General features: G+C 45.9%; 2 protein-coding genes across 2 annotated transcripts; both read left to right on the top strand.

The window, feature by feature from the left end:
- Positions 1-66,833: 66,833 nt before the first annotated feature.
- LOC143767780 (uncharacterized) lies at positions 66,834-143,354 on the top strand. Its single transcript, XM_077256301.1, has 12 exons — positions 66,834-66,936; positions 67,168-67,425; positions 70,247-70,296; positions 93,361-93,494; positions 95,967-96,115; positions 96,402-96,743; positions 97,774-98,049; positions 110,059-110,148; positions 112,023-112,166; positions 120,274-120,335; positions 142,878-142,910; positions 143,037-143,354. Exons 1-12 carry the CDS (start codon positions 66,834-66,836, stop codon positions 143,082-143,084), a joined length of 1,689 nt encoding a protein of 562 aa, XP_077112416.1. The 3' UTR covers positions 143,085-143,354.
- A 1,960-nt stretch (positions 143,355-145,314) lies between these two features.
- On the top strand, positions 145,315-202,529 carry LOC143768639 (cell adhesion molecule CEACAM6-like). Its single transcript, XM_077257280.1, has 8 exons — positions 145,315-145,385; positions 152,729-153,079; positions 155,999-156,265; positions 157,018-157,278; positions 163,315-163,458; positions 164,175-164,224; positions 176,255-176,278; positions 200,857-202,529. The coding sequence occupies exons 1-8, from the start codon at positions 145,364-145,366 to the stop codon at positions 200,902-200,904; spliced, it is 1,167 nt and encodes a 388-aa protein (XP_077113395.1). The 5' UTR covers positions 145,315-145,363; the 3' UTR covers positions 200,905-202,529.
- Positions 202,530-210,122: the final 7,593 nt, after the last annotated feature.

Raw genomic sequence — 210,122 nt, 5'->3', positions numbered from 1 at the left:
AATCTGTTACGTGCATGCGCCAGTGTGGTCATTTATGTGTGTTCAGGGACTCGGCTGAAATAAGCCCCTAGAATGCTGGCACCTCCAGCGAGGAGATTGTGTGCATGGATGTAGGGCCCCGGCTGAAATAAGTCCCTAGAATACCGACTCCTCCGGTGAGGAGATTGTATGTTTGCATGACCACTGACTCCTCTCTGATGGGCAGTTAACCTGTGCTCCTGTGAAGTCTAACAGGACACAGAGCTTTCCTTTCTTGGCTACTCTGTGAGGTAACAGAGCTAGTCTATACCACCAAATAGTGCCACCATTTACTAGCAGCAGGTTTCCCTGCACGGTGGACCCCCGGGCTGCGAACGCATCAATAACAATAAACATCTATATTTACTTGGTGCGTTCCGCTAGCCCTAACACCAATTCAATTTTGAAGTGACTTTGGGAGTCCTATATATTAGAAACCCCCAAAAGTGATATTTTAAAAACGGCACCCCTCAACGTATTCAAAATTGCTTTTAGGTAGTCCATTTGAAGCGGCCCCACACAAGGGCAATGGGGATACTCGGTACCGGGTCCTACGGTTCGGGGGATGTCACTGTGGCTGACCCGGTCCGTGGCCCTTTTGAGGGGCACCCAATTAAAAGGATGAAGTTTGTCTAGTGTTCCTGACGCCACCTGTGGTGTTCGGTCAGGGTGGCCGACGCTACTTAGGGGTCCGCTGGGGTGATGGAGTGGCAGCTAGATGGTATACCTTCCCACAGGTGAAGTATGTCCCCAGGGCTTCCCAGATGTGTAGGTGGTGATGGTGGACGATGTAAGGCACAATGAATAACGAGGACACAAAGGTTGCAGTCTCGTTACCTTTTACTGAAGACTTCAGCGGCCACAGTCCAGAGTACAGATCACAGGGCAGGCAGAGTCCGGCCGGTCTGAAGGCAAATCCAGAGCTCTCTTATCCAGGTGGAAATCAGTAGCCTTCCTACTAGGGCCTGGGTGTTGTAGTACTTCCCTGCTGAGCACCACGGGATAGTCCTCACAACTTTCGTGGATGTTTCTGATGTTCTCTCTCTCTGTCGTTCAGATGGTATGGAAAGGACGAACCCGTATCACTGGGATGGCCTGAGGCTTGTTTATAGGGACCCTAGAGACGCCCCGACCCCGACAATTTGCCACCGTGTCTTCTTAGGTATTTAGGTCGGGCAGCCAACTAGGAATTGACTGTCCTGCTGGTCTCTGAAGTAATGCGTAGAGTCAATTACTCCCTCGGTGTTCCGGCCACCGGCTACGCGCCTCAGAAGGAGGCTGCCGATCTCGGGGCAGAACTCCTCCCGGTATTATCTCCTTGTGCTGTGACTTCGTTTCTCACTCTCTACAATACACTTCTCTTAGTGTCCTAGGATACTGCCGCACGTGGGGCAGGCGCAGCTCCATGTCTTTCTGTCTCGCTAGGCCTCTGTCAGGATCCCACCCTTGACAGGGACCCTCTGTCTGCAGCTCAAATGTTCCTCCTTTCCCCCTGTCTGCCTGACAGGTGTTGCCTGGGCAAAGCCCAGCCAGCGTCTCTCTAACTTTCTATCCAACCCACCAGTTTTACCCTTCTGTGAGGAGTGCCCTACTTGATAGGAGCATGGCTCCCCCTGGTGGTTTGGAGTGTGAAATGTGTTGTGATGCCGTGATACCTGGAAAGATGAACTCCTTTAGTGCCATCAGACGTAATATCACTCCCCCTGGTGGAGGAATGACATTACTGCAGCAACCAGGACTCTGGGGCGCTGCACATTAACCCTTCAGGTGCTTTTTAGGAATTAAAGCAAAGTGGCATGACAGGAATGAAAAATTGTATTTTTACCACCTAAATATTTCTAATGTCTGAACAGTCCGCTATAGCCGGCAGACTTTAAGGCCTTTATTTAGCCATTAATTGCCACCCCATGATCAAGATCCCAGGGTGCCGATGGGATTAAAGAAGGAGCCCCCATACTCTGATAACCATCTAGATGCTGTAGTCACTAGAGTTGAGCGACTTTTACTTTTTTAGGATTGAGTCGGGTTTCGCGAAACCCGACTTTGTCAAAAGTCGGGTCCGGTGAAATCGGCCGATTATTGCGAAAAGTCGGGGATCCGACTGAAACACGAAACCCAATGCAAGTCAATGGGGAAGCAAAGTCGGCAGTGAGTGGAGGACAGGAAAACACCTACAGTGCCCATTTTAATGCCAAAAACATCAATTCTTGTTACTTAAGCTTGTCAATCTTAATTTACCTTATAATAATAGTTAGGCATTGAAAATTGGGGATCATTTGGCTAAAGTTGTGGGGGGGTAGGGCTGGCTCAAGTTTTTCGTGGGCCCAGGAAACGCGGACTACGTCACAGCGGTGGAGCAGGGAGAGGTAAGTATTTTAACTTTGCAAGTGCTGTGATCCTGAGCAAGCGGGGGGGGGGGGCACTCTCGTTCGAATTGGCACTGGCACAGGGCCCCTCAAAGTACGGCGGTGTGTTTGACTGTGGTGGTGCCTCCCACCGGCAGAGACACTTTTGCGTACTATGAGGGTCCCTGTGTCAGTGACGTCGCCAACGAGTATGCCCCCCACCTGATGAAGGAACCTGCACTTTCATCTGCACCTTCCTCTTTGTGTAAGGTGGTATAGTATGCAGGAAGGGGAACCAGACTTTCAGCAGGGTCAGATACTGGCTGTGTAGAGTGGAAGGGGAATGTAGTGGTCTGGTTCAATGTACCAGCAGACTCATCTAGCAGTGGCTGGGCAATGGGCAGGATGAGGAGGAAACACAGATATAGGCCCAAAGAATAAAGTAGGCTAAATGCAGCTCAAAATTGGTAACAGGACTAAACAGGCGGCATTGCTTTGTTCAGTGGAGGAAAACTGTAATGAGTGGCAGACACAGTTAGTAGGCCCAAGTAATAAAGTGGGCCAAATGAAGTTCAAAATTGGTAACAGAAGTAAACAGGCGGCACTGCTTTGTTCAGTGGAGAACAACAAGCAGCGGCAGACACCGTTAGTAGGCCCAACCAAACAAGTAGACCAAATGCAGTTTCATATTTCATATAGGCTGAAAGCCTGAAAATTGAAGCTCAGCTTTGTTCAGTGGAGGAGAAAAGCAAGCAGCGGCAGACACCGTTAGTAGGCCCAACCAAACAAGTAGGCCAAATGCAGTTTCATATTTCATATAGGCTGAAAGCCTGAAAATTGAAGCTCAGCTTTGTTCAGTGGAGGAGAACAACAAGCAGCGGCAGACACCGTTAGTAGGCCCAACCAAACAAGTAGGCCAAATGCAGTTTCATATTTCATATAGGCTGAAAGCCTGAAAATTGAAGCTCAGCTTTGTTTAGTGGTGGAGAAGAACAAGCAGCGGCATACACCGTTAGTAGGCCCAACCAAACAAGTAGGCCAAATGCAGTTTCATATTTCATATAGGCTGAAAGCCTGAAAATTGAAGCTCAGCTTTGTTCAGTGGAGGGGAAAAGCAAGCAGCGGCAGACACCGTTAGTAGGCCGAACCAAACAAGTAGGCCAAATGCAATTTCATATAGCCTGAAAGCCTGAAAATTGAAGCTCAGCTTTGTTCAGTGGAGGAGTAGAACAAGCAGCGGCAGACACCGTTAGTAGGTCCATCCAAACAAGAAGGCCAAATGCAGTTTCATATTTCACATAGGCTGAAAGCCTGAAAATTGAAGCTCAGCTTTGTTCAGTGGAGGAGAAAAGCAAGCAGCGGCAGACACCGTTAGTAGGCCCAACCAAACAAGTAGGCCAAATGCAATTTCACATAGGATGAAAGCCTGAAAATTGAAGCTCAGCTTTGTTCAGTGGAGGAGAACAACAAGCAGCGGCAGACACCGTTAGTAGGCCCAACCAAACAAGTAGGCCAAATGCAGTTTCATATTTGATATAGGCTGAAAGCCTGAAAATTGAAGCTCAGCTTTGTTCAGTGGAGGAGAAGAACAAGCAGTGGCAGACACCGTTAGTAGGCCCAACCAAACAAGTAGGTCAAATGCAGTTTAATATGTGATATAGGCTGAAAATTGAAGCTCAGCTTTTTTCAGTGGAGGACAGCTGTATTGAGTGGCGCAGACAGACACAGGTAGTAGGCTTAAAATAAAAAAAAGTAGGCTCAATGCAGTTTAAAACAGGCTACAGGGGTACACAGGCGGCATTGGTTTGTTCAGCAGAGGACAATTGTAATGAGTGGCGCAGACACACTTAGTAGGCCTAAAATAAAAAAGTTGGCTCAATGCAGTTTAAAATAGGTTACAGGGGTACACAGGCGGCTGTTGTGAGTTCCGTTCTTGGGCTCCATCCTGTGGTTGCAAATGGTATTTTTGGGAGTTCTGCTCTTGGGCTCCCTCTGGTGGTTTCAAGTGGAACTTAGCAGCTGCTTTCACTAATCGGTTCCTTGGCCTGGTTATTTAACTGGGCTTTGGGCTGTAGTGGATGCCAGCTGTCAATGTTCCTTTCTGTGGATTCAGTCCTTTCCTGGAAGTTCTCTGTTGGCTAGTCCATTTCAGCTTAAGATAAGTTCTGCTGGTTTTTGGGTGTTTCCCTGCCTATGACCTTTTGTTCAGTTTAAGTTATGTCTCTTTTGTCCAGCTTGTCATCATGAAATATTCCGGCTAGTTGGAAGCTCTGGGGTTGCAGATTTGCCCCTCCACACCGTGAGTCGGTGTGGAGGTTTTTATACTGACCGCACAGTAGCCTTTTCTTTCTCTGTCTATTTAGATAGTAGTGGCCTCCTTTGCTAAAATCTAGTTTCATTTCTGAGTTTGTCATTTCCCTCTTCACTCACCATCAATATTTGTGGGGGGCTATCTTTCCTTTGGGGGTTTCTCTGAGGTGAGATAGTTTTCCGTTTCCATCTTCAGGGGTAGCTAGTTCTTAGGCTGTGAAGAGGTGTCTAGGCAGAGATAGGAACGCTCCACGGCTATTTCTAGTGTTGGTGTTAGGAGTAGGGATTGCGGTCAGTAAAGTTACCAACTCCTCAGAGCTAGTTCATTATTTGTTTTACCCACTAGGTCATTTCAGTGCTGCTCCGTAATCACTAGGTCATATAGGTGATTACTGTCTGTAGAGCTGCCACCTCCTCTGAGCTTGTCCATGATTGGTTTTACCCACCAGGTCATCTCAGTACCACTCCGTAACCACCAGGTCATAACAGGCGGCATTGGTTTGTTCAGCGGAGGACAATTGTAAGGAGTGGCGCAGACACACTTATTAGGCCTAAAATAAAAAAGTTGGCTCAATGCAGTTTAAAATAGGTTACAGGGGTACACAGGCGGCATTGGTTTGTTCAGCGGAGGACGATTGTAAGGAGTGGCGCAGACACACTTAGTAGGCCTAAAATAAAAAAAGTAGGCTCAACGCAGTGTAAAATAGGTTACAGGGGTACACAGGCGGCATAGCGTTGTTCAGCGGAGGACGATTGTAAGGAGTGGCGCAGACACACTTAGTAGGCCTAAAATAAAATAGTTTGCTAAATGCAGTTCAAAACTGGTAACAGGAGTAAACTGGCGGCATAGGTTTGTTCAGTGGAGGACAACTGTAAGGAGTGGATGACACAGTTAGTAGGCCAAAATAATAAAGTGAGGTAAATGTCTGCCAAAAAAAATTTCATAAATAAACAGGTTGCATAGCTACGTACAGGGGTGGGCTCCTCTGCTGAGTAGCAGACAGTGGTAGTTGGCGCAAAGTATTAACTGGTCTAAATGGAGGCCAGGGCTCCTTTATATTTTTACTATCATCTATCATTTCAACACATTTTTATTGGCAGTGCCATTGAAGGATTTAACAGCACAGACTACACAGTGGTGGAGCAGGGAGAGGTAAGTTTTGCAAGTGGTAGAGCGCTTTTCGAGCTGGGGGGGGACACTCTCTCGTGGGCAGCGGAACTGGCCCAGGGCCCCTCATATTACGACGGTGTGTCTGACGTTGGTTGTGCACCACCACCGTCAGAGATACTTCATTGTACTATGAGGGACCCTGTGCCAGTGCCGTCGCCCAAGAGTGGGCACACCCACCTGTCCAGGCAAACGGCACTCGCGCTAGGTGGTGACCACGGCCCTGTGGGGGGAGTCAGCCCATTTATGGAGGTAAAAAAATGGCCTATGGTGGACATTCAGCAGTTGCAAGTGGAGGAATTGGAGCAGTCAGTAAGAGGAGTCCAAAAGCAAGACATTTTTCAGGCAAGCTACGTGTCAGCAGGGGAAGATGGGGCAAAATAATTAGAAATCCATGATTGGTTCATTTTAATGAAGGTTAGATCATCAACATTTTGGGTAGCTAGACGAGTCCTTTTTTCGGTCAGTATTGAACCAGCAGCACTGAAGACTCTTTCTGATAGCACACTAGCAGCTGGGCAAGCGAGCTCCTGTAATGCATATTCTGCCAATTCAGGCCAGGTGTCTATTTTAGATGCCCAGTAATCAAAGGGGAATGACGTGTGAGGGAGAACATCGATAAGGGAGGAAAAATAGTTCGGAACCATACTGGACAAATGTTGTCTCCTGTCACTTTGAATTGATGCAGCAGTACCTGTCGTGTCTGCGGTCATTGCGAAATCACTCCACAACCTGGTCATAAAAACCCTCTGTCCAACGCCACTTCTGATTTGTGCACCTCTAACACCTCTGCCATGTTGCCCCCTACAGCTCGTGTGTGAACCATCACCGCCGCTGTGTGCTGGGAATGCCTGAACCAAACAGTCTACAAGAGTTGCTTGTTTGGTAGCCAATATTTGCTCAATTTTCTCATTTGGCATGATATTTTGTAATTTCCCTTTATAGCGTGGATCCAGGAGGCAGGCCAACCAGTCCCTTTTTAAGATACGCAAGGCATAATCAGCCATGTGGGCCAATGTTCCAGGTGTCAATTCACTGCTTGTGCTGGGTTGAGGAGCACTTTCTTGCAAATCAACATCACTTGTCTCCCACAAAAACCCTGTACCTGACCTTGCCACGCCACCAGTTTCTATTGCCCCCTGAGAAGCATCCTCCTCCCATAAATATTCATCCCCATCATCCTCCTCCTCCTCCTTTTCGTCCGCCATCTCGTCCAGGAGAGTTCCCTGAGCATACAATGGCTGACTGTCATCAAGGCTTCCCTCATCCTCGGCTGCATACGCCTGCTCCTTAATGTGCGTCAAACTTTGCATCAGCAGACGCATTAGTGGGATGCTCATGCTTAAGATGGCGTCGTCTGTTGTGAATTCTGCTCTTGGGTTCCCTCCGGTGGTTGTTGGTGGTATTGCAGTTGTCCCTGGCTTGCAATCCTGGTCAGGTGTCCCTGCTGATTGCAGGCCTGACTGGGGTATTTAGGGTTGCAGGATTCATTACTCAGTGCCGGTTGTCCATTGTTCTTGGAGGTTTTGGATCTCTTTCTGGTCTTCCTGCCCTGCTGCCAAATCAGCAAAGATAAGTGTCTGGTTTTTGTTTCTGCAGCACACATGCGGTGTGCTTACTATTTAGTGCTATTCATTTGTCTTTTCTTGTTCAGCTTGGACTGTGTCAGGATTTTTACAGTCAAGTTGGATTCTCAGGAGATGCAGATATACGCTCCATGTCTTTAGTTAGATGGTGGAATTTTTGTATTTTCTGCTGTGGATATTTTTAGGGTTTTATACTGACCGCTTAGTATTCTGTCCTATCCTTTCCTATTTAGCTAGAGTGGCCTCTTTTGCTAAATCCTGTTTCCTACCTGCGTATGTCTTTCCTCTAATACTCACAGTCAATATTCGTGGGGGGCTGCCTATCCTTTGGGGTTCTGCTCTGAGGCAAGATAGGATTCCCATTTCCATCTATAGGGGTATTTAGTCCTCCGGCTGTGTCGAGGTGTCTAGGATTGTTAGGTACACCCCACGGCTACTTCTAGTTGCGGTGTCAGTTTAGGGATTGCGGTCAGTACAGGTTCCACCTACTCCTGAGAAAGTCTCATGCGGCTCCTAGGTCACCGGATCATAACAGTCGTCTGCACTTACCAGCCGTGTGCATTCCTCAAAACACTGAAGGACTTGACAGAGGTCTTGTAGCTTCGACCACTGCACACCTGACAACTCCATGTCTGCCATCCAACTGCCTGCCCGTGTATGTGTATCCTCCCACAAATACATTACAGCACGCCTCTGTTCGCACAGCCTCTGAAGCATGTGCAGTGTTGAGTTCCACCTTGTTGCAACGTCGATTATTAGTCGGTGCTGGGGAAGCTTCAGCGATCGCTGATGGTTCTGCATACGGCTGGAGTGTACGGGAGACCGGCGGATGTGCGAGCAAAGTCTTTGCACCTTCAGGACCAAGGCTCCTAACCCCGGATAACTTTTCAGGAAGCACTGCACCACCAGGTTCAAGGTATGAGCCAGGAAAGGTATGTGTTTCAGTTGTGAAAGGGCTATGGCAGCCATAAAATTCCTTCCATTATCACTGACTACCTTGCCTGCCTCAAGATGTACACTGCCCAGCCATGACTGAGTTTCTTGCTGCAAGTACTCGGCCAGTACTTCCACGGTGTGTCTGTTGTCGCCCAAACACTTCATTTCCAACACAGCCTGCTGACGCTTACCACTAGCTGTTCCATAATGGGATACCTCATGGGCAACACTGGCAGCTGCGGATGGAGTGGTCGTGCGACTGCGCTCTGTGGACGAGCTTTTGCTTCTGGAGGAGGAGGAGGAGGGGTGGCGAGCGCCTACAGCCAACTGTTTCCTAGACCGTGGGCTAGGCAGAACTGTCCCACTATGGCTGTCCCCTGTGGACCCTGCATCCACCAGATTAACCCAGTGCACCGTGATGGACACTTAATGTCCCTGGCCATGCCTACTGGTCCATGAATCTGTTGTGAGGTGCACCTTTCTACTGACTGATTGCCTGAGTGCATGGACAATGCGGTCTTTGACATGCTGGTGGAGGGCTGGGATGGCTTTTCTCGCAAAGAAGTGTCGACTGGGTAGGTCATAGCGTGGTACTGCGTAGGCCATCAGGGCTTTGAAAGCTTCACTTTCAACCAACCAGTAGGGTATCATCTCTAACGAGATTAGTCTAGCAATGTGGGCGTTCAAACCCTGTGTACGCGGATGAGAGGATGAGTACTTCCTTTTCCTAACGAGAGTCTCTTGTAGGGTGAGCTGGACTGGAGAGCTGCATATGGTGGAACTAGCGGGGGTGGTGGTGGACATGGCATATTGAGAGAGGGTTGGTGATGGTATTCTTGATGTTGGTCTACATACAGTGTTTCCTATCAAGAACCTGGTGATTCCCTGACTGCTTTGGCCTTGCGACGATACCTCCACATTTGCTGCAGGTGGTGTCCTAAACGGTGGGCTTACAGTGATGGAAGCAATGTAGTGTTGCTGACTACCTTCATTCTGAGCGGGTGCACCAATGTTACGGGATTTTGGTATTTAGTCCAGGCTTGCAAATGCATGCTGGTTAAATGTCTATGCATGCACGTTGTATTTAAATTTAGGGGATTCTTCCCTCTGCTAAAGGTCTTTGAGCATTTCTTACAGATAACTTTTGACTGATCATTCGGATCTTGGTTAAAAAATTGCCACACTGCACTCTTCCTGCTATCGAATACATTTTCAGGCATTGCACGCTGTGCTACTTTCACAGGATGGCCACGCTGTCCTAAAACTGTTTTTGTTTTAGACACACGTTTTTGGCCTGATACGGGCCTGCCAGATGAAAGCTGTTGCGATAATGTTGCCTGCTGCGGATCATCCTCCTCCACTTCAGAGCTAATGCCAGCGGCACCCTGTTCCCCCAATGGCTGCCAATCTGGGTCAACAACTGGGTCATCTATCACCTCCTCTTCAATGTCCTGTGCACCTTCCTCTGTGTCACCGTGAAAGGTGCTATAGAGTTCGGGACGGGGCACCATAGTCTCATCAGGGTCAGATTCAGGCTCAGTACACTGCAAGGGCAATGTTTTGATCTAAGTCAATGGAACAGCATAATAATCTGGCTGTGGCCGTGCATCTGTGCACTCCATGTCCGATTCATCTTGTAATGGGCTGTTAGTTATTTCCCTTTCTATCTCTGGCACGGTATGTGGGTATGTGTAAAGAGCTCCATGGAGTAAACTGTAGTGTCGCCTGCCGCATCCTTCACTTTTGCTTTGGGTGAAGGACACAAGGAAGCGACTTGTTCCTGACCGGGAGCATCCACTGACGACTCGCTGCTTTTAAATTTGGAACTTTCTGAAGAGGAGGCGAAAGAGCTATAGGCTGAGTCAGCAATGAAAGCCAAAACTTGTTCCTGCTGCTCCGGGTTTAAAAGTGCTTTTCCTACTCCCAGATAAGGGAGCCTTCGAGGCCTTGTGTAGCCAGACGATGACGCTGTCTGAACAACTCGAGCCTTAGGTGCTATTTTGCTTTTCCCACTAACACCAGATCAGAGGCGTAGCTAGGGTTTCAACTTAGGGGGGGCGAAACATCTGAGTGGGCCCCTAACCAGCTAACCCTGATTACAGCTACGGTTGCGCACTCTAATTGTGAATATAGGGGAACCTCAGAATATGACCGCACTGTTATTGAAAATAAATCTATATACAAAAACGAACATTGACTTTACCGCCATATTGTGACCATATGCAACTTTGATGGTCACAATACTCTGAGTGCCCCTATAACAACGAAGCTTAAGTGCCCACTTAACATTTAATAATGTCCCCTAAGTTCCCCCATGTACTGCTACATTATACACAGTATGGTGAGCTTAAAGCTTCCCTATACACAGTCTAAGGCCCATACAGCTCCCTTATACACAGTATAATGCTGACAGAACTCCACTATAGAAAGTATAATGCCCCCAGAGCTCCCCTATATACAGTGTAATGGGCCAACAGCTCCCATATGCATAACATGCCTTCACAGCTCCCTATACAAAGTATGATGGGCCAGCAGCTCCCTTATACACAGTATGATGGGCCCGCAGCTCCCTTATACACAGTATGATGGGCCCGCAGCTCCCTTATACACAGTATGATGAGCTCACAGCTCCCTTATACACAGTATGATGGGCCCGCAGCTCCCTTATACACAGTATGATGGGCCCGCAGCTCCCTTATACACAGTATGATGCACTCACAGCTCCCTAATACACAGTATGATTGGCCCGCAGCTCCCTTATACACAGTATGATGGGCCCGCAGCTCCCTTATACACAGTATGATGGGCCCGCAGCTCCCTTATACACAGTATGATGGGCCCGCAGCTCCCTTATACACAGTATGATGGGCCCGCAGCTCCCTTATACACAGTATGATGGGCCCGCAGCTCCCTTATACACAGTATGATGCACTCACAGCTCCCTAATACACAGTATGATGGGCCCGCAGCTCCCTTATACACAGTATGATGGGCCCGCAGCTCCCTTATACACAATATGATGGGCCCGCAGCTCCCTTATACACAGTATGATGGCCCCGCAGCTCCCTTATACACAGTATGATGGGCCCGCAGCTCCCTTATACACAGTATGATGGGCTTGCAGCTCCCTTATACACAGTATGATGGGCCCGCAGCTCCCTTATACACAGTATGATGGGCCCACAGCTCCCTTATACACAGTATGATGGGCTTGCAGCTCCCTTATACACAGTATGATGGGCCCGCAGCTCCCTTATACACAGTATGATGGGCCCGCAGCTCTCTTATACACAGTATGATGCACTCACAGCTCCCTTATACACAGTATGATTGGCCCGCAGCTCCCTTATACACAGTGTGATGGGCCCGCACTCCCTTATACACAGTATGATGGGCCCACAGCTCCCTTATACACAGTATGACTGGCCCTCAGCTCCCTTATACACAGTGTGATGGGCCCGCAGCTCCCTTATACACAGTATGATTGGCCCGCAGCTCCCTTATACACAGTATGATGGGCCCACAGCTCCCTTATACACAGTATGATGGGCCCGCAGCTCCCGTATACACAGTATGATGTGTGCACAGCCCCCGTATACACAGTATGATGCACTCACAGCTCCCTTATACACAGTATGATGCACTCACAGCTCCCTTATACACAGTATGATTGGCCCGCAGCTCCCTTATACACAGTGTGATGGGCCCGCAGCTCCCTTATACACAGTATGATGGGCTTGCAGCTCCCTTATACACAGTATGATGGGCCTACAGCTCCCTTATACACAGTGTGATGGGCTCGCAGTTCCTTATACACAGTATGACGGGGCCACAGCTCCCTTATACACAGTATGATGGGCCCGCAGCTCCCGTATACACAGCATGATGGGCCCGCATCTCCCTTATACACAGTATGATGGGCCCTCAGCTCCCATATACACAGTATGATGTGTGTGCAGCGCCCCAGAGTCCTGGTCGTTGCAGTACTGTGGCTCCGCCACTATGGGGAGCTATGGTGCGTCTGATGGCACTGAAGGAGTTCATCTGATCAGGTATCACAGACACCAATACATTTCACAGCTGGGCCTCCGGGGGGAGCTAAGGGTGCTATTCATTAGGCCACTCCCCACCATAGTGGGTAAACTGGGGGTCAGGCAGGAAGTTAGATCAGAAAGCTGACTGGGTTGGAACCAGGCAACACCTTGTGGCAGAGGGTGTTGTAGGGGAAGATACAGTAGGGTCTCTGTCAGGGGTGGGATCCTGACAGGGGCTTGGCAACAAGAACGAACGTAACGGGACCGTGCCTGCTCCGGGTAGCGGCGGTGCCCAAGAAAGGATTAGAAGAGAGATAGATTGTGCTGAGTGAGAAACGAGATCACGCAAAGGAGAAATACCAGTAGGAGTCGTGCTGTAAGACCGAAGCAACATCCTACTGAGGCGCACTACCGGTGGCCGGAACGCCGAGGGAGTAGAATAACATTCAGCTTCAAGCAATACTCCAAACAGCGGCAGGACAGTCAGTTTAAGGCAGGCTGTCTAACACATATCACCTATGCAGTCTTGGGGGGCAACTTGTGGAGAGGGGCGACTCTAGGGTCCCGGAAGAGCTCCGAGCCTACCCGTCAAACGGGTGCCGTCCCAACCAGAACATCAGGGAGGGACGGAGGATTAGCAGAACATCATCTAATCGAGTTGTGAGGGAACTTAAGAAACAGACACAACAGTTGTGGGGGACTTTCCGTAAGCACAGCAGGGAAGGACCACAACACATAGCGCTAGAAGGAAGGCACCGATTTCCACCTGTGAAGAGAACTCTGGAGGTGCCATTGGACCGGCCGGACTTGCGCAGCCTGGTGAACCGTATTCCGGACTGAGGACCCAGAGATCTTCAGTAAAGAGGTAAAGAGACTGCAACCTGGTGTCCTCGTTATTTACTGCACCGCACCATCACCACCATCATCCACCCATCCACACCTGTTATTCACTGTGCGCCCCTCGGCAGGGTCACGGACCGGGGCCTAGCCGCCGTGACAACCCCAGAGCTGAGACTCAGAGGCCCGGTACCGGGTACCCCTCGGCCCTGCGGCGGTGGGGGCGCCGCAACTTGGCGTCACGAACAGGATCTACTTAAGCCTGAAGAACCAGGTCATGTGTGCCTTGGAACTGTGATTTGTTGTACTTGGACTGTACTTTATTGCAAAGACTGTGCTGCGCCACTTGCCGCCAAAATCCACTGCCATTACAGCGCTGAGGAGAGCGCCGGAGAAGAAGAGGGGCGTGGAGTGGGCGTAGGTAAGCTGGAGAGCGCGAACAACAATGGCCGCCCAGTCTAAATATTGCTGTGTCCTGAGGACGTGTCCGTCAGCAGTCGAGACCCGCCTCCTGATTTTCTATGCTGGGCGGAAACCGAAGAAACGAAACTATGACTCAGATGAGGTGGAACTGGAGACCAGGACAGGCCTACAGAAAAGAATGGCCCCGCATCGACCCCCGTCACCAGCGGATTATTCTGACATGCCTCCGCTGGAGGATTTGGATCCTTGGGAGCTGCCGATGGAGCATCCCGGGCCTGGACGGTCCCCAACTCATACGCCTTCCCCAGGAGGAGCTACCGCAAGTGGATGTACCCGGTGCCGCGATTCCCGGGATGGCCACCTCACTTCTGCACATGACCCGGTCACTGCTGCGACCGGTAGCGCCCCGATGTCCCTGCCGTCTAGCACCAATGCACCGGGGGGGCATGACCTAGGGCCCTTCCCCTGGGGGGAATATCGGAACCATCTAATCGCAGAGTTCCAGCGAGAAGTGGAGCGGGAGGCGCGAGGTGAGCTGCTGGAGGGCTCCCTGCCGAAGTGGGGCGTTGTGGTTGTGTACCTGCCCCGGACGGGAAAGGGCTTCGTGCAGGAGATCGGGACAGCCCTGAGGGTCCGCATCACCCGGGAGGAAGTGGAGCCCTGCCTGTGTGGAGACGGCGCCAAGTCCTTCCTGAAGCCGGGGGATGTGGTCACATACCGCCGGCACCTACAGGGGAGTGGCTGGTGGGCTCGGGACATGCAGCGCTGCACCGCCGTTCTGGCGGTATCCCGCACCGAGGGGGAGGAGCTTGCCGCTGAAGCCGCCGCTGCCGCTGCTGCTGCTGCCAGCATTATTCATCGGCCCACACAGACCCTCATTGCAGCGCACGACCTGGTCGTGCAGGAGACCCGAACCCACGGGGTGCACCTGGCCGCGGGAGTGAACTTGGAGGCCGACCTGCCTGGGCCGCAGAGGGCCACCTGCCAGGTAAAGCCTCGGTGGGGGCTACCGAAGAATGAGTAAGCATGACTGCTTTAAAGATGTACATAGTTCTTAACTGTTTGTTCGTTTCCTGTTTTGCTGAACCCGTCCAGGGTTAACTCTTAAGGGGATCCTTCTGTGGACCTGGGATCCCTAATGTTTTGCTTTCGTTTGATTTTTCCAAAAGTTTTGCACAAGTTTATAGTTGAAAAGAACTGCTGAAATCATGAACAGTGCATGATCCGAACTTCTTGTACATAGTTTGCACCTTATTAAAGGCGCTCCCTACTGGTTTTACTTAAAGAAGGACTCTTTGTGAAGATACCACACGGGAACCTTTGCTGAGTATGGACTGGTAGCTTGAGAAGGCGTGCTACCTCATAGAGACTTGGTCCCCTCTTAAAGGGGATGTTCATTTGTTGCGCTTAAACCGTGATATTGCTTTAAGATTGGAAGCAATAATGTCTTGACCAAAGAAAGTGATGATAATGTTTATGTGAGTAAGTTATGTGTATTTAATTAGTTGATTGTGAAGAAATGCTGATGATGTTCTCTGACAAGAAAAAGTGAAAGATAGAAGAAAGATGCAGTGGGCCCGTAGAGATAGACGTGGTGTCCAGCATGCATGATAGAAAGAAAGAAAATGAGAAGGCTTAATGTTCAATAGAAAATGTTTTGATAATGTTGATAGATAGTTAGGATAGAAGGTAAACCCTGAGTCCTCATAGGAGTCATGTAGAGATGGCTCAGTGCTCTTAAACTGAAAGTAATGTTATGTTCTATACTGTGTATAGTAGTAGAAAAGGCAGTAGGCCCGGGCTGAACAGGGCGGTCCTGCATAGAAAGGAGAGGCAGTAGGTCTGGTGCCGTTAGGACAGGCGGTCCTGCAGATTTAAAGAAGGAGAATGTAAAAGTTAAATTGCCTTATAATGTGATTATAGGAAGGTCTTTAGTGGATTCAGAGTGTATGTCCTTAAAGGCAATGTTAAATTATTGTTCAACAATTTTGCACTTAGTAGAATACCCGGTTGGGTAAGAAGAGTTATTTATAGCATGTTGCTATGATATTTAACCATGTTTGTAACGTTCAAGTGTCCTTACCTCCCATAAAGGGAAGCCTGTTCAAGTATACTTATTGTTATTACACTCAACAAAACTGTATGTCTTTTTGCTAACTTGTATTGTTGTTTTCTTCCCAGTCCCGGAGTACTGTGTTTAACCAGGGGGGAGTGCAGCGCCCCAGAGTCCTGGTCGTTGCAGTACTGTGGCTCCGCCACTATGGGGAGCTATGGTGCGTCTGATGGCACTGAAGGAGTTCATCTGATCAGGTATCACAGACACCAATACATTTCACAGCCAGGCCTCCGGGGGGAGCTAAGGGTGCTATTCATTAGGCCACTCCCCACCATAGTGGGTAAACTGGGGGTCAGGCAGGAAGTTAGATCAGAAAGCTGACTGGGTTGGAACCAGGCAACACCTTGTGGCAGAGGGTGTTGTAGGGGAAGATACAGTAGGGTCTCTGTCAGGGGTGGGATCCTGACAGGGGCTTGGCAACAAGAATGAACGTAACGGGACCGTGCCTGCTCCGGGTAGCGGCGGTGCCCAAGAAAGGATTAGAAGAGAGATAGATTGTGCCGAGTGAGAAACGAGATCACGCAAAGGAGAAATACCAGTAGGAGTCGTGCTGTAAGACCGAAGCAACATCCTACTGAGGCGCACTACCGGTGGCCGGAACGCCGAGGGAGTAGAATAACATTCAGCTTCAAGCAATACTCCAAACAGCGGCAGGACAGTCAGTTTAAGGCGGGCTGTCTAACACATATCACCTATGCAGTCTTGGGGGGCAACTTGTGGAGAGGGGCGACTCTAGGGTCCCGGAAGAGCTCCGAGCCTACCCGTCAAACGGGTGCCGTCCCAACCAGAACATCAGGGAGGGACGGAGGATTAGCAGAACATCATCTAATCGAGTTGTGAGGGAACTTAAGAAACAGACACAACAGTTGTGGGGGACTTTCCGTAAGCACAGCAGGGAAGGACCGCAACACATAGCGCTAGAAGGAAGGCACCGATTTCCACCTGTGAAGAGAACTCTGGAGGTGCCATTGGACCGGCCGGACTTGCGCAGCCTGGTGAACCGTATTCCGGACTGAGGACCCAGAGATCTTCAGTAAAGAGGTAAAGAGACTGCAACCTGGTGTCCTCGTTATTTACTGCACCGCACCATCACCACCATCATCCACCCATCCACACCTGTTATTGACTGTGCGCCCCTCGGCAGGGTCACAGACCGGGGCCTAGCCGCCGTGACAACCCCAGAGCTGAGACTCAGAGGCCCGGTACCGGGTACCCCTCGGCCCTGCGGCGGTGGGGGCGCCGCATGTGCACAGCTCCCTTATACACAGTGTGATTGGCCCGCAGCTCCCTTATACACAGTGTGATTGGCTCGCAGCTCCCTTATACACTGTCTGATGGACCCGCAGCTCCTGTATACACAGTATGATGGACTTACAGCTCCCGTATACACAGTATGATGGACCCGCAGCTCCCTTATACATAGTATGATTGGCCCGCAGCTCCCATATACACAGTATGGTGGACTCACAGCTCCCTGTCATGATTTGGATGCCCCGGTCATTTACTCATCCTCCGGCGTAATCACTAATTTGTGGCACTGCTGCAGTGCCGCGGCTCAAACTTGTGAGCGCAGCTTCTGACTGGCCAGAAGTTAGAAGCTATGTCACAAGCTCTCAATGTAAGACTATGAGGCTATGTGCACTTGTTGCGGATTCGTGTGCGGATTTACCGCGGATTTCCTTTTTTTTTAGTGCAGATTTCACCTGCGGAATCCTATACAGGAGCAGGTGTAAAACGCTGCGGAATCCTCAAAAAGAATTGACATGCTACGGAAAATACAACGCAGCGTTTCCGCGCAGTATTTTCCGCACCATGGGCACTGCGGATTTGGTTTTCCATAGGTTTACATGGCACTGTACACCAGATGGAAAACTGATGCGAATCCGCAGCGGCTAAGGCTACTTTCACACTAGCGTTGTGCACTGCACGTCACAATGCGTCGATGTGGAGAAAAAACGCATCCTGCAAAGTTGTCTGCAGGATGCGTGTTTTCCCCATAGACTAACATTACCGACACATTGTGACGCAGTGCCACACGTTGCAACCGTCGTGCTACGGTTGCGTCGTGTTTTGGCGCACCGCCGGCACAAAAAAAGTTACATGTAACTTTTTTGTGTGTCGGGACCGCCATTTTCGACCGCGCATGCACAGCTGAAACTCCGCCCCCTCCTCCGCGGACCTTACAATGAAGCAGCCGAAGCGTCTTAAGACTGCTTCCGCTGCCAACGTCGGGCATTTTCTTCACAGTTTGGGTCGGGCCGACGCAGAGCGACGGCCCCGTACCGACGCTAGTGTGAAAGTAGCCTTATCCGCAACGTGTGCACATAGCTTGAGAGTGAGAAAGAGGCCAGAACGAGGCTCCCACAGACTCACATTGATTAGTGACCTCTGCGCTGCTCCATGAAACAGTGGAGCCTCGGACAGGTCACAAACTACATGAGACGGAGCGAGCGGAGACTAAAACAGATGAAAACGCCAGAAGGTGAGTATCAGGCCGGGGGCAGGGGACTTGGATTTTCAGCACCGCTCCAGCAATGAAATAAAAAATAATGCTGGAGTGGTGCTGTAAATGTGATGCAGCTCTTGGTTACTGTATGAGGGCTCCTTATACTAATACTCATAAAAGACCCAGGTGGTACGTATCAAAAGCCCCCTACCCCATCTCCAGCCTCCCCAGACAGCAAATATTACGTGATGGAGTACATATATCATAATAAAACATTATAATATTCAGCCCCCAGTGACCTGTCCCCCCTCCCCCACTTCAGCCTCCATACCCCCATCATCTCACATCCACCCCTCAGTGCCCTGTCCCACCTCACCCACCTTCTGCCCTCACAACCCCCAAATGGTCTCACATTCACCCCCCTGTACCCTGTCCCCCCTCACTCACTTTCCGCCCCCACAATACCCCAGCGGTCTCACAGTGACATACCTGAATTGAATAAACCTAATAAGTTCCATCCCCACTTACTGATAAAGTTGCACTGCAGGCAGGACCAGGAAGTGTAAGTGAAATGCAAGGTGGACACTAGGACCCAGCGTGCCTGAGCCAATCCCAGCGTGCACAGAGTGAAGAAAACTGCAGCCAGGGAAAAGCTTCATGATCAGGTCAGAGGGGCGAAACCATTCAGGCCGGCGTCACACTGGCGAGTTTTACGGACGTATGAGCGCAGAAAATACATCCGTAAAATACGCATAACACACGGCACAATGATTCCCTATGTCCCAGCTCCTATCAGCCGTATTTTACTGATCCGTATTATACGGTCCTCTACGGCCGTACAAATTCGCAGCATGCTGCGTTTGTCAGCGTATTGCGCAAATAAATCGCCAATGAAAGTCTATGGGGGCGAGAAAAATACGGATTCCACATGGACCAGCAGTGTGACTTGCGAGAAATACGCAGCGGTGTTATTGAAAAGCCGGGAATTCAATTGCCGGCTTTTCATTTCTCCTGCCTAAACCCGACATGATATGAGACATGGTTTACATACAGTAAACCATTTCATATCCCCATTTTTTTTGCATATTCCACACTACTAATGGATAGTTAGTTACTAATAGTGTGTATGTGCAAAATTTGTGCGCTGTAGCTGCTAAAATAAAGGGTTAAATCGCGTAAAAAATTGGCGTGGGCTCCCGCGCAATTTTCTCCGCCAGAGTGGTAAAGCCAGTGACTGAGGGCAGATATTAATAGCCAGGAGAGGGTCCATGGTTATTGCCCCCCCCCCCGTGGCTAAAAACATCTGCCCCCAGCCACCCCAGAAAAGGCACATCTGGAAGATGCGCCTATTCTGGCACTTGGCCACTCTCTTCCCACTCCCGTGTAGCGGTGGGATATGGGGTAATGAAGGGTTAATGTCACCTTGCTATTGTAAGGTGACATTAAGCCAGGTTAATAATGGAGAGGCGTCAATTAAGACACCTATCCATTATTAATCCAATTGTCATTTCATTTCATCACCCGGGGATTACAGACACGAGCGAGTGCTTTAGCACTGCTCCTGCCTGTAAAATAATTAACCCCTTCAGATGGATTACCTCGTGGGACCTGAAAGTTCATCAGAGGGTATGTATATTGTGTGTTTATTATTTTGCCAAGCGAGGGTGTTCCGGATGGATTGAGAGAGCAATAAAATACTAAAACAACCTGTTTGTTTATTTCATTAAAATACTTTTTAATAACGTGTGTGTGTGTTTTTTAACCCTTTCAGACAATTGGATTAATAATGGATAGGTGTCATAATTGACGCCTCTCCATTGTTAATCTGGCTTAATGTCACCTTACAATAGCAAGGTGACATTAACCCTTCATTACCCCATATCCCACCACTACACGGGAGTGGGAAGAGAGTGGCCAAGTGCCAGAATATGCGCATCTTCCAGATGTGCCTTTTCTGGGGTGGCTGGGGGCAGATGTTTTTAGCCACGGGGGGGCCAATAACCATGGACCCTCTCCTGGCTATTAATATCTGCCCTCAGTCACTGGCTTTACCACTCTGGCGGAGAAAATTGCGCGGGAGCCCACGCCAATTTTTTCCGCGATTTAACCCTTTATTTTAGCAGCTACAGCGCACAAATTTTGCACATTAGTAGTGTGGAATATGCAAAAAAAAGGGGGATATGAGATGGTTTACTGTATGTAAACCATGTCTCATATCCTCTCGGGTTGGGGAAGGAGAAATGAGAAGCCGGCAATTGAATTACCGGCTTTTAACATATATCGCGCTGAATTAAATATAAATACAGAATATATATATATGTGTCTCAATGACATATATATATATATATACTGTATATATGTTTTCCCGAACATTTGAGCACATAAATCCATTAGATGTCGGTTTTGCAAGCCTGCGAGAAAATATCGCAGTACGGATGCCATACGGATTACATACGGAGGATGCCATGCGCAAAATACACTGACACACCCTGACTACGGATCACTATTTTGGGAACATTTCTCTGTATTACGGCCGTATTACGGCCGTAAAAAACGGACCGTATTGTCTTACGCTGAGTGTGACGCCGGCCTCACTGCTGGGTGGAGACTGCAGCCGGCCACTGTGCTAGCAACGTGCAGAGTCTCCGTCAGACAGGAGCAGACATTATACTGCTCTGCTCCTGTGCGGTGTTCTGCCTCGTCACAGTAGTGGCCCTGGCTCCCAGTGGGCCCCTTCATGTGACAGGGCCCGGGGGCGACGGCCCCCTCTGCCCCCCCAGTAGCTACGCTACTGCACCAGATGCTCCACCACCATCATTACCAGCTGGCATTGACCGCCCACAGCCTCTTCCACCAGACTTCCTCATTTTTGGGAAAATGTAACCAAACTAAAAACCGTTATATGGTACTGTAAAACAAGGTAGAAGGTGTATATAAACTTCTTGAGAATTTAAATCTCACTTTTTGAGGGGGGAGACTGCAGCAAAACTCAAGCCCAGTGTATTGCACTACACAATGTGTGGCAGAAAGTGGCTAGCAGATATACGACAAACAGAACTGATGCAGATACACTTAGTGGCAATTTAAATCTCCCTTTTTTGTGTGGGACACTGCTGCAAAAACCAGGCCCACTGTATTACACTACACAACGTAAGTGGCAGAAAGTGGCTAGCAGATATACGACAAACAGTACTAACGCAGATCCACTTAGTGGCAATTTAAATCTCCCTTTTTTGTGTGGGAGACTGCCGCAAAAACCAGGCCCACTGTATTACACTACACAATGTAAATGGCAGAAAGTGGCTAGCAGATATACGACAAACAGAGCTGACGCAGATCCACTTAGGGGTAATTTAAATCTCCCTTTTTTGTGTGGGAGACTGCTGCAAAAACCAGGCCGACTGTATTACACTACAAAATGCAAGTGGCAGAACGTGGCGGCAGATATACGACAAACAGAGCTGACGCAGATCCACTTAGTGACAATGTAAATCTCCCTTTTTTCTGTGGGAGACTGCTGCTAAAACCAGGCCTACTGTACTACACTACACAATTTAAGTGGCAGAAAGTGGTTAGCAGATATATATACGACAAACAGAACTGACACAGAGCCACTTAGTGGCAATTTAAATCTCCCTTTTTTGTGTGGGAGAATGCTGCAAAAAACAGGCCCACTGTATTACACTACACAATGTAAGTGGCAGAACGTGGCTGGCAGATATACAACAAACAGAACTGACGCAGATCCACTTAGGGGCAATTTAAATCTCCCTTTTTTGTGTGGGAGAATGCTGCAAAAAACAGGCCCACTGTATTACACTACACAATGTAAGTGGCAGAACGTGGCTGGCAGATATACGACAAACAGAACTGATGCAGATCCACTTAGTGAAAATGTAAATCTCCCTTTTTTTCTGTGGGACACTGCTGCAAAAACCAGGCCCACTGTATTACACTACACAATGTAAGTGGCAGAACGTGGCTGGCAGATATAAGACAAAACAGAACTGACGCAGGTCCACTTAGGCTGGTTTCACACTTGCGTTTTTGTCTGCAGCGTTTTTTGCACAAAAAACGCATGCGTTTTTTTCCCCTATATTTAACATTGAAAACGCATGCGTTTTTTTGCACATGCGTTTGGTCGCGTTTTCAAGCGCATGCGTTTTTTGTCTGCATGCGTTCATTTTCAAAAATGCTACCTGCAGTATTTTCTTGCGCGTTTTTTTGCCGCGAAAAAACGCATGCGTTTTTTCGCGGCAAAAAAATGCATTGCTGTCTATGTAAACGCATGCGTTTTTAAGCACATGCGTTTGTTTGCGCTAAAAACGCATGCGTTTTTATAGAAAAAAAAACAGAAAACACACTGAAAAGCCACCCACCACCATCAAGGTGATAAAGGGATCCAAACCCTAACCCTAACTCTACCCCTAACCTCACCCCTAACCGTTTAATGAACATTTTCTGACAGTCATATTGCCACGTATTTAAGTGCCACGTATCACGTATTTCAGTGCCACGTATGCCACGTGCCACGTATTTAAGTGCCACGTGCCACATATTTAAGTGCCACGTGCCACGTATTAAAGTGCCACGTGCCACGTGCCACGTATTTAAGTGCCACTTGGCACATATTTAAGTGCCACGTGCCACGTATTTAAGTGCCACGTGCCACGTATTTAAGTGCCACGTGCCACGTATTTAAGTGCCACGTGCCACGTATTTAAGTGCCACGTGGCACATATTTAAGTGCCACGTGCCACGTATTTAAGTGCCACGTGCCACGTATTTAAGTGCCACATGCCACGTATTTAAGTGCCACGTGCCACGTATTTAAGTGCCACATGCCACGTATTTAAGTGCCACGTGCCACGTATTTGAGTGCCACGTATTTAAGTACCACGTATTTCAGTTGCACGTATTTCAGTGCCACGTATTTCAGTCACGTTTAGGGTTAGGGTTAGGGGTAGGGGTAGGGTTAGGGTTTTCTTGTTTTTTCTTGTGTTTTCTTGTGTTTTCTTGTGTTTTTCTATAAAACGCATGCGTCTAAAAAACGCATGCGTTTTACCGCGTTTACATGCGTTTTTCACACATGCGTTTTTTTTAAAAAACGCATGCAGACAAAAACGCAAGTGTGAAACCAGCCTTAGTGGCAATAAAAATCTCCCATTTTTTGTGTGGGAGACTGCTGCAAAAACCAGGCCCACTGTATTACACTACACAATGTAAGTGGCAGAACGTGGCTGGCAGATATACGACAAACAGAACTGACGCAGATCCACTTAGTGGCAATTTTAATCTCCCTTTATTATGTGGGAGACTGCTGCAAAAACCAGGCCTACTGTACTACACTACACAATATAAGTGGCAGAAAGTGGTTAGCAGATATATATACGACAAACAGAACTGACACAGAGCCACTTAGTGGCAATTTAAATCTCCCTTTTTTGTGTGGGAGAATGCTGCAAAAAACAGGCCCACTGTATTACACTACACAATGTAAGTGGCAGAACGTGGCTGGCAGATATACGACAAACAGAACTGATGCAGATCCACTTAGTGACAATGTAAATCTCCCTTTTTTCTGTGGGACACTGCTGCAAAAACCAGGCCCACTGTATTACACTACACAATGTAAGTGGCAGAACGTGGCTGGCAGATATACGACAAACAGAACTGACGCAGATCCACTTAGTGGCAATTTTAATCTCCCTTTATTATGTGGGAGACTGCTGCAAAAACCAGGCCCACTGTATTACACTACACAATGTAAGTGGCAGGACGTGGCTGGCAGATATACGACAAACAGAACTGATGCAGATCCACTTAGTGGCAATTTAAATCTCCCTTTTTTGTGTGGGAGACTGCTGCAAAAACCAGGCCCAATGTATTACACTACACAATGTAAGTGGCAGAAAGTGGCTAGCAGATAAACGACAAACAGAACTGACGCAGATCCACTTAGTGTCAATTTAAATCTCCCTTTTTTGTGTGGGAGACTGCTGCAAAAACCAGGCCCACTGTATTACACTACACAATGTAAGTGGCAGAAAGTGGCTAGCAGATATACGACAAACAGAACTGACGCAGATCCACTTAGTGGCAATTTTAATCTCCCTTGTTTGTGTGGGAGACTGCTGCAAAAACCAGGCCCACTGTATTACACCACACAATGTAAGTGGCAGAACGTGGCTGGCAGATATACGACAAACAGAACTGACGCAGATCCACTTAGTGGCAATTTAAATCTCCTTTTTTGTGTGTGGGAGACTGCTGCAAAAACCAGGCCCACTGTATTACACTACACAATGTAAGTGGCAGAAAGTGGCTAGCAGATATACGACAAACAGAACTGACGCAGATCCACTTAGTGGCAATTTTAATCTCTCTTGTTTGTGTGGGAGACTGCTGCAAAAACCAGGCCCACTGTATTACACCACACAATGTAAGTGGCAGAACGTGGCTGGCAGATATACGACAAACAGAACTGACGCAGATCCACTTAGTGGCAATTTAAATCTCCTTTTTTGTGTGTGGTAGACTGCTGCTAAAACCAGGCCCACTGTATTACACTACAAAATGTAAGTGGCAGAACGTGGCTGGCAGATGTACGACAAACAGAACTGACGCAGATCCACTTAGTGGCAATTTAAATCTCCTTTTTTGTGTGTGGGAGACTGCTGCTAAAACCAGGCCCACTGTATTACACTACACAATGTAAGTGGCAGAAAGTGGCTAGCAGATATATGACAAACAGAACTGACGCAGATCCACTTAGTGGCAATTTTAATCTCCCTTTTTTGTGTGGGAGACTGCTGCAAAAACCAGGCCCACTGTATTATACTACACAATATAAGTGACAGAACGTGGCTGGCAGATATACGACAAACAAAACTGACGTGGATCCACTTAGTGGCAATTTAAATCTTCCTTTTTTGTGTGTGGGAGACTGCTGCAAAAACCAGGCCCACTGTATTACACCACACAATGTAAGTGGCTGAACGTGGCTGGCAGATATACGACAAACAGAACTGATGCAGATCCACTTAGAGGCAATTTAAATATTTTTTGTGTGTGGGAGACTGCTGCTAAAACTAGGCCCACTGTATTACACTATACAATGTAAGTGGCAGAAAGTGGCTAGCAGATATAGGACAAACAGAACTGACGCAGATCCACTTAGTGGCAATTTTAATCTCCCTTTTTTGTGTGGGAGACTGCTGCAAAAACCAGGCCCACTGTATTACACTACACAATGTAAGTGGCAGAACATGGCTGGCAGATATAGGACAAACAGAACTGTCGCAGACCCACTTAGTGAAAATGTAAATCTCCCTTTTTTTCTGTGGGAGACTGCTGCAAAAACCAGGTCCACTGTATTACACTACAAAATGTAAGTGGCAGAACGTGGCTGGCAGATATACGACAAACAGAACTGATGCAGATCCACTTAGTGACAATGTAAATCTCCCTTTTTTGTGTGGGAGACTGCTGCAAAAATCAGGCCCACTGTATTACACTACTCAATGTAAGAGGCAGAATGTGGCTGGCAGATATACGGCAAACAGAACTGACGCAGATCCACTTAGTGGCAATTATAATCTCCAATTTTTGTGTGGGAGACTGTGGCAAAAACCAGGCCCACTGTATTACACTACACAATGTAAGTGGCAGAACGTGGCTGGCAGATATACGACAAACAGAACTGACGCAGATCCACTTAGTGGCAATTTTAATCTCCCTTTATTATGTGGGAGACTGCTGCAAAAACCAGGCCTACTGTACTACACTGCACAATTTAAGTGGCAGAAAGTGGTTAGCAGATATATATACGACAAACAGAACTGACACAGAGCCACTTAGTGGCAATTTAAATCTCCCTTTTTTGTGTGGGAGAATGCTGCAAAAAACAGGCCCACTGTATTACACTACACAATGTAAGTGGCAGAACGTGGCTGGCAGATATACGACAAACAGAACTGATGCAGATCCACTTAGTGACAATGTAAATCTCCCTTTTTTCTGTGGGACACTGCTGCAAAAACCAGGCCCACTGTATTACACTACACAATGTAAGTGGCAGAACGTGGCTGGCAGATATAAGACAAAACAGAACTGACGCAGGTCCACTTAGTGGCAATATAAATCTCCCATTTTTTGTGTGGGAGACTGCTGCAAAAACCAGGCCCACTGTATTACACTACACAATGTAAGTGGCAGAACATGGCTGGCAGATATACGACAAACAGAACTGACGCAGATCCACTTAGTGGCAATTTTAATCTCCCTTTATTATGTGGGAGACTGCTGCAAAAACCAGGCCTACTGTACTACGCTACACAATTTAAGTGGCAGAAAGTGGTTAGCAGATATATATATACGACAAACAGAACTGACACAGAGCCACTTAGTGGCAATTTAAATCTCCCTTTTTTGTGTGGGAGAATGCTGCAAAAAACAGGCCCACTGTATTACACTACACAATGTAAGTGGCAGAAAGTGGCTAGCAGATATACGACAAACAGAACCGATGCAGATCCACTTAGTGGCAATTTTATTCTCGCTTTTTTGTATGGGAGACTGCTGCAAAAACCAGGCCCACTGTATTACACTACACAATGTAAGTGCCAGAACGTGGCTGGCAGATATACGACAAACAGAACTGACGCAGATCCACTTAGTGTCAATTTAAATCTCCCTTTTTTGTGTGGGATACTGCTGCAAAAACCAGGCCCACTGTATTACACTACACAATGTAAGTGGCAGAAAGTGGCTAGCAGATATACGACAAACAGAACTGACGCAGATCCACTTAGTGGCAATTTTAATCTCCCTTGTTTGTGTGGGAGACTGCTGCAAAAACCAGGCCTACTGTATTACACCACACAATGTAAGTGGCAGAACGTGGCTGGCAGATATACGACAAACAGAACTGACGCAGATCCACTTAGTGGCAATTTAAATCTCCTTTTTTGTGTGTGGGAGACTGCTGCAAAAACCAGGCCCACTGTATTACACTACACAATGTAAGTGACAGAAAGTGGCTAGCAGATATATGACAAACAGAACTGACGCAGATCCACTTAGTGGCAATTTTAATCTCCCTTGTTTGTGTGGGAGACTGCTGCAAAAACCAGGCCCACTGTATTACACCACACAATGTAAGTGGCAGAACGTGGCTGGCAGATATACGACAAACAGAACTGACGCAGATCCACTTAGTGGCAATTTAAATCTCCTTTTTTGTGTGTGGGAGACTGCTGCTAAAACCAGGCCCACTGTATTACACTACACAATGTAAGTGGCAGAAAGTGGCTAGCAGATATACGACAAACAGAACTGACGCAGATCCACTTAGTGGCAATTTTAATCTCCCTTTTTTGTGTGGGAGACTGCTGCAAAAACCAGGCCCACTGTATTACACTACACAATGTAAGTGGCAGAACGTGGCTGGCAGATATACGACAAACAGAACTGACGCAGATCCACTTAGTGGCAATTTAAATCTCCTTTTTTGTGTGTGGGAGACTGCTGCTGAAACCAGGCCCACTGTATTACACTACACAATGTAAGTGGCAGAAAGTGGCTAGCAGATATATGACAAACAGAACTGACGCAGATCCACTTAGTGGCAATTTTAATCTCCCTTTTTTGTGTGGGAGACTGCTGCAAAAACCAGGCCCACTGTATTATACTACACAATATAAGTGACAGAACGTGGCTGGCAGATATACGACAAACAAAACTGACGTGGATCCACTTAGTGGCAATTTAAATCTTCCTTTTTTGTGTGTGGGAGACTGCTGCAAAAACCAGGCCCACTGTATTACACCACACAATGTAAGTGGCTGAACGTGGCTGGCAGATATACGACAAACAGAACTGATGCAGATCCACTTAGAGGCAATTTAAATATTTTTTGTGTGTGGGAGACTGCTGCTAAAACTAGGCCCACTGTATTACACTATACAATGTAAGTGGCAGAAAGTGGCTAGCAGATATAGGACAAACAGAACTGACGCAGATCCACTTAGTGGCAATTTTAATCTCCCTTTTTTGTGTGGGAGACTGCTGCAAAAACCAGGCCCACTGTATTACACTACACAATGTAAGTGGCAGAACGTGGCTGGCAGATATAGGACAAACAGAACTGTCGCAGACCCACTTAGTGAAAATGTAAATCTCCCTTTTTTTCTGTGGGAAACTGCTGCAAAAACCAGGTCCACTGTATTACACTACAAAATGTAAGTGGCAGAACGTGGCTGGCAGATATACGACAAACAGAACTGATGCAGATCCACTTAGTGACAATGTAAATCTCCCTTTTTTGTGTGGGAGACTGCTGCAAAAATCAGGCCCACTGTATTACACTAATCAATGTAAGAGGCAGAATGTGGCTGGCAGATATACGGCAAACAGAACTGACGCAGATCCACTTAGTGGCAATTATAATCTCCAATTTTTGTGTGGGAGACTGTGGCAAAAACCAGGCCCACTGAATTACACTGCACAATGTAAATATCAGAAAGTGGCTGGCAGATATACGACAAACAGAACTGACGCAGATCCACTTAGTGGCAATTATAATCTCCAATTTTTGTGTGGGAGACTGTGGCAAAAACCAGGCCCACTGTATTACACTACACAATGTAAGTGGCAGAAAGTGGCTAGCAGATATACAACAAAGAGAACTGACGCAGATCCACTTAGTGGCAATTTTAATCTCCCTTTTTTGTGTGGGAGACTGCTGTAAAAACCAGGCCCACTGTATTACACTACACAATGTAAGTGGCAGAACGTGGCTGGCAGATATACGACAAACAGAACTGACGCAGATCCACTTAGTGGCAATTTTTATATCTCCTTTTTTGTGTGTGGGAGACTGCTGCAAAAACCAGGCCCACTGTATTACACTACACAATGTAAGTGGCAGAAAGTGGCTAGCAGATATACAACAAACAGAACTGACGCAGATCCACTTAGTGGCAATTTTAATCTCCCTTTTTTGTGTGGGAGACTGCTGCAAAAACCAGGCCCACTGTATTACACTACACAATGTAAGTGGCAGAACGTGGCTGGCAGATATAGGACTAAGAGAACTGACGCAGATCCACTTAGTGGCCATTTAAATCTCCCTTTTTTGTGTGGGAGACTGCTGCAAAAACCAGGCCCACTGTATTACACTGCAAAATGTAAGTAGCAGAACGTGGCTTGCAGATATTCGACAAACAGAACTGATGCAGATCCACTTAGTGGCAATTTAAATCTCCCTTTTTTTGTGTGGGAGACTGCTGCAAAAATCAGGCCCACTGTATTACACTACTCAATGTAAGTGGCAGAAAGTGGCTAGCAGATACACGACAAACAGAACTGATGCAGATCCACTTAGTGGCAGTTTTAGTCTCCCTTTTTTGTATGGGAGACTGCTGCAAAAACCAGGCCCACTGTATTACACTACACAATGTAAGTGGCAGAAAGTGGCTAGCAGATATACGACAAACAGAACTAAAGCAGATCCACTTAGTGGCAATTTTAATCTCCCTTTTTTGTGTGGGAGACTGCTGCAAAAACCAGGCCCACTGTATTACACTACACAATGTAAGTGGCAGGACGTTGCTGGCAGATATAAGACAAACAAAACTGTCGCAGATCCACTTAGTTGCAATTTTAATCTCCCTTTTTTGTGTGGGAGACTGCTGCAAAAATCAGGCCCACTATATTATACTACACAATATAAGTGGCAGAAAGTGGCTAGCAGGTATACGACAAACAGTACTGATGCAGATCCACTTAGTGTCAATTTTAATCTCCCTTTTTTGTGTGGGAGACTGCTGCAAAAACCAGGCCCACTGTTTTACATTACACAATGTAAGTGGCAGAAAATGGCTCGCAGATATACGACAAAGAGAACTGACGCAGATCCACTTAGTGGCAATTTAAATCTCCCTTTTTTGTGTGGGAGACTGCAGCAAAAACCAGGCCCACTGTATTACACTACACAGTATAAGTGGCAGAAAGTGGCTGGCAGATATACGACAAACAAAACTGACACAGATCTACTTAAGGGCAATTTAATCTCCCTTTTTTGTGTGGGAAACTGCTGCAAAACCCAGGCCCACTGTATTACACTACACAATGTAAGTGGCAGAAAGTGGATGGCAGATATACGACAAACAGAACTGACGCAGATCCACTTAATGGCAATTTTATTCTCCCTTATTTATGTGGGAGACTGCTGCAAAAACCAGGCCCACTGTATTACACTACACAATGTAAGTGGCAGAAAGTGGCTAGCAGATATATGACAAACAGAACTGACGCAGATTCACTTAGTGGCAATTTAAATCTCCCTTTTTTGTGTTGCAGACTGCTGCAAAAACCAGGCCCACTGTATTACACTACACAATGTAAATGGCAGAAAGTGGCAGGCAGATATATGACAAACAGAACTGACGTAGATCCACTTAGTGGCAATTTAAATCTCCCTTTATTATGTGGGAGACTACTGCAAAAACCAGGCCCACTGTATTACACTACACAATGTAAGTGGCAGAACGTGGCTGGCAGATATACGACAAACAGAACTGACGCAGATCCACTTAATGGCAATTTTATTCTCCCTTATTTATGTGGGAGACTGCTGCAAAAACCAGGCCCACTGTATTACACTACACAATGTAAGTGGCAGAACGTGGCTGGCAGATATATGACAAACAGAACTGACGCAGATTCACTTAGTGGCAATTTAAATCTCCCTTTTTTGTGTGGGAGACTGCTGCAAAAACCAGGCCCACTGTATTACACTACACAATGTAAGTGGCAGAAAGTGTCTAGCAGATATACGACAAACAGAACTAAAGCAGATCCACTTAGTGGCAATTTGAATCTCCCTTTTTTGTGTGGGAGACTGCTGCAAAAATCAGGCCCACTGTATTACACTACACAATATAAGTGGCAGAAAGTGGCTAGCAGATATACGACAAACAGTACTGATGCAGATCCACTTAGTGGCAATTTTAATTTCCCTTTTTTGTGTGGGAGACTGCTGCAAAAACCAGGCCCACTGTATTACACTACACAATGTAAGTGGCAGAACGTGGCTTGCAGATATACGACAAACAGAACTGACGCAGATCCACTTAGTGGCAATTTAAATCTCCCTTTTTTGTGTGGGAGACTGCTGCAAAAACCAGGCCCACTGTATTATACTACACAATGTAAAGGCCCCGTCTCACACAGCGACGCTGCAGCGATACAGACAACGATGCTGATCGCTGCAGCGTCGCTGTGTGGTCGCTGTGTGGTCGCTGGGGAGCTGTCACACAGACAGCTCTCTCCAGCGACCAACGATCAGGGGAACGACTTCGGCATCGTTGAAACTGTCTTCAACGATGCCGAAGTCCCCCTGCAGCACCCGGGTAACCAGGGTAAACATCGGGTTACTAAGCGCAGGGCCGCGCTTAGTAACCCGATGTTTACCCTGGTTACCAGAGTAAATGTAAAAAAACCAAAACACTACATACTCACCATCTGTTGCCCGTCAGGTCCCTTGCCGACTGCTTCCTGCTCTGACTGAGCTGCTGTACAGTGAGAACAGAGCGCAGCGGTGACGTCACTGCTGTGCTCTCACTTTACGGCGGCTCAGTCAGAGCAGGAAGCAGACGCCAAGGGACCTGACGGGCAACAGATGGTGAGTATGTACTGTTTGTTTTTTTTACATTTACGCTGGTAACCAGGGTAAACATCGGGTTACTAAGCGCGGCCCTGCGCTTAGTAACCCGATGTTTACCCTGGTTACCAGTGAAGACATCGCTGGATCGGTGTCACACACACCGATTCAGCGATGTCAGCGGGACCTCAACGACCAAAAAAAGGTCCAGGCCATTCTGACACGACCAGCGATCTCGCAGCAGGCGCCTGATCGCTGGTACGTGTCACACATAGCGAGATCGCTACTGAGGTCGCTGTTGCGTCACAAAACTTGTGACTCAGCAGCGATCTCGCTAGCGATCTCGCTATGTGAGACGGGGCCTTAAGTGGCAGAAAGTGGCTAGCAGATATATGACAAACAGAACTGACGCAGATTTACTTAGTGGCAATTTAAATCTCACTTTTTTGTGTGAGAGACTGCTGCAAAACCCAGGCCCACTGTATTACACTACACAATATAAGTGGCAGAACGTGGCTGGCAGATATAAGACAAACAGAGCTGATGCAGATCTACTTAGTGGCAATTTAAATCTCCCTTTTTTGTGTGGGAGACTGCTGCAAAAACCAGGCCCACTGTATTACACTAGACAATGTAAGTGGCAGAAAGTGGCTAGCAGATATACGACAAACTGAACTGACGCAGATCCATTTAGTGGCAATTTTAATCTCCCTTTTTTGTGTGGGAGACTGCTGCAAAAACCAGGCCCACTGTATTACACTACACAATATAAGTGGCAGAAAGTGGCTAGCAGATACACGACAAACAGAACTGATGCAGATCCAATTAGTTGCAATTTTAATCTCCCTTTTTTGTATGGGAGACTGCTGCAAAAACCAGACCCACTGTATTACACTACACAATGTAAGTGGCAGAAAGTGTCTAGCAGATATACGACAAACAGAACTAAAGCAGATCCACTTAGTGGCAATTTGAATCTCCTTTTTTTGTGTGGGAGACTGCTGCAAAAACCAGGCCCACTGTATTACACTACACAATGTAAGTGGCAGAACGTGGCTGGCAGATATACGACAAACAGAACTGACGCAGATCCACTTAGTGGCAATTTAAATCTCCCTTTTTTGTGTGGGAGACTGCCGCAAAAACCGGGCCCACTGTATTACACTACACAATGTAAGTGGCAGGACGTGTCTGGCAGATATAAGACAAACAAAACTGACGCAGATCCACTTAGTGGCAATTTTAATCTCCCTTTTTTGTGAGGGAGACTGCTGCAAAAATCAGGCCCACTGTATTATACTACACAATATAAGTGGCAGAAAGTGGCTAGCAGATATACGACAAACAGAACTGATGCAGATCCACTTAGGGGCAATTTAAATCTCCCTTTTTTGTATGGGAGACTGCTGCAATAACCAGGCCCACTGTATTACGCTACACAATGTAAGTGGCAGAAAGTGTCTAGCAGATATACGACAAACAGAACTAAAGCAGATCCACTTAGTGGCAATTTGAATCTCCTTTTTTTGTGTGGGAGACTGCTGCAAAAACCAGGCCCACTGTATTACACTACATAATGTAAGTGGCAGAACGTGGCTGGCAGATATACGACAAACAGAACTGACGCAGATCCACTTAGTGGCAATTTAAATCTCCCTTTTTTGTGTGGGAGACTGCTGCAAAAACCGGGCCCACTGTATTACACTACACAATGTAAGTGGCAGGACGTCTCTGGCAGATATAAGACAAACAAAACTGACGCAGATCCACTTAGTGGCAATTTTAATCTCCCTTTTTTGTGTGGGAGACTGCTGCAAAAATCAGGCCCACTGTATTATACTACACAATATAAGTGGCAGAAAGTGGCTAGCAGATATACGACAAACAGTACTGATGCAGATCCACTTAGTGGCAATTTTAATTTCCCTTTTTTGTGTGGGAGACTGCTGCAAAAACCAGGCCCACTGTTTTACACTACACAATGTAAGTGGCAGAAAATGGCTGGCAGATATACGACAAACAGAACTGACGCAGATCCACTTAGTGGCAATTTAAATCTCCCTTTTTTGTGTGGGAGACTGCTGCAAAAACCAGGCCCACTTTATTACACTACACAATGTAAGTGGCAAAAAGTGGCTAGCAGATATACGACAAACAGAACTGACGCAGATCCACTTGGTGGCAATTTAAATCTCCCTTTTTTGTGTGGGAGACTGCTGCAAAAACCAGGCCCACTGTATTACACTACACAATGTAAGTGGCAGAACATGGATGGCAGATATACGACAAATAAAACTGATGCAGATCTACTTAAGGGCAATTTAAATCTCCCTTTTTTGTGTGGGAGACTGCTGCAAAACCCAGGCCCACTGTATTACACTACACAATGTAAGTGGCAGAAAGTGGCTAGCAGATATACGACAAACAGAACTGACGCAGATCCACTTAATGGCAATTTTATTCTCCCTTATTTATGTGGGAGACTGCTGCAAAAACCAGGCCCACTGTATTATACTACACAATGTAAGTGGCAGAAAGTGGCTAGCAGATATATGACAAACAGAACTGACGCAGATTTACTTAGTGGCAATTTAAATCTCCCTTTTTTGTGTGGGAGACTGCTGCAAAAACCAGGCCCACTGTATTACACTACACAATGTAAGTGGCAGAAAGTGGCAGGCAGATATACAACAAACAGAACTGACGTAGATCCACTTAGTGGCAATTTAAATCTCCCTTTATTATGTGGGAGACTGCTGCAAAAACCAGGCCCACTGTACTACACTACACAATGTAAGTGGCAGAAAGTGGCTAGCAGATATACGACAAACAGAACTGATGCAGATCCACTTAGGGGCAATTTAATTCTCCCTTTTTTGTGTGGAAGACTGCTGCAAAAACCAGGCCCACTGTATTACACTACACAAAGTAAGTGGCAGAACGTGGCTGGCAGATATACGACAAACAGAACTGACGCAGATCCACTTATTACAATTTAAATCTCCCTTTTTTGTGTGTGAGACTGCTTCAAAAACCAGGCCCACTGTATTACACCACACAATGTAAGTGGCAGGACGTGGATGGCAGATATAAGACAAACAAAACTGACGCAGATCCACTTAGTGGCAATTTTAATCTCCCTTTTTTGTGTGGGAGACTGCTGCAAAAACCAGGCCCACTGTATTACACTACACAATGTAAGTGGCAGAACGTGGCTGGCAGATATACGACAAACAGAACTGACGCAGATCCACTTAGTGGCAATTTAAATCTCCCTTTTTTGTGTGGGAGACTGCTGCAAAAACCGGGCCTACTGTATTACACTACACAATGTAAGTGGCAGGACATGGCTGGCAGATATAAGACAAACAAAACTGACGCAGATCCACTTAGTGGCAATTTTAATCTCCCTTTTTTGTGTGGGAGACTGCTGCAAAAACCAGTCCCACTGTATTACACTACACAATGTAAGTGGCAGAACGTGGATGGCAGATATACGACAAACAAAACTGACGCAGATCTACTTAAGGGCAATTTAAATCTCCCTTTTTTGTGTGGGAGACTGCTGCAAAACCCAGGCCCACTGTATTACACTACACAATGTAAGTGGCAGAAAGTGGCTAGCAGATATACGACAAACAGAACTGACGCAGATCCACTTAATGGCAATTTTATTCTCCCTTATTTATGTGGGAGACTGCTGCAAAAACCAGGCCCACTGTATTATACTACACAATGTAAGTGGCAGAAAATGGCTAGCAGATATATGACAAACAGAACTGACGCAGATTTACTTAGTGGCAATTTAAATCTCCCTTTTTTCCCTTTTTTGTGTGGGAGACTGCTGCAAAAACCAGGCCCACTGTATTACACTACACAAAGTAAGTGGCAGAACGTGGCTGGCAGATATACGACAAACAGAACTGACGCAGATCCACTTATTACAATTTAAATCTCCCTTTTTTGTGTGGGAGACTGCTTCAAAAACCGGGCCCACTGTATTACACCACACAATGTAAGTGGCAGGACGTGGCTGGCAGATATAAGACAAACAAAACTGACGCAGATCCACTTAGTGGCAATTTTAATCTCCCTTTTTTGTGTGGGAGACTGCTGCAAAAACCGGGCCCACTGTATTACACTACACAATGTAAGTGGCAGGACGTGGCTGGCAGATATAAGACAAACAAAACTGACGCAGATCCACTTAGTGGCAATTTTAATCTCCCTTTTTTGTGTGGGAGACTGCTGCAAAAACCAGTCCCACTGTATTACACTACACAATGTAAGTGGCAGAACGTGGATGGCAGATATACGACAAACAAAACTGACGCAGATCTACTTAAGGGCAATTTAAATTTCCCTTTTTCGTGTGGGAGACTGCTGCAAAACCCAGGCCCACTGTATTACACTACACAATGTAAGTGGCAGAAAGTGGCTAGCAGATATATGACAAACAGAACTGACGCAGATTCACTTAGTGGCAATTTAAATCTCCCTTTTTTGTGTGGGAGACTGCTGCAAAAACCAGGCCACTGTATTACACTACACAATGTAAGTGGCAGAAAGTGGCAGGCAGATATACGACAAATAGAACTGACGTAGATCCACTTAGTGGCAATTTAAATCTCCCTTTATTATGTGGGAGACTGCTGCATAAACCAGGCCCACTGTATTACACTACACAATGTAAGTGGCAGAACGTGGCTGGCAGATATACTACAAACAGAACTGACGCAGATCCACTTAGTGGCAATTTAAATCTCCCTTTTTTGTGTGGGAGACTGCTGCAAAAACCGGGCCCACTGTATTACACTACACAATGTAAGTGGCAGGACGTGGCTGGCAGATATAAGACAAACAAAACTGACGCAGATCCACTTAGTGGCAATTTTAATCTCCCTTTTTTGTGTGGGAGACTGCTGCAAAAACCAGGCCCACTGTATTACACTACACAATGTAAGTGGCAGAACGTGGATGGCAGATATACGACAAACAAAACTGACGCAGATCTACTTAAGGGCAATTTAAATCTCCCTTTTTTGTGTGGGAGACTGCTGCAAAACCCAGGCCCACTGTATTACACTACACAATGTAAGTGGCAGAAAGTGGCTAGCAGATATATGACAAACAGAACTGACGCAGATTTACTTAGTGGCAATTTAAATCTCCCTTTTTTGTGTGGGAGACTGCTGCAAAAACCAGGCCCACTGTATTACACTACACAATGTAAGTGGCAGAAAGTGGCAGGCAGATATACGACAAATAGAACTGACGTAGATCCACTTAGTGGCAATTTAAATCTCCCTTTATTATGTGGGAGACTGCTGCAAAAACCAGGCCCACTGTATTACACTACACAATGTAAGTGGCAGAAAGTGGCTAGCAGATATACGACAAACAGAACTGATGCAGATCCACTTAGGGGCAATTTAAATCTCCCTTTTTTGTGTGGGAGACTGCTGCAAAAACCAGGCCCACTGTATTACACTACACAATGTAATTGGCTAAAAGTGGCAGGCAGATATACGACAAACAGAACTGACGCAGATCCACCTAGGGGCAATTTAAATCTCCCTTTTTTGTGTGGGAGACTGCTGCAAAAATCAAGCCCACTGTATTACACTACTCAATGTAAGAGGCAGAACGTGGCTGGCAGATATACTGCAAACAGAACTGACGCAGATCCACTTCATGGCAATTTACATCTCCCTTTTTTGTGTGGGAGACTGCTGCAAAAACCAGGCCCACTGTATTACACTACACAATGTAAGTGGCAGAAAGTGGCTAGCAGATATACGACAAACAGAACTGATGCAGATCCAGTTAGTGGCAATTTAAATCACCCTTTTTTGTTTGGGAGACTGCTGCAAAAACCAGGCCCACTGTAACACTACACAATGTAAGTGGCAGAAAGTGGCTAGCAGATACACGACAAACAGAACTGATGCAGATCCACTTAGTGGCAGTTTTAATCTCCCTTTTTTGTATGGGAGACTGCTGCAAAAACCAGGCCCACTGTATTACACTACACAATGTAAATGGCAGAAAGTGGCTAGCAGATATACGACAAACAGAACTAAAGCAGATCCACTTAGTGGCAATTTTAATCTCCCTTTTTTGTGTGGGAGACTGCTGCAAAAACCAGGCCCACTGTATTACACTACACAATGTAAGTGGCTAAAAGTGGAAGGCAGATATACGACAAACAGAACTGATGCAGATCCACCTAGGGGCAATTTAAATCTCCCTTTTTTGTGTGGGAGACTGCTGCAAAAATCAAGCCCACTGTATTACACTACTCAATGTAAGAGGCAGAACGTGGCTGGCAGATATACGACAAACAGAACTGACGCAGATCCACTTAGTGGCAATTTAAATCTCCCTTTTTTGTGTGGGAGACTGCAGCAAAAACCAGGCCCACTGTATTACACTACACAGTATAAGTGGCAGAAAGTGGCTGGCAGATATACGACAAACAGAACTGACACAGATCTACTTAAGGGCAATTTAAATCTCCCTTTTTTGTGTGGGAGACTGCTGCAAAACCCAGGCCCACTGTATTACACTACACAATGTAAGTGGCAGAAAGTGGATGGCAGATATACGACAAACAGAACTGACGCAGATCCACTTAATGGCAATTTTATTCTCCCTTATTTATGTGGGAGACTGCTGCAAAAACCAGGCCCACTGTATTACACTACACAATGTAAGTGGCAGAACGTGGCTGGCAGATATACGACAAACAGAACTGACGCAGATTCACTTAGTGGCAATTTAAATCTCCCTTTTTTGTGTGGGAGACTGCTGCAAAAACCAGGCCCACTGTATTACACTACACAATGTAAGTGGCAGAAAGTGGCTAGCAGATATACGACAAACAGAACTGATGCAGATCCACTTAGGGGCAATTTAAATCTCCCTTTTTTGTGTGGGAGACTGCTGCAAAAACCAGGCCCACTGTATTACACTACACAATATAAGTGGCAGAAAGTGGCTAGCAGATACACGACAAACAGAACTGATGCAGATCCAATTAGTGGCAATTTTAATCTCCCTTTTTTGTGTGGGAGACTGCTGCAAAAACCAGGCCCACTGTATTACACTACACAATGTAAGTGGCAGAACGTGGCTGGCAGATATACGACAAACAGAACTGACGCAGATCCACTTAGTGGCAATTTAAATCTCCCTTTTTTGTGTGGGAGACTGCTGCAAAAACCAGGCCCACTGTATTACACTACACAATGTAAGTGGCAGAAAGTGGCTAGCAGATATACGACAAACAGAACTGACGCAGATCCACTTAGTGGCAATTTAAATCTCCCTTTTTTGTGTGGGAGACTGCTGCAAAAACCAGGCCCACTGTATTACACTACACAATGTAAGTGGCAGAAAGTGTCTAGCAGATATACGACAAACAGAACTAAAGCAGATCCACTTAGTGGCAATTTGAATCTCCTTTTTTTGTGTGGGAGACTGCTGCAAAAACCAGGCCCACTGTATTACACTACACAATGTAAGTGGCAGAACGTGGCTGGCAGATATACGACAAACAGAACTGACGCAGATCCACTTAGTGGCAATTTAAATCTCCCTTTTTTGTGTGGGAGACTGCTGCAAAACCCAGGCCCACTGTATTACACTACACAATGTAAGTGGCAGAAAGTGGCTAGCAGATATACGACAAACAGAACTGACGCAGATCCACTTAATGGCAATTTTATTCTCCCTTATTTATGTGGGAGACTGCTGCAAAAACCAGGCCCACTGTATTATACTACACAATGTAAGTGGCAGAAAGTGGCTAGCAGATATATGACAAACAGAACTGACGCAGATTTACTTAGTGGCAATTTAAATCTCCCTTTTTTGTGTGGGAGACTGCTTCAAAAACCGGGCCCACTGTATTACACCACACAATGTAAGTGGCAGGACGTGGCTGGCAGATATACGACAAACAGAACTGACGCAGATCCACTTAGTGGCAATTTAAATCTCCCTTTTTTGTCTGGGAGACTGCTGCAAAAACCGGGCCCACTGTATTACACTACACAATGTAAGTGGCAGGACGTGGCTGGCAGATATAAGACAAACAAAACTGACGCAGATCCACTTAGTGGCAATTTTAATCTCCCTTTTTTGTGTGGGAGACTGCTGCAAAAACCAGTCCCACTGTATTACACTACACAATGTAAGTGGCAGAACGTGGATGGCAGATATACGACAAACAAAACTGACGCAGATCTACTTAAGGGCAATTTAAATCTCCCTTTTTTGTGTGGGAGACTGCTGCAAAACCCAGGCCCACTGTATTACACTACACAATGTAAGTGGCAGAAAGTGGCTAGCAGATATACGACAAACAGAACTGACGCAGATTCACTTAGTGGCAATTTAAATCTCCCTTTTTTGTGTGGGAGACTGCTGCAAAAACCAGGCCCACTGTATTACACTACACAATGTAAGTGGCAGAAAGTGGCAGGCAGATATACGACAAATAGAACTGACGTAGATCCACTTAGTGGCAATTTAAATCTCCCTTTATTATGTGGGAGACTGCTGCAAAAACCAGGCCCACTGTATTACACTACACAATGTAAGTGGCAGAAAGTGGCTAGCAGATATACGACAAACAGAACTGATGCAGATCCACTTAGGGGCAATTTAAATCTCCCTTTTTTGTGTGGGAGACTGCTGCAAAAACCAGGCCCACTGTATTACACTACACAATGTAATTGGCTGAAAGTGGCAGGCAGATATACGACAAACAGAACTGACGCAGATCCACCTAGGGGCAATTTAAATCTCCCTTTTTTGTGTGGGAGACTGCTGCAAAAACCAGGCCCACTGTATTACACTACACAATGTAAGTGGCAGAACGTGGCTGGCAGATGTACGACAAACAGAACTGACGCAGATCCACTTAGTGGCAATTTAAATCTCCTTTTTTTGTGTGGGAGACTGCTGCAAAAACCAGGCCCACTGTATTACACTACACAATGTAATTGACTGAAAGTGGCAGGCAGATATACGACAAACAGAACTGATGCAGATCCACTTAGTGGCAATTTAAATCTCCCTTTTTTGTGTGGGAGACTGCTGCAAAAATCAGACCCACTGTATTACACTACTCAATGTAAATAGGCAGAACGTGGCTGGCAGATATACGGCAAACAGAACTGACGCAGATCCAGTTAGTGGCAATTTAAATCTCCCTTTTTTGTGTGGGAGACTGCTGCAAAAACCAGGCCCACTGTATTACACTACACAATGTAAGTGGCAGAAAGTGGCTAGCAGATACACGACAAACAGAACTGATGCAGATCCACTTAGTGGCAATTTTATTCTCCCTTTTTTGTATGGGAGACTGCTGCAAAAACCAGGCCCACTGTATTACACTACACAATGTAAGTGGCAGAAAGTGGCTAGAAGATATACGACAAACAGAACTAAAGCAGATCCACTTAGTGGCAATTTTAATCTCCCTTTTTTGTGTGGGAGACTGCTGCAAAAATCAGGCCCACTGTATTACGCTACACAATGTAAGTGGCAGAAAATGGCTGGCAGATATACGACAAACAGTACTGATGCAGATCCACTTAGTGGCAATTTTAATCTCCCTTTTTTGTGTAGGAGACTGCTGCAAAAACTAGGCCCACTGTTTTACACTACACAATGTAAGTGGTAGAAAATGGCTGGCAGATATACGACAAACAGAACTGACGCAGATCCGCTTAGTGGCAATTTTAATCTCCCTTTTTTGTGTGGGAGACTGCTGCAAAAACCAGGCCCACTGTATTACACTACACAATGTAAGTGGCAGAACGTGGCTGGCAGATATACGACAAACAGAACTGACACAGATTCACTTAGTGGCAATTTAAATGTCCCTTTTTTGTGTGGGAGACTGCTGCAAAAACCAGGCCCACTGTATTACACTACACAATGTAAGTGGCAGGACGTGGCTGGCAGATATAAGACAAACAAAACTGATGCAGATCCACTTAGTGGCAATTTTAATCTCCCTTTTTTGTGTGGGAGACTGCTGCAAAAATCAGGCCCACTCTTTTACACTACACAATGTAAGTGGCAGAAAATGGCTGGCAGATATACGACAAACAGAACTGACGCAGATCCACTTAGTGGCAATTTAAATCTCCTTTTTTGCGTGGCAGACTGCTGCAAAAACCAGGCCCACTTTATTACACTACACAATGTAAGTGGCAGAAAGTGGCCAGCAGATATACGACAAACAGAACTGACGCAGATCCACTTAGTGGCAATTTAAATCTCCCTTTTTTGTGTGGGAGACTGCTGCAAAAACCAGGCCCACTGTATTACATTACACAATGTAAGTGGCAGAACGTGGCTGGCAGATATACGACAAACAAAACTGACGCAGATCTACTTAAGGGCAATTTAAATCTCCCTTTTTTGTGTGGGAGACTGCTGCAAAACCCAAGCCCACTGTATTACACTACACAATGTAAGTGGCAGAAAGTGGCTAGCAGGTATACGACAAACAGAACTGACACAGATCCACTTAATGGCAATTTTATTCTCCCATATTTATGTGGGAGACTGCTGCAAAAACGAGGCCCACTGTATTACACTACACAATGAAAGTGGCTAGCAGATATATGACAAACAGAACTGATGCAGATTCACTTAGTGGCAATTTTAATCTACCTTTTTTGTGTGGGAGACTGCTGCAAAAAACAGGCCCACTGTATTACACTACACAATGTAAGTGGCAGAAAGTGGCAGGCAGATATACGACAAACAGAACTGACGTAGATCAACTTAGTGGCAATTTAAATCTCCCTTTATTATGTGGGAGACTGCTGCAAAAACCAGGCCACTGTATTACACTACACAATGTAAGTGGCAGAAAGTGGCTAGCAGATATTCGACAAACAGAACTGATGCAGATCCACTTAGGGGCAATTTAAATCTCCCTTTTTTGTGTGGGAGACTGCTGCAAAAACCAGGCCCACTGTATTACACTACACAATGTAATTGGCTGAATGTGGCAGGCAGATATACGACAAACAGGACTGACGCAGATCCACCTAGGGGCAATTTTAATCTACCTTTTTTGTGTGGGAGACTGCTGCAAAAACCAGGCCCACTGTATTACACTACACAATGTAAGTGGCAGAACGTGGCTAGCAGATATACGACAAGCAGAACTGACGCAGATCCACTTAGGGGCAATTTAACTCTCCCTTTTTTGTGTGGGAGACTGCAGCAAAAACCAGGCCCACTGTATTACACTACACAATGTAAGTGGCAGAACGTGGCTGGCAGATATACGACAAACAGAACTGACGCAGATCCACTTAGGGGCAATTTTAATCTCTCTTTCTTGTGTGGGAGACTGCTGAAAAAACCAGGCCCACTGTATTACACTACACAACGTAAGTGGCAGAAAGTGGCAGGCAGATATACGACAAACAGAACTGATGCAGATCCACTTAGGGGCAATTTTAATCTCCCTTTCTTGTGTGGGAGACTGCTGCAAAAACCAGGTCCACTGTATTTGCAGTGCCCCAGAGTCCTGGTCATTGCAGTAATGTCGCTCTGCCACTAAGGGGAGTGATGTTACGTCTGATTGCACTAAAGGAGTTTCTCTGACCAGGTAACACTCACACTACACTTCACACTCCGGCCACCAGGGGGGGTGGTTCTATCTAGTAGGCCACGTCTCACACTCTGGTAAAACTGGGGGTTGGACAGGAAGAGGAGAGAGAAGTAACTGGGAAGAGCTAGTGAGAGGACCTGTCAGGTATGGGATCCTGGCAGACTCCTAAGAACAGAACTAACCAGTGAACAACGGGAATACAGTAAAGAGGAATTAAGACCAGAAGGAGTCGTGCTGTTAGACCGAGGCAACATCCTTCTGAGGCGCAAACAGTCGGTGGCCGGAACGCCGAGCAAGTAAGAGACTCTACTGTACTGCAAACCACGGCCGGACAGCCAATTATAGGTTGGCTGTCTCACACAAATCACCTAAGCAGACAACGGAGGCAGCTGTGGGAGAGGGGCGACTCTAGGGTCCCGGAAGAACTCCAGGCCTACCCCGTCATACGGGTGCATCCTACCATATCACCTGGGGGACGGAGAGAACGAGAAACAGACACAACAGTTGTGAGGACTATCCCGGGAGCTCAGCAGGGAAGAACTACAACACCCAGCGCTAGAAGGTAGACACTGATTCCCACCTGTAAAGGGAACTCCTGATGTGCCTTTGGACCAGACGGTCTTTGACAGCCCTGTTGACAGCGCTCTGGACTGAGGAATCTAAAACCTTCAGTAAAGAGGTAAAGAGACTGCAACCTGGTGTCCTCGTTATTTACTACGACCCACACTGCACCGCAACATCACCCCATCCACATCTATTACTGTACGCCCCTCAGCAGGGTCACGGACCGGGTCTAGCCACCGTGATAACCCCAGAGCAGAGACTTAGAGGCCCGGTACCGGGTACCCCTCGGCCCTGCGGCAGTGGGGGCGCTACAACTTGGCGTCACGAACAGGATCTACTTAAGCCTGAGGAATCGGGTCATGTGTGCCTTGGAACTGTGATTTATTGTGCTTGGACTGTAACTTATTGCAAAGACTGTGCGTCGACAATTGCCGCCAAGAGTTCCCGCCACGATTCGCCATCGCAGTGTGCGGAGGGAGGAGCTACAGCTTCGTGGGCGGAACCGGCCAAAAGAAGCGCGGAACGAGAAAGCGCGGTAACGTGCTGATGCCGGAAGAGGAACCCCGATCTCCAGCAGGTTAGTGGAGGAAGGGCCAGCCATGTCCGAGTCGGGAGGAGCGGAGGAGGAGGCCGCAACCGGGGACGCAGGGGCACCTCCGGGCCCCGCAGCGGGCGAAGCAGCGGCCCTAATACCACCACCGGTTGCCGCAGAACCCGCTGCCCCCAGCAGTCAGTCGGACACTGCCGCTACCACAAAAGCCATAATGCCCTTCTCTATGCCGTACCTGCCCGGAGCGACCTGGCTCCCGCGATACTCTGGGGAGTCGCATACATTCACTGACTTTAAGGAAGGGCTCTGCAGCCTGCTCGAGTTCTATCCCCTGACAGAGCCTCAGAAGGTTCATATGATAACCGGCCAACTCTTTGGGGCGGCTCTGAGAGAATTGAAATCCTGGCCCGCCGAGGATAAGGGAACTGCACAGCAGATTTTTGCAAAGCTTAAAGCCACCTTCGATACTCGCACTGCTACAGAAATTAAACTGACTTTCTATGGATGCAAACAGAGACCGCAGGATAGCTTACGGGACTATGCCCTTAATCTCCAGGAGGCGATGCGGGCCATTAAGCAGAGTGACCCCGGCAGCATGCAGGATGAGGATAAACTCCTGAAGGAGCGGTTCATTGAGGGGCTCCTGTGCAGTCACCAGCGGGGCCAATTGCACTTCCTGGCCATGCAAAATCTAGACTTGACTTTTGCGCAATTCAAAGATAAAGCTATCCAGGCATTGCAGGAGCGACAACCCAGCCGTGCAGTACCTCCCCGGCGCCCCGCTCTCACGTACCACCAGGAGGTGGTGTCGGATGCCCCAGTCGCCGCCGAGACCGATGCCCAGAGCCTAGAGGACGACTCCCCTGCAGGACTTCGCCTCCAGATGCAGGAGCTAACCAAGAGCGTTGCTGCCCTGGCCCGGATGGTGCAGTCCCTACAGGAGGCCCCCAAGGAGAAGATCCAGTTGGCCTCCAGACCAGAGGATGTCCCTGGGATGCGACAGAGGAGGACTCCGCCGACCAGAGGCCAGAACGACGATCGCTTCCACCAGGACAGACGAGCCATCTGCCGCCGCTGTCACCAGGTGGGCCACCTTGCAAGGTACTGTCCTTTAAACGAGCACCCCCTGGGGCAAAGGGCCAACCCCCAGGAGTAGGACGGTCTGGCCCGCAGCATTGGAGAACCAAGTACATTGGAGGACGACCAGTTCTCCCTGTAGTGGTTGATGGAATCCCCTTGAACGCTTTGCTGGACACCGGTTCTCAGGTGACGACTATACCTTACGTGCTTTATAGACGGTATTGGGAGGACACTGGTATTACTCGTGGCCATGACGATGATTTCACCATAATAGCCAGTAATGGTCAGCCGTTGCCACAAGTGGGGTATAAGGAGGTCACCATCAAGGTGGGGCGGGTGGAATTGAAAGCCCAAGGGATTGTGATTGTTGATATTGACCGTCGAGAATGTAATCCCATGATGACTCTTGGTACTAATGTTATAGAAAATTGTCTTGCAGAAGTTATTGTTTTATTGCAACAGGTGGCAGAAACCGCTGGCCACAGTGAGCAACGTGCCCTGCAGAAGGAAATCAGAGCTCTGATGCAGAGACAGCAGGTAGAGCTGACTGGTGGTGAGATTGGTCGTGTCACTGTGAGTGATTCAAACACCATCGCGATACCCCCCAGGAGTGAAATGTTAATATGGTGTCGGGCAGCCATAGGCCTCAGGGGAAAGGACTACCAGGCCTTGGTAGAACCCGTATATTCAGACAATAGGCCTACTATTCTGACAGCCCGGGGGGTGGTCGACGTTCGCCAGGGGAGAGTGCCCGTACGTGTCCTCAATTGTGGGGAGGAAGAGGTTCACCTCACCAAGTATGCCACGCTTGCCAAATTGTTCACTGTTAATAATAGTGTGATACAGACACCTGAACCCTTGGTCCCATCAAACGTGGCGGAGGACAACGGTTCTGCAGAGCACTCGAAAGACTGGTGTCGGGAATTGCATGTGGGCACTGACTCTACCCCATCCCATCAAAAGCAGGGGGCCTACAGGGTAGTACACGAGTACGAGCAGGTATTCAGCAAACACCCCTTAGATTTTGGGCAGGTGAAAGGGATCCAACACCATATCCCCACGGGAGATCATCGACCCATAAAAGAGAGATATCGCCCTGTACCCCCAGCTCATTACCAGTGTGCCAAGGACATGTTGCGGGAAATGAAGGAGGCTGGGGTGGTGAGAGACAGCTGTAGCCCCTGGGCAGCTCCGTTAGTCCTTGTTAAAAAGAAAGATGGTACAATGAGAATGTGTGTTGATTACAGGCAGTTGAATCGCATTACACATAAGGACGCATACCCACTGCCCAGGATAGAGAAGTCTCTGGCTGCCTTAAAATCTGCTAACTATTTCTCTACCTTAGATCTCACCAGTGGGTACAGGCAGGTTCCTGTAGCAGAGGCGGACAAAGAGAAGACGGCCTTCACGACACCAATGGGTCTCTGCGAATTCAATTACATGCCCTTCGGATTGTGCAATGCTCCCGGAACGTTCCAGAGGATGATGGAGTGCTGCCTGGGACACATGAACTTCGAAACCGTGCTGCTGTATTTGGATGATGTCATTGTCTTCTCTAAGACCTACGAAGACCATCTGAAGCACCTGGCCGAGGTGTTTGAAGCCCTGTCCAACTTTGGCTTAAAGGTGAAACCGTCCAAGTGTCATCTGCTGAAACCTAAAGTGCAGTACCTGGGCCATGTGGTGAGCGCTGAAGGAGTAGCCCCAGACCCCAACAAGGTCACGGTGATCAAGGACTGGCCAAAGCCCAGTGACCTTCACGAAGTCCGGCAGTTCCTCGGGCTGGTAGGCTATTACCGGAGGTTCATTAAGGACTTTACCAAGAAGGCCGCACCCTTGCAAAACCTGTTGGTGGGCCAACCAAAGAGGACCAAGGGGAGGAGCACCCCCTTTGATTGGAACGAGGAGCTGGAGGGATCCTTCACTTGTTTGAAGTCGGCACTGACGGGAGAAGAGGTACTGGCTTACCCCGAATATGACCAACCGTTCGTGCTGTACACAGATGCCAGCAATGTGGGATTAGGAGCCGTGCTGTCCCAGGTCCAGAAAGGCAAAGAAAGGGTGATCGCTTACGCCAGCAGGAAACTCCGTCCCACGGAAAGAAACCCTGATAATTATAGTTCCTTTAAGCTGGAATTCCTTGCCATCGTCTGGGCAGTGACAGAGAGGTTCAAACACTACCTGGCCTCCGCGAAATTCACCGTCTTCACGGATAACAATCCACTAACGCATCTGGATACTGCCAAACTCGGGGCCTTGGAACAGCGGTGGATGGCCCGGCTGTCCAACTATGATTTCACCATCAAGTACTGGGCAGGACACAAGAATGCCAATGCCGATGCCTTGTCCTGAATGCCCAACTTGCCAGAAACGGGAGAAGACCCGGAGGCACTTGAAGAGGTGGAGCTGCCTGCATTCCATCGCCCCAAAGCCACTCAGAACTCTCATCATGTGAAGAACAGGCACAGAAACCAACCGGATGCCACGCTGAATCCCCTGCCCCATCACGGATGGGTGGAAACTCAGGATGGTGACCCCGCGGTCCGTCGGGTGAAAGAGCTCTTGACGCAGGCAGGGTTGCATCCCGGCCCAGATGATCCACAGGAAACCCAACAGCTGTGGAAGGGGAGAAGCAAACTGTTTATCCATGATGGCAAGCTGTGCAGGAGGAGCATCGACCCACGTACTCATGAATTGGTGTGGCAGATAGTGGTGCCAAGGCGAGATGCGCCCATGGTTCTGGGAGCCTACCACGATGGAGCCGGACACTTTGGATGGAGGAAGCTAGAGAGGCTACTCCGAGGGAGGTTCTATTGGATTGGCATGAAGAAAGCCATTGAGAAGTGGTGTCGGGAGTGTGGTCCATGTAGCCTGCGCAGGAAGGACCGTGGCAGCCAACGGGCTCCCCTGCAGCCTATCATCACCAAACGGCCACTCGAACTGGTCGCGCTGGATCATGTGAAGTTGACACCTAGCCGGTCCGGCTATATCTACGCTCTTACCATCGTAGATCACTACTCCAGATTTCTGGTGGTTGTACCTGTCAAGGATCTAACGGCCAGGACTGCCGCCAAGGCCTTCCAGCAGTACTTTTGTAGGCCCCATGGCTACCCGGAGAAGGTACTGACTGATCAGGGACCAGCATTCGAAGCAGAAGTGTTCCAAGAGTTCTGCCAACTGTACGGGTGTAAGAAGATCCGAACCACGCTGTACCATCCTCAAACCAATGGGATGTGCGAAAAGATGAACCAGGTGGTGATCGACTTATTGAAGACCTTGCCCGTAGAGGAACGGAACCTGTGGCCGACAAAGTTGCCTGATTTGGTGGATATCTACAATCACATCCCAGTAAATTCCACCAACTGTACTCCAGCGTACCTAATGAGGGGAAGGCCTAGCCAGTTACCCGTTGATCTGGACATGGGTGTCCTAGGCCCCGAAGATACCTCGCCGGATGCGGATTGGGATGCAGAAAGGCAGTGAAGGTACCGCAAAGTACAGGAGTGCGTGGAAAGAAGTCTCGCCCAGGCTAGGCAGAAACAGGAAAGGGACTACAACCAGCACGCTCCTGCGATTCCCCTGTCACCTGGTGAGCAAGTACTTAAACGAAAGAGGAGACTACACAAGCTCGATGACCAATGGGAAGCAGAACCGTATACCATCCTGCCATCCGATTTCGACAACACGAAGGTCTGTCTCATCAGTAAGGACAGAGGGGAGACCTCGACAGCGGTATCCAGGGATCACCTTAAAGTCTGCCCCGATAAGTTGAGAGAGAGGGACACAGCCCCAGGAATCTCCCCGCCGGTGGAAAAGGAGAAGATGATCCATACCGTCCTTGGTGACTTTCCCCAGTCCTGGACTCAGATAAATCAGGCCATCGTGGTACCTGTTCTAACGTTTCAACAGCCGGACCCACCAGAAACAATGGTGGTACCAGATCATCCGGCCCCGCAACCTCAACAAGCCCTACCTGAAGATGCTATGCCAACCGTTGAACCGGCAAATCCTCCCTCTGCTATCGGTGAGCCTGCCGTACCTACTGTTGCCAGCAGCAGCAGCCCTGAGAGCTTCAGCATGCCAGTGCTACCCAGACTCACTGAAAGTGTAGCTAGAAGGCAGTACACTACACCAGGGGTAGCAAGTATAGTGGGCCCTGTTAGGCCAGTAGCAACCCCTGTGCTGCGAAGGTCCACACGCAGCACTCAGAATCAAATTCCCCTCCGCTACAAAACTTAGAGATACTAATAAGGGCTGTTATTTAGTTGAAAATGTTTGTGTATATATCTTTTGTTACAGGTTTTAAAATGGACAATAGAGTAATGGACGGTGAATTGCTCCAAAAACTTCTAAAAGGGGACCCCTTTGTTTACCCGGGGTCCCCGCTGTTTCAACCACTGAACTGAGAGTCATAAACTGTGCATGACCTAACTTTCGCAACGTTCAAGAGTTCTCACCTCCCATAAAGGGAAGCACTGCTATGTTTAATTGTTTATGATATTTCAAAATGTTGTGTGTTTTCTGTTAACATGTAATGTTGTTCTTGTTTTCCCAGTCCGGGAGTACTGGATTTAACCGGGGGGGGAGTGCAGCGCCCCAGAGTCCTGGTCGTTGCAGTAATGTCGCTCTGCCACTAAGGGGAGTGATGTTACGTCTGATTGCACACCAGACCATCCCTTTTACTCTGTCCATGTCGCCATCCCATCAGGAGATTATATCTCTGCTCGTCATTCCTGTGGGAATTGATGAGGTCCTGTTGGGGATACCTTGGTTACGGTACCACTCTCCTCATATCGAGTGGTCCTCAGGCAGAATTTTGGGATGGGGTGAATCTTGTGGGGGTAGGTGTCAGAGGGAGTGAGTTCAGGTTGCTACTACAGAGGTACCTGCAGATCTATCCTCTCTCCCCAAGCAGTATTGGTCTTATGCAGACGTGTTCTCCAAAAAGGCGGCGGAGACCCTTCCGCCCCATCGCCCCTATGACTGTCCTATTGATCTTTTGCCTGGTGCTGAGCCTCCTCGGGGTCGAGTTTATCCATTATCTCTCCCGGAGACGGAGGCAATGTCTCAGTACATTCAAGAGAATCTGGCAAGAGGGTTCATCAGGAAGTCAGTGTCACCTGCTGGGGCTGGGTTCTTCTTCGTGCAGAAGAATGGGGAACTGCGTCCATGCATAGACTACAGGGGTCTTAACGCTATCACCGTTAAGAATAAGTACCCTTTGCCCTTGATATCTGAGCTCTTCGATAGGCTTCGGCGAGCAAGGGTGTTTACAAAACTAGATCTGCGGGGTGCTTACAACCTGATTCGCATCCGTGAGGGGGACGAATGGAAGATGGCTTTTAACACCAGGGATGGGCACTATGAATATCTGGTGATGCCCTTCGGTCTCTGTAATACCCCAGCCGTTTTCCAAGACTTTGTGAATGACATCTTCCGGGATATGCTCACCACCTCGGACGTAGTCTATCTGGATGATATTCTCATCTACTCTCCAGATATTGACTCCCACCGGAGAGATGTTTGCAAAGTCTTCGACCTCCTACGGGCAAACTTCCTCTATGCCAAGTTGGAGAAGTGTGTGTTTGAGCAGGAGTCCTTACCTTTCCTGGGCTGTATCATCTCTGCCCAGGGATTGGCCATGGATCCTGCCAAACTTCAGGCTGTGATGGACTGGCAGGAACCCCATTCTCTTAAAGCGGTGCAGCGCTTTATGGGGTTCATAAATTATTATCGTTAGTTTATTCCGCACTTCTCGACTTTGGTAGCTCCCTTGGTTGCCCTCACCAAGAAGGGAGCAAATCCCAAATTGTGGTCTGTTGAGGTCTCCAAGGCCTTTAACTCCATAAAGTCTCACTTTGCTAGCGCTCCCATCCTACATCGCACCGATGTAGATAGGCCATTTATCATGGAGGTGGATGCCTCATCTGTTGGTGCTGGAGCAGTCCTCTTCCAAAAGGATGCTCAAGGTCGGAAGCATCCTTGTTTCTTCTTTTCTAAGACCTTCTCACCAGGAGAGAGGAATTATTCCATCGGGGACAGGGAGTTGCTAGCCATGAAGTTGGTATTCTCAGAGTGGAGACATCTCTTGGAGGGAGCTTGTTTTCCGTTCCAAGTCTACACAGATCACAAAAATTTGGTGTACCTGCAGACAGCCTAGCGGTTAAATTCTCGCCAGGCCAGATGGTCCTTGTTCTTCTCCCCGTTTCATTTCACCCTCCATTTCCTTTCTGGGGAGATGAACATTCGTGCCGATGCTCTCTCTCGCTCCGTTGTGTCATCTGTGGAGGAGGAAGAGGAGCCTCGGCTTATTGTCCCCACCGAGAGCCTGAGAACTGTGGCCCCGGTTTCGCTAGAGTCTGTGCCTCCGGGCAAGACTTTTGTACCATCCGGTTTGCGACTGGAGGTTCTCTCTTGGGCACACTCGTCCAGGGTGGGTGGACATTTTGGTTCCAAAAGGACATCTGAGTTACTGGCAAGGACATACTGGTGGCCGCATATGGCTCGTGATGTCACAGACTATGTTCGGGCCAAAAATAAGTCTCTTTGTGGTGGGTTTGCCTAAGTCTCGTGGCTGTACCGTCATTTGGGTTATCACTGATCATTTTTCTAAAATGGTGCACTTGGTGCCGCTTCCACGGCTACCTTCTGCACGGGCCTTGGCAGCGTTGTTTATTAAACACATCTTACGCCTACACGGTATGCCAGACAAAATTGTCAGTGACCGGGGTCCCCAGTTTGCGTCTCGGTTCTGGAGAGAGCTTTGTCATCTTCTCAGTATTGAGTTAAATCTCTCTTCTGCTTATCATCCCGAGACGAATGGGTTGGTAGAGAGGGCCAACCAGACCTTGGTCACATATCTGCGACATTTTGTCTCAGCCAGGCAGGATGACTGGGCATCCTTGCTATCGTGGGCAGAGTTTGCACTGAACAACGCTGTAGCCGACTCCACTGGACAGACGCCATTCCTCCTTAATTATGGTCAGCATCCGTGGGTACCTGTGCCCATGCCCGTGTCTTCCGCCGACTCCAGGGTGGCAGACTGGGCTGTGGAGGCACGGGACATTTGGGACCGCACTCAGGATGCCATTCGGGCCTCCAAGGAGAGAATGAGGTCTTCCGCCGATGCACATCGGCGCCCCGCTCCGACCTTTGCTCCCGGCCATTTAGTGTTGCTCTCCACCCATAACATCAGGCTGTGTGTTGAGTCCACTAAGTTTGCTCCTCACTACTTGGGTCCCTTCAAGGTCCTCGAACAGGTTAATCCTGTGGTCTACCGTCTACCTCTTTCTCCATGCCTAGGTATCACCGACACCTTTCATGTGTCCCTCCTTAAGCCCGTATACATGTCCCGGTTTTCTGAGCCATCTGCCGGGACATCGGGTTCGTCTACGGACGATTACGAGGTGAAAACTATTTTGGGGTACAAGGTGGTACGTGGCAAAAATTTTATTTGGTGGACTGGAAGGGTTACGGTCCTGAGGATAGTTCCTGGGAGCCTGCTGAGCGCATTCGGGCTCCGCAGCTCATTGCTGCCTTCAAACGTAGCGAGGGCCAAGGAGGGGGGGCCCTAGGAGGGGGGTAATGTTAGGGGTCGAGTTCCCTCTGCACAGGGGGAATCTCGGTCCATCTCCGCTGCGGTCTCTGTTGTGAATTCTGCTTTTGGGTTCCCTCCGGTGGTAGTAGGTGGTAATGCAGTTGTCCCTGGGTAGCAGTCCTGGTCAGGTGTGTCTGCTGATTGCAGTTCTGACTGGGGTATTTAGGTGTGCAGGATTCATTAGTCCTTGCCAGTTGTCAATTGTTGTTGGGAGGTGTTGGACCTCTGCCTGGTTCCTCCTGCCTTTCTGCCAAATCAGCAAAGATAAGTGTCTGGGTTTTTTTTCTGTGGCACACATGCTGTGTGCTTCATAATTCAGTGCTATTCTTTGTGTTTTCTTGTCCAGCTTAGATTGTGTCAGTATTTTCTCAGTCTTGTTGGATTCTCTGGGGTTGCAGATATTCATTCCACGTCTTTAGTTAGATTGTGGTATTTTTTGTATTATCTGCGGTGGATATTTTTGGAAGGGTTTTATTACTGACCGCCTAGCAATCTGTCCTATCCTTTCCTATTTAGCTAGAGTGGCCTCTTTTGCTAAATCCTGTTTTCTACCTACGTGTGTCTTTTCTTCTCCTACTCACAGTCATTATTCGTGGGGGCTGCCTATCCTTTAGGGGTCTGCTCTGAGGCAAGGTAGTATTCCTATTTTCATCTATAGGGGTATTTAGTCCTCCAGCTGTCTCGAGGTGTCTAGGGTTTGTTAGGCACACCCCACGGCTACTTCTAGTTGCGGTGTTAGTTCAGGATTTGCGGTCAGTACAGGTTCCACCGACTCCAGAGAAAGTTTCATGCGGCTCCAAGGTCACCGGATCTTAACAGTACAACTGGCCAATAATGAGTTAAATGCATCTCAGAAGAAGGGAAGAAAGGTGTTGAGCCATTTTTTTTTCTGCAGTCTGCTTTGTCTTTTCTTCCCTCTTTATCTATGGGTGGCTGAGGAGTCTTGTGCCAGCATGGATGTTCAGGAATTAGCTTCTCGTGTAGACCAGCTTGCTGCTAGGGTACAGGGTATTTCTGATTATATTGTTCAGACTCCTGCTTTAGAGCCGAAGATTCCTACTCCTGATTTGTTTTTTGGTGACAGGTCCAAATTTTTGAGTTTTAAAAACAATTGTCAACTGTTTTTTGCACCGCGATCCTCCGGTGATTCCATTCAGCAGGTTAAAATTGTCATCTCCCTGCTGCGTGGTGATCCACAGGATTGGGCATTTTCCCTGGAATCTGGGAATCCGGCCTTTCTTAATGTAGACTCCTTTTTTTAGGCTTTAGGATTATTATATGATGAACCGAATTCTGTGGATCAAGCGGAGAAAACCTTGTTGGCCCTGTCTCAGGGTCAAGAGGCGGCAGAATTGTATTGTCAGAAATTTAGAAAATGGTCTGTGTTGACTAAATGGAATGATGAAGCTTTGGCGGCAATTTTCAGAAAGGATCTTTCTGAATCCGTTAAAGATGTTATGGTGGGGTTTCCCACGCCTTCCGGTCTGAGTGATTCTATGTCTCTGGCCATTCAGATTGATTGGCGCTTGCGGGAGCGTCAAACTGTGCGTGCTGTGGCGTCGTCCTTAGAGCAAAGTCCTGAACCAATGCAGTGTGATAGGATTTTGTGTAGAACGGAACGACAAGGATTCAGACGTCAGAATAGGTTGTGTTATTATTGTGGCGACGCTTCTCATGTCATTTCAGTCTGCCCTAAGTGGACAAAAAGGATCGCTAGTTCATTTACCATCAGTACAGTACAACCTAAATTTCTGTTATCGGTGTCCTTGATCTGCTCATTGTCATCATTTTCTGTCATGGCATTTGTGGATTCAGGCGCCGCCTTGAACTTAATGGATTTTGAGTTTGCTAGGCGTGGTGGTTTTCCCTTGCAGCCTTTGCAGAACCCTATTCCTTTAAGGGGGATTGATGCTACACCTTTGGCTAAAAATAAGCCCAAGTTTTGGACACAGGTGACCATGCACATGGCGCCAGCCCATCAGGAAGATTGTCGATTTCTGGTGTTGCATAATTTGCATGATGTTATCGTGCTGGGTTTTCCGTGGTTGCAGGTACATAATCCTGTGTTGGATTGGAAGTCTATGTCTGTGACTAGTTGGGGTTGTCAGGGGGTTCATAATGATGTTCCTTTGATGTCAATCTCCTCTTCTTCCTCTTCTGAAATTCCAGAGTTTTTGTCGGATTTTCAGGATGTATTCGATGAGCCAAAGTCCAGTTCCCTTCCACCGCACAGGGACTGTGATTGTGCGATTGACTTGATTCCAGGCAGTAAGTTTCCTAAGGGCCGACTTTTCAACCTGTTTGTGCCTGAACATACCGCCATGCGGAGTTATGTTAAGGAGTCTTTGGAGAAAGGGCATATTCGGCCATCTTCTTCACCGTTGGGAGCAGGTTTTTTTTTGTTGCTAAGAAGGATGGCTCCTTGAGACCTTGTATTGATTATCGCCTCTTGAATAAGATCACGGTCAAGTTTCAATACCCTTTACCTTTGCTTTCCGATTTGTTTGCTAGGATTAAGGGGGCTAGTTGGTTTACGAAGATTGACCTTCGGGGGGCATATAATCTTGTTCGTATTAAGCAGGGTGATGAATGGAAAACTGCGTTTAATACGCCCGAAGGCCATTTTGAATACCTTGTGATGCCATTCGGGCTCACTAATGCTCCATCTGTTTTTCAATCCTTCATGCATATCTTCCGGACTTATATTGATAAATTCTTGATTGTATATTTGGACGATATTTTGATTTTTTCCGATGATTGGGAGTCTCATGTGGAACAGGTCAGGATGGTATTTCAGATCCTTCGTGGCAATGCTTTGTTTGTGAAGGGGTCTAAGTGTCTCTTTGGGGTGCAGAAGGTTTCTTTTTTGGGCTTTATTTTTTCTCCCTCATCTATGGAGATAGATCCGGTTAAGGTTCAGGTCATTCATGATTGGATTCAACCCACATCCGTGAAGAGCCTTCAGAAATTTTGGGGTTTTGCAAATTTTTATCGCCGTTTCATTGCTAACTTCTCCAGCATGGTTAAACCCTTGACCGATTTGCCGAAGAAAGGCGCTGATGTGGCGATTTGGTCCTCTGCGGCTGTCTCTGCCTTTCAGGAGCTTAAACGCCGATTTACTTCTGCTCCGGTGTTGCGCCAACCGGATGTTTCTCTTCCGTTTCAGGTTGAGATTGACGCTTCTGAGATTGGGGCAGGGGCCATTTTGTCTCAGAGGGATTCTGTTGGTTCTTTGATGAAACCGTGTGCCTTCTTCTCCCGCAAGTTTTCACCTGCTGAACGCAATTATGATGTCGGCAATCGGGAGTTGTTGGCTATGAAGTGGGCGTTTGAGGAGTGGCAACATTGGCTTGAGGGAGCTAAGCACCGTATTGTGGCCCTGACCGATCATAAGAATTTGATTTTACTCGAGTCTGCCAAACGGCTGAGTCCTAGACAGGCTCGATGGTCCTTGTTCTTTTCCCGTTTTGATTTCGTGGTTTCGTATCTTCCGGGTTCTAAGAATATTAAGGCTGATGCCCTTTCTAGGAGTTTTTTGCCTGATTCTACTGTGGTCCTTGAACCGGTCGGCATTCTGAAAGAAGGGGTGGTCCTTTCTGCTATTTCCCTTGATTTACGGCGGGTTCTTCAGGAATTTCAGGCTGATAGACCTGACTGCTGTCCTGTGGGGAAATTGTTTGTTCCTGACAGATGGACTAGTAGAGTGATTTCTGAGGTTCACTGTTCTGTGTTGGCTGGTCATCCTGGTATTTTTGGTACCAGAGATTTGGTTGGTAGGTCCTTTTGGTGGCCTTCGTTGTCACGTGATGTGCGTTCTTTTGTGCAGTCCTGTGGGACTTGTGCGCGGGCCAAGCCTTGTTGTTCCTGTGCTAGTGTGTTACTTTTGCCATTGCCGGTCCCTGAGAGGCCCTGGACGCATATTTCTATGGATTTTATTTCTGATCTTCCGGTTTCCCAGAGGATGTCGGTTATCTGGGTTGTTTGTGACCGGTTTTCTAAGATGGTTCATTTGGTGCCTTTGCCTAAATTGCCTTCCTCTTCAGAGTTGGTTCCGTTGTTTTTTCAGCATGTGGTTCGTTTGCATGGTATTCCGGAGAATATTGTGTCCGACAGAGGTTCCCAGTTTGTTTCTAGGTTTTGGCGGGCCTTTTTTGCTAGGCTGGGCATTGATTTGTCTTTTTCTTCTGCATTTCATCCTCAGACAAATGGCCAGACCGAGCGAACTAATCAGACTTTGGAGACTTATTTGAGATGCTTTGTGTCTGCTGATCAGGATGATTGGGTGGCCTTTTTGCCATTGGCCGAGTTTGCCCTTAATAATCTGGCTAGTTCGGCTACTTTGGTTTCGCCTTTTTTTTGTAATTTTGGTTTTCATCCTCGTTTTTCTTCTGGGCAGGTTGAGCCTTCTGATTGTCCTGGTGTGGATTCTGTGGTTGACAGGTTGCAGCGGATTTGGGCTCATGTGGTGGACAATTTGGTGTTGTCTCAGGAGGAGGCTCAACGTTTTGCTAACCGTCGTCGGTGTGTTGGTTCCCGGCTTCGGGTTGGGGATTTGGTTTGGTTGTCTTCCCGTCATGTTCCTATGAAGGTCTCTTCCCCTAAGTTTAAGCCTCGGTTTATTGGTCCTTATAGGATTTCTGGGATTATTAATCCGGTGTCTTTTCGATTGGCACTTCCGGCCTCTTTTGCTATCCATAATGTCTTCCATAGATCTTTATTGCGGAAATATGTGGTGCCCGTTGTTCCCTCTGTTGATCCTCCGGCCCCTGTTTTGGTTGATGGGGAGTTGGAGTATGTGGTTGAGAAGATTTTGGATTCTCGTTTTTCGAGGCGGAGGCTTCAGTACCTTGTCAAATGGAAGGGTTATGGCCAGGAGGATAATTCTTGGGTTTTTGCTTCTGATGTCCATGCTGCTGATTTGGTCCGTGCCTTTCATCTGGCTCGTCCTGATTGGCCTGGGGGCGCTGGTGAGGGTTCGGTGACCCCTCCTCAAGGGGAGGGTACTGTTGTGAATTCTGCTTTTGGGTTCCCTCCGGTGGTAGTAGGTGGTAATGCAGTTGTCCCTGGGTTGCAGTCCTGGTCAGGTGTGTCTGCTGATTGCAGTTCTGACAGGGGTATTTCGTTGTGCAGGATTCATTAGTCCTTGCCAGTTGTCAATTGTTGTTGGGAGGTGTTGGACCTCTGCCTGGTTCCTCCTGCCTTTCTGCCAAATCAGCAAAGATAAGTGTCTGTTTTTTTTTTTCTGTGGCACACATGCTGTGTGCTTCATAATTCAGTGCTATTCTTTGTGTTTTCTTGTCCAGCTTAGATTGTGTCAGTATTTTCTCAGTCTTGTTGGATTCTCCGGGGTTGCAGATATTCATTCCACGTCTTTAGTTAGATTGTGGTATTTTTGTATTATCTGCGGTGGATATTTTTGGAAGGGTTTTATTACTGACCGCCTAGTAATCTGTCCTATCCTTTCCTATTTAGCTAGAGTGGCCTCTTTTGCTAAATCCTGTTTTCTACCTACGTGTGTCTTTTCTTCTCCTACTCACAGTCATTATTCATGGGGGCTGCCTATCCTTTGGGGGTCTGCTCTGAGGCAAGGTAGTATTCCTATTTCCATCTATAGGGGTATTTAGTCCTCCGGCTGCGTCGAGGTGTCTAGGGTTTGTTAGGCACACCCCACGGCTACTTCTGGTTGCGGTGTTAGTTCAGGATTTGCGGTCAGTACAGGTTCCACCGACTCCAGAGAAAGTTTCATGCGGTTCCAAGGTCACCGGATCATAACAGGTCTCCCATTCTTCTCCTGCCGCAGTGGAGCCTGCTCAGCGGAGACATTGGTCCCAGCGTCTCGCTCAGTCTGACTCTGTGCTAAGACTTACTGCTGCCTTTCCTGCTTCTGCCATTGAAGTCGGTGCTGGGCAGCGGCGAGCAGACGCTTCTGGGTCTAAGTCCTGCTTTGCTCGTTCTGAGCATGCCCAGAGTAAGATCTCTCAGTGGAGATCGAGGGTCACATGATCTGATACTGCAGCTAAGGTCATTGGCTCCTTCAGGAAGGTCATGTAGGTGCTCAAGCTCTGGTGTAGCTTCTCATTGGTCCTTCTTGGAAGGTCCTGTACGTGCTGCAGCTATTTAAGGTTTGCATGACCGCATGGCCATGTGCTAGTATTGTTCTTTGTTAAGTGCTTTGCGCCAGTGTGGTCACGAGAGTGTGTGTTCAGGGACCCGGATGAAATAAGCCCCTAGAATGCTGGCACCTCCGGCGAGGAGTTTGTGTTTGAATGTGTTCAGGGACCCGGCTGAAATAAGCCCCTAGAATGCTGGCACCTCCGGCGAGGAGTTTTGTGTGCATGCGTGACCACTGACTGCTCTCTGTGTGGGCAGTTAGCCTGTGCCTCTGTGAAGCCTAACAGGGCACAGTGCTTTTCTTTCACGACTACTCGGTGAAGTAACTGAGTTAGTCCATACCGCCATATCATGCCACCGTTGTTGGCAGCAGGTACTCCTGCACGGTGGACCCCGGGCTGCGAACGCACCAATATCAATAAAAACATCTCTATTTATTAGGTGCGTTCCGCTAGCCGTAACACTAAGACAAGGTCTTTTTATTTTGAAGTATACAAACCATTTTATATTTTGGCTGGAAATTCTTAAATGGGTGGTCTGACATACAAATCAATTTTCATCCTAAATCCTTCTCTATGTAATGCCATAGTCTACAATATTTTTTTCTAGCATACTTTAATTAAAGATTCCCTACCCTAATTCTATGTACTTTTTCGATCTTACCCCCTACTTCTTTTGAACACCTCAGTACTTGCGATGTGCACAATGACAGTGCGCTCTCTCTTTGGCTGAGATCGCAGTAAAAGGCTGGCAAAAAAGAGCACTGTCAGTGTGCATTGTCAGAATAGGTGTAGAAACCACTGCTACTGCAGGGGCTCTCTCTGTAAGCCTATTGGCACTCTTGAAAGGTTAGCATATGAAATAATGCCTTAAAGTATTGCAATAGAGGCCTTTAAGCCCAAATTTTTTTATCTATGATGGCAAAGAATCAATCTTCTCTAAATTGATGTACTCTAAGTCAATCTTGATGGTTTGTGTTGTATTGAAAGCTTTTACATTTCTATAAAACAAATATAAAGAAACTCATGAGCTCTTCTCTTTTAGTTCTCCTTGTCCTCACGATGAATGTGACCAGTTGACAGACCAGTATCCAGCCAATCCCTCGGTATCCGGTTATTAGTGGATCTGTCACCCTGAATGTTACTGGGATTTCTGAGAAACTTGAGGCTTTTATTTGGTATAAAGGGCCAGATAAAAGTCCTACAAATCAGATCCTGACATTTATTCCTTGTATTAGTTCCGCATTATTTCCAGGACGTCTGTACAATGATCGGATCTCGGTTTTGAATAACAGATCATTACACATCAAAGATCTTCGTATCACAGATGGGGGGGAATTATATAGTGTCTGTACAGACGTTGACGTCAGCACGGGACGTATATGTGACTTTGACCGTCTAAGGTGAGTATCACTTTTTTGTACACATCTCTGCATGTTACAAGTTCATACTGCGCCTCATGTATGAGATCTGTCTAGCGTAAAAATATTATAAATACATGTCACAGCCAATCAGATGTCAGCTTCTATGTTTTAATCTGCAATAAATCGTGGACTCTTATTGGCAGCTAAGAGCAATATTTCACAATGCTTCGGTAAGTATCTGTAATCAGAAAGTTGTTTATTTTACGGAAGAATATAGACCCAATTGCATTGATAACTTGTTGTAAATCGTCCTACCAAATACAACATGTGTCAACCAATGGTGAATATGTCCTCGATTGTCAATATCTGCTGCTAATACCAGTGTTGGTGCCATGGAGTTTGTAAAGACTATTTATACAAGGACAGTAAAGACCCACATATCTCCATGGACTCCAGTAGACTTACTACCAAAGACCAGAAGTGCTGAGTTGATAGTCGTCTCTACTCCCAACTCATTGCCCTACTTTTTGAATATCAAATTTTATTTGCCCCATCATCAAAGGTCACTAAGACTTTTTATAAATGTGAAAGGGATTGAGACTGGATGGGACAACCAAATATTCCAATAATCCCAGGTTCCGAGACGAAGTCCACCAGAGATCAACAGAGATCAAAGAAATTATCTGCTGAATAAGGAAATATGTTAATTAAAATTTTCAAATATACAGTAAATTTTTTCTTAGTTGTTCTAGCTTTTTTCAAAGTTTTAATTAGAGTTTTTCCCAAAAAATTAAGGAATATGCTCACCTCTGCTCTATTCCAGATTGGGCTGTTTTCGAAATTCCGAAGCCCTAATATTGTTACTTGCTGATTTTTGTGATTCTGACCTTATGGACCCCCAGCATGCCAAAGACAGGGTCTCTGAAACTTTGTGAACAAAGCTCTGCAGCCTTGTTCGGAAAGGAGTAGAGATACTGTATGCATCATTGACCTCCATTCATTGTTAATGGGGCGAGGGTGGAAGCCAAGTACAATGCTTGGTTTTCCAATTGAGCCCCATAGACAAATAATGGAGCGGAGATCGAGTATGCTGTAGAAATCAGATCTCTGGCTGTTCCAGAACCCTGATCCAAGTGTCACTGGGGATCCGACTGATTGAACCCCCAGCGATCAGCTGCTTCTTCCCTATTCTTCAGATAAGGAATAATTTGTTATTTGGAAATAACCCTTTAATTCTTACTTTTAATTTAAGTAGAAATTTCAAATTGTGACAATTGTTTCTCTATCTTACTCCATTCACAGAGCCGGTCACTAAACCTAAAATCAAATCGGCCACCAGCCAACCCTTGGAAAATCATCCATTTGTCCTCGTTTGTAGCACTTCGCATGCTATGTCAGTAAGAATGGTGCAAGCATATCATCTGGAACTAAATTTTCAAAAGATAATAAGACTCTCAGCTTCTCCGGTGTAAAAGAAGACTCAGGAGAATACCTGTGTGAAGTCAGTAATGTTATCAGTAAGGATTTCAGTGACCCCTACACAGTTAGTGTGGTCTGTAAGTAACCATTATAGTTGTTCTGTTAAGATCATTATATACTGTATTTCTATTTTGGATCTTTCATGATTTTCTGACAATACTGGAGATCTCTGGATGGATCCGCAGCGAATTGACTTAGAATAGAATTACCTAAAATACGCAAATCGCGGGAAATTCAAACAACTTAGAATTCAATTTACACAGATTGCAACAAGAAAAAAATCCCCGCACCATTTTACTAATTGTTGAAGGTTGCCATTTTATGATTTTACAACCAAGGATAGGATTTCACAGTGACCAGCTCATGACATATAGAAATAGAAAAAGGCTTGAATCTGATTGTACACTGTGTTCCAAATTATTATGCACAAAGAGTTTAGGAGTGATAAGGTTAGAATTTTTTTGTTTGTCATTTAAACTCATTGATGGTGATGTGTGTCAGGGCTCTTTATATCACTGAAAGCAATTGCAGATACCTGTGCAAATTAGTTTGGCAGGTGTGTCCAAATAAAGGCAAGACTACTTAAGAAGGCTGTTCCACATTATTAAGCAGCCTACATTTTTTGCCAAAATGGGAAAGAAAAAGGATGTGTCGGCTGCTGAGAAGCAACAAATTGTGGAGTATTTAGGTCAAGGCATGACTACAATCAACACTGCCAAGACACTTCATCGTGATCATCGTACAATCAAGAAGTATGTAGCTGATTCCCAGCACACATGTGTGCGTGCTGATAAGGAAAAATTGAGGACTCTTTCCAACAGGCAATTGCGTAAGGTTAAAAGAGCAGCTGCAAAAATGCCTTGTCATAGCAGCAGACAAGTTTTTAAAGCTGCTGGTGCCTCCAACGTCCCCAGAACAACAAGATGCAGTGTCCTTCAGAGGTTTGCAGCTGTGTGTAAGCCATCCTGTCGACCACCTCTATCCACTGCACACAAGCAGAAACGGCTCCAGTGGGCCAAACGATACATGAAGACTGACTTCCAAACTGTTTTGTTCACCGATGTGTGCCGTGCAACGCTCGATGGTCCAGATGGATGGAGTGGAGGATGGCTGGTTGATGGACACCCCATGAAAACACAGCTAAGGCACCAAGAAGGAGGAGGTGGAGTAATGTTTTGGGCTGGAATCATGGGGAGAGAGAATGTCGGCCCCTTTATGATCCCTGAAGGGGTAAAGATGAACTCCACAATCTATGTGGAGTTTCTAACACAACACTTCCTGCCATGGTTCCAGAGGAAGAACCGTGCTTTCCGCAGCAAGATCATTTTCATGCATGATAATGCACAGTCTCATGCTGCAAAAAACACATCTGCATCTCTGGCTGCTATGGGCATAAAAGAGGACAAACTTATGGTGTGGCCACCATCTTCCCCTGACCTCAACCCCATTGAGAACCTCTGGAGCATCATCAAAAGGAGTGTCTATGATGGCAGGAGGCAGTTCACATCTAAGCAACAGTTCTGGGAGGGTATTGTGTCCACATGCAAAACAATTGAAGCAGAAACCATTCAAAAACTGACAAATTCAATGGACAAGAGAGTTCAGAAGCTTCTTTCGAACAAGGGGTCCTATGTGCAAATGTAACGTCACCTAGAATAAAGTTTTCACTTGAAAACTGTTTGATTTCATTTTGTGATAAGCTGATAATGCTTATAACTTCACAATTGACCATTTTTGTGTTCAAAATAAAAAAAGTTTGAAAACTCTGCTGTGCATAATAATTTGGAACATGCATTTTCAGTATTTATTTTTTTTTAAAAGATACTGTTTTCATAGGCAGTTTGTTCCAAAACATTGCAATTATACTAGAATAGTAGATGACTGGAAAATAACAATGACTGCAATTCAGATAGGTAATTTAGAGAAAATATGAGGAAATATTATTTGCATAATAATTTGGAACACAGTGTAGTGTCCTACTGCAACGCTGAGGAACATGAAAAATGTGAGTGGTAGTCTCAGTTTGTAAATAATAATACACAGACTCAAGTAATAGGTAGTGCAGGACCTGCAGAGTCTGAGTGTCTGTAAACTTACTGATCTGTGATGTATTGCAGTATTTAAGTGTTGCAATGCGTGTGCAATGCGAGAAACTCGCGCATCAATTCCTGGCACTGCTGCCGGCTGTTCGGACCAGAGCGTTCAGCTGCATAGAAATACATGCAGCCACAAACTCTGGTCCCGAGTGCCGGCAGCAGTGCCAGGAATTGATGTGAGTTTCTCGCATTGCACACGCAAGTGTGACACTGGCCTTAGAGAGGTTTTGGACCTGCATAGTCTGTGTGACTGTGAATTGATTAAACCATGATATACTGCAGTATTCAAGTATTGGGAAGGTGAAGGACCTGCAGAGTCTTTGTGACTGTGATTTTATTGATCCATGATATGGCGTATGTGATATACTGCTGTTTTCAACTATTAGGGAGGTTCAGGACCTGCAGAGTCTGTGTGACTGTGAATTGGTTAATCCATGATATACTGCAGTACAGTACTTTAATAGTAGTTATTTTTTATTCTTAACACAGGGCAAACAAGGAGGGCATTTAAATATCCCTCTGTTCAAATTTTGCTATTGAAAAAAGGTGATATCAAAGCTTGTATGTCAGAGAAACTGTGCTTCCTTGCTTGTGAGGCAGACAAGCCACAATAAGCTATATATTTAGCATCTTTTGCCTTTTTATGTAATATTTATTACTTTTTTAAGTAAAAAAAAACCTCTCCATAAGTCCATAACTTTAAATGCAACCATCTACCTTACAAAGTGTGTGTTGTAAAAAAAAAAATGTACATGTAGCTGCTTAGCAAAATAGCATTTTGGGGATATGGCGCAATTTTTTTTGTCAAAGAAAAGATAATTTAATCCCACCCATCCATAAAAAAATTATAAATCAAAGACAAAAGGTTACAATTTTGCAACTGTTATACTATTCCAATTTATAGCCATACGCCCCACAACAATATAGCCATCTTTTGGCACTACTTACTTTCCATGCACATATCAACCTAGCAATGTACCTTTTAAGAATTGCAAAATTTTTATTTGGAAATAAAGGGGAGTGTTTAACAAAATATACAAAATATTACAAAAAAGATTAAGTTTTTACATAACTGTGTTACCAGTCTAATTAAGCAAACATTCATGCCATAACAATACAGCTGGTTGTTTCAGAAACTTCCTTTCTATGCGTATACTTTCCAGCCAATCCAGCATTCTTGGTTACCATTTCTTACGCTCGCAATTTACTTTAAGCATACCTGTTTTAATATCCAATTTGGCAACAGTACACACCACAACTATACTGTGGGCTGTTGTAGCTTTTTCATGCCATGTTCCAACCACTATGCTTTGGTTTTTACCTCATCATTTTTGGGCTATTAATTTGAAATGGATGCGAATGTGCAGTACCCTCCGCGGCCACTATCAGAAGATGGAGCAGTTCTGCAATCTAGCAGTTTCGGATGGCAGCCACTGCCATTAACACCGAGAACAGCTGATCGGCGGGGGTGCCGGGTGTCGGACCCCAGCCGATCAGACATTGATGACCTATCCTGTGGATAGATCGTCAATGATAAAGTAGCGGATAACCACTTTAATACAGGATATTACACTAAATTGAGACACTAAAAAATTCAGGTCTGTTTAAGCTGTACATGAAAACATCTACAAAGCAAATTGATATTTCGGGCAGACTGTTGCTGCATTAGCCTTTTTGCCTTTTGCCCTATTTTTCATTTCTGATTGAGTCCATATTTTTTGAAGGTTAGATAAATCTAGTAAAATTTTGATAAATGTTACAATTGTGTCCAAAATGTATGATGAATGAAAAAACTAGCACTTCTTAGTGGACATGGTAGTATGACAAAAAAAAGCAACTAAATACCAGTACAAAAAATGTGGGAGCCTCTAGTAGCTGTACCATTGGTAGAGCAAAATGGTACTAAACGCCAGATGCAATTGCATGCTACTACTATATCTGATTGTACAGTAAAGTTCAGATTACAACCTAGTAATTATTATTATTTATTTATATAGCACCATTGATTCCATGGTTCTGTACATGAGAAGGGGTTACATACAAATTACAGATATCACTTACAGTAAGCAAACTAACAATTACAGACTGATACAGAGGGGCGAGGACCCTGCCCTTGCGGGCTTACGTTCTACAGGATACAGTAATGATTGAAAAGCAACCATTAAAACAATAAAAACTACACACATGTCCAAAGATACATTAATAAATCGGAACCTTCACCATCATAGTGATTTTCCAAAATATAACAACAACGACAGGGGTGTGTTAAGAATTCATAACCAAAAGATGGATAGCAAGTATCCAGACACACCACTCATAAGAAAAATGTAATACAAAAATATATAAATTTTATTGTAAAAGTATAACACAGTAAAAATATTAAGTAACACACATAAGGTCAGAGGAAAAGAGTATACCCAAGTATAACACACGTGGTACAGTGGGAAAGTAACGGGCCATGGGTAGATACAAAGACCAAATAACAAAAATCACTCCTAAAGTGGATGCTGTTTTACAAGTACCAAATACAGCAAGTCATAAAGTGTCAAATAGTGCAGAGAGTACAAAGCAAAATGTCATACATAAGATCTAAGACATACCCATATTGAGCTGAAATGCCCGTCCACGGTACCACTCACGCACCGACGCGCGTTTTGTGGAGTGCTTTCTCAACGGGAGGTGTGTCACTGATTGTTCCGCATCTGATAGAAAACAGTCCTGGAATTATCACTTTTGGCCAAGCATCTACGGGCAGCTTTACTTGTTGAACCTGCTTCCCTTTCTCTTTGCAGATGGCCCGGATGAAGTACTAATAGAAGGTACATTAAATGTGAAGTCCGGTTCCTCCATCACAATAACATATTTTGCTGATTCTTATCCAACACCCGAATACCAATGGACACTGAATGACACAGGATTATTGGAAAAGACAAACAAGTATAGTTTTAGTAATGCTGCACCCGAGGATGAAGGACTGTACACATGTGTGGCGAGGAACCCGGTGACAAACCACATTGCTATTGACTCTGTGTATGCGAATGTGAAACCAGGTGGGCATATTAAGGTTTTTTTTTTAATTAGTTATTTATTTGTTTTCTATCTTCAAACTATTGAAATATTGTCACATTTTACTATCTGTATTGTTGGTACAAAACCAGGAAATCCTTTCCTCCTTTCCCTCTTTCCCCCTTTTTCCCGCTTTGCATCTTTCCCCCTTTGCCTCTTTCCACCTTTGCCCCTTTCCTCCTTTCCCTCTTACCACCTTTGCCTCTTTCCACCTTTGCCTTTTACCCTCTGCCTCTTTCAACCTTTGCCTCTTTCCACCTTTCCTAAGTTTCTACTGATCCTGAATGTAGATTACCATAAAACCTGACACTTTTTAATCAAAATCATTCCTAATTTTATTTGATAATTTGCATTTTTTATGTATATGGAATATAAGTCTTCTAGAAATCAGCAAATCTTTTGAAATTCAAGTTTATCCGCCTTGTAGAACTTTCTCAGGCAAATTGATTCACCAGGAATCAAAATGACTTCAAAACTTCAAGTTTCCCTTAAAAATCATGTATGATACTATTTTATTTTTCTCACACACTAATCTTCTTCATTGCTGTGCTGTTGCATACTATCTGTATATTTTAATAAGTGTTTTATGGCTTTCTGTGTCTATCTCTATGGCAAAGCTGTGAGCTGTGACAGCATCCCTTCACTATCCAGATTTACCACAATATGGCTGCTGCATTCCCTGCCTAGGCTTTTATACAGGCTACAGCAATGTCTCTAGATTGGCTGTGCTATATCATGTGATACAATTGCTTTTGAAATTTGTAAAACAGCGGCCATCATTTCAGGCAATTTACTCAAAGCAAATTTCAAATTTTTCTAGTTCATCGGATTTCACTGAATACCTATAAAGTCAATTTAAAGAGGTTGTCCACGACTTTAACATTGATGACCTATCATTAGAATATGTCATGAATGTCTGATCGGTGGGATGCCACATCTGGCACCCCCGTTCATCAGCTATCCTTGTTGGCGGCAGCCATAACTGCTCAGTTATGGAGCTACACAGCAGAGCTTCGTTATCGGAATAGTGGCTGCAGCGGGGTACTGCATTGATTTGAATAGTGGGCTGATGTACAGTACCCAGCGCAGCCACAATGGTGCTGCTCCGTAATTGAGCATTATGATCTGACACTGGGAGACCCTGGTCGGCGGGGGCACCTGGTGTCGAAATTCGTAGGTCTTTAGACATTGATGACCCATCCTATCCTGCCATCTATGTTAAAGTCATGGACAACCCCTTACAATTCGATTCGCTCATCTCTAAAATTGCTAAATCTAATATGTTTATTTGTATTGTTCATTGTTTTTTTCAGCATTGATTAATTATGGACTTATACTTGGGCTTGGAGTAATCTCAGGAGTTGTAGCAATTGCTTTGCTTTTGGATGTGTCTCTTTATACAGGAAATATGTGAAGAAGCGGCTGAATGGTGAGAAAACCTGCACTAACATGTTAAAAAAACAGAAAGACTTTCTCAATGTGGAACTAAAAACTGCAAAAGTAGCTTTAGAGCACATAAACATTAGACGCTGATTTTTCACATTATCACTGTAACGGCATTGTGGATGAGCATGTCTGAAACTCTTTTCTAACACGTCAAGAGCATAATAAGAATGTCCGATATTAAAAGTGGAACATGATTGGAGTTAACCTGCATAACTAAAAAAATAAATAAATATGGGATTTGAACCTAGAAAAAGCTCCACTCTAGCAACGGTAGCCTTACCATTGTACCACACGCTCAAGTGATACCTAGCATTGATTTTCTTTGGCCATGAAATCTGCTACACAAACTGTCAGTGAGAGGAAAAATCATTTTGATTTTCATTCTGACATATGATATGTGACTTTCTTCACTCATCAAAGTGAAACATCTCTGGAGTTCGTGTGCCAGGCAGCATAAGTTAAAAAAAACAAAGTTTCCTTTCACTGGGCTTGATCTCAAGCTTTCTATTCCATAAGCCAGGAGCTTAAGCACTCAGCCATTAGCTCAAATGGCGGTGAAATTATCCTATTTCTTTGCTTATGATATTAACCGTTTAAGTACTGTATTGAGGGTATCTAAAAAACCTTCTGATGTTTGAGAGACGTCAAGTATCAAAGTCATGTATCAGAGTCAGAAATCAGAGTCAGGAATCAGAATCAGGTGTCAGACTCAGGTATCAGACTCAGGTATAAGAATCAGGTATCAGACTCAGGTATCAGCCTCAGGTATCAGAGTCAGGTATCAGAGTCAGGGGTCAGAATCAGGTATCAGAGTCAGGAATCAGAGTCAGAATCAGGTATCAGACTCAGGTATCAGAATCAGGTATCAATAAGAGTCAGGTATCAGAATCAGGTATCAGAATCAGGTATCAGGCTCAGGTATTAGAATCAGGTACCAGAGTCAGTTATCAGAGTCAGTTATCAGAGTAACATATCGGAATCAGGTTTCAGACTCAAGTATCAGTATCAGGTATCAGACAGAGTATTTCTGATATTTGGCTATAAGATCATGTCCTAAAATGGACACTATACATTAGACCTCATTCAGATGGTCCGTTTTTCACGTAGATGTTCTAACTTTGATTTTCACGAATAGAACACAAACCCATTATATTCTATTTACCTGTATATTTTTTCATCAGTAATCGCCAACACCGACAACAGCTGATCGGCGGGGGTGCTGAGTGTCAGACCCAGCCAATCAGATATTGATCATCTATCCTAAGGATAAGTCATCAATTAAAGAATAGTGGACAATCTCTTTAAATTTCCAGTTGATTTAATGATAGTTTCTTAATACATTCTGTGATTCATTCTTAGGGTCATCGGAAAACAGACGGGAAGCCATCAATGTTTATGAAAATGTGACGGTAAGTCACAATGTGCAAGTGATCGCTGAATTGCTTTCATAGGAACACATTTTCAATGAAAACTTGTATTATTTTAGAACCTGACAACCCAACTCGAGGTGAATGTTATAGATATCAAGAGCCAGCTGAATTAATGAAGCCTGATATACTGTATATGGACAAAATTATTGGGATATTCACTCCCATTGCCCCCGGTGTATAACATCTGGACCATTGCCCCCAGAGTAAAACATCTGTACCATTGCCCCTAGTGTATAACATCCGGCCCCTCATCCCCAGTGTACAGCATATGGCCTCTCGCCCCCCCGGTGTAAAACATCCTACCCCTTGCCCCCCTCCCAGTGTATAACATCTGGCCCCTTGCTCCCTGGTGAATAAGATCCAGTGGAAAAAAAATGGGAAAATCCAGCAACCGCAAAAGTCATAAAACATCACATTTATTGGTAGATTTAAAACATGAAAAGGAAAATTTAAAAAACAAGATACGATACGATACACTTTATTGATCCCGTGGGAAATTATGGTATCACAGCAGCACAACTTACGTCATAAGAATCATAAAATGAATTACTCAATTGACATGACAGTTTGCTGACAGAAGGACATTATACATTAGAATAGGACATACACCGCGGGTGAACTGAAAAGTAGAAGGAATAAAGTAGACATTCACTTTGATGATTTAACCCTAATGTTATTGTTGTACATCCCCATAGCAGTTGGCACAAACGATTTCCTATATTTTTCCTTCTTACACCTCAGAAGTATTAGCCGGTTACTGAAGGTGCTCTTCTGTCTCATGAATAGCTCATATAGTGGATGTGCATTATTGTTCATGATTGCCATACACTTTTACAGAGTTCTTCTCTCCACTACCTCCTCAAAAGAGTCCAGATTGCAGCCCACAGCAGAACTTGCCTTTTTGATAAGCTTATTCAGCCTATTAGCATCAGAGGCCCGCACACTACTACCCCAGCATATGATTGCAAAAAAGATGGCACTTGCCACCACAGACTGGTAGAACATTTCTAACATTTTGCTGCACACATTAAAAGACCTCAGTTTCCTTAGGAAATACAATCTGCTCATCCCCTTCTTGTAGACAGTCTCTGCATGGCATCTCCAGTCCAGTTTGCTGTCCAAATGGACCCCTGTTGTGAATTTGCTTTTTGCTCCCTCTAGTGGTTACTAGTTTTTTGACTCTGGTTTTTCTGTCATTCCTTTTATCCGCACCTGGGTCGTTAGTTAGGGGTGTTGCTATATAAGCTCCCTGGACCTTCAGTTCAATGCCTGGCAACGTAGTTATCAGAGCTAGTCTGCTGTGCTCTTGTCTACTGATCCTGGTTCCAGTTATATCAGCTAAGTCTGCCTTTTGCTTTTTGCTATTTGTTTTGGTTTTGTATTTTTGTCCAGCTTGTTCCAAATCTATATCCTGACCTTTGCTGGAAGCTCTAGGGGGCTGGTGTTCTCCCCCCGGACCGTTAGACGGTTCGGGGGTTCTTGAATTTCCAGTGTGGATTTTGATAGGGTTTTTGTTGACCATATAAGTTACCTTTCTTTATTCTGCTATCAGTAAGCGGGCCTCTCTGTGCTAAACCTGGTTCATTTCTGTGTTTGTCATTTCCTCTTACCTCACCGTCATTATTTGTGGGGGGCTTCTATCCAGCTTTGGGGTCCCCTTCTCTGGAGGCAAGAAAGGTCTTTGTTTTCCTCTACTAGGGGTAGCTAGATTCTCCGGCTGGCGCGTGTCATCTAGAATCAACGTAGGAATGATCCCCGGCTACTTCTAGTGTTGGCGTTAGGAGTAGATATATGGTCAACCCAGTTACCACTGCCCTATGAGCTGGATTTTTGTATTCTGCAGACTTCCACGTTCCTCTGAGACCCTCGCCATTGGGGTCATAACAGTTTGCCAGGCCAGTATTAAATGTTTAATGCATTGCAGAAGAGGGATTATAAGAAAGAAGATTCTGAGTTTTTTTTTTTTTTCTTCTTCCCCTTTACCTCAGAGTGGCTATGCTTGCTGCAGACATGAATGTCCAGACTTTGATTACAAGTGTGGACCAGCTGGCTACTCGTGTGCAGGGCATACAAGACTATGTTATCAGAAATCCTAGGTCAGAACCTAAAATACCGATTCCTGAACTGTTTTCCGGAGACAGGTTTAAGTTTAGGAATTTCGTGAATAATTGTAAATTGTTTTTGTCCCTGAGACCCTGTTCATCTGGAGATTCTGCTCAGCAAGTAAAAATTGTTATTTCGTTCTTACGGGGCGACCCTCAGGATTGGGCTTTTTCGCTGGCGCCAGGAGATCCGGCATTGGCTGATCTTGATGCGTTTTTTCTGGCGCTCGGTTTACTTTATGAGGAACCCAATCTTGAGATTCAGGCAGAAAAGGCCTTGCTGGCTATGTCTCAGGGGCAGGACGAGGCTGAAGTGTATTGCCAAAAATTTCGGAGATGGTCCGTGCTGACACATTGGAACGAGTGTGCACTGGCCGCTAATTTTAGAAATGGCCTTTCTGAAGCCATTAAGAATGTTATGGTGGGTTTTCCCATTCCCACAGGTCTGAATGATACTATGGCACTGGCTATTCAAATTGACCGGCGGTTGCGGGAGCGCAAAACCGCAAATTCCCTCATGGTGTTGTCTGAACAGACACCTAATTCGGTGCAATGTGATAGAAAAACCGCAAATTCCCTCATGGTGTTGTCTGAACAGACACCTGATTTAATGCAATGTGATAGAATCCTGACTAGAAATGAGCGGAAAATTCATAGACGCCGGAATGGCTTGTGCTACTACTGTGGTGATTCTACACATGTTATCTCAGCATGCTCTAAACGTATAGCTAAGGTTGTTAGTCCTGTCACCGTTGGTAATTTGCAACCTAAATTTATTCTGTCTGTAACTTTGATTTGCTCACTGTCATCTTATCCTGTCATGGCGTTTGTAGATTCAGGTGCTGCCCTGAGTCTCATGGATCTCTCATTTGCTAAGCGCTGTGGTTTTACTCTTGAACCATTAGAAAATCCTATTCCTCTTAGGGGTATTGATGCTACACCATTGGCAGCAAATAAACCGCAGTATTGGACACAGGTTACCATGTGCATGACTCCTGATCACCGCGAGGTGATACGTTTCCTGGTTTTACATAAAATGCATGATTTGGTCGTTTTAGGGCTGCCATGGTTACAGACCCATAATCCAGTCCTGGACTGGAAGGCTATGTCAGTCTCAAGTTGGGGCTGTCGTCAGTGGCGTAACTACAAAGTTATGGGCCCCGGTGCGAACTTCCAAATGGGGCCCCCCCCTACCCCCCCCCCCCTACCCCACCCCCTACCCCCCCCTACCCCCCCCCCACCTTCCCCCGCCCCCACAACCCCCCCACCTTCCCCCGCCCCGCTTCCCCTAGATACGCCTCGGACTGTTGCAGGAATCTCCTGCACTGCAACATGGTGTTGGGTGCCAGCACAGCCCACACAGTGGTATATCCAGCACAGCCCGCACAGTGGTATATCCAGCACAGCCCGCACAGTGGTATATCCAGCACAGACCGCACAGTGGTATATCCAGCACAGACCGCACAGTGGTATATCCAGCACAGACCGCACAGTGGTATATCCAGCACAGCCCGCACAGTGGTATATACAGCACAGCCCGCACAGTGGTATATACAGCAGAGCCCGCACAGTGGTATATACAGCAGAGCCCGCACAGTGGTATATACAGCAGAGCCCGCACAGTGGTATATACAGCAGAGCCCGCACAGGGATATATACAGCAGAGCCCGCACAGGGATATATACAGCAGAGTCCCCACAGGGGTATATACAGCAGAGCCCGCACAGGGATATATAGAGCACAGCCCACATCTCATCTCATCCCCCCCCCCCCCGATAATGGCCCCACAGTCCGGTTAAAAAGAAAAAAAAAAAAAAAACTCTCCTCACCTTTCCTTTTGCCCGCGCTGCTCCTGGCGGCTGAAGTCTGCCCAGGACACTGCAGGTGCGCGATGATATGACGTCATCGCGCACCCGCAGTGTACTGTCAGAGGCAGAGCGGGGAATGATGGGAGAGGAAGCGTCAGGTGACGCTCTCTCCTCCCATCATTGCATTGAACTATACCGGTGTCATAGACGCCGGTATAGTTAAATGCGGCGGCGGCGGCGGCACTGGGGGGGGTTCCGGGGGAGGAACAGTGCAGCGGCCCACTACTGGCATCGGCTCTTCTGGCATTTGCCAGAAGTGCCCGATGGCCAGCCTGGCCCTGCTCAGACCTGCCGGCCCGGGGCCCCTGACCTGCGGGGCCCGGTCGCAATGGCGACCGCTGCGACCGCGGTAGTTACGCCCCTGGCTGTCGTGGTATTCATGGGGATTCCCTGCCTGTGTCTATTGCTTCTTCTACGCCTTCGGAAGTTCCGGAGTATTTGTCTGATTATCAGGATGTCTTCAGTGAGTCTGAGTCCAGTGCACTGCCTCCTCATAGGGACTGTGACTGTGCTATAGATTTGATCCCAGGCAGTAAATTTCCTAAGGGAAGACTGTTTAATCTGTCGGTGCCTGAACATACCGCTATGCGTTCATATATCAAGGAGTCTCTGGAGAAAGGACATATTCGTCCGTCTTCTTCCCCTCTTGGTGCGGGATTCTTTTTTGTGGCAAAAAAGGACGGATCTTTGAGACCTTGTATTGATTATCGGCTTTTAAATAAGATCACTGTCAAATTTCAGTATCCTTTACCGCTGTTGTCTGACTTGTTTGCCCGGATTAAGGGTGCCAAGTGGTTCACCAAGATAGACCTTCGTGGTGCGTACAACCTTGTGCGCATTAAGCAAGGTGATGAATGGAAAACAGCATTCAATACGCCCGAAGGTCATTTTGAGTACTTGGTGATGCCTTTTGGGCTCTCCAATGCGCCTTCAGTTTTTCAGTCCTTTATGCATGACATTTTCCGGAAGTATCTGGATAAATTTTTGATTGTTTATCTGGATGATATTTTGGTTTTTTCTGATAATTGGGATTCGCATGTGGAGCAGGTCAGGTTGGTCTTTAAAATTTTGCGTGAAAATTCTTTGTTTGTCAAGGGCTCAAAGTGTCTCTTTGGTGTGCAGAAGGTTCCCTTTTTGGGGTTCATTTTTTCCCCTTCTGCTGTGGAGATGGACCCAGTCAAGGTCCGAGCTATTCTTGATTGGACTCAGCCCTCGTCAGTTAAGAGTCTTCAGAAGTTCTTGGGCTTCGCTAACTTCTACCGTCGTTTTATCGCTAATTTTTCTAGCATTGTGAAACCTTTGACGGATATGACCAAGAAGGGCTCCGATGTAGCTAACTGGGCTCCTGCTGCTGTGGAGGCTTTCCAGGAGTTGAAACGCCGGTTTACTTCGGCGCCTGTTTTGTGCCAGCCTGACGTCTCACTTCCCTTTCAGGTTGAGGTGGATGCTTCGGAGATTGGGGCAGGGGCCGTTTTGTCGCAGAGAGGCCCTGGTTGCTCTGTTATGAAACCTTGTGCCTTTTTCTCTAGGAAGTTTTCGCCTGCCGAGCGAAATTATGATGTGGGCAATCGGGAGTTGTTGGCCATGAAATGGGCATTTGAGGAGTGGCGTCATTGGCTCGAGGGTGCTAAGCATCGTGTGGTGGTCTTGACTGATCACAAAAATCTGATGTATCTCGAGTCTGCTAAACGCCTTAATCCGAGACAGGCCCGCTGGTCATTGTTTTTCTCCCGCTTTGATTTTGTTGTCTCGTATTTACCAGGTTCAAAGAATGTGAAGGCCGATGCTCTTTCTAGGAGCTTTGTGCCTGATGCTCCTGGAGTCGCTGATCCTGTTGGTATTCTTAAAGATGGAGTTATCTTGTCAGCTATTTCTCCGGATCTGCGACGTGTGTTGCAGAGATTTCAGGCTGATAGGCCTGAGTCTTGTCCACCTGACAGACTGTTTGTCCCGGATAAGTGGACCAGCAGAGTCATTTCCGAGGTTCATTCCTCGGTGTTGGCAGGTCACCCGGGAATTTTTGGCACCAGAGATCTGGTGGCCAGGTCCTTTTGGTGGCCTTCCTTGTCAAGGGATGTGCGGTCATTTGTGCAGTCCTGTGGGACTTGTGCTCGAGCTAAGCCTTGCTGTTCTCGTGCCAGCGGTTTGCTCTTGCCCTTGCCTGTCCCGAAGAGACCTTGGACACATATCTCCATGGATTTCATTTCTGATCTTCCGCTATCTCAGGGCATGTCCGTTATCTGGGTGATTTGTGATCGCTTCTCCAAGATGGTCCATTTGGTTCCTTTGCCTAAGCTGCCTTCCTCTTCCGATCTGGTTCCTGTGTTTTTCCAGAACATAGTTCGTTTGCACGGCATCCCTGAGAATATTGTGTCAGACAGAGGATCCCAGTTCGTTTCCAGGTTCTGGCGATCCTTTTGTAGTAGGATGTGCATTGATTTGTCGTTTTCGTCTGCTTTCCATCCTCAGACTAATGGACAGACGGAGCGAACCAATCAGACTTTGGAGGCTTATTTGAGGTGTTTTGTCTCTGCTGATCAGGACGATTGGGTGACATTCTTGCCGTTGGCTGAGTTTGCCCTTAATAATCGGGCTAGTTCCGCCACCTTGGTTTCGCCTTTTTTTCTGCAACTCTGGTTTCCATCCTCGCTTTTCTTCGGGTCATGTGGAGCCTTCTGACTGTCCTGGGGTGGATTCTGTGGTGGATAGGTTGCAGCAGATCTGGAATCATGTGGTGGACAACTTGAAGTTGTCACAGGAGAAGGCTCAGCGCTTTGCCAACCGCCGCCGCGGTGTGGGTCCCCGACTACGCGTTGGGGATTTGGTATGGCTTTCTTCCCGCTTTGTTCCTATGAAGGTCTCCTCTCCCAAATTTAAACCTCGTTTTATTGGGCCTTACAAGATATTGGAAATCCTTAATCCTGTATCTTTTCGTCTGGATCTTCCTGTGTCGTTTGCTATTCACAATGTATTTCATAGGTCCTTGTTGCGGCGGTACATTGTGCCTGTAGTTCCTTCTGCTGAGCCTCCTGCTCCGGTGTTGGTTGAGGGCGAGTTGGAGTACGTGGTGGAGAAGATCTTGGATTCTCGCCTCTCCAGGCGGAGACTTCAGTACCTGGTCAAGTGGAAGGGCTATGGTCAGGAGGATAATTCCTGGGTGGTCGCCTCTGATGTTCATGCGGCCGATTTAGTTCGTGCCTTTCATGCCGCTCATCCTGATCGCCCTGGTGGTCGTGGTGAGGGTTCGGTGACCCCTCACTAAGGGGGGGGTACTGTTGTGAATTTGCTTTTTGCTCCCTCTAGTGGTTACTAGTTTTTTGACTCTGGTTTTTCTGTCATTCCTTTTATCCGCACCTGGGTCGTTAGTTAGGGGTGTTGCTATATAAGCTCCCTGGACCTTCAGTTCAATGCCTGGCAACGTAGTTATCAGAGCTAGTCTGCTGTGCTCTTGTCTACTGATCCTGGTTCCAGTTATATCAGCTAAGTCTGCCTTTTGCTTTTTGCTATTTGTTTTGGTTTTGTATTTTTGTCCAGCTTGTTCCAAATCTATATCCTGACCTTTGCTGGAAGCTCTAGGGGGCTGGTGTTCTCCCCCCGGACCGTTAGACGGTTCGGGGGTTCTTGAATTTCCAGTGTGGATTTTGATAGGGTTTTTGTTGACCATATAAGTTACCTTTCTTTATTCTGCTATCAGTAAGCGGGCCTCTCTGTGCTAAACCTGGTTCATTTCTGTGTTTGTCATTTCCTCTTACCTCACCGTCATTATTTGTGGGGGGCTTCTATCCAGCTTTGGGGTCCCCTTCTCTGGAGGCAAGAAAGGTCTTTGTTTTCCTCTACTAGGGGTAGCTAGATTCTCCGGCTGGCGCGTGTCATCTAGAATCAACGTAGGAATGATCCCCGGCTACTTCTAGTGTTGGCGTTAGGAGTAGATATATGGTCAACCCAGTTACCACTGCCCTATGAGCTGGATTTTTGTATTCTGCAGACTTCCACGTTCCTCTGAGACCCTCGCCATTGGGGTCATAACAGGACCCCCAAATATTTGTAACTCTCCACCTGCTCTACCTCCTGACCAGCAATAGTGATCGGTAAGCATTCCAACTCAATCCTGCTATAGTTGGCCACCAGCTCCTTGGTTTTCTTAACATTTAGTTGTAGATAGTTACCATTGCACCAATCCACGAAATTCGACACCACCCTTCTATATTCCTCATCCCCCCGATCTCCCCTAATACATCCCACAACCACGGAGTCATCCAAAATTTTTTGAAGGTGGCAAAGATCAGATTTATACTGAAAGTCTGATGTATACAGTGTGAATAGAAAGGGTGCAAGCACCGTTCCCTGGGGGGCACCTACACTGCTCAGTAATCTGCTTGACACAACTGCTCCCATCTGTACAAACTGTGGCTGATCTGATAGGTAGTCAGTTATCCAATTTCTCATCCCCACCTCCACGTTCATATCAGTCATCTTTTTGTGTAGTAAAGGTGGCTGCAGGGAATTAAATGCACTCGAGAAATCAAAGAACATCGCTCGCACCATGGTTCCGTCAGTCTCCAGAAATGAATGTACACTATGTAACAGGGAAAGAATAGCATCATCCACCCCCAATCTATGTCGGTAAGCAAACTGAAGGGGATCAATAAAAGCGTGGACCCTTGGTCTTAAGTGAGCAAGCACTAATCTTTCCAAGGCCTTCATAGCATGAGATGTTAAGGCTACGGGACGATAGTCATTTAGGGTTGCAGGAGAAGTCTTGGGTACCGGCACCAGACAGGAAGTTTTCCATAACACTGGTACCCTCTGTGTTTGTAAACTTCCATTAAATAGGAGTGTAAAGACAGTACACAGCTGGTCTGCACACACTTTAAGGACACGTGGACTGAGTCCATCAGGTCCTGCAGCTTTACCAATGTTAAGTGACTTAAACTGCCTCCTCACATCATTTTCGGATACTCTAAAATTAGTCTGCTCCTCCTCCAATATCGATGTTGCAGAATTTGCACCCAATTCCCCTCCACTTCCAGTTGGCAGTACACATGTACTGCTAAATCTATTGAAATACTCGTTCATCTCATTAGCCTTGTCCAGTTTTCCTCCCCCGTGATCAGACCTTGCCTTAAGCCCAGTCAGTAATTTCATTCCTGACCAAACCTCCCTGGTATTATTGTGGGACAGTTTCTTTTCAAGTTTAATTCTGAAGGCTTTCTGGGCCTCCTTTATTTTATACTTCAATTCATGCTGTATCATTTTAACGGTCGACGCGTTTCGAGCTACACTAGCTCTTAATCAGCCCCATCCAACACCTTTGGAGTAAACTAGTATGGAGGGATTTGACCTAAAAAATAAATGAATTTCTGTGTGAATTCCTTCCCAGAAGCGCGGAAGCCGTTATATCTGCAAAGTGACTGACTCCATATTAATGTCTATGGATGTTGAATGTGAGGTCAGAAAAAGTCCTGTAGATGTAAAGCTGCAAAAAAATCTCATATGACATTTGTGTGGCCATATAATGGAAATTTCCTTCCTGATTCCTAGTAGTAATTAGAAATACTCAAACCTCAATATTTTACATTACTGACTGTAACTTTCTACTAAATTTTTACCAGTGTTTTGGTACCTTATTGCATAGATAAAGTCTTACATTATGTATAGTTATAAGACCTTCTCAAATTTCTAATATTTGCTTCCAAGATATTTTGAAGCCATTTTGTTATAGCATTTCCAATTTATCTCCATGGACATAAACATAAAAAAAGGATAAACAATCATAACATTTTCTTTGCTATCCATTTTATTAGTATAAATTTTATACAATTTTACCTAAAAAATGTTTTTATTAATTCAAATAAAAAAAAAAAAATATTCAAATGTTTTTCTTCTTTTACATATTATTATTATTATTATTATTATTATTATTATTATTATTATTATTATTGTTATTATTTCTTTTATTAATATTATTGTATTTTTATTATTTTATTTTATTTTCATTTTTTATCTTTTGCTCCTCATTGTGAAAGAGTCTAGTTTGCCGGAGATTCTGTTAATAAAAATTTAGAGTTGAGGATCACAGAGAAATATATCCTGGAGATGTATTTTTGATTTCTATGGAAAAGTGTTGTGGGAGTGCTCTGTGAACTGTGCAGAGGTCACTGTTCATGGAGGGGGAGGAGGTGAGCTGTAACTGTCTCCTATTGTCAGTGGTGGTTCCTGTATTATCTGCCTCTAAGTTTATAGCAGAGGTTTCATTTATCCGTATAATCCTATAATTACTGACGTAGCAAATGTTAACTCTTTTTTTTAAGACTAGCTGCATCATGTTATATAATGCTTTGTTCGTCAAGGTTGCTACATCTGTATGAGAAGTGATCAGTGATCTATCAGGAAGTGCCAGCTCATTGTTAGACTCAGTGGTTAATGTGAAAACTTCAAGAATTTTTTTAGTTTTTTTTAAAGTAACATGAAAAATTAGAATAAAAAATTCTAAAATGTATAAAAGTATATAACAAATATTTTGTGACCCACAATTCTATTTCCTCCATAATTTTAATTTTTCAGGGTGTACAGTCACAAGGAGAATCCTCATATATGGTGAGTAGGGAAACATGAACAATAAATATATTTAGATTCTTTTTTTTATAAATCTATTAAAAATGGGAAGAACAGATACTTCAATGTTTTATCAATTTTTGAAATCTGCAAAATGCTACATTAAACTGTGACTTTCGGTCTCTCGCTCTTTTCTAACATTGGGAAATTTTCTAAATAATATTTAAAAGTTGAAATTTGTGCAAAAAATTGAGCATTACATTTTTCATATTGGTGTCATCCTCTTATTGTTACGTTTGTGTCACGCCAACCTGGGAGATCTGGGGGTAGAAGATCATGGCGTATTGTGAATCACAGATCTTCTATTTAGCCTGTGTGTGTGTTTGGATCACATATTAAATGAATTTGGTTTCCTTTGGTGCTGAAGAGGTTAACGACCCTTTCTATGCTGGCCAGAAACATGCAGCTCCATTTCAGCTGCTTCTGATCTGATTGTTGACTCTTCCTATAAACCTGGCCAGACCCTCTCTGTCTTGCCAGTAAAAGCTCTGCTTTGTTGCTCTTAGGAGACGCTGTGCTGAATATTGGAAATTCATATTTCTGTGCTGGGTGCTTAAGCTAAGTGTTTTTGAGAGAAGTTGTTGTAGAGGTGTTCTGTAGTTCATGTGCGTTTATCTCCTGGTGCCTGTCCCTTTCTTCCTTCCTATTATTTGGTGCTTTTGTATGACAGAGGGTTTTTGTTATCCCTGTTTTGTCTTTTGTGTATTGTTCACATTACATTTTTGTCCCAGGCTTCATGGGGTGGGGAGGGGACAGATCATGGATTAACAGAAGCATAGTGAGGTTGGAGACTCAGGACTCTCAACCATCATGAGTACCCACAGAACAGAGATACTTAGGGTTTCAGTTCATGGGATAGTTTGGGGCCGCTTGCCATGGAAAAAAATTGAAACAAAATATTTCACAGACAGAAAGTTTTTCTCTGTACAGGCAAAAAGAAAATAGAAATCACTGTATAGAATTCCGTACTTTTTTTTATATAACCTTTATTAAGATCTTGACTTAAGAATTGAAGTTAATAATTAAAAAAGAGACCACTATCACTATTAGAGAAGAAGATAGGACCCAGGAAGTGCCTGAACCTATCCTAATTACTGGACTGATCCTGCCTTAGAGTGGAGGTTGGTACCCTAGAACCTTTGCACTAGCGCCCCCGCTCACTGACTGCTGACCCTTCTACCCCTAGATCACCCTGTATGGGATGGGTGGGGAAGAAAAAGGGGGTTTGTATTCAGCGTAATAGGATGCAAATGTGGCCAAAAGTTAGCCTTGTTTGTATTGCAAGCCTATTTTTGCAGAACCTTATATAAATATGGAGTGTTTCTGAAATCAATAAAGTGCATGAGTGCTAATTCATAGGCAATAGATTAAATGCCAATGATGGGGCAAGGAGGACAAATTTCCCTTATCTGTACCTTGCCTAGCGGCGAGGGTTGGCACCCTAAATTGGAGACGAGATTGGCTCCCCCTCTTCCGATGGCTGACCCTCCTTTCCCTGTGAGAAGATGCCAACAGTGGCTACATGGGTCACCAGGAATGGATACACTGGGCGGTGAGGGATTAAGATAAGGATTTAAATGGTCAGGGGTGTCCAGCAATCATATGTAATAACAAATAGAATGAAAATCATATTATTGCACCATCCCAAATTCAAGACAGAAGGCTCTGAAATATCATTCACGGAAAATTCAAAACATGAGAATAGAGGCTGCATAGGATAATTCATAAGCCATTGCAACAGAAAATATAGGACTAAGAGCTCTGAGGATCACTTGAAGCCTTTCCCCTTTCAAAGTTTCTCCTTCCACTCTCGTTCCTCCACCTCTTCCGCTTCCCCTCTTGTGCGCATCCTCTTCGGCCACTTCTTTTTAAGCCATGGCTTCCATAGCTGACCAGACCACTGATGTAACTGTGCTGAATAGGCTTTGGGGGACGCACATCGGAACTTGGGACATCACAGGCTTAGTCACTTTTATAAGCCACGGAATGGAGGGAAACGGCCAGAAAGATGTGCACAATGGGAAAGAAGAAAAGAAGAGGCTCAGAGAACTGGACAGTGGGCTTCTTGGGCATTGGTACATTTAAATGTATGTTAAAATTAGCATTTTTATCATTAGTTTTTATTTATTTATTTTTAATCAGTTTGCCTTGCCCTCTATGGTCCAGTAAAATGGCTGTCGAAAGCCATATTTTGAATTTATGTAGGCACAAATTTGAAAATTTTTGAAAGTTTGAGGAGAATTCAAATCTTCTCAAATAAATTTGCTCCTCTGTAATTATTGCAAAATAAAAACTAATTGCATTGAATATAAATAGCAAGGCAAATTGGATAGATTTACAAGATTCCCCATGATTTTGTTTTGTTTATACATCTCATAAATTATATTTTTGACTGTGTAAGTGGTAATTTATTAATAATTTCTACCTCTTTTTTCTTGCAGAGTTTGCAGTACAAAACTGAGGACACATACATCCAATTAAAAATTTGAGATTGCCATCTCTTCGGCCATTTAGTGAAACAGTTTTATGCAGAAGATCCTTGCAAAGGGTCCTAACATTTCTGCCTCTACCACTTCCCAAAATATCTCCAGGTCCAGAAACTTTTGATTATACTCCACCACCAGCTGTTAGGTCACCAGTTACACAGCTGACCACAGTAGAACTACATCTAACCTTGAAGGTTTTAATATTTTGACCTTAAATTGGTTCCATTCTTTTGGATGATTACATCATCAACTTCTGGTCACATGATCTTGCTCCCAGGTCTTGTCCAACACTCAATCATCATTATTGTTATCCCTACCACTTTGCTCAACCTATGAAATGTTCTCACCCAACACTATCTTGAGAAATAATTTTCATAGCATCCAAAGTGATGTAGATTACTTGAAAAGAAGGCTCCAACATTGTCATTGAATTCAGACATAGTGGAATACAGAGGCCACTATTAAAATGAACAATGGTGGTGGAGGAATGGATTGAACATCCGCTCAAAGTCAAGGTGTCAGAATCAGACTAAAATGCATTGTGACAATGTCAATCTACAAGGTCTTCCAAATATTCTGCAATAATACCCAGGTCAACAAAAACTGAGGCCTGCATCTACTACTACTGATACCGACGGTGCTGATGCAGCCAAACTCTTACTGGCGCATCATATTTATCCTTTACCCCAACCGTTGGCTCTCTTACTTTTACCAGACATTTTAAAGTTAGCCTAAGCTTGTTATTCAGAACCGCAAATCTCTAAATTGTCAGTGTCGACTGTTGTGTGTGGTAATCTTACTCCTCTTAGTATGTCGAAGAAACTAAAGAAATTTTGGCTATGGCAAAAAATTCTCACCGGATGGATCTGGTCAGGTGCAAGAAATGAGCGCCATGCCTCACTAAATGATCACAGACTGAACTAAATTAAAAGGCGTTGTCTGCGATGATAATTAAATCCTATTTCTATGAGTTTGTTTAGGAAAATAACACAATATTGGTTGCGGCAAATTCAGAAATGCAAACTGAGTGAAAGAATTGTACACATAGGCATCCTTTTTCACGGACTGAGCAGTCCTTGCAAAAGCACGGAGACATGTCCGATACTAATCTGAGCATGTACTCCAATTCTATTTCTTGTAAATGAATTTGTCTTTTTTCATCTCATATTAATTATTCTGGATTCTTTTTTTTAAAGCGTTCATTGTGTAGATGAATAATTAACCCTGACCTTGGGTCATTACGGAAATAATGCCAATTATGTGTCCTATTTATTTTTTTATGAAAGATTGATGTTAATGGTGAAAATGTATTTATTTATTTATTTTTTCTTAACATTTTTATTTTATTACTACTTTAGAATTTGAACATGGTGGTTTTACAATGGGTTCAAATTTCCCCCCTCCCAAAAAAATGAACAATTCACATACAAGGGTGTTAGGTGTCGAGTTCCTGCCGCTACACAGGGGGAATCTCGAGTCATGTCCGCTGTGGCCTCCCATTCTTCTCCAGCCCGCGTGGAGCCTGCTCAGCGGAGACGTCGGTCCCAGCGCCTGGCCAGGACAGATACTGCACGTTTGGTTACTGCTTCCCTTCCAGGTTCAGCCATTATAACTAATGCTGTTCGGCAGCGAGCAGGCGCTCCTGTGACTAAGTCTTGCTTTTTCCCTTCTGAGCATGCTCAGGGGAAGACCTCTCATTGGAGGTTGGGGGACACATGCTCAGGTCCTGCAGCAGCTCCTATTGGTCCAATAGGAAGGTCCTGAACTGCTACAGCTATAAAAGGTTTGCATGGCCGCACGGCCATGCGCTAGTATCATTTGTGTTTGGCAGTTGCCAGTGGATACTCTGCCACACTGTATATAAGTGGTGTGAGTCTGTTTAGCTTTGGGGCTGTACACTCAGGCAGGCAGCTAGCATCAGTGGGGGCAATTAGCCTTGGCTTAGCATCTGGTTCCTTCACGTGTGCGGTTAGCACAGAAGAGTTCCAGAGCAAGCACAACTTTTAGTTAGGGTTTTAGTCCCAGTGTACAGCGCGACTCTGTGAGGCAACAGAGCTCGCTTTCATTTCACACGGGGTGAAGCTTAACCCACGTGTGAGCTCAGTGTCCATCCGCCATTACTTGCAGCAGGTATCTCTGCACGGTGGACCCCGGGCTGCGAATGCACCTCGTATCTATCAACCTATTACTTGGTGCATTCTGCTAGCCATAAAAAAGGGTTGCCATAAATTAAATAATACTGTTTACTTAGGACAGGGGTGGGGAATAATTTTTTTGCCAAGGGTCATTTGGATATTTATACCATCCTTCGGAGGCTGTACAAACTCCGCCCACAAAGTACATCCTGACTAGTGTTGAGCATTCCGATACTGCAAATATCGGGTATCGGCCGATATTTGCTGTATCGGAATTCCGATACCGAGTTCCGATATTTTTGTGATATCGGAAATCGGAATCGGAAGTTCCCAGTGTATGGTTCCCAGGGTCTGGAGGAGAGGAGACTCTCCTTCAGGCCCTGGGATCCATATTCATGTAAAAAATAAAGAGTAAAAAAAAAAATATGGATATACTCACCACTCCGACGGACCCTGGACCTTAGCAGTGCAACCGGCAGCCTCTGTTCCTAAGAATGCAGTGAGTGTACAGGACCTGCGATGACGTCGTGGTCTTGTGATTGGTCGCGTGACCGCGACGTCATCGCAGGTCCTACACTCACTGCATTCTTAGGAACGGAGGCTGCCGGTTGCACCGCTAAGGTCCAGGGTCCGTCGGAGGGGTGAGTATATCCATATTTTTTATTTTTATTCTTTATTTTTTACATGAATATGGATCCCAGGGCCTGAAGGAGAGTTTCCTCTCCTTCAAACCCTGGGAACCATCCAGGATACCTTCCGATATTTGTGTCCCATTGACTTGAATTGGTATCGGATATCGGTATCGGCGATATCCGATATTTTTTGGATATCGGCCAATCCAATCCGATACCGATACTTTTGAATATCGGAAGGTATCGCTCAACACTAATCCTGACTCTTCACTGGTGTCAAAACAATCTTTCATTGCATGCCCCCCCAGTGGTCAGTAGTGAACACTGCGTGTGTGTGTGTGCTAACAGAGCAAGAAAAAATTAATGAGCTTGTGGCAATCAAAATACACCTCCCTGCCCAAGAATGCGGTCCCTGAGAATCTGCTCGGTGGCCTGATATAAGGTAATTGAGGGCCCTAAATGGCCCTGGGGCCTGAGGTTTCCCACCCCTGACTTAGGAAATAGAAAGAAAAACATAAATGAAGTGGCAAAAACATGCTAGATGTTTAACGATATAATCAGAAGTTTCATCCAAAACAAAATAAAAAAAAATATAAGGTGTGTATATATATATATATATATATATATATATATATATATATATATATATATATATACTAGCTATTGAACCCGTTCTACGCCCGGGTGGCGAGCATTTATATTGGTATATGGTCTCCATCCTGGTATGTGCTGCTCCCATCTTGCTCTCCCATCCTGTCATGTGCTGCTCCATCCTGCGCCCCCATCCTGTCATGTGCTGCTCCACCGTGTCATGTGCTGCTCCATCCTGCATCCCGATCCTGTCATGTGCTGCTCCACCGTGCCATGTGCTGCTCCATCCTGCGCCCCATCCTGTCATGTGCTGCTCCACCGTGTCATGTGCTGCTCCATCCTGCATCCCCATCCTGTCATGTGCTCCCATCCTGCGCCCCCATCCTATCACGTGCTGCTCCATCCTGCGCCCCCATCATTGCGGGCGGCTGTGCGGAGTGCGGGCGGCTGTGCGGAGTGCGGGCGGCTGTGCTGAGTGCGGGCGGCTGTGCTGAGTGCGGGCGGCTGTGCTGAGTGCGGGCGGCTGTGCTGAGTGCGGGCGGCTGTGCGTGGCGCTGCTGGGTGCAGCGGCTGTGTGTGGCTGTGGGCGGCGGCTGTGCTGGGTGCGGCAGCTGTGCTGGGTGCGGCGGCTGTGCGCGGCTGTGCTGGGTGTGGCGGCTGTGCTGGGTGCGGCTGCTGTGGGTGGCTGTGCTGGGTGCAGCGGCTGTGGGTGGCTGTGCTGGGTGCAGCGGCTGTGCGTGGCTCTAGGCAGCTGTGCGTGGCTGTGCTGGGTGCGGCGGCTGTGGACGGCTGTGCTGGGTGCGGTGGCTGTGCTGGGTGCGGCGGCTGTGCGTGGCTGTGCTGGGTGCAGCGGCTGTGCTGGGTGCGGCGGCTGTGCTGGGTGCGGCGGCTGTGCTGGGTGCGGCGGCTGTGCGTGGCTGTAGGCGGCTGTGCGTGGCTGTGGGCGGCTGTGCTGGGTGCGGTGGCTGTGCTGGGTGCGGCGGCTGTGCGTGGCTGTGCTGGGTGCAGCGGCAGTGCTGGGTGCGGCGGCTGTGCTGGGTGCGGCGGCTGTGCTGGGTGTGGCGGCTGTGCGTGGCTGTAGGCGGCTGTGCGTGGCTGTGGGCGGCTGTGCTGGGTGCGGTGGCTGTGCTGAGTGCGGCGGCTGTGCTGAGTGCGGGCGGCTGTATGTGGCGCGGCTGTGCGTGGCTGTGCTGGGTGCGGGCGGCTGTGGGTGGCTGTGCTGGGTGCGGCGGCTGTGGACGGCTGTGCTGGTGCGGTGGCTGTGCTAGGTGCAGCGGCTGTGCGTGGCTGTGGGTGGCTGTGCATGGCTGTGGGCGGCTGTGCTGGGTGCTGCGGCTGTGCTGGGTGCGGCGGCTGTGCGTCGCTGTGCTGGGTGCGGTGGCTGTGGTTGGTGCGGCGGCTGTGCGTGGCTGTGCTGGGTGCGGCGGCTGTGGACGGCTGTGCTGGGTGCGGTGGCTGTGCTGGGTGCAGCGGCTGTGCGTGGCTGTAGGCGGCTGTGCGTGGCTGTGGGCGGCTGTGCGTGGCTGTGCTGGGTGCGGCGGCTGTGCGTGGCTGTAGGCGGCTGTGTGTGGCTGTAGGAGGCTGTGCGTGGCTGTGCTGGGTGCGGCGGCTGTGGACGGCTGTGCTGGGTGCGGTGGCTGTGCTGGGTGCGGCGGCTGTGCGTGGCTGTGGGCGGCTGTGCGTGGCTGTGGGCGGCTGTGCGTGGCTGTGCTGGGTGCGGCGGCTGTGCTGGGTGCGGCGGCTGTGCTGGGTGCGGCGGCTGTGCGTGGCTCTAGGCGGCTGTGCGTGGCTGTGGGCGGCTGTACGTGGCTGTGCTGGGTGCGGCGGCTGTGGACGGCTGTGCTGAGTGCGGCGGCTGTGCTGGGTGCGGCGGCTGTGGGCGGCTGTGCGTGGCTGTGCTGGGTGCGGCGGCTGTGCTGGGTGCGGCGGTTGTGCTGGGTGCGGTGGCTGTGGGCGGCTGTGCGTGGCTGTGCTGGGTGCGGCGGCTGTTCTGGGTGCGGCGGCTGTGCTGGGTGCGGCGGCTGTGCGTGGCTGTGCGTGGCTGTGCTGGGTGTGGCATCTGTGCTGGGTGCGGCGGCTGTGCGTGGCTGTGCTGGGTGCGGCGGCTGTGCTGGGTGCGGTGGCTGTGCGTGGCTGTAGGCGCCTGTGCGTGGCTGTGGGCGGCTGTGCGTGGCTGTGCTGGGTGCAGCGGCTATGCGTGGCTGTAGGCGGCTGTGCTTGGTGCGGTGGGTGTGCGTGGCTGTGCTGGGTGCGGTGGCTGTGGTGGGTGCGGCGGCTGTGGGTGGCTGTGCTGGGTGCGGCGGCTGTACTGGGTGCGGCGGCTGTGGGCGGCTGTGTGTGGCTGTGGGCGGCTGTGCGTGGCTGTGGGCGGCTGTGCGTGGCTGTGCTGGGTGCGGCGGCTGTGCTGGGTGCGGCGGCTGTGCGTGGCTGTGCTGGGTGCGGTGGCTGTGCTGGGTGCGGTGGCTGTGCTGGGTGCGGTGGCTGTGCTGGGTGCGGTGGCTGTGGACGTAAGTGGCGTAAGTAACAAATAGCTGTGGCATGAAGTGCCACAGCCTCATGGCACAGCAATTTGTTACTTGCGGAGGGTGAGTATACTTACCTGTCCCGTTCCACCGACGCCATTCCGGGCCATGAATATCCCCCTGCTCCCGGAATCGGCGCCTGCGCAGTCCGCGCTTTCTGGCGCCATTTTCTTGAAGACACATTGCAGTGTGTCTTCAAGAAAATGGCGCCGGAAAGCGCGGACTGCGCAGGCCCCTTTTCCGGCACCAGGAGGACAGATTTTCTGTGTCCTCCTGGTGCCGGAAAAGGCGCCTGCGCAGTCTGCGCTTTCCGGCGCCATTTTCTTGAAGACACACTGCAATGTGTCTTCAAGAAAATGGCGCCGGAAAGCGCGGACTGCGCAGGCGCCGATTCCGGGAGCAGGGGGATATTCATGGCCCGGAATGGCGTCGGTGGAACGGGACGGGTAAGTATACTCACCCTCCGCCTCCTGGCTCGTCCGTTTCTCTGTTGGAGATCGCGGTGTGCGTTCAGCGCTTACGCATACCGCGATCTCCTGGGAGCGTCGCTCTGTGGGGTCCAGACTGCGCCGGCGCTTGCGCTTGCGCAGTCTATAAAGGCTTCGGACAGAGTGACGCTCCCAGCGTTATATTATAGCTATATATATATATATATATATATGCAATATACAAAATGTACAAATAAAAAAGTTTAGCAGCAAGGTTCTGAGGAATAAATGTGCCTTATACTCAACCTCCATGATGCTGTATGATTACTACAACTAGCATACCTCTCAACCGTCCCGGATCCCGCGGGACTGTCCTGATTTTGACAGTCAGCCCCGGGATCCCGGGAGGGACAATAGTTGTCCTGCACTACGTGCCTAGGGCGGGGACAATGCAGGGGGCGGCACCTGAGTGCGGTTAGGTTTGTGGCTGTTTTTTTTTTTATAAAAGCTGGGTCACCTCCCCACCAAACCCGTCCCCTGTGCGGCGCTGCGCTGCCTGCCACGCTGAGGCAGAGAGCCAGCAGCGATCAAGATGAAAGGTCAGCGACTCACTTCCTCCTGTGTGTGCACGGAGCTCCGGCTTCTCCTGCTCTTATCTGCTATCCCGGCAGAGAAGGAGAGACGGGGGAGGTGCCGGGACAGTGCAGAGATGTGAGCAGCCGGAGGAACTGAAGAGCTGCACATGGACATCAGCCGCCCCTGCACCACAGAGGAGAGCGTGTGTGTGTGTGTGTGTGTGTGTCTGATGCTGCATGTGTGTGTGTGTCTGATGCTGCATGTGTGTGTGTGTGTCATGTGTGTATGAGGTATCTGGTGTGTATGTGATGGCTGCGTGTGTGTAATGGCTGCGTGTGTGTGATGGCTGGATGTGTGTGTGTGATGGCTGGATGTGTGTGTGTGATGGCTGGGTGTGTGTGTGTGTGATGGCTGGGTGTGTGTGTGTGTGTGATGGCTGGGTGTGTGTGTGATGGCTGTGTGTGTGTGTGATGGCTGGGTGTGTGTGTGTGATGGCTGCGTGTGTGTGATGGCTGCGTGTGTGTGATGGCTGCGTGTGTGTGTGATGGCTGCGTGTGTGTGTGTGATGGCTGCGTGTGTGATGCATTTGTGTCAAAGCTGCATGTGTTTGTGAGCTGCGTTTGTGATGCTTCATGTGTATGTTTGATACTGCGTGTGTGTGTGTGATGCTGTGTGTGTGATCTGCGTGCGTGTGAGCCGTGTGTGTGAGCTGTGTGTGTGAGCTGCGTGCCTGTATGTCATTATACAGTATGCAGCATCATGTGCGGCCATTATACAGTATGGAGCATCATGTGCGGTCATTATACAGTATGCAGCATCATGTGTGGCCATTATACAGTATGGAGCATCATGTGCGGTCATTATACAGTATGCAGCATCATGTGCGGTCATTATACAGTATGGAGTATCATGTGCGGTCATTATACAGTATGGAGCATCATGTGCGGTCATTATACAGTATGGAGCATCATGTGCAGCCATTATACAGTATGGAGAATCATGTGCAGCCAGTATACAGTATGGAGCATCATGTGGGCCATTATACAGTATGGAGCATCATGTGCAGTCATTATACAGTATGGAGCATCATGTGCGGCCATTATACAGTATGGAGCACTGTGTGGCCATTATACAGTATGGAGCGTCATGTGTGGCCATTATACAGTATGGAGCATCATGTGCAGCCAGCATACAGTATGGAGCATCATGTGCGGTCATTATACAGTATGGAGCATCATGTGCGGTCATTATACAGTATGCAGCATCATGTGCGGTCATTATACAGTATGGAGCATCATGTGCGGTCATTATACAGTATGGAGCATCATGTGCGGTCATTATACAGTATGGAGCATCATGTGCGGTCATTATACAGTATTGAGCATCATGTTGGGTCATTATACAGTATGGAGTATCATGTGCGGTCATTATACAGTATGGAGCATCATGTGCGGTCATTATACAGTATGGAGCATCATGTGCAGCCAGTATACAGTATGTAGCATCATGTGCAGCCAGTATACAGTATGGAGCATCATGTGGGCCATTATACAGTATGGAGCATCATGCGCGGTCATTATACAGTATGCAGCATCATGTGCGGTCATTATACAGTATGGAGCATCATGTGCGGTCATTATACAGTATGGAGCATCATGTGCGGTCATTGGACACTATGGAGCATCATGTGCAGCCAGTATACAGTATGGAGCATCATGTGCGGTCATTATACAGTATTGAGCATCATGTTGGGTCATTATACAGTATGGAGTATCATGTGCGGTCATTATACAGTATGGAGCATCATGTGCGGTCATTATACAGTATGGAGCATCATGTGCAGCCAGTATACAGTATGGAGCATCATGTGCAGCCAGTATACAGTATGGAGCATCATGTGGGCCATTATACAGTATGGAGCATCATGTGCGGTCATTATACAGTATGCAGCATCATGTGCGGTCATTATACAGTATGGAGCATTATGTGCGGTCATTATACAGTATGGAGCATCATGTGCGGTCATTGGACACTATGGAGCATCATGTGCGGCCAGTATACAGTATGGAGCATCATGTGCGGTCATTATACAGTATGCAGCATCATGTGCGGTCATTATACAGTATGGAGCATCATGTGCGGTCATTAGACAGTATGGAGCATCATGTGCGGTCATTATACAGTATGCATGCGGTCATTATACACTATGGAGTGTCATGTGTGTTCATTATATAATATGGAGCATCATGTGTGGCCATTATACAGTATGGAGCATCATTTGTGGCCATTATACAGTATGGAGCACTGTGTGGCCATATTTTTTTGTTTATAATTATTGTATATGAAATAGTGTGATCGGCAGTGCTAAATGGGTGTGGTTGGGACGTGGATATGGGTGTGACTAATTATGAATGGGTGTGGTCAGAGGCGTGGCCTAAAATTTGCCGCGACGCGCTTCGCGCACCGCAAACTTTGTCCCTCTTTCCCGTCTTCAAAAGTTGGGAGGTATGCAACTAGGGATGAGCGAACCAGAACTGCAAAGATCGAGGTTTGCACCTGACATCTAGCGTGTAGTACCGAACCTAGAACATGGAATTTTTACCGGAAGTCCGGTTAACTGTTTGGGTTCAGATGCTGAATAAAGTTTGTTGAATGGCTGCAGCGCAGCCACTCAACAAGCATTTAGGCTCTAGGCCCTTCCAGACCCATCACAGACGTGCCAAGTATTGGCACGTCTGTGATTGACCAGTGCACTATGTGTCCCGGCCTGTTTAAATGCCAGATCAGGGGTGCCAACACCAATCTGCTCTGCTTAGTATAGGACATGATGCAGCTGGAGTGAGGGACAGTATTAGTATTTTTGGGGGAACAGTTTTCCAAAAAGCCTGTTTTTGTGTACTCTGCTCTCGCAGCCAGGGTTGTCTGCATTAGTGTTACAGTTTCCAGTCCCTGAGTTACTTCCCTGCAGTTTCCAGTAAACTTGCCACCTACCTGCCAGCAGATTCCAGTTTCACTACCTACATACCTGCGGTTTCCAGTATCGCTACCTATTTGCAGTTTCCAATAACCTTTTTACCTGTCTGTGTAGGACCTCACCTACTTTCCTGCTGTTTCCAGTAAAGCATCTTACCTGCCTGTGGTTTCCGGTATCGCTACTTGCCTACTGTTTCCAGTATCACTACCTTCCTGTCTACAGTTTCCTGGCTCTTTGTGGATTCCAAGGTATTAGACTTTGTCACTCTGGAGTTTTGTCTGCTACCTGTTTCCGGTCTTCTAGGACCTCTTCTATTTGCCCGCCTGCGGTTTTCAGGACATCTTCCTGACTGTATGCCGATTTCATGATATTTGACTTTTTTTGTCTCTCCAGAGTTCTGCTGTCTGCATCTCCATGAAGCCTCCTGTTTGCCTACATTCTTCTGTAACTCTGCTATCTGCCCAAAGTTTTCAGTAGCTGCAATCTGTATGTGGTTTCCAGGACTTTATTAAACTTCTAGTTAGCATTATACATGTCCGTGTTCCGCATGCTCCATATGACTGCTGCACCGACGCCCGTGGCCTGTTAGCCCACCCGGAGCTTGGGTTTAGAGAATCCACCCTACCCAGAGCCCGTATATGTAATAACGTGTGTGGACTCATCACTGTGTAACATTCATGCACATCTTCAAAACTTATGGATACCAAGGTTCTGGTATCTCAATGTGTTCTTCAAGTGTGTATCAGTTCTGATGGTAGCTCAGACAGATGTTCTTGGAGCTACCATCATGAGACACAGCTGGGTACCTTAGGGTGAAGAAGACATTATTTTATTATTGCTTCTATCTTCTCCTTCACCAGCTACAGCGCCTTGCGAAAGTATTCGGCTCCCTGGAACTTTTCAACCTTTTCCCACATATCATGCTTCAAACATAAAGATACCAAATGTAAATTTTTGATGAAGAATCAACAACAAGTGGAACACAATTGTGAAGTTGAACAAAATGTATTGGTTATTTTAAATTTTTGTGGAAATTCAAAAACTGAAAAGTGGGACGTGCAATACTATTTGGCCCCTTTAACTTAATGCTTTTTTGCGCCACCTTTTGCTGTGATTACAGCTGCTCTTGGGGTCTGACTCTATCAGTTTTGTACATTGAGAGACTGAAATTCTTGCCTATTCTTCCTTGGCAAACAGCTTGAGCTCAGTGAGGTTTGATGGCGATAGTTTGTGAACAGCAGTTTTCAGCTCTTTCCACAGATTCTCGATTGGATTGAGGTCGGGACTTTGACTTTGCCATTCTAACACCTGGATACGTTTATTTGTGAACCATTCCATTGTAGATTTTGCTTTATGTTTGGGATCATTGTCTTGTTGGAAGACAAATCTCCGTCCCAGTCTCAGGTCTTTTGCAGACTCCAACAGGTTTTCTTCAAGAATGGATGGAGCCAAATACATGGCTCCATCCATCTTCCCATCAATTTTAAACATCTTCCCTGTCCCTGTTGAAGAAAAGCAGGCCCAAACCATGATGCTGCCACCACCATGCTTGACAGTGGGGATGGTGTGTTCAGGGTAATGAACTGTGTTGCCTTTACGCCAAACATATCGTTTGGCATTGTTGCCAAAAAGTTCAATTTTGGTTTCATCTGACCAGAGCACCTTCTTCCACATGTTTGGTGTGTCTCCCAGGTGGCTTGTTGCAAACTTTAAACAACACTTTTTATGGATATCTTTGAGAAATGGCTTTCTTCTTGCCACTCTTCCATAAAGGCCAGATTTGTGCAGTGTATGACTGATTGTTGTCCTATGGACAGACTGTCCCACCTCAGCTGTAGATCTCTGCAGTTCATCCAAAGTGATAATGGGCCTCTTGGCTGCATCTCTGATCAGTCTTCTCCTTGTTTGAGATGAAAGTTTAGAGGGACGGCCGGGTCTTGGTAGATTTGCAGTGGTATGATGCTCCTTCCATTTCAATATGATCACTTGCACAGTGCTCCTTGGGATGTTTAAGGTTTTGGAAATCATTTTGTATCCAAATTCAGCTTTAAACTTCTCCACAACAGTATCACGGACCTGCCTGTTGTGTTCCTTGGTCTTCATGATGCTTTCTGTGCTTCAAACAGAACCCTGAGACTATTACAGACCAGGTGCATTTATACAGAGACTTGATTACACACAGGTGGATTATATTTATCATCATTAGGCATTTAGGACAACATTGGATCATTCAGAGATCCAGAATGAACTTCTGGAGTGAGTTTGCTGCACTGAAAGCAAGGGGGCCAAATAATATTGCACGCCCCACTTTTCATTTTTTGAATTTCCACAAAAATGTAAAATAACCAATACATTTTGTTCAACTTCACAACTGTGTTCCACTTGCTGTTGATTCTTCACCAAAAATTTACTTTATGTTTGAAGCATATGGGAAAAGGTTGAAATGTTCCAGGGAGCTGAATACTTTTGCAAGGCACCGCACATAGTCAACACTATAAACTGGATTTAAGCCTTGGTAATGCCACAAGAAAAATCCTACTGAAAGTAAGACAATGGATTAATTGTAGCCAGAGTGTTCACTTTTGACATTATTACAAGAACTGCTGACTGTTGTAGCGATAACCGTTGCTCTACAGTCAGAGGTGGCCATCGTAGAGAAGGCTGAAAGGAAGTTGAAAGGAAATTCTCTATCTAAGGAAACATCCTCTAACTTCTGATAGCACTACAGTACAATATGTCTTAGAGGATAACACGGCATCACCAGTTATTCCCATCAGTATGTCCTGCAGAAAGAGGAACATAATATCTAGCAGAACCTCAGGGAAGCCTACAACCGAGGAATCAGCCATGAGAGCCGGCATGATAGCAGGTAATGTTTTATATGATAGAAGTCATGGTTTTGTATAGAAAGAGCCAATCTGAAAGTTGACTGTTAGGGAACTCTTGTATATGCTTGCCTAAAATATCCCTTTGACTCCCATTCCGATGTGGGGATCAAAAAAGGTTTATAGTTAGAACCTACCATCTCCTAGTAAGCACAGAAAAGATTCTTCCCCGGTGTCGTAGAAGACGTTTGTTAGACTATTTTTCTTCATCGCTTCTTTGTACAGTAGAAGTCTTCATACATTTTTATTTTCAGTGTTTTTCACTTTTAGTTTTAATCCTCCACATCAGCCTGGTCAATGGAAAAATAAGGATTGAGCCTCTACCTGAGTATCCGATAGCCAAGGAATCAGTCATCTTGAGTGTTACCGGAATTAAAGGAAACATTATTTTTTTCAAATGGTTTAAAGGACCAAGAGCCACCACTAAGTATCACATATTCACATACACCGGTGGTACGCTAATTGTTGGGGAACAGTACAACTCTCGTGTCAACGCTTTCTCTAACGGATCATTACAGATCAGAGATCTTCAAGTTGAGGATCGAGGGAAATACATAGTGAAGGTACAGACAAACATGCAAGAAGATGAGGATATTGACCTACAAGTTTACGGTGGGTACCTATGTTGTAATCCTAAGGCAGTGTTTGCCATGCTATTCGACATCTTTGTAGGGGGTACAACAGCAGGACCCTCACTTTCGATGGAAAGAATAGAGAAGCATTTTAGTGAAATCCTGATAGATGCTTTTATAAGTCATTAAGTATCTTGGGGCATCTCAAATGGATCAATGGCACCACAGATCTTACATCAGGTCTTTTGTCATAAAAAAAGACATCAAACTACTAATTTGAAATACCCGATGATGGAATTTGACATTAGGTCCGTCATTTGTACCTTACGTCAATAAATTAGAACCTAGATTTCTAGAAGTTCACAAGAACCTGATGTCAAGTCTCAAAGGCTAACTTTTATTTAAAATGATTTTTGATATGTTGTAAATGTGCTGCCGATCATTTGGGATCTGGATCCTGAGACCTGCACATATCGTACTATGCTCTGAAGAGCTTACATATGTCAACAGCACCACTCGGATTCTACTCAAGTCCAAACAGGGCGGTGTACTGGCTCAACAAAAAGTCTATGACTGCGATTCATGAAAGCATTCAGTCAAAAATAAAAGCTTTGAATAGTCACAAAATTTAGGTGCATCTTTGCAATCTTTGGTGTTTTCACGCCAGTTTCTCCCATGAACAAAATGGGCGAAGCTAGGGCAGGGGCGAAACGGAAGTAGGATGCCACGGCACGTCATGAATCAGATTAGTCCTGTATGCCAGAAATCTCACTCCAGCACCTGACTGATTTCTGGTGCAGGGAATGGAGGCGCACACCACTTGACAGACACCTTCTGACTCCAGCAAGCTCACTTTTCAAAACCAGCGAGTGCAACACTGGTCTTGATAAATCGGGCTAGTGCAAGCAGTCATGCACCAGTTCGGCATTGTTGCTTGTACAAGTGATCTTTTGTGTTTTGTGGAAAAAGTGAGAGTCTCGGGACTCCCTCGTATAGGCAACAACATGTCCTTACAGGATTACTTCTTTAATGGCTTCTTTCTGTAATTTATTATTTCATCTTGTCTGTAGAGACTGTCGGTAAACCGGTGATCACAGCATCTCATTCTGAAATCAAAGAAAATCACTTTGCCTCCCTTACCTGTGCCACAGCCAATGCCGACCGGATCGTATGGATGAAATCGAGATCTGAAATAATACAAGTAAAAAATGGAAACATTGTAATGCATGAGAACGGGACGATCATATTTTCTAACATCAAAAGTAGCGACGAAGGAAAATATGAGTGCCGAGCGGAGAATCTGGTCAGCAGAAGCTCCAGTGAAGTCTATACTCTGTCAATATCACGTGAGTATTGTCATACTTAAAATATAAGCTTTTAGCTGGCGTTCATAGGAGATCGTGATTTTCGCCATACATTGCAGTGCTTAAACTGTGCAAGTGATTGGATGATCCCACCCTAAGAGAACTTAGAAATACAGTAAAAAAAGTTTTTAAAAAATATGAAAAAAATGCAAAAATACAAACATTCAAATCACCCCTCTCTTGCCCCATTAAAAATAAGGCAATTTAAAAAAATACACATATTTAGTATCGTAAAAGCACAATTTATCAAAATATAAAATACATTAATCAGAATGGTAAACAGCGTAACAATTAAGGAAAGAAAAAGTTGAAATGCCAGAATTACTCCAAAATGGTATCAGTAAAAGCAAAAACATCAGCTCAGAGCATAAAAAATAAGCCCTCACACATCACTATACCCCCAAAATTAAAAATGTGTCGGACCTTGGAAAATTGCTACACAAGCATAATTGTTATTTTTTACATATTTCTTTTTTTTTTTCACCATTAAACAAAAAAGAAAAAAACTATACCTGTTTAGTATCTACATAATTGTACTGACCTAGAGAATCATATTGCCAGGTCAGTTTTAGTCTATATTGAACATAGTAAATTAAAATAATTTTGGAATAGCACCTTTTTGAATTTTCAACACACTAGAATTTTTTTCCTGCTTTTCAGTGCATAACATGATAAAATGAATGGTGTTATTCAAAAGTACAACTCGTCTTGCAACAAGAATAGGAAAAATTAAAAAAAATTATGACTTGTAAGAAGGGGATGAAATACCGTAATTAAAACAGAAAAAAGTCCAGCCATGAAGGAGTTAATGGGATTTGAACCTATGAACCCAGCGCTGCAAGGTTACTATTACTATGCTAACCATTGACCTGCCATGCTGCCTACATGTCTGGAGTCAGGATTCTATTGTCCTTCTGCGGAGTAACCACTAGTGGCTGCTATTTTCACTTTGATACATTGTGCTGCATTTCCACTCCTTACCACTGGAGGCTGCTATTGTGTTTCTGCAATCATTTTTCCCTCAATTGATTCTATAGTAAAACTTAAGTATGCCATACTGAGCCAATCACAAGGGACACAAAAAATGTAAAAGGCTACTTATATGAATACATCACCAGAACCACAATTAATACATTAATACATCACAAGTGCCAAGTTTTGAGTATTTGAGGCAGAATTGGAGAGATTCTGCTCAGTTTCCACTCCAAAATGTAAGTGTGAACATATGCCAATTACACTAAGTTTGTGGAGCCGACACTGAGCAGATCCTCGCTAACTCATCTTCCTTCTCTCAAAACTCAAAGTTTTGAGGATTATTAACTCTTAACATTGCCATGAAGCACATTTTGGATTGATACATATGTACAATGTCAGAACCATCATCAGCACATGAATGCAAAGCCAGAACCACAATCAATACATGAATGCCGTGCCAGAACCACCGTCAGTACATGAATAAATTACTGGCCATAGTGCAGCGATCAATTGCAATGTCAGGCCAGCCCCATGTACAATTGCATCACATGAACCTACAAGTTCCAGTATGTCTTTAATAATGGTAAGGAAATACTGGGAGTTGTTAACAGTGATCATCAGACTGCAGACCATACAGGAATCACAGCACTGATGAGGCGCTGGCAATATCATAAACATTTACATGCAGGTACCTGAAAGGTGACATCTGCTCTGATTGAAGTCGCCCCTATCCCTTTTTGTCTCCATGTAGCACAGACGCCATGACGAGATTTCATGTGAAAAGCTTGTGTTAGGGTTTGTGGAACGCACCGAATATATTTATTGATGTGATTGGTGCGTTCGCAACCCGGGATCCACCGTTCAGGAAATATCCTGCTGCTAAATGAATGGCGGCACAATATGGCGGTATTAACCAGCTCTGTTAGCTTCACAGAGAGGCAGAGAAAGCAAAGCTCTGTGCCCTGCTAACTCTCACAGAGACACAGGCTAACTACCCAGACGAGAGCAGTCAGTGGTCATGCATGCACACAACACTCCTCGCCAGAGGTGCCAGCATTCTAGGGGCTTATTTCAGCCGGGTCCCTGAATACTCTCATACACAATCTCCTCGCCGGAGGTGCCAGCATTCTAGGGGCTTATTTCAGCCGTGTCCCTGAACACATTCACGCATATGACCACAGTGGCGCAAAGCACGTAACTTTAGAAGATACTAGCGCATGGCCGTGCGGCCATGCGAGCCTTAAATAGCTGCAGCACGTACAGGACCTTCCAAAAGAGGACCAATAAGAAACTGCTACAGAGCCTGCGTACCTACAGGACCTTCCTAGAAAGACGAATAGATTTGGCTGCAGTACCTGAACATGTGACCCTTGATCTCCAGTGAGAGATCTTACCCTGGGCATGCTCAGTGTGTGCAAAGCAGGACTTAGTGTTATGACCCCAATGGCGAGGGTCTCAAAGGAACAAGTAAGTCTGCGACGTACAAAAATCCAGCTCATAGGGCAGTGGTAACTGGGTTGACCATATATCTACTCCTAACGCCAACACTAGAAGTAGCCGGGGAACATGCCTACGTTGGTCGCTAGATGTCTCGCGCCAGCCGGAGGACTAACCACCCCTAGAAGAGGAAAACAAAGACCTCTCTTGCCTCCAGAGAATAGACCCCAAAAGTCGGATACAAGCCCCCCACAAATAATAACGGTGAGGTAAGAGGAAATGACAAACACAGAGATGAACTAGGTTTAGCAAAGAGAGGCCCACTTACTAATAGCAGAATGTAGTAAGATAACTTATATGGTCAACAAAAACCCTAACCAAAATCCACACTGGAGATTCAAGAACCCCCGAACCGTCTAACGGCCCGGGGGGAGAACTCCAGCCTCCCTAGAGCTTCCAGCAAGGTTAGGATACAGATATGTACAAGCTGGACAAAAATGCAAACAAAAATAAATAGCAAAAAGCAAGAAAGCAGACTTAGCTTAATTTAGCAGGAACCAGGATCAGTAGACAAGAGCACAACAGATTAGCTCTGATTACAACGTTGCCAGGCATTGAACTGAAGGTCCAGGGAGCTTATATAGCAACACCCCTGACCTAACGACCCAGGTGAGCATACAAGGGATGGCAGACATTCCCAGAGTCAAATCACTAGTAACCACTAGAGGGAGCCAAAAAGATAAATTCACAACAGTACCCCCCCCTTAGTGAGGGGTCACCGAACCCTCACCAAGACCACCAGGGCGATCAGGATGAGCGGTGTGAAAGGCACGAACCAAATCGGCCGCATGCACATCAGAGGCGACCACCCAGGAATTATCCTCCTGACCATAGCCCTTCCACTTGACCAGGTACTGAAGCCTCCGCCTGGAGAGACGAGAATCTAAGATCTTCTCCACCACGTACTCCAACTCGCCCTCAACCAACACCGGAGCAGGAGGCTCAGCAGAAGGAACCACAGGCACAACGTACCGCCGCAACAAGGACCTATGAAATACGTTGTGGATGGCAAACGACACCGGAAGATCCAGGCGAAAGGATACAGGATTAATGATTTCCAATATCTTGTAAGGACCAATGAAGCGAGGCTTAAATTTGGGAGAGGAGACCTTCATAGGAACAAATCGAGAAGACAGCCATACCAAATCCCCAACGCGAAGTCGGGGACCCACACCGCGGCGGCGGTTGGCAAAACGCTGAGCCTTCTCCTGTGACAACTTCAAGTTGTCCACCACATGACTCCAGATCCGCTGCAACCTATCCACCACGGAATCCACCCCAGGACAGTCAGAAGGCTCCACATGTCCCGAGGAAAAACGAGGATGGAAACCAGAGTTGCAGAAAAATGGCGAAACCAAGGTGGCGGAACTAGCCCGATTATTAAGGGCAAATTCGGCCAACGGCAAGAAGGTCACCCAATCATCCTGATCAGAAGAGACAAAACACCTCAAATAAGCCTCCAGAGTCTGATTAGTTCGCTCCGTTTGTCCGTTAGTCTGGGGATGGAAAGCGGATGAAAACGACAACTCAATGCCCATCCTACCACAAAAGGATCGCCAGAACCTGGAAACAAACTGGGATCCTCTCTCCGACACAATATTCTCAGGAATGCCGTGCAAACGAACCACGTTCTGGAAGAACACAGGAACCAGATCAGAAGAGGAGGGCAGCTTAGGCAAAGGAACCAAATGGACCATCTTGGAGAAACGATCACATATCACCCAGATGACAGACATGCCCTGAGACACCGGAAGATCAGAAATGAAATCCATAGAGATGTGTGTCCAAGGTCTCTTCGGGACAGGCAAGGGCAAGAGCAACCCGCTGGCACGAGAGCAGCAAGGCTTAGCTCGAGCACAAGTACCACAGGACTGTACAAATGACCGCACATCCCTTGACAAGGAAGGCCACCAAAATGACCTGGCCACCAGATCTCTGGTGCCAAAAATTCCCGGGTGCCCTGCCAACACCGAGGAATGAACCTCGGAAATGACTCTGCTGGTCCATCTAGCAGGCACAAACAATCTGTCAGGTGGACAAGAGTCAGGCCTACCAGCCTGAAATCTCTGTAACACACGTCGCAGATCTGGAGAAATAGCAGACACGATAACTCCTTCCTTAAGAATACCCACAGGTTCAGCGACTCCAGGAGCATCAGGCACAAAGCTCCTAGACAGAGCATCGGCCTTCACATTCTTAGAACCTGGTAAATACGAGACCACAAAGTCAAAACGGGAGAAAAACAATGACCAGCGGGCCTGTCTAGGATTCAGGCGTTTAGCAGACTCGATATACATCAGATTTTTGTGATCAGTCAAGACCACCACACGATGCTTAGCACCCTCGAGCCAATGACGCCACTCCTCAAATGCCCACTTCATGGCCAACAACTCCCGATTGCCCACATCATAATTTCGCTCTGCCGGCGAAAACTTCCTAGAGAAGAAGGCACAAGGTCTCATAGTAGAGCAACTAGGGCCTCTCTGCGACAAAACGGCCCCTGCCCCAATCTCCGAAGCATCCACCTCAACCTGAAAGGGAAGTGAGACGTCAGGCTGGCACAAAACAGGCGCCGAAGTAAACCGGCGTTTCAACTCCTGGAAAGCCTCCACGGCAGCAGGAGCCCAGTTAGCTACATCAGAGCCTTTCTTGGTCATATCCGTCAGCGGTTTAACAACGCTAGAGAAATTTGCGATAAAACGACGGTAGAAGTTAGCAAAACCCAAGAACTTCTGAAGACTCTTAACTGACGAGGGTTGAGTCCAATCATGAATAGCTCGGACCTTGACTGGATCCATCTCCACAGCAGAAGGGGAAAAAATGAACCCCAAAAAGGGAACCTTCTGTACACCAAAGAGACACTTTGAGCCTTTTACAAACAAAGAATTTTCACGCAAAATCTCAAAAACCATCCTGACCTGCTCCACATGCGAGTCCCAATCATCAGAAAAAACCAGGATATCATCCAGATAAACAATCAAAAATTTATCCAGATACTTCCGGAAAATGTCATGCATGAAGGACTGAAAAACTGAAGGTGCATTAGAGAGCCCAAATGGCATCACCAAGTACTCAAAATGACCTTCGGGCGTATTGAATGCGGTTTTCCATTCATCGCCCTCCCTAATGCGCACAAGATTGTACGCACCACGAAGGTCTATCTTGGTGAACCACTTGGCACCTTTAATCCGGGCAAACAAATCTGACAACAGCGGCAAAGGATACTGAAATTTGACAGCGATCTTATTTAAAAGCCGATAGTCAATACAAGGCCTCAAAGATCCGTCCTTTTTGGCCACAAAAAAGAATCCCGCACCAAGAGGGGAAGAAGAAGGACGGATATGCCCCTTCTCAAGAGACTCCTTGATATATGAACGCATCGCGGTATGTTCAGGTACCGACAGATTAAACAGTCTCCCCTTAGGAAACTTACTGCCAGGAATCAAATCTATTGCACAGTCACATTCCCTATGAGGAGGCAGTGCACTGGACTTAGACTCGCTGAAGACATCCTGATAATCAGACAAATACGCCGGAACTTCCGAAGGCGTAGAAGAAGCAATAGACAAGGGCAGGGAATCTCCATGAATTCCATGGCAGCCCCAACTTGACACTGACATAGCCTTCCAGTCCAAGACTGGATTATGGGTCTGTAACCATGGCAAACCCAAAACAACCAAATCATGCATTTTATGCAGAACAAGAAAACGTATTACCTCCCGATGTTCGGGAGTCATGCACATGGTAACCTGTGTCCAAAACTGCGGTTTATTTTTTGCCAATGGCGTAGAATCAATACCCCTAAGAGGGATAGGATTTTCCAATGGCTCAACAACAAATCCGCAGCGCTTGGCAAATGACAGATCCATAAGGCTCAGGGCAGCACCTGAGTCCACAAACGCCATGACAGGATACGATGACAGTGAGCAAATCAAAGTTACAGATAGAATAAATTTAGGTTGCAAATTACCAATGGCGACCGGACTAACAACCTTAGTAAGACGTTTAGAGCATGCTGAGATAACATGTGTAGAATCACCACAGTAGTAACACAAGCCATTCTGGCGTCTATGAATTTTCCGTTCATTTCTAGTCAGGATTCTATCACATTGCATTAAATCAGGTGCCTGTTCAGACAACACCATGAGGGAATTTGCGGTTTTGCGCTCCCGCAACCGCCGGTCAATTTGAATAGCCAGGGCCATAGAATCATTCAGACCTGTGGGAATGGGAAAACTCACCATCACATTCTTAATGGCTTCAGAAAGGCCATTTCTAAAATTTGCAGCCAATGCACACTCGTTCCACTGGGTCAGCACGGACCATTTCCGAAATTTTTGGCAATACACTTCAGCCTCGTCCTGGCCTTGAGACATCGCCAGCAAGGCTTTTTCTGCCTGAATCTCAAGATTGGGTTCCTCATAAAGCAAACCGAGCGCCAGAAAAAACGCATCAATGTCAGCCAATGCCGGATCTCCTGGCGCCAGCGAGAAAGCCCAATCCTGAGGGTCGCCCCGTAAAAAAGAAATAACAATTTTTACTTGCTGAGTGGATTCTCCAGATGAACAGGGTTTCAGGGACAAAAACAATTTACAATTATTCCTGAAATTTCTAAATTTAAATCGGTCTCCGGAAAACGGTTCAGGAATCGGTATCTTAGGTTCTGACATAGGATTTCTGATAACATAATCTTGTATGCCCTGCACACGAGCAGCAAGCTGGTCCACACTTGTAATCAAGGTCTGGACATTCATGTCTGCAGCAAACACAAGCCACTCAGAGGTAAAGGGGAAAAGAAAAAAAAATGAGAAAGAGAAAAAAAAACTCAGAACTTTCTTTCTTATAATCCCGCTTCTGCAATGCATTTAACATTTAATACTGGCCTGGCAAACTGTTATGACCCCAATGGCGAGGGTCTCAAAGGAACAAGTAAGTCTGCGACGTACAAAAATCCAGCTCATAGGGCAGTGGTAACTGGGTTGACCATATATCTACTCCTAACGCCAACACTAGAAGTAGCCGGGGAACATGCCTACGTTGGTCGCTAGATGTCTCGCGCCAGCCGGAGGACTAACTACCCCTAGAAGAGGAAAACAAAGACCTCTCTTGCCTCCAGAGAATAGACCCCAAAAGTCGGATACAAGCCCCCCACAAATAATAACGGTGAGGTAAGAGGAAATGACAAACACAGAGATGAACTAGGTTTAGCAAAGAGAGGCCCACTTACTAATAGCAGAATGTAGTAAGATAACTTATATGGTCAACAAAAACCCTAACCAAAATCCACACTGGAGATTCAAGAACCCCCGAACCGTCTAACGGCCCGGGGGGAGAACTCCAGCCTCCCTAGAGCTTCCAGCAAGGTTAGGATACAGATATGTACAAGCTGGACAAAAATGCAAACAAAAATAAATAGCAAAAAGCAAGAAAGCAGACTTAGCTTAATTTAGCAGGAACCAGGATCAGTAGACAAGAGCACAACAGATTAGCTCTGATTACAACGTTGCCAGGCATTGAACTGAAGGTCCAGGGAGCTTATATAGCAACACCCCTGACCTAACGACCCAGGTGAGCATACAAGGGATGGCAGACATTCCCAGAGTCAAATCACTAGTAACCACTAGAGGGAGCCAAAAAGATAAATTCACAACAACTTAGTCCCAGAAAAGCCTGTTCGCCGTAGATCAGTGCAGGGTACAATAGCAGAGCCTGGAGATGCAGCAATAACCCTTTGCACTGAATTCAGTAAGACGCTGCGACCAACGTCTCTGCTGAGCAGGCTCCACTGCGGCCAATGGAGAATGGGAGACCGCAGCAGACACGGATCGAGATTCCCTCTGTGCAGCAGAGGAAACTCGACTCCTAACAGCTTGTATCTGTAGATTTTCCCCTTCTCTTTCTTCATCAGTGACCTCCACACTGCCCCACTCCAAAATATCCCCACACCACCATTCTGTAAAATATCCCTCCCACCCGCACTGCCACTCTCCAATATATCCCCTGGCACAGCCCCTAAGCAAATTGTCCCCAGAACACTGCCCCTCTGCAAAATGTCCCCCGCCCCGCATAATTCTCTTTGCAAAATATTCCCCACTGCCCCTCGGCAAAATACGCTCCGCACACTGCCCCTTTCCAATATATCCCCCTGCACATTTATCGTTTGCAAAATATCCCCAGGACACTGCTCCTCTAAACAGTATTACCCTCCCACACTGCCCCTCTCCAAAATATCCACCAACATTGCCACTATGCAAAATAGTCCCCCTATACTGCTTCTCTGTAAAATATTCCTCATACTGCTCCTGTGAGTAAAGTATTTTCCCACCTCCACTGCCTCTCGCGAAACTGTGCACAGTTGTCACCCCCCCATTATGTGCCCTAATTGTTACATTAACCTCCTCCCCACCTCAATCACAATGATAAGGTATTTAATCTTTGGTTCCTTGTGGAGCGCTTATTGTTGCCCATCATTTCACCATTTCTGATCCTCTGTGGCGCTTTGGTGATGAAATGCCGATAGCAGCGTGATGAAATCAGCAGCATGATGACCTCATCACCTTGCTGCACATTGGGGCCGGGGCTGATAGGCGCTCCTCTGCTCCAGTCCCGGCAACAGTGTTCAGTGTTTAAATGTATTTGCATCAGAAATACGTGAATAGATTGAATATAGGAAGAATAAAGAGCTCTGCAGGCCACAGCAAATACTTTGGTGGGCCTCATGCAGCCCACGGACTGTATGTTGCAGAAGTAGGGACTAAAAGCTAGACAAAATCCTCAAGGAATGTGTGGGTGTTTCACGTGGCTTTAAGGTGAGCCAAACAGGAAACAAGATGGCTCCCACATGTTCAACAATGGCCATCTTATACAGATTACAGAAACACAATATCAGACTCCAGTTCCAAGGAGTGGAAGTGCAGCTCAACGTCATGCTCAAGATGCCTACAACACAGGTTTCTTTAAAAAAAAGCTATTTTGCTATAAAACTGGCCTTAAACATGAAATAGCAGACAGTTATCTCTCCTGTCTTCCCCATACACATGAGCGCTTGGCTCCTCTGAGCATACGTGTATTTTTAACAGGGAAAAAATAGAACAATACTGCAAGACACTCCTGGCAGTGGCTTGTCTCCCTTGAAAACAATAGATTGGCTGATGAAACTCCACTAGCCAGATCCTTTTCACCCCCAACATCATCTGTCATAGGAAAGTTGGCATGACTGACTTTTATCTAATAAACTATGGATCCTTAAAGAGATTTTCAGAGAATGTGATAAAAATGGCCACCATCACATATTTCATGCTGCATCCCATTTTAGGGCTGTCCCACACGTCCAGATAATTCCGGTACCGGAATAAATCGGTACCGGAGTTATCCGTGTCCGTGTGCCTGGGAACTCACGCAGGCCATACGTGCGGCACACGTGTGCCGCCCGTATGGCGAGTGGGTACCACACGGAGTGTGTGGTACCCACTCTGCATCTTGCTGAATCCGCGATTCATATGTTCCCTGCAGCAGCGTTTGCTGCAGAGAAAATATGAATCATAGTGTTTCAAATAAAGATCTATGTGTCCGCCACCCCCCCACCCCCTGTGCGCCCCCCCGCTGGTCAGAAAATACTTACCCGCTCCCTCGCTGCTTCCTGGTCTGGTCGCGGCTTCTAGTGTATGCGGTCACGTGGGGCCGATCATTTACAGTCATGAATATGTGGCTCCACCTCCCATAGGGGCGGAGCCGACTATTCATGATTGTAAATGATCGGCCCCACGTGACCGCATACAGTAGGAGGCGCGGGGCAGAGAGGAAGGAGTGACAGCCAACGAGGGAGCGGGTGAGTATTTTCAGGACAGCGGGGGGGCGCACAGGGGGTGGGGGGGCGGCGGACACATAGATCTTTCATTTAAACACTATTATTCATATCTTCTATGCAGCAAACGCTGCTGCACAGAAGATATGAATCGCGGCTTCAGCACCATGTGGGGGGGACAGCGCTTACTGTAGCGCTGTCTCCTGCACGCACACGGACCCCAGACGGAGAACGTCCGTGTGAGGTCCGTGTTTTACACGGACCCATTGACTTTAATGGGTCCGTGTAATACGTGCGCTCCCACGAACACTGACATGTCTCCGTGTTTGGCACACGGAGACACGGTCCGCAAAAAATCAATGACATCTGAACAGATGCATTGATTTTTATGGGTCTACGTGTGTCAGTGTCTCCGGTACGGGAGGAAACTGTCACCTCACGTACCGGAGCCACTGACGTGTGAAACCGGCCTTAGACAACTACGTGTTATACAAACCCTGTAGGAATGATAAAATACTTTTTGGTCCTATATTAATGTATTCCAATTTCTGATAGTGCCCTATTTAGGGACACCTTTCCAACCTGCCACTGACGTTAAATAACTAGATTAAATTATCCTATTCGTGGCTACTGTCCATGAGTTGGCATGAAGTTATGAGGGTAATTATATTCAGTGATAGATATAGGGCCACACAAGCTGTTAAAATAGCTCATAGCTACATGTTTCACATAGATTAGCATCAGGGGACTGAAGCTATAATGGACTATTAATATTTTGATTACAGCTTCAGTCCACTGATGACTGAACATCAGATCACTGATCACCGAATATACTTACCCTCATACCTTCATACCAAATCATGGACTGCAGCCATGATTAGGATAATTTAATCTAGCTATTTAGCGTCAGTGGCAGGTAGGATAGGTGTCCCTAAATAGGGCACTATCAAAGCTTGGAATACATTAATATATGACCACTTCTCATTTTAGTCACGAGTCATGATGGGTTGCAGGCTTAAGAAACATTGCTTAATACATTTGTCTCAACTGTCAGAGGAGAATCATCATGAACGAACATACCTCATTTGCTCAACCAGTCATGGAGCAGGGCTGGAGCAGGAGAAAAAAATCTCCTCAGCTGACTAAGCATAACAGGCTTTTTGTTCTCCAACCTCAGTCGTAATCTGTGGTCAACCTATCTCCAGGCCCTGCTGCGCAGCTGTCAGACTAACTGAGCAGAACAGGGTTACAAATTCCCATGGAGCAGGACTGAAGCAGGAGAAAAGAAAATGTTTGGCTTAGTCAGGCGAGGAGAATTTTTTTTAACTTTTTTTTTATTATGCTTTTTCTCAGTCTTACAGATGAGACACACATCTCAAGCAGTGTTCCCTTGGGCTGAAAGCCATCCTGACATGTAAACTAGATTGAGTTGCAGCTTCAAATGTGTGATGGTGGACCTTTTTTAATCATATTCTTGGAGAACCCTCTATAAGATTGTGTACTTTGAGTTGATAAAATATGTTGACTAACTTAGAAGGAAGCTGATTTCTACTTGTCTTTGAGCAATTAGTTATATTATGGCTGAAAAATGCAGTGGCCAACGGCCAAGTCATTTGGAAGGTAATACCATTGACCACCACAGGTAAACTTGGTTTTGGCCACATGCAACTGCTGCATTGATTGATGCTCAGCCTATTCATCTAATCTGATTTCAGGTGAAGAAAATGAACCAATGGTCACTGAACCATATGGATCCACCACTGCAACACCATACATGACTGCAACATCAGACTCTAAACATGCAAGTACTGTACATGAGCCAAAAATACAATTTTTGGGGGTTTTCCACAATAGGCTATATGCACACAATGTCTTCAATCTGACCAGAGTTTTCTTAATCTATATTTTTTAGTATAGTTAGTTAAATAGACGGAAGATTATACAAAATCAGAGTCCAGATGTTGTTCTGTACTTTCATTAAACATTTCTCCATAAGCAATAGCTAGACAAAGTCCAAGAGAACTTCCTTAGGAATGCCTCCTAGTTGCCGCGTAGAGTAGCTAGTCCTGTAAACTGCATGGTAAACGAGGGAATGTTGAATTGCTATATATGAATTTTATTCAATTTTATGCCAGTCTATGTTGCACCATTTTATTAAATATATCATGTTCCATTTGGCAAATATACCAAAAAGTTATTTGTCAATCATCATCAATGAATAAATCCATGATTTTGGGAGGTAAAAATATACAGTATGTGATGTGGATAAGTGTAGGAAGAGTAATAGATTAAAGGAGTTGTTCCCTGTTTGTAATAAACTAAAAAATGGGCTTTACTCATCATTTCCAGGTCCAGCACTGAGTTTTCCCCGTTACTCCCGGTGTCTGTTATAGGTTGCAACGTTGATTTTACGTTAACAGTACTGCCACCAATCATTGAACTCCAGTGGTGTAACTAAAGTCTGATGGACCATGGTGAAAAATTTGGACCTCGGGCCCCTCCCCTGCATGTTGGTCAGATGTATGGGTCCTTGTAGCTTTCTAAATCCTATAACATGTTTGTTCCCATCACTTCATTATGTATTAATGTCCCCCATCCCGTACTAATGTCCTCCATCCTGGGCGATTTCCAAGTGTATATGTTAGTCCATCCTGAGTCTCTTCCAGGCACATAAATCCCCCATCTTGGGCCCCTTCCTGTTATTTATGCATCCTAGTCTGGGCCCCTTCCTGTTATGTGTGCCCCCCATCCTGGATCCCTTCCAAGTATGTACTGTATGTCACCAATCTTGGGCCTCTTCCTGGTATATATGTCCCCCATCCTGGTTTATATGTCCCCCTTCTTGGTATATATCTTCCCCCCATCCTACTATATATGTCCCTCATCCTGGGCCCCTTCCTAGTATATATGTCCCCCATTTGGTATACATGTCCCTCTTTCTAGTATATGTCACCCAACCTGGTTTATATCTCCCAAATCCTGGCATATATGTCCCCTATCCTGGTCTTATGGTATTTATGTATTTCGTTCTGCCTCTACATGAAAACATAAAAAAAAAAACATTCTTCACACCTTCTTCAGGTCCAACGATGTATGGCGTTCTCTTCTGTAGCAGGCAGCTGACATCGTCATGCCTGCTGTGGCGAAACATATCCAGCTGACGTAGGCACTGGGGTTGGCGGGCACACCTCCAGCATGAGCCCAGTTGCGGCCTCACCCTCTGTGACTGAGATTGATACGCCCCTGTGGAGCTCAGAGGCTCTTCCTGAGGAGACAGACCTCACTGATTGGCTTATGCACTGTCGACGTGGCATCAGCGCTGCAGTCAATAACTGACGTGAGGAAAATCTGCGGAGACTACGCATCGGACCTGGAAAGGGTGAAAAAAGCAAAGTTAGCACCTGGGGACCTGAATTGGGACAACCCCTTTAGTTTATATCGAAATCTTTTCCGTTGTTATCTCTACTGATCAAGTGTGTGCAGATCAAAGTTTTAGTAGTTTTTTTTATTCTTTCTTGCTTATTTCATTGTGCGAAAACCCATAAGTTATGATTTTTTCATTGATATTGCTAAACTTCTTTAGTCTTTCATGACATAACATAAAAACCTATGATTTATTAGTATAGATATTTTTTTCCTTTTATGTCTTTTTTTTTTCTTTCTTCTCTTCTTCTTTCAGATTTTCATGAATCGGCCATTTATAAAAGTGCAGGAGTTACAGCCGGAATTATATCTGGGACAGTCCTGGGAATTCTATTAATCGTTATTGTAAGCGTTCTTTTTTATAAGCGATGTGGACTTCAGCGAAAAAAGAAGAGGGCGGGTAAGGAGCAAACGGCTGTAATTAAGCTATTTTTTTTCTCCAGAACGGCACCCGTATGGTCTTCTGATTGCCCTCCAGTTATGTTGGAATCTTCAGGTCTCTCACACCGTGTTGAACTTCCATCTGTCACGGTGCCAGGGAGGGTTCTGTGCGGGAGGTCAATGCTGTCATGACGATGAAGTGGCCGAGGGCAAGTTCGCCCATGTATATCCATGATCTGGCTCAGCAGAACTTCCACACCCAGATTCCATTTTAACAAACATATCTTTACTGTTATACATTTTTCCTTAACACAGCGGAACACAATAATAAACAACACAAAATATGCCTATCCACAGAAATAACGTGTAATACAAACTGTCCCTCACTTTCCCTATCCACACGTTACCAGTCTCTTTGCTCCAGAAGGTTATCTTCCCACGTCGCAGGCCTGTCACTGCAGGGGGACGCTCCAGCCGAAGAGAAGACAACAGGGATTAAACAAAATTCCGTCTCTCAGGTCCAAACTGTAGTCCTTGGGGTACGGCAGGTAGGGGTGGAATGTTCGGCCTCTCAACAGAGGACCCGCTTACAGTTCGTGGGTTCAGGATCTGTGGAGATGTCACCACTGAGTGCTCTGCAGTGTGGGAGCTGGGAACAATCTGGATGTCAGCTTTCAAGAGAGGGGAATCATCCAGGCAATCTCCTATGTCGCATATATGGGAGGACGCCAGATCACACACTGATCTCTCTCTGCACAGACAGACTTCCCGGGCTTTTTCTTCCTCTCCTTCCTGATCACATGACACAGCAGGGGGGAGTTTTGCAAATACAGTTTGTTTCCCTGTAATCACATTCGGCATAGGTACAACTTCTGGCCACACGGGGGCAGTGTCTGTCACAGATTCTATGTCAATGATCACAGAACAGTCAGAGCCGGCCAGCTCATTACACGCCCCCCCACTTGAAGGTTGGCAGTCCCTGTCAACGACTGACTGATTCCAGGGCGGTGATGGCTGTGGAGGTTGTAGGACCCGGCTGTGAAAAGGGCCACACATATTGGTCTCTGTAGGACTGTCCCGGGGGCACTCCTGCGTTGGTCCTAGCTGTCCGCCTAACGGGTGCTAATCTCTCTCCCCGATCAGTCACCCCACTCTGCCCCAGTCGGTAAGTCAGTCGAGGAGGCAAGGGGTTCAGACGCGTCAGTCAGGCGAGCCGGGGTAGGTATGTCTTCTACCTCTACATCCCCGGTGTCGGTGTCTCCCACAGTATTAGTGATATCCATCTCTCTAGGTATCACAGGAGAGGAGTCAGGCTGAGAACGGCAGGGGCGCAACATGTTACGGTGCAGGGTGCGGAGGCTGCCGCTGTCTTCGCCTTGTACTTGGTAGACGGGGCCACCAGGGTACGGGTGTCCAATTATTCGATAGACTTCGGTCTCCCACTTGGGCCGGAGTTTTCCTTGCGGTTTCTTTATACGAACTAGGACTAGTTGACCCACACTCAGTAGGTCTTCTTGTACTGGAAGTGGATCAGCGTGGACCTGGTCCTGGATCTGCTGTTCCACCAGCCGGTAGACAGTTTCCATCCTTTGACGGTGTGCTTGTAGCCAGGAAGGATAGGTACCACAGGTGTCTTCATCAGGGTTAGACAGGTGTAGCTCATGGATGCCTTTGCCTGGGCGGCCAAAAAGGAGGGTGTAAGGCGTGTATCCGGTGACAGAATGGACTTGATTGTTATAGGCCCACAGCAGTTCTGGGAGGAATCGAGGCCAGTCGGGCTTTTTGTCTTCTGCTAAGGTTCGGATCAGTTGTAAGAGAGTCCGGTTGAAACGTTCACACGCGCCATTCCCTTGTGGATGATACGGGGTGGTCCTGGACTTCTTGATTCCATACATCTGCTGAAGTTCTTCAATGACTCGCCCTTCGAAACATGCCCCCTGATCCGAGTGCAGCCGCTCCGGACACCCGTAGACCCGAACGAAGTGTTGACAGATGGCCTGTGCAGCTGATTCGGCAGTCTGATCTTTGGTAGCAACAGCGACGGCGAATTTCGTGAAGTGGTCCACCATCACCAGACAGTACTGGTAGCCACTATTCGCCGTTCCGATCAACAGATAGTCCACCATCAACAACTCGAGGGGCCTGGATCTGCTAATAGTCTGGACGGGTGCACGCTGCTCAGTAGACTTGTGGAGTTCACATGTACGACAGCTTAGGCAGACGTTTTCAATCAGCTTACGGAGTCCTGGGCAAAAAATGAATTGCTGGGTCCACCGGAGGGTCTTGTCTATGCCAAAGTGGCCGTTCCTTCTGTGGGCTTCAGCCACCATCTCATGGGCTAGCTGCACCGGGACGACAATCTGCAAACATTCTTCCAGCATATGGGATAAAAGGACCCTGCGATACAAGACTCCATCCTTCACGATCAGCCGATCCCATTGGGCAAGTAGGGCACAGGCCCTGGTTGATAGTCGGGCTCTTACTTCGGAGGGTGGTTTCTCTTGTGTCTTCACATACTGTTTCAGTAAGACGTGTTCAGGGTCTCGATCTTGAAGCTTGGCCCATTCTTGTTGGGACAGGGGGGACCCCACTACGGCTTCGATTCCACCTACAGCATACTGGCGGCTATCTTCTATTTGTTTAGCTAGCCGGGCAAAGTCGGGCAGTTCATCTCCCTCCAACTCTTCATCCCGGTCCCCTACCGGTGGGGATGAGGTCACTCTGGAAAGGCTGTCAGCATTCTGATTCTCCTTCCCCGCTCTGTATTTAATTTTGTATTGGAATCTAGAGAGCCTTGCCATCCAGCGCTGTTCCATTGCCCCTAGTTTGGCATTTTCTAGGTGAGCAAGAGGATTGTTGTCTGTCACGACCAGCACCTCCGCCCCTGTTAGGTAGCCAGCAAACTTCTCTGTCATAGCCCAGGTCAGGGCCAGGAGTTCCAGGCGGAAAGAGCTGTAGTTGACGGGGTTCTTTTCGGTGTCACGGAGGGATCTACTGGCATAGGCTATTACGCGTTCCTTGTTATCTTGGACTTGGGAGAGGACCGCCCCGAGACCTTGAAGGCTGGCGTCGGTGTATAACTGGAACGGCAAGGTGTAGTCTGCAAATGCCAGAATAGGGGGTGACGTCAGAGCAGCTTGAAGCGCCCGGAAGGATTTTTCTTGGTCGGGCCCCCAGCTGATGCGTCGTCCTCTGGGACTGTTCGCGGTTCCTCGGAGGGTCTCATGCAGTGGTTCCGCAAGCCGGGCAAAGTCCTTGACAAATCGGTGGTAATAGCCCGCTAGCCCCAGGAAAGCCTGGACTTCTTTGATGGTAGTTGGCTGTGGCCACTCTTGGACAGCTGCTATCTTCTCTGGAGAGGGTTGGACACCTTCGGCCGAGATCCGGTGCCCCAGGTAATCGATCTCCTGCTGGAATAGACGGCACTTGCTGGGCTTCAACTTCAGGCCGTGTTTCTTCAAGCGCTGGAACACTTTGCCAAGCTTGTGAAGATGATCCTCGAAGGTGGCGGAGTATACCACGATGTCATCAAGGTATATCAGCGTGAATTCGAAGTTGAAATCTCCCAGACAGCATTCCATCAGTCTCTGAAAGGTCCCTGGTGCGTTACTCAAGCCGAATGGCATCCGGTCAAACTCGTACAGGCCCATGGGAAGGATGAAGGCGGTCTTTTCTCTGTCCTTCTCACTCATGGGGACCTGCCAATATCCACTGGCCAAGTCTAGAGACGAAAAATATTTGGCCTTTTTCAGGGCGGTCAGTGACTCTTCGATCCGGGGGAGTGGATAGGAGTCCCGGATCGTGCAAGCGTTCAGCCGACGGTAGTCTACGCAAAATCTCAGGGATCCATCTTTCTTTTTGACTATCACCACGGGTGCAGCCCATGGGCTCTGGCTTTCCCGCACCACTCCGGCGTGTAGCATAGATTCTAAGAGGCTCTTCACCTCCTGGTATTGTTGAGGTGGTATTTGTCGGTACCTCTCGCGAATAGGAACAGCATCGCCCGTGGGAATCTCGTGTTGGATACTAGTGGTGTACCCGAAGTCGGTGTCATGCTTTGCAAAGGAGTCTTGGTGTTCTTGCAGTAGTTTCTCCACTTGAGACACTTCCTGTTTGGTGTACTTGGAAGGGTCCAGTTGCACTTTTTCCAGTAGTTTTCGCCCAATGTCTTCATCATCTGCTTGAGCATTCATGGCTGAGACAGTTACCGTCCGGCCATCTTCTGTAGACGGGGTGAATTGTAAGGGTCCCATGGGGTTCACTTCCGTGGGTAGAGCATATACTCTGGCAAGTTGCGTGCCAGCCTTGAGAGCTACACCTACGTCTGCGGTGTTGTTTAGCCTGACAGGGACTCTTCCGTTCCTCACGACGGCTAGGGTGCGGGCGACTAGTGGGTTTAGCTTACCCCCAGTTGGAGCCCTCGGTGCGATTAACACTTCAACTCCTTCAAGTTGTCGGTTGGTGTTAAGAGGCAGGGAAATGACTGTCTCTTTTTCAGCGGGCAAAGTAATCCGAGTACAGCGGGGCACTTTAATGGCTGCTAGGGGTAGTTGTTCCTTTGCCATCTGTTGAAGTCCAACGGTCCGGATTACGCGCTGGAACGCCAGACGAGTCGGTTTATGTTTGGTAACTTTCTGCCAGTACTTGGGCCCTTTTCTTGTCAACAGCATAAGATCCAGGTCTTTCAAGATATTCATTCCGATTATTACTGGGGTCTCAGAGCCGAAGCCTTCCTTGACAATGACGATTCCTCGTTTCCCTAGGTCTTGTCCACAGGCCTTCGTATCCATCCAGGCGACTCCGGTTACTGGAATGGGTAGGTTATTAGCCGCAATTATCTTAATGGTGGTATCTGGATCACAAGCAGTTCTTGGTTTGAGGTACTTTTCATAAAACTGTTCAGAGATCGTGGTCACTTGCGACCCAGTGTCCATCAATCCTTGCACCGCAATTCCCTCCAGAATAACTTCAAGTATAGGACTACTCGAGGCAAGAGTACTCCATTGCTGGTTCTGTTTTCTACACCCCGTCCTCTGTCCCCCCCTGCTGCTCGAACCTCAGCTGCAGGGGTGTCTAGTTTAACGGCGGCCATTGTGGTGAAACCTGGCGTGGTGGCTCTGCTTGTGGATGTAGCTGATATTCTGTTCGTCGTGGTAACTGATGGTTTGTTCGTTGAGGACAACGATTCGCCTTGTGGCGAGGGTCACCACATGACCAACACGGTCCCGCGGGACGGCTAGGTCGTATCCGCTGGTCTCTCTGTTGTTCTAGTGTTAACTGTGACACCTGTTGCTGTAAATCTGCTACCATCTGTTTCAGCTCCTCGGTGTCACTGTTGGGCTGGTTACTGTTTAATATGGATCTGCACGCAGCGCTTTGAGTCCCCACATCCATGATGGGTCCCCTAGAACGTTCTATGGCTTCCTGCTTGACTTCAGCGAAGGTGAGAGTCGGCGTCATCCGAATCAAGTCCTGTAGCGTACGGTTAAGATACTGGTCTCTCAGCCCTATAACGAATTGGTCTCTCAGTACCAGGTCACGAGGAGCTATAGTAGCCAGTTGTTCCCCTCTTGCACAGACTTGTTCAAGGAGTACCTGAAGGGCATTTGCATATTGGGGAATGTCCTCCCATTCAAGCTGTGTCCGTCTGAAGAACAGGTACCGCAGTGTTCCCTGGTACGTAGTAGGTCCATAGGTCTTTTCCAGCACCCGCACCAAATCCTCCAACACACGCTGCCCCCTGACCGTCTCCAGTCTGACTGTCGTCCATGCCTCCCCCTCTAGCGTCAGTACCGCCATTTCTGCCAAGGTCTTAGGGTCAATATTATACATTTCTCCCAGTATCCGCACTTGTTCCGCCCACTCTGGTACGGGGTAGTTTCGCCCGCCAAATTTCCTGACTTGGTTTACAATGGACACCGGCGGCGGTTTCTGACTGTATACTGGGCCTGGGTGGGAATCCTGCTGGGCACAGATCCTGCCGACTACACCAGATGAAGTGGCCGAGGGCAAGTTCGCCCATGTATATCCATGATCTGGCTCAGCAGAACTTCCACACCCAGATTCCATTTTAACAAACATATCTTTACTGTTATACATTTTTCCTTAACACAGCGGAACACAATAATAAACAACACAAAATATGCCTATCCACAGAAATAACGTGTAATACAAACTGTCCCTCACTTTCCCTATCCACACGTTACCAGTCTCTTTGCTCCAGAAGGTTATCTTCCCACGTCGCAGGCCTGTCACTGCAGGGGGACGCTCCAGCCGAAGAGAAGACAACAGGGATTAAACAAAATTCCGTCTCTCAGGTCCAAACTGTAGTCCTTGGGGTACGGCAGGTAGGGGTGGAATGTTCGGCCTCTCAACAGAGGACCCGCTTACAGTTCGTGGGTTCAGGATCTGTGGAGATGTCACCACTGAGTGCTCTGCAGTGTGGGAGCTGGGAACAATCTGGAAGTCAGCTTTCAAGAGAGGGGAATCATCCAGGCAATCTCCTATGTCGCATATATGGGAGGATGCCAGATCACACACTGATCTCTCTCTGCACAGACAGACTTCCCGGGCTTTTTCTTCCTCTCCTTCCTGATCACATGACACAGCAGGGGGGAGTTTTGCAAATACAGTTTGCTTCCCTGTAATCACATTCGGCATAGGTACAACTTCTGGCCACACGGGGGCAGTGTCTGTCACAGATTCTATGTCAATGATCACAGAACAGTCAGAGCCGGCCAGCTCATTACAACATAACGACGTGCGCCATGACCATTTTGCTCAGATGCGTTGAATCCTCCCAGGTACCTTAGCAGTTGGATGTCGGGCACAGTGTAAGAGGCCCAAAGATTCCAACATGAGCGGACATGTGGCGATGAGAAGCAGAGGAGCCGGAGAGGCACGTGGTGAAGAGAGTAAAAGGATTTATTTTATTTAACCTTTGCATGGGCCATCAAAATTCAAATGGCTGAATCCTTGTGGAATTGAATCGCAAAACAATCCACATTTTAGCGACTGCGGAATTTTGAAAATTTTGAGTAGAATTCAATTCTACTCATGTTTATTTGCTCATTTCTAGCTCTAAACTTCCAAAATGGGAACTGATCAATCCTTTTAGCAATTAGAGGTAAATTAGTAGTTAAAGATGACACTTGCACATAGGGTATCTGTTGGCCAAATTCTTAGCGGAACTGAGTTTGCACACCATGGAATAAAATTGCACATCAAGAAAGATCTGCGTGAATGCTCCAATTCTTTCAATTTCTTGTGACTTACATATATGGAGAGGTTTGGAAAGATAACTGTCAAATGAGAATTCTGCCAAAAGTTTCCTTTGTAAACTCCTCATAAATGTGTTCTGTATATGTGGAAGACACCACAAAAATTATCATCTTTGGACAACTATACTCCACGTGTATGGAGGCTTAAAGGGACTCTATAGGCAGATTTTTGCTATGGAATATGAAAGCAGTATAATGTAGGGGCACAGATTCTTATTCAAGTAATATATCACGTACTGGGCTGCTTGGTGTAGTTTTCATAAAATCCATGTTTTCTCTGTTGTAGATGAAGCAGTTCCATGAATGCTGAGCTCTGTATAACCCCGTCCACACCATTGATTGAGAGTTTTCGGTGTATACTTTACATTGTCAACACATTGCCAATCAGTGGTGGGGGCGTGGTTGGAAAGAGCAGTGGAACTGCTTGGCATGTGATAATCTCTGGCTGATAAAACACTGATTGTATTGAAACTACAGCATGCAAACCAGCAAATGACATCTCCCTGGAATCAGAATCTTTGCCCCTACTTTATGCTGCTCTCAGATTAATCAGCATAAACCTGCTGACAGATTCCCTTTAAGGGGTCAACTTCCCATATCGGCCTGTTTTCAGTTTATCTGTATAGGCTTGGTGTGAAAAATTGCCCCGATAATCTCAGCACTATATGGTAAGGACGTATTAATAGCTATGACTATTCGGAAACATACGTTCTTTACACAGACATCAAGCTTGACCAACAAAATGACTTTCTCATTTCTCAGATCACTAGTAAAACGTTCATAATTGGTAATGCCCAATTACTTTACAAGCTTATAATTATCACTTATTTATTTTAAATTAATTAGGACCACCAGTAGATGGACCAGGACAATATGCCATATATAACAACATACTGGACCCAGCAACAGTGAGTGATACATAAAACCTGTGTTATAAGACTTGATTGTTGGAGTAATGGCAAAAAATGCAGACTTATCCTGAAGGCACCTGGTTGAGCAGATAGCAGATGAGTCTGTTTGCTGAGACTGTATTGTATGACCTCTCAGTGTTTTGCTTGGGGCAATTATTTTCCTGTATCCTCCATGCTGAGATGACGAAGATAACAGTTGCAGTATGTCCCTAGTGAAACAGTTCATTATCCCGCAATGTGTGAGTGCTGAACGATTCTACTGAAAGCTGAAATCTGCAACATTCACAGCACAAAAATTCTTCAGCCTAACCTAAATACATAGAATTACAAATGAATGTTAGTCATAATTCGATCAGTCTTGTTTACATCATAGAATCCTAGAATGTTAAAGTTGGAAAGGGACCTCCAGGGTCATCGTGTCCAACCCCCTGCTCAATGGAGGATTCACTAAACCATCTGACACAGATGTCTGTCCAGCCTCTGTTTGAAGAATTCCATGGAAGGAGAACTCACCACTAGTGGTGAGCATTCCGATATTGCAAATATCGGGTATCGGCCGATATTCGCTGTATCGGAATTCCGATACCGAGTTCCGATATTTCTGCGATATCGGAAATCGGAATCGGAAGTTCCCACAGTGCAAAAATGCAGGATAATTGAGTGTGGGCGGTCCGTGGGCAGAGACTGCATGTCTCTGTGTGGGCGAGGTCTGCGTGGGACCGTGGGTGGTCTGTGCGTGCCTGCCGGGGTTCTGTACGGCCTGCCGGGGGGTCTGTACAGCCTCTCCGGGGTCTGTGTGGCTTGCCGGGGGGTCTGTGCGGCCTCTCCGGGGTCTGTACGGCCTGCCGGGGGGTCTGTACAGCCTCTCCGGGGTCTGTGCGGCTTGCCGGGGGTCTGTATGGCCTGCTTGGGGGTCTGTACGGCCTCTCCGGGGTCTGTGCGGACTGCCGGGGGTCTTTGTGTCTGTGCAGGCATCGTCCGATGGGACTACAAGTCGCATCGGGCTATGCCTGCTACAATGACAGTGATTGATTGACACATTAGCCAATGATGGGACAGTAGTAGTCCCATCATCCGGCTAATGTGTTGAATGTAAAAAATAAAATAAAATACTCCATACATGCTACATACATGCTACATACATACATGCTACATACATGCTACATACTACATACATACATGCTACATACATACATACTACATACATGCTACATACATACTACATACATACTACATACATACTACATACATACATGCTATATACATGCTACATGCTACATACATGCTACGTACATGCTACATGCTACATACATGCTACGTACACTCACCGGCCACTTTATTAGGTACACCATGCTAGTAACGGGTTGGACCCCCTTTTGCCTTCAGAACTGCCTCAATTCTTCGTGGCATAGATTCAACAAGGTGCTGGAAGCATTCCTCAGAGATTTTGGTCCATATTGACATGATGGCATCACACAGTTGCCGCAGATTTGTCGGCTGCACATCCCAAAGATGCTCCATACAAGGCAGGATGGATCCATGCTTTCATGTTGTTTACGCCAAATTCTGACCCTACCATCCGAATGTCGCAGCAGAAATCGAGACTCATCAGACCAAGCAACGTTTTTCCAATCTTCTACTGTCCAATTTCGATGAGCTTGTACAAATTGTAGCCTCAGTTTCCTGTTCTTAGCTGAAAGGAGTGGTACCCGGTGTGGTCTTCTGCTGCTGTAGCCCATCTGCCTCAAAGTTCGACGCACTATGCGTTCAGAGATGCTCTTAGGCCTACCTTGGTTGTAACGGGTGGCGATTTGAGTCACTGTTGCCTTTCTATCAGCCCGAACCAGTCTGCCCATTCTCCTCTGACCTCTGGCATCAACAAGGCATTTCCGCCCACAGAACTGCCGCTCACTGGATTTTTTTTCTTTTTCGGACCATTCTCTGTAAACCCTAGAGATGGTTGTGCGTGAAAATCCCAGTAGATCAGCAGTTTCTGAAATACTCAGACCAGCCCTTCTGGCACCAACAACCATGCCACGTTCAAAGGCACTCAAACCACCTTTCTTCCCCATACTGATGCTCGGTTTGAACTGCAGGAGATTGTCTTGACCATGTCTACATGCCTAAATGCACTGAGTTGCCGCCATGTGATTGGCTGATTAGAAATTAAGTGTTAACAAGAAGTTGGACAGGTGTACCTAATAAAGTGGCCGGTGAGTGTACATGCTACATACTACATGCATGCTACATGCTACATACATGCTACACACATACTACATACATACATGCTATATACATGCTACATGCTACATAAATGCTACGTACATGCTACATGCTACATACATGCTACATACATGCTACGTACATGCTACATACTACATGCATACATGCTACATGCATGCTACATGCTACATACATGCTACATGCTACATACATACATACTACATACATACTGCATACATACTGCATACATACATACATGCTGACTTATATTACCTAACAAGGTATGAAGTGACACATTAGTGAATAGAAGTAAAAGATATCTTTATTAACATATAATTTTAAAATTACAAATCTTAAAAAGACAGGATGATGTAAAAAATTGGACCTCCAAAGCACGAACAGGGGGTGACCCGCAAACCCCGATTGCAATATATTTTTTAATAAACTAAATATATATATATATATATATATATATATATATATATATATATATATATATATATAATATTGCTACGTTGGAATTAGTATCCCTATAGAGAAGGAAGGCTGACTATGTGGATGGACGTGAAGCGTCTCTCTAGGAATACCGCATGACAGTCTGATATCTAAATTGAAGGGTATAACTAAAAAATAGACAACCAATGATATATATATATATATATATATATATATATATATATATATATATATATATGTATATTTGGCAATACCCTCACGTCAGGAAATTAGGAAAGGCTTTGGTAGCAGTAACGGTAAATTTCATAATAACACAAAGGTGGCAATGGTAATTACTGCTGTGCATAAGAAAGTAATGGCAATGATGCCATAAAGAAGATTGGCCACTAGGTGGCAGTGTGATACACAAGGAGGAAAGCTTGGGTTCCTATGGCGGACAGCCAGGTTGAGAAGAGGAACAAGAAGAAATTAATCACAAAGCCAAGAGATATTTACCTGACGATGAGTGGAGACAGGTGAAGATAGGGGTGGGAGGGCAGGTCACCTCCTGTGCCCAAATGGCACTATCACTACAGATCTGTATGGGAAGCCAACTTCCACCAATTCTTTCCTGCACGCCACTTCCTCCCACCCTCCAGCAACCATTAAGGGTATCCCCACTGGCCAGTTTCTAAGGGCCAAGAGGATGTGTTCCCAAAACAGTGATTTTGAAAAGCAGGCCCTGGATCTAACAGATAGATTCAGAAACAGGGGATACAATAAACGCTCCATAAGACAGGGCTATAAAAAAGCCCAAAAAGCCCCAAGGGAACAACTCCTATATCCGGGATACAAAGATGCCAGCCCCCAAGACAATCAAGTAAGGTTCATTTCAACCTATCATAATCAGTGGATGGACATAAAAAATATTTTTAAGAAACATTGGCATATATTAATGACAGACCCGGTCCTTAAAAAATGCCTCCCCTCACAAAAGAAGCCGCAACCTTAAAGACATGTTGGTCCATAGCCATTATAACCCTACCTCTAATCCACTAGGTCCAACCACCCCACAGGGCTTTTTTCCATGTGGGCTATGCAAAGCATGTGGGAACTTGAAAAAAGCAAAAAAATTCTCACCATTTACCATTGCCACCTTTGTGTTATTATGAAATTTACTGTTACTGCTACCAAAGCCTTTCCTAATTTCCTGACGTGAGGGTATTGCCAAATATACATATATATATCATTGGTTGTCTATTTTTTAGTTATACCCTTCAATTTAGATATTAGACTGTCATGCGGTATTCCTAGAGAGACGCTTCACGTCCATCCACATAGTCAGCCTTCCTTCTCTATAGGGATACTAATTCCAACGTAGCAATATTATATATATATATATTTAATTTATTTAAAAATATATTGCAATCGGGGTTTGCGGGTCACCCCCTGTTCGTGCTTTGGAGGTCCAATTTTTTACATCATCCTGTCTTTTTAAGATTTGTAATTTTAAAATTATATGTTAATTAAGATATCTTTTACTTCTATTCACTAATGTGTCACTTCATACCTTGTTAGGTAATATAAGTCAGCATCTATAATCGAAGTGCTAATGTTTTGCCTATATTAAACCCCTCTTTTTTCAGATTATGGGATTAATACATACATACATGCTACATACATGCTACTTGCTACATACATGCTACATACATACTACATACATACATACAACATACATACTGCATACATACTACATACATACATACATACATACTCCATACATACATACTGCATACATACATACATACTACATACACACTACATACATACATACATACTACATACAATACATTCATACATTACATACAATACAAACATACAGACATACAGTACATTAAACATGGATTACATACTCACCATTACTTGTCATTTTGATCCCCGAAGCCAGTGTCATCTGTGAAAAATATGAAAAAAACAAACAACCAATATACTCCCTGTCCGCAGAAATCCATGAGTGTCCCACGACAATCTCCTGCGGAGAATGGCAACAACAGCTGTTGCAACCGCTCTCCAGGGGCTCCAGGAACACAATGACGGGAGGAAGGTATCCTTCCGCATTGTATTCCTCCGCCGCTGTAAAAAAAAGTTCCTAGTCTCACTTTATGGCGTTGCTGGGTGAGAAATTTTCCCAGGCAGCAATTGCCATAAAGTGAGACTTTGTCCTAAGGTAACCTCTCAGTAATGCACTGCAGGAGCCATTGTCTCCTGTCAGTGTGTCACTGAGGGTCCTATAGAGCAGTGACATCACCCGATGTCACTGTTCTACAGGGGAGATCGTCGTGGGACACTCGTTATTAATTGGACTACAGCGGACAGGTAGTATGTGGCTTATTATTTTACGTTTTTTGCAGGCGCTGAAGTATGGTAAGTATGGTGAAATGAAGAATATTAAAATACTTTTTCCTAATGTGTGTGTGTTTTATTAACCCTTTCTTACTATTGGATTAATAATGGATAGGCGTCTTATTGACGCCTCTCCGTTATTAACCCGGCTTAATGTCACCTTACAATAGCAAGGTGACATTAACCCCTTTTTACCCCATATCCCACCACTACACGGGAGTGGGAAGAGAGGGGCTAAGTGCCGGAATTGGCGCATCTTACAGATGCGCCATTTCCGGGGCGGCTGCGGACTGGTATTTGTAGCCGGGGGGGAAATATCCATGGCCCCTCTCTAGGCTATGAATATCAGCCCGCAGCTGTCTGCATAGCCTTTCTGGCTATAAAATATAGGGGGACCCCACATCATTTTTTTGGGGGGTCCAACTATTTTAATAGCCAGTAAAGGCTATGCAGACAGCTGCGGGCTGATATTCATAGCAGGCTACAAATATTGGCCCCCGGCCGTCGGCTTTCCCCCTCTGGCACAGAAAATTGCGCCGGAGCCCACGCCGTTTTTTTCCGTTTTTTTTTTTAATTCAAAGCTCATAAAGGCCTCTTTCGCACTTGCGTCGGTACAGGTCCGTCGCTATGCAGTTTTTCAACGCATCCGCTGCCCATCCTGAAGTCCGGGGAGGAGGGGGAGGAGTTTCTGCCGCGAATGCACGGTAGAAAATGGCGTACGCGACGGACAAAAAAAACGTTCACTTGAACGTTTTTTCATGCCGACGGTCCGCCAAAACGCGACATGTAGTTTTTGGTGCAGTTTTTGGTGCAGGTTTTGATGCAGTTTTTGATGCGGTTTTAGATGCTGTTTTTGATGCAGTTTTCATTCTGTTTTTTGACCGGTTTTGATGCAGTTTTTGGAAATAAATAAACGGAAAATGTTCATGATTTGAATGGAATCATGCATGAAAAAACGGATTCGGAGCCCGTATTCATCATTTCACATCTGTTTCATCCATTTTTTGCTGATCCGTCGCTGTGCATTTTTTCACCGGACAGAAAAAACGTTCCTCTGTGTGTGTTTTCCGTCCAGCAGAAAAAAATGGATAGGCCGGAAAAAAACGGATCCGGTGGAAAAAAACGGATCTGGCGGAAAAACACGGATCCGGTGGAAAAAACGGATCTGGCGGAAAAAAATAGATCTGGCGGAAAAAAACGGATCTGGCGGAAAAAAACAGATCCTGCAAATGTGCTCGCAGGATGCGTTTTTTTCCCATAGACTTGTATTAGCGACGGATCGCGATGGATGGTCACACGTCGCGTCCGTCGTGCAACGGATCCGTTGTGTTTTGGCAGACCATTGGCACGAAAAAATGTTCAAGCGAACGCTTTTTTGTCCATCACGTCTGCCATTTTCTACAGCGCATGTGCGGCAGAAACTCTGCCCCCTCCTCCCCGCACTTCAGAATGGGCAGCGGATGCGTTGAAAAACTGCATCCGCTGCCCACGTCGGGCACAAATTTCACAACGTACGTTGGTACATTGGCCCGACGCATAGCGACGGACCCGTACCGACGCAAGTGTGAAAGAGGCCTTTATGAGCGTTGAATTTAAAAAAAAAAAAAAACGGAAAAAAACGGCGTGGGCTCCCGCGCAATTTTCTGCCCAGAGGGGGAAAGCCGATGACCGGGGGCCAATATTTGCAGCCTGCTATGAATATCAGCCCGCAGCTGTCTGCATAGCCTTTACTGGCTATTAAAATAGGGGGACCCCCCCAAAAATGACGTGGGGTCCCCCTATATTTTATAGCCAGAAAGGCTACGCAGACAGCTGTGGGCTGATATTCATAGCCTAGAGAGGGGCCATTTCCGGGGTGGCTGTGGACTGATATTTGTAGCCGGGGGGGCTACAAATATCAGTCCACAGCCGCCCCGGAAATGGCGCATCTGTAAGATGTGCCAATTCCAGCACTTAGCCCCTCTCTTCCCACTCCTGTGTAGCGGTGGGATATGGGGTAATAAGTAGTGTTGAGCATTCCGATGCCGCAAGTATCGGCCGATACTTGCGGTATCGGAATTCCGATACCGTGTTCCGATACTTTTGTGATATCGGAAATCGGAATCGGATCCATCTTCATGTAAAAAATAAAGAATTAAAATAAAAAATATGGATATACTCACCTCTCCGGCGGCCCCTGGACCTTACCGATATAACTGGCAGCCTCCGTTCCTAAGAATGAGCGTGTGAAGGGCCTTCGATGATGTCGCGGCTTCTGATTGGTCGCGTGACCGCTCATGTGACCGCTCACGCGACCAATCACAAGCTGCGACGTCATCGCAGGTCCTTCACGCGCTCATTTTTAGGAACGGAGGCTGCCGGTTACATCGGTAAGGTCCAGGGGCCGCCGGAGAGGTGAGTATATCCATATACTCACCTCTCCGGCGGCCCCTGAACCTTACCGCTGTAACAGGCAGCCTCCGTTCCTAAGAATGAAGAGTTTAGGACCTTCGATGATGTCGCGGCTTGTGATTGGTCGCGTGAGCGGTCACATGAGCGGTCACGCGACCAATCAGAAGCTGCGACGTCATTGAAGGCCCTTCACGCGCTCATTCTTAGGAACGGAGGCTGCCGGTTAACAGCGGTAAGGTCCAGGGGCCGCGGGAGAGGTGAGTATATCCATATTTATTATTTTAATTCTTTATTTTTTACATTAATATGGATCCCAGGGCCTGAAGGAGAGTTTCCTCTCCTTCAGACCCTGGGAACCATCCAGGATACCTTCCGATACTTGAGTCTCATTGACTTGTATTGGTATCGGGTATCGGTATCGGCGATATCCAATATTTTTCAGGTATCGGCCGATACTATCTGATACCGATACTTTCAAGTATTGGAAGGTATCGCTCAACACTAGTAATAAAGGGTTAATGTCACCTTGCTATTGTAAGGTGACATTAAGCCGGGTTAATAACGGAGAGGCGTCAATAAGACGCCTGTCCATTATTAATCCAATAGTAAAAAAGGGTTAATAAAACACGCACACATTAGGAAAAAAGTATTTTAATATTCTTCATTTCACCATACTTACCATACTTCAGCGCCTGCAAAAAACATAAAATAATAAACCGCATACATGACAGGAGACAATGGCTCCTGCAGTGCATCACTGAGAGGTTACCTTAGGACAAAGTCTCACTTTATGGCAATTGCTGCCTGGGAAAATTTCTCACCCAGCAATGCCATAAAGTGAGACTAGGGACTTTTTTTTTACAGCGGCGGAGGAATACAAAGCGGAAGGATACCTTCCTCCTGTCATTGTGTTCCTGGAGCCCCTGGAGAGCGGTTGCAACAGCTGTTGCTGCCGTTCTCCACGGGAGATCATCGTGGGACACTCGTGGATTTCTGTGGACAAGGAGTATATTGGCTGTTTGTTTTTTTCATATTTTTTACAGGTTGACACTGGCTTCGGGGATCAAAATGACAAGTAATGGAGAGTCTGTAATCTATGTTTAATGTACTGTATGTCTATATGTATGTCATGTATGTATGTATGTATGTAGTATGTATGTAGTATGTATGTATGTAGCATGTATGTAGCATGTAGTGTCATGGTTCCCAATGGCAAGGGAACGTAAAAAACACATAAGTAACGAACGAGCTCTCGGGTGATGGAAACTCGAGTTGACCGTGAGCTAAATCTACCACACAACTAACAGTAGCCAGGGAGCATACCTACGGCTTCCTATATGCCACGCGCCAGCCGGAGGACTAACTACGCCTGGTAGAGGAAGAAACAGACCTGGCTTACCTCTAGGGAAATACCCCAAAAGATGATAGCAGCCCCCCACATGTAATAACGGTGAATTAAGAGGAAAAGACATACACAGTATGAAAGTAGATTTAGCAAAGAGAGGTCCACTTACTAGATAGCAGAAGGATACAAAAGAGGACTTCACGGTCAACTGAAAACCCTTTCAAAAACCATCCTGAAATTACTTTAAGACTCCTGTGTCAACTCATGACACAGGAGTGGCAATTTCAGCCCGCAAGAGCTTCCAGCTACAGAGAATTACAAAAACTGCAAACTGGACTAAAGGTACAAAACAAAAGGACAAAGTCCACTTAGCTGATCAGCAGACTAGTAGCAGGAACATGCAACCGAAGGCTCTGGTTACAATGATGACCGGCAAGGAAATGACTGGAGAGCAAGGCTAAATAGGAAACTCCCAAACACTGATGGAAGCAGGTGAACAGAAGAAGCAAAGTGCAAACAAGTCACCAGTACCACCAGCAACCACCAGGGGAGCCCAAAAAGCGGATACACAACAGTACCCTCCCCTTAAGGAGGGGGCACCGAACCCTCACAAGAACCGCCAGGGCGATCTGGATGAGCCCTATGAAAGGCACGAACCAAATCCGAGGCATGAACATCAGAGGCAGTTACCCAAGAATTATCTTCCTGACCGTAGCCTTTCCATTTAACCAGATATTGAAGTCTCCGTCTGGAAATACGGGAGTCCAAGATCTTCTCCACGACGTACTCCAATTCACCCTCCACCAGCACAGGAGCAGGAGGTTCAGTAGAAGGAACCACCGGTACCTCATATCTCCGCAACAACGACCGATGGAACACATTATGGATAGCGAAAGATGCCGGGAGGTCCAAACGAAAGGAAACAGGGTTAAGAATCTCCAAAATCCTATAAGGACCGATGAACCGAGGCTTAAATTTGGGAGAAGAAACCCTCATAGGGACAAAACGGGAAGACAACCACACCAAGTCCCCAACGCGAAGGTGGGGACCAACACGACGACGACGGTTAGCAAACTGCTGAGTCCTCTCCTGGGACAATTCCAAATTATCCACCACTTGTCCCCAAATCCGATGCAACCGATCCACCACCGCATCCACTCCAGGACAATCCGAAGATTCAACCTGACCAGATGAAAAACGCGGATGAAACCCTGAATTGCAAAGGAAAGGAGAAACCAAAGTGGCAGAACTAGCCCGATTATTAAGAGCAAACTCCGCCAACGGCAGAAAGGCAACCCAATCATCCTGATCCGCAGACACAAAACACCTCAAATAAGTCTCCAAAGTTTGATTAGTTCGCTCCGTCTGGCCATTGGTCTGAGGATGGAATGCAGACGAAAAGGACAAATCAATGCCCAACCTGGCACAGACTGCCCGCCAAAATCTAGACACGAACTGGGTACCCCTGTCAGAAACGATGTTTTCCGGAATACCATGCAAGCGAACCACATTTTGAAAAAACAGAGGGACCAACTCAGATGAGGAAGGCAACTTAGGCAATGGCACCAAATGAACCATTTTAGAAAAACGGTCACACACCACCCAGATGACAGACATCTTCTGAGAAACAGGGAGATCCGAGATAAAGTCCATAGAGATGTGCGTCCAAGGCCTCTTCGGAATAGGCAAGGGCAACAACAACCCACTAGCCCTAGAACAACAAGGCTTGGCCCGAGCACACACATCGCAAGACTGCACAAAAACACGCACATCTCGAGATAGGGAAGGCCACCAGAAGGATCTAGCCACCAAATCTCTGGTGCCAAAAATTCCCGGATGACCTGCCAGAGTAGAAGAATGAACTTCCGAGATGACTCTAGTGGTCCACTCGTCAGGAACAAACAGTCTACCAGACGGACAACGATCAGGTCTATCCGCCTGAAATTCTTGCAAAGCACGTCGCAAATCTGGAGAGACAGCAGACAAAACCACTCCATCCTTAAGGACACCAGCAGGTTCAGAATTCCCAGGAGAGTCAGGCTCAAAACTCCTAGAAAGAGCATCTGCTTTCACATTCCTAGAACCCGGTAAGTACGAGACCACAAAATTAAACCGGGAAAAGAACAACGACCAACGTGCCTGTCTAGGATTCAGGCGCCTGGCAGACTCCAAATAAATTAAATTCTTGTGATCAGTCAAAACTACCACCTGATGTCTGGCACCCTCAAGCCAATGACGCCACTCCTCAAATGCCCACTTCATGGCCAAAAGCTCCCGATTACCAACATCATAGTTTCGCTCGGCGGCCGAAAATTTTCGCGAAAAGAACGCACAAGGTCTCATCACTGAGCAGTCGGAACTTTTCTGCGACAAAACCGCCCCCGCTCCAATCTCGGAAGCATCGACCTCATCCTGAAAGGGAAGAGAAACATCAGGCTGGCGCAACACAGGGGCAGACAAAAAGCGGCGCTTAAGCTCCCGAAAGGCCTCCACAGCAGCAGGGGACCAATTGGCAACATCAGCACCCTTTTTAGTCAAATCCGTCAGAGGTTTAGCAATGCCAGAAAAACCAGCTATAAATCGACGATAAAAATTAGCAAAGCCCAAGAATTTCTGGAGACTCTTCAAAGAAGTAGGCTGCGTCCAGTCGTAAATAGCCCGAACCTTGACAGGGTCCATCTCAATAGAAGAAGGGGAAAAAATATACCCCAAAAATGAAATTTTTTGAACCCCAAAAACACACTTTGAACCCTTTACCCACAAAGAATTCTCCCGCAAAACCTGAAAAACCCTCCTGACCTGCTGAACATGAGACTCCCAGTCATCAGAAAAAATCAAAATATCATCCAAGTACACAATCATAAATTTATCCAAATATTCCCGGAAAATATCATGCATTAAGGACTGAAAGACAGAAGGTGCATTAGAAAGGCCGAAAGGCATTACCAAATACTCAAAATGGCCCTCAGGCGTATTAAATGCGGTCTTCCACTCATCCCCCTGCTTAATTCGCACCAAATTATACGCCCCACGAAGATCAATCTTAGAGAACCACTTAGCCCCCCTTATGCGAGCAAACAAATCAGTCAGCAAAGGCAACGGATACTGATATTTGACTGTAATTTTATTCAGGAGACGATAATCAATACAAGGCCTCAGAGAGCCATCCTTTTTAGAGACAAAGAAAAAAACGGCTCCTAAAGGTGATGAAGAAGGACGAATATGTCCCTTTTCCAGGGACTCCTTAATATACTCGCGCATAGCAGCATGTTCAGGTACAGATAGGTTAAACAAACGACCCTTTGGAAATTTACTGCCAGGAATCAGATCTATGGCGCAATCACAATCCCTGTGAGGAGGGAGTGAACCAATCTTAGGCTCTTCAAAAATATCACGATAATCAGACAAAAATGCCGGAATCTCAGATGGAATAAATGACGAAATGGACACCATAGGAGTGTTCCCATGAGCCCCCCGACATCCCCAGCTTAACACAGACATAGCCTTCCAGTCAAGGACTGGGTTATGAGACTGTAACCATGGTAATCCAAGCACCAAAACATCATGTAAATTGTACAACACAAGGAAGCGAATCACCTCCTGATGGTCTGGAGTCATACGCATAGTCACTTGCGTCCAGAACTGTGGTTTATTACAAGCCAAAGGTGTAGAATCAATACCCTTCAGAGGTATAGGGACTTCCAGAGGCTCTAAATCAAACCCACAGCGCCTGGCAAAGGACCAGTCCATAAGACTCAGAGCGGCGCCCGAGTCCACATAGGCATCCACGGTAATAACTGATAATGAACAAATCAAGGTTACAGACAAAATAAATTTGGACTGTAAAGTGCCAATTGAAATGGACTTGTCAACCTTCCTAGTACGCTTAGAGCATGCCGATATAACATGAGCAGAATCACCACAATAGAAGCATAACCCATTTTTACGCCTATAATTCTGCCGCTCGCTTCTGGACATAACTCTGTCACATTGCATTTTCTCTGGCGTCTCTTCAGAAGATACCGCCAAATAGTGCACGGGTTTGCGCTCCCGCAAACGCCGATCAATCTGAATTGCCATTGTCATGGACTCATTCAGACCTGTAGGCGCAGGGAACCCGACCATAACATCTTTAACGGCATCAGAAAGGCCCTCTCTGAAATTTGCCGCTAAGGCGCACTCATTCCACTGAGTAAGCACAGACCACCTACGAAATTTTTGGCAGTATATCTCCGCTTCATCTTGCCCTTGAGATAGGGCTATCAAAGCTTTTTCAGCTTGAATCTCCAAATTAGGTTCCTCATAAAGCAACCCTAAAGCCAGGAAAAACGCATCCACATTGAGCAACGCAGGATCCCCTGGTGCCAATGAAAATGCCCAATTTTGAGGGTCACCTCGCAGCAAAGAGATTACAATCTTAACCTGCTGGACAGGATCTCCTGAGGAGTGAGGTCTGAGAGAAAGGAATAATTTACAATTATATTTGAAATTCAAAAACCGAGATCTATCTCCGGAAAACACCTCTGGTGTAGGGATTTTAGGTTCAGAAATAGGAGCATGTATAACAAAATCTTGTAAATTTTGAACCTTCGTAGCAAGATTATTTAAACCTGCAGCCAAACTCTGGACATCCATGTTAAACAGCTAAGGTCAGAGCCATTCAAGGGTTAAGAGGAGGTAAGAAGCAGCTAGACAGCAATTAAGGGCTAGGCAGCAAAACTCTGAGGGAAAGAAAAAAAAAAAAATTTCCCTTCAACACTTCTTTTTCTCCTGCTTCAGCCCAAACAATTAACACTTTGTAGGCCGGTCATACTGTCATGGTTCCCAATGGCAAGGGAACGTAAAAAACACATAAGTAATGAACGAGCTCTCGGGTGATGGAAACTCGAGTTGACCGTGAGCTAAATCTACCACACAACTAACAGTAGCCAGGGAGCATACCTACGGCTTCCTATATGCCACGCGCCAGCCGGAGGACTAACTACGCCTGGTAGAGGAAGAAACAGACCTGGCTTACCTCTAGGGAAATACCCCAAAAGATGATAGCAGCCCCCCACATGTAATAACGGTGAATTAAGAGGAAAAGACATACACAGTATGAAAGTAGATTTAGCAAAGAGAGGTCCACTTACTAGATAGCAGAAGGATACAAAAGAGGACTTCACGGTCAACTGAAAACCCTTTCAAAAACCATCCTGAAATTACTTTAAGACTCCTGTGTCAACTCATGACACAGGAGTGGCAATTTCAGCCCGCAAGAGCTTCCAGCTACAGAGAATTACAAAAACTGCAAACTGGACAAAAGGTACAAAACAAAAGGACAAAGTCCACTTAGCTGATCAGCAGACTAGTAGCAGGAACATGCAACCGAAGGCTCTGGTTACAATGATGACCGGCAAGGAAATGACTGGAGAGCAAGGCTAAATAGGAAACTCCCAAACACTGATGGAAGCAGGTGAACAGAAGAAGCAAAGTGCAAACAAGTCACCAGTACCACCAGCAACCACCAGGGGAGCCCAAAAAGCGGATACACAACAATGTAGTATGCATGTAGCATGTATGTAGTGTGTATGTAGCATGTATGTAGCATGTATGTAGTGTGTATGTAGCATGTATGTAGCATGTAGTATGTATGTAGCATGTATGTAGCATGAAGCATGTATGTAGCATGTATGTCGCATGTAGCATGTATGTAGCATGTGTGTAGCATGTATGTATGTATGTATGGATTTTTTTTAATTTTTTTTTACATTCAACACATTAGCCGGATGATGGGACTACTACTGTCCCATCATTGGCTAATGTGTCAATCACTGTCAGTGTAGCAGGCATCGTCGCATAATAGACAGGTCATGTGACTGACAGCTGCCAGATTCCTATATGGTACATTTGTTGCTCTTGTAGTTTGTCTGCTTATTAATCAGATTTTTATTTTTGAAGGATAATACCAGACTTGTGTGTGTTTTAGGGCGAGTTTCGTGTGTCAAGTTGTGTGTGTTGAGTTGCGTGTGGCGACATGCATGTAGGGACTTTTGTGAGATGATTTTTGTGTGGCGACATGCGTGTAGCAACTTTTTGTGTGTCGAGTTGCATGTGACAGGTTAGTGTAGCTGTCATGAATCCCCAATGGCTAGGGATAGCACAGGACAAGCAAAGTACAAATAGATAACGGACGAGCTCTAGGGTGATGGAACCTGGGCTGACCGCTGCCCTATGCCTGACAAACGCAACTAGAGATAGCCAGGGAGCGTGCCTACGTTGGTTCTAGACGCCACGCACCAGCCTAAGAGCTAACTAGTACTGCAGAGAAAATAAAGACCTCACTTGCCTCCAGAGGAATGAACCCCAAAAGATATAGTTGCCCCCTCACATGTATTGACGGTGAAATGAGAGGAAGGCACACACATAGAGATGATATATATAGTTTTAGCAAATTGAGGCCCGCTGTAAACTAGAAAGCAGAACGATACAAAAGGGAACTGAGCGGTCAGCAAAAAACCCTAATCAAAAAAACCATCCTGAGATTACAAGAACCCATGTGCCAACTCATGGCACATGGGGAGAACCTCAGTCCACTAGAGCTACCAGCTAGCATAGAGACATAATAAGCAAGCTGGACAAAAAAACAAACAACGGAAAATCAGCACTTAGCTTATCCTGAAAGATCTGGGAGCAGGTAGGCAGGAACCAAACAGAGCACATCTGAATACATTGATAGCCGGCAAGGGAATGACAGAAAGGCCAGGTAAAATAGGAAACACCCAGCCTCTGATGGACAGGTGGAAACCAAAGGCCGCAACCCACCAAAGTCACCCAGTACCAGCAGTAACCACCAGAGGGAGCCCACAAACAGAATCCACAACAGTACCCCCCCCTTGAGGAGGGGTCACCGAACCCTCACGAGAACCCCCAGGGCGATCAGGGTGAGCTCTATGGAAGGCGCGGACCAAATCAGTCGCATGAACATCGGAGGCGACCACCCAGGAATTATCCTCCTGACCATAACCCTTCCACTTAACCAAATACTGAAGTTTGCGTCTGGAAACACGAGAATCCAAGATCTTCTCAACAACATACTCCAATTCTCCCTCCACCAGCACCGGAGCAGGAGGCTCAACCGAAGGAACAACGGGCACCTCATACCTCCGCAACAATGACCGATGGAACACATTATGAATAGCAAACGATGCTGGGAGATCCAAACGAAAAGATACAGGGTTAAGAATCTCCGAGATCCTATAAGGACCGATGAACCGAGGCTTGAACTTAGGAGAAGAGACCTTCATAGGGACAAAACGAGAAGACAACCACACCAAATCCCCAACAAGAAGTCGGGGACCCACGCAGCGACGGCGATTAGCAAACTGCTGAGTCTTCTCCTGAGATAACTTCAAATTGTCCACCACCTGATTCCAAATCTGATGTAGCCTGTCCACCACCACGTCTACTCCAGGACAATCCGAAGACTCCAAATGACCAGAGGAAAAACGAGGATGAAACCCCGAATTACAAAAAAAAGGAGAGACCAACGTGGCAGAACTAGCCCGATTATTAAGAGCAAATTCGGCCAGTGGCAAAAAAGCAACCCAGTCATCTTGATCAGCAGAAACAAAACACCTCAAATAAGTTTCCAAGGTCTGATTAGTTCGCTCCGTCTGGCCATTCATCTGAGGATGGAATGCAGACGAGAAAGACAAATCAATGCCCATCTTGGCACAAAACGTCCGCCAAAATCTAGACACAAACTGGGATCCCCTGTCAGAAACGATATTCTCCGGAATCCCATGCAAACGGACCACGTTCTGAAAAAATAAAGGGACCAACTCAGAGGAGGAGGGCAACTTAGGCAAGGGCACCAAATGAACCATCTTAGAAAAGCGGTCACACACAACCCAGATAACGGACATTTTCTGTGAAACCGGAAGATCAGAAATAAAATCCATGGAAATGTGCATCCAAGGCCTCTTCGGGATGGGCAAGGATAACAACAACCCACTGGCCCGAGAACAGCAAGGCTTAGCTCGAGCACACACTTCACAAGACTGCACAAAGGTACGCACATCCCTAGACAAGGAAGGCCACCAAAAAGACCTGGCCACCAAGTCTCTAGTACCAAATATTCCAGGATGACCAGCCAACACAGAAGAATGGACCTCGGAGATGACTCTACTGGTCCAATCATCCGGAACAAACAGTCTTTCTGGTGGACAACGATCCGGTTTATCCACCTGAAACTCCTGCAATGCACGTCGCAAGTCTGGGGATACGGCGGACAATATTACCCCATCCCTAAGGATACCAGTAGGCCCAGAGTCTCCAGGAGAGTCAGGCACAAAACTCCTGGAAAGAGCATCTGCCTTCACATTCTTTGAACCTGGCAGGTATGAAACCACGAAATTGAAACGAGAAAAAAACAACGACCAACGAGCCTGTCTAGGATTCAAACGCCTGGCAGACTCAAGGTAAATGAGATTCTTGTGATCAGTCAAGACCACCACACGATGTTTAGCACCCTCAAGCCAATGACGCCACTCCTCAAATGCCCACTTCATGGCCAAAAGCTCCCGATTACTCACATCATAATTGCGCTCGGCGGGCGAGAATTTTCTAGAGAAGAATGCACATGGCTTCATCACCGAGCCATTAGAACTTCTCTGTGACAAAACCGCCCCCGCTCCAATCTCGGAAGCATCAACCTCAACCTGAAAAGGAAGTGAAACATCTGGTTGACACAACACAGGAGCAGAAGAAAACCGGCGCTTAAGTTCCTGAAAGGCCTCCACGGCCGCAGGAGACCAATCAGCAACATCAGCACCCTTTTTAGTCAAATCAGTCAAAGGTTTGACAATACTGGAAAAATTAGCAATGAACCGACGATAAAAATTAGCAAACCCCAAGAACTTCTGAAGGCTCTTAACAGATGTAGGTTGTGTCCAGTCACAAATAGCCTGAACCTTGACGGGATCCATCTCAATAGTAGAAGGAGAAAAAATGTACCCCAAAAAAGAAATCTTCTGGACTCCGAAGAGACACTTTGAACCCTTCACAAACAGAGAATTGGCCCGCAGAACCTGAAAAACCTTCCTGACCTGTAGAACATGAGACTCCCAGTCATCAGAAAACACCAAAATATCATCCAAATACACAATCATAAACTTATCCAGATATTCACGGAAAATATTGTGCATAAAGGACTGAAAGACTGACGGAGCATTGGAGAGTCCAAAAGGCATTACCAAATACTCAAAATGGCCCTCAGGCATATTAAATGCGGTTTTCCACTCATCACCCTGTTTTATCCGCACCAGATTATACGCACCGCGAAGATCTATCTTAGTGAACCACCTAGCCCCCTTAATGCGAGCAAACAAATCAGTTAATAATGGCAATGGATACTGGTATTTGACTGTAATCTTATTCAGAAGGCGATAATCTATACAAGGCCTCAGGGAACCATCTTTTTTTGCCACGAAAAAGAAACCTGCTCCCAGAGGGGACGAAGATGGACGAATATGTCCCTTTTCCAAGGACTCCTTAATATAATTCCGCATAGCAGTATGCTCTGGCAGTGACAGATTAAATAAACGACCCTTAGGGAACTTACTGCCAGGAATCAATTCTATAGCACAGTCACACTCTCTATGAGGAGGGAGCGAATTGAGCTTAGGCTCCTCAAAAACATCCCTATAGTCAGACAAAAACGCAGGGATCTCAGAAGGAGTAGATGAAGCGATTGAAATCGGAGGTGCATAATCATGAACCCCCTGACATCCCCAGCTTAACACAGACATTGTTTTCCAGTCCAGGACAGGATTATGAGTTTGTAACCATGGCAGACCAAGCACTAGTACATCATGTAAATTATACAGTACAAGGAAGCGAATCACCTCCTGATGAACGGGAGTCATGCGCATGGTCACTTGTGTCCAATACTGTGGTTTATTCATAGCCAATGGTGTAGAGTCAATTCCCTTCAGAGGAATAGGAACTTCCAGAGGCTCCAGACTAAAACCGCAGCGTTTAGCAAATGACCAATCCATAAGACTCAGGGCAGCGCCCGAATCCACATAGGCATCGACGGAAATGGAAGACAGTGAAAAAATCAGAGTCACAGACAAAATGAACTTAGGCTGCAGAGTACCAATGGCAAAAGATTTATCAACCCTTTTTGGCGTTTAGAGCATGCTGATATAACATGAGCTGAATCACCACAATAAAAACACAATCCATTTTTCTGCCTATAATTTTGCCGTTCACTTCTGGACTGAATTCTATCACATTGCATAGTCTCAGGTGCCTGTTCAGAAGACACCGCCAACTGGTGCACGGGTTTGCGCTCCCGTAAACGCCGATCAATCTGAATGGCCATAGCCATAGACTCATTCAGACCTGTAGGCGTAGGGAACCCCACCATAATATCCTTAATGGCCTCAGAAAGACCATTTCTGAAGTTTGCAGCCAGGGCGCACTCATTCCACTGAGTAAGCACCGACCATTTCCGAAATTTTTGACAATATATTTCCGCTTCATCCTGCCCCTGAGAGAGGGCTAATAAAGCCTTTTCAGCCTGAATCTCTAGGTTAGGTTCCTCATAGAGCAGTCCCAATGCCAGAAAAAACGCATCCACACTGAGCAATGCAGGATCCCCTGGTGCCAATGCAAATGCCCAATTCTGAGGGTCGCCCCGCAGGAAAGATATTACAATCTTGACCTGTTGAGCAGGGTCTCCAGAGGAGCGAGATTTTAAAGAAAGAAACAATTTACAATTGTTCCTGAAATTCAGGAAGGTAGATCTATCTCCAGAAAAGAACTCTGGAATAGGAATTCTAGGTTCAGACATGGGAGTGTGAACAACAAAATCCTGTATGTTTTGAACTTTTGCCGCGAGATTACTCAGGCTGGAAGCCAAACTCTGGACATCCATGTTAAACAGCTAAGATCAGAGCCATTCAAGGGTTAAGAGGAGGTAAGAAGCAGCTAGACAGCAATTAAGGGCTAGGCAGCAAAACTCTGAAGGGAAAAAAAAAAAAAAAATTTCCCTTAAACACTTCTTTTTCTCCTGCTTCAGCCCAAACAATTAACACTTTGTGGGCCGGCTATACTGTCATGAATCCCCAATGGCTAGGGATAGCACAGGACAAGCAAAGTACAAATAGATAACGGACGAGCTCTAGGGTGATGGAACCTGGGCTGACCGCTGCCCTACGCCTGACAAACGCAACTAGAGATAGCCAGGGAGCGTGCCTACGTTGGTTCTAGACGCCATGCACCAGCCTAAGAGCTAACTAGTACTGCAGAGAAAATAAAGACCTCTTTTGCCTCCAGAGGAATGAACCCCAAAAGATATAGTTGCCCCCTCACATGTATTGACGGTGAAATGAGAGGAAGGCACACACATAGAGATGATATATATAGTTTTAGCAAATTGAGGCCCGCTGTAAACTAGAAAGCAGAACGATACAAAAGGGAACTGAGCGGTCAGCAAAAAACCCTAATCAAAAAAACCATCCTGAGATTACAAGAACCCATGTGCCAACTCATGGCACATGGGGAGAACCTCAGTCCACTAGAGCTACCAGCTAGCATAGAGACATAATAAGCAAGCTGGACAAAAAACCAAACAACGGAAAATCAGCACTTAGCTTATCCTGAAAGATCTGGGAGCAGGTAGGCAGGAACCAAACAGAGCACATCTGAATACATTGATAGCCGGCAAGGGAATGACAGAAAGGCCAGGTAAAATAGGAAACACCCAGCCTCTGATGGACAGGTGGAAACCAAAGGCCGCAACCCACCAAAGTCACCCAGTACCAGCAGTAACCACCAGAGGGAGCCCACAAACAGAATCCACAACATGTAGCAAGTTGTGTGCAGCAAGTTTTGCGCATCGCGAGTTTTGCGCGTGGCGAGTTTTATGTGTGGTGCCTTTTGAATATGTGCAAGTTTTGTGTGAGGCAACTTTTGCATGTGTTGCAACTTTTGTGCATGTGGCAATTTTTCTGCGTGTGCAAGTTTCGCGTGTGGCGAGTTTTCCATGAGGTGAGTTTTGCACGTGTGGCGAGTTTTGCATGTGGAGAGTTTTGCGCGTGGCGAGTTTTGAGCGGCGACTTTTGTGTTTCGACTTTTATGTGGCGAGGTTGGTGTATGTGTGGTGAAATGTGCGCTGAGGGTGGTATATGTGTTCGAGCACGTGGTAGTGTGTGGCGCATTTTGTGTGTGTGTTCATATCCCCGTGTATGGTGAGTATCCCATGTCGGGGCCCCACCTTAGCAAGTGTACAGTATATACCCTTTGGCGCCATCGCTCTCATTCTTTAAGTCCCCCTTGTTCACATCTGGCAGCTGTTAATTTGCCTCCAACACTTTTCCTTTCATTTTTTCCCCATTATGTAGATAGGGGCAAAATTGTTTGGTGAATTGGACAGCGCGGGGTTAAAATTTCACCTCACAACATAGCCTATGACGCTCTCGGGGTCCAGATGTGTGACTGTGCAAAATTTTGTGCCTGTAGCTGCGACGCCTCCAACACTTTTCCTTTCACTTTTTCCCCATTATGTAGATAGGGGCAAAATTGTTTGGTGAATTGGAAAGCGCGGGGTTAAAATTTCACCTCACAACATAGCCTATGACGCTCTCGGGGTCCAGATGTGTGACTGTGCAAAATCTTGTGGCTGTAGCTGCGACGGTTCAGATGCCAATCCCAGACATACACACATACACACATACACACATTCAGCTTTATATATTAGATATCCGGCATTTTTTACCAGTTTTTCACTCTGCAAGCTCTGTCTCTAATTTTCAGTTGTCTCTGAGTTAATGGGTTGAAACCGGCTGCTATGTTGTTTCCAATGCACAGCACACATGGACATGAAGTATTCTCTGTCCTTAGTTAACCCACAGAAGAAGCAACACCATGGAGGCCATTTTACAGCAATACTGAGCAGTGTAGATATGAATCAAGTTCTGAGTTGAGATAAAAGACTTGTTAGAAAGCTCAGTACAATCTTTCTGATCCTCCCTCTGTTCCCAATCTGTGTCTTCCTTCCCATCTCTGCAGAAAAGATGAGAGATGTAACCTGACTCCTCACTGTGTTGGCAGTCTGTGTGGTCTAAGGCTACTTTCACACTTGCGTCGGTACGCGGCCGTCGCTAAGCATCGGCGCGACTTACCGACGGACGTTGTGAAAATTCGGCACAACGTGGGCAGCGGATGCCGTTTTTCAACGCATCCGCTGCACATTCTAAAGTCCCGGGGAGGAGGGCGCGGAGTTCCGGCCATGCATGCGCGGTAGGAAATGGCAGACCTGACGTACGAAAAAATGTTCCCTTGAATGTTTTTTCGTGACAACGGTCTGCCAAAACACGATGCATCCAGTGCACGACGGACGCAACGTATGGCCATACGTCGCGATCCATCAGCAATACAAGTCTATGGGGAAAAGACGCATCCTGCGGGCACATTTGCAGGATGCGTTTTTTCCCAATACGACGCATTGCGACGGATGCCAAACGACGCAAGTGTGAAAGTAGCCTAACACAACACTGAGTTGAACTGTTTTTTTTCTGAATGGGTGGTGATGCCAATGACATGCCATGCCAATGACAAAAGTTGTGCTGTTTCTGGGAAAAACTGAACTTTTTTCTATTCATAGAGAACCCAATAAATTAAGTTAAACAATAAGAAAATACTGCATGTAATATTTTATATCTATTTAAACCATTTTTAACTTTTTTTTTCAGGGTCTGGAGCCAAAAGATGAACCTTTGTACATGGTGAGATCAATAATTCATTCATGTAAAGGTTGTTGCCTCAACCTGAAAACCCCTTTTTGACATTGAATCAGACCATTTTAAGCATATTAAAAATTCAAAAATAATACTTTTTTAAATTTCCTACAGTGTCTTGAGTTTGCTTCAGAAGGGACATACATTGAATTGCAGAAATGAGCCTGCGGCACCACTGAATGTCTTCTGTCTAGTAACCTTCAGGTCTCATGGAATGATGATAGGAAATATCATCTTGACAAACAGCAGCCATTCCCCTGAAAACACAATGGTGAAACACAAGCTCAAAACTATAATAATGTCCACTGAAGTCATATCTTGCAATATGTTATAACTAGTTGAAGCGAGAAAACTCTTTCAAAGTATCAGAAAAATGTTTTTCTAATAATTTTTGGATAATAATTTTTGGATAATAAAGCAAATCTATTTTTCACTTTGTCTGGGTTATTTTCTTCCTGAATTCTGTTAAAAATGTCTTCTCCGAATGATATGTTAGCAGTCCTTCAATAAGACTTTCACTATAGATGACTGGTTAAGTCTAAAGATGCAACCTCATAGACTTTTTCAAAGAAAAACAAAACTTTTTTTTACAAATTCGTTCATGCCTACATGAAAGAATCTGAGGATATATTATTAACTGGTCTTGAGTCTAAGGTTAATGACACACAGTACATTCTTGATGCAGTTTTGACCAGTCCAAAACTCTAAAACAGTAATTTTATAATGTATTCATTGAATTGAAGTCAAGTTGAAGTTTTTGTCACTGGCCACTAGACAGTATGACAGACCGGTGGGGTTGTTCTTTATACTCTGTTCATACTTGGCCACTGCCCGAGCTAATAACACCTAACAGTTGGGCATGCCGGGTGTCGGACCTCCACCAATGTGACATTGATCACGCATCCTAGGAATAGACAAGTAGTAGAAAACCCCTGTAACTACTGTATATTGTCTCATTTTTTTTAAATAAAATTTTGTATTTGGTAAGATAGTCATTGTACTGACCTCACAAAACAAGAAGTGTAGTATTATATTTAATACTGCTGGGATTCACTAGATGATATGATGAGCCTTTAGGCTTTAGCCTTATGTATCATTTTGTCATGGTATTTCCCATTTTTTTAGGAAATATTTGTTTCTTTCATAAAAATATTGTAATGATATGTTGCTGTTGTTTTGACAAATAGACATAAAAGATAACAAAAATTATAAAAATTAGCAAGGAGAAATTGTACAAAATCCCTCCACTGGATTGTGAAAGCCCCAAAAGAAAAGCCTGTCTTCATCTACATTTGTCTCCAGATTCCACCATTCTTTGAAGAACACAGTAAACAGCCCAGAAGAACCCGGGAGCAGTTCCTTCCTTCATTAGCATATATTTTTTTAAGGTGTTAAAAGAAGAGCGTGAATCTTGGCAAAATCCCAACAGAGCGGACTTTTAGGATAAAATTTCTTAATTTGGGGGTTTGTAATATGATCAATACCTGGAAAGCTGCAGATTACATATAAATAATGTCTTATCACAAGAAGGTCAACGTGATGAGTGAGCACTAAAATGTTTAAGTGCTCGGTACTCGAATCGAGCAGGTCGGATGCTCGGATGGGCTCGACTTGAGTAATGAGTATAATGGAAGTCAATGGGAAACTCAACCATTTTTCTGGAAGACCCTAACAGGAGGGCTGGCGTGGCAGCAAATGGTGAGGTATCAGACACCCAAATTAATAACCCAGTAATAAAAAAAAAATGAAACAGCGAAAACTGTGTCTCTGTCTCCTTTAGTGTCAGATATTTGTGCTGTAATCTACTTGGATCTTCGACTTTTAGGTCCAGAAGTAGTTGTTTCACCTGTATTTTGCAAGTCCAGGATGCTTTCTTGGCCATGTGGTCACTCAAAAACTTCTCCCCAGTCCTTAGCTCAACCATCATCATTCTAATTGTGTGAATATTAAGCAGAGATTGTGAAAATGGCAAAATCACATAGAATATAAGAATTTTCTACTTACTACTTGAGTTATTCTTTCATCTTTTTCACTGAGGCTATGGTCTGATTAGAGATGAAGGTTGTCCTAGACTTGTTCTCTAATGGCCAGGTCATGCCAAACCAAGAAGTCTATTCCCGTTACTCATTTACCAGTTGATAATATTCCTATTGAGTATCCTTTACTCCCTCGAGGCACTTCCAGATTTTTTATTCTTACCTCTTTACATTGTTCCTTCCAGCAAAGAAAAGTTCTTTGTATAATTCCTGTTAGTTTTGGTTTTGGCTGTACACTTGTGCCATGTACGGTATGCCATGTGAATGAATCCAAACATAACTAGCCATGATCCCTCCCTAGTTTTATATTGAATGGATGACATTGTTCAGCTGTGACTTCCTTAATCTGATTTTATTTTGGGATGATACTGTTTCTTGCTGGATGCAACAAGACAGAACCTGAAAATGTGGATCTGTTTGATTTCAGGTAATTTACATCATCGTGATTGGGATTTCTTGGGGTGCAACTATAGAGTTTGTAGAGTTTCAGGGCAGGGATGCTTAACGGGATCACTCTATCGTTTGGAAATACACTAGTGTTATAAATGACAGCAGATGGAGACCATTTGTGCATGGGATCTGCATGAGGTATGGACAGTAAGTCCCTTTCAGATGACCTGGGACATGTGTTAGCGGAGAAGGAAGATCTAAGCAAATACTGCGGCATTCGACAAGGTATAGAGGGTGGCTTCACTATGACTTGTGGCATAGGATTCAATAAGTACTAATCTTGGCATAGGAAGACGTGGTGGGAACTTCTGCTGGGTCCAGATTCCCATTCCCTATCTTGTAATTTTATTCAATATTTGTGTTGAAATAATCTCTGTTGATTTTCTCCCTACTTTATACATATTGATAATGTTACAGACCAATTTAATCCTGCGTGCCACTTTGGGTATTACCTACTTACTTCCTAACCCTAAAATCCAAATATGAAATTCTAATTGTAGATAAACTTTAAACTTTACCATCTTTCAGAGCTGAAATGTGGGAAAAATATGATTGTTGTGACTTTAAATAACTCATTCTGTGTCGACTTCAAGGCACTTCCTCCCGTTATGATTTGTTGATCATGCACCAAATTTATGTCACTTGACCATTAGCAAATTTGACTCAAACTTTATAAATGTAATATGACAAGCCAAAAAATGCTGAGACAAATATATATCCTAAAAACTGGTTAAAACTCTTATGCAAGGGGTAAAAATTTAATACTGAAAATTTAACCAAAAAATGCCGTATAAAGCAACTACAAAAAACTACTGAGAAAACTGCATGTGGAAATCTAGTCTAAAGCCAAAATTCAGAATTTCTAGATGTAACTGTCAGGGAGAGCAAAATGTAGCATACAAAATGAACATCTCTTTATTACATAATTTTACTATCAAAAGTAGTGCAATAAATATTTATTTGCAGAAGGTATATGTCATGCAAAGCTTTGTACATCTATTAAATAAACTTTACAAACTAATGATTCCCTGATGAAGGTATATGCGAAACACGTGAGGATGTAATGGGCAGTGTGGTTTATTCTTGGTCCACAAATTACTATGTGATGGGTACTTTTGCTTCTGTGTTGTTGTATAGTGCCAGGAACGCTCATTAAGTGGTTCATTCTCAATTCAGGGGATTTTCATTCATGTTTATTATGCTGTTTAGTTTCTAAATTACGTTTTGTGTTCTACATCACGTTTTTCATTAGTATGAATTGTTTTGCCTTGTACATTTACTGTATGATTGGTATATTATAAACCTGATTGATTACACACAACCTTTAACATGCCTGTACATCATGGTCAGGTAGGGATTCCCGACCAATGAAGTATAGGTACGTCATGGCGATCGTGCGGACGCCGGAGTGATGTCCTCTCCATTGCTGCTGGGAGTTCAGCTTACGTGCCCCAGGATCACAACATTTTGGGCCCCGTCAACACATGGGCCCAACCTGAGGAGCATGGTATAAGATTTTCCTGTCAGTGCAGCACTGCAAGGTATGATGGATTGCAGTACCAGCAATCAGAGTAATAAAAAATTAATATAACTAAAGTGACTATGCAAAAAGGTTTTTAAAAAGTAAAAAAAAATCTAAAAATATGAAAAAGAAATTAAAAAATAGTAAATAAAAATATTATACCAATACAATAGGTCTATTTATTAGCGGTGAGCGAGCAGTAAGCTGCTCGAGTGCTCGGTACTCTAATTGAGCAGGTCGGATGTTCAGACCTGCTCAACTTGAGTGCCTAACATGATGTAAGTCAATGAAAGACTCGAGAATTTTTCCGGGAGACCGATAATTGACGAGGAGAGAGAGGAGAAACAGAGAGAGAGACGGAGAGAGTTCACAATGAGTCCGGCTGACAGAGGAATCCCAACTCTCCCAGCAGGGGAATTCCAGACTTCAGCCCTGCGCAGCTCAGATGATTCAAATGAGCTGCTGTGGGAGGGCCTCTGACATCCTATGTGCTGCTGTGGGAGGACCTCTGATATCTTCTGTGCTGCTGTAGGAGGTCCTCTGACATCCTCTGTGCTGTTGTGGGAGGGCCTCTGACATCCTCTGTGCTGCTATGGGAAGACCTCTGACATCCTTTGTGTTGCCAAGGGAGGGCCTCTAGAGGGGGGTGTCTATATACGTTTGGTTGATGTATATGAGAGAGAGACCTCACAAAGAGTCCGACTGACTGAGGAGTCCATGTGCTCCCAGCATAGGAGTTACTGGTTTCAGTGCTGCTCTGGGCTCAGACGATTCACATGAGCTTATAACAGTGACCTGAGCACTACGTGATACTTGACACTGCTCGATACTCAATCGTTCATCCAAATGCTCCATCAAGTATCGAGCAGTGCCGAGCACATTTGCCCATCACTGATATTTATGTAAAAAGCAAAAATATACAAAGTAAATATATCTGGTATGGCTGTGACCCACTGTTAGGGTTGGCCGATTGCGCTAAATAAAATAAATAATAGAACGCAATCACAACCCGGGGTCCACCGTGCAGATATGGAAAACTGCTGCTAGTGAATAATGATGGATCACACGGCGAATGATCAACGGTACACACTAATGAAACAGAGGCTCTGCAACTGAGCTGTGTCACTCGCACACAGAAACAAAAGAGATGCTCTGCAACTGAGCTATGTCACTCGCACACAGAAACAAAAGAGATGCTCTGCAACTGACCTGAGTCACTCGCACAAAGAAATGAAAGAGATGCTCTGCAACTGAGCTGTGTCACTCGCACACAGAAATGAAAGAGATGCTTTGCAATTGAGTTGTGTCACTCGCACACAGAAACGGAACAGATACTCTGAGCTTAATACCCTGACTAGGGTTGAGCTTGCTCTGAAATTCTTCTGTGCTAACCGCACACATGCAGGTAACAGATACTAAGCCAAGTGGCTAATTGCCCCCCTGCCTACATGTACAGTGCCAAGGCTAGACAGACACACAACACATACAGACAGAGTGGTTGCGTATCCACTGGCTACAGTCACACATAAATGATACTAGTTTAAACAGGAGAAAAACTAGTCATCTTAAGCCTGGATATAATGAAAATATCCTTTATTGCAAGACCAAACTAAATTATACTTTGGACAGAACTATGCAATACAGTACATGATTAGACATAATACAATACATATTTATAAGTAGATCCACTAGGTAACTAAACAGTGACTATACTGGTGCAACCCATGGACTGGAACACATGATAGGACACAGAGGATCTACTAGTGGATCTACTTATAAATATGTATTGTATTATGTCTAATCATGTACTGTATTGCATAGTTCTGTCCAAAGTATAATTTAGTTTGGTCTTGCAATAAAGGATATTTTCATTATATCCAGGCTTAAGATGACTCGTTTTTCTCCTGTTTAAACTAAGTTTATGATCGAGTAGCCTTAAATGTTTTATAAAAAAAACTTACTGACGTTTAATTGATAAATGATACTAGCGCACTGGCATGCACCCCTGAGAGCCTTTTATACCCTAGACTCATGTCCAGTCAGACAGGACCTTGCCCATGGTCCAATCCGGATCTGCCACATCACCAGAGAAGCTGACGTCTGTCCACCAATGAGAAGGTGCCACCTCACGGACATACTCAGTAAGGTGATTTTTGGACTTAGGCTCCAGAGTGTCAGGCTGCTCCTGTATAACACTGGTAACAAAGGCCTTGGCTGAAGAGCCTGCTGTAACCAACCATATACCATGAGCCTGAGCTAGACGCTGGGACCGACATCTATGCTGAGCAGCACCTGCCGTGGCCAAGCCTGAATGGCAGACAAGGCTTGGGATCTGCCCTGTGCTGAGGGAGAATCCTGGACCCTAACACCCACCTTAAAAAACTGTCACACTAGTTAACCCCCTTCAGTGAACACCATAAGAAAAATGTCAAAAAACTATTTTTTTCGTCATACCGCCAAAAAAAAGTGGAACAAAACGGGATCAAAAAGTTGAATGCAAACAAAAATGGTATAGCTGAAAACAACATCTTGTTCTGCAAAAAGCCACCATGCAGCTCCATCAGAAGAGAAACACAAAAGTTACAGCTCTCAGAATATAGTGATGCAAAAACAATTATTTTTTCCAGAAATTAGTTTTTGTTTTGTAAAAGCAGCAAAACATTAAAAAAAATATAAAAATGTGGTATCGTTATAATCATACTGACCTGAAGAATAAAGCTGCCTTATCACTTTTTCCCATATGGTCATTGTCATTGAAAAAAAAAATTCCTGTCTCAAAAAAATCAGACTAGAAAGTGATCAAAAAATGTCATGTGCCCAAAAATGGTACCAATAAAAATGTCAGGTTGTCCTGCAATAAACAAGCCCTCACATAACTCTGTCAGCAGAAATATGGAAAAAGTATAGCTCTTAAAATAAGGCAATGTGCAAAAAAAGCATGTTTTACTGTGTGACAGCTGCCAAAATTAAAACCCAATATAAATTTGGTATCTCTGTAATCAAACAGACCCAAAGAATAAAGTTGCCTAGTCTCTTATACCGCATGAGGAATGGCGTAAAAAATAAATAAAACCAATTCTTGACCTGCTGTTGATTTGTTCATTCTGCCTCCCAAAGATCACAGTAAGGTTTGGCGCAATTTTATTAATGTAAGGATATACAGACCCATTTCCATTAGTTACAAAAGTATATATTTATGTGGAGGTACTCAATATTAGATCATGTTCACACTAATACCACCATCTTTAGAGTAGTAAAAAAAAGTATATACGTACAGAACCGTTTTTAATTACAACAATAAATTTTATTATTTATGAATCACACAACCAGACAGACAAAATGTAAACCAGCCCCTAAAACCCTTTAGAAACTGTTTGGGGCTTTGTGGTTCAAAAGTCAAAATTAATAAGCATTCATATGACATTGCCCATTGTGTATTTTACAGTACCAGCATAAGTGAAAAAAAAAATCATTACAAAATGCATCACATAACTATGCAATGTAGGCTATCACTGGGTCACTAACATACATTTAAAGAGGAGTCAAGATGATTATGCCATGATAGCAGAAATATTTGTTGACGTGTCTCAAGAATCACAGCCCCCCTGTTCACAATGAACAACCATATGTAAATCAATGTGAATACATTTAGAACTAATAACAATACAGACCATGTGCCATAGTGACTTGAACCACACTGCGCAGTACCCCAATGCTCGTTTTGTGTATAGCTTTGTCTATCTGGTTGTGTGATTTATAAATAATAAAATATATCGGCTTAGATTTATCCTGCGCTCTATGCTGAGCACTTACAACTGGGTTTCCATGTAAATCTCTGAAATACATGATTCAGACAGCAATCCCCAATGGAAGAATCCCTATAAAAAGGCAGATGGAGACACTGGTGTCACGGGGGAACTAGGTGAGCGAGAGCTAAAAACCCGGGCCCCTGCAGTTTCCCTCAGACTAGGAAAATCCTGACTGACCCTCTACCTGGAGTTTACACTGATGGTGTGCATGTCCAGGCCTCGAACCTCACCCTAACTCCTGTAATAACCCTAGGCTGATACCTCCGCCCTCCACCCAGTGAAGAGGTAATATTCCAATACCCACAGATAGAACAGACAAGGATAAAGGAAAATATACACCATGCCGCAGTCACTCAGGAATACACTATAAATGTGCAGGGCAAAATAAATACAAATATAGGAAGGAGTAAATAAGACAGAGGAAAATACACCACCAGCAACGAATCTCCAAACCAGCTCTCCACTCCAGACCGAGATAACAACGCACAAGAGAGAAGCTATAATCGGCGACGCCCAATGAACAGGAGAACTATTTAAAGGCCATGGGAATGGCCCAGCTTCCAATCCGAGGATCAGGTACATTAACCCTGGAACAGCTAGACAAAATCTAGCAGACGCCAATGAGCAAATAGTGGTCAACAGCGGAATTACCGCTGTCTGTCGGACGACCTAGTCTGAACAGCGTCCGACATGACAACTGGTCACAGTTTGGCTGTCTATAATCCGGCGGTGTCCATCTTTTTAAGAGTGCATAAAAGCAGAGTCGGCCACAGTTTTGTGTACCTCTGAAAAGAAGAAGAATTCTAAACAGAGGCCAGAGTAACTCTGCTGCCTTGTTATTGTGATTCAATTCCTCAGCGGTTTCATCTGGATCACATCATTCGAAGATTTAGATGGAAACCCCCATGTAAGTGCTCAGCGTAGAGTGCCGGATAAATGTGATCCCAAAAGTTATGTTAAATATTCCCAATGAAAGCTTCAACTCAAAAAACAAGTCCTCACTCAGGTCCATCATCTGTCATTGGAAATATAGGGGCATCCATGTTACTGGAAGCACAAATAGACAAAATTTTGGAACTCCAGATAGGTGCAATGGTGACGAGGTTTATTAGAAAGAGCAATCCAAAATGGTAATAAAGGTTTTGGTCAGCACACGGATTGCAGTGTTGGGACTGCTAGGAGCTCACCACTTGTGTGATGCTGCTGCAATCACTGCTAGTAAAATGCAGGGAGCGCTGAGCAATTAGAGGTTTTCAACCCATAGGAAAACAGGCTAGATGGCAGCCTGAATAGATGGCAGCCTGAATTGTTTAATTAATAGAGCAGCACATATCAATAGAAAATGACAGCCTAAAATTGCTAACCTCATAGGTAAACAAACCAAGTGTTAGCCCAAATTGCTTAAGTGATAGAGCAACACATATCAATAAGAGGTGTTTGCCTAGAAGTAAACAAACTCCAATACAAAACTCAAGGTGTTTCTGCTTCACAAGGTTCTTCAGGGGTGATAGACCATGTTTCCTCTTCACAAGGTTTTTCAGGGGTGATATACTGGACAAATAAGTAATAAGAAACAGTATACTAAGTTGTCAGCATGTGAGTAAAGGAATGACAAAAGATGAGATATTGCCGGGCAATAATGCACAAAAATAGGGGCAGGTTGTCGGAGTTACTAGGTTACCCTCGTGTCATCAAACATAAGCCTCATACTTGGGGGTATTTAAAGCCCTGTAGGGATTCATGAGAATTTTAAGCAATTTCAGGAGCTTTAACTGGCCCTGTGTAGGCACTGTGGGTTACCAGATGGTGCTCAACCCCCTGCTTTGGTCACGGGGGGTATGTAGGAAACCCACATGAGTGAAGATCCCCCAACCATTAATATCTTCATTAGAAGATAACTCAATAAACCATGCTGTGTGGAAGGAATGAATCAATAAATCATTATTGTATCAGTCGCTATTACATTAATTTCTGCTTTTTTCTTTTCAGTTTTCCCATACCTATGGCTAGAGATGGTTTATGGAATAGCAAGCCTCCAGCTGATTCCTCAATATCCAACTATTAGTGGATCTGTCACCTTGAATGTAATGGAGATTACGGAAAACATTGGGGATTTCACCTGGTATAAAGGATCAAAACCAGAGATTCCCTATGGAATCCTGAGCTTTATTTATCCCAATAGTCCCATAATATTTCGCGGACCCCTGTACAATGATCGGTTCTCGGCTTTCAATAACGGATCATTACGCATCAAAGATCTTCGTGCCACAGATGGGGGAAATTATACAGTTCAATTAAAGAAAACATTTGAGAACCTAACTGTGTCCCTGATCATCTACGGTGAGTATCACCAACTATTACTATTATACAGTAAAATACATGAAGTGAAGACAAAAACAAAACCACAAAGGATCCGACCCATCAAGAAATCCCTATAGCCACATCCCTGCCAAAGAAATGTACAACTGTTTTATATTTTTTAGTCCTGGTTTCGAATGGCCACAATTTCCCAACACAAGGGACAATGAAATAACATTATAAATATAAAATTAATTAAATTATATCATATTCTTTACACAATTTACACAATAATTAAATGTGAAATAAGCACTTAAATGGGTGCACAGTAGATATCATTGATTTAACTCTTAAAGTAACTGGTTTGCCCCGACAGACAAACACTTTGATATAATAATAATTATATTTATAAGATATTATAATATTACCTATCATCCCATAATATTAATCTTATTTGTTCTGAGATCTTATGGTGGCTGAAAGAAAAAGTACTAGACTTTCCATAAATATCTTCTGCATTAGGAAGTAGATGAAAGATTTCCTAATTCTTCCATGAAATCATGGTACCCTAACCCTGGGCCTATTACTCTATAAGACATGATCACGGAGTTCCACTTTAAAATGATCACAGTCTCAGAGATCAATAGAAGTCTGTATTTGTTTACATTGAGACACAGGAGACTTGTTGATTTTAAACACACAGGAAGGCACCGTAAACTTGATGGTTGCAGAACAGTCGTAAAGTCAAAGTCCTTGAACGTTGCTATATGTAAACTTGCATTTCTAGAAAGGTTCTTTATCAGGGCCAGAGACTGTGCAAAATTCCACTTGTCTACTGACAGATGGGGTGTGCCTGGTGTGGTTGTCAATTTCACTAGCCCCCCAGTTCCACTGTGAGTCCTCGGGAACTTTACCCAATGCACTGCCTTGGAGGAACTCATAAGGTTCCACTAACCCATATCCTATGGTTAATGGGGTTTTCCAGTCTTAATTGATAAGTCTGCATTCACTCTGCATGACTGTAGACTTATAAATCCCCCCCCCCCCCCGCACTGTACATTGCAAAGATTCACTGGTTTCTCAGTCAGGACCAGCGGGTAGGTATTGACACTAAGGCACCGATTTCCCAACTGACACTCAGGCACTAATCTCCCAAATGACACTATGGCACTGATCTCCCAACTGACACTCAGGCAGTGATCTCCCAACTGACACTCAGGTACTGATCTCTCAAATGACACTCAGGCACTGATCTCCCAACTGACATTCAGGCACTGATCTCCCAACTAACACTCAGGTACTGATCTGTCAAATGACACTCAGACACTGATCTCCCAAATGACACTCAGGCACTGATCTCCCAACTGACACTCAGGCACTGATCTCCCAATTGACACTCAGGCTCTGATCTCCCAATTGACATTCAGGCACTGATCTCCCAATTGACACTCAGGTACTGATCTCTCAAATGACTCTCAGACACTGATCTCCCAACTGACACTCAGGAACGGAACTCCCAACTGACACTCAGGCACTGATTTCCCAACTGACGCTCAGGCACTGATCTCCCAACTGACACTCAGGCACTGATCTCCCAAATGACACTCAGGTACTGATCTCCCAAATGACACTCAGGTACTGATCTCTCAAATGACACTCAGACACTGATCTCCCAAATGACAGTCAAGCACTGATCTCACAATTGACATTCAGGCACTGATCTCCCAACTGACACTCAGGTACTGATCTCTCAAATGACACTCAGGCACTGATCTCCCAACTGACATTCAGGCACTGATCTCCCAACTAACACTCAGGCACTGATTTCTCAAATGACACTCAGACACTGATCTCTCAAATGACTCTCAGACACTGATCTCCCAACTGACACTTAGGCACGGAACTCCCAACTGACACTTAGGCACGGAACTCCCAACTGACACTCGGGCACTGATCTCCCAACTGACACTCAGGCACTGATCTCCCAATTGACATTCAGGCACTGATCTCCCAATTGACACTCAGGTACTGATCTCTCAAATGACTCTCAGACACTGATCTCCCAACTGACACTCAGGCACGGAACTCCCAACTGACACTCAGGCACTGATCTCCCAACTGATGCTCAGGCACTGATCTCCCAACTGACACTCAGGCACTGATCTCCCAACTGACACTCAGGCACTGATCTCTCAAATGACACTCAGGCACTGATCTCCCAATTGACATTCAGGCACTGATCTCCCAAGTGACACTCAGGCACTGATCTCAAAACTGACACTCTGGCACTGATCTCTCAACTGACATTCATTCATTGTCCTCCCAACTGACATTCAGGCACTGATCTCGCAAATGACATTCATTCACTGATCTCCCAACTGAAAGTCAGGCACTGATCTCCTAACTGACACTCAGGCACTGAACTCCCAAGTGACACTCAGGCACTGATCTCCCAACTCAGCATTCATTCACTGATCTCCCAACTGACATTCAGGCACTGATCTTACTGACACTCAGGCACTGAACTCCCAAGTAACACTCAGGCACTGATCTCTCCATTCTCAAGAATTAGTTTTGTCTGGGCAATTTCACATGTTGTAGCCCTCTCATGCAGTTACTGTTTTTCAGTCACTGACACACAGTCATTGATCTCCCAGCTGTCTCCTGTACGGCAATATTCTTTACCATAGCCATATGCTTCAACATCCCGTCCAGTCAGCTAAACTCTTCACTCAATTCAGTGGATTCTGCCTTGCAACATCAGGACAAAATGGGAAATAATTTTTAAAAATACTATGAATGTTAGATGGGGACCCTGAATCAAGGACTGTGCTGTATTATTCTGTTCTGTTGTGGTATTCTGAGACACAGTCTTTTAGTTGGTCATCAGGCAAATTCTACTTTTGATCTAAACAGTGAATTATTTGCTGATAATTGTCCTCTGTGTTCATCCATTTACAGAATCAGTTACTAAACCTAGAATCACAGCTTTCACCACTCAACTGAAGGAAAATGAGGTATTCACCCTAATTTGTACCACTGAACATGCTATGACCATAAGATGGACCAGGAATGGTGCCGGTATCCCATCTGGATCCTTATTATTTAGAGATAACAAGACTCTCACCTTCCCTAATGTTAAGAGAGGAGATGCAGGAGAATACCGGTGTGAAGCTCAGAATCTTGTCAGCGCCAGTACGAGTGATCTGTACACAATGACTGTGGCCTGTAAGTAACCATCAAAGTTATACTGGTGAGGATGTAATGGACTATGTAGTCTCTTCGGCGATATTGTAACTTGTCTTCCTATCATATATAACAAAACAAAATAAATTAACTAGAGTATAAGTTGGTATACACACAACATGGAGGAGTGTGTTCACACTGGCCATTAAACAGACAAAACCTAAGATAGAAACAAATTGAACATATACCCTGCTGTAAGTAAAATGCAATAGAACATATAAATAACATAGACTATTTAGTAAACAATGTTTTAGATAAAAAAGTGTAAAAGCCATGCAACCGCGCCAAGGTGATCCAATCAGGACTGTCCTAATCTCTAATATAGTATCATATATGTTAGTTTTATGTGAACAATGACTATCAACATCATGAATTGGAGGTTTCTAAAAACTTTAACTGCTAAAAAAGGTAAGCATAAAATCTTTATCAGTGTCTATTCACCTCTGCAAAAATTAAAGAGACTAAAATTCTCAAAGAGATTTTTGAGGAGTATTTGCAAATAAATGGGATAATCACTGACATTTCTGAAACATATCTGCAACTTGTGAATAGAACTTTATAATGGTGCATAATCTCCAATGGATTAAAACTTTCAGGAGAATTGCTGTCATTGTTCAACATGTGTGATACATTTGTGGAAATTCTTTTTGGTATCTTGAGATAATACTTCGCTGAAATGCATGATTTATATGCACCATTACTTATTGCATCTGCTGTCTATTTTTGCTTTGTAGATGGTCCAGACATGGTACATATAACAAGTGGTAGATTAAATGTGAAGCCTGGTTCTTCCATCACATTAACATGTTCTGCTGATTCTGTCCCACCTCCTGAATACCAGTGGAAACATAATGGCACGGACTTACGAGAAAAAACAAACAAATATATTATTAGCAATGCTGCCCCCGAGGATGAAGGACTGTACACGTGTGTGGTGAGGAACCCGGTGACCCTCGGCACTGCTATTGACTCTGCATATGTGAATGTGACTGCAGGTAAAGATGTAAAGTAATTGGTCAATTACTAGTTAATTAATATATATTTCCTAGTTTCAGATAATCATTTTCTATTTAACTTCATAAATCAATAGTACACATGAAAATAAATAACTTTGTAATATATATTATCAGACAAATCTGCTTCCTTCTTATCCAGGACTGGTCATTCACTCTCAATTCAAGCATAACATCTGTAAAATATGACTTCAGTGAAGACACATATCCCCTTTACTGAGATAGAAGATGAAACTTGGAGCTCATAAGATGGAGATGGGAGGAGCAAGAGACAGGCACAGATGTTTTATGAGCACCAATTTTATGAATATTCAAAAAAATGAAAGATTAGAGTAGGAGGAGAAAAAGATTGAGATTTCACAGGTCAACTTTTCTGGCAATAATTGGAACATGTATTCCTATCAATAACCTTATGAACTATGAACTACCAGAAGACAACATCTATTTTCAGTTCTTGCATTCCCCAGAGAACATGACCCTAACCCTCATTGTTATATTGTTTGATGGCCCTATGAAATCTATGACCTACCGGAGCACAGAGGAGGAAGTGATATCATAATCTACACGGCTGAAAATAAAATGGTTATTTCTCCTAACTGTGCATAAATCAATAGTTTAAGTAAAATAACAAACTTTGTGTTATATATTATGGTCTCATCATATGCTAAAATCCAACTGATAATGACAAAATGGATGGCTAATTTACTGAGGTGTCAGATTACGGCTGACTATTAAAGTTTATGCAGATAGGAGTAGAGGGAGTGGCTAAGAGAGGCATAGACACACATAAACATGTTTTTTCTCACTCAAATGCTGGATTCACAGCTTCACTGCTCACAAAGATACATAATATCCTTCAGGCTTGTGCCACTGAGCATTCATACATAGAGAAAGGGGAGCAGGAATATCTCTTATCTGTGTGTGCTATGCATGGGAGACATCATAGTTGTTGGCATCCACCCACTAGCTTGGAGAAAACTGAACATTAGAAAAAAGCCTGCAGCAGAGGAGAAAGCTGATGAAAATGCAAGGTGCAAGTTTATAATGGCCGAAGTAGTAATGTTATTCCTCTATATACACCCACAGAGCAGGTTAGGCTATTATTGTCCTTTAAATTGATGGCCACGTGAATGGAAATCAAATATCCCCATTATAGTTAATGAGGTCTCTGTTAGGTATCGAGTTCCCACTACTGCACAGGGGGAATCTCGAACCATGTCCTCTGCTGTCTCCCATTCTTCCCCAGTCACAGAGGGGTCTGCTCAGCAGAGACATCGGTCCCAGCGTCTTGCTCAAGCTGATTCTGTGCATCTGGTTTCTGCTGCCATCCCAGGTCCAGCTATTGTAACCAGCGTTAGTCAGCGGTGAGCAGACGCTACAGGGACTAAGTACTGCTTTTTGTCTTCTGAGCATGCTTGTGGGATGATCTCTCATTGGAAGTCGGAGGTCACATGCTCAGGTCCTGTTGTGGCTTTGGTTGGACCACTGGGAAGGTCCTGGAAGGCTGCAACAATAAAAGGTTTGCATGGCCGCCTGGCCATGCGCTAGTATAAAACTCAACTCGTGTGTGTGTGGATGTTTGTTTGATATCTGGTGAAAGCTCCTAAATCATCCCCCTACCTAGCATAGTTGCATGTAGTTGGGTGTTTGAGCTAGCTAGCACCAGATTGTGCCATCCAGCACTAGGCACAAGCATACTGTATCAATTAAGCAGCGACTGCCAGTGTGGCGCCATGCGCAATTATTGTGCTTTCAAGGCCCTAGTCAGGGGGGTAAGTGGTGTCCGCCATAACGGCGTTGCGTGAAATTTGTGGTCTAAATCTATTAGCGTAGTCTCTCCCTGGCACTGCAGTTGCAGCATCGAGCGCTAGTGGGTCTAGAGGGACTCTAACCCTGTGTCCTTGGGGCAGAGTCCTGTGAATATACATTAGGGCTCACCTTGCCGAGCTCTGTGAGCTTTAACAGGCAAAGGCATTTATATTCCGTGGTAGTGTGGTTCTGTGAAGCATCAGAGTCTGCCTTTGTACACACCGGGTGACATTAACCCAGGTGTGTTCATCTATTATACCGCCATATAGCGTCCGCCATTACTGGGCAGCAGGTAATATCTCTGCATGGGGGACCCCGGGCTGCGAACGCACCATACTACTACCTTTATATTATTTGGTGCATGCCACCAGCCCTAACAGTCTCTCTGGCCCTATTTGTGTCCATCATAGTACAAAATTGCTTCTTGCATCTATCTATCTATCTATCTATCTATCTATCTATCTATCTATCTATCTATCTATCTATCTATCTATCTATCGTTTGCCCCCTTTCTGTTCTATTATTTTGCATGTTTGTCACACTTAAATGTTTCAGATCACCAAACAAATGTAAATATTAGGCAAGCATAACACAAGTAAACACAAAATTAGGTTTTTAAATGAAGATCTTAATTGTTAAGGGAAAAAGAAATCCAAACCTACAGGGCCCTGTGTGAAAAAGTGATTGTCCCCCCTCCTCTTAAAACATACATTAACTGTGGTTTATTATATCTTTGGAAGCTGAGTTCAATTTCTCTAGCCACACCCAGGCCTGATTACTGAAACACCTGTTCTCAATCAAGAAATTACTTAAATAGGACCTGGCTGACACAGTAAAGTACACCAAAAAAATCCTCAAAAGCTAGATATGCTGCTATCCAAAGAGATTCTGGAACAAATGAGAAACAAAGTACCGTATATACGCGAGTATAAGCTGACCCGAGTATTAGCCAAGACCCCTAATTTTGCCACAAAAAAACTGGGAAAACTTAATGACTCAAGTATAAACCTAGGGTGGGAAATGCAGCAGCTACTGGTAAATTTCAAAAATAAAAATATATACCAATAAAAGTAAAATTAATTGAGACATCAGAAGGTTAAGTGTTTTTGAATATCCATATTGAATCAGGAGCCCCATATAATGCTCCACAAAGTTCATGAAGGCCCCATAAGATGCTCTATACAAAATACGCCCCATATAATGCTCCATAAAGTTCATGATGGGTCCCATAAGATGCTCCATAATAAAATATGCCCCATATAATGCTCCATAAAGTTTATGATGGGCATCATAAGATGTTTCATACAAAAATATGCCCCATGTAATGCTGCACAAAGATTGATTATGGCCCCATAAGATGCTCCATAGAAAATGTGCCCCATATAATGCTGCATAAAGGTTGATTATGGCCCCATAAGATGCTCCATAGAAACATTTGCCCCATATGCTGCTGCTGCGATTAAAAAAAAATGACATACTCACCTCTTGTCCTGAGCAGGCGGGGACACCGGCACTTGCGATATTCACCTGTCCCCTTTCCACCACCGTGCACAGCTCTGTCTTCCGTCTCTCTGCAGTGACTGTTCAGGCAGAGGGCAGCGCGCACACTAAACACGTCATCGCGCCCTCTGACCTGAACATCACAGCCAGAGGACGCGGAAGACAGAGCAGCGCGTGGTGGTGTAACGGGGACAGGTGAATATTGCATGGCTCACCCTCCCCATTATACTCACCCTCCCGGCGTGGTCCCTGCTTCTCCGATGCGATGGTCTCTCTGGCACCGGCATCTTGTTCCTGTGCTGAGCGGTCACTGGTACCGCTCATTAAAGTAATGAATATGCGCTCCACCCCTATGGGAGTGGAGTCACGTCCATACTCATTACTTTAATGAGCGGTACTACGTGACCGCTGAACACAGGAAGAGCTGTGGGCACCGTAGAAGCAGGGACATACAGAGATGCGGCGGGAGCAGGTGAGTATGATGTGACAGCTGCCACTCCACCTCCCCCACGATCCCTGGGGACAATGACTCGAGTATAAACCGAGAAGGGCACTTTCAGCCTAAAAAAAATGGGCTAAAAATCTCGGCTTATACTCGAGTATATACGGTAATTGAAATCTATCAGTCACTTTTTCACACAGGGCCCTGTAGGTTTGGTTTGTGCAAAAAGAAAAAAAAGAGCATGAACCGCACATCCCAAAATCATACGTTGATCTAAAGCCGCTAGGCAAAAATTTAAATACTGAACATGAGGTTTTCAGTTTAACATTCTGATCAGACTGTATGAAGCCCACTGCCCCTTCACGGCAAACCTCGTAGTGGGTCCTAACGCCCTAACGGAGCGGAGCCGTGCGGCGACCACCGCCGCAGCGGCCATGCACCAGCAGGGCGGATGGCCTGTTGCCCCACAGCACCCATGCTGCGAGACTGAGCCCCCATGACTCCAAACCGCGCCGCCCCACCAGCACAAAGCCACAGCAACAATGGCCGCCACACAGCACCAGCACCAAAATGGAAAGGAGCATTTAAACTCACCTTCCTCCAGCTCTTCAGTGAGAGCCAAAATGGGCTAGACCCCTTACTTTGCATTCTCCTGCTAATTAAAATCACCTGAGCCAAATGGGAGGAGTGCTGGTCCAAAAAAAGACAAGTACATGCTTTGTGCAAAAAGAAAAAAAAGAGCATGAACCGCACATCCCAAAATCATACGTTGATCTAAAGCCGCTAGGCAAAAATTTAAATACTGAACATGAGGTTTTCAGTTTAACATTCTGATCAGTAGGTTTGGATTTCTTAATAATAAAGCCCTTCATTTAAAAACTGCATTTTGCGATTACTTGTGATTAGTGTTGAGCGATACCGTCCGATACTTGAAAGTATCGGTATCGGAAAGTATCGGCCGATACCGGCAAAATATCGGATCTAATCCGATACCGATACCCGATACCAATACAAGTCAATGGGACTCAAGTATCGGATGGTATTCCTGATGGTTCCCAGGGTCTGAAGGAGAGGAAACTCTCCTTCAGGCCCTGGGAACCATATTAATGTGTAAAATAAAGAATTAAAATAAAAAATATTGCTATACTCACCTCTCCGACGCAGCCTGGACCTCACCGAGGGAACCGGGAGCCTTCTTTGCTTAAAATGCGCGCTTTTCCTTCCTTCCGTGACGTCATGGCTTCTGATTGGTCGCGTGCCGCCCATGTGGCCGCGACGCGACCAATCACAGCAAGCCGTGATGTAATTTTCAGGTCCTTCTAGGCATTGAGTATTTTAAAATTACGTTCCGGCTTTGTGATTGGTCGCGTCACGGTCACATGGGCGACGCGACCAATCACAAGCCGTGACGTCACGGGAGGCAGGAGACGCGCGCATTTTTAAAATTACGTCACGGCTTGTGATTGGTTGCGTGCCGCCCATGTGACTGCGACGCGACCAATCACAGCAAGCCGTGACGTAATTTCAGGTCCTGATGCCTATTTCTGCATTCAGGACCTGAAATTACGTCACGGCTTGCTGTGATTGGTCGCGTCGCGGTCACATGGGCGGCACGCAACCAATCACAAGGCTTGTGATTGGTCGCATCGCCCATGTGACCGCGACGCGACCAATCACAAAGCCGGAACGTAATTTTAAAATACTGAATGCCTAGAAGGACCTGAAAATTACGTCACGGCTTGCTGTGATTGGTCGCGTCGCGGCCACATGGGCGGCACGCGACCAATCAGAAGCCGTGACGTCACGGAAGGAAGGAAAAGCGCGCATTTTAAGCAAAGAAGGCTCCCGGTTCCCTCGGTGAGGTCCAGGCTGCGTCGGAGAGGTGAGTATAGCAATATTTTTTATTTTAATTCTTTATTTTACACATTAATGTTGTATTTTACACATTAATGTTGTTTCGATACCGATACCCGATACCACAAAAGTATCGGATCTCGGTATCGGAATTCCGATACCCGCAAGTATCGGCCGATACCCGATACTTGCGGTATCGGAATGCTCAACACTACTTGTGATATCTTTGTCTAGTATTTGCATTTGTTTGGTGATATGAAACATTTACATGCGTGACAAACATGCAAAAAAAATAGTAAATCAGGAAGGGGGCAAACAGTTTTTCACCCAACTGTATCTATTATCTATCTAGATATCTATTTTATGTCTAGATCTATACTTACAAAATAAACATTTTTTATGTTGCCTCGTAGATATCGCTGTAGGCACCTCTGGATTGAGCCCTATTATAATTGCAGGAGTTGTGTGTGGGACAGCTTTGAGCATTGTAGTGATACTTGGTGTCACATACCTGCTGAACAAGATGTATATAACCCCCCTAGGTGAGGCTCAGAGAGGTAAGTCCACTGTTTTGGTCTTGTATCCATTAAATGCACATTTATAATTCCCCCGTTCTTTATATAATAGTGAAATATTCTGTAGCGCTGCACATCAATAGTAATTAATCATTTTCTCCTCTGTTACAAGTGAATTTCCCAAACACACATTAGGGCCACAGAGCAGATGATTGTCCTGTGTTGTTGTCACTTATTGGACTGAATGTTGTTGTTTCAATAAAATCAGTGTTTTATCAGCAGGAGATTATCACTAAAGGATTAGGTGTCTCGTTTCTCCTGGTCCAACCGCACCCCCAGCACTGATTGGCAGATTTTTGTCAATATACAGTATACACAGAAAGCAACCAATCAGTGGTGTGGGCGGGGTTATACATAGCTCAGCATTCAGGGTTTTGCTACATCTGCAGCAGAGAAAACTGTGATTGTATCAAAATGACATCAAGCAGCCCAGCAAATGATAAATGGCTGGAGTCAGGGTCTTATCCTCCGTAGCAAGCCTCTCACAAATTACATAGCAAAAACTTGCTGACAGATTACGAGTTGACCCATGTCCAAGCAACACGCATGAAGCTGTTTGGACAAACTGTGTGTGTTCTAATCCTTCTGTCTTTTTCTATAATCTCTCTAGTCATTTTGTTTCTCTACCGCCTGTTCTTTTTTATTATTATTATTATTATTATTATTATTATTATTATTATTATTATTATTATCTGCAGGGAAACAAGACGAAAGTGAAATATATGAGAATGTGGCGGACCTGCAACCAGTGAGTATGCTTTTCTTCATAGATGATAGATAATAGATAGATAATAGATAGATAATAAATGGATAACACTGGTCAACGCAATTTTTCTGGCAAAAAGTTTTAAAACATATTTTAAGTCAATTTTGGCTGCTGATTACGAATATGAACTCCGTTTTTGGCTATGACATCAGGATTTCGAGATTTTCAATTTTTGATGAAAATTACTCCCAATGTTTTATGATAAAAACACATGATTTTTCAATACTACATTGTATATTTTTAATCAAGGAATAACAAAGATTACAAAGTCTATGTACAGCAAATCAAATATACTTACAGAATTAAACTACAAAATATAAAAGCACATATATATGGCACACAGATGAATGACAAATGGAAGTTATTTGAACTTTCTTTTCTTGGCTGATCTGTGATGTACAGCTTCTGGGTTGTCTCTCATCAAGCTCCAGCAATAGTCAGCCATCATATGTGAGTCCCACCGGCCTTGATACCCTTCTTCCATTGTTTTAATGTCCTGATGAAAACGCTCCCCTTGTTCCTCGCTCACATCCCCAAGGTTCTCTGGAAAAAAGTCCAAAGTGAGTCTTGATACTCATTCTACATCCAAGATTTCGCAGACTCATTAGTAGCTCTTCCACAATCTCTTCATAGTTGTCTGCTTTCTTATTCCCTAGAAAATTCTGCACCACATTACAAAATGCATTCCAAGCTCTTTCTTCTGTCTCATTCATTGATGTGATAAAATTTGGGTCTCTCATAAGTGTTCTTATTTGAGGTCCATCAAATATTCCAGCCTTTTTCTTCTCTTCACTAAGACCAGGAAAAGTTGAACATATATAGTTAAAGCATTCTCCACTGTGATTGAGAGCTTTGACAAACAGCTTCATCAATCCAAGTTTTATGTGTAAGGGAGGAAAGACAATGTCCTTCCTATCCACTAGAGGATCATGGATGACATTCTTATCGCCAGATGCCAAACTCTGTCGCTGAGGCCATTCAGTTTTCACCCAATGCTCTGCTGTAGCTCTACTGTCCCAGTAGCACAGAAAACAAGGGTGTTATCATAATAAATGGGAATTATGCATGTTCAAAGAAAACAAAGATATTCTCACATTTATTGGGAGACTAAATGAAAACTAAATTTACCTTAGTGAACCGTATAAACCGGCGCTTTTCATACACTACTTATATTTATCATGGAATTCCTGAAAATGGGCTATATACCTGTAGCGCAAAGGCGTGATGTGATAGAGAAATTATAAGATCAGATTTGAATTCAGCACCATCAAATTAGTCTAAAAATGTTCTTAAAGTCCAAGCCAGAATTTTTTTTTCTTTTTGTAGACCAGTGTAATAGATAGATAATAGATAGATAATAGATAGATAGATAATATATAGATAGATAATAGATAATACAGGGTGGGCAATTTATATGGATACACCTAAATAAAATGGGAATGGTTAGTGATACCAGCTTCCTGTTTGTGGCACATTAGTATATGGGAGGGGGAAAACTTTTCAAGATGGGTGGTGACCATGGTGGCCATTTTGAAGTCGGCCATTTTGGATCCAAGTTTAATTTTTCCAATGGGAAGAGGGTCATGTGACACATCAAACTTATTGAGAATTTTACAAGAAAAACAATGGTGTGCTTGGTTTTAACTTAACTTTATTCTTTCATGAGTTATTTACAAGTTTATGATCACTTATAAAATGTGTTCAAAGTGCTGCCCATTGTGTTGGATTGTCAATGCAACCATCTTCTCCCACTCTTGGCCGCCATGGTCAGCACTCATCTTGAATGGTTTGAAAGGTTCCCCCCTCCTATATACTAATGTGCCACAAACAGGAAGTTGATATCACCAACCATTCCCATTTTATTTAGGTATATCCATATAAATGGCCCACCCTGTAGATAGATAGATAATCTAATATATAATTGCCTAGAATACTACTTCCTGCAATTTGTGCCAACTTCCGTGGCTTTGTCCGGAGCTAATGTCCGGAGATAATGTCCGGAGCTAATGTCCGGAGATAATGTCCGGAGCTAATGTCCGGAGATAAGTGACGTCACCAGTGTCCTACACCCAGGCAGAGCACAGGGGCCCCAGGCAGCATATGGGGCCCCAGGCAGAGCACAGTGGCCCCAGGCAGAACACAGGGGCCTCAGGCAGCATATGGGGCCCCAGGCAGAGCACAGTGGTCCCAGGCAGAGCACAGGGGCCCCAGGCAGCCTATGGGGCCCCAGGCAGAGCACAGTGGCCCCAGGCAGAGCACAGGGGTCCCAGGCAGCATATGGGGCCCCAGGCAGAGCACAGGGGCCCCAGGCAGCATATGGGGCCCCAGGCAGAGCACAGTGGCCCCAGGCAGAACATGGGGCCCCAGGCAGAGCACAGGGGCCCCAGGCAGAGCACAGGGGCCCCAGGCAGCATATGGGGCCCCAGGCAGAGCACAGGGGCCCCAGGCAGCATATGGGGCCCCAGGCAGAGCACAGTGGCCCCAGGCAGAGCACACACCAAATCGGAGGCCGAGGGGCCCCGCCAACCAAATCGGAGGCCGAGGAGCCCCGCCCACCAAATCGAAGGCCGAGCGGCCCCGCCCACCAAAGCAGAGGCCGAGGGGCCTGGCCCCGCCCACCAAAGCGGAGGCCGAGGGGCCCCGCCCACCACATCGGAGGCCGAGGGGCCCCGCCCACCAAATCGGAGGCCGAGGGTCCCCGCCCACCAAATCGGAGGCCGAGGGTCCCCGCCCACCAAATCGGAGGCCGAGGGTCCCCGCCCACCAAATCAGAGGCCGAGGGTCCCCGCCCACCAAATTGGAGGCCGAGGGTCCCCGCCCACCAAATCAGAGGCCGAAGTGCCCCGCCCACCAAATCGGAGGCCGAGGGTCCCCGCCCATTAAATCGGAGGCCGAGGGTCCCCGCCCACCAAATCGGAGGCCGAGGGGCCCCGCCAACCAAATTGGAGGCCGAGGGGCTTCGCCAACCAAATCGGAGGCCGAGGAGCCCCGCCCACCAAATCGAAGGCCGAGCGGCCCCGCCCACCAAAGCGGAGGCCGAGGGGCCTGGCCCCGCCCACCAAAGCGGAGGCCGAGGGGCCCCGCCCACCACATCGGAGGCCGAGGGGCCCCGCCCACCAAATCGGAGGCCGAGGGTCCCCGCCCACCAAATCGGAGGCCGAGGGTCCCCGCCCACCAAATCGGAGGCCGAGGGTCCCCGCCCACCAAATTGGAGGCCGAGGGTCCCCGCCCACCAAATCGGAGGCCGAGGGGCCCCACCAACCAAATCGGAGGCCGAGGGGCCCCGCCCACCAAATCGGAGGCCGAGGGTCCCCGCCCACCAAATCGGAGGCCGAGGGGCCCCGCCTACCAAATCGGAGGCCGAGGGGCCCCGCCCACCAAATCGGAGGCCGAGGGTCCCCGCCCACCAAATCGGAGGCCGAGAGTCCCCGCCCACCAAATCGGAGGATAAGGGGCCCCGCCAACCAAATCGGAGGCCGAGGGGCCCCGCCAACCAAATCGGAGGCCGAGGAGCCCCGCCCAACAAATCAAAGGCCGAGCGGCCCCGCTCACCAAGGCAGAGGCCGAGGGTCCCGGCCCCGCCCACCAAAGCGGAGGCCGAGGGGCCCCGACCACCACATCGGAGGCCGAGGGGCCCCGCCCACCAAATCGGAGGCCGAGGGTCCCCGCCCACCAAATCGGAGGCCGAGGGTCCCCGTCCACCAAATTGGAGGCCGAGGGTCCCCGCCCACCAAATCGGAGGCCGAGGGGCCCCGCCTACCAAATCGGAGGCCGAGGGTCCCCGCCCACCAAATCGGAGGCCGAGGGGCCCCGCCCACCAAATCGGAGGCCGGGGGTCCCCGCCCACCAAATCGGAGGCCGAGGGGCCCCGCCCACCACATCGGAGGCCGAGGGTCCCCGCCCACCAAATCGGAGGCCGAGGGTCCACACCAACCAAATCGGAGGCCGAGGGGGCCCGCCCACCAAATCGAAGGCCGAGGGGCCCCGCCCACCAAAGCGGAGGCCGAGGGTCCTCGCACACCAAATCGGAGGCAGAGGGACCCCGCCCACCAAATCGGAGGCCGAGGGGCCCCGCCCACCAAAGCGGAGGCCGAGGGTCTTCGACCACCAAATCGGAGGCCGAGGGTCCCTGCCCACCAAATCGGAGGCCGAGGGTCCCCGCCCACCAAATCGGAGGCCGAGGGTCCCCGCCCACCAAATCGGAGGCCGAGAGTCCCCGCCCACCAAATCGGAGGCCGAGGGGCCCCGCCAACCAAATCGGAGGCCGAGGGGCCCCACCAACCAAATCGGAGGCCGAGGAGCCTCGCCCACCAAATTGAAGGCCGAGCGGCCCCGCCCACCAAATACTAGGCCGAGGGGCCCCGCCCACCACATCGGAGGCCGAGGGGCCCCGCCCACCAAATCGGAGGCCGAGGGTCCCCACCCACCAAATCGGAGGCCGAGGGTCCCCGCCCACCAAATCGGAGGCCGAGGGTCCCCGCCCACCAAACTGGAGGCCGAGGGTCCCCGCCCACCAAATCGGAGGCCGAGGGTCCCCGCCCACCAAATCGGAGGCCGAGGGGCCCCACCAACCAAATTGGAGTCCGAGGGGCCCCGCCCACCAAATCGGAGGCCGAGGGTCCCCGCCCACCAAATCGGAGGCTGAGGGGCCCCGCCAACCAAATCGGAGGCCGAGGGGCCCCGCCCACCAAATCGGAGGCAGAGGGGCCCCGCCCACCAAATCGGAGGCCGAGGGTCCCCGCCCACCAAATCGGAGGCCGAGGGGCCCCGCCAACCAAATCGGAGGCCGAGGGGCCCCGCCCACCAAATCGGAGGCCGAGGGTCCCCGCCCACCAAATCGGAGGCCGAGAGTCCCCGCCCACCAAATCGGAGGATAAGGGGCCCCGCCAACCAAATCGGAGGCCGAGGGGCCCCGCCAACCAAATCGAAGGCCGAGGAGCCCCGCCCAACAAATCGAAGGCCGAGGGGCCCCGCCCACCAAATCGGAGGCCGGGGGTCCCCGCCCACCAAATCGGAGGCCGAGGGGCCCCGCCCACCACATCGGAGGCCAATGGGCCCCGCCCACCAAATCGGAGGCCGAGGGTCCCCGCCCACCAAATCGGAGGCCGAGGGTCCCCGCCCACCAAATCGGAGGCCGAGGGTCCCCGCCCACCAAATCGGAGGCCGAAGGTCCACACCAACCAAATCGGAGGCCGACGGGCCCCGCCCACCAAATCGAAGGCCGAGGGGCCCCGCCCACCAAATCAAAGGCCGAGGGGCCCCGCCCACCAAAGCGGAGGCCGAGGGTCCACACCAACCAAATCGGAGGCCGAGGGGCCCCGCCCACCAAATCGAAGGCCGAGGGGCCCCGCCCACCAAAGCGGAGGCCGAGGGTCCCCGCACACCAAATCGGAGGCAGAGGGACCCCGCCCACCAAATCGGAGGCCGAGGGGCCCCTCCCACCAAAGTGGAGGCCGAGGGTCCCCAACCACCAAATCGGAGGCCGAGGGTCCCTGCCCACCAAATCGGAGGCCGAGGGTCCCCGCCCACCAAATCGGAGGCCGAGGGTCCCCGCCCACCAAATCGGAGGCCGAGAGTCCCCGCCCACCAAATCGGAGGCCGAGGGGCCCCGCCAACCAAATCGGAGGCCGAGGGGCCCCACCAACCTAATCAGAGGCCGAGGAGCCCCGCCCACCAAATCGGAGGCCGAGCGGCCCCGCCCACCAAAGCGGAGGCCGAGGGGCCCAGGCCCCGCCCACCAAAGCGGAGGCCGAGGGGCCCCGCCCACCACATAGGAGGCCGAGGGGCCCCGCCCACCAAATCGGAGGCCGAGGGTCCCCACCCACCAAATCGGAGGCCGAGGGTCCCCGCCCACCAAATCGGAGGCCAAGGGTCCCCGCCCACCAAATTGGAGGCCGAGGGTCCCCGCCCACCAAATCGGAGGCCGAGGGTCCCCGCCCACCAAATCGGAGGCCGAGGGGCCCCACCAACCAAATCGGAGGCCGAGGGGCCCCGTCCACCAAATCGGAGGCCGAGGGTCCCTGCCCACCAAATCGGAGGCCGAGGGGCCCCGCCAACCAAATCGGAGGCCGAGGGGCCCTGCCCACCAAATCGGAGGCCGAGGGGCCCCGCCCACCAAATCGGAGGCCGAGGGTCCCCGCCCACCAAATCAGAGGATAAGGGTCCCCGCCCACCAAATCGGAGGCCGAGGGGCCCCACCAACCAAATCGGAGGCCGAGGAGCCCCGCCCACCAAATCGAAGGCCGAGCGGCCCCGCCCACCAAAGCGGAGGCAGAGGGACCCCGCCCACCAAATCGGAGACCGTGGGGCCCCGCCAACCAAAGCGGAGGCCGAGGGTCCCCGCCCACCAAATCGGAGGCAGAGGGACCCCGCCAACCAAATCGGAGGCCGAGGGGCCCCGCCCACCAAAGCGGAGGCCGAGGGTCCCCGCCCACCAAATCGGAGGTCGAGGGTCCCCGCCCACCAAATCGGAGGCCGAGGGTCCCCACCCACCAAATCGGAAGACGAGGGGCCCCACCAACCAAATCGGAGGCCGAGGAGCCCCGCCCACCAAAAGTAAGTGCGACCCCAAAAGTAAGTGCGCCCCCGGGTGCAAAAGTAAGTGCGCCCCCGGGTGCAAAAGTAAGTGCGCCCCCGGGTGCAAAAGTAAGTGCGCCCCCGGGTGCAAAAGTAAGTGCGCCCCCGGGTGCAAAAGTAAGTGCACCTCCAAGTGCAAAAGTAAGTGCGCCCCCGGGTGCAAAAGTAAGCACGCCCCCGGCCCCGGGTGCAAAAGTAAGCGCGCCCCCCAGTCCCGTGTGTGAAAAGTGCTGCTGTAAAGCTGGTAGCGCTGTTCAAGCACCATGTATTTCCTTCAGGAAATGCCCATCTAATATATAATTGCCTAGAATACTACTTCCTGCAATTTGTGCCAACTTCCGTGGCTTTGTCCGGAGCTAATGTCCGGAGATAATGTCCGGAGCTAATGTCCGGAGATAATGTCCGGAGCTAATGTCCGGAGCTAATGTCCGGAGATAAGTGACGTCACCAGTGTCCTACACCCAGGCAGAGCACAGGAGCCCCAGGCAGCATATGGGGCCCCAGGCAGAGCACAGTGGTCCCAGGCAGAGCACAGGGGCCCCAGGCAGCCTATGGGGCCCCAGGCAGAGCACAGTGGCCCCAGGCAGAGCACAGGGGCCCCAGGCAGCATATGGGGCCCCAGGCAGAGCACAGGGGCCCCAGGCAGCATATGGGGCCCCAGGCAGAGCACAGTGGCCCCAGGCAGAGCACAGGGGCCCCAGGCAGAACATGGGGCCCCAGGCAGAGCACAGGGGCCCCAGGCAGAGCACAGGGGCCCCAGGCAGCATATGGGGCCCCAGGCAGAGCACAGGGGCCCCAGGCAGCATATGGGGCCCCAGGCAGAGCACAGTGGCCCCAGGCAGAGCACAGGGGCCCCAGGCAGAACATGGGGCCCCAGGCAGAGCACAGGGGCCCCAGGCAGAGCACAGGGGCCCCAGGCAGCATATGGGGCCCCAGGCAGAGCACAGGGGCCCCAGGCAGCATATGGGGCCCCAGGCAGAGCACAGTGACCCCAGGCAGCATATGGGGCCCCAGGCAGAGCACAGTGGCCCCAGGCAGAGAACAGGTGCCCCAGGCAGCATATGGGGCCCCAGGCAGAGCACAGTGGTCCCAGGCAGAGCACAGGGGCCCCAGGCAGCTTATGGGGCCCCAGGCAGAGCACAGTGGCCCCAGGCAGAACATGGGGCCCCAGGCAGAGCACAGTGGCCCCAGGCAGAGCACAGGGGCCCCAGGCAGAACATGGGGCCCCAGGCAGAGCACAGGGGCCCCAGGCAGAGCACAGGGGCCCCAGGCAGCATTTGGGGCCCCAGGCAGAGAACAGGGGCCCCAGGCAGCATATGGGGCCCCAGGCAGAGCACAGTGGCCCCAGGCAGAGCACAGGGGCCCCAGGCAGCATATGGGGCCCCAGGCAGAGCACAGGGGCCCCAGGCAGCCTATGGGGCCCCAGGCAGAGCACAGTGGCCCCAGGCAGAACATGGGGCCCCAGGCAGAGCACAGGGGCCCCAGGCAGAGCACAGGGGCCCCAGGCAGCATATGGGGCCCCAGGCAGAGCACAGTGGTCCCAGGTAGAGCACAGGGGCCCCAGGCAGCATATGGGGCCCCAGGCAGAGCACAGGGGCCCCAGGCAGCATATGGGGCCCCAGGCAGCATATGGGGCCCCAGGCAGAGCACAGTGGCCCCAGGCAGAGCACAGGGGCCCCAGGCAGAGCACAGGGGCCCCAGGCAGCATATGGGGCCCCAGGCAGGGCTCAGGGGCCCCAGGCAGCATATGGGGCCCCAGGCAGAGCACAGCGATATTTTGGACCACTGTGCGGTGTTTCAGACCCCCTGTGTGATGTCTGGGGCCCTGTTCTTAAGTATATTAAAGATTAAAGTAACGTATATTAAAGTATATTATAGATCAAATTTTACACGTTTATGAGCACCATTGAGTGATATACTCAAGAATGACATAATTTTTCAACATTTTATGGTTTCAAACTGTAAACACTCAGAGTTTTTTTTACTTCAACCAGAAAACCTTAACGGTTCATAAAAAACTTGACTGTTCAGGATATGATAAAAGTCATAGTATTCTGAACCTTTAACTTATAAAGATACCTTTACATGGGGTGATTATTGGTTCCAGAGAGGCTTTCGGCCGATAATCGTACACATGGCTGGTGACAGGACAATACAATATAAACGTTCAAAGGTAAACACTGATAACATTAAAATCTAATATATAATTGCCTAGAATACTACTTCCGGCAATTTGTGCCAACTTCCGTGGCTTTGTCTGGAGATAATGTCCGGAGATAAGTGACGTCACCAGCGTCCTACACCCGCTCAGGGTGGACAAAGATATATGCCTTCGTGGTGCGCGGCACTTTTCTGATTGGTTGCCGCCTGCCGCGAGCGACCAATCAGAAATGTGCCGTACTGTCAAGAATTGTCAAGAGCTGGTGAGTGCAGCCATTTTTTGTTCTTTCTTACTATTATTTATTAATTGTATTATTCTTACATTTGAATAAATAAAGTATATATGGATTCTAGACTCCCGATTCTTTAGAATCGGGCTGCCATCTAGTAGATAATAAATAGATAATAGATCGATAATAGATAGAAGAAAGAAAGAAAGAAAATGAACGAAAAAAAGATAGAAAGGAAGAAAGACTACAGAAGGAAAGAGAGAGAGAGAAAGCAGTATAAGGCCGGCGTCACACTTGGCGTAAGACAATACGCCACGTATTATATGTCCGTACTACGGCCGTAATACGGAGAAATGTTCCCAAAATAGTGATCCGTAGTCAGGGTGTGTCAGCGTATTTTGCGCATGGCATCCTCCGTATGTAATCCGTATGGCATCCGTACTGCGAGATTTTCGCGCAGGCTTGCAAAACCGACATCTAATGGATTTATGTGCTCAAATGTTCGGGAAAACATATATACAGTATATATATATATATATATATATATATATATATATATATATATATGTCATTGAGACACATATATATATATTCTGTATTTAGATTTCATTCAGCGCGATATCTGTGAACAGCCGGTAATTCAATTGCCGGCTTTTCATTTCTCCTGCACAAACCCGACAGGATATGAGACATGGTTTACATACAGTAAACCATCTCATATCCCCATTTTTTTTGCATATTCCACACTACTAATGTTAGTAGTGTGTATGTGCAAAATTTCAGCGCTGTAGCTGCTGAAATAAAGGGTTAAATGGCGGAAAAAATTGGCGTGGGCTCCCGCGCAATTTTCTCCGCCAGAATGGTAAAGCCAGTGACTGAGGGCAGATATTAATAGCCAGGAGAGGGTCCATGGTTATTGGCCCCCCCGTGGCTAAAAACATCTGCCCCCAGCCACCCCAGAAAAGGCACATCTGGAAGATGCGCCAATTCTGGCACTTGGCCACTCTCTTCCCACTCCCTGTAGCGGTGGGATATGGGGTAATGAAGGGTTAATGCCACCTTGCTATTGGAAGGTGACATTAACCCAGATTAATAATGGAGAGGCGTCAATTATGACACCTATCCATTATTAATCCAATTGTTGGAAAGGGTTAAAAAACACACACACACATGATTTAAAAGCAGTTTAATGAAATAAACACAGCGGTTGTTGTAATAATTTATTGTTCTCTCAATCCATCAGGAACACCCTCGCTTGGAAAAATAATAAACGCACAAGATACATACCTTCTGGTGAACCGTCTCGTCCCACGAAGTAATCCATCTGAAGGGGTTAACTAATATTACAGGCAGAGCTGTGATAAACCACTCACTCATGCCTGTAATCCCCGGGTGCTGAAAGGAAAGCAGGATCTGTACTTAAATTGAGTCGCGGTGAGGCGCCCTCTGGTGGATGTTCTCATGAACTGCAGCCTGGGAACTTTTTCCCACGCTCCAGGTCATATGAGGACATCCACCAGGGGGCGCATCACCACGACTGAAGGAAATGTAGGTCAATGACCTACATTTCATTCATTCGCCGGTGTTACAGGCACGGAGCACAGCTGCATTTAGCAGGGCGCCTGCCTGTAATATTAGTTAACCCCTTCAGATGGATTACTTCGTGGGACGAGACGGTTCACCAGAAGGTATGTATCTTGTGCGTTTATTATTTTTCCAAGCGAGGGTGTTCCTGATGGATTGAGAGAACAATAAATTATTACAACAACCGCTGTGTTTATTTCATTAAACTACTTTTAAATCATGTGTGTGTGGTTTTTTTTAACCCTTTCCAACAATTGGATTAATAATGGATAGGTGTCATAATTGACGCCTCTCCATTATTAATCTGGCTTAATGTCACCTTCCAATAGCAAGGTGGCATTAACCCTTCATTACCCCATATCCCACCGCTACAGGGAGTGGGAAGAGAGTGGCCAAGTGCCAGAATAGGCGCATCTTCCAGATGTGCCTTTTCTGGGGTGGCTGGGGGCAGATGTTTTTAGCCACGGGGGGGGCCAATAACCATGGACCCTCTCCTGGCTATTAATATCTGCCCTCAGTCACTGGCTTTACCATTCTGGCGGAGAAAATTGCGCGGGAGCCCACGCCAATTTTTTCCGCCATTTAACCCTTTATTTCAGCAGCTACAGCGCTGAAATTTTGCACATACACACTACTAACATTAGTAGTGTGGAATATGCAAAAAAAAAGGGGATATGAGATGGTTTACTGTATGTAAACCATGTCTCATATCCTGTTGCGTTTGTGCAGGAGAAATGAAAAGCCGGCAATTGAATTACCGACTTTTCACTAACAGCGCTGCGTATTTCTCGCAAGTCACAATGCAGGTCCGTGTGGAATCCGTATTTTTCTCGCCCCCATAGACTTTCATTTGCGATTTTTTTGCACAATACACTGACAAACGCAGCATGCTGCGATTTTGTACGGCCGTAGAAAGCCGTATATTACGGATCCGTAATATACGGCTGATAGGAGCAGCCCCATTGAGAATAATTGTGCAGTATGTTATGCGAGTTTTACGGACGTAGTTTCTGCGCTCTTACGTCCGTAAAACTCGCCAGTGTGACGCCGGCCTAAGAAGAAAAAAATAAAACAAAGAAGAAAAAGGTAGAAAGTATAAAAAAGGTAAGAGAGAAAGAAAGAAAAAGAAAGAGAAAGAAAGAAAAGTAAATTAAAAAGGGAAGAAGGAAAGTTAGAAAGAAGAAAAGACAGAAGGAAAGAGAGATAAAGAAATCAATATAGGAATGAAAAAAGAATTAAATAAAGGTAGAAAGTATAAAATATAGCAGGAAAGAGAATGAAAGAATGAAATAAACAGAAAAAGAAAAGAGAAAGAAAGAAAAAGTAGAAAAAATACAAGAAAAAAGCGAGAAAGAAAATAATAGAGAAAGAATGAAATAGAACATGAAAGGACATGTTTTTTTCTTGCTACATTAATGAAGTTTGTGACTGATTCTTCTTTTCTTCTCTTCTTTATGTGCAGAAGATGAATGACTCCTTCTACACGGTGAGGATTCTCAGACATCACTAAATGACCAGAAATGTACATGACTTTTCTATTATTTTAAAGGGCGAACTCTGGAGAAAGCGGACACTGCTGTATATCATGTAGAATGTGTACATTATGTCTTCTCCAAGGTCTGAGAGGGGAAATACCTTTGCTGGAACAGAAGGCTTTTTTAGTGGAAGCGTCTTCCGTACATTGATTATCCACTTGTTAATATCAGGTTATAGTCAGGTTTATATTCCGTGCTGATTATTTTCTTAGTGCATTAAGCTATCTTAAATACTGAGCCAGGCTTGAGCCACAAGTGCTGGCTCCGGAGTTATGGCCAATGCTAGCAGCTTAACCCTTTAAATGCCACGTTCAGTAGCAATCATTGCATTTAAAAAAAAAAAATCAACAAATTGTAGTTGCCTAAATTTGCCAACTTTATTTATTTTTATCCTCACATTTAAACCGAAGTAATATATATATATATATATATATATATATATATATATATATATATATATATATATACCAAAACAGGGAAAAGAAGGCAGCACTCCAGTTCTTTTAAAGATGACAAAACTTGTGACGTTTATTCAGACCCACATCTCTATACGACGTTTCGGCTCCCACTGAGCCTTTCTCAAGCAGTGGGTGGTAACAATTCATGTGCTTTTATACATATAATCACCAATCATTTACATCCTGTGGTAGCCATATATGTGCATTAGATACGTGTATATAAATCATTAAAACTTGCTCCATGTGCTCTCATATAGATTGTAAAGTGCATTGTGCAAAAGTGCTCTGGTACAGGTATTAATCTCCATATTAATCTTGCTACTGTCACTTTCTTACAGTTTATATATATATATATATATATATATATATATATATATATATATATATATATGTTCATTGATGTCCCTTACCCCGCCGGACAGATGGAATCACACGGAGGATGCCATGTCTCTTGGTCTCAGCGTCCTATTGCTATTACTGCGCATGTCTCTACCTTACACACGCCCATGTTAGATCGCTGGCCAGTGAGAATGTTGCACCTGCGCACACCTCCTTTGTCCACATCGGACCGCCATCTTGGATGTGGCACATCTATTCTAAAGGGTTGAAACTTTCTCTATTAATTCCCTCAGTGAAGATGTCACTATTATCTTGCATTTCGCTATGTATTTATTGTAATATGAATAGATAACACTACTTATAACACTATAGATACCAATTAGGCTATTAAACACAGTGTACACTCTTAGCTAGCCGGACGACACCTTACCAAGGCTATCTCCGGCTGCCAATGGACCTCCCCATCCCTGTGGCAGGACCCATGTAAGTGCACCTATGATATGTCTAGTATCCAAATGTATAACTTGTCTGGGCATTCTCTCGATAATATAGAGCAAAAGGGAGGAAAAAAAGGGGGGGGGATTCTTTATAAAAGAAAAGAAAAATTAATTTCCATAGACAAATATTAATTGCTATGTTCATATTTATTTAAGGTTGTATAAATGATCTCAACTGGCCAACAGTCCAATATTGGGCAAAATTCATAATAAATATACTAATTCCATGGAAAAAATTATTGGAAATGGTAATATATATACTTTTAAATTTATGCATGTGTTCTCAGTGTGTTTCATTACATCGTCCGACCGAGCAAGGGGCATACACATCTTCTTGAGAATGGAGATATTCACTGAAAAAAACACAAACATTACATATATTAAAATATTAAAATTGGAGCATTTTATCAAACCATCTTACATATTTTATACTAATAACAGGAGTGAATATACCTCTAATTCCTAGATCCATACCTTTTCAGGGTTAGTACATGCTAGGGTGGATTTTAAAATCTACATTTAGCCCTTTCGGCTTTAATGTGTTCAACTCATATATCCATCGAAGTTCCAACTTTTTCAACAGGGCAGTTCTATCCCCCCTTGGAGAGATTTTTTAGAACAATAAGATTGAAGGAATGGTTTCAAGACAAGGATACAAACAATAGAGAAGCAAATAGCGAGTTCAATTCTAAATGTATGGAACTCAGAAAAGCCAGTGACTTTATACCACCAGTAAATTCTGCGATTATAAGTGCCTTTGAAAAAGTGGTAAAAAGGGAAATAGAAGAATTAAGAAACGGGGCTACAAAAGAGTTTAAACATCCCAATTGTTATGATCCCAGTGGTAGAGGATCTCTGATATTCCGGCAAGATAGCAAAAACATAAATACTGCTCTAGGGAGGTGGAAACTGGGCTAACCGCATACCTGATCCTAACACACACAACTAGAAGCAGCCGGTGAACGTGCCTACGTTGGTTCTAGACGTCTCGAGCCAGCCGGAGAACTGACTACCCCTAGAGGGAAAATAAGACCTCACTTGCCTCCAGAGAAATTGAACCCCAAAGATAAAGAAAGCCCCCAACAAATAATAACGGTGAGGCAAGAGGAAAACACAAACGTAGAGATGAACTAGATTCAGCAAAGTGAGGCCCACTAGTCTAGATAGGCAGAAAATAGATAGTGGACTATGCGGTCAGCAGAAAACCCTACAAAAACATCCACGCTGAACATTCAAGAACCCCCACACCGACTGATGGTGCGGAGGGAGAATATCAGCCCCCTAGAGCTTCCAGCGAGCCAGAAAATCCAATATTAAGCAAGCTGGACAAAAACACAGAAAAATGCAAACGATCCAAATTATTCAAAACGGACTTAGCTTTTCTTGCATGAGACAGACTGAAAGGAATCCGGAGGAGACCATATAGGTCTGGATACAACAATGCCAGGCAAGAGACTGAGTCCAGAGGAGACTTAAATAGGAAACACCCGCTGCTTAATGACACAGCTGGAGCTCAGGCCTGCAACAAGACATGCCTAACACAATACCGTTAGTGACCACCAGAGGGAGCCCAGAAACACAGTTCACAACAGTATCCCCCACTTGAGGAGGGGTCACCGAACCCTCACCAAGACCCCCAGGGCAATCAGGATGAGCAGCGTGAAAGGCATGAACCAAATCAGCCGCATGAACATCAGAGGCGACAACCCAGGAATTATCCTCCTGACCATAGCCTTTCCACTTAACTAAATACTGGAGTCTCCGTCTAGAGATACGAGAATCCAGAATCTTCTCCACCACGTACTCCAACTCGCCCTCAACCAAAACCGGGGCAGGAGGCTCAACAGCAGGAACCATAGGCACCACGTACCACCGCAACAAGGACCTATGGAACACATTATGAATAGCAAATGACACTGGAAGGTCCAAGCGAAAAGACACCGGGTTAAGGATTTCCAAAATCTTATAAGGACCGATAAAGCGAGGCTTGAACTTAGGAGAGGAGACTTTCAAAGGAACATGCCGAGAAGACAACCAAACCAAATCCCCAACACGAAGTCGGGGACCCACACCGCGGCGGCGGTTGGCAAAACGCTGGGCCTTGTCTTGTGACAATTTCAAATTGTCCACCACATGCTTCCAAATCCGCTGCAACCTATCCACCACAGAATCAACCCCAGGACAGTCAGAAGGTTCTACCTGGCCCGAGGAGAAACGAGGATGAAAACCAGAGTTGCAGAAAAAGGGTGAAACCAAAGTGGCAGAACTAGCCCGATTATTAAGGGCAAACTCGGCCAGTGGCAAAAAGGTAACCCAGTTGTCCTGATCAGCAGAAACAAAACATCTCAAATAAGTCTCCAACGTCTGATTAGTTCGCTCGGTCTGGCCATTAGTCTGAGGATGAAAAGCCGACGAAAAAGACAAATCAATACCCATCTTAGCACAAAAGGATCGCCAGAATCTGGACACAAACTGGGATCCTCTGTCAAACACAATATTCTCAGGGATGCCGTGCAAACGAACCACATTCTGAAAGAACAAAGGAACCAAATCAGAGGAGGAAGGCAATTTAGGCAAGGGCACCAAATGGACCATTTTAGAAAAACGATCGCACACCACCCAGATGACAGACATCTTCCGAGATACTGGAAGATCCGAAATGAAATCCATGGAAATGTGCTGTTATGACCCCAATGGCAGAGGGTCTCAAAAGTACATACCAAGTCTGCAAACACAAAAAACCAGCTCATAGGGCAGTGGTAACTGGGCTGACCATATATCTAATCCTAGCACCACAAATAGCAGCAGCCGGGGAACGTGCCTACGTTGGTTCTAGACGTCTCGCGCCAGCCGGAGAACTAACTAACCCTAGAAGGAAAAAGAAAGACCTTTCTTGCCTCCAGAGAAACAACCCCAAAAGTTGGATACAAGCCCCCAACAAATAATAACGGTGAGGTAAGGAGAAAAGACAAACGTAAGAATGAACTAGATATTTAGCAAAGAGAGGCCCACTGACTAATAGCAGAATATAGTAAGATGACTTATATGGTCAGCAAAAACCCTATCAAAATTTCCACGCTGGATATTCAAGAACCCCCGAACCGTCTAACGGCCCGGGGGGAGAACACCAGCCCCCTAGAGCTTCCAGCAAAATCAGGAATCACATTTAGTACAAGCTGGACAAAAAATAAGAGCAAAGCAAATAACCAAAAAACAAGGAAGCAGGACTTAGCTTAATTTTGCAAGATCCAAGACCAGCAGACAGGAGCAAACAGAAAGGAACTGATTACAACGATGCCAGGCACTGGACTGAGAAACCAGGAAGTTTATATAGCAACACCCCTGGACTAACGACCCAGGTGGGTGCCAAACTGAGGAAAGACAATCCCAGAGTCATATCACTAGTGACCACAAGAGGGAGCCAAAAAAGTCTAATTCACAACAGTACCCCCCCTTTAAGGAGGGGTCACCGAACCCTCACCAAGACCACCAGGGCGATCAGGATGAGCAGCGTGAAAGGCACGAACTAAATCGGCCGCATGCACATCAGAGGCAACCACCCAGGAATTATCCTCCTGACCATAGCCCTTCCACTTGACCAGATACTGAAGCCTCCGCCTGGAGAGACGAGAATCCAAGATCTTCTCCACCACGTACTCCAACTCGCCCTCAACCAACACCGGAGCAGGAGGCTCAACAGAAGGAACCACAGGTACAACGTACCGCCGCAACAAAGACCTATGGAACGCGTTGTGAATGGCAAACGACACCGGAAGATCCAAGCGAAAGGACACAGGATTAAGGATTTCCAATATCTTGTAAGGACCGATGAAGCGAGGCTTAAATTTAGGAGAGGAGACCTTCATAGGAACAAATCGAGAAGACAGCCATACCAAATCCCCAACACGAAGTCGGGGACCCACACCGCGGCGGCGGTTGGCAAAACGCTGAGCCTTCTCCTGTGACAACTTCAAGTTGTCCACCACATGATTCCAGATCCGCTGCAACCTATCCACCACGGAATCTACCCCAGGACAGTCAGAAGGCTCCACATGTCCCGAGGAAAAACGAGGATGGAAACCAGAGTTGCAAAAAAATGGCGAAACCAAAGTAGCGGAACTAGCCCGATTATTAAGGGCAAACTCAGCCAACGGCAAGAAGGTCACCCAATCATCCTGATCTGCAGAAACAAAACACCTCAAATAAGCCTCCAGAGTCTGATTAGTTTGCTCCGTTTGTCCATTAGTCTGAGGATGAAAGGCAGACGAAAACGACAAATCAATGCCCATCTTAGCACAAAAGGATAGCCAGAACCTGGAAACAAACTGGGATCCTCTGTCAGACACAATATTCTCAGGAATGCCGTGTAAACGAACCACATTCTGAAAGAACAAAGGAACCAGATCGGAAGAGGAAGGCAGCTTAGGCAAAGATACCGAATGGACCATCTTGGAAAAGCGATCACATACCACCCAGATGACAGACATGCCCTGAGACACCGGAAGATCTGAAATGAAATCCATGGAAATGTGTGTCCAAGGCCTCTTCGGGACAGGCAAGGGCAAGAGCAACCCGCTGGCACGAGAACAGCAAGGCTTAGCTCGAGCACAAGTCCCACAGGACTGCACAAATGACCGCACATCCCGTGACAAGGAAGGCCACCAAAAGGACCTAGCCACCAGATCTCTGGTGCCAAAAATTCCCGGATGCCCTGCCAACACCGAGGAATGAACCTCGGAAATGACTCTGCTGGTCCACTTATCAGGAACAAACAGTCTGTCAGGTGGACAAGAGTCAGGTCTACCAGCCTGAAATCTCTGCAACACACGTCGCAAATCTGGAGAAATGGGTGACAGGATAACTCCCTCTTTGAGAATACCAACTGGTTCTGCGACTCCAGGAGAGTCAGGCACAAAGTTCCTTGAAAGAGCATCAGCCTTCACATTCTTTGAACCTGGTAAATACGAGACCACAAAGTCAAAACGGGAGAAAAACAATGACCAGCGGGCCTGTCTAGGATTCAGGCGTTTAGCAGACTCGAGATACATCAGATTTTTGTGATCAGTCAAGACCACCACACGATGCTTAGCACCCTCGAGCCAATGACGCCACTCCTCAAATGCCCACTTCATGGCTAACAACTCCCGATTGCCAACATCATAATTCCGCTCAGCAGGCGAAAACTTCCTAGAGAAAAAAGCACATGGTCTCATTACAGAGCAACCAGGGCCTCTCTGCGACAAAACGGCCCCTGCCCCAATCTCAGAAGCATCCACTTCAACCTGAAAGGGAAGTGAGACATCAGGCTGGCACAAAACAGGCGCCGAAGTAAACCGGCGCTTCAACTCTTGAAAGGCTTCCACGGCTGCAGGAGCCCAGTTAGCAACATCAGAACCTTTCTTGGTCATATCCGTCAAAGGTTTAACAACGCTAGAAAAATTAGCGATAAAACGACGGTAGAAGTTAGCAAAACCCAAGAACTTCTGAAGACTCTTAACTGACGTGGGTTGAGTCCAATCATGAATAGCTCGGACCTTGACTGGGTCCATCTCCACCGCAGAAGGGGAAAAAATAAAACCCAAAAAGGGAACCTTCTGTACTCCAAAGAGACACTTTGAGCCCTTAACAAACAAAGCATTCTCACGCAAGACCTGAAACACCATCCTGACCTGCTCTACATGCGAGTCCCAATCATCAGAAAAAAACAGAATATCATCCAGATAAACAATCATAAATTTATCCAGATACTTCCGGAAAATATCATGCATAAAGGACTGAAACACTGAAGGAGCATTAGAGAGCCCGAAAGGCATCACCAAGTACTCAAAATGACCTTCGGGCGTATTAAATGCAGTTTTCCATTCATCTCCTTGCCTAATGCGCACAAGGTTGTACGCACCATGAAGATCTATCTTGGTGAACCACTTGGCACCTTTAATCCGGGCAAACAAGTCCGACAACAGAGGCAAAGGATACTGAAATTTAACAGTGATTTTATTCAGAAGCCGATAGTCAATACAAGGTCTCAAAGATCCGTCCTTCTTGGCCACAAAAAAGAATCCCGCACCAAGAGGGGAAGAGGATGGACGGATATGCCCCTTCTCCAGAGATTCCTTGATATACGAACGCATTGCGGTATGCTCAGGTACAGACAGATTAAATAATCTTCCCTTAGGAAATTTACTACCTGGAATCAAATCTATAGCGCAGTCACAGTCCCTATGAGGAGGAAGAGCACTGGACCTGGACTCGCTAAATACATCCTGGTAATCAGACAAATACTCAGGAACTTCCGAAGGAGTAGAGGAAGCAATAGACACCGGCGGGGAATCACCATGAATTCCCTGACAGCCCCAACTTGACACAGACATTGCCTTCCAATCCAAGACTGGATTATGGGTCTGTAACCATGGCAGACCCAAAACGACCAAATCATGCATTTTATGCAGAACAAGAAAACGAATCACCTCCCGATGTTCAGGAGTCATGCACATGGTTACCTGTGTCCAAAACTGCGGTTTATTTTCCGCCAATGGCGTAGCATCAATACCTCTAAGAGGGATAGGATTTACCAACGGCTCAAGAACAAAACCACAGCGCTTGGCAAACGACAGATCCATAAGACTCAGGGCAGCACCTGAATCCACAAACGCCATAACAGGGTAGGAGGACAATGAGCAAATTAAAGTCACAGACAAAATAAATTTAGGTTGCAAATTACCAATGGCGACAGGACTAACAACCCTAGTTAGGCGATTAGAGCATGCTGATATAACATGTGTAGAATCACCACAGTAAAAACACAACCCATTCTGACGTCTATGATTTTTCCGTTCATTTCTAGTCTGAATTCTACCACATTGCATTAAATCAGGTGTTTGTTCAGACAACACCACCAGAGGATTCGCGGCTTTGCGCTCCCGCAAACGCCGGTCAATTTGAATAGCCAGCGCCATGGAATCATTCAGACCTGTAGGAATGGAGAAACCCACCATCACATTCTTAATGGCTTCAGAAAGGCCATTTCTGAAATTTGCGGCCAGAGCACACTCATTCCACTGAGTAAGCACGGACCATTTCCGAAATTTTTGGCAATACACTTCAGCTTCATCCTGACCCTGAGAAATAGCCAGCAAGGCTTTTTCTGCCTGAATTTCAAGATTGGGTTCCTCGTAAAGCAATCCGAGCGCCAGAAAAAACGCATCAATATTTGCCAATGCCGGATCTCCTGGCGCTAGCGAGAAGGCCCAATCCTGAGGGTCGCCCCGTAAGAAAGAGATAACAATTTTTACTTGCTGAGCTGAGTCTCCAGATGAACGGGGTCTCAGAGATAGAAACAATTTACAATTATTCCTGAAATTCCTAAACTTAAATCGGTCTCCAGAGAACAGTTCAGGAATAGGTATTTTAGGTTCAGACATAGGACTACTGGTAACAAAATCTTGTATGCCCTGCACACGAGCAGCAAGCTGATCCACACTTGTAATCAAAGTCTGGACATTCATGTCTGCAGCAAGCACAAGCCACTCAGAGGTAAAGGGGAGGAAAAAATAGAGAGGAAAGAAAAAAAAAACTCAGACTTTCCTTTCTTGTAATCCCACTTTTGCAATGCATTAAACATTCAACCTTGGCCTGGCATACTGCTATGACCCCAATGGCAGAGGGTCTCAAAAGTACATACCAAGTCTGCAAACACAAAAAACCAGCTCATAGGGCAGTGGTAACTGGGCTGACCATATATCTAATCCTAGCACCACAAATAGCAGCAGCCGGGGAACGTGCCTACGTTGGTTCTAGACGTCTCGCGCCAGCCGGAGAACTAACTAACCCTAGAAGGGAAAAGAAAGACCTTTCTTGCCTCCAGAGAAACGACCCCAAAAGTTGGATACAAGCCCCCAACAAATAATAACAGTGAGGTAAGGAGAAAAGACAAACGTAAGAATGAACTAGATATTTAGCAAAGAGAGGCCCACTGACTAATAGCAGAATATAGTAAGATGACTTATATGGTCAGCAAAAACCCTATCAAAATTTCCACGCTGGATATTCAAGAACCCCCGAACCGTCTAACGGCCCGGGGGGAGAACACCAGCCCCCTAGAGCTTCCAGCAAAATCAGGAATCACATTTAGTACAAGCTGGACAAAAAATAAGAGCAGAGCAAATAACCAAAAAACAAGGAAGCAGGACTTAGCTTAATTTTGCAAGATCCAAGACCAGCAGACAGGAGCAAACAGAAAGGAACTGATTACAACGATGCCAGGCACTGGACTGAGAAACCAGGAAGTTTATATAGCAACACCCCTGGACTAACGACCCAGGTGGGTGCCAAACTGAGGAAAGACAATCCCAGAGTCATATCACTAGTGACCACAAGAGGGAGCCAAAAAAGTCTAATTCACAACAATGCGCGTCCAAGGCCTCTTCGGGATAGGCAAGGGCAAAAGCAACCCGCTGGCACGAGAACAGCAAGGCTTAGCCCGAGCACAAATCCCACAGGACTGCACAAAAGAACACACATCCCGCGACAAGGAAGGCCACCAAAAGGACCTAGCCACCAAATCTCTGGTACCGAAAATCCCAGGATGTCCTGCCAACACCGAAGAATGAACCTCAGAAATAACTCTGCTGGTCCATCTGTCAGGGACAAACAGTCTCTCTGGTGGGCAACGATCAGGCCTATCAGCCTGAAATTTCTGCAGCACTCGTCGCAAATCTGGGGAAATGGCAGACAAAATCACTCCCTCTCTGAGAATACCAGCCGGCTCCGAGACTCTCGGAGAGTCAGGCACAAAACTCCTAGAAAGTGCATCAGCCTTCACTGTCATGAATCCCAATGGCTAGGGATAGCACAGGACAAGCAAGGTACAAATATATAACGGACGAGCTCTAGGGTGATGGAACCTGGGCTGACCACTGCCCTACGCCTGACAAACGCAACTAGAGATAGCCAGGGAGCGTGCCTACGTTGGTTCTAGACGCCACGCACCAGCCTAAGAGCTAACTAGTACTGCAGAGAAAATAAAGACCTCACTTGCCTCCAGAGGAACGAACCCCAAAAGGTATAGTTGCCCCCCACAAATATTGACGGTGAAATGAGAGGAAGGCACACACATAGAGATGATATATATAGGTTTAGCAAATTGAGGCCCGCTGTAAACTAGAAAGCAGAACGATACAAAAGGGGTCTGAGCGGTCAGCAAAAAACCCTAATCAAAAAACCATCCTGAGATTACAAGAACCCATGTGCCAACTCATGGCACATGGGGAGAACCTCAGTCCACTAGAGCTACCAGCTAGCATAGAGACATAATAAGCAAGCTGGACAAAAAACCAAACAACTGAACAGCAGCACTTAGCTTATCCTGAAAGATCTGGGAGCAGGTCGGCAGGAACAAAACAGAGCACATCTGAATACATTGATAGCCGGCAAGGGAATGACAGAAAGGCCAGGTAAAATAGGAAACACCCAGCCTCTGATGGACAGGTGGAAACCAAAGGCCGCAACCCACCAAAGTCACCCAGTACCAGCAGTAACCACCAGAGGGAGCCCACAAACAGAATCCACAACAGTACCCCCCCCTTGAGGAGGGGTCACCGAACCCTCACGAGAACCCCCAGGGCGATCAGGGTGAGCTCTATGGAAGGCGCGGACCAAATCAGTCGCATGAAAATCGGAGGCGACCACCCAGGAATTATCCTCCTGACCATAACCCTTCCACTTAACCAAATACTGGAGTTTGCGTCTGGAAACACGAGAATCCAAGATCTTCTCAACAACATACTCCAATTCTCCCTCCACCAGCACCGGAGCAGGAGGCTCAACCGAAGGAACAACGGGCACCTCATACCTCCGCAACAACGACCGATGGAACACATTATGAATAGCAAACGATGCTGGGAGATCCAAACGAAAAGATACAGGGTTAAGAATCTCTGAGATCCTATAAGGACCGATGAACCGAGGCTTGAACTTAGGAGAAGAGACCTTCATAGGGACAAAACGAGAAGACAACCACACCAAATCCCCAACAAGAAGTCGGGGACCCACGCGGCGACGGCGATTAGCAAACTGCTGAGTCTTCTCCTGAGATAACTTCAAATTGTCCACCACCTGATTCCAAATCTGATGTAGCCTGTCCACCACCGCGTCCACTCCAGGACAATCCGAAGACTCCACCTGACCAGAGGAAAAACGAGGATGAAACCCCGAATTACAAAAAAAAGGAGAGACCAACGTGGCAGAACTAGCCCGATTATTAAGAGCAAATTCGGCCAGTGGCAAAAAAGCAACCCAGTCATCTTGATCAGCAGAAACAAAACACCTCAAATAAGTTTCCAAGGTCTGATTAGTTCGCTCCGTCTGGCCATTCGTCTGAGGATGGAATGCAGACGAGAAAGACAAATCAATGCCCATCTTGGCACAAAACGTCCGCCAAAATCTAGACACAAACTGGGATCCCCTATCAGAAACGATATTCTCCGGAATCCCATGCAAACGAACCACGTTCTGAAAAAATAAAGGGACCAACTCAGAGGAGGAAGGCAACTTAGGCAAGGGCACCAAATGAACCATCTTAGAAAAGCGGTCACACACAACCCAGATAACGGACATTTTCTGTGAAACCGGGAGATCAGAAATAAAATCCATGGAAATGTGCGTCCAAGGCCTCTTCGGGATGGGCAAGGATAACAACAACCCACTGGCCCGAGAACAGCAAGGTTTAGCTCGAGCACACACTTCACAAGACTGCACAAAGGTACGCACATCCCTAGACAAGGAAGGCCACCAAAAAGACCTGGCCACCAAGTCTCTAGTACCAAATATTCCAGGATGACCAGCCAACACAGAAGAATGGACCTCGGAGATGACTCTACTGGTCCAATCATCCGGAACAAACAGTCTTTCTGGTGGACAACGATCCGGTTTATCCACCTGAAACTCCTGCAATGCACGTCGCAAGTCTGGGGATACGGCAGACAATATTACCCCATCCCTAAGGATACCAGTAGGCCCAGAGTCTCCAGGAGAGTCAGGCACAAAACTCCTGGAAAGAGCATCTGCCTTCACATTCTTTGAACCTGGCAGGTATGAAACCACGAAATTGAAACGAGAAAAAAACAACGACCAACGAGCCTGTCTAGGATTCAAACGCCTGGCAGACTCAAGGTAAATGAGATTCTTGTGATCAGTCAAGACCACCACACGATGTTTAGTACCCTCAAGCCAATGACGCCACTCCTCAAATGCCCACTTCATGGCCAAAAGCTCCCGATTACCCACATCATAATTGCGCTCGGCGGGCGAGAATTTTCTAGAGAAGAATGCACATGGCTTCATCACCGAGCCATCAGAACTTCTCTGTGACAAAACCGCCCCCGCTCCAATCTCGGAAGCATCAACCTCAACCTGAAAAGGAAGTGAAACATCTGGTTGACACAACACAGGAGCAGAAGAAAACCGGCGCTTAAGTTCCTGAAAGGCCCCCACAGCCGCAGGAGACCAATCAGCAACATCAGCACCCTTTTTAGTCAAATCAGTCAAAGGTTTAACAATACTGGAAAAATTTGCAATAAACCGACGATAAAAATTAGCAAACCCCAAGAACTTCTGTAGGCTCTTAACAGATGTAGGTTGTGTCCAGTCACAAATTGCCTGAACCTTGACGGGATCCATCTCAATAGTAGAAGGAGAAAAAATGTACCCCAAAAAAGAAATCTTCTGGACTCCGAAGAGACACTTTGAGCCCTTCACAAACAGAGAATTGGCCCGCAGAACCTGAAACACCTTCCTGACCTGTAGAACATGAGACTCCCAGTCATCAGAAAACACCAAAATATCATCCAAATACACAATCATAAACTTATCCAGATATTCACGGAAAATATTGTGCATAAAGGACTGAAAGACTGACGGAGCATTGGAGAGTCCAAAAGGCATTACCAAATACTCAAAATGGCCCTCAGGCGTATTAAATGCGGTTTTCCACTCATCACCTTGTTTTATCCGCACCAGATTATACGCACCGCGAAGATCTATCTTAGTGAACCACCTAGCCCCCTTAATGCGAGCAAACAAGTCAGTCAATAATGGCAATGGATACTGATATTTGACTGTAATCTTATTCAGAAGGCGATAATCTATACAAGGCCTCAGGGAACCATCTTTTTTTTGCCACGAAAAAAAAAACCTGCTCCCAGAGGGGACGAAGATGGACGAATATGTCCCTTTTCCAAGGACTCCTTAATATAATTCCGCATAGCAGTATGCTCTGGCAGTGACAGATTAAATAAACGACCCTTAGGGAACTTACTGCCAGGAATCAATTCTATAGCACAGTCACAATCTCTATGAGGAGGGAGCGAATTGAGCTTAGGCTCCTCAAAAACATCCCTATAGTCAGACAAAAACTCAGGGATCTCAGAAGGAGTAGATGAAGCGATTGAAATCGGAGGTGCATCATCATGAACCCCCTGACATCCCCAGCTTAACACAGACATTGTTTTCCAGTCCAGGACAGGATTATGAGTTTGTAACCATGGCAGACCCAGCACTAGTACATCATGTAAATTATACAGTACAAGGAAGCGAATCACCTCCTGATGAACGGGAGTCATGCGCATGGTCACTTGTGTCCAATACTGCGGTTTATTCATAGCCAATGGTGTAGAGTCAATTCCCTTCAGAGAAATAGGAACTTCCAGAGGCTCCAGACTAAAACCGCAGCGTTTAGCAAATGACCCATCCATAAGACTCAGGGCAGCGCCCGAATCCACATAGGCATCGAAGGAAATGGAAGACAGTGAAAAAATCAGAGTCACAGACAAAATGAACTTAGGCTGCAGAGTACCAATGGCAAAAGATTTATCAAGCTTTTTTGTGCGTTTAGAGCATGCTGATATAACATGAGCTGAATCACCACAATAAAAACACAATCCATTTTTCCGCCTATAATTTTGCCGTTCACTTCTGGACTGAATTCTATCACATTGCATAGTCTCAGGTGCCTGTTCAGAAGACACCGCCAACTGGTGCACGGGTTTGCGCTCCCGTAAACGCCGATCAATCTGAATGGCCATAGCCATAGACTCATTCAGACCTGTAGGCGTAGGGAACCCCACCATAATATCCTTAATGGCCTCAGAAAGACCATTTCTGAAGTTTGCAGCCAGGGCGCACTCATTCCACTGAGTAAGCACCGACCACTTCTGAAATTTTTGACAATATATTTCCGCTTCATCATGCCCCTGAGAGAGGGCTAACAAAGCCTTTTCAGCCTGAATCTCCAGGTTGGGTTCCTCATAGAGCAATCCCAATGCCAGAAAAAACGCATCCACACTGAGCAATGCAGGATCCCCTGGTGCCAATGCAAATGCCCAATTCTGAGGGTCGCCCCGCAGGAAAGATATTACAATCCTGACCTGTTGAGCAGGGTCTCCAGAGGAGCGAGATTTTAAAGAAAGAAACAATTTACAATTGTTCCTGAAATTCAGGAAGGTAGACCTATCTCCAGAGAAGAACTCTGGAATAGGAATTCTAGGTTCAGACATGGGAGTGTGAACAACAAAATCCTGTATGTTTTGAACTTTTGCCGCGAGATTACTCAGGCTGGAAGCCAAACTCTGGACGTCCATGTTAAACAGCTAAGATCAGAGCCATTCAAGGGTTAAGAGGAGGTAAGAAGCAGCTAGACAGCAATTAAGGGCTAGGCAGCAAAACTCTGAAGGGAAAAAAAAAAAAAAAAAATTCCCTTAAACACTTCTTTTTCTCCTGCTTCAGCCCAAACAATTAACACTTTGTGGGCCGGCTATACTGTCATGAATCCCAATGGCTAGGGATAGCACAGGACAAGCAAGGTACAAATATATAACGGACGAGCTCTAGGGTGATGGAACCTGGGCTGACCGCTGCCCTACGCCTGACAAACGCAACTAGAGATAGCCAGGGAGCGTGCCTACGTTGGTTCTAGACGCCACGCACCAGCCTAAGAGCTAACTAGTACTGCAGAGAAAATAAAGACCTCACTTGCCTCCAGAGGAACGAACCCCAAAAGGTATAGTTGCCCCCCACAAGTATTGACGGTGAAATGAGAGGAAGGCACACACATAGAGATGATATATATAGGTTTAGCAAATTGAGGCCCGCTGTAACCTAGAAAGCAGAACGATACAAAAGGGGTCTGAGCGGTCAGCAAAAAACCCTAATCAAAAAACCATCCTGAGATTACAAGAACCCATGTGCCAACTCATGGCACATGGGGAGAACCTCAGTCCACTAGAGCTACCAGCTAGCATAGAGACATAATAAGCAAGCTGGACAAAAAACCAAACAACTGAACATCAGCACTTAGCTTATCCTGAAAGATCTGGGAGCAGGTAGGCAGGAACAAAACAGAGCACATCTGAATACATTGATAGCCGGCAAGGGAATGACAGAAAGGCCAGGTAAAATAGGAAACACCCAGCCTCTGATGGACAGGTGGAAACCAAAGGCCGCAACCCACCAAAGTCACCCAGTACCAGCAGTAACCACCAGAGGGAGCCCACAAACAGAATCCACAACACTTCACGTTCTTTGAACCAGGCAGGTACGAGACCACAAAGTCAAAACGGAAGAAAAACAACGACCAACGAGCCTGTCTAGGATTCAGGCGCTTGGCAGACTCGAGGTAAATCAGATTTTTATGATCAGTCAAGACCACCACACGATGTCTAGCTCCCTCGAGCCAATGTCGCCACTCCTCAAATGCCCACTTCATAGCCAACAACTCCCGATTACCAACATCATAGTTCCGCTCAGCAGGCGAAAATTTTCTAGAAAAGAAGGCGCATGGCTTCATCACGGAGCCATCAGAACTTTTTTGCGACAAAACGGCCCCTGCACCAATCTCAGAAGCATCAACTTCAACCTGGAAGGGAAGAGAGACATCCGGCTGGCACAAGACTGGCGCTGAAGTAAACCGACGCTTTAGCTCCCAAAAGGCCTCCACGGCCGCAGGAGACCAATTAGCAACATCAGAACCCTTCTTGGTCATATCCGTCAAAGGTTTAACCATGCTGGAAAAATTAGCGATAAACCGACGGTAAAAATTAGCAAAGCCCAAGAACTTCTGCAGGCTCTTAACAGATGTGGGCTGAGTCCAGTCATGAATGGCACGGACCTTGACTGGGTCCATCTCCACAGTAGAAGGGGAAAAAATAAAACCCAAAAAAGAAACCTTCTGTACCCCAAAGATACATTTTGAGCCCTTCACAAATAGAGCATTCTCCCGCAGAACCTGAAACACCATCCTGACCTGGTTCACATGGGACTCCCAATCATCAGAAAAAACAAAATATCATCCAGATAAATAATCATAAATTTATCCAGATATTTCCGGAAGATGTCATGCATGAAGGACTGAAACACAGAAGGGGCATTAGATAATCCAAAAGGCATCACCAGGTACTCAAAATGACCCTCGGGCATATTAAATGCCGTTTTCCATTCATCTCCCTGCTTTATGCGCACAAGGTTATACGCACCACAAAGATCTATCTTGGTGAACCAACTGGATCCCTTAATCCGAGCAAACAAATCAGACAACAATGGCAAAGGATACTGAAATTTAACCGTGATCTTATTCAGAAGACGATAATCTATACAAGGTCTCAAAGACCCGTCTTTCTTGCCCACAAAAAAGAATCCTGCACCAAGAGGAGAAGAGGATGGGCGAATATGTCCCTTCTCCAAAGACTCCTTTATATAACTCCGCATCGTGGCATGCTCTGGCACAGATAAATTAAAGAGTCGTCCCTTAGGAAATTTACTACCAGGAATCAAATCTATAGCACAATCACAGTCCCTATGAGGAGGAAGGGCACTGGACCTGGCCTCATTAAATACATCCTGAAAGTCTGACAAAAACTCAGGGATCTCAGAAGGAGTAGAAGAAGCAATAGATAATGGAGAATCGCCATGAATCCCCTGACACCCCCAACTAGACACAGTCATAGCTTTCCAATCTAAAACTGGATTATGGGCCTGTAACCATGGCAGACCCAAAACGACAACATCATGCATTTTATGCAGTACCAGAAAACGAATCACCTCCTGATGTACAGGAGTCATGCACATGGTCACTTGCGTCCAATACTGAGGTTTATTCTCTGCCAATGGCGTAGAATCAATTCCTCTAAGAGGAATAGGATTTTCCAAAGGCTCCAGGACAAAACCGCAGCGCTTGGCAAATGACAAATCCATCAGACTTAAAGCAGCACCAGAATCCACAAAAGCCATAACTGAGTAAGAAGATAATGAACAAATTAAAGTCACAGACAAAATAAACTTAGGCTGAAAAGTACCAATGGCGACAGGATTAACATTTTTTTTTAAGCGTTTAGAGCATGCTGAGATAACATGTGTTGAATCACCACAGTAGAAACACAACCCATTTTGACGTCTATGATTTTGTCGCTCGGCTCTGGTCAGAATTCTGTCACATTGCATAGAATCAGGTGACCGTTCAGACAGCACCGCCAAAGGATTAACAGATTTGCGCTCCCGCAAACGTCGATCAATTTGAATGGCCAGAGCCATTGAATCATTCAGACCTGTAGGGATAGGAAACCCCACCATCACATCTTTAATGGCTTCAGAAAGACCATTTCTGAAATTTGCGGCCAGTGCACACTCATTCCATTGAGTAAGCACGGACCATTTCCGAAATTTTTGACAATATACCTCAGCTTCGGCCTGACCCTGAGAGATAGCCAGCAACATCTTTTCAGCCTGATTTTCAAGATTAGGCTCCTCATAAAGCAAACCAAGTGCCAGAAAAAACGCATCAACATTCACCAATGCAGGATCTCCTGGCGCCAGAGAGAAGGCCCAATCCTGAGGGTCGCCGCGCAAGAAGGAAATAACAATCTTAACTTGCTGAGCGGAATCACCAGAGGAACGAGGTTTCAGAGACAGAAACAATTTGCAATTATTCCTAAAATTCAGGAACTTAGATCTATCTCCAAAAAACGGCTCAGGAATAGGTATTTTTGGTTCAGACATAGGGTTATGGATAACAAAATCCTGAATGCTTTGCACCCTAGCAGCAAGCTGATCCACACTAGAAGTCAGAGTCTGGACATTCATATCTGCAGCAGAGCTCCAGCCACTCAGAGAAAAAAAAAAAGGGGATGGAAGAAGCTAGGCAAACTGCAGCAACACAAAAAAAAAAACACTCAGAACTTCTTTTTAATCCCGCTTCTGCAATGCAATAAACATTTTCTTTCGGCCTGGCATACTGTTATGATCCCAGTGGTAGAGGATCTCTGATATTCCGGCAAGATAGCAAAAACATAAATACTGCTCTAGGGAGGTGGAAACTGGGCTAATCGCATACCTGATCCTAACACACACAACTAGAAGCAGCCGGTGAACGTGCCTACGTTGGTTCTAGACGTCTCGAGCCAGCCGGAGAACTGACTACCCCTAGAGGGAAAATAAGACCTCACTTGCCTCCAGAGAAATTGAACCCCAAAGATAAAGAAAGCCCCCAACAAATAATAACGGTGAGGCAAGAGGAAAACACAAACGTAGAGATGAACTAGATTCAGCAAAGTGAGGCCCACTAGTCTAGATAGGCAGAAAATAGATAGTGGACTATGCGGTCAGCAGAAAACCCTACAAAAACATCCACGCTGAACATTCAAGAACCCCCACACCGACTGACAGGGCGGAGGGAGAATGTCAGCCCCCTAGAGCTTCCAGCGAGCCAGAAAATCCAATATTAAGCAAGCTGGACAAAAACACAGAAAAATGCAAACGATCCAAATTATTCAAAACGGACTTAGCTTTTCTTGCATGAGACAGACTGAAAGGAATCCGGAGGAGACCATATAGGTCTGGATACAACGATGCCAGGCAAGAGACTGAGTCCAGAGAAGACTTAAATAGGAAACACCCGCTGCTTAACGACACAGCTGGAGCTCAGGCCTGCAACAAGACATGCCTAACACAATACCGTTAGTGACCACCAGAGGGAGCCCAGAAACACAGTTCACAACACCCAATGTTACAAGGGAGGAGTTTGGGGCATTACAGGAGCTTGTCCATGATGACGACATCATCATTAAACCCGCAGACAAGGGTGGTGCTGTCGTCATCATGGACAAGTTGAAATATATTACGGAAATTGATGGTCAACTAAAGGATGAAAAAGTATATCAAAAATTGAATGGGGACCCCAAATTTAACATCATGGGGGAGATTAAAAATTGTCTACAAGAAGCACTAAACAAAGGTATAATAGACCAAGATCTCATGGATTATCTGTATATAGAATTTCCAAGAACTCCAGTGTTATACACGACCCCGAAAATCCACAAATCACTGATAGACCCCCCTGGACGACCCATAATGTCAGGGGTGGATTCAGTATTTAGTAGGATGGGAACATTCTTAGACAAAATTCTAAACCCTATTGCTAAAAGCTGTAAATCTTACATTAAAGATACCACAGATTTCTTGAACAAACTTGAAACAATAAAATTGGAGAGAGAAGTGATTTTGGCATCATTTGATGTCATCTCACTCTATACTTCAATTGAACATGAATCAGGTATAAGAGCAGTTGAAAAGAAGCTAAATACTATTGAGGTGTCTATGGAAGGTAAAACATTTTTACTGAAACTATTGGAAATAATTTTAAGGCGGAGCTATTTCCTTTTCGGCGATACATATTACTCGCAACAGCGTGGTACGGCAATGGGGGCCAGTATGGCCCCAGCCTATGCTAATCTTGTAATGAGTGTCCTGGAGGAGGATCTCGTCTATGTGTCCCACCACTTCCAACATGTTGGGGCGTGGTGGCGATACATAGACGACATCTTCCTCCTTTGGACTGGGACAGAGAGAGAATTGGAAGCTTTTCATAAGTATCTTAACGAAATAGACCAAACCATTAAATTTACATTGATCTCTTCCAGGTCAAATATACAGTTCCTAGACGTCTCTATTAAACAGATTAATGGAGAACTAACAACTACTTTATTTACTAAAAAAACTGACAAAAATAATCTTCTAACATTTGATAGTCAACACCCTCACAGTATGGTGAGATCAATACCTCTCAGCCAACTGTTCAGGGTACGTAGAATAGTGAAGGAAGAAAATGAGATGGAAGGAGTGATAGACAAACTTGTAAAAAAATTTATAGAGAGGGGATACCCAAAGGGACTATTGAACAAAGTAAAGGATAGGACCCTGAGAAAGGATAGAAGGGAGTTACTTAAGAAGAATACAGAGAAAAAACCATTGATGAGAATACCATGTGTAATGACCTACACTGAGGAAAGTAGATCAATATCAGAGATAATTAGGAAACACTGGAGTATGTTGGAAAAATGCCTTCCGAATATAAAGGAATTTGGGGAACCCCCACTCTTCTCATACCGTAGAAGCAAAAACATCAAAGATCAGGTAGTAAAATCGGATATTGGCCCTTTAAAAAGACTTGGCCAGACAACAATAACAGGCTTTAGTCAGAAAGGCTGCTTTCCATGTCTTTCATGTGTAAATTGTACATATATGATGAAGGGGTCTAGCTTTAAACACCCAGAAACTAATAAGGAATACACAATCAGACAATACCTAACATGCAACTCTGATTATGTCATAAATTTATTAGAATGCCCATGTAAATTATGGTACATTGGAGAGACCACTTGCGAATTGAAAACTCGCATGAATAATCACCGCCATTCGATAAGGAAAAAACGATTAGACCTCCCGGTCTCAAAACACTTTGCAGAAGCGAAACATACAGAGAAAGATCTGAAATTTAGAATAATAGATGGGATTTCTGCCCAAAGGAGAGGGGGGGATAGAACTGCCCTGTTGAAAAAGTTGGAACTTCGATGGATATATGAGTTGAACACATTAAAGCCGAAAGGGCTAAATGTAGATTTTAAAATCCACCCTAGCATGTACTAACCCTGAAAAGGTATGGATCTAGGAATTAGAGGTATATTCACTCCTGTTATTAGTATAAAATATGTAAGATGGTTTGATAAAATGCTCCAATTTTAATATGTTAATATATGTAATGTTTGTGTTTTTTTCAGTGAATATCTCCATTCTCAAGAAGATGTGTATGCCCCTTGCTCGGTCGGACGATGTAATGAAACACACTGAGAACACATGCATAAATTTAAAAGTATATATATTACCATTTCCAATAATTTTTTCCATGGAATTAGTATATTTATTATGAATTTTGCCCAATATTAGACTCTTGGCCAGTTGAGATCATTTATACAACCTTAAATAAATATGAACATAGCAATTAATATTTGTCTATGGAAATTAATTTTTCTTTTCTTTTATAAAGAATCCTCCCCCCTTTTTTTCCTCCCTTTTGCTCTATATTATCGAGAGAATGCCCAGACAAGTTATACATTTGGATACTAGGCATATCATAGGTGCACTTACATGGGTCCTGCCACAGGGATGGTGTGATCTGAGAAGGTTACACATCAATGAGGAGGTCCATTGGCAGCCGGAGATAGCCTTGGTAAGGTGTCGTCCGGCTAGCTAAGAGTGTACACTGTGTTTAATAGCCTAATTGGTATCTATAGTGTTATAAGAAGTGTTATCTATTCATATTACAATAAATACATAGCGAAATGCAAGATAATAGTGACATCTTCACTGAGGGAATTAATAGAGAAAGTTTCAACCCTTTAGAATAGATGTGCCACATCCAAGATGGCGGTCCGATGTGGACAAAGGAGGTGTGCGCAGGCGCAACATTCTCACTGGCCAGCGATCTAACATGGGCGTGTGTAAGGTAGAGACATGCGCAGTAATAGCAATAGGACGCTGAGACCAAGAGACATGGCGTCCTCCGTGTGATTCCATCTGTCCGGCGGGGTAAGGGACATCAATGAACATATGTATATATATATATATATATACACTCACCGGCCACTTTATTAGGTACACCATGCTAGTAACGGGTTGGACCCCCTTTTGCCTTCAGAACTGCCTCAATTCTTCGTGGCATAGATTCAACAAGGTGCTGGAAGCATTCCTCAGAGATTTTGGTCCATATTGACATGATGGCATCACACAGTTGCCGCAGATTTGTCGGCTGCACATCCCAAAGATGCTCCATACAAGGCAGGATGGATCCATGCTTTCATGTTGTTTATGCCAAATTCTGACCCTACCATCCGAATGTCGCAGCAGAAATCGAGACTCATCAGACCAAGCAACGTTTTTCCAATCTTCTACTGTCCAATTTCGATGAGCTTGTACAAATTGTAGCCTCAGTTTCCTGTTCTTAGCTGAAAGGAGTGGTACCCGGTGTGGTCTTCTGCTGCTGTAGCCCATCTGCCTCAAAGTTCGACGCACTGTGCGTTCAGAGATGCTCTTAGGCCTACCTTGGTTGTAACGGGTGGCGATTTGAGTCACTGTTGCCTTTCTATCAGCTCGAACCAGTCTGCCCATTCTCCTCTGACCTCTGGCATCAACAAGGCATTTCCGCCCACAGAACTGCCGCTCACTGGATTTTTTTTCTTTTTCGGACCATTCTCTGTAAACCCTAGAGATGGTTGTGCGTGAAAATCCCAGTAGATCAGCAGTTTCTGAAATACTCAGACCAGCCCTTCTGGCACCAACAACCATGCCACGTTCAAAGGCACTCAAATCACCTTTCTTCCCCATACTGATGCTCGGTTTGAACTGCAGGAGATTGTCTTGACCATGTCTACATGCCTAAATGCACTGAGTTGCCGCCATGTGATTGGCTGATTAGAAATTAAGTGTTAACAAGAAGTTGGACAGGTGTACCTAATAAAGTGGCCGGTGAGTGTATATATATATATATATATATATATATATATATATATATATATATATATATATATATATATATATATATAAACTGTAAGAAAGTGACAGTAGCAAGATTAATATGGAGATTAATACCTGTACCAGAGCACTTTTGCACAATGCACTTTACAATCTATATGAGAGCACATGGAGCAATTAATGATTATATGCACATATCTAATGCATGTATATGGCTACCACAGGATGTAAATGATTGGTGATTATATGTATAAAAGCACATGAATTGTTACCACCCACTGCTTGAGAAAGGCTCAGTGGGAGCCGAAACGTCGTATAGAGATGTGGGTCTGAATAAACGTCACAAGTTTTTTCATCTTTAAAAGAACTGAAGTGCTGCCTTCTTTTCCCTGTTTTGGCATATTATTTGGGTGGATGAGTGGACCGTCTTGCCCAGGAGGCCTGACACCCAGTGGTGAGCATTGTGCTGTTCCAATTTTTCTATCTATATATATATACCGTATTTTCCGGCCTATAAGACGACTGGGCGTATAAGACGACCCCCCAACTTTTCCAGTTAAAATATAAAATCTTCTTAAAAGTCGGGGGTCTTCTTATACGCCGTATGTCATCTTATAGGGCCTGTGACTAATGTGCTTTTTTTGGGGGGGAGTGGTCCTGATGACGAAGAGGGGGCATCTCACAGGAAAGTGTGAGTGGAGTATCCCCCATTACCTCATTGTAGCTGCAGTGTGGGGTGCTGGGGAGCGGCGGCGGCCACCGCCCCACAGCACAGCACCCATGCGGCACAAAGAGGAGCAGCAGCTGCCGCCTCTCCCCAGCACAGAGACCCCATGCTGCAGCTACAATGAGGTAAGGGGGATACTCCACTCACACTTTCCTGTGAGACGCCCCCTCTTCGTCATCGGGACCACTCCCCCCCACCCACCATATACACATTGGTGTCTGCACTCGGCGTACAAGACGGCACCCGGCGTATAAGACGACCCCCGACTTTTAAGAAGATTTTCAGGGGTTAAAAAGTAGTCTTATACACCAGAAAATACAGTATATATTTTTTTTTTTTTTTTTTTTTTTTTTGTTTTCTTACCACCATTTTGTAATAAAACTAAAAAGATATATACTGTATATAAAAAAAATATTAAGACCATTTGAATGTGAGAATAAAAAAAATAAAAAATAAATGGTCATTAACTTGCCTATTAATCAAACCTTCCTGCTGGTGGTTAAAGGGTTAAAGCTCGTCTCTACAGTAAGCAAAGTCGCTTAAAAAAAAAAAAAATAATAATATGACTGATAATCCGGAATATCTGATAAGTGAAGACATTTCTATGTACATAATTCTTTCCTATATTATATTAATTTATTGTTTGTTTTTTATTTTAGGATCTTCAGTATAAATCGGAGAATGTGTACAATATAATGATCCGATAAAATCAAGTGATGAGATTACCATTAATAATCCCGCTACTATTAGTTGTCTTTATGAGACTGTTGTTAATGCAATTTTTTTTTTACATTTTTGCACTAATTTTTTTTTTCATTCATTACAAGGCAACGTTGAAAATGTTTGGTGGTGCAGCAGTTGACGGTTATTGGCTATGTGCAAACTCAGTTTTTCAATGGGTTTTTGTAGCGTAACCTGTCCAAATTCTCCTCCATATCTAAAAAAGTCTCAAAAACTTGGAGTTTCCGCTCAGTGACTATGTGCACCCTGCATCTTTCATTCTACGTAGAGTTTTTCGCTCTTTCTAGAAATGGCTCCACCAGTGGTTTTGTCATCAATTTCTCAAGCGTCCATATGTTCTAGTAAGAGATCCGCCAATAGGATGAGCATGATACTTCCTTTAACTGCTCCATTGTTTTGGAAACCACCTGAAAAAAATAGATTGCCAGTTTCTGCTCCAAAAACTCCTTGAGAAACTCAGTGTGCACATATACCAAAAACTCTGCAAAAACTGTCAAATAACTAAGGATGAAAGGACTCGCGGATGGTTGGGTTCTGGTTCTCTACCTAAACTTTATTCCAAAGTTCCTTTCTGGAACCAGAACTTTACCTGAACGTCAAGCAGAACCCAAACCTTATTGAAAACAATGAGGAGCTGAACTTTTGAGTCAGAAAATGTTCTCTCTCACTTTCCCTGGAACTTCAAACATTGCAGCAGACTTCCTGGAGAAGTTCCGCATTTAGCACCGGACACTAACTGTCTGTTACGGACCCTGAATTCTTAAGATTGGGTTCGCTTATCTCTACATATGACATTCAAGTAGAAGACACTTTAGGAAAACTCTGAAGAATCTTTTGCGAAAATTTTCAGTCATTTCCTGAGCATTTTTTTTCTATGGTTTTGGCAAGCGGTGGTAATTTGGAGTTTCTTATGATTTTTTTGTGACCTTTTTTTATACTTTTCTTTCACTCTATTGAATAAAGAACAAACCACTAATGGATTTTTTAGCAAAACAATGGCGAAACGCTCCAAAATCTTTTCAATTGACTTGTATTGTAAAATACAGAGCGTCTTCTAAGTGGATAAGACCAGAAGAATTGACCAGACACTTATTTTATCATCTTGACGTTGTATTACAAAAGTCTGAACAAATGCACAAGTCGATTTTATATAGAAATGCATATATTTATTCTTTTGAGCATTTTCTAATAGGTTTTTTAGGTGATTTTTATGGCAAAATCTATCTGAAAAAGATGTGATGTGCACATAGCATTATGCTGAAAGCAGAAAAACGCAACATGATGTTGACCGAATGCATGCTGATAATTGTCTCAAATGATTTCTTTCGCCTTCCTCTTACTTAACAGATCTGCAAGTGATTGACTTGTGCTGTCGCTAAGTTTTAGAAAATACGAAAAAGAGAATTTCCTTATTATTTCCTTAAAGGAAACAGTCAACAATTTGGAACATTTCCTAATAAAGATCTATGTAAAATGTGAAATCAGTTTGTAAACACTTTGCTACACTCGTCTTATGTTTTATTTAGTCCTATAATGCTTATGTATTGTGAACATATCTGTAAAGCTAAATGCAGAATTAAAGTAAATTCTCAAAGTTCTGTTTTTAGCTTTTTGCCTAAAATGTTTTAAATATGTAGGCAAACGTTGTGCCTCTCTCTGTGGTCGTGTGCCTTGCTGTGTATGACTCGGTTTTGTGCCCTGACTTCTGCCTTTGCATTCTGTTTTGTGCTGTTCTGTCTCTCTTGGTAATTAGACCCCGTGGCTTGTCCCTGTTTTCTCTTTGTCTTATCCTTAGGTACTTTGCTCCCTCCTGGCTTTGACTCTTGGCTCTCTTTGACTACATTTTATGTCTTTGTCATGCACTCTGTGAGTTTACTGTCCTTCCCTGCACTCTCCTGCGGTGTCTCCGTGCCCTGGTCACGTGACTGCTCTGTGCCTGGTCCTGTTCACTGCATTAGTTTAAGGTCCTTGAGCTTGGCGTGCTTTGCCTCTGCACTCCCTACGTTGATTCATGTGCCACCTGATAGCACCCCCTAGGCAGCGCCAGTGACACTTTAGGTGTCACGACATTATCACTGACCCGGACATTTTTTTTTTTGTGTATTTGTTATGGACCCGCTGCATGCTCTGACAGATCAGGTATCTAACCTGATCAAGATGATGCAGAGTCTATCTATTGAGCAAAGGGCGTTGGTTGCCTCTCACCAACAGGTACAGAGGGAGCTGGCAGATACGGTTAAGGCTGTTTGGGGTGCCTCTTCCTCGTCTGACAAAGGGGAGGGTACTGTGCCTGATGTTTCTTTTTCCTCTCCTGAACCCACTATCAAACTTCCAGATACCTTTTTTGGGGATAAAAAAAGATTCCGGGTATTTAAAGAGAGCTGTAAACTACTTTTTTCTCTGCGCCCTCGGTCCTCAGGTGATGAGAGTCAAGTCAAAGGGTGGGGATAATAATTTCCGTGTTACGTGACGGGCCACAATCCTGGGCTTTCTCCCTATCTCCTACCTCCCCTGAGAGAATGTCTGTTGATTGGTTCTTCGAGGCCTTGGGTCTTATATACGATGAACCTGATCGTGTGATACTGGCAGAGGACACGGTTATGAGTCTCATCCAGGGAAAGCGCACAGCTGAGTGGTACTGTTCCGAGTACAGGCAATGGGTATCCGAGGTTTCCTGGGATGACTCGGGACTCAGGGGGCTATTCCAACGGGGTCTTTCTAAGCATTTAAAGGATGCCTTGGCCCTGCACCAACCACCTGACTCTCTGGAGGAGGCCATGACCCAGACCATCCATATGGATCGCAGATTGAGAGAGATGCTCCTCTGTTGTCAGTGAAGTAAGAGTCTTTGTCATCGCTTGAGCCCATGGAGGTGGGGGATGTCTACATTAAGGAAAAGGAGAGGAGGCGCCGCAGAGAGAGAAAACTTTTTTTCTATTGTGGAGAGCCATGTAATTGGATTAAGGACTGTTCCTCCTGCCCCCCCAATTCCAAGTGTTACGGAACCCCTCCTCACCCAGAATATGTTGTGCAGTTATATGTATGTATAATAGGTTCCATGTGAGATGTATGTCCTTTATGCATCAGCCCACAGGCTGCGCCCCTGGGCAGAGGGGACAAGATATCCCCCTTCTGACCTCCCCCACCTTTGTAATTCCCACAGTAAATATCGGCAGGCTCCGGCTACCTGCGGCTATTGTAATGTATGTCTGGCCTGCCGCGTTTCAATGGGCCTGCCCTCTGTATCTGTGTGATATATTCTGTGTCCTGTGAGTAAAGTGTTGTCACACTGGAAATACGTTGAGAAGCAGTGATCTTTTATATGCGCCCATGTACCAAGGAATTCCAGCCAGCGTCCTTCATTCAGACTCCAGCCAAAGCAGAGTGGACCTCCTGACCCTCGGGGTGGTACTGAAAGAGGTACTCTAACACGGTAGACCCTGTGACACTGGTGGCAGACAGTGGGATGTGATACCCCATCTAGAAGAGGAAAGGAATGAATGGAAAACAACTACCAGAAGTTAAAGAGGACTACATTAAAAGATCTGGTGGAAGCCCGTGGGTTAATCGCCAGCAACAAAACAAAAGTGGATTTGATAGCAGCCATCATGAAACACGACAGTGCAGCGCCCCCCAATGTGAACGTGGAGGAGACTGAATTCCAGAGGGAGGTAAAGAACAGAATGGCGTTCTATGGCCCAAACCCTGCAGTAGAGATCATACGAGAGGTGATGGCTGATGTGCGTACTGATCTGAAGGAAAAGATGGCCGAGCGGACCAGGATAGAGCTAGCCAAGATGGAGATGGCAGAGCGGACCAAAGTGGAGCTGGCCAAGATGGAGATGGCAGAGTGGAGAGAGGAGAGTCAGCGAGCAGTGGGAGCTCTGGCCTCCGACAGGGTACCTTCAACAGTAAGCCACAAAAAGATCCAGTATAATGCCTTCCGACAGTTGGGGGAGGCAGAGGAAGACATTGATGGCTTTCTGCAGGACTTTGAGCGGCAGTGTGCCCTTCATCAAGTGAAGCCGGAGGAATGCGTTCAGATTCTGGCCAGCAAGCTGACAGGTCGGGCAGCGGAAGCCTATCGCATGGTACATGATGAGGACTGTATGGACTATGAGCGGATCAAAGAAGTGATCTTCGCCTGGTATGTGCTGACACCAGAGGCATACCGCCAAAAGTTCTGCGGACTTATAACACGCGTAACCGATACCCACGCTGAATGGGCCTGTAAATTACGGCGGTCACTGCTACAATGGGTACAAGGGAGCCAAGCCACCGCTAAGGAGGATGTCCTCCAGCTCTTCTTGCTAGAACGATTCTTTAATGGTCTAACCCCCGAGACACAAGAATGGCTTCGGGACAGGCGGCCAATGACTCTTGAGGAGGCCGCTCGTCTAGCCTATGAACTGTTATGATCTGGTGACCTTGGAGCCGAATGAAACTTTCTCTGGAGTTGGTGGAACCTGTACTGACCGCAATCCTGAACTAACACCGCAACTAGAAGTAGCCGTGGGGTGTGCCTAACACTTCCTAGACACCTCGACACAGCCAGAGGACTAAATACCCCTATAGATGGAAATGGGAATGCTATCTTGCCTCAGAGCAGACCCCCAAAGGATAGGCAGCCCCCCACGAATAATGACTGTGAGTAGGAGAAGAATAGACACACGCAGGTAGAAAACAGGATTTAGCAAAAGAGGCCACTCTAGCTAAATAGGAAAGGATAGGATAGATAACTAGGCGGTCAGTATTAAAACCCTTGCAAAAATATCCACAGCAGATAATACAAAAAGTTCCACAATCTAACTAAAGACATGGAATGTATATCTGCCACTCCAGAGAATCCAGCAAGACTGAGAAAATACTGACACAATCTAAGCTGGACAAGAAAACACAAACAATAGCACTGAATTGTGAAGCACACAACATGTGTGCCACAGGGAAAAAGAACCAGACACTTATCTTTGCTGATTTGGCAGAAAGGCAGGAGGAACCAGGCAGAGGTCCTACACCTCCCAAAAACAATTGACAACTGGCAAGGACTAATGAATCCTGCACGCCTAAATACCCCAGTCAGATCTGCAATCAGCAGATACACCTGACCAGGACTGCAACTCAGGGGCAACTGCATTACCACCTACAACCACCGGAGGGAGCCCAAAAGCAGAATTCACAACAGTACCCCCCCTTGAGGAGGGGTCACCGAACCCTCACCAGAGCCCCCAGGCCGATCAGGACGAGCCAGATGAAAAGCATGAACCAAATCAGCAGCATGGACATCAGAAGCAAAAACTCAAGAATTATCCTCCTGGCCATAACCCTTCCATTTGACAAGGTACTGAAGCCTCCGCCTCGAAAAACGAGAATCCAAAATCTTCTCAACCACATACTCCAACTCCCCATCAACCAAAACAGGGGCCGGAGGATCAACAGAGGGAACAACGGGCACCACATATTTCCGCAATAAAGATCTATGGAAGACATTATGGATAGCAAAAGAGGCCGGAAGCGCCAATCGAAAAGACACCGGATTAATAATCTCAGAAATCCTATAAGGACCAATAAACCGAGGCTTAAACTTAGGGGAAGAGACCTTCATAGAAACATGATGGGAAGACAACCAAACCAAATCCCCAACCCAAAGCCGGGAACCAACACACCGACGACGGTTAGCAAAACGTTGAGCCTCCTCCTGAGACAACACCAAATTGTCCACCACATGAGCCCAAATCTGCTGCAACCTGTCAACCACAGAATCCACACCAGGACAGTCAGAAGGCTCAACCTGCCCAGAAGAAAAACGAGGATGAAAACCAAAATTACAAAAAAAAGGCGAAACCAAAGTAGCCGAACTAGCCCGATTATTAAGGGCAAACTCGGCCAATGGCAAAAAGGTCACCCAATCATCCTGATCGGCAGACACAAAGCATCTCAAATAAGTCTCCAAAGTCTGATTAGTTCGCTCGGTCTGGCCATTTGTCTGAGGATGGAATGCAGAAGAAAAAGACAAATCAATGCCCAGCCTAGCACAAAAGGCCCGCCAAAACCTAGAAACAAACTGGGAACCTCTGTCGGACACAATATTCTCCGGAATACCATGCAAACGAACCACATGCTGAAAAAACAACGGAACCAACTCTGAAGAGGAAGGCAATTTAGGCAAAGGCACCAAATGAACCATCTTAGAAAACCGGTCACAAACAACCCAGATAAACGACATCCTCTGGGAAACCGGAAGATCAGAAATAAAATCCATAGAAATATGCGTCCAGGGCCCCTCAGGGACTGGCAATGGCAAAAGTAACCCACTAGCACAGGGACAACAATGCTTGGCCCGCGCACAAGTCCCACAGGACTGCACGAAAGAACGCACATCACGTGACAACGAAGGCCACCAAAAGGACCTACCAACCAAATTTCTGGTACCAAAAATACCAGGATGACCAGCCAACACAGAACAGTGAACCTCAGAAATCGCTCTACTAGTCCATCTGTCAGGAACAAACAATTTCCTCACAGGACAGCGGTCAGGTCAATCAGCCTGAAATTCCTGAAGAACCCGCCGTAAATCAGGGGAAATGGCAGAAAGGACCACCCCTTCTTTCAGAATGCCGATCGGTTCAAGGGCCTCAGGAGAATCAGGCAAAAAACTCCTAGAAAGGGCATCAGCCTTCATATTCTTAGAACCCGGAAGATACGAAACCACGAAATCAAAATGGGAAAAAAACAAGGACCATCGAGCCTGTCTAGGACTCAGCCATTTGGCAGACTCGAGGTAAATCAAATTCTTATGATCGGTCAGGACCACAATACGATGCTTAGCTCCCTCAAGCCAATGTCGCCACTCCTCAAATGCCCACTTCACAGCCAACAACTCCCGATTGCCGACATCATAATTGCGTTCTGCAGGCGAAAACTTGCGGGAGAAGAAGGCACACGGTTTCATCAAAGAACCAACAGAATCCCTCTGAGACAAAACGGCCCCTGCCCCAATCTCAGAAGCATCAATCTCAACCTGAAACAGAAGAGAAACATCTGGTTGGCGCAACACCGGAGCAGAAGTAAATCGACGTTTAAGCTCCTGAAAGGCAGAGACAGCCGCAGAGGACCAATTTGCCACATCAGCGCCTTTTTTCGTTAAATCAGTCAAGGGTTTAACCACGCTGGAGAAGTTAGCAATGAAATGGCGATAAAAATTTGCAAAACCCAAAAATTTCTGAAGGCTCTTCACGGATGTGGGTTGAATCCAATCATGAATGGCCTGAACCTTAACCGGATCCATCTCCATAGATGAGGGAGAAAAAATAAAGCCCAAAAAAGAAACCTTCTGCACCCCAAAGAGACACTTAGACCCCTTCACAAACAAAGCATTGTCACGAAGGATCTGAAATACCATCCTGACCTGTTCCACATGAGACTTCCAATCATCGGAAAAAATCAAAATATTGTCCAAGTATACAATCAAGAATTTATCAATATAAGTCCGGAAGATATCGTGCATGAAGGATTGAAAAACAGATGGAGCGCTAGTGAGCCCGAATGGCATCACAAGGTATTCAAAATGGCCTTCGGGCGTATTGAACGCAGTTTTCCATTCATCACCCTGTTTAATACAAACAAGATTATATGCCCCCCGAAGGTCAATCTTAGTAAACCAACTAGCCCCCTTAATCCTAGCAAACAAATCGGAAAGCAAAGGTAAAGGGCATTGAAACTTGACAGTGATCTTATTCAAGAGGCGATAATCAATACAAGGTCTCAAGGAGCCATCCTTCTTAGCAACAAAAAAAAAACCTGCTCCCAACGGTGAAGAAGATGGCCGAATATGCCCTTTCTCCAAAGACTCCTTAACATAACTCCGCATGGCGGTATGTTCAGGCACAGACAGGTTGAAAAGTCGACCCTTAGGAAACTTACTGCCTGGAATCAAGTCAATAGCACAATCACAGTCCCTGTGTGGTGGAAGGGAACTGGACTTGGGCTCATCGAATACATCCTGAAAATCAGACAAAAACTCTGGAATTTCAGAAGAGGAAGAAGAGGAGATTTACATCAAAGGAACATTATTATGGACCCCCTGACAACCCCAACTAGTCACAGACATAGATTTCCAATCCAATACAGGATTATGTACCTGCAACCACGGGAAACCCAGCACGATAACATCATGCAAATTATGCAACACCAGAAATCGACAACCTTCCTGATGGGCTGGCGCCATGTGCATGGTCACCTGTGTCCAAAACTGAGGCTTATTTTTAGCCAAAGGTGTAGCATCAATCCCCCTTAAAGGAATAGGGTTCTGCAAAGGCTGCAAGGGAAAACCACAATGCCTGGCAAACTCCAAATCCATTAAGTTCAAGGCGGCGCCTGAATCCACAAACGCCATGACAGAGAATGATGACAATGAGCAAATCAAGGACACCGATAACAGAAATTTAGGTTGTACAGTACTGATGGTAGCGATCCTCTTTGTCTGCTTAGGGCAGACTGAAATGACATGAGAAGCGTCGCCACAATATTAACACAACCCATTCTGACGTCTGAATCCTTGTCGTTCCGTTCTAGACAAAATCCTATCACACTGCATTGGCTCAGGAATTGGCTCTGAGGACGATGCCACAGCGCGCACAGTTCTACGCTCCCGCAAGCGCCGATCAATCTGAATGGCCAGAGACATAGAATCACTCAGACCATCAGGCTTGGGGAACCCCACCATAACATCTTTAACGGATTCAGAAAGACCCTTTCTGAAGATTGCCACCAAGGCATCCTCATTCCATTTAGTCAGTACAGACCATTTTCTAAACTTCTGGCAATATGATTCTGCCACTTCTTGACCCTGAGACAGGGCCAACAAGGTCTTCTCAGCATGATCCACTGAATTAGGTTCGTCATACAATAACCCAAGCGCCTGAAAAAAGGTGTCTACATTAAGCAATGCCGGATTCCCAGGTTCCAGGTCAAATGCCCAATCCTGGGGGTCACCACGCAGCAGAGATATAATAATTTTAAACTGCTGGATGGGATCACCAGAGGAACGGGGTTTCAGAGCAAAAAACAGTTTACAGTTATTTTTAAAGCTCAGAAATTTGGACCTATCCCCAAAAAACAAATCAGGAGTTGGAATTCTAGGCTCTAAAACTGGAGTCTGAACGATATAATCGGAAATACCCTGTAC

Source organism: Ranitomeya variabilis, chromosome 4 (assembly GCF_051348905.1).
Source record: "Ranitomeya variabilis isolate aRanVar5 chromosome 4, aRanVar5.hap1, whole genome shotgun sequence".
Taxonomy (NCBI): Eukaryota; Metazoa; Chordata; class Amphibia; order Anura; family Dendrobatidae; genus Ranitomeya; species Ranitomeya variabilis.
The sequence above is the reverse complement of the archived record's forward strand: the minus strand, read 5'-3'. Positions and strand labels throughout refer to the sequence as shown.

Excerpts from the sequence above, each read along its gene's own strand:
- LOC143767780 (XM_077256301.1), top strand. The coding sequence starts at position 66,834 with ATGGGTAGATACAAAGACCAAATAACAAAAATCACTCCTAAAGTGGAT. Across the intron at positions 70,297-93,360 it reads ATGTTTATGAAAATGTGACG|GACCTCACCTACTTTCCTGC; the intron begins GTAAGTCACAAT and ends CTGTCTGTGTAG. Across the intron at positions 120,336-142,877 it reads ACATACTGGACCCAGCAACA|GGTCTGGAGCCAAAAGATGA; the intron begins GTGAGTGATACA and ends TTTTTTTTTCAG.
- LOC143768639 (XM_077257280.1), top strand. The coding sequence starts at position 145,364 with ATGTGGATCTGTTTGATTTCAG. Across the intron at positions 156,266-157,017 it reads GTACACAATGACTGTGGCCT|ATGGTCCAGACATGGTACAT; the intron begins GTAAGTAACCAT and ends TTTGCTTTGTAG. Across the intron at positions 163,459-164,174 it reads CCTAGGTGAGGCTCAGAGAG|GGAAACAAGACGAAAGTGAA; the intron begins GTAAGTCCACTG and ends TATTATCTGCAG.